The sequence below is a fragment of the Plodia interpunctella genome, chromosome 2, assembly GCF_027563975.2.
Source record: "Plodia interpunctella isolate USDA-ARS_2022_Savannah chromosome 2, ilPloInte3.2, whole genome shotgun sequence".
Classification (NCBI taxonomy): Eukaryota; Metazoa; Arthropoda; class Insecta; order Lepidoptera; family Pyralidae; genus Plodia; species Plodia interpunctella.
The window spans coordinates 10,621,816-10,910,173 of NC_071295.1; the positions used below are offsets into that span (position 1 = coordinate 10,621,816).

At 35.4% G+C, this 288,358-nt stretch overlaps 11 protein-coding genes, 2 long non-coding RNA genes and 6 other non-coding genes across 42 annotated transcripts in view; 8 read left to right on the top strand and 11 right to left on the bottom strand.

The window, feature by feature from the left end:
• The window catches only part of LOC128679866 (keratin, type I cytoskeletal 9-like), a 1,789-nt gene extending 1,417 nt beyond the window's left edge, over positions 1–372 (bottom strand). Inside the window, exon 1 of the mRNA XM_053762349.1 lies at positions 238–372. Coding sequence (XP_053618324.1) covers positions 238–310 — 73 coding nt within the window. The 5' untranslated portion in view covers positions 311–372. The remainder of the gene's footprint in view (positions 1–237) is intronic.
• Positions 373–4,884: 4,512 nt separating this feature from the next.
• LOC128678977 (ATP-binding cassette sub-family A member 17-like) lies at positions 4,885–28,475 on the top strand. Its single transcript, XM_053760902.1, has 32 exons — positions 4,885–5,157; positions 5,479–5,708; positions 6,170–6,276; positions 6,855–7,019; positions 8,376–8,531; positions 8,933–9,149; positions 10,004–10,192; positions 10,709–10,863; positions 11,932–12,042; positions 12,914–13,037; positions 13,653–13,813; positions 14,223–14,396; positions 14,785–14,850; positions 15,336–15,471; positions 16,047–16,305; positions 16,630–16,700; positions 17,113–17,228; positions 18,258–18,368; positions 19,112–19,197; positions 19,907–19,982; positions 20,608–20,712; positions 20,822–20,974; positions 21,468–21,581; positions 21,976–22,132; positions 22,537–22,659; positions 23,010–23,201; positions 23,479–23,751; positions 24,053–24,294; positions 24,649–24,796; positions 25,000–25,210; positions 25,881–26,082; positions 27,148–28,475. The coding sequence occupies exons 1-32, from the start codon at positions 5,000–5,002 to the stop codon at positions 27,481–27,483; spliced, it is 5,124 nt and encodes a 1,707-aa protein (XP_053616877.1). The 5' UTR covers positions 4,885–4,999; the 3' UTR covers positions 27,484–28,475.
• Positions 7,568–7,640, bottom strand: TRNAF-GAA (transfer RNA phenylalanine (anticodon GAA)). The gene has a single exon. It is a non-coding gene; the product is annotated as a tRNA-Phe (tRNA).
• LOC128678984 (uncharacterized protein) lies at positions 28,465–30,112 on the bottom strand. The gene is made up of 3 exons (XM_053760914.2): positions 29,932–30,112; positions 29,644–29,821; positions 28,465–29,391 (listed from the first exon to the last, which is right to left on the bottom strand). The coding sequence occupies exons 1-3, from the start codon at positions 29,981–29,983 to the stop codon at positions 29,106–29,108; spliced, it is 516 nt and encodes a 171-aa protein (XP_053616889.1). The 5' UTR covers positions 29,984–30,112; the 3' UTR covers positions 28,465–29,105.
• Positions 30,113–30,645: 533 nt separating this feature from the next.
• LOC128678908 (epidermal retinol dehydrogenase 2-like) lies at positions 30,646–35,078 on the top strand. Of its 6 annotated transcripts, none has more exons than XM_053760833.2 (6): positions 30,646–30,795; positions 31,272–31,313; positions 32,009–32,212; positions 32,642–32,971; positions 33,247–33,491; positions 33,946–35,078. In XM_053760833.2, exons 2-6 carry the CDS (start codon positions 31,311–31,313, stop codon positions 34,136–34,138), a joined length of 975 nt encoding a protein of 324 aa, XP_053616808.1. In that variant the 5' UTR covers positions 30,646–30,795; positions 31,272–31,310; the 3' UTR covers positions 34,139–35,078. The 6 variants fall into 6 exon arrangements, with proteins under 6 accessions (XP_053616808.1, XP_053616795.1, XP_053616802.1 ...); XM_053760820.2 differs by having other exon boundaries at positions 30,649–30,895; XM_053760827.2 differs by having other exon boundaries at positions 30,649–30,850.
• Positions 35,079–35,336: 258 nt separating this feature from the next.
• On the top strand, positions 35,337–184,152 carry LOC128681970 (uncharacterized). 13 transcript variants are annotated; one of them, XM_053766401.1, is made up of 29 exons: positions 35,337–35,524; positions 39,244–39,340; positions 56,444–56,504; positions 128,091–128,198; positions 150,765–150,793; positions 158,261–158,407; positions 159,509–159,631; positions 160,133–160,289; positions 160,544–160,781; positions 161,381–161,724; positions 162,073–162,240; positions 162,870–163,019; positions 163,844–164,027; positions 164,414–164,560; positions 164,956–165,050; positions 165,979–166,084; positions 166,656–166,824; positions 167,360–167,424; positions 168,265–168,344; positions 171,708–171,836; positions 173,036–173,072; positions 173,689–173,825; positions 176,512–176,667; positions 177,273–177,527; positions 178,912–179,079; positions 179,359–179,512; positions 179,909–180,102; positions 180,398–180,538; positions 180,997–184,152. In XM_053766401.1, exons 6-29 carry the CDS (start codon positions 158,289–158,291, stop codon positions 181,066–181,068), a joined length of 3,588 nt encoding a protein of 1,195 aa, XP_053622376.1. In that variant the 5' UTR covers positions 35,337–35,524; positions 39,244–39,340; positions 56,444–56,504; positions 128,091–128,198; positions 150,765–150,793; positions 158,261–158,288; the 3' UTR covers positions 181,069–184,152. The 13 variants fall into 13 exon arrangements, with proteins under 13 accessions (XP_053622376.1, XP_053622353.1, XP_053622370.1 ...); XM_053766378.1 differs by lacking the exon at positions 128,091–128,198; XM_053766395.1 differs by lacking the exon at positions 39,244–39,340 and having other exon boundaries at positions 158,259–158,407.
• LOC128682026 (uncharacterized) lies at positions 120,056–122,381 on the top strand. Its single transcript, XM_053766486.1, has 2 exons — positions 120,056–120,616; positions 120,939–122,381. The coding sequence occupies exons 1-2, from the start codon at positions 120,287–120,289 to the stop codon at positions 121,539–121,541; spliced, it is 933 nt and encodes a 310-aa protein (XP_053622461.1). The 5' UTR covers positions 120,056–120,286; the 3' UTR covers positions 121,542–122,381.
• Positions 172,796–172,911, top strand: LOC128682194 (U5 spliceosomal RNA). Its single transcript, XR_008406089.1, has one exon. It is a non-coding gene; the product is annotated as a U5 spliceosomal RNA (small nuclear RNA).
• A 3,562-nt stretch (positions 184,153–187,714) lies between the features above and the next one.
• Positions 187,715–189,118, bottom strand: LOC128679515 (ubiquitin-conjugating enzyme E2 N). The gene has a single exon (XM_053761814.2). The coding sequence runs from the start codon at positions 188,889–188,891 to the stop codon at positions 188,436–188,438; it is 456 nt and encodes a 151-aa protein (XP_053617789.1). The 5' UTR covers positions 188,892–189,118; the 3' UTR covers positions 187,715–188,435.
• Positions 189,119–191,916: 2,798 nt separating this feature from the next.
• On the bottom strand, positions 191,917–214,124 carry Cib2 (Calcium and integrin binding family member 2). 6 transcript variants are annotated; one of them, XM_064436563.1, is made up of 6 exons: positions 213,987–214,124; positions 201,545–201,632; positions 197,453–197,487; positions 195,440–195,557; positions 194,834–194,961; positions 191,917–192,294 (listed from the first exon to the last, which is right to left on the bottom strand). In XM_064436563.1, exons 2-6 carry the CDS (start codon positions 201,578–201,580, stop codon positions 192,057–192,059), a joined length of 555 nt encoding a protein of 184 aa, XP_064292633.1. In that variant the 5' UTR covers positions 201,581–201,632; positions 213,987–214,124; the 3' UTR covers positions 191,917–192,056. The 6 variants fall into 6 exon arrangements, with proteins under 6 accessions (XP_064292633.1, XP_064292634.1, XP_064292635.1 ...); XM_064436564.1 differs by lacking the exon at positions 213,987–214,124 and adding an exon at positions 203,231–205,108; XM_064436565.1 differs by lacking the exon at positions 213,987–214,124 and adding an exon at positions 202,133–202,861.
• LOC135309691 (uncharacterized) lies at positions 192,993–194,827 on the bottom strand. The gene is made up of 2 exons (XR_010370163.1): positions 194,468–194,827; positions 192,993–194,030 (listed from the first exon to the last, which is right to left on the bottom strand). It is a non-coding gene; the product is annotated as an uncharacterized LOC135309691 (long non-coding RNA).
• On the bottom strand, positions 205,103–205,174 carry TRNAH-GUG (transfer RNA histidin (anticodon GUG)). Its single transcript has one exon. It is a non-coding gene; the product is annotated as a tRNA-His (tRNA).
• Positions 208,269–208,340, bottom strand: TRNAH-GUG (transfer RNA histidin (anticodon GUG)). The gene has a single exon. It is a non-coding gene; the product is annotated as a tRNA-His (tRNA).
• A 107-nt stretch (positions 214,125–214,231) lies between the features above and the next one.
• On the bottom strand, positions 214,232–218,244 carry LOC128675971 (uncharacterized protein). Its single transcript, XM_053755837.2, has 4 exons — positions 218,130–218,244; positions 217,095–217,270; positions 216,312–216,450; positions 214,232–214,911 (listed from the first exon to the last, which is right to left on the bottom strand). The coding sequence occupies exons 1-4, from the start codon at positions 218,230–218,232 to the stop codon at positions 214,232–214,234; spliced, it is 1,098 nt and encodes a 365-aa protein (XP_053611812.1). The 5' UTR covers positions 218,233–218,244.
• LOC128676003 (uncharacterized) lies at positions 214,906–218,134 on the top strand. Of its 2 annotated transcripts, none has more exons than XR_008405356.1 (5): positions 214,906–215,539; positions 215,651–215,807; positions 216,007–216,295; positions 217,125–217,272; positions 217,924–218,134. It is a non-coding gene; the product is annotated as an uncharacterized LOC128676003 (long non-coding RNA). The 2 variants fall into 2 exon arrangements; XR_008405358.1 differs by lacking the exon at positions 216,007–216,295 and adding an exon at positions 216,335–216,452.
• A 13,647-nt stretch (positions 218,245–231,891) lies between the features above and the next one.
• TRNAH-GUG (transfer RNA histidin (anticodon GUG)) lies at positions 231,892–231,963 on the top strand. The gene has a single exon. It is a non-coding gene; the product is annotated as a tRNA-His (tRNA).
• A 6,001-nt stretch (positions 231,964–237,964) lies between these two features.
• On the bottom strand, positions 237,965–238,036 carry TRNAH-GUG (transfer RNA histidin (anticodon GUG)). Its single transcript has one exon. It is a non-coding gene; the product is annotated as a tRNA-His (tRNA).
• A 24,139-nt stretch (positions 238,037–262,175) lies between these two features.
• On the top strand, positions 262,176–263,111 carry LOC128677873 (uncharacterized). The gene has a single exon (XM_053759039.1). The coding sequence runs from the start codon at positions 262,176–262,178 to the stop codon at positions 263,109–263,111; it is 936 nt and encodes a 311-aa protein (XP_053615014.1).
• Positions 263,112–279,128: 16,017 nt separating this feature from the next.
• LOC128679005 (transferrin-like) overlaps positions 279,129–288,358 on the bottom strand; it is an 11,577-nt gene continuing 2,347 nt past the window's right edge. The window contains exons 2-11 of the mRNA XM_053760937.2: positions 285,301–285,409; positions 284,688–284,815; positions 283,990–284,141; positions 283,140–283,284; positions 282,861–283,009; positions 282,073–282,206; positions 281,143–281,355; positions 280,554–280,751; positions 279,951–280,357; positions 279,129–279,648 (exon numbers count right to left, since the gene is read on the bottom strand). Coding sequence (XP_053616912.1) covers positions 279,218–279,648; positions 279,951–280,357; positions 280,554–280,751; positions 281,143–281,355; positions 282,073–282,206; positions 282,861–283,009; positions 283,140–283,284; positions 283,990–284,141; positions 284,688–284,815; positions 285,301–285,409 — 2,066 coding nt within the window. The 3' untranslated portion in view covers positions 279,129–279,217. The remainder of the gene's footprint in view (positions 279,649–279,950; positions 280,358–280,553; positions 280,752–281,142; positions 281,356–282,072; positions 282,207–282,860; positions 283,010–283,139; positions 283,285–283,989; positions 284,142–284,687; positions 284,816–285,300; positions 285,410–288,358) is intronic.

Here is a 288,358-nt window from a genome sequence, read left to right on the forward strand (position 1 = left end):
TATAATAATTCTCAAAAGTATCAACAACTCACATCGGAACAAGCACTTATAATAACTCAATATTCCGTAAGGAATTCAATGAATTGTACTACATACAAGAGCGATATGACGCTATGAATATACTGATATATTTGAATAAATTGGCCATAAAGTACATAGGATACAATAGGATGCAACAAATTGCTCTTAAAATATTTTATTCAATTGCTCTAGGGCAATGAAGTTAATGATGTTTACCTTCCGACTTAATAACCGCGCCTTGCACCGCCATCGCAGTAAGACCTAATAAAACTATAGTTAATTTCGCCATCTTGGTGGGAGCCTAGACCAATTCTGAGGGAACCCGACTTCTGTAGCAACATTTATACTTCAAATCAGCTGAAAACACATTTTCCAAGAACTTCATCCTTGTCTAGCATAGCTATCTGAATTGATTTTGTACACAGCAAATATTACACTTAAGGATATTCACACGATCGCGTTGATTCGATATTTTGACGACGAATGTATGTATTCTGTAAATTACCTCCAGAAAGACCAGAGAGATCACTTCATTGTAATAATAGCTTACGTAATAGAATTGTTGACTTTTGTTTTCAGTTTCCGTATTTTCCATATTATCAACGATCGATGACCTTTTTTTAAAGCCGGGCAGTACTTAGATAATTGTTGGATAAACGATACTGATTTAAGATAGACGTCATATATCTTCTAAATTAATAGTGATGAAATTTCCATTTGAAGTTATATATAACTAGTTTTATATAAAAATAGATATTGCATCCTACATTGATAGTTCGTCCTAACTTTTGTTTAAAATAAAATATGAATTTTCCTAGAATGTCTGTGAAGATTTCTTGAAAATACAAGAAATGCAAACTTGGTGTAGTCAAGGATGATTTGCAGGCCAATGACAACTATGGATGCGGAAGACCGTGTGAAATGTACGACAAAAAGTAAAAAAGCGGACCCTGTGATGAATGAGCGGACGGATCAATGTCGACGGAAACAACCGAGAAAACTCTGAGAGAGAGACATACTATCTAGTCTGACTGGCCGAACACGGACAACCATGGAATTAGTAGGTACTCCGCACAACTTACTAAATCCATGCGGACAACATACAATCTCCCTCTGTCTCATTATCGCGTATTTCCGTTATCGGATTTAAGGCTACGACACCCGATGCGTCCAATTAAAAAAATAACCCTGATTTTACTAGCTGTCTACCTGACGTCAAATCTCTTTGGGAATCAGGCTGTTGTTTCTTACCTGATCGGGTTCTGCCACAGAGCATCACATCCTTATCTACTATCAAGGCTTTATATCCCTTAGTATAGTGCAACATGCACGAGAGGTTATTTAGTGTTCCTATTCAAGGGATTTAATTCTTAGGATAAACCCCTCGCATTTGATCACGGTTGTATAGCTCAAACTCAAATCATTTATTGCATATCATGTGTTAACATAGGTTGTTAAATGTACATTAAGTTTAAACATGAATCCCCTAAAACCCCTCATTCAAAGTGATTTTTTTATGGTTAGAATATGTATTATTTTTATATCTATAATATTACAAAATGAACTAAAAACTAAAACAATGTGTAAATATTTACAAAAATATGATATGTTCTAAGTTAAGGGTATGTTCTGATATAAGGGTTTCTTCAGTATTGTAAGCATTAAAATAGACAATGAAAAGTCTAAATGCATGTGCGCAGATTTTCTTTCTCACGATTTCCTATTCATGTAACAAATGATGCTCGACGAAACGGTACGTGGGCGAAATCAGATTGTTATTTTATATTTTTTATTGACCTACAAACTCAGGGTTGGTATTTGAATCAATTTCAGACTGAACTTGAGGGCTTAGCCGGTTTCAGTTGTAAGCGGTGTTGTTTTATTTTTCAAAAATAATTCTAACTTAAAATACTTAATTCACTATTCTTATGCGGCGCTCACCAGTTTCTGATAATTACATGTATACACTCTAGGAATTTATTGATAAAGTTACCTACACCATATAGTTACGTCTATATGAAGTTTGAACTATTTTCCGTGTAGCCATAAGTAAATGGGTCAACGGTTAAATGATTTTCCATCGTACTATCAATGGGACATCCAATGGAACTATGGAAAAGTAGGTATTTTCTTAAGAATATCCTTTCTAAGAGCCGTGTCCCATTGCTCCGTTGCGCTCCATCACCTTGATGTCCGTCTTCGGATCAACACAGAACAAATGAACGGAGCAACAACGTTTTTTGTGGTCGCAAACGTCCGTTGGAACACGACTGAACAATGAATGGCATGGTTCTAACAACGATCAAAGTAAAGACGCGGCAATAAATAAAACAAAATATTTAAACAAAAATTGTGTTTTGCTTTTTTATTATTATCATAAAAATATTAGGAGGGACATAATTATAACTGGCACAGTTATACAAAAACATTTATACAATTCAGCTATTGTAATCTTCAAATTTTGAAGGTATATTTTTTAGGTTATCCCCGGGTTTCACGGCGTCTCAACGCCGCGGGAATACGCGAAAATGATAGAGAGACTATTAGCTATTATATTGTGATAAATAATAAAATGTCACGATCACTTTCCACGGGATGCCGCATTAGCACTCGATTGTGATGCACCGCCTCCCCCCCTGCTTATTGAGATGCTCTTGGAAATGCTCAATGAACCGCCTTGTCCAAATCCTCTTTGACCATATCCACCCTGGCCATATCCTCCTTGACCATATCCTCCTTGACCATATCCTCCCTGACCAAAACCGCCTCCCGGACCGAATCTCCGGGCACCAAACCCGGGTTGGTAGTATTGCCCCGGGCCGTATCCGCCGCCAAATCTACCGGCATTGGCCTGAGCGTTCGCGTTGGCGAAACCGCCGAACTGGGGCGCTGAAATATAACATTATAAACTTAAAAGTTTTTTTTTTCTTCTTAGACTGATCGAAATTTAAATTTTCTAATTAAGAGGAATATTGAACAGAACAGATTTCAGTGATCATTAAATACATAGTATAATAGTAATGTAGTGAAATATTGTTATTTAAAATATGTAACTTTAAATAAAAAATATTAAACAAATATAATTAGAGAGAAAAACTTGGTAATTAGAGAGAAAAACTATTTATGAATTACAACTGACGGTATCCAAAAACTATGTTATAGAGAAAATAAATTATAAATTTAAATTAGGTAGGTACATACCTGCGTCAATTCCAGAAATATGAGACACCATGAAAAATATCGCTACAGATGCGAAAATCACCTGCAAATGTGACATCTTGGCTGTACTTAGTTCAAACTGAGTCTTCAGCTTGATCATGCCAATATATTACTGATCTTTTATATATTGATTCCTACTTAGAGCATATGTGAGAATTTTCACAACCACGACACGGAATAACTCCGTTTAGTACAATCAAGTCTGAGCTGAAATTACAGGTACATTAAGGTCATTTTTGCTTGAGTAAAAATTATCATGTTATAAAGTTGACAGAAAAATGGTACAGGGATTTTTCAATGGATTTTACCCATATGTACACGGAATTTTGAGTGAGCATAATTAAATAGTAATTAAGAGCACTGACCTTCTCTAGTTGTTAATGTTGTCCTCACAAAGACCAAGCATTTTTTCAGAAATCCATACTAATATCCGTACCTAATCCATCTTCCATACTTAATATTATAAAGAGAAAAGATTTGTATTTTTGTATGCAATTAATAAACTCAAAAACTACAGGACCGATTTTGATGAAATTTAGCACAAATATAGACGAGACGTTCGGGAGTAATATATGCTACCTTTTTTATCATGGATATACCTGAGCGAAGCGGCGACGGGCTAAAATGAAAAAACAAACTTTATAATATTTGAATCAAAAAGCTGCAAACAACCAGATATTCGGAACGACCAATATGCTGAGAAATGCCGAAAGAAACGCACGTTGATCTTGCTTTGATCAGTTCTATACAGTATTTGATTTCAAAATCAAATATTAAAAATCTTAAAAAATGTAAATTAAAAATGTATGAATAATGTCTAGTGAAAAAAAAAGAGGGCGCTGTCTCCAATTGGCTGGCAACACGGGGGTATTATCTACCAATCTTGAACATTCTAAGTATTTAATATTGCAATGAAAAAAAAAATTAGTGCGTTAAAAATCCGTTTTTTTCACTTTCTTGACAGACTGTATTTTTAATGTTATGCAAATAAAAAAAAGTAATACGCCACACTGGCCGGATAGAACATTAAAAAATATTTAAAAAATAAAATCAAATATTAAACTAAGTGGAAAATTTATGGAAATAACCTAAAAAGAGGATGTGATCATTATAATTACAGTTTATAATATTTTTGTTTAGTTGTAGTACATCAGTGCAAATTAGTTCGTAGTAAATTATACACCTACAAGTATATAAGTTGACTATTAGATAATCCGCATATCGTAATTACTTTCATACTATATACATCCAAATTTATCATCTATAATTCAAACCTTCAGTAGGAGTGACATAGGTTACTTTTTTATTGTTTTACCCGAGCGAAGCTGGGGAGGACCGCTATATTATGTTTTGCGCGCAATAAAGTTTAAATACATATCTAATGTTCCAATTAGAAGATCGATGCCAAGTCATCCATAGGCAATATTCACAGATATATGAACACTTCAATGTTCATATATCAGTGGTAATATTATAGTCAAAGATCTTTTTATTTCAGTTGTTTGCATGGATTTGGTTATTAGACTAAGGAACTCTTGGGAACTATAAACTACTAGTCTATGGGTAATAATTTTATAAAATTAATTTCGGCTATGAAATGTGTCATTATTCATTCAATAATTAAAACATAGTCAGTGCCAAACACGGAACCGGCGTCGTACGTCGCAGCAAAATGAACAAAATTCTTTAATAGAAAATATAAAGAGCAATGTTCCCTTTGTTTTCCAGTTCTCTTGTATAATTTTCTTTGTTCAATCATATGATAAACAACACTATGATTGAACGAGGAATGCTGGGCGAACAGCCTATTAGTGATTGGAATTTCTTCTCGTTCTTACAATCAGAAGAGGCGCAAGTCAAGAGCCGCTTCCAGAGCCATACGAAGACTCTTATTTGGAAATGTTATTTGCAGAGGCAGTAAGTTTAAACACTGATATTGATGTTGACTGATATTCATGACTCTAGTCTGTCGTTCGCGCGTTCTTCCGGATACATTCTCGGCTGTGACGCCCCGAAACCTGAGATACCTATTAGAAGACTGTTGTGATTTTACGTTTGCCTGACGTTAACGTACTGCTCCTCTTTGGGAATGCTATTGTTATCGTTTAACTGTCAAGGCTATGTGTGTGTTTCGCCTCATACGACATCCACGGCAGGATATGTAGTACGTTTCCAGGTTGTCTATGGTATGAATCACTAGTTTCCTTTTCTCATAAATTTTGATAATCATAATTTCAGGCGGAGATGGCGAGTATTGCTATTGCAATGTTTCTTTGGGCTGTCCCTGTTTGTGATATCAGTGCTTGTGGCGAAGCCTGTGTTCCTGACGCCCATCCAGGCGACTCCTCAGGACCCCATCACATCCACGCAGCTCTTAAGCTCCGTGAAAAACACGATCTTGGGCTATGCCCCGAATGACAACCCGTATAACATAATAATAGCTACAGCATCTACGAAACTTAACACACGTAAGTATCTTTTTTACACAACAGCAATGTACTTAAATCCAATTCATCATCGACTACAAGAGAAGTAGCGAGAAGTAGAATAAGAGAAGTAGCATCAATTCTCCCGCAGATGATTTGATATGAATAATAACTTGAAGTAGGTCTCGAGGAAAGACTATTTTTACTCGAGTCGACCATTTTAACAACAAAATAATCGTATATTTACACCGAGAAAAGTAACCGATTGTAACGTAATTTTAGAATATTTTTGAGCGAGTCGAGAGCCGCGAAGACCCGAGCGGTGGATCTTGCTCTCTTTCGAGCGATACATAACGTACTTTCACATCTTAGTTTAAACATGAAATATATTTTTTTCAGACCAGGTGTCGTATAAAATTATTTTGGTATAAAAAAATTGTCACGGCCGGCGCTCTGCGTCAGATCATTAGATTTATCAAAATATGGTGTATATATAATTTCAGAATTTCTTGAAGGCACATCTGAAGACGACCTCAATAACCAATTGTACATTAATGCGCAAGGCAAGACGGTGGATAAGACTATCATATGGATTATATTTAAACCAGAAGTAATTTCTTTTTTACTTAATTTTTGTGGTACGTTTCGTAGCTTAAGGTATGTTTCGCCAACAATATAGGTGCCGACGATGCCGCGAATTCTACATATAATTTTCATGAGATTTTTGATATTTATTTGCTGTTTGTTGAATCATTTATTAAAAAGATAATCTGTCTACAAAGTGAAGAAAATAAACGCTTTATCATCCAATCTTGATCATACTATTTGGAAATGAAATTTCAAAAAAAATCAGTTCATCAAAAACCGTATTTTTCACTACAAAGACTGTAAAAACATTTTCTTTGCCGTAGTACTCGAAATCGCGACAATTTCAGCTGTTTGCAGATTTTGCGGGTTTGGTGTTTATTCTATTAAAGAAACTAATTTTTACGATAACGAAATGGTAAAAAAAAGTTGCGAAACGAATGAGGTTCAACTGCAATCCAGCTGAAGGTATCAGCGCGATTGGTGGCCAATTATATTCTTATCGATAAGTTTGCTTGTTGTATTACTTGTGGTTTACTTCGATTTCCAATCCTTTTATTTCTTCTACATCTATTTTACCAAAGCGAACGTGTTTTGGAACAGCAAAACAACTTCTGGCGCTTCAGCATCAAGTCGACGGACCGGTTGATATCCGCCGCGGAGGACTGCGAGCAGAGTTTCCATTCCAAAGTGTTCCTGGGAGTCCAGATGGCGGTCAGCCAAGCGATCCTGGAGTACGCGGCGCCGCAAGCGATATTTAACTATGAGGTTTTTAACGTCTATACATTATCTAGTAATACTGTCTTTATATATACTATCTTGGTTTCATTTTCAGCTGTGACGCCTCGAAGCTGAGGCCAACCACAAGGTCTGCGTAATAAATAAATATTGATTTTACAATCGGCCACTTGCCTGACATAGACTTGGGATATTTCTTGGGAATGCTATTGTTTTCTATCAGTCCCTTAATTGCCTCGTACAACATCCACGGAAGGATATGGTTCTATTCTAGAGCGAAACAGCACGTTAGATATAGGTTAGTATTTGTATATATAGGCGCATAAAGCTTTGTAGCTGTGGTGATCCTGATACCAGGTTCGAATCCTTCTTGTGCCACATGAGTTTGTATACCAATCTGACTCATGTATTGAAGTTTTCATAGAGCATCACTTGCTTTTGAAGAATATGCATTAATTTAAAAGATTGAAACATTAATTTATGAGTGTGGATTATCAAAACGCAGCATTTCTATCAGGTAAATGTTATTTGTACTATTACGTAATAGGGTAAAAGTGAATATAACAAATAAAAAGATTTGCCGAAACCCGGGATCGAACCAGGGACCTTTAGATCTTCAGTCTAACGCTCTCCCAACTGAGCTATTTCGGCTGTGTGCACAATTATGAAATCCATGCAATATATTCCAAAGCTTGCTTCTTTGATAAGCTATCAGGTAAATACCTATTATCATAAAACCGAAAAGATAACAATTATGTATTATGCAAACTTGGCCGCTGTGATTTTTTTGTATTATTACCGGCCTGACCCGAGTTCGCTCGGGTAAAACCATAGGTAATAAATTTCACACCTAAAGCCTCCTCAGGAGTCACACTATCTTTTTAAAAATCCGGATCAAAATCCGTTGCGTAGTTTTAAAGATCTAAGCATACATAGGGATAGACACACAGCGAGAAGCAACTTTGTTTTATACTATGTACCTATAGTGAAGACGCCTGCGAAGCGTGGCCAGAAAATTGACTTCCCATACAAACGTAATACCAAAATAATATTCAGGCGTAAATTACGTTTTGTTGAGTAAATAAAACGTGAAGAGATAACAAACTTACTTTCGCATTTATTTAAATTAAAATTGGGTGTGAATTGTAAGGAATATCTGGGCTCCGCAGGTAGGTGTAGGTAAAATTCAATTCCTGTCCGCTTCTATGACTGATGATGGGCAGCAATAGTACTAACAAAATTTGTTGACGTGAAACCCTTTTTGTGAATGCTAGTTTTAGATACTCATAATCTGTCATGGAAGCAATTTTTTACTGTCATGGAAGATATAGCCGCATACCGCAGATAAAGAACAATTTTAGTTTATTTTTTCTTCATCCGTTTCAGATCACACTCACAGCAATGCCCGTGTCGCCTCTGATGCAGAACTCTGCAGTCAGGATCGCTATATCTGGCATCCTGATGTGCTACACCCTGGCCCTCCTCCCGCCAGTCATTGAAGCCCAAGCTTTGGTTGTGCACGAGACCCAGTCGAAATTTAAGGTTTTATACCTCGTTTACTACAATTTGAAAATGAGAACTTCCAAAAAAATTATATTGAGGTTCAAAGCAAACACCGTCAGCTCTACGGTCATTATCTCAACTACCTACCAACGAATGGCCTACCTAGACGAATAAGATCCATGCCTTTCCAACCCTGTTTCCATATGAGCAGTATCTGCATAAAAAAATATCAATTTTGAAACAAATGATGATCAATTTTAAATTTTAAAGATTCTGCGGTAATTTCCGACCCGCCGCCTCTCTGAGGTCAATTTTCTTTGGGGTGATGTTTGTTGCCTATTAGTTGTCAATCTACAGGAGGATATCGGGTGCTCCAATTCTAAGGCGGTAATCATACGCCACAACACAATTCATGCGTATCAATATTTGTTTTATTACAGCAAGCTCTGCTCATGCGCAAAGTGAGTTACTCCTCAGTGTACATCGCATGGCTTGTGTACGCGTACCTCACTGTTTTTCCCATCTGCGTGATGGGAGCCATAGTCCTGATCCTCATCTTCAGATGGATCCACCTTCTCTACGCTTTGATGACGCTGATGTCCTACGTGTCTGTGATGATCATGTTCGCTTTTATCATGGCCATGTTCCATAATACAGGTCAGTATGTGCATAATGAAGACCTGGTGCGGATATTCTATTCGCTTTAATAGAAGCTTTCCGCAGTAAGACGTAGTCAACCAATCATAGTTTGGCATTGGGATGTAACGACAGCGATACCGCCAAAGTGATTGGTTGGCTTCGTATTCCTGAAGGTTTAGTGAAAAGTGAATAGAAACCACATACTTTTGAATAATAAAGTCTCGGTGCTTATGCGTGATGGTGTGACCTTACTTTTTTTATTTGTTGGGGATACTATATTTCTCTATTTTTATAGAGATTTATACCTTCTATTTTTAATCTAATTTTTAAACAGTTTCTGTATCTGGGTGAATTTCACGAGCGTTTTTAACGCCGCCGTGGGCTATCATTAGTGTTTATTAAATTGTCCCATACACAGTAATCAATGCAATTATCACTCATCTACGGAAAATGCCAATAAAAATGGAACTTTTGTGATGAGACAAATTTATTTCATGCTATTCAAAACGTATACAGAAAAGTATCCGCCACAAGCTTCGTCAAAATATACAACAGTAAAATCAGCAAGAAGCTTCGTCAAAATGTTTACATGAAGAAATCTGCAACATGCTTCGTCAAAAAGTTAATTACTCTATGAGACCACTCCGTGCCGAACCCGGCCCGAAGGTCCCCATAATGCTAGCTGCATTACCGCTGCTAAGGAGAGCCTTTGAGCCAGGAACAACATACAGCGTCTATCATTGGATCGCTCGGAAATCCGACGGCCCAATTCTTCCAAAAAAGTCTTTGCTTCAGATCCCCAAATGCTGGTAGTCTCAAAACTTCGATTGTTAGAAAGTCAGTTTATTACATACTTTTAATAACGTTTCCAGCTCTAATCTCCTGCTTGTGGAGCACTCTTTTCACGATGCTGCAAACCTTCCTAGCGGAGCTGCTGGTTCACCACGGCTTCGACAAATGGAACGAGACTGTCTCCTTCCTGCTACACATCTTCATACCGCCACTGGGTCTGATACATGCGTTCAATCAGTTTGCATTATTGCAAACGGGGAATAAATTGGGTGAATATTTTGAATACTTTTATTTTTAACTAGCTATCCGTCGCGGCTTCGCTCATGTAAAAACATAATAAATTATACACCTAAACCTTCCCCCAGGATTACCACATTATCTATTGGTGAAAACCGTATGAAAATCCGTGCAGTAGTTTATGAGTTTATCGTGAACAGAGACAGACAAACTCCGCATAGAGTTTCGTTTTATAATATTTAAGGATGAAAACTGTAACATGGAATTCTTTATATGACGCAAAAAGAGGGGTGTTATAAGTTTAACGTGTAGATTCACACGTTAAACTTATAACTTCTAACGTATATCTGTCTGTGGCATCGCAGCTCCCAAACGGATGAACCGGTTTTCGTTTAGTTTTTTTGTGTCATAAATAATTTTATCCTTAGTGTTCATAGCCATTTTTTATGAAAATCGGTACAGCCGTTCAAAAGTTGTAGCGAAATGTATATTGTGATTATGAATTTAATCCTTTCCATAATTTTCCTTTATCCAATCACATGTTTCAGATGATAGATGGTCGATAGTATATACGGTGCTCATCTGGACTGTGATGAATATGCTCTACTTTGCTCTCCTCATGCTGCTTCAGAGGACCATAGGCCAGGAGCGCGCCATAGGCGGCCAGGTCTCGTGGAAGTCAATCATCTTCAAGAAAATTGAGGTTCGAGTTGAATAGAATAATTTTTAACAGTTTGTCTAGCTTATTAGAGTTTACTAGCTGTGCCCCGGTGCTTCGCTCTCGTTGGAATGATAAAAAGTAACCTGTGTGATTCAGGTTATATTCTACCCGGGTACCAAATTTCATAACAATCGGTCCTGTTGCGTTAAAGAGTAACAAATATACAAACACACATATATCCTGACGAACTTTCGCATACATAATATTACCTAGTGGGAAGTGGCATGTGAGTTTATATACACTACACATATAATACATAAACGAAACAAACTATACATAAAAATAGCAAACCTCATGACAGACATTATGTGTAGGTGGTTTTTATTTTTTATTTTTGACGACCTCGGTGGCGCGGTGGTAAAGTGCTTGCCTCTGAACCGAGAGGTCCCGGGTTCGATCTTCTGTCGGATCATGATGGAAAATGATATTTTTCTGATTTGCCCAGGTCTTGGATTTTTATCCATATATGTATTTGTTATAAAATATAGTATCGTTGAGTTATCCATAACACAGGTCTCGAACTTGCTTTGGGGCTAACTCAATCTGTATGATCTGTCCTAATAAATTTATATTTATTTAATATATTTAATTTATATATTTTGTCATAATTTTTTCATGTAATTTCTATGAAACATGTATTTTTGATCTAGATTTTTGAACAATTATAATGTAGAACGTACAGAAGGTGTGGACGCTGCGATTCAAGAAAGATGGAGCAGAGTCCATCAGCCAAAATTAACATTGTAAATTCTACCTAAATGTATTTCGAAAACTATTGTTCTGATGGTAAATAGAGTGTTATTATTATTATCTATATATATAAAACTCTTGCGTTACTGAGTGACTGACTGACTGACAGACAACGCACAGCCGAAACTACTGGGCGTAGAAAGCTGAAATTTGGTTTGTAGATTCCTAGGACAATGTAGGGAGAGCACTAAGAAGGGATTTCCTGAAATTCCCACGGGATATGGATTTTTACTCAAATACGAAGTTGTGGGTAAAAGCTAGTAGTTTATAATAATAATTGATGTGAACATATTGTTATAGGATAAAAACGTAATACAACCAGTCCCAAGGCCCACGGGGAAGGAGCGGCAAAATTTGCAAGAAGTGGATCAGTTGATGGCGAAGGCGATAAGCTTTAGAAATGTTTCTAAGGTAAGCGTAGCATATTTTTGTCATATATGTATTTTACAAGTACCTAAATTAAGTTTATTAATGACTATTGGGCTCTAAATAGTCCTGTGCTATTTTTTCAGTTACAGTTTTATTATAAGTATAGATGATCTGTGTGATCTAATGCCCAGCGACTGATCAAGTGTTTGATCGCCTTAAGTTAATTATCATCATAATTTAAGATAATCTTAAATCCATCCTAAACCATTTTACTTGTCAGCGTATTTATTTATGTCGTAGCTTAATGCCCGTTTTCACCAGCAATCCCTAAAAATTAAGTCACTTAATTCAATTTACGGGTCACCTAACCCATACTAACTACTTAAGCATAGTAATACGTAGCCTAAGTAGAAATACGGGTATGAATAGTACATACAATGATGCTAGATCAAAATTGCTTGCGAAGTTAAGGCTTAAATGAATATATACGGACAAAATAAATAAATATGTACGGACGTATCACACAGATTGGGCTAGCCCCAAAGTAAGATCGAAACTTGTGTTATGGGATACTAACTCAACGATATTATATTCTATAACATATACATAAATGGATAAACATCCAAGACCAAAGTCAGTCTGAAAAAGATCATATTCCATCTTGATCTGACCGGGGATCGAACCCGGGACCTTCAGTGTAGTAGTCCGGCATGATGACCATTAGGCCACGGAGGTCGTCAAAACTTCACTGGTTCTCAAAGCTTCACTGGCCATCTGACGCTCGCATCCTACGCTGCAGGTTGTTTATCAGGTCCAGATCACGTCGGACTGTTACACTGGTGGTCCTAAGTACAGGTCATGTAACCGATAAATATTTATAGCATCGGTGGTCGATCCATATTTTTATTTGCAGAGTATTATGAACGTGAAAGTTTTAGATAATGTGACTTTAGACATTTATCGCGGTGAATACACCATGCTGTTTGCCGAACGGATACAAGCTAGAATGGTCAACACTTGCGAAGATTTAGTCACAGGTTAGTTGTTGCTGCAAGTATCATACTCGTTTTCAAAGTTTAATAATAATAAGAAATCTTTATTGCAGACACATTGATCCATAGGTACAATAAGTGCATCATAAAAGATAAAAACAAAAATTAATAAAAATAGTTAATATTACAATAAAAATATTGTAAAAAGGTATATTTAAGTGGCGGCTACAGCCAACCAATGTCTACAAGTGTCAGAGAACACCAGTCTTTCAGCCAGACCTTTTACTATACTGTGTTTAAATGAGATACGTTTATTATTTTTTTACTCGATACACACCGAGTTTCATTGAAATTCGTAATCGTATCGATAACGTCAAATAATATAATTACATAGAAAATGAACAGCGTTTCTTTCACACATAAAAGGAACTACCTACCTATTAATTTTCCATACTAATTTTGTTTCGGTCACGCTAAATCTCATGTTGATCCGGTAGAGTACTGGCCGAATTTCCACGAAACTTTATAAAAAGCAGAATATGACCTAGATATATTTTAGTATCGTAATGAAAATTAGGCTAAAAATATATTTTTAGTGTTATTAATTAAGATGGTCGACTAGACGAAGAAGAAGTAATAGTGGATATTATACTTTTGCAGGTCTAGCTATTGCTGATGAAGGCACTATAAACATTTTAGGCAAAGATGTCACGGAGGAGAGCAATCTGATGTCTGCACAAAACATGATGGGTTACTGCCATCGGTCCATGTTCCTGGTTGACGACCTGACTGTTGAGGAACATCTTGAGTTCTTTATCAAGGTAAACGTGCTCCCAACACAGCATGTAAAAAAATGTTTGGATAATATTTCTTGTCTCTTTTCTCTATCACATTATTGCTCAAATATGATTGAGAGTAAGTTGCACCAGTCAACTTTCCCATTAACTTTAACTTGCGCAGAAAAACTAAAGGTAAAATAATATAAAACTTAACTGATGCAAACCACTCAAAGACAACTCATCTTAAAATTTTAATGAAATATGTAGAAGGACATAGGGTGCCTTTCATCTCGGTACAATACATGACTGTTCCCGTGGGCAATTTACGCGGGCGAAGCCGCGGGCAAAAGCTAGTCTAGTTAAGATCACAAGGCCGTTACCCGGCTATAAGCCTGTAGTAAGCTAATATCCTCAACTAGCATGATACGCAATTATTTCATCCCTTTTCCAGATATGTCTGTGGAACGAGACAAAACATTTCATAACCGAGTACAGCCATCTCCGCTTCAAGCGCCTAATGGCGGAGTGTTACCTGGAGAATGTCAAACACGTGCACATTGAGAATTTGAATATGTTTTTCCGTGCTCAACTCTGTTGGGCGATCGCTGTACTGTTAGAACCTAGGGTATGTCTAGCTACATATTCGCTGTAGTCCTACCAACCGAATCTTTTTCTTAGCGTGTCGACTCGGCGAATCATATTAGTATTCAATGAGACTCCTACTGACCAATGAGATGAACTAAGTAAACAGTAAATTTATGACATTCCATAATACGTTCCTAATGGTTTATTCTTATCGATTATCGCCGTCTAGTTTTTTTTTCTATTTCATAAATAGTGGTGTGCAATAATGAGTAATATTTTATTAATACAGGGGAAAAGATTTTAAACTTACCGAGAATGTATTTCTTGCATTACCTAAAACACTATTGTATTGTGACTCGCAATTATTAGATACTGTGTTATTATATTACTAATCTAACATTTTATTACCTCGTGTTTATTTATTTTAGATAGTAATTATACCAGATTATGGTGACCCTCACAGTTATATATCAGTCATCAGAGACAAAATTATGGTATGTTTAATCTTGGTAAACTATTGCGCGCGGCTTCGCTCGCGTGTGTTTCCTACAGACATAGTTATTTTTCCGGGATGACAGGTACCCTATGTCCTTCTCAAAACAACAACCTACCTACAGGTGCCCTATGTCCTTCTCCGTACAACAAACTAGGTACATGTTTGCAAAATTTCAAGAAGACTGAGTAGATAAAGCGTGAGATCTTAATGTAATAGAATTGATGATTGCTAAACTAACTATACGCTATTTTTAGTCAGCAGTGGTCGTACTAAACCGAAATGCGAGTAGTGAAATGCTTTTTGAAAAATACTTAAATAATTTAAAATTTAACGTGAACAAGTTCCTGTGCCGATCTAATTTCTGAATAAATGCTTTGACTTTTACTTTAATATGTCTTCCTCTTTGGATCATGGAATCTAATGTACGGTCAACATAATTTGGTGGATGTGCGGTTGGCTGTACCTATAATTCACTGTTTTCAGCAATTCAAAAAATATATGACTATAGTAAAAATAAGTTACGCGACGGTTCACATGGTGACTGCGGACAGGATTTTCGTTTTCGACAATAAAATTCTGGTGTTTGGCGGAACACCGGCTTATATGTTCTTCAAATATGGTTAGTACTGACACGCTTATACGAGTTACGCATGGAATTGTAACACGCGTGTATACATTCGACCGCATGTCAAGTTCTTGTCAAAAACAAGATACAAAACACAAAAACAATAAGGCTACTAGAATAATATACAATAGGCAATACATCAACCTTATGTACAATAGCATAATATTATAATAGCATAATCTGTTTAACCAGACATATAGTATAGGTATAAATGATTATAATTATGATTACTATATAGTATTATAGGCGGTCTTATAGCTAGTGCAGTCTCTAGAAGCTTGAACAGTACGCGAAAGAAGTGACAATGAATATAATTAAATGGATTTATTATACATGTCACACATGCTTTTTAACTTATTTTTGAAAATAATAATGTGATGAAAAAATTCTGGAATCGAGTACATCGTACCGATGAACGTCGGCGTATGGCGAAAGAGATGAATTAATTCAGCCAAACTGACATGGTCTCGATAGCTCAAGTGGTCAAAAGCACTGTCCCGTATAGACAGGGGCGCGGTTTCAATTCCCGCTCGATTTCAAAATTTTTTCAAAAATCAATATAACTTTAGGTCGCGAGTATCGCGTCCGTTTGACTTTCCGTGGAGGAGGGTCATTCGACAACGAACGAGTACACGAGCTGGTAGCAAACGCCACAAGACACGGCGCCACTGTGCGGGCCAACCTGGGCTCCCTCATAATATTGCGAATGCCTACTAACCCTACCGCCAATGTGGCGGCTTTAGTTCAGGAAATACAGGACAGATCTGTTTATTACGGCGTCTCATCATTCTCCATCTCGCTGCCGGATTCGGAGGAAATCTGTAGAAGGTATTTCAGAGTTTTAATGCCGGCTACACACTTAACGCTGAACTCTGACAGATACGACGCGAATCCATGTACATTGAGTAGTATTTATGAGTGTTTTTATATACCGCAATGAAAAACCGATAATGTACAGAGAAATAGTCCGGCATAGTGTGGACAATTGTAGTGTAATAAGTAGCGTATGTTAGAATATGATATTACGTAGGATATTATATGAGAATGTTATGTTATGAATGAAAAGGCCTTACAAACTTATCGTTAATTTAATTATTATTAAGTATATTTTACTTTTAATAATCAAGTTTAAAATAAATGTTAATGTTTCAGGGCCATAAATGTGATCCGGGGCTCGCAAAAACAACACACGAGTAGTAGCGAAGCTTTAAAGCAATTTGTTGGTAAAATCAAGTTTTTTGATAGAGAGCACATCACTATTGACACACGGCAATGTTATTATAACCTTAATAATTAATGAGCTATCGTTACAATTGATACATCGTCATTACTATTGCTGCTGACTATTACAAGAACAATTTTATTATTTCCTAACCTCTCCAAAGTGACTATAAAATATATCGATACTACCGGTCGTATCGATTGTTATTCTAGTAACCATAGATATCGTATCGAGGTTCGATTTTTGATCACTATAGGTATTTATTCGTATTCTAGATTCTGATTTTCAAATATCGATTTTTCGACAACTGTCGACTGCCACTCAATGACTTATCTTGTATTTAAGTTTTTTTTTCTAACTATAGTTTATAATTTATACATTACTCTGTCAAAATGTTTTTTATTCCAAATCAGGCCGAAGTCCTTGGAAAAAACGTCGAAACTTCTTCCTCACATTTGACGACATGAGGTCCATCGGATGGAAATATTTCTCTTTTTGCGTCTACTACAGATTGTACTTTATATTTACGGTAATTACTCTTACGTTTATTATTAATGTGGATTTAAAGTTTACAGCACAACTTTAAAAGTTAACGATAGGCATTCTCTGTCAGTCAAACATTTTTTTTGTTTGGTCCCACCAACCAGTACTGTATTTAGATGAGATATAATCTTTCTTCAGTTACCTTTGTCTATGGATAACGGTAAAATCTTGGTGCTACGAAATACCGACTCTGTAGCATCATGGATTAGACATCAACGTACTGACCTCTACACGTGCTACGAGACGATGCTACAAATAGAAAAGGGAAAGTTCAGAGGGCGAATTGTGCAGCATTTCAATTCTTACTATCGAGTTGATTCGCAGTAAAATGCAGCTAACCCTTGGCTAAACAAATTAAGTGCGCCATTGTTGTTGCGTCACACACAATGGCGCACTTAATTTGTTTCCTTTTGAGATATATATAGAATTCTAAACGTATGAAATCTGTTAAATATTCATGAATCTATTTAAGTATCATTATTGTAAAGATTAATAAAAGTTAATTTATTTATTTACGAAAAACTTTAATGAAATGAAATGATTTTATTTATTTCAGACTGTGCACATATACAAGTCCATATTATGCTACTCGTATGTTAGTAAAATTTAAAATACGGGTTATTGTTTGCCGGACATGCAAGGATGCCCAGCACTTAAGTATTGGGCTAGCCACTCTTTCAGACACCACCCTAAATTAATTGGTCGACGTTATTAATTTTACGTTTTTCGACTTTCTATTCGTTAGATACATACGTTTACGTTAGATATATACGTTTACGTTGTACATACGTTTTACATTCTGTAAAAGTTACTTCAAACAAACATACCTAAACATACATAAACGATGTATTTAATGCCTACAAAGACCAGAAATTACTTCAAAATCGTAAAATTAATTACGATGACGAATTTGTTAATTAATTGAAAAATAAAATAAAATTAATATCTGTTTAAAGTGCTTCAAGAATCAATGGATCCACACATGTAAATGTATATTTTTGCCGTAATGTTACAGGTGATGCTGGCGATCACAGCCGGCATACTGATCGGCATGTCTTTGTCCACCATGTTGACGGACATGCAAAAAGACCACGCTAGTATATCGAGCAAGTTGCTGCATGGAGACGTATGTTGTCATTGTCACCATATATACAATATCTAGTTTTTAAACAACAGAAAGTTCGCAGTGCGAGTGTACCTCATCATCATCAGCGACCCGAGATTTGAACGAGAGCTTTTCAGTGGTTTTTTTTTCACCCAAGTGGAGCGCTTAGCTTACTGAAGCTATAGCTTATTGAGGCGGTATATTCCCTCTTGCTACTATCAATTTTCTACCAATATTATAAATGCGAAACGCAAATTCTATTATACGGTATTCGATGTAATGTTTAATATGTAAAATATAAACTAGAATAGCAAACAAGTGTAGCGGGAACAAAGTGATGGCTCGACAGCCACAAAAGGAAGATTTTCCCGCGATCCAGTCTTGTCAATATAACCATTGGCGCCATCTATCCGTAGTATTGCGGCGTCTAATCAGCGTTACGTTTTCGCTATTGTGTTTATTTTTGCTTTTTGGAGAAACTTTCGGGCGCAATAATAAATAAATAGTAAATATATCCGTTGCGTAGTTTTAAATATCTAACCATACATAGGGACAGACAGACGGGAAGCCACTACGTAATATATAAACATCCAAGATCCAGATCAATCTTAAAAGATCATTTTCCATCTTATCCAGACTGGAGATCAAACCCGGGACCTCCAGTGTAGCAATCCGGTGTAATGTGCATTCTCCATCCTTACACAGGCATAATGAACAGATGTCGAAACTAGTGGACTGATCTTCTCTCTTCTGTTTCTTTATAGATTCTGACAGTGGAGAGTTTGCAACAGACAACTACATTGATCTTACGCGTCGACACAGCCGTAGCATCGAGGTCTATAGCTGCATCGTGAGTGTGTATTTGGAACTCATAAAGGTCTTATACGAGCAGGAGGAGGAACAATTGGGGCAAGACAACAGACGAGCCATTAATTGAACTGTTCCACACAAAGCATTAGTCAATAACACCCACTTAACAATGGTTTCTCGACATCGTCCAACCTTAGAAATTAGATCTTTGTAAAGTCATTACGATGTAAGTTCTGCCACACAAGGTAATTGCTGTGACTATTTACTGGCCTTAATTAATATACGTAATATGTTTGCTATTTCAAGTCGAAAATAAGAAGAATTAGATAATCTTGCACTCGCCTGTTCTTCGCTTGAGTTTTCTTTAGGAAACCACTCTCTCTCACTCGTCCTATCGAGTCCCTATTTGCTTTATTGGCTGTGATACGACTCTGAGCAATAATCCCGAAATTCTTGGAACGAAGTTTTGAGGTGCAACTAGCAAAATATAACACACATGCTTATACTGAAGTATGTGTATAATAAAAAGGAAATAAACTCTGTTTTGTCTATTTCTTTTTTCGCTTACCTGTTGACTGGAGACTTTATGGGATAAGTTAGCATTTACTCTTTAATTTCTGTACTTTTTTGTGTATTTTATTTTGTTCTGTAAACATGAATTAAGTGTGATAACGTTTACTGATTTTAAAAATATCATCATGTTTGTAAACTATCCGATTATAGTTTCTCAATGTTTTCATCTGTTTCAGCTATGTTATATCAGAAACTAATGCCACAGTTAGTCAAACAAAAGAAATCACTTATACTGCTCTGATGAGCAATGAGGTTAGTATATTCAGCTAAAAATGCTTAAAGTAGACATTATCTGATCGCTATATTTCGTATAGGGTAAAGACCCATTCTCCTTATCCATCCATAAGACCAATGTCCCAGCAGTAGGAATGACTGCTGATAATGATATAGTTGTTCAATATCCACAAAATATTTGTGAATATTTCAATGTGGAATATTTTTGTTCTTCGTCGACTTCGAAGTCGAAAACAAGAATTGTACATAAAATAGTTAAATTGGAATTTCTCGTCTTTTTGAAATTCTATGCTGGCGGATTTCAAATTTGTCATCATAATACCGAAAAAAATCATTGAACAATTTTTAACTTTATATGAACATCTCCATACTAAGCTAAAATTCTAAAGAAGTGGTAACATCTGCCGCTCACGCCAAGAAGTGCTGTCCTGATGACAAGAATTATATGCTAGACGATGTTCTGACAACTAAATATGCCGCATACTGTGCGAAGTGGATGAGAAAAAGTTGGAAGCCGAACCCTGTACTCCAGCACTCTACGGCGACGGAGGTAACCAGGATGGCGCTTAGTTGAGAGAGAGATTTGTAAAATATTTTAAACATGAAGTTGACGTGACCATATAAAGACATTTATCTTTTGCAGAACCTCGTAGAGTACCTGATTACAAGAGCCATAGATTCGCCGCAACAATACGTTTATATGTACGTTTACGGATTAAACGTGACTGAAGAAAATAATAATCTTTCGGTTAGTCTGGAATTGTAATAGTAGAACCCACAGACCTATCTAGTCTGTGGGTTCTTTTGAGTTTGTGTCAGAAAAATATTGGGTCTGGTTATGTATTTTCAAATTTTAGCTCCATGTATTGTTCAGTCCGATGCACAAAGACAAAGGCGCGGCGGCGCGGTCGCTCGCTCGGCTGTACATGGCACTCATACGGCACTACACCAATAAGCCTGACGCCACCATACAAGTCACCGACGACCCCCTATCTTTGGACTTCACACCGGTTTGTATTCAAGTTTGTGAATCAACAAACCTATAACTCCGTATGCTTTAAGTAGGGTTGCCATTGACATAATTTGTAGTAACGGGACATTTGGGTTTAACTGAAAATGTCTCGTAGACATTTTCGGAATGACTTTTTAAGTGACACCCTATAAAACACATTGACAAGACCACTGAAGCCAAGTTTTTAGACTTATTTAGTTTTTAATTTTAAAATGTATCAAAACTGTTAAAATATGGGACGAGATAGTAAGTATACCTAATACGACGGTAGACCCGTGTGCACAGGAAGTATGGCAAATTAACAACTCTAGCTATGACAAACTTGGACTAATTTCTATGCATTTTTCGTAGCGAGCGAAAGACATAGCTATTAGTATTGAGTATGACTTTACTTTGAGCTATGCACGAAGACTTCATACGAACCTTTGCGCGATAGTGCCATCGCATGAGGCGAATTTGTATATTTCTTGAAATATATATATTTATTCCAGTTTTTGAAGTACGCCGGGAGCCCACCTTTGGTCATCATGTTTCTGCTGATCGTAACGATGTCGCATGTAACGTTAATCCCTTCCAAAGAACATGGTTTGATAAAACACTTACAGGTCGGTATAAGATCTCATTAGTTTGTAAGCAAAAGCAAAAATAAAACGGTATATTTTTCCCTGATAAAATATTGAGCGCCCAGGAGTTTTGTTCCCGTGGGAATTCTGGGATAAATAATGCCATATGTCCTATTTTGCGGTTTGATTCGACCCGTGTAATCCCGTCAATCCTCCAAATGGTCATCAGGACCGTAGATTCGTGGCTGATACTGATAGTTATAATAATTTTAGGTGCGAGTGTAAGGACTTGTAAGCACTTAAAAAAGACTTGGATGGGCAAGTCCCTCCCGGCAAAACTCTAATATGACAAAGATAGAGAAAAAAAATGTAATTCACATATTTACCTGCATCACCATTTTGTCTACTATTCTACTAAAGATAAATTAATCTGCAGAGCCACGCGTACAACTTTTCCCCGCTCCAGTATTGGACGTCTCTGTACTTCTGCGACCTGATCCTGTACTGGCTGCTGGTCAGTTTCATTGCCCTGGCCGTCGTCTGCGTCATGTATATCTCTGTACCTGCCGATCATTTCCGATACAGTGACCTTTGTGAGTACTTTCTTACTTTTATCTTATCTTCACGTGTTCTCTTTTGCATTTGGGTCTTGATCTGATTCTCTACTGGCAGCTTCATTGCCCGTAGTCTGCTTCATGTACTGTACTTGCCGAACATTTCCTATACTGTTACCTTTGTAAGTATCCTTCTTTCTTCTAAGTCTGTCATCTTTACGCATTCTCGTTTACTTCTTAGATGTTTATGTCATATATGTATAATTTGTTATAAAATTGAGTATCATGGAGTACCTATCCCATAATACATTCAACTTTTGCATTAAGTCAGTATGTGTGATTTTACTAACTTCAATAATATCGAATGAATCTAGCTTTTTCGAACGATTACATATACAGCTTATATTTTTGTTCACTTCAGTTAGGTTTATCGAATTTTTCAGTGGTGGTCCCGTTCATCTTAATAATCTACGGTATGGCATGTGTCCCGCAGTCGTACCTTTTCTGCAGAGGTCCCAGAGCTGCGCTCAATGCTATGAGCTTCGTAATCATCAATCTCATTTTTGGTATGTCCATCAAAGTCAAATCCAAAATCAAAGTCCAAACGTAGTTTTAAAAAATAACCTCTATTCTAAATTGCGTTCTCTTGGATAGGCCCATTTATTATTCATTATTTAATAATTCCTGTCATAAAAATCGTCATAGTTACTTCAAAGTTCGAGTTCCTTTATTATTGGCTCTTCACTGCTAAAATTGTAATAGATAATAATGTTTATTACACACACAGTTTTGTTAACTATTGAGCAGATTTTGATGAATATCTTTACAATTGACGTCAATCATTATTTATTATCTCACAAGTCAACTTGGTTACATTAAACATGGGTCAGTTAATGAATAAATATATTTTTTGCAGGGGAAGCCACAGTAGTAGCAAAAATGTTTTTCGACTTGGAAAATGTTTTGTTATACTTCATGAGAATGTGGCCACAATTCAACACAGGATTCGCAATTGTAAAAATTAAGCAGATATTTTTGTATAACAGTGAATGCATTATATTTGAAACTGAAAACTTGTGCTCCTCTAAGACGTTGCATAAATGTTGCAGTAAGTTTTTAATTATATTCAATGTTGTAAAATCTACATCTATAGGTATGACTAGTCCTTACGAGGCCAAGAGTCAAGAAACTCAAAATCCACCTTTAATTGGATGGATAGCGGGCTTGTTGATGGATGGGATTCGTAATTAGTTATAGACTGCTAGACCATTGCCTATGAGAAGAATATTTAATTTCTGGTAAACTACTTACTTTTCCTTTATACTGATTTTCACAATCCACGTGGGATGTCAAACATCAGACATATTCCATTTATTCGTTCACAGAAAAATGTGGACTGCTCGAACAATGCTACACCCAAAGGAGGTACCTCACAACGGACGGTATTCTCGGAGAAGTGCATTCGATGCTGATCATGACTGCTGTATTCTTGGTGTTTCTTCTTTTATGGGAATACAAGATCATGCAGTTGAGTTGGTCGTACGTCCAGACCCTGATCAAAGGCGTCGAGATGGACCAGGATGACCGACTGTCCCCGGGATCTATGAGGGAAAAAGGCGAAGTTCTGGATAAACTAAGAGAGATACAGCATGGTCGATGTAAGTTTTATTTATTTTTATTGCACAATATAAAAGTTAACAATAAGCCATAAGGCATTCTTTTCCAGTCAAACCTTAGGACCAAACAGAAAAAGGGGTAAGTTATCGTTTGTATTTACTTATTCTGTATGCTAGCTCTTCATATCGTATGGCGTACCTTGGATGCAGACAAATATCTAATGCGCGCAGCCTATATATGCGTCATAGGTCATTTGGTGGGTACAATGCACCTGTGAGATAGTCCCTTTCATCACCTATAATATCAATTTAAACTATGGCTATAGCTAAATTAATTTTTCAGCTGAAAAAATAAATACCTTTGGCGAAAGTCTTCTATGTGCTAACTTGACAGAGAAACGACTGGGAGAATACGTGTTACGGAACGTTTACTTGGGTCTAGGGAGGGGAGAAGCTCTCGCTATATCAGGGTTGAAGAAACATGGACGAGTGGCCCTGATAGAGACGCTGGCAGGACTAAACATTCCAAGCTGTGGACAATTGTGGGCAAAATCTAAGTATAAACTAAATTCAACCCCTCATCAGGTGTGTTTTAGTTTTCATTGAATACTGCTATAGGTAGTAATTATAGGTAGATGTAAAACATAAAGTGAAAATTTGGCTGGAGTGCCAAAATTCACGAGTTGGAGTGGAGATTAAAGCTTAATTGGGCTGGACAAATGTCATCTATGAGTAAAGTAATTGGTGTAAAATATTGACTGAATAGTGGCCTGGGACAGGTAAAAGAAGTGCGAGACGATCTGCAATAACTCGGACATGGAACAGAAAGGCACAGAACCGAGATGGGTGTCGTACGTGCAGAGGCCTATGCTCAGTGCACAAAAAGGGGTCGAAATGATAATGAATGATTCACAACTCACCCACAAATCTTTTTCTCAGTACTGTCGTCAGGTGTCAATTGGATGTGAACGGGACCCCCTGCCGCTGTGGATGACAGTGTACGACGCTCTTGAAATGATCGCTATCTTACGGGGAATCCCCGCGAGATATGTCTCCCATGAAATTTGGAAGTTCATTCATGCACTTGGTAAGAATCGATGAATATCGTTGTTTGTTTCCCAAATAAAAATAAAATAAAGCAGCAGTGGGCGGAAAAGGGCTGGGCTGATGACGATGATATGCTTGTTCTGTGTTTGTGCCCACCAGATACACAATGCAAGCATGGTACTTAGTGAGGGCCTTTAAGATGACTTTAATAATATACTGCTTTCCTTTCACATTTGTACACAGAATTGTACCCCGTGGCAGACACGTTAATCTGTCATATCCCAGGCACGGAACGCACTAGAATCAACTTCGCAGCGGCCGTGATCGGTTCTCCGCCGGTCATCATCATCGATGAGTGTACCAACTTCCAGGAGTACTCCATTTGTAGGGCCATGTACTTCATATTGTACCAGATGAAGAGGAAAGGGCACGCTATTTTCATCAGCTCTCATAGGTAGGTACCTGCTTATTTTTCGTTGGTGAATATCTTTCAATCTGATGTAGAAGTAAGTAATTGGGAGGAAAATACGTGTAGTGGAACGTTTAATTAGATTTAGTGAGGAGGGAAGCCTCCTCTATATCATGGTGCTGCAAAGTATTATATGTATAATCTGTGTCACTAGGGAAAACTATGACTCAAATAGCTTATATGGGCTCTAACGGCCTATCACGACTTCGCTCGGGTAGAAACATAATAAGTTATACACCTAAACCTTCCTCAGGAATTACACTATCTATTGGTGAAAACCGCACGAAAATCCGTGCAGTAGTTATTGAGTATATCGCGAACGGACAGACAGACGCGGCAGAGGACTTTGTTTTATAATATGTAAGGATTTATAAATACCTATACAGGTATTTATAAATGAAAGTGGATTTGTTTGTTCTTCTTTTACGTCAAAACGGGGCATTAGATTGTGGTGATTTTTGATGTGGAGAGGAGATACCTAGTTGGGGAGTTATGAGTGACTAAATTGACATAACTTAGGTACATAAATTTTTGGGTAACAGCTAGTAGACCAAAGGTTTGTAATTTGTTCAGTTTTTCAATTGGAGACTATAATTTGAAAGCAGCTTAAAATACATCTGAGTACCTAAAAACTTACGTTAGGTATACATTTCAGCATTGAAAGCCACATGCCGATGACGAACCGACTCGGCATTTTATTGGACGGTAGGATTGTAGACGTGGACCTCGTGGACAACCTCATAGCTCGGTACACCCTCAAGGGCTACACTGTGGTGGTCCACCTCAAGGATGAGGTCGACGTGGAAAAGATGTTCGGAGCGCATTTCAAGGAATTCGTCGTTAATGATACCACTGACGTTCGTATTTTTATACTAAGTATATGTAGAAGCGGTGGTGGTGTAATGAACGCGGTGGTGGTGTAATAGTTAAGACGCCCGCCTGTGGATCAAAAGGTCCTAGGTTCGAATCCTACTTGTGCCACATGAGTTTGTGTGCCAATCTGACTCATGTATTGTAGTTTTCATTGACCACCACTTGCTTCCGGTGAAGGAAAACATCGTGAGGAAACCTGCACACTGGTTGATTATTAACTTGTGTGTGAAATGGAGAAGGCAATGGCAAACCTCTCAATGGAGTGGATAACAAAACATTTTAGTAATGACTAATGCCAAGAAAATTGTTATGTGTGTTTAATTCCACGTAAAACCACGACCCTCAGCCATGAGGAATACGACTATGAAGAAGATATGTACTTACAATTCCTGACCTGACGACCTCGGTGGCGCAGTGGTAAAGTTCTTGCCACTGAACCGAGAGGTCCCGGGTTCGATACCCGGTCGGGTCATGATGGAAAACGATCTTTTTCTGATTGGCCCGGGTCTTGGATGTTTATCTATATAGGTATTCGTTATAAAATATAGTACCGTTGAGTTAGCATCCCATAACACAAGTTTCGAACTTACTATGGGGCTAGCTCAATCTGTGTGGTTTGTCCTATTATATTTATTTATTTAATTAGGTCGATGGTTTTTACTGCAGCCTATAACGCTTGCTAGTAAGAGTTGGTTGTCATGCGCGCAACGCTGACCCTAAATCCGGGCGTAATATTCTGATTCTCTATTTGAAACGTCAGTGACTGGCAACTAATATTTTTGAGAAACCCCATGTCGTAATTCTACTTAGTTTCTTATTTAGCTCTCTTGTCTCTAAGGCTTGAATCTTTCGCATTTTCATAACTACATAAGAGTTTGTTATTAATAACAAATTGCAAAATTGCTTCAGAAATATCGATTTCTTCATATAATTTTCGAGAAATTTCCTATTCCTATATTCTGTAAATCTCCTGATTATCAATGATTAAAAAAAAAAAACGGACAAATTCTCGGCGGTACTAGTTAATAATATAACATTTTCCTTACCAGGTGTTGGTTAACGTCCAAGTACTTGATAGCGATCTGAATTGGAAGACAGTATTCGAGAAAATGGAAGAACTGCAGGCGAGCAATTCTCAAGTTTACTCCTACATAGTGACGAGTATTCCTATAGATTATATCTACAACTCTATTATAGTCAACGAAATAGGTCTCAAACAAACGTCTGGAGACCTGTTCACTTGCCCATGGCTCTCAAAATTATGTGGACCAGAACCCAAAATTCATCCCACACAAGCAATGCTTGACAGCCTTATACCCTTCCCGATAAAATATGAAATTACTAAGCTGCAAGAATTGCCGTGGTCTGTCATATTTCACAGATAGGTAAGACAGATTTTTTGTAATTTTATTTCAAACGCCCTAATAAGGAGCGCTTTATTTATCTGTTCAAAGCATTTATTCCAGTGGCCACTTCCACTTTATTTTCAACAGCAAACAAGTATTTACCTATTTTATTTATTTGACTTATGCACATGTATGTTTAACGGAGTCTATAGGGGTTTACTACCAGTTGAGCGCGGCCTCACTGCTTTGTTAAGGTGCATTTGTACCAAAAGAGTAAATGCTCATTCTATTTTTGTTCTCCCCATTCTGATTATCTTTCGTGTTCTTGTCGTATCGGAATGGTATTTTAAAAGGTAACTTTTCATCCACTGTATGTCCAACCAATCACTGACATGAGGCTATGGCATAAATGTACCTTAACGGTGCGTTGCGTCGACGCAGCGGTGCCGCTCTGTCACTTAAACTTTTTAATGTTATAGTTCCATGTTTTATATATATATTTGAGATTTATTTACGTAACATAAGTCCATGCAGTTGTGGTGGCCACGCTCTTCACCATCCTATAGAGTGACGGAATAAATTTTTAAATAACTTTATGTGAACAATAATAGGGTAAAGCCCAGCCTGTGCCCCGGCATAGAGCATTGACTTCCTGAGACATATTATAAGTTTTGATGTCAGAAAATAAGTGCTAAATAGCATATCCAAAAATTAAGATTCTGCTGTTAGGATTAGGAGATATTTAAAGTGAAATGATATAAGCGTAACCACTAGCCCTTTATCTCACACATACCTCCTCATTCACATTGATATTCATATAAAATCTATATCAAAATGAATGTTCAGTTCTTGAATCACACAATGAGATAGTTTTTCTGGTATATTATAATTATATTTTATTGGTTTTAGCTTTTGTACTTTGAGGTATGTTTGAGAAGCACTTGAGAAATGATAGTTGAAATAATATTAAGCTTGTGTTAAGTTGCAGAATTGTTAGTTTGGTTGTTAGTTGGATGCAATAAAAGTTATAAGTATTAGTAAATGTTTAATTTTTTGTGACTATACAAGAAGCAGGTTATTATTATGCAGACATTTCACATAAAAAGCCAATTGAGCAATGTTATATAGACATTGTTATAATTTGATGCCGGCTCTATACTATCCACGAACAGTTCGCCAAACTTTGGCAGATTGGGTATATATTGCTGATTTTTAATTGCTGTAAATAAAAGCACTCTTACCAAATATTGCAATGATCATGCATTCGCTTCGGCATCTGTCTTGAGTTCGGCAATAGTGTGGAGCCTACATGACATATATAAGAGGAATAAATGCAGGTTTAACAGACAATAGCATACTTATCAGTCATAGACTAGAGACAATTATTATTAAATTATTATCTTTCATAATCCTTATCTGTAAATTATCAAAATGCTGTTGGCTCAGAGGATTCTGGTCTCATGCTTTACCAATAGAAAAGGCAAGGTGTTAATTGTTTTGTACACAAAATGGCTATATTATAAATACTTAATAGTAATTATCATATACATTCCTAAAACCTGTCATCAGCTCTAGAAACTGTTAGTTGTAATATAATGGCTATGCTTAAAATTAATGACTAGATGTGCAAGATACTTGGAGTTCTTTGGCTACTTATTCTATCAATGTAATGTAGTGTGTGATCTATGCAACTCTGCAGTTGATCCCCTGGCATGAGCCATCATATTCTCTATCCGGTTAGTAGTCTCCCGGACCATTGAAAACTCAGACAAATCCGGTAGGTCAAGAACAATATGAGCAGAGAGACGTTTGTACACAGAATTTGTATCTTTTTTATTTCTTCTGGTTTCCTCATATTTAAGCTGTTGTTTTAAAAATATAGACTGCTTCAACATTTCCTGGATGTTCTTGAAGCTGTTTGCTGCACCATCCATTGATTTTACAGCACTGAAAAAAAAATCTATTTAAGTTCATGGAGGGAAAAAATACAGTTTATAAAGCTATGATGATGTGAAAATTTGTATCATGCCCATGTCAACTTGTAAATAATCAAATAAGAATCACCCCTGTTACCTATGGAGGTAGGCGAAGGCAGAGACCAGGGCTGCCACCTGTTCTGACATGACATCTTTCCAGGACAGTCCATCCATATTTTTAATTACCAAAAGGAGACAACTCTCTACTCAGTATTTCACATACCTCAAAGCATATTCCACATCGTAACACCTGCCTTGGAGCTCATGCTGAAGTTTGGTGACCTCCACTCTCCGCTCAACCATAGGTGGCAGCGCTTTACGAACATGTTCTTGTAGCCTAAAAAGTGCCAGCGATGGCTCATTCGCCACTATGTGCATGTTTTCGGATATTCTTTCAGCAGCTTTAACAAAACAAAAACAGATTATTAATTTAGATAACAAAAGTATGTAAAGTATGAGACATCGAATTGGCATAAGATAGGAAGATATTGGTTTGATCGAAATTACTCACTTTTTTTAGCTTTCGCGTCTAAATCTTGGTCAACTTGATACACAAATGCCATTTTGAATGAATTGAATATTTTAAAGGTAGCTTTCAATACATTTCAAATAAGTCTACCTAGTTTAAATTAAGTTGTAATATTTATTTTTCATTTTGCTGTCACCTGTCTATGTCAATTTAGGCCTTTTTTTATCTAACTTATATGTAATGTTTATGGCCGGCTTGGCTGTATGGGCTAGTACCCTTTGCCTCCTCAATAAAACGAGGGAATAAACAAAAAAAAATGTTTATGGCCGGCCGCACATTTCGGTTCCGAGTTCGGAACCGACTCAAAAATTCGATTTCAGAAACCAGAACGCTGTACTTCCTTACAATATTTCAATCTTACTTCTGGATTGGAACTTTCCCTTTTCCTATTTTAGAAAAAACAAATGACGTCATCCAAGACGCAGTGCTGACGCTCGCTTACGTATCTCGTGAATTTTTAATCAAATTTAAATCAGAACTTGTAGTCAGCAATGCTAACTCATTGCCAGCAATAAATAGGTAAACTGGAGCCAGTACCTATGTACTCGAAAGAAAATTTTGAGTATTGCTATTTGTCATAAAACCTTACGTGTACGGTACTATCAACAGGGAACCTGATTTGAAAGCAAAGTGTGCGGCCATTGATTATTTATGTTCTGAAAAGACATGTTATGTCAATGTCATTTCAACCCGACATTTGTTAATTTGTTAACTGTTAACCAACATTTTGCAACAAAGTGAGCAGCAAGATCAAAAATAGGTCGGCAAAAAAGTTCGCACGCACTCTAAAAAAATATTTTTTAAACACTTGATATTCTATTTCATTAAAAGCTTCTGGCGTATCAAGTAGGTAACTGAAACAATGCTAAGTTAGGGCTTCACATAAATAATATTTTACAAGGTAAACATGTGTACTTATCAAAAGACACTTGTTATCGTATAATAGGTAGGTACCTACCGTTTATCGGCTATAATCGATGTAATCACCTCTAGTTTCCGGTCAAGCAATATACCAGAGTGGACCTTTGTAACATTGGCTAAAGTGACGAAATAAATAAAATAAAAATTCGTTTATTTCATTAACTGAAAGTGTACAAAGATACATATTGTAAGGACGAAATTTTAATAAAATCCTAACAAATTAAGGTACTTAGCAAAAAATATTGTTCACATATTTGTCACGTAGTATTTTTAGTAGGTCTCTCTCATCTGCGTGTTCCCGTTCTTCCTTAACCGTTGCGCGTCGGAGTCCTAGATATTTTTAGTAGTGTAGTATTTTTAGAAATCTTATTGTTAAACTAATGCACTTTTTAATTTTACAGAAACAAAATTTTTTGAGGATAAGAACTTAAGTCAATTCCATGGTGAGTTATTTATTCTTATTTTTATGCAGTCTTCATAAAGTTCATAATGTGTTCAATTATTGTAACATTTATTCTAAACTGGTAAGGAAAGGATAACAAAAATGACTTCATTACAAAAATCACAGACTTTAATTTTAGAAAATGTAATTAAAAGGAAATAGAAGAATACCATTAAATAGGCCCGTAACAAAAAATTAACACATCCCAATTGATAAAAAGGTCTTTAAACAAACACACCACTTCCTTTAATCCTCCAAATTATTGCATGCTATTAATTAGCTACACACTATTTAAAATAAAGGGATGATTACAGATCTATCTTAATAGATAAATAGGTGATTAAAATTTATTTTAATCTTTAGACATTAGAATATAATCAACCAATATTTCAGTTTGACATACAAGACCATGACAAGACATTGTCAAGAACAAAATAATAGACAAACAGAATGAAAGAGATCTGAAATGTAAATAAAAAAATAAAATGTTAAAACATAAAAGTGTTACATTATTTGTAAATTGCTGTTCATTGAAAAATCTTTCATGTAAAATTTTATTTTTTTATTAGTGTCTACTAATGCATGTCATCTAAATGCTGTTTAAATATAATGAGATCAAACATGTACTGAATATTTTTCATCTCATTATTAGAATTACTTTTAAAAGTTGTTAACTTTCTATTTCATTGATTTCAGGAATCAACACTAGTAGATAATATCCTGGGAGCATTAATGCACTTTATGTTCCCCATCAAGATGTTACTCCGGCTTTATTCCTTATGTATCTTGATGGTGGACATGATGTGGGTGGTGGTGAATGCTATATATGCAGTACTGCAAGCAGTTTATGAGTGCTTCAAGCCACCACCCTTGAAATCTGTCAGATTGGAGACTGCTCTGGTAAGGCCAAGTTGGGAACCATCAATATAAATAGATATTTATGAATATTTTCTAGAAAATATAAAGGCAATATTTTCTTTAAAACACTTTATAAATAACTGTTTACAGAATCATTTATTTATAATATTCTAATCATCAAATTTAACTATTGTATGATAAATAATCAAGTGCAGTGAATACAATGACATTTAAATTAAACAGACAGTTATATAGATAATGATTGATAATAACTTGAAATATCTTTAGTTTATGTTCTTATCATATCCAGTGCAGCTGTTAATCCCATTATCTTAATACTTCGAGATATTAATTAAAAGGGTATTTTTGAAAATAAAAAAAATAGCATTGCAGCTCACATATTTGCATCGCACATGCAGCTCTATATATATAAGAAATACTAATTTATATAGTAAAAATTGTCATTTTCAGGTTATCGGCTCCGGAAGAGGGGTAGGTCGAGAAATAGCGATACAGTTGTCTGAACTTGGAGCAATAGTGCTTTGTGTTGACAAAAACAAAGCAAACAATGATAACACCGTTGAGATCATCAAGCGTAAAGGAGGTTCTGCAGCCGGCTTCGTTTGTGATATCACTAAGCAGGAGAATGTGAAGAGATTGGCTCTAGAGGTCAAGAAAGACCTTGGTTTTGCAACTATGATTTTCTACTGTTGTGGAATACCAAGCCCAAGGTCCCTATTGACACAGCCCCCACAAGATATTCATGATACTCTGAATCTAACTCTGACTGCTTACTTTTGGGTAAGTTTTATTCTTTAGAGTTAAATATTGTGGCATGCAGTTCCACCATATCCTCCTGTGGATGTCCAAACAAGGGATATATTGCCTTTGCAACTGATAGCCAACCTTAGGCATGACTTAAGGCAGGCAGCCGTTGGTATAAAGTAAAAATTTTTACTACGCTAACGTCGTTCTTCGCGGCGTCACAGCCCCCAATGCACCCGGAAAATCCTATTTATAAATAAATAAATAATAATTGGAATATCAATCAATGAAATTTGGCTATATGTTTCCAGCTACTTGATTACTTCATGCCGGACATGAAAGCCAAGAATCACGGGCATATAGTGGCATTGACCTCCGTGGCTGGCATTAGCTATATCAAGAACCAAATGCCGCTGAGTGTTGCCCAGTTTGCAGTCCAGGGGTTTGCAGAATCTCTTATGGAAGATCTCAGGATAAATAAAGTTGACGGAGTCCACGTCACACTGACACATATTTATCCATTCATTGTTGAAGAAAGTTCAGATTTGAAGCCGAAGTAAGTGGTTAAATTCTTCATGAAATAATTTGTTCAACACACAAACTTCACAAGTATTTGTTATAACAGTTCTCTGTACATAGATCCAAGAGCACTTAAGTGCTCAAGTGAACATGCATGTATGCCGACAAAATTTAATTACTATCTACTAGCAGCTGCCCACAGAAAAAAGTAATCTTTGTCATTCTTCAGATCTCCAAATGTGGCTTTGACATGTAAGAAATACCAAAGAACAAAGAAGCACACAACATTCTGATTGATGACAATTTAAAGTTTTAAAATTATAAATATTTGATAAATAAATTATCTAAGTTAAAACTTATAATTATATTTCAACATAGAAGTAATATCGATCATAAAAAATAAATAATCAACTTCTGGTGTTGACATGTGCAGTGCAAGACACAACACTCTTATCATGCTATAAACTAATTTTGCTTTATAATATTTCTAGAATACCTTCATACTTCGGCACAATAACTCCCGCGCTGGCGGCGTCGTCAATATTGGACAGCGTCCGCCGCAACTACCCCGAAGCTTCAGTACCCAAGCACCTGCTGTACCTCGGCCACCTGCTGCGAGTGCTGCCGCGGAAGGCGACCGTCCTCATCAGGGACCTCCTCGATACTGGAGTGGACTTCGCTTGAACTGTGCATTTTTGTAAATGTAACCTTAAGTGTCAAATAGTGCCATTTCAGCCAGGTTAGGCACATAGTTGTAGTGAATTCCCAGTGTGTGAAGTTGTGATGTTAGCTCACAGGGCTTTTCTGTACTGATGTAATGATGATTGAAGTTTTTATCATACATTTTTGTATATTAAGTAAGTACTTGTTGGTACAGGGAGATTCTATCGACCGCCGCCAACTAGGAGTTATCCAGATTGAAATGCTCGGGGTGAAATGGTCCCAGAGTGGGAGGACCAATCACCATCCATCGGGTGGTTACTTCGGCGTTCCTAACCAGATGTAATAATATTATATAATAAAAGAAAAAATATTTATAATAATTGTTACTAAGTACTAATGGGACCAATGTTTTTATACTCAAGTCATGTCAGTCAATATGAGAAATTAAGTATTGTTACAAGACTAACTCATCTGAAATTAAGAATGGTGGTCTATGGCATCATGAAGAATGATGCGATTTCATTGCAGAAAATCATCAATCACTATAAACCCAGTACTTTTATTTGTGTAGTGGCAATCATGAACTACGAAGAAAATATGTTTGATCTTGTGATGAAATCTCATTATTTACTCCTAGAAGTTCCTTTTATTTAGACTGATTAAGTATAAGCAAATAAATAGAATGTCCTCTTGCTCCCAAAAATTATTTACATGTTCAAATTTAACATTGAATTCTAAGTCCTATTTTTGATAATTAAACAAAATATGTATTAGGTATCTTTATAATGTGTTGTATCCATTTCAATTTTAAATGTATGTTTTTTTTAAATAAAATAATATTTTTGTACCTTGTGTATTATGTAATCTGTGACCTTGTATATATAATTACTAATAATACCTATAAAATATGTAGTGCATATTTGCAGTGAGTTAGTTTTGATATCCTAAGCAGAAAATAATTAAAATCATGATGAATAATAACATTTTTGTTATTATTTTGTAAATGTCATCACGACTCACCCACCTAAAATGCACATAAACTACAAAAGTATATACATAGGTAGCGCAATAGAATCAGTACGTACCTACACTAAATATAAATAATATAATATAAAAATAATAAACAGTCCTCCTCATCCTCCCTCTACATCTACATAAGTCAGTATTTTTTTAAATGGCAACTCTGAATGTAATGTCATTATTTTACACAGCAGCGCCATCTAATGTCACATTGTTTTCTTTCGTGTTTGGGATTTGTTTCCGTGATTTTATTAGAATAAAAATTGAACGATATATAATTTCGCTTTGCTCTGTATGTATATTGTTGTTGAGTGCTTTCTGCAATAATATCAGACTGTTATAATCGTGCCAGAAATCAGACAAGGAATCGTGAGCTGTCTACATCAGGTCAGTATATAAAAGGGCTTTTTCTTTCGCATGCACAGAAACACAGCCGATCGATATTAGAAAAGTAATGTTTTATTGTTTAATTAACATTGTTCTTGCACATGAATTAAATTATATGTTGATCGGCTTTAAAATGGATGTGACAGAAGGCAGTGACCCATTTATAAAATGATCTTGCAGGACAACTTTCTATATGTAGGTGTTAGGTACGAAGTTTATGAAATAACTGTAATGCTTACGTTTTTGTGTGTTTGAAAAAATAATTTGCATTTATTTACATGCGTACGTAATCTGTAACATCAGATTTCACATTACTTTGGTGGAGATATCTGATGTAATTATAATATTTTTTTAAATACTAAGGTCAAACAGGTTATTTCTTGCATTTTGTAACTAGATTAAAATATTTTCGTTATTGGAGCTTTTAACACTCTCATATTGGGGTGTTTTTCCAGTTACCTCTGCTGCTGTAGAGCATGTGAACCCAGGGTCCGCTTCCCAAATTTAATGCAAAATTTTCTTACTATATTCAGTTTCTCAATCTTGTTTAAATCATCTGTTGTGAACTTAAATAAGTAAGGAATAATTTACCCCATGATATAGTATATTAATAGGATATTTCCCATGTACTATTACATTTAATTTTAAAATTTAACCTAATAGGAGTCATACAGTTCTTTTTAATTATAATACATTAATGACAAGTGGAAAAATGTCATAAAAGAACAAATTTGGGTGTGACACGAAGTGGAGTGCTATAATAATGTCCAATGATTATAACTAAACTTTATTCCACCTCATATGTGTAACATCCAACATTTGCATACTTATAATTCTGAAAATAATGTGACAGATTACTGTAAGTGAATTTACCTAATAATTTTTCTCCAGGCCAGTCATCCATCCTGCATCCTGCAAACCTGCCTTCATCCTCCAGCGACCATAACCAATCTTTCACTTGCATACATTTATTTGTTACATGTATCAGATATCAAAGGAAAAACATAAATAGATTAATTACACATTTTAAAACTCAAACCACACCACAACAATGTTCTTTTTCCCAGTTAGTTATGTACAGTCAACAGCACATCAACCTATCCACAATCATTGCAAATTCGCTCATATTACAGCCGCATAGAGGTCTATGCAGGATAACTTGACTGTATGAGATTGCTTCTGCCTTTAGTATTTTTTTTTTATGATAACCTGAGAATTATTCATTAATTTATCATAGTAATTAAGAACATAGTTCTAGTTGGTTGTTGTCTTCCATCCCTCCTATTTATATGATCATTTTTAAATTTGAAAAATATTATTGTTGCATATTTAATTTTATGTTTGATATGCATTTTTAAAATATGCATTTTAGGTAAAATAATACCCATTTTTTTTCTTACTGGTATTTTTTTTTGTAATGATAATTTTTAATTACTAAATTATTCCTGTTTTTGTTTTGTTTTCATTCATAATTTATTAAAAAAAGTGTATTTTTATTGATTTTGGTACCTATCTAAAGCTGAAACATGTTAACACATTTGCATAGATGGACACTTGATAAAACACAAGAGAAGTTTAATTGTTGTTACAGCAGCATTGCCTCTGGCAAGGTAATAGGTATTTTTAAAAAACATTAGATACACAATCAATTGACACAGCTAAGGTTTTTGTATAATTGATTTTCGGCAATTTTTGAGCAATTTTTTTTTTTACAACCATGAATGATTATTTTGTAATATATATTTTTTAAAGATTTATAACATTACTCGCATCCTAAACAAAATCATTATTCTTATTAAAAATGAGTATTTTAATTTAGATGCATGTTCTTTTTTTCTAAGTTAAAATACTCAAAATTCTCTTAATTGTTTTGTTTAAAAAAATCTAATTTATTGACAAATCATCATTTCAGCCTCTTTGTGCCCACTGCTGAGCATAGTCCTCTCTTCGCGTACAAATACCACCGTTTAATAAATACATCGATCAAATGATCAAAAGTAATTACTTTGTAAGTTGATGAGTATAAAATGTCTGAAGTGTAAACTCTAAGCTCTATTTGTACATTTTTATAGTGATTTTAACGACATTATCATTGAATCGTATTTTTGAGGGTTTCATTCCTCACTTTTTGATTAATTACTCCTTAATGACACAACGCATTAGCTGTGCTAATTCATTGTTAAGCAGAGGTACTTTCTACCCCAAAGCGGAGTCAATGGAATATTTGATATTTCAAGCGAATGTAATTATAAATTCAGCTCGTTTTCGCATGGTCACTGGCCAATGCTGGAGTGTGAAGGATACCTGAACGCACTTACTTTTATTATAGTTGCACATTGCCCGCGGCTTCGCCCGCGTGAATTTCTCTGCGAAAGCGGAACTTTATATAGTCAGAGAGATTCTTTATATAGTCAGTAGATTTTTGAAAAACAAACCTATATTTGAACCGGGGTGTTTAATTCCATCCTCCAAATTTCAAAATCGGTCCAACGGTCCTTAATGGCACGAGCCTCTGCTTCCCAACAGGCACGCGCGCAAAACACACTCAAATTTATAATAAAAATGCCACCGATAAGACCGCCAACAGCTAAACTTGGCTATCGAGTTTCGTAGCTATTGGCTCTGTATACCCCGTAAGGGATGAAGATATGCTACACTAAATTACGTATCTAATATCAGGCAGGCGCAGCCTTCAATCCTTACTCGGTTGGAAAGAAAAAAGAAACAGTTTTACTTCTATCCTGTTTGTTGGCGAGCGATAGTTACGCTCCATTACAGGCCGAATCGGTTCGTAATCGCTCAATCACGCGCAACTTAAATCCTTTAATTGTTTTGATGAGCCTTTTGATTACAGAGTCGTGAGGTCAATCTGCGGGATTTCTTTGGAAATTAGAGCATTTTCAACGCTGATGTTGCTTTGAACAATCGGAATATTTTTTTCATAGAAAATGTAATTTATTGTGTTTGTTGTCAGTTATATACTGTTTTAGTAATTACATGTTTGGCTAGTTATGGCCCTCTGTTGCTTTTCCAACACCAGTTTCAAATTGTAGTTGTGTATTATTCGCCTTTGTATGCATTTTAAGTTGGTACTATTAGAAGGATGTTTAGCTACATATTTAGAATAAATTTAAGATATATTTTATTGAGTAAACATTTTATGAACTAAATAAAAAAAACCAATAAACTTCTTGAAAGCTAACATAAAATGGATATAGGTACATAAAATTCGTTCATGTGGGAAAATTCTGGAAATATATTTACGGCGAAGCGACGGTTGAAGAGACCTACCTGCGGGAACGCCTTCAAACTGCGATACATTGTAACGATGTTTAGTCACTATCATCGTTTTCAATTTCCCGGCAAATGAAGTCGGCTAGGGTAACCATTTCCTCGGAAGAGTCCCGAAAAGCCGGACAGTTAACCACAAAATAAATTAGTGAATCCCACACACAACGTACACTTTTCAAGGTCCATAGAAAACGACCGCGCACGATAAATCGTGCTAGCAGAAATAGTGAGGAGAAATCAAAGTATATTGGAATACGAGTGTTCGAATTTAGGTTTAAATAATAGTCATAATAAAATAAATATTCTTCTAGTGTTTTTTTTTGTGCCATAAAGAGTTTACAAACAAATATTCATATAGTAAGTATATTATCACAGACCTGATAGTTTTGTCAGATCCACATTATACTGTAATTAAAATTCTGTTTCAGATATCCTGTTGCAAATACAATTTATTTTGCCGTTCAAGAGAAACACTAGGATAAAGACCTGCCGCGTCCGGCTGTACGGGACAAATCCTAATAAATGGTAACCCTAGTGGGCGCAGGCACCATAACTTGTTTACATATTTTCTCAAAGCCATCTCAGGTAAATAATCTCGGGCGAATCGAAAGAGGGATTGAGATGTTTTATTAGTTATATCCTCGGGTAGTAAGTACAAACGTAAAACTTTTACTGCAGTCATTCTGATTAGTATTCCGTTGACTGACCCCACTAACAAGACACGCGGGACCTGTTAACGAATCGCGATATTTAAAAAGAAATATCTTCATTGAACTCTCTCATCTGCGTGTTTCCGGTTGCGTTCGGGGCTGTAAAGCCGTGAAGCTCGGGTTCAGTGTTTTTTTACCTTAAACTTTGAAGATTCTGCTGTGATTTTACAACCGACGTCAACCCTCTTTGGGAATGCTACTGTTGCCTTTCAGCTGCCTAGGCTGTAGGCCCTTAGTCGCCTCTTACGACATCAACGGGAGGATATGGGTTTCTAGGACGGAACCAAACGCCAGCCGTGCAATTTCTTACTGTACTTATGAAATTCAAATGTCGAACAATGAAATGATGAAATTTTTATTGACAGCGCCGTTGTCAATGATTAAAGAAAATTAAAAAAAATATCTTGAGCTACGATGCTTCAGTGGGTCCAGATTTAGCAGGACTGATTAAAATTATTCCCTCGTCCCGCTTGTATTTCGTATGTGGTTCGCGAAAACCATTCCCGTTTATATCACTGGGTACCTGATTGCCCTAATTGTATAATTTATTTCGTCTTTGTTCTATTATAGTATTAAAATTGTTTGCGAAGTTACATAGAGAGAGGTAATCCATGCCTATCTTATATAGGTTTTAATTTATATAAATTCCTCACTCATGTCATTACAACCCGCAACATGCACAACCGCTCTTCGCTTCAATGATAGAAATAATTATCTGTATCTTAGCTCCTCAAAATGTATTTATCCATTGAAATATGAATTAATGATATGCTCATATTGGGAATTGTGAATTATATCCTAAACCATTCATAGATTTAGGCCAATTGAAGAAAGTCTTACGTGTCAAGGGACTTCGTAATATGCAAGGATAAATATATTGGATTGAAACGAACGAAACCCTTAAAAAGGTTATAGCAGCAGGTGTGCGCCACAAGTCGATTACCGAAATGCGGTTATTCCCCGTTTAATTTAACAGTTCCCATTCCCAGGCGGTTTTCTTATAATGCCTTAGAGTTTTGCAGCAAACTTTACTTGTTTTATAAAACTATAATTGTAAGTTTCAATTGAGTGAATGATTATGAAGTGATTTCCTAGAATAGGACCACTCCATAACCTCACATGGAAATCGAACGAGGCTTGAACTTACAGGCTACGACAGCATTCCTAGGATTGACATCAGACAGGCGGCCGGTCGTAAAATCGAAACCGAAACTTGTAAGTGCAAAAATTTGAATTACTTAGGTACCTATATATAAGAAAGTAAAGCACTCCGTTATAAACTGCCAAAAGTAAGTCCCATGTGTTCAATTTATATATTGATGAGAACATAAATATAAAGATGAGCAAGAAAAAAAGAACGGATCCCATTGTAAATAAACGTTGTTTACAATATAAAATACGCAATCAATAATGAAACGTCTATCTTACGGTGCAAAAGCGCCGGTCGAACAATTGTTTATCTATTATGTCTCGATTCCGCGATCGACGGGTTAAAACAGATTTTCCTATAGTTACTGTGGCCATGATAAACAAAGTATATGTTCCAGCGTTGGTAATACCGGCTCCAGACTGTCGGTGAACAGTTCGCCAAATATGTACATTGCTGGTTTTCCTTTCCGATAAGAAAAAACTTACATATAAACTACGCATTGTATGTTCCTTCGCGTCGGCATCCGTCTGTTTTCGTCATTGTGGAGCCAGCGTAAGGGTAGTGGAAACGACCCAAATGTTTCCCGTGATAAATGATAGGGCCGCGTCGGTATGACGCGTTTATGGCTTTTTTAACAGTCATGCAATTTTTCAACATCTTCTGTAACTAAGTCGTAAGAGAATATTGGAAATATGGTTGTTTTCTTAGGATTTTATTTATTTGGGAAAAAAAATACATGGTTGAATGATACGTACGGAAAGGAGTGCTCGATGCCTATGTTAACATTATTCGTGGCAAAAAAACTTTAACCCGTCACCGCTCCAAGGCTCGGTTCGGCTCCTTAGTCCTTGCCTGTACATATTAGGCGAAGTGTCAAAGAGCTTCAGGCGTCAGGGATAGTAGGAAAGCCGGTCAGGCTTCGATACTCTATGCCTGAGGAAATCCCGGAAATCTGATGAGAGAGAGACACCTAGACGGAAAGCAAATATTTCTTATGACTTTGATAGTGGCTCTTTCGTTGGGCCGTGTTTCCGCTTACATTCTCAGGGGAAAAACTTTTAATTTACGACTGTCTGCTTGACGTCAATAATTACATTTCTTAATAAGTAATATTACAAGTGTTTATTACAAATTAACATTGAATTTCCCATTAATTCAGTTTTGTTGCGGCTAAATCAATATAAAAGTAAAAAGAAACATAGATTGAGGGGTATTAAACCTCGTTTTAATTACAAGGGGATGCCGAGATAAAACAATGACGTAATCTAGGTCAGCCACTACAGCGGATGAGTGGCCTTATATACAGCCTACAATACAACTAGAGCTAACATAGCCACATTATACGGTTTTCAATTTGCTGTGTTGCTAACTTTGCTGTAATTGTGGTTGAATTTTAAAACAAATTCAGATCATTTTTAACATTGGTATTTAATGAGGTTAAGTACCTGTCACGTTGTATCTTCTGAAATAAATCCCCGAGTCAGTACGATGTAAAGATATTCAGTATTTTCTTACTACTATACAGAATTCTCGCACCTATGCATTTTTAAACATCATCTATCTGTTGAGTTCCTTCCTTTGTTCTCTCTCCACACTGAAGATCCAAAATTTTCCATGTGATAATTGATAGGGCCGCGTATTGCATTGAATTGTAACGCACGTGTGCATGCTTTGCAGTTTCGTACTATCGTGCCGCATACATATTCCGTGTGCACCAGCTCATAACAATCGTTCAATTCTTTAACATCTTCGGTAAGTAAGTCGTAACAGAATAAATCTCTATATTGCTAATATAATTGATAATGAATTTCTCTGCCTATGTGGCTATTGCAGGAAATTGGGGTTGCAGGTGCAAGATCACAAGAGACCAATTAACAGCTTAAATTGCTACAACCCTTTTGTAATTTATTTTAATTGAAACAAAAAAGTAGACGCCATAGATTTGGTACAATTGCTATTGCATTTTAGTCTCGCTTTTATCTTAGGATTTTCCCGGTCTTTTCTTGAGCCGTTAAGCGTCAGAGCGCTAGATTAGGGTTCGATTTCCTAGGTACTTTTTTTCTGCATTTCGCACAGTCGTCTGTGTGCTTAGTTATTAGACCTTTGGCACGCATATCCACTTTAACAATAATTACATAATAATTTAGTGTATTTTCTTAATGTTTTTGTTGGCAACTCTCGGACCAATTTGTATCAGCTTAGTTCATAATCTAACTTGTGTTATGCACAAACTTTATACGTTGTTAGCTACTCAACAGCTTATATTGATTAGTTTGAGCGCACCGAGGTTACGTAGCTTAACCTGCTAACGAAATATATTTAATACATTCACTTGTTCATTCATTCATTCATACAAAAAATTGAAACTTCAGCCACGACATCACGAAGTAACAAAATCATTTGGTATCTTTATTGTAAAATGCCTGCTGGAATTTGCAGTTCGCGCGTGGTCGGCGCAGTGTAAACTTTTTCCCTTTGTTCAAATTTAATACTCATTCATCTGGTTAGTATTATTCATGTAAATACCTAAGTATTTATATAACTTTATACTTATCTAATTTTTAACCCGTCGATCGCGCAAGATCGAGACACAATAGATTTAACTGGCGCAGATGCTTCCTACTCAAGAGATGTATAATGCATATGACAGTTTGTAATCGCTAAATAGCTCTTTTTCTGGCGAGCTATTATACTTGTAAGCATGTATTGTCCATCGACACATCGCTGTCTACCCTCTTCCAATTGATTGAAGGAGGCTTTATCCTCGTTAAACTGTACCTTGTCTATACTTTATCCCATGACTATTTATCTATAGAATTGTGATGTCAGTAAAACCAGAAAACTCGCGTAAGCTCGTTTTCCCGGTTTCTTGGTCAGCGGTAAAGCGCTTTTATTTAACTTGCAAAGTATAATATATGTAAGTTTTTACGAGTATGTTCGGGTGGAATCTTCTAACTCAATTTTGAAGCAGCATACTTTCAACCGATTGATCTGAAATTCCGTACACACGTTTAGTGTGTATAACAATGTAATATTATATAATAAGCATGACTTCATGGTGCCCCTAGGAACAGCTCGCGATGAGGGAACTCAACTGTTTACTGCACGGACATTATTTTTTTGTCACCTGTTGAATGCAATAAATAGAGAGATCTCTGGCAACAATAAAAGCTTGTGTTAAAAATGAAATTTTTGTAAAAAAAATATTCTTTTACACTTCGCACGCATTGGCCCGCATACCCTCCTTGACAACAGCAGCCAAGCCAGCACTTTTTTGATTTGCCCCTTCTACCAGGAAGCTATGGTATCTAATATTTATATATGTATACTTTGAAGCAAGAATGCGATGTTGAGCCCGAAAGCGATTGTTCCAGAAATCATCGAAGTAGAAAATATACATATCGCCCTTTGTCAATGCTGAATTTCTGCTCAAGAGGGTAGCTGATACTAGCATTGTTGTGCAAAGTACATAACCAGCTCTTTTGTTGCGATAGCCTTAAATGTTTGTAGCTGTAGCTATTTCGTGATTGGGGTCACCAGATTCTTAACATTGATATCTGCTGGATTGTTTCTTAGCATCGCGAAGGTTTCTAATTTGATGTTTGAAATGATCTGATATGATTTTGGTACATTTTCTACGTAATCCTAAACTGTGGTAAGTTATTAGTTCTCCAGTATGATCATTGTATGTATACTTATTGAATTTGTCCGATACCTTTGTTTTGCCAGTCATTATCTCGGACCATTCGTGTCTGTAAAAACTTTTCGACTGAAACGCTGAATATTTCAGAGGCGTTAATTCAATTATTTATTCATAAAGGTACCGGCCGCCGAGGTAAAAACTTTGGTTCACAAACTAATTATAACTAACGAGGCGAGCTTTAAAGTCATTTACTGGGTGATGAACAGAGCGCCCATAAACTATTATCCCGATCCTCGAGCGAGTAAACTTATACCAACTTTAATTACGCACACATGACTGGCGAAAAACCGCGATGGGTACGAACCTTCGATGGGCTGGATAGGTGCGGTCTGTGGTATCGTGTAGATGCAAACAGAAATAGATTCGAAACAGAGATGCGAAAAGATATATGGTGAATAGTTATGTTATGAATTCCTGTGCAGCATTTTTGCTGCACAGTTGTATGGAATTGTAATCTCTGCGTGTATACTTGAGTTAAAATTCCATATTATTTTGCTGTGTACGTACTGAATACGAATTCGGTGGGCACGGGCCTTTATGCCTGTGCCTAAGGGTTTGATGTCGTCGACTCCACCTTTGCCTATGCATGAGACCAGACCAAATGAATTTTTCTTTTTTAGCATTGACTCTGTAATGTAGTCTTTCTTAGCTTGTTGATTCTTCTGTTATGTTATTGTCTCGTAATTTCATATTATATAACAATCTTTACTATGACATTATCCATTGTGTTATCAAAGAGCGCCATTACAGGAACAAGTTTACAATGGACTGTGAAACAACTTCACTATTATTTTATATTGCTTTTCCGTGAACCAAAACACATTTCACCGACCGGACCTGGTAATTGACATTATACCACCACTGTCATATTTCTGATCTGTTTTCACCTTGGTCTTTGTCGCCATGAGTCGCCTAACCTGTCCGCCCGCTTCAAAAACTATTGTTACCGCACAATACTAAACGTTGAGTTTAATCATTTGTTACTGCAGTGCTACATGGACCGTCTAATCTCCTCGTCCTAATTTCCAGGCCTTTGTTATAAATGGTTGGACATCAAGATTAATAGTTAAATACTCGACACGTGCTAAGTGATGTTCTTAAGTTCTCCAGTAAATTAACGCAGTTTGGCTGGTCATTCTTACAGTATCTTTTAGCTTTATCACCTACCATTTGTTATTTGGGGCGTTTGTAGTCACACTGACTTGTAGAACACCTGATGCTAGAATTGCAGAATTTGGACTAGTTTTCTAGTTTTTTTTTTATTGTATCGAATTAAGATGAGGTTCTTTTGGTGGGGTATTGTTAATAGAGAAAAATATTTAACTACATTATCTTTCAGTACATTTTGAACAAATTTTATGATCATCATAAAAAAGGTATAGTGCCCGATCGTTTTCATGATGGCATCATATTCCATTCAGTCGTTTGAAATGAAAGAGAAATTACTTGGACGATGGGATGCTGTTAAAAGCTTTTATGTTTCCCGGGCTAAATGAAGTTCCACCATAAATTGCTGTCTACCAATATATACTATATATCTTCTCTCTATACTTAGTTATAAATGCAAAATTTTTGTGATTTTATACAATTACTTTATAATGCAAAATCAATTTTCTAAATCCGTCTTCTAATTCTAAATTACTGAGATTCAATAACTTATTCCATTCCATGCATACTAACTGAACAGATAGAGTTAATTATTTCAGTACTTAAAAGTATGTCGAGAACCTAATTTGTGAAGTAGGGTGCCCAAATTTTCGAATATCCAGAATCACAAATGTTTATATGTTTTATTCAAGTATGGGTGAAATATTTCTGAAAACACATTTAATTACTGTATTTGTTTTTTGCTAAATGAACGAATGGATTGTATGCACCCAAGTTAAGATGAGGCTGTAATCAAAGTTGGTAAAGTCTTTTAGATTTTTTTTTATCATCGTCTACGCGTCATTATTATGTATAGAAAGAATATGCCTGGAATTGAGACAAATCAAGAAATTCCTATAGGACGGATGCCCTAGCCGTAACTTTATAACCAGATTGTCTATACATCTGGCAACACTGTAACCCTACATCGACATGCAATTTTGCGGAAATATCGACCTTCCAACTCTGAACTCATGCTCGCATCGTTACCGGCTTTAAACTTTTGATAGGTAACTGATAGGCTATGTTTTGGAGGTTTAACTAAAATTCAACAGTATGTTGTATTAACCCACGTTCTAATAAGACCTATGTAGCAATAGATCTTCTGATTTTCATTAGGAAATCGTTTAGTGAGGTGGTCAAATATGATTAACTCATCTGTGAGTTATTCAACGGTCTTTTAGTTGTCTTGGTTGGGTTGGTGTTCACTTGATCGTACTCCAATGATAATAGTTTTGTTCAGCCCAAAGATCCTCCTCCTCGTTGTATCGTATCCTCATTGATGAGGGTCGTGATCCTTATGTGACACCTTCCTATGCAATGTGTTCCGCCATTCGGATCCGTGCTCTGTCGCTCGAATGGCGTCGCTGACTTTGATCTTCAGTGTCGAGCTAATCTGGTCGGACCGAACACATGGGGCACCGTCTTCTGGATCTCATTTATTTTCCCCATTAACAGGAGCTTTTCTAGTCTGCCTCCATTTTTCCTTGTCGGTCCTTGTTTATTCAAAAACTCCCAAACATCTCTTAAATTGTACTCTGCAGAATTATCACTAATGCCGCGAGAGTAACTACAATTTTGACTATTGTCCTATTCGTATTTTGTATTCTACATGGACATTTTCCTTCACGTACGCATTTTTATTGTATTGTTTATGTATATCATGTCAAAATCCCACAAACCTAATAAAGGGCTGTAAATTCATGTAAACGTTTATTTCTCAATTCTCGTCTCCAAAACGACGAGAGAATACTTAAGCTCGTACTAATTGAGAAGAAATACGAGGACTAAGGGAGCAGGTGACGCCCACGGCGGCAATAAATATTAAGGAATAAACTCGTCGTACGAGTTACAAATTATGCCCTTCGCGATTTGTATTGCGATATGCAAGTTGGGTGTTTATGAATAAACTTTGTTTTTACTTTATGGTTAAAAAAAATCATCTTATTTTACATACATGTCGAACTTTATTACCTAGTTATATAAATTGGCCTGAATTTCTCTGAACTTAAAAACTAATCAAATAAGGCGTATTAGCTTTGGTGAATAACAAAAGCAGTATTTCAAGCCAAAAAATAAATTTTTGATGTCACCTGAAATAACATCAACGGAAGCCTATAAAAGAATCGTTCCAAAGGGACGTGACCTTTGACCTATCCCATTATAAAAAACGTATAACTTCCCAGACACGTTTCTCAAAACGAATCTATTAAATGAAAACTCCACAGCACTTAGTCCCTTGTTCCGCTCCAAACCAATCTACAGGCTTAAACAATATCACGTCAGAGTTCGTTAGCCTATGACTAATAGGGGGATGGGGATAAAAAATCAGCCTAATCGGATCCCTTTTGTAACGTTTCCACTTCGTTAATCTGCAGAGCGAACTTCGCAGTTAAAACAAATGAACTCGCAAACAAAAACAAGTTAAACTTAGAGATTATATTAACAATAGCTTTTGGGCATAATAACAACCTTTGGCTGGAGAGAGGAAACGCTTTTACCAATTTCCGGAAAAATGGATGCAGTTAAGGAAATAAATTATGATAAAAAAGGTCTAAATGATCTGAATATTCGCCAATCCCTTTAGCACTTCTACATTCTACATATACACACATGCATGCGGATAAACGCGGTTCAACTGAAATCTAAGGCGATATTTCAGTTTTTCAATTTACAGACATTTTTTCTTCACATGAAGAAAACCAATATTATCTAAATACTTCTAGATTTCAGCGAAAAATGTGACACTTAAATAAAAATAAAGAATCATATCGTTTTTGTGTATTTTATTCCATGTAATACGCATTATATATCGTATTTCTAGGAAGCCCACTTTTGTGTATATGAATTTCTCGAAGCTTCCTTCGTGTTTTCCACGATCCTTTTTTACGTCCAAGGTCAATGTTTCTTCCAAGAAATATCGTTGTCTTCTTACTCGAGCTCATTTTCAAAGGTTTCCAACTCAAGGTTATCATCGCATTCGATTCTTTGGGATCGATATCGTTGTCATAATATTATATCATTTCAAAATTAAAACGGCTTAACCATTGAACTATATTATACTAGCATAATACAAACATAGATCATCATAGATCTCGATGTTCCCAACTTTTTTCCTATGTATCTCCTTACTTCTTATCCTTACATATTATAAAAAAAAGTGATCTGCTGCGTCTGTCTGTCTGTATGTTCGCGATAAACTAAAAAACGATTGAATGGATTTTCATGCGGTTTTTACCAATAGATAGTGAGATTCTTGAGGAATGTTAGGTGTGTAATTTATTATGTTTTACCCGAGCGAAGCCGGGACGGGCCGCTAGTGCAACTATAAATTTGAAGCATTCTTTTCAAAGATTGAGTTATAATGTACTTTTTATAGTTGAATAATATAAATTTAAATATTGGGATTCACATCGCTGGTAAAGTCTAATGACTGATATATCAGACGTATAATATTACGTAATACCCCACAGTAAGATTTCGATCACGTATCATTTAAATGGGACATCACGCGAAGGATATGAAGTACCATCTGCTTCATTAGTGACTGAACGCTCGTGTGCCATTTTCGAACAACAGCATATAATCTAAACAAACTTATGACAAATTCGCCTGTACTACTTTATCATAGAGGTCTTAAGAGGTTTCTTGGCATGCTGTTTTGTATACTTTATACCTGTGACGAGAGATACCTCGCGAACAAATATCTTGTTGAACAATTAACTCTTCGAGGATATAGTTGGTTCCGTGAATATGGTTATATTGTGTTATATATATTTTTACACGATATGAAATGAGAATTATATTATTATACTGACGTCTTCTGTGAATTTAGGAACAATAAATTATGCTGTTGGCCCATTTGAGTATAATAACTTGGTGCGCTTTAGGGATTCGCTTCCAGAATTTCTATAAAAGTATTTTTTCACTTTAGTAGTGTTCTAGTTCTTAATATTACTAAATATCACCACAATTCTTCAATATGTTTTTTTTTCACGAATTTAATCGATTCATTCTTATAAACTAACACGTAATATTCATTGGTTTGTCAGCATCAGCTCTTAAGTTTTTCCTACGGTTGAGTTCCACTCCACCCTTTACGATCGTTCACGACAACATGTGGTTAACTCCCACCGTCTGCTCAATCAAGCCTGAAATCTATTGGAGCCCTCTCCTTCATGTCATCCCGTCATCGACACTGACAAGAGGACAAATCCCTCAATTTACCCTGTCGAATAAAATCTTATATGTTACAATAATATCGTACTGCCCGAATATCTAGTTCATCGTGACCTTTATGCTTCAGTAATAGTGGCGAATTTGGGAGATATTGGGGTAGGTCCGTGTGTTGTTGGCTCTACTGCGGATTGTTTGCCTATCACTTGTTGCGTAGGAAATTCTAGAAGTTTATTATTTGCACATTTGCTCGTGTTACGGTCGGGACAATATTCGGAAGGAATAAATCACATTTCCACGCTATCGCACGCTTTCTTTATATTATTGGTTATATTATTTAGGTTGATCTTATTTTATCAATGAATTTCGGACTCTAAACCTGACTAAATAATATTGAGGTAAATCAATATCTTGGTATCATATCAGTGACTTGGAGTCTAGCTACATTTTTGTACCCTTTGCTGTTGATACGATGGGCCCATGGGGTCCTGAGGCAAAATCCTTTTTGTCTGAGATTTCAGCGCGTCTCCGTGAGGTAACGGGCGATCCAAGGGCGGGCAGTTACTTTGCACACAGGATTGCCATAGCGGTGCAGTGGGGTAATGCTGCCAGGCTTCTTGGAACCCTTCCAAGCGACGACGAGCTGGAATTTCTTTATTATTTATAAATATAAATTTTGTAAAAAAATATGTAATTTTTTAATGTTTTATAAAAATAAATTTGATAATATTATACATTTTAACAAAAATAATAATAAATATCTATAATATAAGTGTGTGCCTAGAGATTTATAAAAAGGCTCTTCAACAGGTTTACATGATATTCCGGCGAGATAATTATACAGATGACCAAACATGTGAAAGAAAACAATTTCCCAAACAAATGCACATCAGTGACGTCAAAAGAGTTAGGCCCATATTAATCACTCCCGGTTGAGTGCGAAACGCTGTCGTGGCGCAAGCCTAGTGAGTGCCACGTTCGCACAATCCGAGTACATATTTACTACGGAGTCTGAAAATATCCAATTGAGGGGAAGTTGTGTGTAGCAATGCGTATTTCCAGTTGCAATGATGATGGCATTTAAGTAAAAGAAATAGTGCTTCCTCTGTGACTGACTCATCTCCTGGTTTTATTCGGGGTTGTGACGCCGTGAAGTCCGTGTTTAATTTTGTACATCCGGCTGTGATTTTACAACCGGCCGCCTACCTAACGTTAACCCACCTTGGGAATACTCTTGTTGCCTATGAACTGCCTAGGCTATGTGTCCCTCATTCGCCTCGTACGACATCTACGAGATTAGTCTAGGGCGAAACCATAATGTCAAAAAACTTTGAGACTATCTTGACTTATGTGATTTTTGAAATTTGAGAATTTTAAAATTGAGAATCTTCAAAATATACAGAAAATGCCTATAATATTTTGATGTGATTCTTTCTTCCAATTATAAATGAAAAGAGGACTTGTAAATAAATATTATACAGTCATCGACGTAATTTGCGAGGTTCATGACAATCATAAATCTGTGACGACAATAGTCTGGATTTAAAGCGTGTTGGGTTTCAAAGCGAACTTCTACAAAGGCTTGCAATTGATTGACACAAGAAGATTTACGGAATAAGATGTAATCGGAATCGCATTTAGATTTGTTTTTGTTTATAAATATGTATAGATTGTGAATAAGCGCTTTAAGTATCTCAAAATGCAATGGCTATATTTTCCTACTATTGGGCAAAGACCTCCCTTTATTTGCAAAGGATAAAATACAATATAAAATTTGGATAGGGGAAAACGCAGGGGATATTTCTTTCAATTTACACTAGCAGCGAGAGTATATAATAAATGGACGTGGTACAAGTATATTAAGGCTCGAATCTGCGAAGGGCGATGGACATCATGAATGAATCACCATGAATGATGGGCATAGCATACACAATTCACCCAGGCCAGCACCGCTCAAACTTTATGTGAATAATTACTAGTTTGTCAGAGAAGCTGATACACGCGTTTATTACGCTGGCGATTTTAATCATTCAGTAGCTGATTCTAAAAAAGGAAATGATGTAGGTAAATATTGCTATTAATATGATTTTAAGGGTGATACTACATTAATTAATACTAAAACATTCAAATCATATGCATGTCCTAAATACCTCTGCACCATATGGTAGCCATTCTGAGTCGACAAGAATAAAAATTGCATGTTAATCTTTTTTCAATCCCAATTCTATGGCAAATTAAATAAAACGAAAATGAAAAATTTGTTATTTGAAACTAATCCACCGGAATCATTGCAATTTTGTAGACCCTTATTGCAAGCCATAACAGTAAATATAAATTAATCTGTATGAATTATGTGTCCATTAAAAAGAACTTGCTTCGTTTCGTTTTCAGCAAAAAGGTAGCCGAGATAAATGGTGTCTTTAATTTCTTAAGCTTAATTATTTTTCTGAACGGTGTTATCATAAATATTGTTTAGGAGCAAGAAAAATATAAACCACTGTAAGTTAGTAAATTATTTAGATACTTCGCCCGAAGACTAAATCTCACTGGATCTCGCTCCCGCTATAAATGTAGCTATTCTTCAATCTAGAATAATAAAGAAATATCCAAAAGTCCACAATAAAAATACATTATATGCTTCCAGGATATAATTTACATGTTTACCAAACTTTAATGAATGAGATCCATCCAGTAGATTTAGCGTAATAAACACCCTCTTTCAAACAAACACTTTTCATAATATTAATGCATTGATAATATTGGTGGGAATATTGAGAATTAGTCGGATTAATATAATTTATGAACTTATTTGAATGAAATAATTTATGCAGTAAGAATTTATTCATATTTTAAAAGGTAATTTTGTTGATATTCTTATCGAAGCGTGGTGGTTATCCTAATAGCTTTGAAGGCTTTAGCGTATTCTGTTCTCATTTAGGGATATGTTAGTGGAATATTAGTATGAGTTTAAAAAACTTGAATTCACAATTTCTTCTGAGCGCCTTTTTCTGCTTTTGTTATATCTCATTGTTATATAGCAGTGGTTACCTGTTTTGACAGTTCGCATTATTCATGCGAACTGTCATTAATGAAATTTGCGACGTATAATATTATTTTCACAGAAAACGTAGAACCTAGGCAGCTAAGATAAATAGAATAATTTTAAATTCCACTCGGCGCGGCCATGCACTTAAATATCTGAATGTTAAATTAAAGTGCTTGTTGTTTACAGACTAGCTGAAGCTAGCAGTTAGCGAGGCAAAACAAGATATATGAAGTTAACTGCAACACTCCACGAAACTTTAGAGTTAACTATCGCTATTAAAATTCTGTTTCGTAAGTTTAGCTTCTAAACTAGTTACTTGCTATGGAAACAAAATAATAGCAAAAAGCTAACACTTATTTTACTTTACAAGACATTATAGATGCTATTCTTTGGGATGAAGTATCTCTATCCATCCGACCTATCAGACTATCATTCATATCAGCAACTGGTCTTCTTTTTGTCACATTCCCTTGTCATATTACCGAACATTTGACAAAGGACAACTGTTTAACACCGGTGAGAGAACCGCATTGGGCCATGAACCATTAATGGGTTATGAACCAATCTACTTTTCCGTCCTTATGGAAGGCCACTGTCCGTTAAAATTTATAATGATGACATCTGTAGCGAATTTTATTAAACTAAATATTTCGCCAAATTAACTTAGAACTAGAGACATGGTTCTTAATATGCACCCGGGTGCACCGGAATTAAGTTTGTTAACCGGGTTATTGCGTTCGTTACCAGCCACCGGATTATCGCAGCCATCGAGCCGGGTTCTACATAGTTATAACCGGTTTTATAACCGGCTGAGCTGTGTTCGCCCGGTTGGAATCATCTCTTATGGTTTTTACAAGTTTCGTAAATTAATTATACACGAGATGATCTTTTTCGGTATTTTAAAATAGATCTCTTGAACTAAGCACTTCTGCTTAGACATATCAAGCTCTTGCCTCTTCACTGGATTCACGGGAATATTACACATTCAACAGTGTGTTTCCTGGCTTAGAACTTCACAAGATGACATTACAGCGTCATATGTATCACGTTTATTACTTTTATAATTAAGTAGTTTGTGTGTAGGTGCGCATATTTATTATATCTCGCTGCATTGCAAATATTGCAAATTCCGACTTAAAATGTTGTTTATGGATGACATGATTTCATTTTGTAGTGTTGTTACTTTTCATTTTATCCTAGGCATTTACGCTCATTTATTCAAAGATCAATTACCAGATCATGTACACGCAAATGTTCAAATTGCAAAAAAAATATTTTGTTGTCTTCCGCGAAACAATTCGAGACCTTAACGTGCCGGGTATTTCCTTTCACATAATGCGATATCGGCTTTCACGCCATTCCGGTAAGTAGAATTGGCAATTTTGACCATCGTAGTCCACTTTCTGCCAGATAAGTGGATAGCAAATATACTTTTAGCTGGAAGAGGTTCGAGATGAGATAGTGGTGTTATTATCTCGAAAATGAATTCCTCTTAAATTCTTTCACGCGTTTTTTCAAAGGGAAAATTTTCTGTAAACCTTTCGGTGTAAGCTTCGTTTACCTGACCTTCATGATTTATTCAAGAAGCCATCATCGCTAACGTAAGCAGTTATTTCTGGACACAAAAACGCCATACTAATTAGTTTGGACTAGGTTACCGTGCGCCTATCAAAATCGTCTACTTTTGTTCAAATTATTGATAATTCCGTCAACATAGGTTACTATGTTGACTTTGTCATTGATTTCATAAAACTAAATACGAAGTATAAAACGCTTCGTTAGTATCTACTGTCTAATTATATGCATATTTTCATACAAATATAATAAACTATCTATTGCCCTCGTCTCCGCCCGCGTGTATTTCTTTGTGAAAGCGGTACAGACATGATTTTCATACAAACTTTCACCCCCCATTATAGTCAATTATGGGATTTTTGAAAAATAAACTAGCCTATTGTTGGACACTAAACCTTTTCCACAATTATGATAAGACAGTTTCGTAGTCAAACCAATCGGACCACTAGACAGTCGATTGGGAATGTAAACCATTTGGACAACAAAACTGATGAGAAAATAAGTTTACAGATTAAGAATTTAGACCTATTGGAAATGGAGACCATTTGGTAAGACAGATTGCTTGTGAAAGTTGACCGATCAGGATAGTAGGCCGATTGTACCGGAGGGATGTGGACGAAGGTCTTAAACTATATAATATAGATACCAAATTTTATCAAAATTTGTTCGGTGGATTAGCCATGAAAGCGAAACAGACAACACGCTTGTAAACTCATAGGTTCCAGGTTCGAATCCTACTCATACCACATGAGTTTATATACCAATTTGACTCATGTATAGTCGTTTTCATCGACCACCACTTGTGTCCGATGATGGAAAATATAGTGACGAAAACTGCACTCCAGTTGATTATCAACCTGTGTATGCAATGGAGAAGGCAATGGCAAACCACTCCATTAATAGTACCAAGAAAGTTGTGTGTTTCATTACACGTAATGACCACGACCCTCAGCCATGAGGAATACGACTATGAAGGAGATTGTGAATTGCCATAAAGAAGCTCTTTGGAAGGTTTCGTAGGTTTGAATGTGATTCTTGTAGTTAATTGGCCATCTAAATGCTTTTAAGGTCTTAGTTTTTAAAAATTTGTCACACTGTTCAGTTATCTTTATCAATATCTCGATTATTTGGATTAACGTCCACTCGATTCTAAGCTTATACTGATAAGATTGGTGATTGTATCAGATGTATCACCCTGAAACGCTTTTATGCTTGTTAATTAAATTAAACTTATTATTAGATTAATTTTATATAGAATTTATGATTTTTTATTTAGAATTAATTTTTTTAAAACTTAAATATGTGTTAAAATCTGTTTACTTCCAGAGGAACTATAAATGTACCATTTATTATGTAAAGTTTTGTGAAATTGGGTTGAATCATAGTTAAGTTGTACCGTAATTTACTTATCACAAAGCGTTGTGGATTTAGATATTTTATTGGCATATCGTTCATGTGCAAAACAGCTTTTAGTGTTATCTCGGGTATAGGTCCCATCCGGTCCTTTTTACGGTATTGGCGCGGGCCTGTGGAAGAATTTGATCGCAGAATTTCTGAATTCCTTTCAAAATTAACTTTGGTTGATTTGGACGAACTTAGCGAACCCCGGGCTCCGACGCTCAACGGCTAAGCAGATGAGAGTGAGGTTTGGACGGACTTGTAAAATGATTTTATAAAGAAATGTCCTCATGAACGTTCCCTCTACACTATTTTAATATAATCCTACGTTAAACTTTAGAAATTCGTTCGTCGAAAGTTTAGTTCTTGTAAATTAAAACAAAGTATATGGTATGTATCAACTGTGTGAAGTATTTCACACAGTTGATTAATTAATAAAGGAACCGTGCTTTCTTTTCTGAAATTCGAAATAAAACTCTAAACACGCTAACAAATATTCACCTATCACTATTTAAAAAATTACTATAGGTCCTAAAAACTTATAAGTAGCATGACAAATTATGGGCCATTATTTGTCATCTGAATGCTAGAAGTCATAAAATTTATGGCTTCGTACGATCTTCCTTCTTGACCTAATAAATCTTTGATTGCAGCTAAAAAAGTAAAAGTATGTACAAATATATTCTTATTACCAGTAAATAATTTTATGATATTTTTGTTGCAGACGACGGGTGCCGTGTTCGTGTTTAGGAGACCTACATCCATTCACATTTTATGAGATTCATGTAAGTATTTGCATGTTTCAAAGCTGTAAGCATGATTTGTAATGGTATGAATAGTGTTTAGTATACGAATGAACACGAATTTGAAGTCATTGATTCAACTGTTGTAGAAATACGTTTTTTAGTCTGAGCTCTCCCATGAATTATATTTATTTGATACTTTTGTAAGTCTATCATTAAATTGTTTCTGGGAAAGCATAATCTCTTTGAAAGTTCCAGTAATTAGTTAAGATTAATAAAATTATGTAAATAAGTTTACTTAACCTTGTCTCAGTAATTTTTCTGGTCAGGCGAATTGACGATTAGTCTTTAGTGAACGGTGTTTCTCAAAATCCTACAATTTATGGATCTTCAAGGCTATAGGGAATAGGCATTATCTAAGTTGGCATGCAAAGAATCTTTGCTTTCCATCAGGTTAGATTGACGTCAAACGCACCCATTAATAAATAAAAATATTATATCTACTAATAATCAAAGTCTGTGATCTATTCTTCTTTTTATTAATATGACAAAAAATCGGGGGGAGGTAACGTTGTGCCGTTGAGCAGTGTACACGTCTGAAGCCGTGCCTGGATCAAGTTTATCATACGTCAAGTTTATCATAAAGACGCATTTTCGTCCAAACTAAACGTGTGTACAAAATTTCAACTCAATCGGTTAATCGTTAAAGTTGACTGGTGCAACTAACCAACAAAGGTGGCGCGGTTAATGTTAACGTCAAGGTTGACTGGTGCCATGATGCTAAAACACGTAGATTTCGTGAAGTTTTCCTCCGATGATTAAGCGCCTACATGAGCTTTGAGATTTATCTTCAAGACTAATGATATTAGATGTAGCGGTATAAGTCTTGAGATTCCACTGGCTTTAGATAGTACTGTTATTATGGATATTAGATGTGAAGCGTAGGGTGTAAATGACGATTTTCGTAAAAGATACAGACTGACTTTTAATGTGCCATTTACCGCTTCTTTATCATCCCAATAGTTTAAACATTTTGTTAAATAACTTTCGCCTTTTTTTTAGTTTGGTTCCAAGGTTGACTGGCAGAGATTACCTTATGGCATTGAGTCTATCCATTGTTTGTTTTTTAAGTTGTGCATAAAGTTTTAAGTCAATAAATAAAAACGTTGCAAATATAAAATTTAGAAAGCTTCTGTAGAGAAAATTGCGCATCAGTTACTGCATTATTTTCGCCGTATTGTTAACAAACTTTATACTCGAGTCCGGACCAAACAAAACGTATATCACACTACTACGTTATTTTGCGAAAATTTCCACTTATCGTTACTATTAAATGTTGAATTTATTTGTAGAGATTTTATGATTAAGTTTGTTTGTTTGCTTTGTCAATAAATTATGTTTCTTCGTTAACCTATATTTTTGTCATCATATCGGAGTACAGTGATAGTCTTATTTGAAAATGCAAAAAATGCATTAATTATTTAGCTATATTCTAAACAGCACTCGCAGGTAGACTTTGATTTCCATTATACGTGATATAGTGATTTACCTGTAACATTGTTGAATGACAACACTCAAGTCTAATGTGACGTGACGGAGATGAGAAATGCGGGCGCCTCCACTCCCACAGGAAATCAAATGCTTATCTTTTGAATATAGTTCTCAACATTCAAGTTGCGATGTTGTATTCTTCGTCCTTGGTCCTCATGGCCACGTCACATATGTGGAATGATTTAAAGATTGCAGCATTTTAAGCTCCGAATTTCGGTTTCACACTTATGAAACAGGGATGCCTGTTTCTCTTGATCATTCCACTAGGACTGATCATTCATTCGTTCAACATTCCTCTAGGAATGATCATTCATCATTCCACTGGGAATGATCATTCATTCGTTCATCATTCCTCTAGGAATCCAGAGATACGTTCTAGCGTTTCCACCGCTCTGACCGCGCTGTCATTACATTTTTTAAAATTAAATCATCATTTTCAATATCCGACCTTAAAATAATTAATCTATACTGGTGTACCAACATTTGTATGAATGATATATGTTGGAAACGATTCCTTTGTCAAGAAAACTAGCAAACAGATTGTAACGACACCGCAGTAGTCGAAACGTTCTAGAAACGACCCATATACGTAACTGTGAAATGTTAGTTGTTATCTGTCACCGGTCCCAAGTAAGCATAAACCTTGGGTGGATCTTACGGACATATAAGCTCATTCTTATGTATAACATCTGCTATTTAACTGTGTTCACAAAACAAATGATTAGATTTGAATGATAATATTCAAACACGGGCACAAACACAGAAGACACTTGGCAAGCAGAAAATTATCTTCGATTGGAACCGAACTGGAAATAGAAAACTGTTAATGATTTCTGTCTATTACAGTTTGTCAAGAAAGAGAAGATAATAAATAAGAAAGCTGTGTCCTTTTGGCAATACGAGTGTTTATCAACCAATCTTGACCATTGTTATTTATAGGTATTGCAATGTTCCATAAGAACAATTTTTTCCTGACTGTAACTTGATAAGCATTTTATCTTCATAGGTTGGTGCTAACATACATGACGTCAAATTATGTTATTCCACATGGATGGGCGCATCATGGCATTGTACGTGTACTGTACATGGCCTCAGGCTGGTCGCTCTGAGTGCAATTACCAGTGTCCTGCTTGCAAATTTGTGAACCTCCGTGAGAATTTGCCGAGTGCATACGTATGTATGTAGTTTGAAACATAAGTCCGGGCTTCAAGATGAATAATGTCGCAAACCATGATAAAAATTAATGATTTCACTAGTTCCACTATTAGTGTTAAGGACAAGTCCTTTGCATTTAATTCATTATCATCGTTTTAGTGTTTTATTAGCTACTGATAATCTTTCTTGTTAAGCGTTTCCTATGATATCCATGATATGGCCAGCTCATATCGCTGCTGGTCATTCGAGACTTCTATCTACGATCCTAAGTCACCATTCGGTTAATGCTATGCTTCGTTTGTAACAACTTAGTAAATTTATTAGGATTTTGATCTAAGCAAACCAGGTCTGATTGTATTATAATGAAACTGTTCGACACATCTTAATTCTATAAAAGCTTTTCCCTTGGCGTTTATAATATCGATATATTAATGAATATTTTAATTTATTTGTAATTTATTGGTCAGACAGCCAAAACAACACTGTCAACACAACACAACACGCCAAGACTGTCATCGACATAGTGATTTAATGAATTTTTTAATTCTGTTTATGACAATTTTCAGGGGTCGTTCTAAGTTCCATAGCTTTTGACTTAAAATTTTGCTCAAGAATAGTAATGACACTATAAGAGTACTTCAGAGCATCTGAAGACAAGGTAAATGACATCATTTGATCAAAATTCCAGTTGTTAAATTAAAGTTTGTCTTTGGGGAGGTACAAAGTTAAATAGCTGGGGTTTCCAAGTCTCTGTTATTAGAATAATAAACTCAAGGGAACAACTTAGCTATTTGTTGAATCTTTCTAAAACTTGAAACCATAAGACCAACATAAAAATTTATTAAATATTTATCTGTGCTTGTATTGCTTTGAGCTGAGTTGGATACTTAAATGTTATTTAGATTAATTGCAATGGAATTTGAGTTTAGAATATTATACTAGCCAATGCTCCTAGAATAAAATAGGTGCTTTTTCAACACGATAAATAAACTCACTCTCAAAATTGTGGTATTTTTGCTATTTTTGATTGACAGTATTAAAAATAGATAATGATTCATTTTTGCTTTTTGACATCGATATAAGAGAGCCCCGGGCTGAGATAGGATTTCTTATTACAAGAGAATTTACGAAATAGTCCCAAATTCGGAATGAAGCCTCAAGGGCAAACAGCATTCGATTCGGTTTTTTCACATTTTGTCGGCCAATTTGTTGATCGATTGAATGTGAATTGTATTGAAAATCGGCAAATTTCGTCAGCCTATCTCACAATCACTCGCTAACATTCAATGTTTTTCATGTAAAGTTACGAGTTGTATCCATAAAAATATTCTTTTCAGTAAAGGTTGTCTGCCTTTCCCCTGAGAAAGGCAGACAGCAAAGTATTTGTAATAACATTACGATTCACATCGGCATTATCAATTATAACACAAAGAAACCTGTGAACTGTGATAGAATTTTATCAATGGACAATCATCGTTTTTGTATCGGGAAAAGGTGGAATGTCGTAGCAATTACGTCGCCTGCCGAATGATCTCTCAGAATTTGGAAATTATACGAACATATTTCTGCTGTTTCATAGATATTTTGTAATTCCGATATATTTTTTAAGAGTATTTTATTAATAATATTAATATATATGGTTTTCAAATACCGAATAAATATATATTTAAATATATTGGGACAAATCACACAGATTGAGATTGCCCCAAAGTAAGTTCGAGACTTATGTTATGGGATACTAACTCAACGATACTATATTTTATAACAAATACATATATAGATAAACATCCAAGACCCGGGCCAATCAGAAAAAGATCATTTTCCGTCATGACCCGACCGGGGATCGAACCCGGGACCTCTCGGTTCAGTGGCAAGAACTTTACCACTGGGCCACCGAGGTCGTGAAGTGAAATTAGAGAATGGTAGGTAAGGTTACGAATTTATAATAACGTGTACTTATAAGACCTACATTTGTTAATTGACGTCTTTGAAGAAAATGCTCCGGTGAAGTTGTTCCACCGTTTCTCCTTCACCTGCGTTTTGGAAGTCAGCAGTAGACTTAGTTTTAAATTAATTTCAGATTACTTCAGACAAAATTCAGAGTATTTGCGAAACAATGCAGGCTGTCCTATTTCAGTTATAATATTTGATCACTTGGATGGACATGGCATTAATGGCCCCGATAGAATGAACAACGATTTTCCGAACAATTTTACGGCCACAAAAATCGCTTAATATAACCACTTGCGTCATAAAAGAGTTTCCTGCTGCCTCGTCTCACGAAGGGGACGCGATTCCCTTCATTATGACCGCGATGTCTTAGCAATTTTAAAGACACCTTTTAAGGGCACTTGGTGTTGCTATTTTCGGTAACGTAAAGATCGAGAAGATTTTGTCACGTAATAATTATGTAATAGTATTCTTTGATCCATTTATTTACAGTGCTATATTTTTCCAAAAAAGAAATATTGATTACTTTAGTTACTTACTTTCTATTTAATATTTCATCTCGGTAATTCAGAATAACTAAAGTTTTTCCAGGAGAGAAGCATTTTAATTGTGAGTTTTATCTGGCCCTCAGTCACTCTTCTCTATGTTCTTGTCTCTTATGTTAATTTCATGTGTTTTCGGGTGTAGGATTTATCGTTTTTGTGTTCACTTTTTGGGCCCCAGGGTTATTTATTATTGGATGTTCCAAAGCAGCAGATGTTTTTTGTTTTATCTACTCGATGGGCCGAATCGTAAATAATCATCGCAATCGTCTGTGTTCCATATTTTATTCATGTGATATCGTCTAGGGTACCCTGACGTATTTTATTGGGAAAATATTCTATGATATGATTTAGATAAAGTCAAATGGAGGGATATACTGGAAATGGCAATAGTTTGAATTTTATGATGGCGAGTTAGCGTTTGTTTCAGTTTGTTTAACCGATGATGTTTGCGTTGTATTTGAAACATAAAATCACTTAATATCCAACCTAAAATTTGTCTTTTTTCCAAGTTTTATCCAACCACTCTTACTATAGTAGACCATATAACTAGTTGTTAAGTTTATGAAGGGTTTCTACTAAGAAACATGAACAAAAGATTTATTGACTTAGTAACATTGTGGATAGATACATCGGCGCCATAAAATTCCAAGTAGCCGCGAGAAGTGGCCATTCTTGTTTTACTTTTGCGGGAAAATAAAAGCGAACCCCTCAACAAAGCACATGGGGGGGTGAACCGGGTGACAGCTGACTAATACGCCCCCGGCGTAAATACAATTCACCCCAATTTTCGTGTGCTTACAACTGGCGAGGACTTTTATCATGGTCAGATAAGTTTTCCTATGCCTTTTATATAGGTGTTTATCGGATATCAAGAGGATAAGCAATATCGGTGATGTAGGTTTTATGGGAAGGCATTTATCTTGTGTTTTGTATATGTGGTTTTATTTCATTCTTGTAAGTCTGAACCCAACCTTTGCAACGTTTCTTTTGTCCTGTACTCTATAATGTTGGCGTTTTCGCATCATCGCAAAATTGGCAATTTTTTCAGGTTTCAATATTTATCATGCACCCTAAAGCTGCTTTGGAAGTAATGCTTATGAGTCAGTAGGATTTAAAATGCTTTATTTTATTGTCGTTATTTGGAATCAAAAGCTTCCAGAAAATAATGAAATGTAACAAGAGCAAAAGCAAGTGCCGAAAACCGGGCGTAAACAAAGGAGTTCGCAAGTGACCCCTCGCTTAGTTCGAGTGGGGAAATTTTAAGTTTATGAAGTGTCGGTTGACTCACTCTAATTCGCAAGTTTCTTTAAACGATGTTAATTTGCTGTTCTATACAGCGACGATTATATTTTACATCAATGAATATCTAAAAAATATTAGTTAAGGTTATTTTATTTGTTCATCGGATTGTGATCCTATTGTTTTTATTATCACCAGGATAGAAGGGTTAAATCATATACAATTATTACTAATGTAATAATTGTAAACATAATTGGTAGCTAATGGTAAAAAATAATACTTTTTTTCTCCTACCAAATCTTGTAGAATGAAAAATGTTATGTTTATTCATCCTATCAAGAAGTTCGGTTTCTAAATGTTGGTAAAATATACTAGTTCTAATTTTTCACTCTCATTTTGCTTCCCATTTTCTTAAAGGACACTATCGATAGAAGTCTCCATAAATTCTCCTTGAAGTTGAAATAGAGTTAACTGAGCCTAGAGCGGTGACACCTCGGGCTCTGCCTTCTGGTAAATGAATTTTATAGTGCTCCGGTTTCTTCGGAAATTGCAGCTGCGCTGAATTTAATTTCTCCAATACAAATTGCATTGGCGGCATTTCCGTGGCTGTGTATAGATTTCAAGTTGTAACGTTTTGTAGATTTTGTTATCCTACTAAGCAGGCAAACAGGCATTCGGCCCACCTAAGTGGCCCCCACTCGTCTGTCCCCATGTGTGTTGTGTCACACGTGCGTTGTCGACCCTAAATGAATCTTTTCACGCCCTTGTTGAAAAGCTCTAAAAAAAAATTATTTCCAGAGTTCTATAAATAATAATGTTGTAGTTTCTAGGAATAATGCCAGGGATATATTTAGGATAGGAAATTATTGGGAGATCATTCCACAAGCTCAGAGTACGTGGGGGGACGTTACTTATGAAGCGTACTGCAAATAACTTGAGTGTGAGTATATGCGTTAGTAAATAAGAATATCTAGCAAATGGACAGTCTACGCGACAAAGTATCGTAAGTATGTCGATGTAGTTACAATATAGCTATTTGGAACAACATAAACATTTAACTATCCTGCACATTACTGTGGTACGTTTTCGCATTGCTCGTCTCATTGCTCGTCCTAATGGACCATCTGACCACCCAAAGCCAAAATAGCCCCGTATCATTTTAATAAAATAGAAGTGACGATAGAAATTTGCTATTTTCTTCAAAATTAAACATCTAATATTGTGTTACATCGCGTACTTGTTCCTGGTGCCCATTCAATTTTCCGCTCTTACTCGGCATCTGAGATATTTTGAAATTTACCACATATTTTTCGCCTTCGTCTCGTCAAAGGCAAAAAATGTTGATGCCACCATGTCTTCATTTTAGGAAACCCGTCGACTTTAATTTCACCCTTTACAATGAACACAGGTATAAATTTGTGACATTTTAATTTAATATTTTTTCCCTCATATTCTATCGATAGAAATAATTTTAAATTAAAAAATTAATCTATTTGATTAGAATTTTGGTAACTGATAGTTAACTTGAGGGCTTTACAAGAAAATGAAAAAAAAAACTTTTTAAAATCAACCTTAGGGTTGAATTAGACGAAAGAAAAAATCACTTTAAAACTTATATAATTTAAATAAATTGCTACCGACTGATTAAGTAGGTACCATTTCAATATCCTTCTCAACTGGTAAAAATGATATTGGTATTGAAAAATATTTTTCTCAGGCAAATTACGATTCAGCGAAACTTATCTGTTTTTATTACCCCGGATTGGGGGAAACTGAGAAACAGTTCCAAAGCAATTGTGCACAGTAATCTGGTTACACAGAGCTGTGTCCGGCGTCATTTATATCTGGACCCATTGACTTATACGTACGAGACGAGACCTGGACTCGTGTCTGGTTTATCAAGAGAAATTTTTGTAACCCGCTACGGGTGTGAAATTGCAGTTGCCAAGGCCCTATAGGGATTGTTCAGCAAAAAATTAAATTGTTTTTATATAGGTCTTATAAGAGTGTGAGTATTTTATTCCTCAAGTTTTTTTAATATTAGACGCTTGTCAGTCCACCCGGAAAAAAAATTGTACGCTTTTTTCTTAGTGCTTTTTTACAAAAGAGATTACAATTATTTTGTTAAGGCATTTTTCCACATTACTTGATTTAAATTGAAAAGTAAAAATTTAAAATGAATTCAGTAGTACAAGTCATACGTGTTACATTCCTTCAACTATTTAAATAGACGATAACAAATGTGACTACAAAATATTTATCATATCCAGCAAAGATACTATATATAAGTCAGCGAATAGGACCCTTCCAATTCCACCCTTCCTTATGAAATTGGTGGGTTTAATTGCGATTCTAGGCATATTTCTACGCAATCAAAGTCCAATTTGCATTGGCAGCGTCTCCCACCAAATTATTATTGCCTTATTCTTGTATTTAAAATTTTTCTCAGCCGCTTTTCATTCTGACAAGTTTTCATTTGATTGCCTTTATAATTTTATTCCTTGTTTTGGGATTGGAAACTCAGTTAATTTGTCAAGAGGTAATCATATTTTTTTGTTATCAATCACGTCGACAGTTGTTACCTCAATAGCGCTTTTTTAAGCTAAAATAAATAAACGGATTGAAACAATAAGTATGAATGGGAAAACTAGATGAGAAAAACGAAACGTAGTCACTTTATTGTAGGTATTGTAGGTAGGACTTTATGCACTGAACTGGTAAATATAATTCAATAGATTACATAAATCAGCATGAATTTCAATTTGAACTTGTTACTTAAAAAATGAATGAACTTCATATTGACTTACGAGAATTTGAAAGAAATTTGGCGCTCTTTTGTTTTTTAAATACTTTTCTTTTTACATTTCTTTTTTTTTTTTCGGCCAAGCTTAGATTCTGAACATCGATTTATTCGAAAACCCAGCAGTGTATTTATTCATTTTTAGGTGGTATCTTGTACTGCAACAGCTCATCATCCATCCTAATAATGTCCATCACCCCATTTTTGTAGTGCCCTTTTGGTCTTATACCTTTCGGTCCTTTCTATTCCATTGATTGTAAAGCCGTACCGTCTTTCTATGAATCTTGAGATGTGGCCTACTCTGTGTGATTTAAGACATCTGTAATTTTGGTTCTTCAATTGGGTTATGCCACTCAAGCCATTGTTCTTCAAAATTGTTTCGGTCCATACATTGTCTCCACTTAGACTCCAAACGTGAAAAAAATAAACGTTTAGAATTATTTGCCTACATTAATTCGTTTTTCATTTATTGTTGTATTTTTTTTAAATTCAAGATACATCTTTCCAATAGCACAACAAGCTGTCATTCCGAATTCACCGCTATTACAATTGCATAGAGTTTAAACAGTTTCTTGTTATATGTCACACTTTTAACAAAAAAATCCCTTTTATTTGCCATAAATCTCAGCTTGTAGCTTTGCAAAACTTTTCAAAGTTGTTAAGAACAAAAATTGGATCTTCGATAAAAAATATAATACTTACAATTTGTATGTTACCTTAAACATAATTAATATGCATGTCATATGTCGTTATGATCTAAATTATTTTATTAGTATGCTGACAATGCTAGACAATGTTTATATGTAACAAGCATATCCAATCAAAACGTTTGTTTTCAACCTTCCTGTTAACATTGTACAAATCTTTGTTCCGTCAGTATTTCTAGCTTTATTTGCACTGTCGCTGATACCGTCTCGGCTGCATTAGTAAAGCAGACTTGCACTCTAATTGCATATTCAAACGCAATGATCAGTTGCTGCTTGTTTGTGTGTGCGTCTGTAAAGTGAGTTTATACGACAAACAGTTTTCCTTAAAGTGCTATTTCCTATTTATTTATTTCTTTTTCTCTATTTTATACTAATTATGTTGGTTTTTCCGGGGATTCACTTTTGTGCTAATTGTGAGACAGCAAAATAACGTCTATGCTTTGGTCTGAATTTTGATTATGTTGTAAAAAAGTATAATTATCAAGCGTTCTCTGGGGGTTGTATGTGCTGAAGAACAAGACAATTAAACAATTAAATCATTACGTAGTGCATTACCGAGAATAAATAATAAATTAACATTTAAATAATTATGCAGGAAAAATATTATTGTAAATATTTAATGTAAATCAATTAATGCAGAAACAAAATTTTGCAATGCAAAATCATTAATTGTATTGATATTTTATTTAATACTCCGTTTTTGATGTTATTTCTGAAACAAAAATAATCTGCTTCGTATTGTGTTATTCCAGATTCCACGTTACCCGTACGTAGAACTTCATCAAAATATATTCGACCAATTTTGCAACAATGATCCATTCAAACATTCTCACAAAGTTTTATATTTAGATTATTAGTAGGATTAATTAATTCGACCTCCGTGCCGTGGTTTCATAACGCAATTCAGGCGATCGTCATTCCATGTTATTTATTGCTAATTAACATTTGATTGTGATCAGAATGTTATTGAATTTATCAAATGTTTGCAGCGAATAACAATTAAATTTGGCTTCCATAGATATGTCATACTTGTGCACATTTTAATCAAATCAGTCGACTTGACTGACTGGCATATGGTGTTACATGTGTTCTCAGGAAACAGTGAAAGTTAACAATTTCCGCCTATGCTTTCTTTATCTCAGTTTCTTTATCCATAACTGAAACTTACAGGTAGGTGTCTTTTCTATAATAGTCATGAAAATTGCAACTTTAATAGTTTTTTTTTGTACAAATCATTTTTGACAGACGCTGTTATTTCGCCATTTTTTGTTTTTAAACTAAGCGTAACTTCAAAATTGAGTTACAAAATGTCATCCGAACATAGTTGTTAGGCCACTTATCGTGGAGTCTAGAAAGCATTGGTTGTCTTATTAGTCAAATGACAATGAGGTAAAATATCAAAAATTCTAATGCAACTACAATCGGGATTACAACAACTGACACATGACACCTCCCAACAGAATTTTTTTTTCAACACTATATGTTGCCCGGGTCTTCGCTCCCGTGGGAGTTTTGAGATAAAATATAACCTATAGCAATCTTGGATAATGTTCCTTTCTAATGATGAAATAATTTTTGAAATCAGTTCGGTAGTTTCGGAGATTACCCGTCTCAAACATACAAACTCACAACTTCACAAACGCTAACCTCTTTATAATAAAAGTTTAAATAGAATCTGTTAGATGGAAGAATTTATGAGCTTGGCTATTCAAGTGGAGCGCTGAACAATTAAGTTTTTTATTGTTTAATCGGTTGATTGGCTAGACCAATCCATCTTCAAAATTGGCCAGAATATGCACACGCATGCAACAATGCATTTTGTTTGCCGACTTTGATAAACTCGCTCGTTCATTTACTTCGGTTAATTTGTCTAATGAACTGCGGCCCGTGCTACAAACGATATCAACCTTTGTGACACTGAAAATTGAAGTGTTTATCGTATGCAGTTGATGGAGTGGATAAGCACACTGTGTGCGATATTAATTTATTATTAGCATCAGGTCATCGGTTACGTCTATAGTTCCATGAAAACTCTGTAAAATTTTCCGAAAACATGGTTATACTAGACGTACGCTTTGTATGACTCTTTACACAAGAAGGACATTTTTAAGACGATTTTGTAAGAGTAAAATTAGATGTAACCTAACCGCTTATATTGTCGATTGTGCTCAATATCCTTTTAAATTTAGCAAAATAATACTTTAACAAAACCAACCTATAAAAGAATCTGGTTTAATAACGCACCAATCAATAAGAAGAACAGATAAATGGACTAAATAGTACATGATTTGATGAGTCTTTGCTCGTACGATAACAGTTGGATAAATCTCAATTTTCATTCTGAAACGCGCGTATGAAATATTGTTTACTATGTATATATTGTTTATTGCGTTGTGCCGATTCCGCCATGATTCTTAATACCTTTTACATCTGTCCGAGCGAGATACAGCTGGATCTCTATTTGTTTTATAGCCATTGTATTTCTGAATTATTATTTGCCGTATTGATGTATGCATGGCTGGTTTAGCATCCAAATAGAACAATAATACAATAAACAAGTTTATTTGTTAGACAAATTAAAAAAAAAACCCGACTTTCAATATTCATTTCGCTACAACTTTTGAACGGTTGAACCGATGTTCATGAAACATGGCTATTGAAACTAGCGATCCACACCGGCTTCGCATGGATGACGCAATATTATGCATGTTATATACATTAAAACCTCTTAGAGCACTATATCTATAAAAACCAGCATCAAAATTCGTTACGTAGTTTTAAATATTTAAGCTTCTCTCTGTCTGTCCCTATGTATGGACAGACAGTCAGCCAGAAGCGACTTTGTTTTATACTATGTAATGATAACAACACTTACATACTGTGCCGACCCCACATGAGTGGGATAAGGTCAAGAAGAAGAAGAAGAATGATACTTCATGGCGTATGATAAGGCTTACATCATGAACTCAGTGGGTGAAGTGCGGGTTTGCATTTCACTTTATACCATCGAATCGATTCGCAGTGAGACGCAGCGAACCAATCACATCGTGCCATTGTGACCCAACGACAACCACATTTCAATGTGATTGGTTCGCTGCGTCTCACTTGAATCGATTCGATCGTAAAAAGTGAAATGCAAACCCGCACTAACCCCTCTGTAACCTACATTAAAGCATATCTGAAAATTTACACGAGAACTTCGGTTATAAATTTAAATACTCAGCCCCAAGTTCCAAAACTCAACAGTGAAACGCAGTCAGTCAACTATGCTCGTTCACTATCACTGCTTAAAAGTGCAGCGCTCCAAAAGTAGACTTTTTCAAAAGGTCTCCTTTATTATATACTATTCAAACTTTTCGGCATTGATTGTGGCACCTTTCCCCAGAATTTGTCTGTCATCCTGACACGTTTACAGGCTTATTCTTATTTTAGTCAACAAAAAAAAAGCAAACTAAAAAATTAAAAAAAAGAAAACTAAAAAGAGAACGTAGGAACCCAGGGATCGGTGGTCTGCAGGGCAAGGCCACTTCAATAAGATTACTATGACAGAACTTAAATGTGTTGCATCTACGTTAATCATGTTATACTTATGAATATACCTCGCTGTACATAAGAAAAAGATCAGGCTAGCGATGAGAGAGATAGCAATATATGTACATTGCATCAAAAAATATTAACCAGCTCCAGTGTTATCTATAACTTTTATGTGAATGTCAAAAAAGGACGATTTGAAAAAGTCCTAATTTGATCTACCTCTGCCGTGAAGTGAGTTTGTTAATCGGAATTAAGGAGCTCCGCACACGTTGACATACTTATCAAACTTTCTCACGGGGCTGATGTCGGCTCGTATTCGTTGTAATTTGTTCCCGGGACTTATTAAATTCATGAGGTATGCGTCGCCAGACGTGACGTGGCACGAGGAAGAGTAAGTAATAAGCGGATTTATGTACGAGTAGGTTATATTGGAATTAAAACAGTGTCACTTGTACTTTTAGCTTCCACTTATATAATACTAGCTAAATTAAACTTCCTCATCATCCTTGCAAAAAAGTTGTAATGGTAGAAGCTCATTTTAAAGACTCAAGAATATTCAAAGTGATTCAGAATCAGCCTTAGATTATTTGTCAGCCGATTTTTAAAGAAAATAAAATTCTAACACTTCCATCACTTTACATACTGGAGGTTGCAATATTTGTTAAATGTAATGCTCATTTATTCCCACGCCTTTGTGATGTTTTGTTAAGAAATCATCGGCATAATTATAGACTATGTTTACACCCTTCTAAAACGGCATTACTCAGTAAAAGTATTGTATGTATGGCACCTAAAATTTATAACAAAATTCCACAAGAAATTAAACATCAGAATTTAAATGTATTTAAATAGTACCTCAGGTCCTTGCTGATTGATAAATGTTATTAATTTGAACGATTTTTTTAATGATAGATTTAGATAAAAATTTAGTTAATTTAGTTACTTTTATTTATTCGATTTTGTTTTGTGTGATAATAGCATGCTCTCCATTTAAATTTGCATACCCGTGGACGGTGAAACATGTAGGATTAAGCTTTTCTTTTAGCACCACATTGTAAAAAAATGTAAACTCATGTTCTTAAATAATCTTTGTCTTTGTGTACATAACTGGGTAACTGGGTACATAAATATTCAAAGTGATTACAAATATGTAATCACTGAATATTTATGTACCCAGTACTTTTATCTTCCACTTATACTAGCTAAATTAACTCCCTTATAATCTTTGCAAAAAGATGAAGCACATTTTTAAGACTTGACGAAAAATCAATTTTTTTAATACCCTGTTTATTATCCCACTGCTGGGAAAAGGCCTCTCCTTCTCTTCTCCACAGATTTTATATCTATAGTTGACAAAAATAAATCACTTGTCCAACATAGCTGTACTGAATAAAAAACGCTTGATGTACGAATACGATATTATTTTCTTTGTGTCTGTGTGAAATGGAAATTGTTCACACATTGTCGTCGCTCCTCGCCTGTGCCTTAGTCTACAAGGCAATAAATCAGCCAAGACTCCACACGGCAGATAGACTTGTGGCGTCGCGTTGCCAAGTTGCCAACTCTTCGTCGCTCATGCAAATTCATGTTTGCCGCCAGCCTTTTTAATGACTCCAAACTTTGGACGGATTTGGGAGACGTGACGTGCATTCGCAAGTTGTTAGCGGATGTTATTTGTAGTTTGATTTGATTTAATTTTTTTTTTCATTAATTTTTGTAATCAATTAGATGAATTATGATTATGGATGTTTGGCTTGGTTTGCTTTTGTTTATTGTTTATTTTTTAAACAATATTTTTTATTTTTGTCAATCTCCCTTGATGATGATAAATCATACGAATCATACATTGATTTTCGTAAAACAGATATCACTAATCCGCCGGCCAATTTAAGAATATCTATAATATTCCACGAGGGCTAACTCACGAGTTAGCCCTCGTGGAATAGGAAGGCTTAGGAAACTTTCCGAACGACTTGATATTCCGAATCATATATCACGAAAGTTGAAAAAGTTACCAGAAATTAAACACAATTCCGACCTGTCCACAAGACGACAAATAATAACTTTATTAACACTAGTCCACCTAAATCCCATAAGGGATGGAGATACAGGACCGTATGAAACAAAATCCTGTAAAGCCTCTAAGATCCAGTATCTACAATGTGGTAGTCGGGGCTCGTCAAGTATTGCTGCAAAGGTCATTTACATTTACGGTCGAGGGTTTGCAGACGCCGCATCCCTCCGATCACCCTCTGGAGGGCACTTGCAAGGTATATTTGCAATGTGTCAAGATTACTTTGTAAAAATTGCACGTTCCCGCAATGGTGTTATCTGTTACAGTAAAAAGTGTCAGAGAGAGAAAAAAATCTAATTTTTTTTAATTCATGGATGTTTTTGTTGCATGTTTACAGCGGTTGCGGTTATTTTGTAATATATATCTATATTGTCCAATTTAATATTGTCATTGTATATGACATCACTAGAAGCTGGAGAATACTGGGTAAGGACAGAGACCAAGCCTTATTTGATGGTAACTCAGAATACAAGGAGATCAATAGGGTAATTGACTACAATGAAAATATCGATTAGTTTATAAGAAACTAGTTTTTAAGCCAATTGAGCCAACTGTTTCTTTAAAAATCTATATTCCAAACTCAATTCCAACTCAAATTGGGATCACAAACGTGTCACGGTTTTTCAGTCGATAATAGCGGTTTAGTAGTAGTGGTTCCATCGTTTTAGCTTTATAAAGATGTGACGTCATAACGTGGCGTCTTAGCGTTTTGGGGGCTTTTTATTAATGTAAATTTTGAATAATATGTTTTCCACGAAATAGATAAATCCACAAAGATTTGAGTAAATCCCATGTGTATCCTTTCATGGGTCTACTGGAAGAGATTTCATTTGAAATAAATAGCCCCCTTATGTACTCATTTTTATAATGTAGTCTATATTTTAAGTTTCTTGTGAACATAAATTGATAAATAAATAAATAAACAAATTTGAGGGTATTTTCCGAAAACCAGTGCAAGAATTTTTTGACGATTAACAAAATCTTAAACGATTATTTATAACCTTAACGATAATCTTAACGATATTACGACGATTAGCAAAAATTAACTTCTCTAGCATAAATTGAGTTTTCCAAACTCATTACCGCAATTAGGAAAGCAGCATTCCACAGAATCGATGTCTCACACTAGAGCCCGTTCATTTTCAATCTAACATTTCCCGCCATCCACGTTTATAGGGCTCCGGCAAATAAAGCCGATGCAGTACATCCATCTTCCGAGGCCTTCGGACGCGGAAAATAAAATCTATGGCCGGTATAAAACGTGGCGATTGATTTTGTTGTTTTACATCGACCTTTATTTAGGAAAGCGGTACAATTGGATGTCCTATATCACATAAGACCTAATATAAATGGATCGGTACATCAATTGAATGATTTATCTGACTGTTGTGGGTCTATAGAGTTCTGATTGGTCGTCGCATCATTCCATCACTCACTATTTAAATTTATGGACGATCATTTTTCTCCCTCCTTTCGCTCCCGTTGGAATTTGGGGATAAAATAGCCTAGCCTATAGTTATCTTGGATAATGTACCTTGGATAATGTAATTTTGAAATCGGTTCGGTAGTTTCGGAGATTACCCGCTTCAAACATACAAAATCACAAACGCTTACCTTTTTATAATAAAAGTATAGGCATTTCATCTAATATTTTCCATTTTGCACGATCCATATAAACTTTAAATACCTCTAAATCCACCGCGGTACAGAATTCATCTTGCGCATTCCTCCGATGTGAAAGGAATGCACGAGGCAAACGATCCAAGTGCATTTTGAAACGAACCTAGTAATATATAGAGCTGCTGTTTGTGTTTGATATTTAATAGCACTATATCACTGTAGTCTGTTACGTGTTATATATTTTAATAATCATTCATAGTGGTCCCGACCTAAACAGATATTGTGGGCTTGTTGTATTAAAACAATAAGCTATGCATTCATGTGTGAAATGTGACCTAATCTCATCATATTTACCATTCTTTTATACGGGATCAGCACAGTGTGTTAGTTATAAGAATACAGCTAGATTTAGCAGAATAATAATCTGTAATTGGCAGTATGAGGATAAGATTAGCGATAGTTTTAAAAGCTGTTATTAGCTGCTGTTATATTATTTGCGAATAGCTTTTTTTCCATACAACACAAACTTCATTCTTTGTCCATTTTTGGACAAAATGCAGTTGAAATAAATACAAAAATAAAGTTATTTTAGTGTCAATCAACTATTCCTTACTATTCATTTTCTATTTTATATGTTTCTACATAGATTTTATTCTATTTATCGCATTTTCTGAGGTATTCCATAAAGCGCACCTAATATTTACTTGCTCGAAGCGCACCTTTTTAATCTTGCGCTCCGTGGAATAACATCGTTTTCTCATCACATTTCTTTATTTGCTCATCCGACAGGGTCAAATTACACAAGCAATAAAGTTGTTCGGCACGGCACTAATTGCAGGTGGGACCTGTGTAATCAATTAACGAGCGAATGCATGGAAAGGAACGCAATTAGACCAACCGTGAAAGCCATTTGCTAAAACTTTCGATGTAACAGACACGTCTGATAGTATGGGTTTTATGACCCTTAATACTATTGCAATAAGACTCGAGCACGTCGTAAAAGATGGAGGTAAATATTAGACTAGACATGTTTTTTTTAGACTAGACATGATAAGTGGTTTTGGAAGGTTTCATTTCGTTTGCCCGAGAACTCTTTATTTTTAAAGCAAAAAATATTAGAAATATATATATAGAAATATAAGAATTATTTTAATTCGACATCATTTGAATTTGTGTATTTAAAACAAAACTCCAATACTTCATGTTTCTGTTGTCTGCTATTTTGATGTTTAAAATTCTTACTGGGTATCAATAAATTCAGAATCAGAATTTGCATACACATGTTCAAATATTAGTCGAGGGCCGCCCGGACGAAACCACAAAGCGTAATGTCAGTATGCAAGAAAGGAAAGATGTATCACTCAAAACTGGTTTACTATATGTCGCTCAAAATTTTGTATACTTGTTTGAATATTTGGCATTCTTTGATATTAAAGTTTTCTTTGTTGCTTTCCGCTGGCTTTATAATAAAATGACTTGGCTTGGATGTTACATTGTTGCTCCTACAAACGTGAGTTTCTCAGATTATTGGGATGTCTTTTACTCTTATCAAAGAAAGGAACTGATTTTATGAAGTTGTTGAGGTTATATATATGTATACTTTCTTTGATAATACTTACTTTTCTACCGAAATAATATCAGGCGCGGAACGCAGACATATTACCCCAATAAGGGACGATGATGATGTTGCCACAAAGGTGCTACAAGGTGAGAATTCTGTAATAACCTTGTTTTCGGCTAGTAATCCGGTTAACCGGGTTGGCGCGTTGCCGGCGTCGAGCGATGCCTGCTGGTGACAGTGCGGTGAAAAAGGATTGCATAAAGCTTCTATGTGAAATATCAAAAATATTCAAATGATGACACGAGACGAATATTAATCTCGCACGTTTGATTTTATGGTTTAAGTTACTGTGTTATTTATATAATTCAGCTTTAGAATGGACATACGGTAACTTATGGCTCAAATGTGTACATAAAAGGAACAATTCTATTAAGTTGTCTCGTAGTTTGTGACAAAATTTCTTATAAGTGTCTAAAATGAACCGAAGAAGTGTATAATAGGTTGAATAAAGATTAAATTGTTATGATAATATCAAAATTCTTTTCACTAGCTCTAACAGAAAACATTTCTATAACGTCTCTAAAAATAACTAATTGTTCAATCGTCTTTGATTTCAATTGGATCCAGAATGGTGTAATGTTTTCCAAAGAATACATCATTTTAAATTGCTTTGTATTTGTCCTCTTTAATTTTAACTCCAATTGTTATGTGCAGCTAAAGGTAATTGAATATATTTCAGCTTTCATAAAATAAATTCTTATTGAAAATTGTGGATACATTTCTGTAAACAACTGGATTTAAGGACGGTTGGGTAAAACCGCAATCGTAATCCATTTTGAATGTCCGTCTGACCGGATATGACAGCCGGGTCATTTCACTCCTGCAGACTCCTGCTACCAAATATCATGTGCTGGTATTTCTCTTTTGATACCAAAAATGCAAACGTATATGACCGGGTTTTGTTGGACTTAGCGCTTTCCGTGAACCATCTAATTGATAATACGAGTACGTACCATCACATCAAGCTATCCTATCTAAAATCATTGTATATACACCGCCATTGCTGCTGTATATAGTTCCATGCTGTACCAATTTATATTTATTTGCCAGTCATAGTTAAACAAACTCAATTTTTTGTTTATCTCGAAGAACATTTTCAGGAAGAACATTTGTAACGAAGTACAACGCAAGTGTATTAGTAATATCTTATAAAAAAAAACCTGTGGTAGAACGTGGTGGAAAAAATTTAAATGTCCACTTCCATCATTACAAGCACTGCAAAAAGAAGTAGTAACAAGTCCGGACATAAAAGTCGTGTTAGACGTTTTAAACTGAATTGTGAAGATAATTTCCGAGATTGGTTGCATTGAGGCGACGGCCGCAGGCGTTAGATGTCTATGCAGGCTGGCTAGTAACCGAGCGACCGCTTGAATATTAAAAATTGAATTAGAAAATTCCGTTTTTGTAATCCATTCCATTCCGCTCTCTGGAATCCACAGTTGATATCCACATTTGACAAGAATGGTTATTCTTCTCTTAGATCCACGTGTGATCTAGAGAAATCCTCACGTTCTCATCTTTACGTCATTCTTAAATTACTTTTTATTTTCTTTGAATACAAATGCTACCTCCCAAAATATTGTGATAGATCGGACAGAGATCAAATATATAATGCGGGCAACAGCTAATTAGATTATAAACACAACAAGCTTACTCACACGCTTTCCTTCACAATTCGTAAAACTTTGCCTTAGCACACATAAAACAGGACATAATCAGTAAACACAAGGTGCGCTCCTACAAAAGCTCTAGCTACAGATAGTGCACTATTATCAACCGAATGCCGGCTTATAATTTCCGAGATTATTTCTCCTCCACAATATGACGGGCGAGCGCTAACGTGATTTACATTTGATTCTGCAATGATCATCCAGTAACTAACATAATAAAAAAATATTATTGGCTAAGAGTTGAGTTTTTAGCAGTGTACTCACAACAATCAGTTTATTAATCGAGGAATCAGGACGACAAACTTCCAGCAAAATATTAAAGTAATTAGAATTGTGAGAGCATTATGATGTCCATCATATCGTCATGGATTGGATGGTACAATAAAGCTGAACTATAGACCGGTATGCATTTATACGAAACAACATAACATAAAATTCGCTCAATATGGACGATTAGCTAGTGTATACAATTCATTTTGATGTTCCTTAATTCTAAATTGACAATAAACACCAATAATGTCATTATCACATTAGCAAAGCTCCTATGACATGTCTTCGCGATCAGAGCTACAATATCGATATCAGCTTATACTTGAGATTACGGGCTTTAATCTGCTGCAGTCTACAACATAGCGGCAGACTTTGATTCTCCGTTGATTTTTCCGTAATACGTACCCCGATAATTTCTCGGTTGGAAATTATCGGAGATAATAATTTATCTGTCTGACGTTGAGATTTATCAGGATCTACTTGAGAATTATGGCTACATTCTTTAATGAAGACCTTTATATATAAAATACCAAATACCTTTTATATATAAAAAAGTTATGATTTGCTTTTTCGCGAATAAATAAGTTTATATAAATTTTGAGCGCTTATTATCTAAATTATATTAGTAGTATTGTGAGCAAAAAAAATCCTATTGGTACCAGTAGCACCACCGGCAAGAACAACGTTTTAAAAGATAAATTAGGCAATACACAAAACAATTGAAAACAAAAAATTGTTTATATTAGTTTGAGGAACCAAACTGTTAATAAAATAATGGTTTTATCTCTAAAGCAAACTTAACTGCTACATTAGCCATCGAATATTTAAAAGTTTATGTCCTTATTTTTATCCTGTCTGGAGAGAATTAGATCATCAACAGTACTTTATCTTTTACGTAATGCAAAACTTTTGCGAGTTTCTTTGCATTTATTCCGTTTTGTTTTTTAATTTAGGTGTTCCCGAGGGTCAGCGGTCGTCGTCTGTTGAATATTTATAATACAATTTCCCTGACTTTTCTTTGGGTGACACAACAGGCCCTTCTTTCATTTACAGAGACAGCCCATGTTGGAGTGCGCCTAAAGGGGAAACAATTCTTAATATTATGAAGACACATTTCTGAGGATTTCCCTATTTATAATTGTAAAATATCTGTCCAAAGCAATTATAATATCCAATTTAGTTAATTAGAATGTAATTGCATAAAATTTCAAACATTTTGCCGAGACAGTTGAGAAGCTAAAAATCAAAGGCTGGCTTGTTTCGGTAACAATACAACATTGAAACAGGAAGAGAATATGATCGAGTATATAAATCGAAAAGAAGATTAATAATGTAATTAAACACGACAACAAACAAAAACATATTTATGTAAAATAATAATAACGAAGGATGAAGAAATTAAGAGAGGTCTAAGCTTTGCTAAATAAGCCATCACATAGGCTATATCATCATATATAAACATTGGTACGTGTTTACGTACCCCCAGACAGTTTTATGTGGACAATGACCATAAAGACGTGACATTACGCCCTGAAAGCTTAGGGTGCGGGAGATGCACTTTCAGTTTATTTATCTTCTAATTCGTTATTTGATAAAAGAAAAGTAATTTGTTCTTATTCTCATGAGATCGATTCTATGACAATGACAATTAAAAATTATTATACACAAATTAAGCCATTACATTTGAAAGTAAAGCCATGTGACTTTTAATAATCAATATAGAGAGCAAAAGGCAACACTCAATTCTTTAAATGAAATGTCACAAATCATACATTTAGAACGCATTCTTAAACGCGTCAACTTGCTTATTGAACAAAATAATAATTTATCTAGTTGAACTGACATAACCATTAGCATTGTTTAGAACTACCAGCCTCGAATGTACAACTAGAAAATGTGCACGAAAAAACAAACATCCCACATTTAACATCCAAAAGCGAATAGAGTTTGGCTCGTGCCTTGCCCGATAAATTGTATCGGCCATAAATCGGAGAACCAATACCAGCGACCTGTAAAACTGCGGTCCCTAATGAAACTTTCTCATGAACTCCTTACTGTTTCTCTGGGGGTTTTAGCCACAAATTTATTTTGACTATTCCATAGAACATCTTTAATTGTCAGACCATTGTCAGCAGGCATATCCTTCTTGACATTAACCTGGCACTTTCTAGGCTTACATCTAGAACCTTTTGACTACGCTCTTCGCTTCGCTAGCTGGCGTTGGAAGTGATCAATTCCTATCATTAGAAGATCTAATATTAGAACTCGATTGACTACGCACTTTAGGCTGGCTGACAATGTGATGCCAATATTTTCAGATGCATGTACACAAATAAACGCAATCATACTTGCTGTATTTGTGCGAAGAGTAATGTAGTCTACTTCTGATATAGTTTCACTCAAGCAAATAACTCCTAGCTCGTATAACCAGTGGCTACGCAAGTGGCGTTAACGTTTATGTAGTCATATGATCCATAAACTGTAGTAAGCACTCCGTAGGCTTTGTCAGATCCAGAGAGCCAGTGTGCTTGTAAAAGCAGGGTTGTAGCTGTGAGCTAGCAATTTTCAGTAACATTAAATCGTTCAAATCTCTTTTGTAATTGTGTTTAATGTTGATTTTACTGTTGACTTTGTAGCGTGTTAGAATAAGACCTAGAATATGATCTCCGTGGATTTCGCACGAGGCGACTGAGGGACATATGGGACCGGCTCCGATAGCAACAATCATTTCCAAAGCAAGGAAGGTTTATGACAGACAGCAGGCGACCGGTTATAAAATCTTAATCGAATCTCCGAAATTTTAAGGTTTATTTTTTACACTGACAGGCTTGAATGCCACCGGATTAAGCGAGAACGTGAGAGTGTTAGAATTTATAGTTTTTTTTTGAGTTATGTCGATGTTTTGTACATTGAAAATCTCATGTATCCTTTTTTTTTCAGGTAAGTCGTCTCATTTAGCATCGGTCTAAAATGGCACGTAAGTTTAGTTTCATATAAGTTTTAATTGCTTGCTTCTGGATAATTCAACAACATTGTGATTTCTGTCGTCAAATTTTGAATTGTCTACGACGTGCACTGTAAATGCAAAGCCTTCACTTTGTGGATAGTGCCAAATGGGGCGGAACGCACAAATCTATTAGCAGCACAGCCACGAGTTGCCAGCAGATGCGTGCCGGTGACAGGAGGAATAGACTGGATTTAGGTCGCACGCGGCGATAGATGGGCCAATTAGATAATCTGATGACGTCATTTAAAATGTGCAAATAATCATGATTGTTAGATAGATATTTTTTCTTGTTAAGTGATCGGCTTAGATATGGTAATCTATGCCAACTGCGAAATTACTGAAAAAAATGAAAGAGCTTTGAAATCAATAAAAAAAGATGAGGTTCGGAGAAAGGAATACCTAAATGAAATAAAGAAAAAATAAAGTTTATGATAATTTTCACCCGAAAAGTGCAACGGGAACGCAACCTCCAACAATTGTACCTAATTAATTCTTAGATAATAATACGGAACGGACGAAATATATGTATATGCAAAATAATTTAGCTTTACTAACCACAATGCATCTACTGACTGACGTTTTCCTCTACGTAAATAATTTTCCCGGTGAGTTTACCGGAAATTTCTGGGTGGTAGGCGTCCATTGCAGCTCTGACGTTCTGACGTGAGCAAGGTGGTAATGCTCAGTCGCAAAGAGAAGCCTGCTATTCCCACCAGGCTAGGGTGGTGGAAACATCTTCCCTTTGTGGCGGTCGAGCATTACCACCTCACTCCCGCCACAGTGGCCACATATTTGAAAAATTAAATCATCTTTTCCATATCCTTTTTTGGATTTCTTTCGTCCATCGATTTTTTGTGTTTGGAAGTTTGATTTGTTTTTGGAAGCGGTGGTGGCCTAGAGGTCCGTCTGTGATCGAAGGGTCCCAGGTTCGAATCCTCTTGCCAAATGAGTTTGTGTTGTTTGTTGAATCTGACTCATGCTTCCGAAGGAAAACATCGTAAGGAAACCTTCACATTGGTAGACAGTTCAGTGTGTATCTAAGTACCTGCCACTCGATGGCAGGGTAGGTAGTTGTAAAACTCAAGTCAGATGCCTTTAGGCGACTTGAATACAATCGGGCACCAGGGTTAGCAGTAACACACGCGATATGATATGATGATGATTTGTTTTGTTCTTAATACTCTACAATCCTATCATGTCATGTTGCATAACCTTGCACTGAACTGGTTTGAACGGGTATATTGCATGATGGTTGCCGTTGCAATCCCAATCGACGTGCACCCGGCCCACGAAACATTATTCGTACTTTGAACTTTTGTAATCAAGTGAATAATGTATTTTCATGTTTACTTGCCCGGAAGTTTGGATGATATCCCTGATAACGATGATGTGGAACTATCAGTGTGTAGAAAATAATTTGTTTTAGGACATGTCTCTAGTAGTAATAGTAGTTAGGCAATATTTTTCCACGGTTTTTTCTTTGTTATTTGTTTGTTATAATGTTTTAGTGCATGCTATATAAGAATTATAAATTCAAATTCAAATCATTTATTCAGAAATTAGACCTTCACAGGCACTTTTTCTCGTCAATCTTTATTATTATAGTTATTTCTCACAAGCTACAAACTACTGGCATTTCGGAACGACCACAGCTGAGAAGAAATGCCGAAAGAAACTCATTTGAACAGTGTTGGTCCCTATCATGCCAGATATATAAACTTAACCCAATGTTATTGCATATATCCGAGTGTTACCTTAAATTCAATGTCCTTCACTTGCAGCCACTTCACTTCCAAGACTAGCTGCGCCCCGCGGCTTCGCTTCCGTGTGAACGTCGGGATAAAAAGTATATATTCCGTGTACTAAATTTTATTTTATAATGTTAGTAGGATATTTGTGTGAAATCATTGCTGAAGTTAACATAATGTATTGTCTGTCTGCTTTCTTATGCCGTTTCCAGACCAGAGCTTAGCTTAATGCAATGCTAAACCAGTCTGATGCATCCACACATTAATCATCTGAAACTGTACAAAGAAGTCTCCACATTACTTCGCTCCTGAAGTTTCTTTGCTGTCAAACGCAATGCTACGAGAACCGTGTACTATAATGCGATAAATTATGTCTGTATCGATCTGGTATAAACCGCTTTACAAATAGCAACTAACTTTAGCAATGCTGGGAAATTTATTTTTAAATTGCCCGGGACTTAGTCCTAGTATATTTTCTTTCTAAACAAAGAATCTAATTAACATTCAGTAGTTTCGTTGCATATATCAAATTTTAAGTTAGACCATCCGCGGATTGACGCGGATATTTTCGATATATAATGTAATTCCTGAGGCAGGTTTAGGTGTATCATTTATTATCGACGACCTCGGTGGCGCAGTGGTAAAGTTCTTGCCACCGAACCGAGAGGTCCCGGGTTCGATCCCCGGTCGGGTCATGATGGAAAATGATTTTTTTCTGATTGGCCCGGGTCTCGAATGTTATCTATATATGTATTTGTTATAAAATATAGTATCGTTGAGTTAGTATCCCATAATACAAGTCTCGAACTTACTTTGGGGCTAGCTTAATCTGTATGATTCGTCCTAATATATATTTTATTTTTATGGTTTTACCCGCAGCGAAGCTGAAACGATCCGCTAGTGTTTTGTAAATATAAATTCCTTTAAGAAAACAACGAATACCCGATTTATTCTTATAAAATTCGCATTTATAACATTAGTAGGACAAGGTACAACTAATTCCATGATGAATCATGATCACGACACCGAAGGTCGTCAAAAAGACATGATTGAGTACCGGCATTTGTATTCAGGCCGTAACTTCATTACTGAATGCCGATCAAACCGCGCATACATAGTGCTGCTTCCCGTTTATCTGTTATAGCAAGACGACTTGTGAACTTATCATCCTTAATGGTCATTCAGATTATGGCTTTAAATATACAAAACTTTCCGGAAATGGTGACACATGTTTTAAAAAAGACACTCAACAGAAAACATGTATTAAATCTATGCAAGTTACTTAACACCGTCAAAATAAAATTCAAATACTGATTTCGAGAAACCTTTTCTAATGATGGCTCAGAATCATAAGCAAAATTATGCCAATTCATATGGAAAAGTGGAAAGCTAATCCCGGATTTCAAGAGGAAAGTTATTAGACAATAATAAAAAAATTATACGATGAAAATAAACCCAACGAAGACAATACGTATTATTATACGTTTTGTTATTTTAAACAAAATTCTTATAATTTTGTGCTAATGAAACTCGGTTTAAAATTAACCAGAAAACAAATTAATGTGGCGATATCATCGAAAAGCAAGACTTGCAGCAGGAACTCGGTAATTCCGTAAGTCAAATCGTACAGCAGGGGTGATTACATTGGAGCGAACGCGTTACACCGAGCCACGCGCAGCTTGCTTGTGTATAATTAAAGGACGAATTTGCATATTATCACACGCGAAATTAAACTAATATTCGATTCTGATGTAGAATGCAGTGAGTAAAGCGTGTAAATGGGATTTCTAAGAGATATTATTAGCGGACATAATAAACTATAACCTTAACCTTCCTCATCACACTATCTATTGGTGAAAACCGCATGAAACTCCCTACAATAATTTTTGAGTTTATCGCGAACAGACAGACGCTGTAGAAGACTTTGTTTTATAATTATGTTAGGAAAGAAATTGTCGGGAACAAAACCCCAGAATGTCAATGAAATTGCAATTGAAATAAGAACCCTTTTTAAATTGGCTTGGTTGAATTTAGTTTAGATTCAAAAATAGAATAGCAAAATTCCTTTCTTCAAATTATTCTATTTTTTTTTTCATAATACAAACTCACATACGGCGCTGGCTAGACGGGTGTTCTGAACAAACACACGGATCGTTAAAAACAAATAACAGACTCAAAGAAAATCAATTAATCTTTGTCCACCGCTCTTAGAATTGCTCGTATACTGCCGAATTCGGGCTTTTGTATCTGGCAATAATCTAGAAAATGTACTTGCTGAATTGGATTCATTCAGATTAATCTTTTGCTTGACCAAAAATGTGTGTAATGTTTTTTGGGTTTATGTATGTGAGTCTCTCTTTATAAATAATTTTTATATATATTTACTAGTGACCCAAGCCGGCTTCGCTCGGGTAAAAACATAATAAATTGTACACCTTAAACCTTCATCAGGGATCACGTTATCTATTGATGAAATCTGCATGACAATCCGTGCAGTCGTTTTTGAGTTTATTGCGACCAAACAGACGCGTCAGAGGAACTTGTTTTATAATATGGAAATATTACGCTTACTGTAATTACGTCCTAATTTAATTCAACCTTTTCTCTATGACGACCTTCTCTTTGAGCTAAAGCGGATGGATGATCCATCCGATCATAAATTAATTGCATAATCCGGATTAATCGATTCATCGTTTGGACATACATACAGCTCTACCTACTGAGATTGTCCGCACGGTGTAAGAATTCAAATATAGATGGAAAATCAGATTTATTTTATTTTTTTAAAACTAGCTATTACCCGTAGGTCCGCCGGCTCCAATCATTTCCACACAAAAATCACATTAATTCATTGTTCCGTTTTGACGTGAGAAAAAGTCTGTCACTTTTATGATTATGGAACGCGCTGGTCGACTTTCAAATTCGGCCAATGACAGAGAAATCCAAATTAAATTTTATTTAAAAGTATACAGTGTAACATAAAATCTACTTCATAATACTGATGGTATTAGTAGTTGGTATTAGAATCGACTTCATCCTTTGGAGTCTGATATAAAATACAAGCCACGACATATTTATCTATCTATTCCCTATTTAAAAAAACAGAAAACAGGAATAGTCCTGCAAAATTCCAAAACACCATCGAACTTTTTCCAATAACCTTTCGCCTGCCGCCACTGGGTCCATTCGGACCCGTTCAGAATGAACGAGCGTCGGCTTTTGAGCGACAATGGCATTATTTTAATCGAATATCAATCGCGAGCCATCCGACTCTGCCATTCGCAAACGAAGCCAATCAGAGGAATACATACGAGAAGGCTTTCTGTCAGCTACGCGATCGTGTCAATTTTTACCAACTAAAATCCCAACTCACATACTACGAAATGTTCCATTATGGTGACAGATCGTAGTAAAAAAAATTGGCAAACGAATCCTTTTCCTCGTTGTTATTGACAAGTAGGGACGATGCGATCTTCGTTAGGGACGACCTCGGTGGCGCAGTGGCAAAGTTCTTGCCACTGAACCGAGAGGTCCCCGGTTCGATCCCCGGTCGGGTCATGATGCAAAATGATCTTTTTCTGATTGGCCCGGGTCTTGGATGTTTATCTATATATATATATTTGTTATAAAGTATAGTATCGTTGAGTTAGTATCCCATAACACAAGTCTCGAACTTACTTTGGGGCTAACTCAATCTGTGTGATTCGTCCTAATATATTTATTTATGTTAACTGTTTTAACAATTGGCGAAACAAGAACAAGGGGCTTACCATCATCATCTCTTAACGCGATCCACTTTACGACCTAAACTGAACTGCATCGCAAATTCGTACAATCGCCTTAAATTTTTTGTATGAATGCAATTCATTTTAGGTTCCTAAATTGAACTGAGTTGGATCGTTCTGTAAAAGTTGTCAGGCCGGAGATATGATGTATTTTGGAAGACTGTATTGAATTGGAACTGGGCTCGAATCGAATGTCAATCAACTTCTGTGCAAAGATAACCGTCCCAAGAATCTGGCGGAGACGGAAGAATCATATGAACTGGTGATTTGGATAGTTTCAACACAGGTCCGGACAGAATGGGAAGTATGGAGTTGGCCTTTGACCAGAAGCGGGATACTTGATGGCTCTAATTAAATGATAATGAGTTAAATTCATTCATATTGAATGAATGAATTAACTCTTATGTATGAGCAAATGAACGTTTAATAATCTTTCTTTCTTCTTTCTTTCTCTTTATTGTACAGTACACGAGGAGTGTATAAGAAAAATAACACAAAAAATAAAAAATAAATATGTTATCTATTAAAATTAATGCAATGTTTGAAACACCCGTGTTTTTCTTATGTCGTCGCGACACGCCTCTTGATATTTCGGATTCCCATTTGATTGTGAGTTTATTCCACAAAAAGTGTCAGCGAACAAACGTCGTTTTGCACAATTGATTTTTAACCTTTGTTACTGGCTTCAATAGCTATTATTTTTATTTATTCCAATTCGAAATTCAAAATTCAAAATTCAAAATTCATTTATTCCTTAAAAATATGCGTACATAGAGGTGGTCAATGAAATTTAGTGTCAAACATACTTTGCCATCTGAGGCGTAGGAAATAGCATTACACAAAGTCAAACATAAATTAATAGATTAAGATTATACATTGTCACAATTAGATAATAATATTTTGTACAGTTGTCCTATAGGAACTCCTTAACACTATAATAACATTCCTTCAGTAAAAGTTCGTGAACTGCTTTTTTGAACCTTCGGAATGGCAAACATTTTATTGCTTCAGGTAACTTATTATAAATCTTTATACACATTCCGTAACAATTATTAAAATACATTTTTGTCCGCGGTACGTGACCGTGTACTAATCTATCTCCACGTCTTGTGTTACGGGGATATATGTCAGATGCCTTCTGAAAAAGTGACAAATTCAGTTTAACAAATTTCACTATCTCTAAAATATATATGCATGGCAGTGGAAGTATTTTAAATTTTTGAAAAAGAAGTTTACAAGATATATATGGAGCCACTCCTGCAATGGCTCTAATACATTTTTTTTGTGCAAGAAAGGCTTTATTGATGTCAGCACTGTTTCCCCAAACAATAACACCGTATCTAAGCACCGATTCAACATAACCATAGTATGCAAAAAGAGTAGATTCCAGAGAAGTTATTTTTCGCAATCTGAATAAAACATATACATACTTATTTAGTTTGCAGCAGATGTTGTTAATATGTGTTTTCCAATTAAAATTTTCGTCAATAGTTATACCTAAAAATGTCACTATATTAGCCTGATTCAAAAGTTGTCCGTCATACTCTATATTTATTTCTTTATTTCTATTCAAACCTTTATTGAAATGCATATAGTTTGTTTTATTTAAATTAACAGAAAGATTATTTTTACTCAGCCATTTTATAACCTCTTTTACGGCCATGTTTACTTCATATTCATGTTCTGCCGATGTCTTTTCATTACCTTTAATTATCAATGAAATGTCATCAGCAAAGAGAATAATTTTATGTTTTATTATACCTGGAAGGTCATTAATAAAAATGATAAAAAGAAGTGGACCTAAGACACTTCCTTGAGGTACCCCAAATGTATTCGTTCGATAATATGATCTACATTGCTGCTTTACTTTTTCATCATTTGTGTATTCTATTTCAACACATTGTTGTCTATTGGTCAAATACGATTGTAACCAATTTAAAGTGTTTCCCCTAATACCATATTTTTCTAATTTGTAAAGTAATAAATCATGTGGGACCATGTCAAAAGCCTTTGACATATCAAAAAAGAATACAGTCGTTTTCATTTGTATGTCAATATTATAAATGGCATCACTTACTAATTCAAAAACAGCTCCTATAGTCGACTTGTTTTTTTGAAAACCATGCTGTTCAGATTTAATTATTTTATACTTTTCAAAGAAATTAATAAGACGCAGGTGCATACATTTTTCAAAAATCTTAGAAAAAATAGATGGCAGAACTATTGGACGATAATTATTTAAAATATTCTTGTCACCTTTTTTAAACAATGGCTTTACTAGAGAAGTCTTAAGTGATTCAGGAAAACAACCCTGCTCAAATGACATGCCTACTAGATAAGTCAAAATAGAACCTATTTCCTCACAACAGCATTTAAGAACTAGTGTTGATATGCCGTCATAGCCCACTGCTTTGGTGTTATTTAGTGAGAGAATTATAGATTTTATTTCATCCACTTCAAAAGATTTTAAATAAATCGAATTTTGGAGTCCTATCATGTCTTTTGGTTTTTTTAGGTCAATATTTGATTTATCTGCAATGTCAATAAAATGGTTATTAAAAATATTTGCAATGTCAGTAGGATCACTATAAGTTTTGTTTAAGTGGGATATCATTTTAATGTTTTGCTGTTTAGTAGGCTGCGACGTTTCGTTTTTTATAATATTCCAGGACGTTTTACATACATTGTTACTCCTAGACAAAATTTTATTATTTGTATTTTTTCTAGCAAATACGAGACATTTTTTTAACAATTTGGAGTATTTATTATATTTAATTTTATTATGGTCAGACTTATTCTTATAGTAATTATATCTTAATTTTCTATTTGTCTTACAACTTTGACGTAAACCCTTTGATATCCAATTTATGCCTGTGTTTTTATTTATTTTAATTTTAATTTCAGGAAAGCATAACTTATATAATAGACAAAATAGATCATGGAACTCACTGAATGCCCTATTAAAATCATCTTCATCAAAAACGTTATTCCAGGAAATGCTTTTAAGGTAGCCTCGAAATTTAATTATGTTTTCTAGACTATAATCTCTTTTTATTAAGAAATTACATTTATCCTCAATGTTTTTGTTTTTTAGTGGTATAGTTAACATTTGAGCTGTATTATGATCTGATAAACATAAAGGGATAGTACTACCCTTCGCTTTTTTTATATTGCTTATAATATGATCAATACATGATGTCTGCCGCGTGGGTTGGTCAATATGTAAAATTAAATTATTATTTTTCACAACATCTTTTAGACGTTGTGAGTAAATTGTGTCCTTTAAAGTATTAATATTTATGTCACCTAATATAATAATTTTTTTTTTACTAAACTTTTTTGTTATTGTGAATAGCATTAATTCAAGTTTATCAAAAAAGGTACTTAGGTTTTTTGTGACTGGTATACGATACAAACCAATAATAATAATATTAAAATTCAAAACTTCAATGGCACAACATTCAAATGTGTTTTTTTGAGCTAATTTATCAAATTCTCTAACTTTTCTGAAATCTAGATCATTTGAAATTAGTAAGCAAACCCCCCCCCTTTCCTTTTCTATCCTGGAGAAGGATGCTCCAAGTGTATAGCCATTTATAATGACGTTATCTTCACATCCTGACTTCACAAAAGACTCAGTAAGACAAATTATGTCTGGCAATTTATCTGATTTACCAAGTTCATAAAGTGCCAACGTAAATATATCTTTTTTTGATATTATTCCCGCAATATTTTGGTGCAAAAGTCTAAAGAAAAAACTGCTTGGATGCTGTGTCATTGTCAGAATTTTTTGAATCTATGGATTGTGATCTATTTTTTTCCTTAAAAGTTTTTGCAAAATAAAACGGTATAGTGCCTTTTTTGTATATCATGTCTGGTTTATTTGCTGAGGTATCTAAGCACTGATTACTAAAACATTTTTTTTTATCTACACGTTTAAAATAATATGGTATGGTTCCTTTTCGGCATTTAGAAGAATTGTCAATACAAGTAGAATTTTCACTAGCACTAAACATATTAGATTTTGTCTTTTTTTTATTAAAGTTTAGAAATTTATAATCATAATCCATACAATCTATCATAAAATTAATCCTTTGACATATCATACTTTGAAAAGCAGGCTGTGTATAAAAAACTTTTTTATTTCTTAAATCTAAAAACTTACAGTTAGAAAATTGTTCACATACCAGTTTGATTTCGTTGTTTATCAAATTAACATTCAAAAATCTATTTTCAATTATGCTTAAAATTAATACATCATAATCAGTTATTAATTTAAGTGTGTTATACAATTCACAAACTGTTTGTAAAGGATTCGTGTCATTTTCTCCTATTGAAATTACTATTTTGTCCCCTTTCTTCATTTGCATAATGTTGGTGCATCCTTTCAATATTTCTGAAGAAGCAGCATATGGTTTCGAAAGACAGGAAACAGTGTACTGTTCATATTTTGTAAGTTCTCGCATATCAGACAGTAAGACTCCTATTCCAGACACTTGTTGGCCTCCAAATATCCAAATTCTATTTTTTTGATGTATATCATGATTTTTGACTGGAGAAGAAGAAGAATTTGTCAATTTTGGTACTTCTATTACACTGTGGTTTGTTTGTGTTTCTTGATTTAATGTATTTTGGGTCCCCGTCTGTAAGAATGGTGTGCTGGTTACATTTAGGCTTCTTCCTTTATTAACTGGTGTTTCGTGATTGCTACAGAAATTCAATTTCTTTTTTATAGAACTAAGCGCTTTCTTTCTTAATGATAAGCTCTCTTTGTAGGCGCTGGACGAGCAAATATGCGTAAGTTCTTTAATTTTTAAGTCACGTTCGGATAGTTTTTTTTTTAATTCCAAATTTTCCAAATTAAGTTTTTCTATTTCATTGTGCGCGCATTCAAGTTCAGATTCTAGTGATTTTATCGTGTTTTTATGCTCATTTAATTCACTTGAGTTCAGCGTTGATAAGTCTGGTAAACTCCTTGCTAATTCTGTATGTGTTGAAGATAAACTGCGGTTTTGAAAACTTTCTGTACAATCAAAGGAATTCGTCGGAATAGCAGTTTTTTTCTAATTGTTATATTTTCACTCATATTGATTAGGAAAAAAAAAATAAACAAAAAATGTGTAAGATGAGTGAGAAGAAAATATTTGTTTCCCCTGCTGTGAGACGCGAACCAGAGTCCCTCGAGTGCCGGGCGCGCTGTGCACGGCTTAGCCAAAGCGTATATGACGTAGGCGGGCGAATGCTGCCTTCAATTCGACCTTGATGGTCTGGATGTACAGGTTAGTTTTCTTATGTAATAATCACTTGTGACTTGTTTTATTGTAATTTAAAGTATAAAAAACTTGAGAGCGATTGATTATGCGTGTTTACTTAATGACTCCTCCCACCATCGCCGTAGAACATGTTTGATTACTGTTGATTAAACAGAATCTACGCTTGGAATAGAACTTAATTTAGTTTTTTTGTTCATTTATCGTTGGTATTCATTCCTTTTATAATTTCAATTTTACAATTTTTTAAAATAGTTTTTATTGTTTCGATGTAAGATTACTTATAAAAATTCGTAAAATTGTTGTCCTAATAATAATCACCACAGTAATAAATAGTAATAAAACCCTGTACCTATATGGTAATCCTCGGTCTCGTCCACTGAAACGAATACAAACACCTATTTACTACCACATTTTTAGAAGCGTAATAACGAAGAACGGTTTAACAATGTAACTGGCTGACAATAACAGATATTTAACGTTATTTATATCGTTATAATTACAGGGTTATCACATCGTCACGTTTGCCGGTTATCTTTATCCTCCCAATATATTTTCATTACAAGTGGAGTCGGGGCGTTCGTTAATTTATGACAATGCTCAAATGCGGAATTTAATAAGATTAAGGGAGTTACGAGGAGGCACGCAAGCAATTTTGTATGTTATTACAATGCCGGTAAGATATACAATGCATTGAATTGACTATTTGTATCTGCTGGGTTGTGTCTTTGAATTAATTTAAATTATATATTTTTTTTAGTTCTCTAGCGAGCTTAATGTTTAAACAAACTAGCAATATTAACTGGCATAAATAATATCATTTTTGATTGCTAATTCTCTTTTTTTTAATTAACCATTGCAGTGTCCTACTGTTGGGTAAACAACTACCCTTATTTTTTCCACAAATTTCTGTCGAGGGCAGCTTTTCTTGATCTTCCTCTGCGCCTAGACCTTTCTGGTACCCATTGAGTAGTCAGACCCATCTGTCTGGCGGCATGAGGCCAGACATGACATTACCAAACCACATTAGCTTGGCTGATCGAAAAATAGAACAAGAATTTTGAAGCGCAGTTCGCATTTTCTGTGCCTGTGAGTGAAGGTCTAATTTCCGTATAAATGTTCCGACTTTGACATGATTTTTTCTGGCCGAAGTATTAGATTTATAGATTATCTTTGAGAAGCCTTCGTCTTATATACAGAGTGATTTCTTATACATTGGCATTATTTTATCTACATGCTCAGTCTATGGTATTGAACAACTTTTCGTATGGAACATTTAAATCGCGAAAAAAAAATCAGCTGATTCATACATTTTCCACAAGTTAGGTATTTTATTTTGTATAAAACAGTTGATTTTTTTTTCGCGATTTTGAAGTTACCTCCATACTAAAGGTTGTTTAGAATCATGTTATGAACAAGTTGGACTATATGGTCGCAATCAAAAATAAAAATAAAAAATGTCATCTTGACTTGCTCGCTCTTCCGTCTAGGCTGAATACGAAATACGATTTTCACTCTCAACAAAATATAATAATCTTGTGCAATCTCGGCTGATGTTTTATTTCATCGATTACTTTTGTAACAGAACATGTAGATAAAATATTGACAATGTATTAATCGCCATTTTGTGAATAACGCTGTGGACTACACTACCGAATTTAAATTTTTTATTTATATGTTTTATTTATTGTTTGTAGTGCGTTTTTGTTTGTTATTACTAATAAATATAATAAAATATTGTATATATAATATTTAATTGGACACTCTTGTCTGTTCTTTTACACATTTGTACTGTCTTTGATCTCGCACTGGCAGATATCTTTGTATTCAGAGAAAAATGGCTGATATAAAACACGCGTCACGTTTTTAATATATCAAAATACGAAACAAAGAAATGCATGCAATATTGAGTTTGGAGTGTAGCATACATGATCTGAAACATTATCAAGATTTAGCTATTTCTCTTGAGGTTTTTCCACATCTTCTTGGATGTAAATTAATAAATATATAGGGACAAGTCACTCAGATTGAGTTAGCCCCAAAGTAAGTTCGAGACTTGTGTTATGAGATATTGACTCAACGACGCTATATTCTATAACATAATACATATATAGATAAACATCCAAAACCCAAGTCAATCTGAAAAAGTACATTCCATGTTGACCTGACCGGGGATCGAACCCGGGACATCTAGTGTAGCAGTCCGGCATGATGACTCGAATATTGATGGCGGCCTTCATTAAGAGACTGGGGCTGGGACATAATTCTTCTCCCACACTGGAGGTCCCAAGTTCGATCCTCGTTCAGATGGAAAACAATATTAGTAGTAATAGGTCTTGGATGTATCTATATATACAGGGTTACTAGTATCAAACGCAAAACCTCCTAAAGACTACTTGGGTACATCTAAACAAGCAACTTTTATTCTACGACTTCGGAATTCGTAGTTTTTTTTTTCATATAAAGAAAAATACATTTAATTTGCGATTCTACACATCTTAACTCTATTTAATAGTCAGTACTAGTAGTACAGTTATGTAGCGCAATCGAACATAGAGTTAAAAAAGGAATTTTATGTATTTATGACGTTTAGACAAAAGTCGTAGAACAAAAGATGTTAGTCTCTATGTACCCTATGCGCCTTTGGAAGGTTATGCGTTAGATACTAGTAACCCTGTATATTTAAGTTATGTTATAAAATTAGTACGTTAATATCCCATAATAGAAGTCTCGAAGTGTAATTCTCAATCTGTGTAATTTGTCCATACATATCCACTCCAGTTACATCTTATTATAATGTATGTATTAGTCTAGTTATTAAGAGAAGAGTTGTTAAATCTTTTCTACTTATATGTTGTGATGTTGTTTGGGTTAGGGAACTTGGAACTTGATAAGCTCATAATCCTGCAATCTAACTAGGTACATCCCACGCTCGGTTGCCTGTCGTGGGGTCTGCTAAGCTGTGTGTCCGTCCGTCAATACCAAACTAATTTATTTTAGGGTTCCGACTTAAATCGTCACTCATTGTTTCGACACATTTGTTCGTTCCGAAATGCCAGTAGTTTGTAGCTTGTGAGAAATAACTATTTAATATAAAAATTGACGTGAAAAAGTGCCTTTGAAGGTCTAATTTCTAAATAAATGATTTGAATTTGTAAATGTTACGCCTATTATACAATAGGCGGGACCTAATTCTAAAAACATTATCTGACAGTCAACCTTTTTATTTTATTATTATTCTATCTTATTCTGTTGGTTGTTGCTAAGTTACTTGTTTACGATACGATACAATCAACCATTCCAGAATCTTGTTTTTATATTTTACAATATAATTACTCATCACTTCTGACCGCCACTGCGATACATTATTCCAATAGGTCATGTCCCAGAACACGATATTTTCTGTTACCAAATTGATTGGACATGATGACTACTCATCTTGGAAATTCGCAATGAAATTGTTACTGACTCGTGAAAAATGTCTGAAATACACGCAAACACTTCCAGAGAAGGACAATACAGAAGAAATTGAAAAGGATCAAGAGGCTTTTGCCTTGATTTGTCTTCATTTGGAACCACAACTCTATCCGTATGTGCAAAATCTTTCGTATACTAAAGAAGTGTGGGATGCGTTGGCAGCCATTTTTGAGGATAAAGGAATTAATAGACGAATAAATTTAATGAATTCTCTCTTGGATGAAAAGCTGGAAAATCATAAATCGATGCATGATTACGTTCAAGCGGTCATGAGTCACGCTCAAAAGCTGAAGGAGATAAATCAAAGTTTCGATGATGATTTAGTTGCTGTGGTACTTTTAAGAGGTTTGCCTGATGTTTATCGCCCATTGCGGATGGCTTTAGAGCACTCAGGGATGAAACTTACCTCAGAAAATGTTCGGCAAAAGCTTTTACAAGAAGATTCGGTTCAGAGCTCTTCTAAGGATTCTTCGCCTATAAATTCAGCTTTAGTAACAAGGAAACAACATAAAAATTCAGTAAAGTGTTTTAAATGTGGGAAGCAAGGTCACAGAAAAATAAACTGTCCAGAAATGAAAAAGGATGCAAAAAGAGAAAATGTATCAACGGTTTCTCCGAGCTCGAAGAAAGTTGGATTATATTGTTCGCTGTCAGTCCATAATTCATTTAATCCCTCGTTGTGGTATTTGGATAGTGGAGCTTCAAATCACATGAGTTTTCAAAAGCACTGGTTTAGAGACTTTAAGGTTACTGATAACAATGTTGTGACATGTGCGAATGATGAGAAAATGTCAAGTACAGGTATGGGTGACATTTTGGTAAGTTTAAAAGGAGTTTTGTTACCTATAAGAGATTGCTCATATGTACCTGATTTGCGAGTTAATCTGTTGTCTATTAGTAAGTTGGTACAGAAGGGTTGGAAAGTGGTTTTTGATTCTGATGGTTGTAAGTTGATTCACTCATCGATGGGCCAAATTACGAGTAAACTTGTGGTTACTGCTAGTGAAGTCTCGGGTATCTATATGTTGGATGACTGTTTTCCTGTTGTAGATGGGGCTTTGGCTACGGTTCAAGTTGAGGACTCGTTGGCGCTTTGGCATCGGCGGCTTGGGCATGTAAATTTAGGTGATTTACGCAAGCTTCCAAGTATCGAAGTTGGAGGAAAGAGTGTAATGGAACCGTGTGTCGCTTGCATTAGAGGTAAGGCGCACAGATTACCTTTTCCAAGGAGTGAGGCAGAGCGAGCTAGTGACAAACTTGGTTTGTTACACGCGGATTTATGCGGTCCAATGTCTGAACATTCGTATGGAGGTGCTCATTACATGTTTATCGTTGTTGACGATTTTACGAGAAAAATGTTCGTTTATTTTCTCAAAGAAAAATCTCAAACTTTGAAAACTTTCAAAGATTTTGTGGTACATGTGGAAAATGAGACAGGTTTACAAGTCAAGAGTATACGGACGGACAATGGTACGGAGTTTGTAAATAAGAATTTTAAATTATTTCTTTCTAGCAAGGGTATAAGGCATCAGTTGACGGTTCCCTACACACCGGAACAAAATGGTGTTGCGGAGAGGTCGCTTAGATCCATAACGGAGATGGCGCGAACCATGTTATTGGATAAAGCATTAAATAAGAAATTTTGGGCAGAAGCTTGTAATGCAGCGGCTTATGTCAAAAATAGATTACCTCACAGTGCAAACAATGGGAAAATTCCGGAAGAAATGTGGACGGGAAAACAACAGAACTTGGATCATTTAAGGGTATTTGGTTCTTTTGCCTATTTACATATTCCTAAAGAGAAAAGAAAGAAATGGGACGCTAAGGTAAATAAATATATTTTTGTAGGGTACTGTGAAGATACCAAAGGCTATCGATTAGCAGATCCTAGCGATCCAAGAAAGATAATAACAGGAAGAGATGTTATTTTTATCGAAGGTTCAGATTTACAGTTAAAATCTGGTGAACTGGAATCTGAATTAAGTTCAAAGGTTGATTCTCCTCTAGAGACTGATGATAATGATAATGTTGTTCTATGGGAAATAGATCACTCTTCAAAGGTAGAGCCATCTACATCAACACCGGTAGTTCCTAATGATGTATCGAATGACTTATCTATTAACGATGAAATCAGTACATCAAATGAAAATGATGTTGATAATTTTGAAGATTGCCATGAAGAGGAACCGAGATATCCTTTAAGGAATAGGATTTTACGCAGTACTCAAAGTGGATTATATTGTTATCATAGTTTAAATGATAAAGAGGAAGAACCGCGGACTTACAGAGAAGCATTAAGAAGGCCAGATAGTCATGAGTGGCAAGCAGCAATGGAACGTGAATTAGAGTCTATGAAAGAGCACGACGTTTGGAAGGTAGTTGAGAAACCGCCTGAAGCCAAAGTAGTTGGAAATAAATGGGTCTATAAATACAAATATGATGCTGACGGTAAAATGACATACAAGGCTCGTCTTGTCGCAAAAGGGTTTACACAGTCATATGGCGTAGATTATTTTGAGACATTTTCACCGGTCGTGAGAAGATCAACTCTAAGGTTGTTGCTGGCTTTGGCTGCGGAAAATGATTTACAGGTGCATCATTTCGATGTAAATACAGCATTTTTGAACGGGGATTTGCATGAGAAAGTTTATATGCTATTACCGGAAGGTTATGTTCAAAAAGATTCGAATAAAAAGGTTTGTTTATTGCAGAAGGCAATATATGGCCTTAAACAAGCCAGTCGTTCATGGAATGAAAAAGTAAATAGTGTCTTACTATCAATGTCATTTAAACGTTCTGACATTGATCACTGTTTATATTATAAAGATGATATTTTTATATGTCTTTATGTGGATGATTTTATTATATTTTTTAGAAATATAAACAGTAAATTAAGTTTACTGATGGGTTTACAAATGGTGTTTAAAGTTAAAGATTTGAAGGAAGCCCGGCAAGTCTTAGGGATGGGCTTGGAGAGAAGAAATAATGATGGGTTCTTTCTACACCAGAGAAAGTTTATAGAAACTTTACTGAAAGACTTTAATATGGATAATTGCAAGCCGATTAAAGTCCCACTTGAGCTTAATCTACATAAAGTTTTGGCAGATGGGGGTGATGATGGTAAGGACTACCATAGTGATGACAAGAACTGCCAAGAAACTTTAAGATTTAGATACCAGTCTTTGGTAGGCGCTTTAAATTATTTAGCTTGTAATACTAGACCTGACATATCAGCCGCCGTGAGCTTCTTGGCTCAGTATAATTCATGTTGTCAGTCTGTACACATGAAGGCAGCTAAGCGTGTATTGCGTTACCTGAAGGGAACGTATAACTTAGGCCTCATATTCCAGAAGTCTAATGAACTGTTTAATTATGGAATTACAGGGTATGTCGACGCTGACTGGGGAGGACAGATCAAGGATAGGAAGTCATATTCAGGATATATCTTCAAATTAGGATTGAATACCATTTCCTGGGAGTGCTGTAAACAAAACTGCGTTTCACTCTCGTCGACAGAAGCGGAATATGTTGCACTATCGGAGGCTTCTAAAGAAGCGACATATCTTTTACGGTTAGTGGAAGATATTGCAAACATCACTGATACTGTGGTTGTCAAAGTTAGAATTGATAACCAAAGTGCAATCGCTTTAGCTAAAAACGCGATTGCTCACCGTCGCACTAAGCATATAGATATACGGTATCATTATGTTCGTCATTGCATCAATGAAAAGTTAATCGAGTTGGAGTACATACCTACTGAAGATAACATTGCAGATGTACTGACGAAACCTTTGCCTCGTGTAAAGTATGAAAAGTGTGTGTCTGGTTTGGGTTTATGTTTGGCTGTGTAATAGGGAATAAGAGTGACGAATGGTTACTTGAGAGGAAGTGTTGGTTGTTGCTAAGTTACTTGTTTACGATACGATACAATCAACCATTCCAGAATCTTGTTTTTATATTTTACAATATAATTACTCATCACTTCTGACCGCCACTGCGATACATTATTCCAATATATTCACCTTGCTTTCTCAGCTTGGTCTAATGGTTGACTGATATAAAATGCCATATGGCGTTAAATCCACCTTTTTGTAGAAATTTTGTAGAAAAAAGTTCTTAAAAAAATACCTTGGGTCTTACAGATAATGTTCTGGGTGCAAAATACTTCATAATTATTTAAATACAAATAATACGGTAATTTTATTAATAACACAAATCAATAGGAAATAAATAAAAAAACGATCGTACCCTAATCATCGGATTTGATCACCAGCGTTGCTTCTTAACAAATGGCTCGATCGAACAGAATGAGAATCATATAGATTTCCCACGGGCAAACGTTTGTGATATGATGCCGTGAGAAGGGGCCCGTATAACAAACAATTGACTGCCCATAAAACAATGGAAGGTTATGGGGTTTTAGTCATTTCCAATCGTTATTCGAAAAATAATTTTGTGCTTGCCCTTACACCTGTTTAGTTCAACCGTTTGAACTTCAGATCAAGTCACAACGAGCAATCTAATAAAACAAATACTTGAAAAAGAAATATAATATTGCATTTTCTTGACAAGTCCTATAATAACAATTTACTTTGAAGTGCTTAAAGAGCTCTTGTAAAGAAAAATGTAAAGGCTTTCAAGAATTATTTTCAATTGTAATGTAAGAAGAAAATTGGCTGTGTGAATGTAGTTCTATCAACTATTGACGTAATTTGTTTTTATTCTAAAAGAGAAAAAGCGAAACGTACACTTTACCATTTCGATAAATATTTTTTTATTGTTAAGCTCAAAAGCAGCTAAGTATGCGTAAAGTTTTTGCATGACTGTGTGACGCGTATGCATACCACGTGTTTTGTATGGAATCCATACAAAAAACGCGCACGCGTACGCTTTACGATGCGGTTGGTGTAGTGTGCATCTACCCTTATTATATTACTAGAATTCCTCAATTTTCTGCTTCGCTGAAATATCATTTCATTAAACTAGAGAATAGTTTATCAAAAGTTTAACCTAGCAAGGCTGTGGCACCTTTGACACAGAAACAATTTTCTTTGCTACAAAGCAAGAGTAAAATGCATTTATAAAAGGTATTATTTAAAAGGAATTTTCTTTGGAACGGACTCCAGAAAATGCGATTCAAATCTAATACAGTGGGGCAGCAGACAGCTTTGAGTGTCTCTTGGTATTTTGCATTCCGGGGGCATGCAATGCGGAGTATTCCGTGCACTGACCCCGCGACAACTAGCTAGACTCGCGGGTCCAGTTTACGAGTAATATTTTTTTAATTTTCTTCGTCGTTGTAAAAATAGCATATTGTCATGTATTATTGTCGCACAGCGGGATCTGTGTGCGTAGTGCGATTGTGCAGCGCAGCGAACCAATCACATTGCGCCATTGTGACGCAACAGCGACCACAACGAATTCGCGAAACGCTTCGAATCGACTCGATTGTGACAAGTGAAATGCAAGCCCGCACCCGAAACTTTCGCTTTTTTGTATTCACCTCGAGGGACTTCTCGAGGACTGCATAAGCTTCAGAATCTTATATACAACATCCTGAAAACATTTTTCATTTTGGTTTTGCGTTTTCAACTGCCAAAATATACTATTTGAAAGAATAATAATAAAATATTCTTCCGTCAACTGGTCCTGCGGGTCCAACGAGGTCAGTCGATGGAACACTCCAATGTGGTGCTGCTCTGTATGTTAGTCTATTTCGAATTTGTATTTAAACAGACAGTAGATGTTCTTTTGGTGATCGAGGCCGTGTCGACAACTATCGCCCAATCTCTATACTTACAGCCCTTTCTAAAATTCTGGAACGCTTAATCAACTTGCGTCTAGTGAAGTATCTTGAAGACAAACATTTATTATCTCCCAATCAATTCGGCTTCAGACGTAACAGATCCGCGACAGATGCTGTTCATGATCTTACTACGCACATAGCTCGAAACCTAGATAGTGGTAATAAGTGTGTAGGAGTTTTCCTAGACTTTAAAAAGGCCTTCGACACGGTATCGATCCCAATTCTTCTTCAAAGGCTGGAGTCTTTGGGCATTCGTGGTACCCAGCTAGAATTGTTTACAAGCTACCTTAGCGAGCGAAAGCAGTGCGTAGTTATCGATGGACATCCCAGCTCTTACCTTCCTATTGAATATGGAGTTCCACAGGGAAGCATTCTTGGACCTACCTTGTTTCTTGTGTATATTAATGGGCTATGCTCTCTTAATCTTCCAGAATGTAAAATTATATCATACGCGGACGACACAGCCCTTCTGTTCACTGCTGACAATTGGAAACTTGCCTTCGATCATGCACAGGCCGGGCTTAACTGTGTTACAGAATGGTTGCGTCTCAATCTACTCACGCTTAATATCCAAAAAACTTGTTTCCTCACTTTTTCGATATACACTCCACCTAAAAATTCAACTTCGTACACGCTCACTGCACATTCGCACCCAACAGTCTCTCCCTCTTCTTGCTCTTGTCCTCCCTTAATCTGTTCTAAAAATATTAAATACTTAGGAATTCACTTAGATGATAGACTAAGCTTCGAGAAACACCTAAAAATAACAGCCGGAAGAGTTCGTAAACTAATTTATGTTTTTAAAAAATTGCGTCATGTTGCTGATACTTCTGTTCTCAAAATGGTCTACACTTCACTATGTGAATCCATACTTACCTATGGTATTACATCCTGGGGCGGTGCAGCAAAATCTCATCTTCTCTGTCTAGAACGTGCTCAGAGAGCATTGTTAAAAGTCTGCAAATTCAAACCTATCCTATTTCCGACCACCGATCTTTACCGGCTGTGCCAGGTGCTTACAGTCCGACAACTTTATATATTAAATACTATCCTAAAACAGCACCAGGATAAAAAACCATTCCCTTTCTCGTCCCGCTCTGCTCGTAATCCTCCGTCCCTTGTATTGGAATGTTTTAATACTTCCTTCTCCCACCGTTTCCACTGTTTCATGGGTCCATTCTTATATAATAAATTAAATCGAACGCTTCTATTACATAAGTTACTAAAATATAGTTGTAAAAGGGAAGTTACAAACTTTTTAATCGGGTTAGACTATAATGAAACCGAAAATCTAATTCAACCTCTAAAATAATTATTTACCTGTATAGTGCTTTTTTCTGATTACATATGCTCCTATATTGTTTTTCAAAAAAATTATAAATATATATCATCATATTCCTATTAGATTTGTATTCTATGCATTTATATGTACTTTAATATCTAATATATATATATTATTATTTATCATTATTATACATATACATATTATATTAGTATCTATGATAAATATGACGATATACAATACACATATATTTTAACTTTGTATAATATAAAAATATTATAAACTTTATTGTGTTTGCTCAATTAGACAAGTGTTAACTGTCCTACTCCTTGTGGGGAGAGGCTGGTGATCTGAGATACAGGCTCTGCTTAGTTCAGACACCAGTCTCTCGCAGTCTTTATATGTAAAACAATTACTTGTACTAAATTTAAGAACACAGAAAGATTGTGGAGAATAATAAACATTTTTTGAATTTTTTGAATTTTTTTGTTTCCTGGTACTCTAATGCTGTATAACGGATCCGATTTAAAATGCGTTCTCCGCGATCTCGCTACCTTTATTTTACAATATACCCCTTTCATTTTACATGGCAATTACAATATTTTTATGAATTTAAAGTATTACATTTACATCATGGCTCAATTTCCCGGCACATAAGGTGAACCGAAATCAGCGCAGATTTCATTGGAGATGAAAGTATTAGAAAGGATTTATAGTGGTTATTATTTGTGAAAAAATAAACGAGTATTTTCAATTTCGCGGTTAACCACAAAAATCCCGTAAATAACACTTCCATGTCTAATTAAACTTGCGCTGACGGTCGCCATTTTGGTTCAACTTCAACTTATGCGCTGAGGATTGTATTTATTTCGTATCAAGGCGATTACTCCTACTACTAGCGCCACCTCCCATTTTTATTTATTTCTTTTATTTCTTAGCGAAAATTAGAAAATATTCTATTTTTTGTAAATATTTTATATAATTATGATTTAATAATACAAAGAATTTTAGTACAAAGTATTATATAGTTTTCAATAATACAATAAATAAATAAATATTAGGACAAATCACACAGATTGAGCTAGCCCCATAGCAACAATACTATATTTTATAACAAATACATATATAGATAAACATCCAAGACCCGGGCCAACCAGAAAAAGATCATTTTCCATCATGACGCGACCGGGGATCGAACGGGTTCGATCCTCTCGGTTCAGGAGCACTCACTTTGCCACTGCCCCACCGAGGTCGTCTAATGTGGTCACAGTAGACCAAACGGAATTTAGTCGCCACCGTTTTCGATTTAGTCAACTGTGACTACATTATGCAATGGAAACCTTTGTCGTTGCAAAATAAATATATAACGCACGACGTATAATTAATTAAAACGTTTAATGAATTGAAACGAAATGAAGCGCCAACGTTAAGAAATTGGTATCAGTTAAATGCCCATAAACAAGACAGCGAAGTCGCGTTTAGAATCCAATTAAAACTGAACAATATTACCGGCTCCATAACGTTTCACACGTCGCGGTCGCCTATAAAAGTAAATCTTGCAAGTTAAATGTTCGTCGAACAGGTAATGAAAGGGGAGGGGTGCCTTGAAAGGGGTACCTTGTGATATACTTGTGTATTGTGGTGTCGCCGACTGATTTAAACACATTTTGCCTTGACGATTTTCTTACATTTAGATTTTTTTCTTCCACATTCAAAGCTAATATTTTATATACGAAAATCTATCTATCTCTGTTTCACGCTTTCACGATTAAATAGCTGGTATGATTTTGACGAAATTTAAAGTATAATATGTTTTTCATACAAGCCTTCAACAGCGCTATTATACATAGTCGTATTGATTGCACTGAGTTGCAACGTCAAATTTGACGTTGATTTTAACCGGCGCGCCGCTGACGTTCAGTCACAACTTTGCGTTTTTCTGCACATATTAAAGTTAGCTTCAAAGTTGACGGTGCAACCCAGGGTGGGTTACTGTATACTTTTTAACGAAGCGACGGTTAAGATGTGAACTGTCTTTTAATCGATGAAATCTTCGCGTTGCGATGTTATTAACATACTAGCATGTCCATAATTGCTTTTCACTACTCGTACTGGAAACAGTTAACACAAAAGGGTGTATAGGGTGTCCATATTTAGCAGGTTAATTTGTATAATTCGGCAAAGGTTCGAAGTTAGTCAAACAGGGCCGCTCTGTATTACAAAGTTTAGTCGTTGCTTATATTATAAGCTATATATGCTTATATAGTAAACATTAGTCTCCTAGGTATGCAGAGATGACGACTTCGGTGGCGCAGTGGTAAAGTTCTTGCCACTGAACCGAGAGGTCCCGGGTTCGAACCCCGGTCCGGGTCATGATGGAAAATTGTCTTTTTCTGATTGGCCCGGGTCTTGGATGTTTATCTATATATGTATTTGTTATAAAATATAGTATCGTTGAGTTAGTATCCAATAACACAAGTCTCGAACTTACTTTTGGGCTAGCTCAATCTGTGTGATTTGTCCTAATATATTTAATTTTATATTTATTTATAGATAGGACCAACACTGAACAAAACTTGTATTTTCACACCATTAGTTTGGTCTATCTATAATAATACTAGCTGCCCCAATTCTCTAGCTCTCCAAATATCTGGGTTATTCTTCGTGTCCCCCACGTCTTGGCCCCGTGGGGGCCAACAAGGAAAATTTTCTTGTTGTCCCCCATGAAGGACAACGGGAATATTTTGTACATGATTGTTTTCGTTTGCCCAAATCAATACATATAATAAAATTGAAGAAAGGCCAAATTTGTACATAATAGTAAATAATAGTAATAGTAAATATAAAAAACTGTTTAATTTACGTTTGTGATTAATAAAAAACCGGGACGGAAAACGTCATGGAAAATGGGACGGCATGCGTTGCAGAAAGCGGGAGTGTGAGTAGGAGCGGGAAATGGGAAGGAGACACGTAGTGGGAAACAGGACGGGACACATTGCAAAAACATGATGAAACAATATGTAGGAAACGGTACGGGATATCTACATTACATAGCAGGAAGCGGGATTGGACAAGTTTGTGCGACGAGACACGCAGCGGGAAACAGAAAATTGAACTAAAGAAGAGAAAAAATGCGAATTTGAATCATATATGTTTACCAGTCTGCAGAGTACGCGATAAAAAAGTTACAGAGATTTTGCTATGAAATACACGCGGGCGAAGCCGCGGGCAGAAGCTAGTGTATAATAAAATTACATTTTTTTAAATTTCATATAAATTAATGATTAAAAGATGATTACTTTAATAAATGTTGATTACTTTAGAAAACACTTATTAGCGTTTACTAAACAGTAACAGTCTGAACCTACCAAAACAAATTTAAAAACTATTTTTTATTATTACATTGAAAAATTTCCGAAATTTACAAAAATTCCAACGTCTTCGACAATTAGGTATATTTCACTCGCTTTTGTAATCCTCATTCATGTTGTTGTAATGTAAACAAAATAAACGAAAACTTCAAAAATTACCGTATCTTTAGAAGTTTTCGCGAATATTTCTTGAAACGTTTCTGGAAAATTTTCGGTAAATTTTACCTCTTTTACGTGGATCCTTCAGCGTGTAGATGGTAAGACACGCAGGGCAAGACAGTATGTGTGTGTATGTGTATGGGGGAGCTTGATGTGCTGTTGACTGTACTATGAAAGTGGATGCTGTAATTTCCATACGTAACATCTCCACGAGGTTTAATTAAATCAATACTGTTGTACATAGTCGTGTCGACGAAATAATTACGTGTGTTTGTAATGTAAACATTAAACGTGAGAGTTAAAACGACGGCTTCAATGAATACAGTAATTAAAATTTTAAACAAACTCCATTGATTAATTAAAGTTTATATTGAGACAATAATTACGCAATAATATAGCTATTCAAATTGGGAATCCAACATTTTAAGGTTTTTCAGTTTTACACTGACCCAGATCACTCAGGGCGTCGCGGCTTCACAACTCTGTATTCAAACCGGAACACGCTAAGGTGAGAGATAGAAACAGTGAGAAAATCATCGTATCGAAATGAAAATACAGTTATGTATATTAATTAAGCAATAAACTGAGCTAAAGTAGGCAATGTGATATATTCAGTGAAGCCACAATGAGATGTTAGCCTCATTTTTCACAGAGTCACTCGGCAGGAGGCCGGCGCCTCTTAGATGTTATCACTTGTCACTACTGTTCTACTAGTTGCGCTTAGTATATTTTAGATAAAATATCTTGTCAGCTATACTTATGTTAGTGATAATTCTGGTCTTAGGAAAGTTTGTTATAAAAGTGCATAAAAAAAACCCAGGACCTGAAAAGAAAGAAATTAGTATTTTTTACAAAAATGTAATTTTTGACACAAGCTTTTATTGTTGTCAGAGAGTTCTTTGTGCAGTAAACCGTTGAGGAGTTCCCACGCCTGTTGCCGTTCCCGGGTGCACCATATGGTCATCCTTATAAATAATGCATTGTCATCCAAACTAAACTTCTGTAAAAACAAAAATGTGTGCTATTCTTCACTTGCAGGTTAAAAAACGAATTTTGGTACAGGGCTTTAAAGGATAATTCTTTCTAATAGACAAATTGCAGTCAATCTCATGTCTGAAGCTTTATTCTATCTATTTACGAGTATTAACCATATATCTAGCTTAAATTTATACATACGATTGTGCTCATTGTGCTCCCTTACAAATGTTTGTAAAGTATGATGGTAGTTAAACTGAGCATAGTTTTGTTAGCCTTTTTCCAACGAGTTTATGTATTCGTCAACAGTTCCCAACTTGTGGCTATGTTGCGTCGCCACAAAACTTTTGCTTGTCTAGGACCGCGAACTAAGGTATCTATTTGTGTTAAATGGCATATTTAAATTACATAACATTACTGTGTTGTTTATAAATTACTAACACACTCGAACCTATTGAGCTTAGGTCCCTTTTGGGGATTAGCTCGGTACTCGCAGATAATCCTAATGAATCCGGAAAATTCCAGCGGGCTTTATATCTTTACATCTTTATTCGCATATAAAACAAGAAAAGGTTTTTAGTCCTTTCTTTATTTATACTCGTAGGTTAAGGCTAACTTTATTACAAAAGAATTGTGGAATAGCGTCAGTTACTGTACTTTATACCATGTAAGACCAAGAACATGCATGTCCGGTTGTCCAATATTACACGCTTGACGAATAAGCAAATAATGAGCGATTAATAAACGCTTGACACATTGAATGAGTGAATGAATCAATTTCACGCATTTTTAGACAATCTACAGTCCATGTTTGTATTACAACTGGTACCTTCATTCGTTTAAAATAACATTTTTCATAATTTAATAATCGAATATTATTATTGATAAGTTCAATTGCTTCGATAAATTTGAGATTTTCGACTTTCGTGAATAGAGCGATGTTATGAAAAGACACAGTCATGTTTACGATTTTATTTTTGTTATTTGCTGTCCTTTATCCAGACACAAACAGTCGTTTTTATTATTTTTCCGAAATGAAACGTAAGCAAGCAATTATTTGAGTAGACGTGTAATGGCTAACACACCTGGGACGAGATTCAACACAAATAAATCCTCCGTGCGCAAAAAATATAATGGGATACACACAAAAAAGCTTAAGGCCGAATTTTGATATTTATATGTTATTGCTTACATGATACATTTAATAAGAATGCAAAAATAAAATTAAAAAATATGCTTTCTTTTCCAGATGTTCTCTGAAAGATTCTTCGTTGAAGTTATTAGGTTTATCCTACTAATGTTATGATGCGAAAGTTTGCGAGGATATATGTGTATATGTTTGTTTCTCTTTCAAGCAAAATTTACTGGACGGATTGTTATGTTTGGTACACGGGTAGAATATAACTTGGAATAACAGTTAGGGTACTTTTTGACCCCAGGGGAGAAATTCCTAAGGGGGCGAAGTCCCGGTACGGAGCTAGTTCAGAAATAAATTAACGGCAGTTTGTTACACCGGTTCTTGTCCATAGCTACCAGTTGATGGTAGCCATAGCTACCGCCACTGCATTTGAAAAATACAATATTTCTACCTTTCACAAAAATTTTGTATTTTTTTAATAACTGTCAATAATAAATCATAGAAAATTTATACACTTATTATTTATTAAAACTTTATAACATCATAACAGTAAATATCAAAGGGAGTGTAATTTTTGGCAAAACTGAATTAAGCCGCGTCACGAAAGTAGTCTCACGGTGTTATATGGTAACTATCAATAATAGATCGGCCACATTGTTGTTTTCAGTGACTGTAGCGCCGCATCCAGGATCTTCTATCTTGGACCGGCTATCTCGAGCTCAAAATATAGATTAATTTTTGTTAAGAATCGCATTTACTGGTAACGGCAAATGACAACGATGTGAGTTTCAAAACATATTTCATCGCAAAATACCAACATGTGCGGCTAAGACAGGCTATTCCTATTTTTCTTTTGCATCCGATGGGAAAAATCAATTACCATTTACTTATCCAAAATCCTGATTCATACTTATACATAAAATATTATGCATCATGAACATTCTCACTTTAAATTCAATCAGAAGGTTATTTCCAAAACCTTTCCATTGTCAATCCATCAAATATATAACTAAATATAAATATATTAAGACAAATCACATAGATTGAGCTAGCCCCAAGATAAGTTCGTGACTAAAACATATCTAACTAATACATATCTTTTTTTGATTGGCCTGGGTCTTGGGTTTATCTTCACCCAAGACCCAGGCCAATCAAAAAAATATCATTTTCCATCATGACCCGACCGGGGATCGAACCCGGGACCTCTCGGTTCGGAGGCAAACACTTTACCACTGCGCCATTCGAGGTCGTCAAAAAAAGTGAAAACCGAGCGGCAATTGCGCCCCAGACTGCCCAGGCCCAGTAATGGGATACATCACGCTCGTAAATAGGCTGTTACAGCACTTTTACAAATTACCGTGTTTTGTTCTATGATAGTAATTGTAATTGCGATTACAGTGGCCAGTACAAAATGCGATGGTCATACGGTAATCACGGATAGTGGTTCGCGTTTATTAGCTCATTTTGTTTGTCTGTGGGTAAGTTTCTTATTTACTTAAGTGATGCATCCCTTAGTATTCACTAAGGGATGCATCACGCCCTTTTCAGGGATTTATATAAATAAATAGGGACGAATCAAACAAATTGAGTTAGCCCCAAACTACGTTCGAAACTTGCGTTATGGGATACTAACTTAACGACACTATAAGTATTATATAACTTATACTTATATAACGTATCCAGCCGATGACCGGGGATCGAACCACGAAGGTCGACCATACCTTAGGAGGTAGAAACACAAACACAAATCACTTTGTTGTGTGTCGTGATCTGTTTTTTAAGGATCGTCGTATCAAATCGAAAATAAGAAATATTTGAGTCTACATTTCTTTTAGTTGAGTTGAGACATTTGGCCGATTGGTTTTATTTTGGTAACCCCACTCGCAGTCGTCTGTAGGGGAAACGCCGACGTTCATTAGGGGACAAATAAAGTGGGGCTAATTTTCGTATAGCGATCTCTTTGATCCATGATTTTTAGGCTGTTTAAAACATTGAAATCTTTGCAGAGAGTGATAAACTTGCTAATCCTTATCCTCACATATTATAAAACAAAGTGTTCTACCGCGTCTGTCGTCTGTATGTTCGCGATAAACTCAAAAATTACTGCACGGATTTTCATGCGGTTTTCACCAATACATAGTGTGATTACTGAGGAACGTTTAGGGGTATAATTTTTACGTTTTTACCCGAGCGAAGCCGGGCAGGCCGCTAGTATAACAATATTTGCAAGTTTATCGCTCTCGATTTAGATCAAAACAAGCTTGATATGGTACTTTTACTTACCAAGTAAATTAGTTTGATTGAGTTATAACTTGAGTGAGCAACAAATTAACATTGTGAATGTGATTCTATGTGATGTGATGATGTGTGTCTGTACATAAACCATTGAAAGGTAATAGATACATTTAGTGTACGGATAAAGTGAGTAACTAAAAATGCATATCCTTTTCTATTTACCTCCCACAGTAGTCCCACGGGAGCCGAACAAGTGATTAAAATCTTAATGCAGTGTTGTAAAAAAAAACTAGTAAATTTAGCCCCTGTTACAGAGTGAACATAGCACCTAAATTTGTCGAATATGAGATTAGAGTATTTTACGCCGCTTTCGAAATGCGCTGTTACTTTTTATGAGCGAGATACCAAGCGTCCCATGGTGTAATAATGGGATTTTATTGAATTCGCCTTAGATATCGGTAATAGATTAAATAGGCTTAATAATTGTCAATTTTGGCCCTGTTTTCCCATTATCTTATATAATATACTACAAGAAACACAATATTGGAATTGTACAATAGTTGGAAACAACTGGCCTGCAACTATAACTTTTAAGATATCAGGATAACGTCCAAGGTAAAGTCTAAGCCGATTCTCACGAAATCGAAGTTCACTACATCAATTGTCTCCTAATTATTTTTGAAAAAGATCAGCGAATACATCAATCGAAATTGAACGACAGACAATTGATGGAATGAAGTTTAATTACGTGGGAATCGAGCCACTATATTCTTTCCTACCTTTGTATCTTTTTATAATTTAGTGCTCCCATAGAAAGTATCATATATATATACTATATAATATTTCCCCGGTCATGTCTATCCTACATATCTATTATAAATGCGAAAGTTTGTAAGAATGTGTGTGTGTACGGATTGTTATGAAATTTGATACACGGGTAGAATATAACCTGGAAAACACATAGGTTACTTTTATCACGAAATTCCCTCGGGAGCGAAGCCCCGTTCGCAGCTTGTAATACTATGGAGTTCTAGAAATAAATATCGAATCTTGTTAAGCTGGTATATTAACAGAGCCGTATGTTTTTAGGCATCACTAGCGTGAGATTAGAGCTAATAAATCAGTCGGTTTACACTGCCAATTTTACCGGCATTCAACCTGAAGTCGACCTTATAACTAACAGTTTAAACACTTATTTCGACAGCCGCAAGTAATTTGGTACGGATAATTACGGCACTATGAAAACGTTGCGCGAAATACGTTTCATTTCCTTAGGGAACCAGACAACCACACCTCGAAAACAATTCGGAAGTACCATTATGTGCTATGAAGACTTCATTCCATGGATTTTGGCGAATAAAACCAGACTTTAGCAAAGTTCAAACGCGTTGCAAACTTCACATTTTTATACTCTATTCTCACGTATTCTTGGTTGCCATCAACCATCTTTGATACTGCTGTGATTGTCTCTTATGCTATAAAGGCTCGTCTTATCCCTTAGACACCTCTTACGAGGATATAGAGTGATCTTTTTAATCGCATTCCTCACTGAAGTTTATGGGTATTATGGGTGATATGTGCACTGAGATGGGCCTTCTTGTATTGCTGCAACACAGTACACTTGGCTTTTCAATTGTGCTTTGTGAATACTGTGTTTTATTTTGTGTTTTTATTCTGGTTGTGTATTGTGTTGTTGTTTTACAAATAAATGTTTTATCTATCTATCTATTAGAGAACTGAAACAACTTTGATAAAAGGTCGATGAAGGAAGTTTATGAAGACAAATGTTTATAGTGGCTGAATAGGATGTTGATGATTTTGCTCAGTTCATATGATTCTGTGTCTTCACTTTTTTTCATCAAATTACCATCGGACAGGATTATCATCAAAAGTATGCATGTCTTAATTAATATGTTCTTCTGTTAAAATATTATCAATTTAACATCATTAATCAAAAATATTTTCAATGTTTTGCTAATTGTGTACTGTATAATTTATAACTGTATAACTGTATAATTTATAAAACACACAAATAATAGCGAACCCTTCTATAAATTTACTTGGCATGAACAAAAGACGCCATGGCATGGCGTGTATGGAAGTAGGCCAGGCATCGTCTGTCATAGACGTTATTGGTTCTTTAGAAAGAAAAATTAAATCGGTGAGTCAGTCAGTTGTCGATTGTAATACTAATAAAAATAATATTATGTCTCAATAAATAAATCTTATTAAATCAAGTTTAAAGTATGAATGTAATGCCATTTTTTGGAATACAATCTTCTAATTTAACTGAAATTACAAATTCTATCACTTGAATGATTAAGTATATTTAAGGCATGAAAGAGATAAGAACAAACTCACGTCACGCACATCATAATAAAGTTTATGTTTTATTGTAAAAACACAAGGTATCGATCTATTTTCTCTTTAATCTCCACTCGTTGAAATGCTGACACAAACCTAAAAAAATCCTTGCAAGACAATTCTCATTGACACTGCCAGCTGTATTCTCCCCTCGATAATATAACCTATTGGAAACCCGAAAGGTTTGACACAACCACTGCGAATCCATCCCTTACGCAGTTCTACAACGCATGCGCAAACCGACGCGCCCCCCGCCTCCGCCGCAGTCTGCGTTCAAAACTCGACGCGGTCGTAGCGCCTACGAGCTACGAGTCGTAGCCGATAGCTTGTAGCACCGTAGCGCGTAGCATAACCCCTGCAGTGACGTTGTAACTATTTTTAACATAACATTTTATTATTATAACGTAGACTTAATGAGATTTTAACAATCTAGTGAAGTGAAAGTGCTGCTTTTTACGAATGGATTGCGTGTGAATTTTATAAGTTCTACTCATTTGTGATGTAAGTTGACATCGAGGTTTCTTGGTTCTACGAGTTTACTGTGGCTACGAAGATTTTTTTTTCACACACGCAATATTGTGTAGGTTATTTGAATCGATCTTTTTTTGCTTATTCTTCAGCTTGCGTATTTAGGTATTAAATGATATTAGAATATTCATTTTTAGAATAAGAATTTAGAATATTCATATTTAGGGAATATCTTTGTATTCCCGCCACGCCGAAGTCTAAAAGAGACTCTGAAAATGTCTTATGTAAGATAATATTCTTGGAAGGTTTGCGAGTTACGGTTCCTGAGACATGCGTATGGATTAAAAATAACGAAAAAGTAGACTGATAGTTCCGAAGGAATATTTTGAAGTTTTTAGCGTCACAGTTGTATAACAATCATGTTGTTTATGGGATTGGATTGGTGGGTTTCAACTACTGAAATTACAGCCGCGACCAACAGCTTAATGTGTTTTCCGAAGTACGGCGAAGTTGGCTATAATTATTTTTGGTCACCCATCCATACCAACCATAACGAAAGTGACTTCACCGCCACTATCGCAGGCCGAGCGTGCTACCACTGCGACATCGAGCTCCTCATATCGAAAGATTATTCTCCTTAATTTCTTAGGCTCCGAAAATAACTACGCACGTCATGTCAGGAAAGTTTGGTTCGAACAGAGGATTTCTGTAAATAGAATCAGTAATGATAGGAGATTGTATGAAATTATATACATCATCAATTATATACATATTTGTAACAAGTTTTGTAACGACGCTCTGAGGTCGAAATAGCTTTAATATTAGAAGCGAAATAGCTAGTTTATACATACATAGCTGATTCGTTTCGTAGCGTATAAGATATATAGCTACTAGAAACCCTGCTTCGCTCGGGTAAACCCATCTATACTATTATTACAAAGAGGCAAGCGTTTGTGAGTTTGTATGTTTAAGGCGGGTAATATCCGAAACTACCGAACCGATTTCAAAAATTCTTTCACCATTAGAAAGGTACATTATCCAAGATTGCTATAGGCTATATTTTATCTCAAAATTCCCACGGGAGCGAAGCTCCGGGCAACACTTAGTTATAGATAAAATAAATAATACACCTAAATCCTGAGGATTCACACTATCTGTTAAAAAATCCTCATCAAAATCCGTAAATCCGCTACGATGTTTTAAAGATCTGAGCATACTTAGATACAGATAGAAAGAAGCGACTTTATTCTATGTTATGTTTATTAGTCGGGTTTGTATGCTCTCAAGGTCGATCACTATATCTACATGTATTTAATATTTGTCTGCCTAATAATTATCTTGTATAATGAGTTTTAAACGTATGTTGAGTTGACAAACTATTTATATAATAGTCCAGGCTGTCGCGTAAACATAACCTGTATTATTTTTCGATTTTAATCTTAATTTTGAAATGTAATATTATTTGGTCTATATTTACATGCATACAGTAGGTATAGTATCACGTCTGTCTTGTTTATAAATTGTAGTATCTACATTTTACCCTTCTATTAATAAATGTGCTATAAAATAAATAAAAATAAAATTTTAAATTTATAAAAAAAATAAATATATTAGGACAAATCACACAGATTGAGCTAGCCCCAAAGTAAGTTCGAGACTTGTGTTATGGGATACTAACTCAACGATACTATATTTTATACAAATAAATATATAGATAAACACCCAAGACCCGGGCCAATCAGAAAAAGATCATTTTCAATCATTACCCGACCGGGGATCGAACCCGGGACCTCTCGGTTCAGTGGCAAGAACCTTACCACTGCGCCACCGAGGTCGTCAAAATATATTATAAATAACATATACAGTTTTGTTCGTAGATTTTTGTAATATGCTATAACACTTTGTAGGACAATATTTTTAGGTTCTATCCCCGGGTTAATTAATATGTCTCCCGCGTATAGCACCTAAATCTAAGAAGTCACTAGTCTGTTTACCTGTTCTGTCTGTTTCTTTTGTGGAATTTCAATCATTAATAATATCTTTTGAGAGATTAGTAACTACTTTGCTAGCTCGAGGTGAGCAAACAGAAAAATGGAAAAGGATTTTTCTACTACGTAACGACCGCGCCGGGAAGCGAACCCGATAAGAATAGTCTAGACGTTCCGCCACTACGCCACCAGAATTCTTATTTGCCGGTTCACGCGTCAGTATTGATTTTTCTATAACTTTTGCGTTTGTTAGTTCATTGTTCTTTTATACTGTCTAGAGAAATTCAGTTTTTTAATGTAATTTTGTACACTTAAGAAAGAGATAAATTATTTGTTTTGTTAATAAAGATTTATTAGCAAAACAGATTTTAAAAAATTACATTAACATTACATCAGAAAAAGATAATTTTTCATCACGACCCAACCGGGGATCAAACCCGGGACCTCTCGGTTCAGAGGCAAGCACTTTACCACTGCGCCACAGAGGTCGTTCTAAAACCGTAAATTAACTTGTTGTTGTTGTTGAAATGTGTAAGAACACATTTCATTTTCTGAAAGACGGGGTCAATGTGTTTTACAATACTTTATTAAGAGCTAGATTGCTTGCTATTCTTTATTTAAAAAAATAATAAAACAGTTTTAATCGCACGAATATTAACTGCATGTATCAAAGCATTATAGTGTAGGTTTTCACCGTCTACGTTTCATTTTATTCCTTCAAAAAACGTTCCATTTTACTTAATGGACTGTAGTTATTCATTTCCACGTATTTTCTCTCGCATTACGCCTCGTGGAAAACTTTTAGTGCAGTTTTTAATTAATCAACAGCCCGAGGCTTAGTCTGCGAAGATTAAATACAAGAACACACCGCACATGAAGTAAAACTGTGACGGGTACAGTCGGCTGCAAAAACTGCTGTTTATTTCATATACTGCCACTTGAGACTTGGCCAACCGGCACACTAGCGCCAACATCACATTTTTGTCACTTCAAAACCTCCTCGCCAACTTTATATTCTTTATTTAATTTATTTATATCATTGCATTACGAATATATGGGGCCGTCCATTAATGATATTTTACCTTTATTTCGTGATTTTTGCTGAAAATTTCAAGCCTCACGTGATTAATTGACGACCCCTATGTGAGTTAATTCTACACAGACATACATACAGTCATATCCACTTTATCAGGTTTTGTAATGGGCGAGATGAGATACATAAATATTTATGGGAGGTATTCTGCGACCGAGTAGTGTGGATGAATCGTTACATGCTCTTTTAATGCGAAAGTCTGTCTGTCTGTTCCGCTTTCACGACTAAATCGCTGGACCAATTTTGATGAAATTTGGTATGCATGTTGTTAAAGACCCCCGTTCAAATATAGGCAATATTTTTTTAAATCAACCTCAAAATTACTATAATAGGGGATGAAAGTTCGTAAAAAAATCTGTTCCGCTTTCGCAGATAAATTCACGCGGGCGAAGCCACTGGCAAGAGCTAGTAACCTAAATGCTAACCTTTTGCTGTTGACTGTACATGGCTCTGTTGGCTTTGGAAGGAAAAATAATAACTTAGGTGGGGTGTGGATTGTAATCGCGAGTCGTGACAGCCGGGTTATTTTTAGCCAGTCATCGCTTCGGTCGCTTTTGGAATGGGCATCTGTACTAATGTAATAAATCTGTATATCTGTAATAGATGTTTGTTATTTCTTTGGATTTAAATAATTATTGTGTTAAGTCGGGTTGTATAATTTTCCGATTGAGTAGGAAAATTAAGTTAGTCAAAATATTTTCCAAAAGTTTTAACTTATAATTTTATTTATTTTATAAATACCAATGTGAAAGTTTTATTCTATTTAGAACCATTAGCTGGGCCTTCCTTCATTATTTCCATTTGGTCCGGTTTTGTGTTAAAGTTTTCCAGTTTAATAATTAATTTTCTCATTAAAATTAATTATTATTAGAACATAGGGTATTTTTTATCCCAAAACTCCTAAACGAATTTCAATGTTCGAGCGAAGCCCTGAGTCGCATCTACGCATATTTTTAGAAGGGCTCAAACGTACACTATCCTATGTTTCATGTCCTGCGCACCCCACGCAAAGAGCTATCATAAAGCAATAGCGTTCATATTATAATAAATAGTACTAGAGCGCTCAGATGAATTATGACGTGGCATATCCCGTCCAAATGCCGTCCATATTCAGTAATCACTTGGACCGATCCTTGTAACGAATGCTTGATCAGTCGGATATGTTGGGGGAAGCTTGTGTTGGGTTGAAGGGACTGTTGATTCTATTGCGACAGGGCAAGACACTTGATCTAATTTAATGACATTTTTTCTATTGCCTATATAATTTAAGAATAAAATTTGTAGAAATTTTGCCTTTAGGCGCGATTGGTCCAATTCGCGGTTGGTCCAATTCGCGATTGATCCAAAATAAACTATTTTCAAATATAAATAAATAATTGTCAATCATTGCATAGTAAAAAAACAATCGCTATCCCTCTGTCTTTCCCTAGGTATGTGTGTTTAGACCTTAAAACTACGGAATGCAGGTTTTTATATAGAGTTATCAAGAGGTTTAAGTATATGATTTATTGTGGTTTTTCCCGAGCGAAGCTTGGATGGGCCGTTAGTAAGTACTGCTTCAGTTACAAAGTATTTGTTCAGTAACTATAACTTTCTGTTAATATCATAACTATGAATACAAGGAACATGTTAAGTATGTCTTTAAAAAAATAAATTTACACCGTTCTATGGGTGTTTCACCCCTCTGCTCTACCCCCATTCTAACCCCCCAATTATTTGCAAACACGTGGGGAACACAAAATATCCAACACTCATAAAACACCGCAATCCAGTTATGTATAACAAAACAACCTTTAATAAACGTTACACGGCGATTTTCTAAAAACCTCAGGTAACTCTGTGTCCTATGTTAGCGACAAACGCTGCAACGACACCTTACGCCAATATAAATAGGATGTATTTAATTTTGGCATATGTTGTCGACATAATCACATAAGCACGCACAGCCTCGTATTACGTCGTGCAGCATACATTCGCTCACCTGGAAAGTCGGGTTACATCCAATATTTTAGCTCCAGTATAAAATAAACAAATAAGCTAACGGTTTTGTGAACGCAATATGAACACGTGCCATAAATAATCCGTATATTGATTTCGCAAATCGCCTTACTTTGTCCTAGAACAGTCAAACGTATTCATGTATAAATTAATCATCACATTTTTAACCCCTTTTGACAGAAGGACATTGATGTCTGTGCTGGCATCGTAGCAGCTAAGCGGCTGAACCGATTATGATATTTTTTTTATATTTGAAAGCGAATTTAATCGATAGTGTTTAGCCGTTTGGCAGTCCAATTATCGGCTTTTTTTAGTAGATGAAAGGAAGCGAGCAACTTCTTCTTCTTCGACGACGACCTCGGTGGCGGTAGTGGTAAAGTGCTTGCCTCTGAACCGAGAGGTCCAGGGTTCGATCCCCGGTCGGGTCATGATGGAAAATGATCTTTTTCTGATTGGCCCGGGTCTTGGATGTTTATCTATATGTGTATTTGTTATAAAATATAGTATCATTGAGTAGACTATTGTAGTATCGGGACTAGCTCAATCTGTGTGATTTGTCCTAATATATTTATTTATTTATTTTAAAATTTTTATAATGAACTAGATGGATAAGGAGGATGGGCCATAGCAAATGTAGATTGGTGAGTATTAACGACTATAAATACGATCGCACCAACAGCTTATACCTTCCGAAGCACGCATGCGAGTTTACAAATGTCGCAGGTCGAGCGCGCGATCCAGATTTTACTAATGGTAAACTATGATTATAATGATGATTATTAGATATGTTATATAGACTATCAGATAACTTTATCAGCAAACGCTGAAACATGCCCTAAAACAAAAACTCGTGACATACAACATATGAATTAGGTTCAGTTACAGAAACTGAGTTAAGAACAAGTTCCACGAAAATATGTGGAGAGTCAGTGGACGTTATTTATGTGAAGTCGACCCTCTCGCAATTCATTTATACAGTAATTGGTGCTCTGAACAGTCAGCTTGTTTTTATTTGAACTATTTGTGCAAGCTGTTTTCATAAACTTGACTTAATTGGTATTAAGTTTTATGCAAGTAACAGCTTGAATTAACCTATTATTCGAAAAGGTTTCAAATGGCGTGTCTAAAAGCACGTGTGTTTCCTAGTGTCCAGTTGAAACTCAGTCCTTTTGGACTTATTATTGGCTGGGAATATTTTAATATTGTCAGCATACGGAAAAAGGCGCAACCAACAAGTTTTTGAAGTTCATTAATATATAAGTACTATTTCTAAAGTAGATTTTTGATAAATAAAACTGGAGTATAGGAGTTAGTATCTCACGACCTTTTCTCTTAGGGGGAGACAGGTTTTGTTTATCAAAATTGTGTAGCACTAGCCTTTGCCCGCAGCTTCGCCCGCGTAATTTCCCCATGGGAACAGTTATTTTTCCGTGATAGTTTGAAGTATGGAAATGTCCTTCTCCATACTTCAAACTATATGTATGCAAAATTTTAAGAAAATTGGTTGACTTATATAGAGTCTAAAGAGGTAACAAACAAACTTACTTTCGCATTTATAATATTAGTTAAGGATTAATTGGATTAGCTTTTAGAGGTAATACAATATTAGGTATTACCACGATTAAGATTCGTAATTAGAACTTGCGACCAACCATACTTAACTACTACACCGCAGCGTGAGTAATTACGATTTTTTTTAAATAAATTCATTCATCGAACCTCTCCAGGCTTTTTTCTCTGACATCCTTTGTTCTCTAAATGGAAACTTTATTCCGACACGTCTTTCACATTTCACGTCAGTTGCTAAATAAAATTAATAATTTTCAATCTTTGTAGGCTGTGTTTCTTTAACAATTGCTGTTGGCGGCAGCTCTGACCGGGGGCAAAATGTATCGGGTGCGAATGTCATACAAACTTTCACTCCCTTTTCTGGTATTTAGGAGGGAAAACCGATGTTTGAATTCGCGTCTTTACCTATATACAATATGGATGTATACCTAATTTTATATAAATCAATTTGACTGTGAAAGAGTCTCGATATCTTTGAATATCATTTATAAATAATGCTCAAAAATTTCTCTAGTCGTGGTGTCATGGCATAACAATTGTTTAATTGCAGATTTTCTTTCCGCTTTCAGTACTGAACTAATTTCATTTCACGGCTATAATTGTCTCGATTTTGTTGTGTGATGATGACAGGTAATTCCATCGTAGCATCTGAAACCTGGAAAGCTTGATTAACGCCGTCTGTATTATAATTATATTTCTCCAAAGCGCTACTTGTTAAAGTAAAATTAGTTTTAAAACAAGTGACCACTCCAACCTCGGATTTATGCCTCGGCACGTCGTTCTGAGGAGTCTCAGCTTTGCATAATTGGCCGGCGCACGCTAAACAGTGCATCAACCCTTGTTCCACTGCCCTATTTCAATGCCATTAGTGCATAGCTTTTCTGCATCATTCTTCAAAATAAATTGATATATATTTTTTGAATTTACCTAATATTACTACAGCTGCTTTAGCTGCTTCCGTTTGTTCCAGCTGTTTTTCTCATATGTACATGTGAACATGTTGAATTGTTAAAATAATGACGGCTTCATTCGAACCAACTTTTTGGTGTACAGTGATCACTATGTCCGTCCGGATATATGTATCTGGAGGTACTGAGTTCAGCGGTCTACACACCAAAGCCGCTGACCCGGCGGCACGGATCGCCGGCCCAACCCGCCGGCCTTATTTTGTACAATCATGCCGCCGGCTTGCGCCCGCGCGGGCAAGCCGGCGGGGCAGCATGCCGATGCCGACGGCATCCCTCTCCACTCACTCAGTCAGTTGCCCGCCGGCTTTCATAGAGTAGTGACGTATCACTTATTCATTCTCTGTTGTTGTGAAGTGTCGGCACTTTTATTTTTATCAACTAACCAATATGGAGTGGGACGATGCAACAGTTATAAAACTAATAGACCTCTATCATTTAAAAGAAATATTATGGAACCCAAAAAACCGTGACTACAAAAGCCGGCCAAAGCGTTACGACGCATTTAATGAAATTGCCAGTGAATTTGCTACTGATGTTCCGGAAATCGAGAGAAAGATAAAAAATTTAACTAGTCATTATTACCGAGAGAAAAAAAAAGAAGATAATTCAAATAAGTCTGGTGCGGGTACTGATGGTATTTATCATAGTAAATGGTTTGCCTACAAATCACTAAATTTTCTGCGGAACAAAAATGTGCCTACTGGAACCACCGATACTGTAAGTAAAGATATATTTTTTTTTTATTTATAATCAGGCAACTAGGGCCCCATAGACATATAATTATAATATTAGTTTATTTATTAGTGTATCTTGGTATTTACATTTTAACCCTTTCCCGGGCATTGGCAAAATAGTTGCCACTCAGGTAAAAAAAATGTGTTTGAAAAAAAAGTAATTGAAATGTTGAAGACTTATTCAGTGCCTTTAATAAAATCCATAATAAAAAAATACACAATAAATGTTGATTTTGACTAGAGATACTTATTTATTTTTTATTAAATTAAAGTAAAACGTCAGTCTTTTTCGTCTTTTTTCGCAGGACACACCGTCGACGAGCCACGATTCACAATCGAGACGAGAATCACAATCAAATCAAAATGATTTACCACAGATGTCACCAGGAGATTCACAATCAAATCATAATGATTTACCACAGATGTCGCCAGAAAATACAACTTGGCAACGAAATAAACGTCCTAAAATCAACCCTAATAAAGAGTTGATATCCGAAGCATTGAATATTATGAAGAATGTCTCCCAACGACCAAATGTGACAAAAGATGAGGATGGTTTATTTGGAGATTATATTGCGGGTCAGTTAAGACAAATGGATCGACAAATGAAAGCTATTGTGAGACATCGGATCAACAATATAATATTTGAAGCCGAAACTGGATATAGATCCGATACATTTACGGATTTTGCAAGACCAAGTAGTGTTTCTAGTTCACACAGTCATCCAGGATACTATACAGCATCTTCACTACAACAGGCGGTTGTAAGCCCTTCTACAAATAACTTAACTTCTTCTGAATACTCTGCCCAAACAAACTCAGATCCACAAACAATTCAACCTTCGTCACTAGAAACATTTGCTGAAGAATACCTAGCTCTAAATCCTTCTGATAGTGTTATAAAGTAATCTTCAAAATATGTTATAAATATTTAATTTTCTTTTTGGTATAATAAAGGTAGCTATAGGTAGCCCCATTAAAGTTAAATTTAAAATTAGTGTTGACTATTCCCTTCACACGAGTAGAGCTTGACATATGTGCGTAAGGAATAGCAAGGTTTTAATTTTAGTTTAGTGACACTTCTACCAATAGTTAATATCATGTTATTGGTTTACAAAAACACATTTCTTATTTTGTTTAAAATTTTATTATACGAATCACAATAAAAGTGTATCTCACTGTGTAATTTACGATTTTAGATTTAATGGATAATACATGGAACTACTTTAATGATTAAAAATAATATTGATTATATGAGTTGAGTTATTGGTTATATTGCCATTCTAATCCTCCGACACTAGAAAGAAAATAATGAGTCAACTCCACTCTTGTATCCTCAGCGGTCACTGTAGTATCCGAGGTTTGATTGTCTTCTCCTGACATATTATCTAAGCAACTGTCGTTTTCAAGATGTCTACGCCATTCACCGGGAAAGATTTCTCCTTGATTATTTTCAGTATCGTATTCATTTTGCTGAGTTGCAGCGGTTCGTTTGATATAATTAAATAAATGTATACACGCCAAAGTTACAGTAGTAGCTTTTTCTGGGATTAGCTGAATAGGTCTATGAAAAATCTTAAATTTGTGTGTTAACTGCCCAAACACGTTTTCAACTACTCTTCGCCCTCGACATACGCGATAGTTAAAAACCCTCTTAGATGATCCCATTGTGTGATTACCATCATAAGCCTTTATAATATGGGGTTGCAGAGGAAACGCGTCATCACCCAAAAAAAAATACGGTACTGGTAGATTCCTTCCGGGTAAAGGGGTTTTATGTGGTATATTCAATTAATTATCATTTAACAATCGACATAATGCTGAATTATTAAAAACCCCACCATCTGAAATCCGACCCTGACATCCCACATTAGCGTACAAAAAGTTGTAATCAGCATCTACCAAAGCAAAGAGCACAATACTGAAATATTTTTTATAGTTTATATAATCACTTCCACTTTTTGGGGGACATTGAAGTTTTATGTGTTTCCCATCCATTGACCCAAGACAATTGGGTATTTGCCATCTTTTTAAATATTCATCTGCAATTTCTCTCCATCCTTCCTGACTCCTTGGAATTTTCACATAATCTGAAAGTCCTTCAACTAAAGCATCACATACTTCAGGAATAATGCTTGAAATTAGTTGAGGAGATACTTTAAAGACGTCGCACAGGCTACTAAAAGAATTTCCTGAGCTTAGGTATTTTAACGTTATTGACAATCTTTCTACTGGTGAAACTGCTTTTCTGTAATTTGTGTCTTGTTTAGCTATTTTGTGTCCAACAATATTCAGTAAATATTCAAAGTCGGTACTGGTTAATGACAGGAAAGTCTTAAAAGAAATGGGTTTGTATAGAACCAAGTCGTCTTCCCTTAAATCACTTAATCTTTGACAAGTACTGTATTTATTGCGACTCATTAAACTTGGCCTAACCCAACACTTTCGTGTGTTGAGGGATCCACCGATAATAACTCCACAAACTGCTATTATTAAATCACTGTTATCGTCCTCCTCCATGTCAATCTGAAAATACTACTTCTGAATTATTCGCAACACACACGTCCAATCTCTACGACTATTTGGCAATTACTAGAACACCACATGCCGCGGCTGTCGTGCCGCCGGTATTGCCGCCGGCAAAGTCGTTCGGCTTGGACATTCTGAAGCCGCCGGGTTAACCCGCCGGCACTAAGCCGCCGGGCTGTGCCGCCGGGTCAGCGGCTTTGGTGTGTAGACCGCTTTCGATACCCAGCGCGATAATTTGTTGTGAACTTGTGATCACGGATTTTCTGCATTTCTGAGTATGTTGTGCTTGTGCCGTTTCTGTGTTTATATCAGACTCAACATATAAGTTTAATGCGGCCGTTGTTGTTTTCTTGTTCTTTTATTTATTCAGCCATATATAATCTAATAAATCTGATAAATCCTTCTCCGTTGTCCTTCCTCCATTTAACAATAGGTTCTCGAAACTTTAGCTACTTCGGTTTATATCCTTCCTGCCAATAAGGTACTCAGTCAAAACTGTATATTTGTGAGTGTGTATGCGTATAAAATGAATTAGTAATTTGACAATATGACAAAGTTTAACAAGAACAAATACTCAGCAAATCAATAGAAATCGTTTTGGTAAATGTCACCAGCCCACAGGTAACTTTCTACAGCATTCGTATACACAATCGTATCTATCAGTCGACGGTTTCGGAAGGCTCTCGGTTTCCTCTCTTGTCTATTTGGTTACGTAATCACTTTCCGTTACAGTCGTATGAATGATAACTTTGTTATTCGGTTTAGCTGATTTGGCACCCGTTTTCATTGTGTTTGCAATTTCTTTTGATATCGATAGATCTTGGGTGACTCTGATTAGAAGTCATTTTCCGTTACTATAGAAACTCAGTTAAGACTTAAAATGATATATTAATTATTATTTTTTATCTATGCGTGGCTATGGGATGAAATATTGAGGATTGTTTGAAGAGCAAGTAAGCACAAGCATTTAATCAGAAGTCATTATGATGTATGAAGCCCATAGCAGTTTGTGTCAGAATTCGTCACACACAGGCTAAATATAAATTAAAGTGTGCCATCAGACAAATACCTGGTTTCATATTCAACTAACGCTTACTGGTGGGTATTATAAAAACATCTGCGACCTAAAGAAGAGAGAAAAGAGCCGACACCATGTAATAAGAAAAAGGCTATTTAAAAAGAGATTATTAAAGAACTCTTAACGATGTCGATGTCGAAGAAAATAGATCTACATTGCATACGTGTAAACTTCAGATAACTTTTACACTACTAGTTAACAAGTCAAACAAGTGTAAAGTTTACTCAGCGCTGAACAAAGCCCTGTTTAACTGGCAGTTAAATTCGAATTGGCGCAGAATAATGCACATGCCCGGGGTACGTTCCAGAATGAAATAGGCTTAAATGATAGCATTGCTATTGTGAGCCTGAATGTGTAGTTGGCTAACATTTGGCTGTGTTTGGTGCTACATGGCTGGCGTGACATTGGGGCTCAGCGAATTGGTGAACTGGCAAAATAATATGATAACCAAGGTTTCCAAATGGATCTACAGATAATATCGTCGAAATAATTTAACACAAATAATTTCATGGAACGAAACAAACAAAAGCTGACGTGTTTAAGTTATAAATGGCATATTGTTTCGAACACGGATGGCAACGACTGGCGAGAGATGTGGTTGGGTTTAGAAAGGGAGACTTTTGTCCAGCATTGGAGCCTGCCTCATATTTTTCGCCTAAAGTAATCCTATCTAATATAACACTCTTAGACTAGTTGTGCGCCGCGAACTTAGACCTCGTAAACACAATGCATTTTTTTTCAAAATTGTGAATATTTCAAAAACGACTGAACCGATTTTGTTGCACACGTACTTAAAAATTCAGTTCATAAAATAAATAAATAAAAATCAGACCAACGTTTCAAAAGTTATCGCGTTACAAACATTCATACAAAAAAGTATTTTAGTCCCAAGTAACACAAAACGTTTTCTAATTTTATGTTTCTATGTCTATCAAGTAGAGCAAAGTTTCGAGTAGCTAGCTAATCCTAGACTGTTCAACTACTACCAATGTTTTAGATCGATAGAAAACAATCAAGTACCCTTAACATACGTACGTGTAATGAATATTATAGCAGACGAAGCAATCGCCGTTAATGTAATAATGTTTGCAATGACCTTCACTTATGTTTGTACTATTTATGTATGTTGTGTTGTGTGGGGCCTTAAATAGAAAAGTGAATTGCGGGTTAATACTATCGGCGTCTACATTTTGACGTTGTCGACAGTATTAATTTATTCATTTTGGGAAATATATGTAAATGAAACATATTCCCTAGGTTTTATTTAATTTAAACATTGTGTTGACACTGTCAGATTATAAAGGAGAATCTGAATGTATTTTTGTTAGATTGTGATAAGTTATAGATTATTGTTACGAATTAGCTAAAGGAACTCTGGAATAGGATCATTTAACGTTGTATCTTGATTTTTAACAGAAACACGCGTTTAAATTTCAGAAGAAAAGTACTTATACATATTATTAGCAAAAATAATTTAGCAGCAGAAAGTTATTTCTGATAATAACCGAACGCTCGATTTTAAAAAGTGTTTTCTCCGTAATTGAAACGACGTAAGAAATAAAATTATTTCAACTTGAAAAACAAATAGATTTCCATATGAACTCAAATGAGTCTGATTGCATTCCGAGAGCTTTTGTTGTCGGAGTTTTAACTAGTTAATCTTCTCGATTAATACAAATGGCTCGACCTGAATCTATGGATTATAATATTGAGAGCGCCCTGCTCGAAGTAAATCTGTGTACGATTTGCCATTAACCAGAGACCATAGAGCTTTAAAGCTGCAATAATTGTATGATACAGTAATTTTACTCTACTTTAGAACCGCGTTTCGAAAAGTATACAGGAGAAGTTTATTCAATTTCAATTCTTATTGCAAATTTTCTTAAATTAAATAAGGTAAATAAGTTGCATATGTCGAGGCAAGACAACATTTTAAAAATATCGGGTCTGGATTTACCGTCATACTTAAAATTCTTTTGAATAGATTCTGATGAAATTCAGGATTATTTTAATATCTAATACTACAAGGAATTTTTTTAATCATTGCACAAGATTTTACAATATATGTACCATCAACTATTACATCATTGAATGCCAATAATAATACACTTTACTAAACGTTTCTTTTCATACTAAGTCTACCATTTTCTTTTGATTCTCCATAAGGCTGCCTAGAAGAAATTACTCACAGCGATGTGGCCACCTTTTGCGCATACAATTTAAGTTTCAAGATTGTAATTGTACCTTTATTTTTATTATGTGTAATAAAGGGGGAATAATTGTAAGTCCGAATCAGCAAATTTGTATGTAACATTGTCATTTTAGACAGGTTTCTTGGAAACCAACTCACTTTCATCACCCAAATCTTGTCATAAAGTGCATTGAATAAAAATTACAACAAGGTTAAGCTGTAGACACTTTCATAGCAATTATCTCGGAAGCCGATTCTCGGAAATGATCAGAAATAAATTTGCTTATACCTATACCTCATTCTTCAGTGATAAAGCGGTGTTACAACACGTCAAGCCGTGTGCATTATTTATTCCCATCGATTTGCCTCCCTCTGCTTGGCGAACTGGCCACCCTCGCGCGACGAACTGCCTGCCCGTGAGTCATGTGCGATCGTTACCGCGGTCATTGACTCCATGGAGACCATGCTTATTGTTCCTTGTGGACTGGTGACGTCATCATCGCGATTTCATTTCGCAGAGATATCTACAGATGGATGAACTAGAACAATGTTGGAATTATGCTTTCGTCCCCACTAGTAGATCTTATTTATGATGATCAACTAGTGAGAGTTGACAGAACATGTAGGATTAAGTTTTCTTTTTAACACCACATTTGCAAATAAATTATCAGAGTATGTCTGTGATGTCTAATTCGACTATGTGAAGATTTTCATTGATTTAATGAAGACCTAAAATAAGATTCTAATCGATCCTGGCCGTAGCATCGCATCATTTCAATAACTTGAGATAAAAGAATGCAAATAAAAATAGTCTAGATTGAGGATCAGGTTGAGGCAAACGTATTCATAAATTCAATAAAAATTAAATCGATGTAATGCTAATAGCTTGAACTAGCTATATTAAATTATTTCTTCAATGTACTTCATGATTATATCGAGAGGCAGACGATAATCACAGCGGTATTACGTAGATAACAGAAATAATTCTGAAAACATTGAAAGACCTCCAGTTTAACTAGAAGAAGCGATTTAGAATTCAGAGGTCATTCCTGAGTTTCATAATGTGGGGGTTGACTCAGTCGATAGAGCTATAACAGTAGCTTGTGGGTAGTCCAAGCTTATTATTCACAATGACTCGTATAATCCACAATGAAGTAGTTTCGGAGGTATGTGACTTGCCTGGATGGAAATATTACTGTAATAAGACCCAAAAAAATGTAGGGTGTTATTAAATGTTGCTTTGTAAGTGACAGGTTTATTCGTGGTAATTTGTCAACGTTTCCCTTTATTTAAATCGCAATAGAAAATGTAACGTTTACGTCTCTTTCGGTCTTACCTGACCCTGAGGCAGAAACCTACACTTTCTGATTCTCCTAATAACTGCAAATGCCGCAGAACTAAGCTTTTTGGATAGGTCATTAATATGAGCATCCATTGTAATTTGGAATCAAGAATAATTCCTAAGAAATTACGATATTATAAACAAAACTTAATACTCCCTCGTCGAAGTTGTTTGTTTTGATTAAATGTCGATATCAGAACATTTTCCGTTATCCTTTTGAGTACTGCCCTCTGACGTCGTCGGTAAAGCTAGAACTCTTCACTCCACGTGCACGTAGTACAAATGTCTGGCCTGTTAATAATCTCCCTTTGTTTCAGGTAAGTTGGCTCGTACGGCGCCCGATCCTCCGAGTTTGTAATATCTGCCCGGCTATATGTCATGAAATACACCTACGCCTTTATGATTTAAATTTTATTGTCTGCACGGTAAGTTGGGAAGCTTGCAGATCTCCTTTATGCGGCGGCATAGCGGCGATTTTGATAAAGATAAAAGATATTTTATTTGCTAAATACGTGGAAATTGATAAATCAAAAAAATGCTTAATCGCTCAGTTGGTTTGTTAAGAACTGAATATAGCTGAGCTAATATTTTGTATATACTAAATAGATAGAAATTATATTATTTTACAGAAATGTATATTTTTTGTAATATGTCTAGATTTATTTTGCACTTTTATTGCGTACATCGGCTAGTATAATATTAAACCCAACATAACAGAACTCTACGTTATACTGATTAATGGGACAATACCGGATGTAAATACCAAGAAACTCCTATAACAATACAATACTTATATCTGTATTTTATTCTTCTCAGAATAGTCATAATCTTGATCACAACACTCAAATAAGATCTTTCGTATTATGAGAAGTAACCATTCTAGCAAATATCCACTTAAAAGCCTTTTTCCACCGATGACAACATTCCTAAAGCCCCCTTGAGACCAGATCGTCCAATAAACAGAGTCCTGTCCCATAAAATATTTGGCCAATCATTACCTTGCTGTAATTATTCTGATGAAACGACATGACATTGAATCTGTACTTTCGAATAGGTCTTTAAAGGCAGATCAATTAAATAAATGCGATGTTTTTACTTTAGAACGAAGTGTACTTTGTAAAACTAAAGAAATTTTCGTTATAAAGTGAAAAACATTAATGAATAGTATATATAGACTTAGTTTTTTATATTTTAATTAGCCAAACAGACAGTGGCAACCTCGGTACCTATATATCCTATAACACAAATAGTTCATACGTTTGGTATTGCAGACGTCACCAACGTTAAGTCTTTTGCCACAGCAATCCGAAATGATACGTCTCCGTCGTATTACAAACCGAAACACAACAATGCAAGCACTACATATTCAATCTCACACGATTCAAATGCATCATTGTCTTTTATGCTTGTCGATAGTCCTTCCAAAGTTTTATTATCTTTTATATCTTTATTTATTACAGGCAAATTTATAAATTGACAATTCTGTTTGAATCTGCTTCAAAATTGTTAAACTTGAAATTATTTGACACTGTGGCGAACCAAAAATTGTCAGACGAATCAAATAACAAAGGGGAGGAAAGAGTAACCCTTTTGTAATTAAAATAAATCGACTGTCGCGGACAAAGGACACTAAACAAAGACGATCAAAATTTGATTCCCTCTTCAAAATATTTATCGCAGGAGTTTCCATCCACCCTGTTCCGCCCTTAAAGGACTTTAGATTTAAAAAAATTTGCACCATAAAACGTGGAGATTCATCTACAAATATAGCCGCTGGGAATATTCGTGATAATAATGTTGTATTTTTAAAAGTTAACTGTTTTTTGGTACGATTTGGTAGTTTTGATACATGGACACAACTATCTAATAATAAAATAATTGTTATTCTGTGAATCCGCTTGCAAGTATAAATACACTACTCCTTGTTTTGTTCAATCAATGGCTTTTCCTTTTCCTCAATAATTAACTTTGCTAGTCGATCATTTGTCATATACCTGTCTTATCGATTCCAGTAATAAATTAACACCTTTCTAAACGAGTACTTAATCTTCTACAGTTAATACAAGCTTACTAGATGTTTGATAAAAACTTTGTTCTTCTACAAATTGATTGTCAAATTTGGTTAACACAATTCCTCTGCTTATTCAACTTATTTCCCGAATCAATACTACATTTTCTCGTTACGCTCACATCGACTCCAATATCAAAGGATTGCGAGTATCGAACTATTTATTAGAATCAGAACATTGCAAACACACTCGAGAGTTGCTTCGTAAATTGAATCAGCACTTGTAAACAACATTGAGCAAGCAAACTGTATGCGACGCGTTCGCAGGAGTCGAGGTGTACCTACCGGTGACCTGGAAATCTGACTCGATGCTCGCGAGGCAAAGGCTAATTGCAAGGCAAGGGAATTCCTGCTATCGGAGGTTTTCATATGTACTTGATATTTAGTTAAGTTGTTAAATTTTAAGAAGATGTAATTTTAAAGTTGCGTAGATCAACAACAAACATAGATCTGATTTTTTATGAATGTTTTGATGATCTTCAACCCTATGTTTTAGAATCGATCGGATTGGAAGACTTAATAATGATCGCAAGATTCATGAGTATACTACTGTACTCATCGGGGTAAGAGGAAATCTATTGGGCTGATCTGAAGCTAAAATTTCCATAGAGTACGGAGCGCGGTTATAACTTTAATAAGTTCAAGAAAAGCGATCTTTAAACTTGCCGGTAAACAGGAAGCAGGCAGTATCAGCCTTTATTTTCTCGGGTAAAACTTAAAGAATATTTCGTTAATGACGACGAACTTTATTATTCTCAAGTTCATTAGTAAAGTTGCCAATTTCCTTTGAATTTCCTTTCGATAATTTCGCAAACAATTATGCATTATTAACTGAAACACTGAAGCTTTTGACGAAGCAATTTTTCGCTCGAAATAGTAACAAAAATCCGAAGGGCACTAATAATGCTATGGCCTTTGCAACTTTTATTCTAAAATAATTTAATTTACCCTATTTTGCAATTAGACATCGACGTGACGAAGTAGAAGAATAGCAAAAGATTCGTTTGATGTAACTTCGACCGCGCGCAACTGTAACTATTGGGTCGGTAATATACATTTTGGAGGATAAGTTGCAAAAATCAGGACCAACTTTTGTGGGTAATGTGGCATTTTCATGAGGAGTCTTCCTCAGTAGTATCTCTAGTAACCCGAAATTGTTACGATAGCGAAGCCACCAGACATTATAGATGCTCTCAAATTAATTAGACGTCCGTGTGATATTTTTCTTTTATTTTTTATCTCTTTTTAATAATCTTGTCCATTACAAAACATATTAAACCTCAAACAAGAATTTCTCTGCGGCCAAAATCCTCTTTAAAAACTCGAGCAAACTTTTTTACGGCCTGGTCGCATTAACATTGTAAATTTACATTTTAATGCAGAGTAATGGGGCTATTATGGATCACCTAACATTGGATCAGAGCAAATATTATTCTTTAATCATTACAATATGGAAAATTTTCTCGAACCCAATTGTTTGTGTAGGAAGCAAGATGACAAGGCCGCCTCCATTTATACAACAAATAAATTGTCGTTAATATTATTGTTTTGTTACTCTGTAAGTTTGGTCTGGTGCAATAATCAATATAGTATATTACATTATATTGAGTTAAACAGTTGAGTGAATTTGTGTGAAAAGGCTCAATAGGGTTGTCTCTTTCATTAATATGTTATCTTTAGAGGCTTTAGCGACCTCACATAATAGTTTTTTGGTCGACTTGCGTCGGGTTTTAGTTGTCCCTTGTGTATTCGCGTGGACATTTTCTCACTATTACAAATTCAATTTCAGAAATCATTATTCACGTTTGTGTTCTCAATTTTCAATGCTATCTATTACGGTAGTATAACATTGCGACTTCAGTTTTTTAGACATTCAGGCAATCTATAAATATGTAGTATCATTAGTGGCATCATAAAAAAATCCGGTATCCCCAGAGGTACTTATTACCTCCCAAAATAAAAGTTTTAATAGAATCCCATATATTCTTATGAAAAGAACAACTTTTATGTCGTAGGTCCCTTGGCCATAATAACAAGTCTGCTTGCCATCTTATTGTCTCATTTCTTTACGAAAGGAGTGAGCGAGAGAAATGATTTACGATCGAAGTTGAGCACTTCTTGAATAAGCCTTGGTTTTCTCTAGAGACAAAAACATGTTCAAATCGGCTTGAAAAAGGAGCCTTCTACTAAATTGCAGTCGCTATCGTCTGTACATACATGCCAGCCATAGAAATATAAGTGTTTGTGTGTTTCTGTGAAGCCATTTACGACTTTGATATGAAATATTGCTGTATTGGGTTTTCAATCACGTGGAAATTTATTGGAAGACATTTGAAGAAACTTTTATGCTCCTCAGTAGTATTTTCTATTGAGGTTGGAAGGCCTGACTCTTGATCCGAACAGCGACTGATGTTATATACAAAAATAGCATCCTTATGCCGTGTTGGAGCGGACTTCTCCACAGCACGGGTCTTCAAAACGGGGCCTGACGGACGTGACATGATAAGGTTTTAACTTCCGACTCATGGAATCCTAAGAAAAACGGAACTGCCACGTTCCGTTGCTTTCGTTTGCGGAATATTTATTTGAGTTTTTACGAGTGTTCGGAATAAGGCCCTGCCTTATCTGCATTCATTGGGTTTCATTGATAGCCAGTGTTATGTCGGTGGATTTATTGTGAGAGGTGATATAGAGCGGCCTTAATGCCCTGGGTTAATGTTAGATATTTGTTTTTATTTGTTGCTTTTCGTTTAGATAATACAATATCACAAACACAGCCTTATATTTTGATATAAATCAAAACAATGCAAAACTCTGGTGTTGGATTAATGCGTGCGCATATCTTTGTCGTATATCATAAATACATTACATAATGGAGTTTATTCGTTTTGAAGGAGACACAGAAATATTAAGTTGTGTAAAACGTAAGAGCACTCTCCTGTTACGGAGGTTCCTGGGTTCGATCCCCGCTCGGGCCCTGAATGTTTTTCATTTTATTATTATTATTTCATTGTATACTATTTTGACGACCTCGGTGGCGCAGTGGTAAAGTTCTTGCCACTGAACTGCCTTCTTTTTCTGATTGACCCGGGTCTGGATGTTTATCTATATATGTATTTGTTATAAAATATAGTATCGTTGACTTAGTATCTCATAACACAAGTCTCGAACTTACTTTATCTGAATCTGTGTGATTCGTCCTAATATATTTATTATTTATTTATTTATTTATTGAGCTAGGCATGCGGTCACCTCAGCTTATGGACGTCTGCAACACCAGGTTTGTCACACAGGTGTTTTAGCTCGGAATGAATCTTATCAATGTCACTATACTCCTTCCAGCCATACACATCTTCACACGCATTACCAAGCTACACAATTACCATACCTCACAAGTTAGCAGCATATCAGTAAGTTACCGAGACAATTCACACATCATTGATCATAACTATATAGAGCCACTTCAATGTGTGGCAACCACAGATGTCCCGACAATTAATACGGCTTCGTAATGAGCAATACATATCATCCAGTCTGGCCATTAGTATTGTTATACGACAACTACTAGTGCTCATATTATACATATGTAATTTACAGCATTGCATGCTATATTTCTTATTATTTTGTAGTTTTTTTGAGTCCTTACATGTAATGAATATTCGCCTTACTTATTTTAAAAGTTGTCTTGTACACAGCGAAAACGTAGCGACGTTGCATACAAGCGTTAGTTTATTTTTCTTCGCTATCAATTACGATTGTACTTTAGATATATACATACATATAAGTAATAATATAATAATAAATATATTAGGACAAATCACACAGATACAATAAATATATTGTCGTTAAAAATGACAAAAAATTCTCGGCAAGACAATAAAACAAATCTCATTAATAAAGTTCAAAATCAATAAGGACAGCAAACATTTAACACTACGAAATATGATCATTTATCAAATTATTCCATTGCGAAATGGCCTTAATTAACATTGAATAAGGTCTGGAATAAATCGCATTTGGCATAGACTGCGAGGGACCGAGGCGCCTCGAGGTCCTTGACTAGAGAGGCCCTTGACCCGGTGCATGCACGAGATATATTAATCTGCAGTCTTTATTGAATGCCTTTAGAGTAAACGCTTTTGAATAGATTCCATTCTATATTCAAAGGGATATTGGTGCTGCTGTATAGATTAATAATTGGAACTTAAAGGAAGCGATGTATACGATACTAGCCACATACAGGAACAGATGAAAAACTTTCAAACGTCAAGAAAGTCTTAAAATAAGAAGTGGTAGCGGTCGAATTTCGATGGTTAAAAAATCTTACTGGCCACTAACAAAAAAATATTTTAAGCAGAAGAAAATGGAGCAAACTGCAATTATCCATTTAATCACAACCCTAAAATTGGGAAACGCAGACTAACTTCAGATACTTGATAAAAATGAATGAATTATAAGGTGAAGTTGCTTTAGAAAATCGACTACCTTCTAAAGCAACTTCGCCTTAATTTATCTAGTATTTTATTATTGTAAGGGTTAGAATAAAAAAAACTGTACAGCTGAAATTTACTAATTATTTTAAAGTACAAATCCACATCATAATAATATATTTTGTTCAAAAGCAACGATACATGAAGATTCTACAACATCTACCAGGAACTTTCTAGGCCGAAGCAAATAAAAAGGAGCCACAAGTTAACTGTTTACTCCGCAGCGATTACAGCTCCAAGTGCCTTAATAAAAAGGTATTATTTCTCTCAATGTCGCTTAATTATTAGGGTGACTTTACGTACACTTAATTCGTATTAACGGCTTTAATGTTGGTTAAACGACTGTTTGGGCAACGCGTAATGGCGCTGGTCTGGCGACTTGGACTCTGAAAAATATTGTCTAATAGCTGAGATCACAACGGACCTTTTAGATATATCCTTTGGCACTACTATCATAATCACCCAGTGGTTATACGTCTACTGGGTATACGTCTCCTTCTGTCTACGCTAACCTTCTCTATCCTGAGCCATCTTTATGAAGTTGCTTCTGCACATTATATCTAAATCCTATTGAGCAGCTGTTAAGACCTTCCCTAGTGCTTTCCAAGTCAAATAGTATATAAGTTCGAATATAAGTCCAAAAATTGTCCAAAAACAACAAGTTTTTTTAGCCGGATATAGCGGTAAAAGTGGCTAATTTACCAGTTTCCATTCCGATCTTTCGTATCAATCTATTGGTCAAATATTTTTCAGCTAAACTTAAACTGAGTTACTTCACGTTGATGTACTCTGGCATTATTCTTTTTTTATCATGTGACTCGTCTTTATTTTATCCAATGGATTACCTATTTTTTGTTCCACATAGAAAGTTTTCCAAGATACTGGTATCTGTTTCAACTCTTCTAACACATACTACAAAACGAACCAACAAAAGTTTCTTCATGTGTACTTCCCGGTAGAGGGTTACTTGAAACATTACCAAGTCGTTACTTATTTAGACCTTATTCTTAGACCTGGTTAAAATATTTCACATAAAATTGCGTTTTTATATAAATACATTTTCCTAGTACTTTTGCCACTCTTAATGTACCGTCTAGTCGTTCGTTCGTTCGTTACGTTTGCCAGCTTTGTGTACCTAATTTATTTGTAAAGTAATTTAAATTTTCCATTATGATCAAAGTGAAACAAACTCGTAAATTGCTCTTTCAGCTTAACAAGCAAAATTCAAAATCTGGCTTTCGATTATTTTATTGACCTTGATCAAAAAGTTATTAGCAAACCGAATTGATGACGCACGCGTTATAATTTTCATTAAGTTTATCTCTACCCCAGATAATGTAATGACTGTCATTAATCATAGTCATTTTATGTCATTTTACGAGGCCATTAAAAACCGTTCCGTTTTGTCGATGACAATAATGAGTGGGCAGTGCAACGAGTGCTTAAAATATGGCCGCGGTACGGAAACATCGACCACTCTATGAAATTTAATTTTTCGTCCTATTTTTTACGGTTTTCGGCATTTTTTTATATTTTCGTTAGATTGAGATAGTTCTCTTTTTCATTCTTTAAATTGGTAGCGAAAAATAAAAGTTTTTTATTCTATCTCATCAATTAATCATGAGACCTCTCTGAGAATACTGGAGATTGTTGCACGATATTCAAATTATCTAACAATTTTGCGCATTATAATGTATGCTGAAATTCCTAAACGTGGCACATGTGAAGTTAGGTGCATAACTTTTGGGTAGGTAACTTTGAAAATCTGTTAAAAGTGTTATGCTAATTGCGAAAATACTTGCACTCATAAATCAGAAGCTAACAGTATGTGACGTACAACATTTTCTGTTTTCAGCTGTGTTCAGTATTTTCCACACACTTGCACCGCACTGCAGTTCCCCCTATCTGTTCTACCACAGGGGTCCCCCGGGACGCCGTCTTGTGGCCAGCGACAATTTCTAATCAGCTTCTTGGAGGTCTTGCAACTTTCCCCTGGTCTTTGGGGAACCATTCTTTCGTCAGACTAATGTATTTGCGTCTGTTTCCAAATGATTTTTTTCTTTCTCGATTTACAAAAAAATATGTGAGAGGTTTTTGTGTCAGAGGTGAGAATGTAATAACACTTGTGATATCAGGTTTACGAATATGGAGATCCTGACTGAATACTTTAATTAATTTTATTAATTATTTACTGAATTTAAGGTCCTGGTTCCTTCCTTCTTCAGAATTCCCGGTGTGAGTGTAAAAAATAATTCAAGGGTTGATGGCATCACAAATCCCTTGCGAAATGCTAAAATCACCGTTTCCCGATATAGACTGTGATTCAGCATAGCACGTCTCACAAAGTCATCAATATAAAAAAGTGAAAATTACATTGAATTTCTTGTTTTCTCTAAATATAATATAGCTGTGGGTGTCAAAGATATAATTGTCGAAAGAATGAAAGTTCAAAACATTTGTTTTCCATAAAGGCTATCACGCCCGCAGCTCGAACTCGATCGATAGTCAAATTTGTTATTACTTGTAACGTCGCTGGAAGTTATGGAATTGCATTAATTAGTCACTGATATATAAGGCTGGTATCCACCGGATCTGTGGAGGAAGGAGGTTTGTTTAAAAGAAACAGTATCACTTCGTTAGTAGAAGAGATGAGAACAAAGAAATGTCTTAAATTATTTTAACTCATAGATTTTAAGCTAACTCTTCTTACTTCTTTGGTATTAAATAGTATCTTCCTTATTTACTTGACATAAATTACTATTGAAAAAGAACTACTATTGAATAATCATCGAGATACGGTTGACTACATGAACAGAATTCTATTAACTGAATTGATACCCTGAAGTCATGTCCGCACAACTTCATTAGAACGTCCTCGCTTATACCATGTGCCTCTGGTGGATACTAACTAACCCTTAGAATGTAGAATTATTGACAAAGGACAATTGTATAACCTCAGAATAGTCGATAACGTATACCCTACCAAGCATTTCAATATTAATTACGCAGTGACATAGATTTGTGAAGCAACTTAAAATTATGTTGGTTTATAGAAGGCTTAACTAGGACTGCTATATGCATAGAACATAAATAATAAAATGTTACTTAAATTCCTTATCCTATACATACGGTCCGAATAATAATCAAAATAGTAATGCATTAAGTTTGCGCTTTGTAATATTATCATACTACGAGGGGTCTATGTCTGTTTTACATAATATATCATCATTGTCTTTAGCAAAATATATGAAAATATTACTTTCTCTTGATGGAATCTAGAAAGGAAAGAACCATTTTCTAGTTCGTGTATTAAAGTTCGTGCAGTGGTTACATTACACGCTCCACAGACTTTTCCGCAAAGCGAGTTAAAAACTCCACTGCGGGCTAAGTACGAAGTTGGCTAAACTAGAAATGATCTCGCTTTTCACGTTCGGATGTCTACTCCGGTCTAAACGACGGTGAAATTCGTTTGCTTAGGTTTACTGCCACTTCTCGTCTGTGGAATGTGCAATGAAACATTACCTCTTTACTGGACACTTCTCGTTAAACGTCTCTCTATTATCTGTGCGTTTTCTCGGTTCCTTCATCAGCCATTAAACGGAGCCGGGCCCGCTTTCCTACTTTTTCGTCTCCACTTCACACGGTCATCGGCATCCCTATTGTCTGACCATTGTCACGCATAATTGTCATCCTGACAACATTAAGCCAGCACTTCTTGGCTTCGCCCCTTCGAGGGCCTGGCGGGAACGGTATAGTCAAACATTTGTTTCGTAGGTATTTTGCCGGTCTAAGTAAGACGTGGCTATAATAACTTCTTTTGTGTGATTTGTGTCTCGTTTAGAATCCGCCAAGGGTTGTTGACCGCTTGTTATTATTGTAATTAAAGTGTAAATCAGTAGTTTTATCAATGTTAAATGCTTTCTCTTAACGGCTTTCTTTACCGGTTGTGGAATGGCAAATTTCATTAATAAATAAGTACAAAACTGGACAAGATTTTCGTATAAAAATGAACCTAAATATTTGTTGCATTACCTAAAAATCCTCCTTTTAGCTGAATGTCGCAGATCATTGAAAACGAAATCCCAAAATGATGTCTACAATTCTCTCATCATATACATGCGTAAAATATACTCGCCTATAGGATGATTTTCGTCTGAAACCTAATAGCCTTTTTAATTATTTACGCAAGCCCCGAGGGAGCGTGTTTACTCCTCATATTTTTAATGAAAAATCGTAGCTAATAACGCTTGTAATGGATATTACGTTGGATAATCTTCATAATATTCCGACATTCCCTACTGTATTGATTCGGGTTCAGGAATGAAGTCAAATACGTCGCATGATAATCCTTATACTATTTAAATCGAATTCAATTAATTAAATGGAATACAATTGAAAAATTTACTTTTATAAATGAAATATTAATGTGGAGTTGATTTATTTTGAAATATATTATCCTATCATGCTAATACTATAAACGTCAATTTTGATGTAAGGCAGGCGGCCGGTCGTAAAATCACAGCCGATCTTCGAAATTTAAAGGTTTGTTTTTATATGGTAGCCGAGAATGAGCAGAACAGAGAGAGAAGATAACGAGGAACAGGAATACGCGAGTATAAGAGAGAGAGAATACAGAGTAATAATCAAAATGTTGATGCTTCTATAAATTTTGCATAGTTTTATTTTTGAAATATCGGCCCTCCTAAAATAACGATCGATTATGCAAACTCATCGATATACGATCAGCATAAGAATTTTTCAGGTATATTCAATCAAATATTCGATCACACCAGACCCAATCAAACGTTAAGCGGTTCCGGCCGTGCTCGAAAATAGAGATGGTGAGTGACAAGTTTACGCAATAATTGGTATTGTTATCAATAACATAATAACATAAAATTGTTAGCAATGGAAATTATATATTTTAATAATTAATTTATGTACTTATTGGTGATGCTAAACTTCGCGAAAGATAAACAATGCTTCTGTCGAACGGGTGTTTTGAGCAATATTTAGTTTTCGAATTTCACCTTATCGTGTTGCACATTACGTTCTTCTATCTTATATTAAAGTCTCTTTCTCTTTCTCTCATCCTTTCATCTCGGTTGCATTCATGGCTGTGCCTTAATTATTTAGTGGTCCATTTGAAAATTAATCCTTAAAATGTGGAAAATTCCGACCTTTCCTCTTTGACAATGCTATTATTGCTATCAAAGTCTTCTTTTTAAGTCCCATGCCGATAGTATTGAAAACGTTGGTTTAGAACGCCCACCTCTACCCGGAACGTCTCATGTGTCTGTTACTATATAAAGGTACCTTTCAATGAAGTAAAGGTGTTTCCAAGAAAATCATATACGCGTATCAAAGCCTATTTAGATCAAAGGGCAGGAGGCTCGCAACATATTCCCTTATCAAAGGGAGTACGACTTTATAAATGTCTCTAGACGAATACCGGTACTTTTAGAAATGTGTTATTTTTAAGATTATTTCATGGAAAACTGATTCTGTTAACATTTGTCAATTGATGTTTTTTTTTTTAATTCCCTCCTACGCTACGAAGACAGATTTCTGTATAATTTAAATTGTGTATTTTTTTTTATTAATTTAAATTGTGTATCACATTATTTGGGCGCCTTGGTTTCGTTCTAGTATAATTGTTATGACAAAAATTACACTTAATAGATGTTATCCAGGTTTTACCTATATAACCAAACCATCAAACTTTTACATCAAGTTAAAATGTATATTTTGTAACTGTAGCGTTAATTCATAATAGTGTATCATTAGTATTTTGTATCGTTAATATCTAAAAGCTACTATTGAAACACGATTGTCACTTATAAATTGTGACTTGTAGTAAACAGAATTGACACCAAGAATGTATTGTATGTATTATGTGTTCATAAACCCATTTCTGCGCATAGCTTTATGTCCGTTGTGGGATACTCTTATCCCGATATTGTCACGAAATCGTTCCACATTTCAATAATCATTATGGCCAGATGGCCATTACTGAAACGAGCTCGCGGTCCTTGCCCAGTGTGATTGAAAGACAGCACATTTTATATTCAACGACTTCCATAAACATAATACAGATTGATCGGGAATCTATGAGATTTACGAATAAACGACGGATTTATTCATAAGATTATGTATAAAATTGATCCATGAAGGACTTTCTGCAGAGGATGAAATTTTTATTTTTAAAGTCGCCGTACCTGAAATGGTAAAAATGGAACGCTTATAGGTCTGTCTGTCAAACCCACCATTTCCTGGGAACACTTCGAGGTATCAAGTTAAAATTTATTCCAAACTAGCGACCCGTCGCGGCTTGACACAGATAAAACCATAATACATCTACAGTTTTCTCAGAATTCACACTATCTATTAGTGAACATAAAACATTGAACATAAATCCATCCTGTAGTTTTGGAGTTTATCACTTCTTCTTTTACAATAATGTATCAAGTTTGATGTTACACACGCGGACTTCCGATAACTCCGAATAACTTCCGTTACGTTACTGGATACTACTCCTAAAGCAGTATTCTACAGGATGTGTTAATCAACTAAGCTTGCAGCGTTGTTTGAGCACAAACATTTTAAACACTACGGCTCTCGGTGTGAACACATAATTGACTCCCGGGATTTGTTTGGTCATTATAGAGGTGGTTATCATCTGCATACTTTTTAGGTAAAGTACTACAAAATAGCCATTTTATAGTTTCGCCGTGTCTGTGTGGTTTATTTCAGAGACGAGGACAAGAAAATTGCTTTGGGATATACTGTTAGGTACATACTTTATATTAGTCTCTTTCGGCAATGGAAGTTTCGAAATTATATAAGTTTGGAGTTTTAATAAATAATCATGTAACTTAAAATTTTATATGATTATCATTTTCAGAATGTATGCAATATAAATGCTTCCAATAGAAAGTTTATTTGCCTTCCACTTCAATTAAATAGTATTAAACGAATTTAGTTTGAAATCACAGCTTGATTATATACGATAGGATAGCTCACATTTTTGAACTTATGTTCAAGCATATTCTGTTTTAGCTTATAACACGTTCACATATATCTTAGCATATTATTGTACAAGAATTCCCTTTTAACAAGACTTGTATTTCGAGGATATTAAGTCTTATGTTAATAACGATTAGGACAAATGAAATACGTGAGTGAGGCTGACGACACATCTCCTTAATTAACTGAAGATTGAAAAGGGTAACCCTAGACTTTGGAGATTTATTTCTGGTATTTAAAATTTTTAATTACACAATTCTATAAAGATGTATTTTCTAAAGGCTTTTGTTTAGGTTATAATCAAATCTTGGATGTTAAATTTCACCTACTTCCGTTTATTTTACAGAGTTGAAATTTTCCACGTCGCTCCAGTTTCCTTGACAACGCATTATTATGATAAGTATGACCTGATGCATAAATAAGAGACTCATTGCAGCCATCGATTTCCATTAGTACATATAGTCATGTGCATTTCACATCACACATGGATCTACATATATGTATTAGCGGCCATTTGTAATAAATTTAGACAGGTAGATGTCCTGTTGAATCTCTCTTAGCGTTTTCTCGGTTTCTTCCCCCGCTATTGAGCGTCGGAGCCCAGTGTCAGCTTTCTAACATTTTTCCCTCCATTCGCACGGTCTTTGGCATCCTGAGCTGTCAGAACATTGGCACTTGATAGATGTGCTGTTGAATATATAGACAGAAATGAAATTTGGTCTTCCATTAGTGAAAATTGCCAAGATAAAATATTTTACAAGTATTAACACCACGGTTCCTCCGGGGTATACATATTTGTTTTAATACCTCTCTGGTTATCATTTGAAGAGTTAATTGCCCGCGATACCTGCCTGTAAAATTGCTAAATCCCCGCCACAATTAAGGCACCTCAGTGCACTCACACATTAACTTGTACGGTCAACAAGAAAAATTGTAATAAATAAACACCACTCAACGGCGGCTGCCCACACTAAGCACTAAGTTTGCATCTTATTGACATAAAGGCAGTAACTGACGCAACATATCCGGATGGAGATGTCGATATCCATAAAAGTCATGTCAGATGCCTTAATGTTTAAAATTCCTGAGGAAGGTTTATAATGTATATATTATGGTTTTTCTAGTGAAGCCGGAAAAGCACCACTAGTGATGATATAAATAATATTATATACATAAAATAAGTGTGAGGGGATGGATCACTCGGTCGAAACAAAGTTCCTTTCGCTTTTTAGTGAACGTTTTCTGCACAGACAGTCATACTTTTTATAACAAAAATACTTGAAGTCTACACACTACTTTTGCTGACGGTACTTCTGTGCCCGTACAACGTACGAACGACATTGTTTCGCGTGTGTACCGAATGTATCCCGGGCGTTCATTGCTTCATTTGAAGGGTTTAAAGCAGATAAGTGCTTTTAGCCCTTATTAGTACAGGGGGAGCTCTAGTGTGTTTACGTTTGACCTCTTTTTGTGGGCTAACGGACCTGCTCTCTGATTTTTAACCAAAACGTTTTAGTTTTTCTCCGCGAGGAATTTTAATTTTCAGAATTATTTAAATTCTTGTCGGTCGCTGATTAAGTTATCATGCAAATGTGCTTGCGGATTCTCATTTAGTTTTTTGTTACTAACGATCGATCGCAAAAAATTATACCTAATTTTAATTTGTTGGCGCGCGGTTACAGGGTATTATAAATTGTGGTATTATACAAACAGGATATTATAAAATTAAAATCGATAATAAAATGATCTTAAAAATAAAATGTTCATCATAGTGGAAAAATACAATGAGTATAATTTTTTTGCGAAATCGAATGGGCGTTTCTATTTTTGGGTCGAATATTGAAGGGTCCTAGAAAAGGCTACGCCTAATTTCAATTAGATGCTTTGCACAATTTTGCTCTGGTGGAGAGTTCGTGACGATAAATAATATTTTAAACCAAATTTCATCAATAATCTAGGAGTTTATGGGTTAAGGTTTACTAAATTATGTTTTGTCAGTCTTGCCGTCCGTCATTAACGTCATTAGATCGATATAAACGAGGTGAATTGTAAACAAAATAATAAATGCGTGTCTACTGTGACTTAGGAACAGATTAAAAATCAGTGTCACGTTATTACCGCCCCAACCTAAAGACATGTTTGCGTGCCACGCTTATTTTGTGACCTTGGCTACCTCTTTCTCATTATATTATAGTTCATTGTATATTATGTAATACATAAATTATGCGCCACATAATTTTGGACTATTATTTATTTACATTCAAAATAAGTTATGATTATATTCAAAATTGAAAATATTTAAAATGAATATTTGAAAATAAAATACCTGAATTATTGAAAATTATCTTATTTAAATAAATCTGTTTAAGGTCATGAAAACAATTAATATGTGAGAATAACATACACAAATAAATGCAAAATTTGGATTTTAATGGCGGTGGTGGTCCAATGTTTAAGCCCGCCTGGAAATCAAGATTTCATAAATTAGGTTCGGATCCTACTCATGCCACATGAGCCTTTATACCAATCTGACTCATGTAATAGTAGTTTTCATCGACCACCACTTGCTTCCGGTGAAGGAAAACATCGTGAGGAAACCTGAACACCGGTTGATTATTAACTTGTGTGGAAATGGAGAGAGCAATGGAAAACCACTCCATTACTAATGCCAATGAAGTTATGAGCATTTCATTCACGACCACCAGCCATAAGGAATACGACTATGAAGAATAAAATGTCATGCTCACTCAAATGGTCAATCTGGTAGTGGCGTCGTGGGCCGGGTCGTGAGGTTCCCTCTATTATGGTTGAGCTACGCGATGGCTGTCCCATGCGTCAACTCGTGAACGGGTGCTGCCAGAGGGAACTGGTCATCTCGTTTCTCATATATTTAAGTAAAGATGTAAATTAATTGTGTTTCACATTATATTCAGCACTCGGATCACAATCATAACCTGTTTTGATATACCTTTTGACTATGTACATTATGTACTTTTATATATTATTAGAAAAAAAAAAACATTGTAAGAAACAATAATGGTAAGCCGATCTGGCATGATAGGGACCAACACTGTTCAAATGAGTTTCTTTCGGCATTTCTTCTCAGCAGTGGTCGTTCCGAAATGCCAGTAGTTTGTAGCTGGTGAGAAATAACTATAAATATAAAAATTGACGATAAAAAGTGCCTGTGAAGGTCTAATTTCTGAATAAATGATTTGAATTTGAAAAAAATCTCGCATCGGTATTGGCTACATGAAAAGAACAAAATAATTTCCACAAATACGAACAGACTGATACTTAGAGAAAATAAAAAGTAGAAACAAAGAAAATGAAGCAGCTTATTACTAAAATTCTCATAAAGAACTTGCTTTATAAGCACATGCCTTTTTCCAACTGGTTGGTGCGAAAGTGCAAGAAATATGGCCGCTAACAAAACTTGATCCTGGAATGCAAGGGTTTCCTTTTTTGCTCTTGTTTTCAGAGTTAAAGTTAAGAAAAACTTATAACAAAAATTTATAACAAAATTCCACAACACGTTAAAGATCAGAATTTAAATTTATTTGAAAAGCACCTCAGGTTCTTGCTGATTGATAAATATTATTATAATTTAAACGATTTAGTTACTTTTTTATTAGATTTTGTTTTGTGGGATGATGGCATGCTTTCCATTTAAATTTGCATACTCGTGGACGGTGAAACATGTAGGATTAAGATTTTCTTTTAACACCACATTGTAAAAAATGTAAAATCATGTTTTTGCAAATAAATAATCTTTGTCTTTGAGAAAAATCTAGAAATTTCAAGTAAGCTAACCTGTATTTTGTGTTTCCGTAGATTCAAAAACGTAAGTGCATTTCACGTTTGTGTTTTTGTTGATTAAATTCCGTTTCCTCACATTTAAGCTAGCTAAAGAGATAAAAAGCAAATTTTAAACGTATCCATGTATGTTATCTCGTAATTACAAACAACTTTATAAATGTTTTCAGCTATGTTTTAGAGGTTTTCTTAAACTTCTGATTCGAATTGTATTCTCCCGGTTGAAATATTCACATATACAAACCTATCTTATAATTATTTTCACATAAACGCCTTTTCCAAACATGATTCACCTTGCTACGTATTTTGTAATTTTATATAATTTCGGTGCTATGGACCCCTGTACCATATGCGCGTTGCCGATGTCCCAGAATGTTGCGGCAAAAAAACGTTACTGAAAATTCCGAATGTGTTGTGTTGATTTCAGCGAATAAAAATGATCTGCAATTTTTTTACGATAATTTGTGTATTTTGTTTTCACGTTTGCCTTATAATAATTGATGTATTATGTACATTTTTAGGGATCATATTCATAGTTTAGCTATTTGTCAAAACCGTATAAAAACGGTACTTTCAAGTTTATCATGTTCATACAGACAGACGTGACAGCGGGACTTCTTTTTTATAATATGTTAGGATACCCACAGGACTGTAGCCTCAAAACACACATAATATATTATATGTACGATATAATGTTTTATATATATTTACATAAGTACGTATCGGTATATACATACCTTATCATATTGCTATGGGATTACACAAAAATCCAGTGAAATTAAATTCATTAAGACGCGTCCTATACCGGGATTATTTTTCCTCTTTCCTCGTTATAAAAGCCTCGATCGTTCGGGAACTCTTTTGATCACATGTTAATATTACCATTATAATATGAAAACCGTTTGCAAAGTCTTCGCAAATTCAGAGAAATTGAATGACGTAATGTTACGTTTCACGCCAAATTCTATTGATGGAGTTGTGTAAAATTTTTGAGTCGTTTATACATTTTATTTCATCGATCGATGTATTATGTTATGATAAGAGAACTAACTTGGAAAAGACTTGCAGACAGCCGGTTGTGAAAGCATAGTCAAAATTTAATGCTTCATATTTTACGCGAGCCCTGGGCTTTGGGGCGAGCACACGGGAAAGACCAATGTATACCTACTGCCACTTATTGTCCTAGCTTTTCCAGTTGCTGAATGTATCGGATGCGTTTGCCATACAAACTTTCATATAAAAATGAAAATCAATATATTTTTAGAAAGTTTGTATGGCAAACGTATCCGATATATTCAGCAACTTATAATGGTTTGGACCGGCTGTCGTCATGAGATTTGTCACGGAAACTTTCTCTATTCTTCTCCGTACTATACATATAAAATATTCAATACTGCTCCGTAATGTATGTATATACAAACAAACATAATTACTTTAAACAAAACAAATGTATGTATTTACAAACATAATAAAATTATAATATTAAAACAAGGATTTTTATTTACCTTTATTCAGTTGTAAATACTTGATTTGTTGTGTGCATTACAGATTAAAAATATGCTTTTTATGTTTCAGTAAAAATCCACGTGATCCGTGAGGTTTAAGTGTAATAAATGTTTATGATGAAAGGTAGTGTGTACGAACAAACATTCATGTGTTTTAGTGTTATACTGAAATTTACATGCAAATACGTGTTGATACTAGTTTTTGTACTCAGCTTCGCCCGCCACAAGCGCTACCAGGTTAACTATAATTATTGGCAGCATTCTTTTCCCCGGTGGAAATAGCCATTTCTTAATGATGGTGTTCGTGTCCTTCTCGCTCTTGTGCCTTACGAACCATTTTCGACCCGTAACATTTCTTATGACGTCGACCCATCTTTCTTTGATGATCAACTTTTCGCTTACCATTTCTAGGCCACCACTCTGTCAATACCCTACTCCATGATGGTTGACATTAATTATGATTTCCATGATGATTATTTTGATGATTTTTATAATATATTTACTACAGTGGTCTTTACCTTACTCTAAGCGTCTTTGAAATACTCCGATTAATTTAACAAAAGTCGAGGATAATTTTTGCCGTTGGAATTTTTTATCAGTCGCCAAGAACTGTCAAGGATATTTAATGTTCCGATACTTGGAAGGTTACGGCTAAACTCTGAAATGCGGCTGTACCTAGGTGTGGCACCTGCGGGGACTTCTTATATCGAAATTTATTTTCAAGTAACTACACAATTCTTACGGTAGCAAAGCTCCAGTATATAGTCACTACCAAACCAATCTATCCGAAGCCAGACAGAATTACAAGCAACTTTATGAATATTATGAATAGTGAACTGCAAAGCCATAGTCACGCAGCTCTCATAAAACAAAATCACCTCGTTCAACCTGCATTTTGCATGTAACATGTGTTACATTTTACTATTATTGCGAGTCGAACTGGCGGCTATCGGATCCGACTATTTCTCCTTGCACTTCACTCTTCCCTCATTGCGAAATATCTGGAATACTATCGTGTACACAAAAATAAATATTATTCACATTTTATATCCATAATATACAAAAACAAAAAAAAAAAAAACAAGTGTCTACCTATCTACCGGGTACAGGTTCATTCGAACATTTTTCAGGAACTAGGATCCCCACAAATATGATTAGTAAATTTAAGACATTGCATATTTTTAAGCACTAGTTATCTATGTAAAGAGGAAAATATACTTCTTTTTATTATTATTATTAAGGGTCCAAAGACCATTTTTAAAAAAAGGGGTCCAAAGATAGAGCTGTCTAAAAGACTGACGGACAGCGGAGGCATACCTGTTCCTGTGAGTCCTGTCCTTTTCGCGCTGCGACAAATTTCTAGGTAAAATACCGGAAAATCTCCTTGTCCACCAGTGACGGCCACCATTAGATATTAAATAATTTAATTAGGGTAAAGGCTGGGTGCTATTGGGAACGGAGCATCGGATCTCATCGGACCAAATAGTTTCCGACCGGTTCTGTCCCGAAACGACCATTGATTTTATTCTATCCATTAGTTTTGACGCCCCCTTTTTCCTTTTGGGAAATCTCGAAGAAAAGGCGAATCATTGTATATTATGATTCCGTTTTGTTCTTAGGGCTACCTTAAACTGTGACAGAACGAAATGAAGACTTATTTTACGTTATATTATATACTCTTAATGTTTGTTGGAGTTTACTATTTCGATGCTAATTTTATACTGCAATCTAAAAGTAAGGTTTTTTATTCCGACTTTTAGTATCTCGTTGTTTCAGATGTCAATTTTATATAGCTTAAAAACTTGATATACTCAAAAAACATCGAAAATAATTTGAGAAGATTTTGTAAAGACGGGATCAAATTAGTCTTATAATACAGAGTTATTACTAAACAGGGATGTCGTCCTGAAAAATATGAAATTCGCGGCAAATCTCGTTAAACCTTGTTCAGTCTATGAGATGGTTTGCAGGGGGCTCTGGGGGAATTACGAGTACCGCGTTATTTTCGTAGCACAAGATATGAGAAAATGACTATTGTGGAAAAAACCTGTTTCGGGCTTTGCTGCAGTTGTGTGGAAAACTTCTTGTCGGTTGTATTCTCTTTATACTTACTACCGGCCCGTCCTGGCTTCGATCGGATAAAACCATAATATATTATAGAACTAAACCCTCCTCAGTAATAACACAATTTATTAATAAAATCAGCATCAAAATCCGTTGTATACGTTGTATAGTTAGAAAGCATACATTGGGGTAGACAGCGGGAAGCCACTTAGTTTTATACCTTTCGGACCCTTGGTTCATCTAGGTGTTTCACAGTTAACTTTTAGTATCCGTGGTTCATCTAAGTGTTCCGCTATTCATAATAATGTTTACTATGTGATTATAGTGAAATCCATGGTTCCATTTGACACTAGAGTTCTAGTGTCAAATGTTTTTAACTCACCTAAGGGTAACTTTTTAAAATTAGTACTTTGAGTGCGTTTGACCTCAATCTAGAAGCAAAGATTTACACGCAAGCTATAAAAATGCTTATTCACTTTTGCCTTGATTCAAAAAATATACTAAAAACACATCAGTACTAATAAATAAATAAATAAATAAATATATTAGGACAAATCACACAGATTGAGCTAGCCCCAAAGTAAGTTCGAGACTTGTGTTACGGGATACTAACTCAACGATACTATATTTTATAACAAATACATATATAGATAAACATCCAAGACCCGGGCCTATCAGAAAAAGATCATTTTCCATCATGACCCGACCGGGGATCGAACCTGGGACCTCTCGGTTCAGTGGCAAGAACTTTACCACTGCGCCACCGAGGTCGTCAACTACTAATCACTATAGTTACACAGTGCTCTTACAGTTAGGGAGTGCTAATACGATTTTAAGCCTCACAGTACTTCTCGTGTAGTCCTCGTGGAATGTTCTGGAATTTATTTTCCAAATGCCGTTGTCTGTTACACTTGTTAGCTCTGCATTTTATGTTGGTAGTTGTTTCTAGTATTCTAAATGCCATGTCTGTTAAACTGGTTGGTGTCTATTTTATGTACTTACTTGTCGATTTGTGTATTTATAGGTAAACTTAAATAAATTGGCCGATGGTCATACATATTTAAAACCTATTTCTGTAAAAATATTTTTTGCGTGTATCTCATTTTACATTATTTGATATGGACAGAACGAAACAACGAATTTTTTTATGATTAACTTAATATGACATAGAAAGAACCAATAACAGTTGATCAAATTTCTATGATCTGACACGAAACCCTTTCAAACTATGTTAATATATTATTTTGCGAAGCTTTATTCTCTCTTTATTTCGATAACGCTGCATTGGTGAAACTTGAGGGGGGGATATAAAACTTGCTTCGAGAGACAACGGACCCCGATGTGTGTCATAAATTATTAATATTATTTTATTTATTCCGCCATCTTGACGCACACTTCTTTGCCACGGAGATCTCATACATGTGAAATAGTTTTCTGAATATTACATAGTTAAATGTATTTACATAATATTTTTTGAAGTGTCTTATGTATCCTCGCGTATTCGAGGTTACATTTGCGGCTGTGTTGTTATGAAGCCCAGGATTCGAAAATTGAATATAATAATATTATTCAATTTAGAATATGACCTGAAAAAATACCTGTTTAGATCTGATTTTTGAATAAATTATGTGATTTGAAAATAAACTTGAATGAATTTTTAAGATTCGGTTATAATTTTAAGACATGTTTGTTTGACGTGAACCCTCATTGGGAATGCTGTTGCTGCTTATCAACTGAACTATTCGGGTGATGGCGACTAAGGGATAAGAAACCTTGAGTTGTAGTTGGTAACGGGAGGATTTAGGAGGTCCTATACTAGGGCGGAAACCACACGCCATAAATTGTATGAATAACTCACATTTAATATGACAATGACATATTCATATCGTATTTTGGTGACAAGTTTATTGTGTTCTCTCTCGGCAGGATTTCGGTACTGGAGAGGAGATATACCAAAATGGCTGCCAATTTGTCGCATTATTCCAAATTTGAAATTTAACGAATGCCTTTTTGTTGTTGCAGGTCTAAGGCAGAAGCAATGTTAGCAAAAGGTGAGCATATTTTTGGTACTCAAGTTTTATGTCAAAAATATCAAAATTGAATTCTACATCTGTGGGAATAGATATCATTTTATGTTTATACCTAACATTGAAACAGTTCATAAAAAGTTAACGTATGTTATAGTGAAAATATGTTTTATCTCTTTCTTTCAAAATCAATAAGTCTGTTGATAGAGGGATAAGTTAGGTAGGGACAAAACATAGATTTAACTACAATAGGTTAATTTTATGAATAGTCAGTTAGACATAATTTATTCATCAAAAGTAAAAGTTAGGTGGTTAGGTAGGTAATTAAATTAAATAAATATAATAAATATGAATATATATATTTGGACAAATCACACAGATTGAGCTAACCCCAAAGTAAGTTCGAGACTTGTGTTATGGGATACTAACTCAATGATACTATATTTTATAACAAATACATATATAGATAAACATCCTAGACCCGGGTCAATCAGAAAAAGATCATTTTCCATCATGACCCGACCGGGGATTGAACCCGGGACCTCTCGGTTCAGTGGCAAGAACTTTACCACTGCGCCACCGAGGTCGTCAATATATAATATTGACAATTAATTTGCATCACAGTTGTAGTAATTTTCTTAAACCTTACTGGCACTGCGTTATTGATTTAATTGTCTTGCTTCCCAACATGGAGTGGCCAGAGATATGCAAGGAAGCAGTAGGTAGTTAACTGAAAGAAAGTGTATTAAGCTGTTTGAATTTTCACCAAAAAAAAATAGATTGAGACAAAGCTGTCTCAAAAAGAAAACAATTTGAGGAAAAATCCCGGCGTACAACAAACGTTGTACAACAAACTTTTCGTTTCGAACATTATACCGCTTCGTATACCTTTCAAGTGCCAGTGTTTTACTTTGAGTTACCATCGAAACGAGCCAATGTTAAACGAGTTTGCACGAGGAAACCCTTCTGAAGAAATTACTCGTATAACTACTTTCCAGACATGAAAGAGTGAAAAACAATTTGTTGAATTCCTCGAAATCAGTCAAGTTTATTTTCATTTTAATTTGGTAAAAATAGTATTGCCGTGAGCGGTACTCTGGTTCGGGACAATCCAGCTGATTAGGATCCTCATATATTTATTATTATTATTATATATTTATTATTATTTTAGGATTTTATTATGAAAATTTAATGTAAGTTGGACTCGCTTTTGCAATTCTTCCGTTTTTAATTTATATCTTATTATTTTCAATTATATTTTGAGTTTGTATAGCAAAATCATATACCCTAGTTACCATTACGTTTAAGTTTTCAAATATTACTTTATTGATGACGGTGACATAATAATTTTAGGAAATGTCGTGTTCCGATTCCTAAACATCACCTTAATTAACATCAAGACAACAAACAAGAAGCCAAAAGCTATTCATAATTTCTCATTTGAAGTCCAAGTCATTATGTAAATGAATATTTATGTTTGTAGCGAATTCATGATAAGGTGATACTTAGCAGTTGAGGAATTCCTGTGAAGCCTTTGAGGATGCCGAAGTTTTGATAACTTGGGTAAGATATTGACGTGAGAAAAATCAATGCTACACGACTAGGTTGCCAACGAGCGTTTGATATCGAAAGTATACCTAATCTAGTTATTTTGAGAAAATATTGGGAAAATATTGGGCGAAAGTTTTTAGACAAAAAAAACTTTAATTTTATTGAATAGGTGCTATGGTCATTCTGATAATTTAACATTTAAAAGTGGCCATTCTGATTCTGTGGTCATTTTGATACAGGGGACATTTTGATAAATGGACTAAATATCTGCGATCAAAGACTACGTCTTCATTATATACGAACGAACGACTAATTTATGTTTACGAAAGTAAAATGCCAAGATATTTCTATGAAAAAGGAACCATACATAAAAATAAAGTCAGAACACGCTCATAAAATCTTGTATTCATGGAATTTTCACGGCAGCGTTTATTTAGCGACATTTTAGTGTTGCAGAAAATATGTAGAAGAAAAATTAGGTCACAAGAAAATGGAGCGTCTACGTGGTACGTCGACTTCTTTCGATCTTGGTGATATTTGTCCACAAAATATTTTTGTTTGCAGTAAAAACAAGTAGGTATATTTAATTGAAATGTTACTTTTGAAATTTTAATGTTATTCTTTTAAGTTTTCGTCTACCTACTTTATATACTTAAATAAATAAATATGTTACGACGAACACACAGATTGAGTTAGCCCCGAAGTAAGTTCGAGACTTGTGTTATGGGATACTAACTCAACGATACTATATTTTATGGGGCTAACATGGGGCTAACTCAATCTGTGTGATTTGTCCTAATATATTAAAAATTTTAATTTAAATTTTAAAGAAAAGAAACATTAATATTCTTTATCACACTTTTTTCCATTTTCAACCTATATGTGACTTGATATGACATCATGACAAATTTGTCATGATGTCATTTTGCGAAATATTGGTTAAGACATATAAGCTAAAGTTAAATTAAATTAAGATAATAGGTATTGAGTTAAATTACTTATTGTAACGTTGTGTAAAAATTACATAACTGAGAAAACATGCCTAGCTTGAATGACAGTGAAAATAATATTTTGACAAATTTTGCAAGCCATTTTGTGTCATTTTCGCCATATCCGCCCGTGGGTGTCGTAAGAAGCGACCAAGGGACACTTAGCCTAGGCAGCTGGTAGGTAACAATAGCAATCCCAAGGAGGGTTGACGTAAGGCAGTTGGCCGGTCGTAATATAACAGCCTTCAAAATTTTAAAGTTACGCTGACCCCGGGCTTTGCGCCATCACAACCCCGAACGCAACCGGGAACATGCGGAAATAATAAAAATTATAAGTCATTTTCGCACTTTGATTCATTTCGCGAAAAGTCAATATGCGAACGACATGTTGACTGTACATTTTCCGCGCACGTTCACGTTTCCACCATCGAACCATTGACCTTTCTTTTATGGATTTCAAGGCTTTCAAATGTCGCCAGTCTCGATACTATGACCATAAATTTAGTAATAACACTGTGACATTTGTGAATTTTCTATCAGGGGTAAGTAAGTAAACATTTATGAGTGTGGACGTAATAATGATAGTAAATGAGTAATTAAATTTAAAAAAAAACACGGTCAAGTGCGAGTAGGAGACCTGAAACATTAAAGTGCTGTAAAGACATTGCTTCTTGAGTCTTCTCTAGTACTTTGATCCTTCATTTCTATAGCTACGGCTCGGGGTTTCGCTCCCGTAAGAATTTCGGGATAAAATGTGTTATTCCAGTTTATATTCTACCCGTGCACCTAATTTTAAAACAATCCGTCCAGTAGATTTTGCGTGAAAGAGTAATCAACACACATACTTTCGCATTTATAATACTAGTAGGAATTAGTGGGATATTTTGAAAAGATGCTGCACTTTGAAATTTCCACCCCTGGTGTTTCACCAAAATGAGTGAGCCAACTTTATAAACAGCAAAATAAAAGTCGTTGTTGCTAAACTGGGTTAAATTAATAATTATGAACATCCTTTATGAGCTCCAAAGGTCATCCCCTGACGCAATATTGCTACGCCTAAAACGGTTTCTTTTCCCCGGTCCATTTATTTAATGCTTAATTACTAAAGAAGAGAGATCGTTTGTCTTCCTTGGTTTTTGCAGGGTTGTTAGATAAAATTGACTGTAACCAAGCAATGTAGCCGCGTACCACGTCTTTTTATAATTAGTTTAAACTTTTTTTTCCACGAACATAGAAATATAAATGGATGCTTTCTTATTCTTGTTTTGCTGATTCGCCGGTTTCTGATAGTAATTTGACAGACAAAGTATCTGAGTTGAACGTGCCACGCATTTATATTTCGAAGAACGAGAATTGGCTTTCTTATTGACATTGTATATCTATTTAAACCTGCTATATCCTAACCAAGCAGAAACAATATATTGTTTTCAATGAAATCGATCCTGAAAATATTCTTTATATGTGAGTTAAGTAGGTACAGTACAATGGTAAATTAAAAGTAAAAGGTAGTAGTACAATGGATTTGTTCATTTGCGAATGGTTTCAAACGTAGTAAAAAAACTAATAATTGGCTATCCAACTAGTCAGATCAGTTACTTTGATCTAAACTCAAAAACAAAATATATAGTGATGTGATATGACGTCATGAGTTTTTGTCAAAATGCTAATATACTGTAATGAGAACAAAATAAAAATAGTAAATTACGTAATTAATAAATCTGTGTTTGGTTATTTAAATACCTTTACCTTTAGTTATTTTTTACCCAGTTAGTCCAATTGAGAGGTAGTCGACTCAAATCAATCCATTTTATTCTCACTGACTGACTCAAATCAATCAATCCATTTTATTAAGTCACTGTCATATTTTCATTTTACGATGTCGTCTTTATTGGAGAATGGGCGATCGAAGAAGGTCAAAAGAGTTGCAGTATAACTTAACCCTGCAGGAATACAGAGGACTGTCTGAAAAATTCGACCTGTATAGCCACACAGCGCATCTTCCTTACTATAGAAGGCGTCTATTTGTTTGCGTTCAGTATTTTCGCGAAGCCAAATATTGGTAGATTAGGGTCGATATTTACTGCATGCCTGGAACAAAGAAGTTTTAATTCTTGTCAGATTTCCAAAATCAATTTTGGAATCAGCGGGTGGAAACATAATCCACGTAATTGCTTCCAATTCCGCCGAAGATGATTTAACATCGTGAAACTCCACCGTTGTAAATGGAAAATTTGCGTTAAAAGGTACCCTCCGCTGATGAATCGCCGAGGACACTTTCCTTTATGTATTTAAATAATATATTAATTCTCGGTGCTGGATGGCGCGGCCTTTGGAGGCCTATTCTGGAAATGGGGGTTTAATTACAGCAGGGCACTGGCGCCCATTCTTTCACGAAATTCATTAAATATCTAAAGTCGAGTACCGTAGCGCTAATTGGCGAACTGTAGTGGTGAAACGTCTGGCATAAAGGCTGTCATCCCGGCCACTCTCCTCAATTAACGCATATTAAGCGAAATTATATCCTGTCGGTGACAATTTAAGTCACCATTTCGATTGCTCTGAAACGTCTTGAAAGGGGTCAAATTTTGTAAACGCGAGGCGGTAATACGGTTCAATTTACATCAAAGTAAGTGAATTCGCGTCTGTGAATAAGAATTTTATTGAGGATAATTTTGTTATGGCAATGGAATTACTATGATACGAGTATGTGCAGGCGCGAGATGATTTCACGCTCTGTAATCATGAAAATAACGACTTGGTTCAAGCTCTGAGAAAGATAGGACAGACGATAGAATTCTTTAATTGCATTCACTTGAAGTGGCAACAGAACCATCATTTCTGTTTACCACTGAGTTGTATATTCTACTGTTATAATCATACCATTCATCATACCATCATGTATCGATTTATAGGTATGTCACATTAGCAATACATCGGGGCTTCGTTCGTGAGGAAATTTCGACATAAAAATAGGTTACTTTATATAGGTACTTATAGGTACTAGTTCCTGGTTATATCATTCCAGTATTGATACCGATTTCATCTAAATTTGTTTAGTAAAAGCCAGTAACAAACATCCCTACACACTCACATCAAAACATTCGCCTTATTATAGTGATAGGATGTGTCTCAGAATTAATTTTATCCGGAAAAATTTTGCCGATAGATTCCCAATGTAAATAAAAATCGGTTGAAATGGTAAAGTTGGAAAAACTACCGTTCTTTCAGATAAGAGGCCGAAGCAATAAAACTATACATTTTGAAATGCCGGGTCGTCTGCGAGCGCGACCCAACTCCGAATGCCAAAGCACCCACGTCGGGCCATAAAATTCACTTTTTATACTTCAAAAAGATTATAAAACTCTGCAGAAGAGGTTCGAGAAACTCAATTTATTTTGTACATGTAAATAAATTAATTTTGGTCAATGCTTACTACTCTTTAGTACGCAATTTGGTGGTACCTAATAATCAATTTTAATCTCTTGTTGTGAAAACGCAAGATTAACGCGGTCTCTATTATAAGAACGGAAGAGTTATATTTTTCTGAATAATTTGAGATTCGTCATCACGAGAAGCTATTTTAGTCGACTCATTGTGGCAAAATTTATTTGGAGCTTACATTAATACTCTTGAACATTCTACGATCTCTTTTCTTTCGTAATTTAAGAGCACAAACGTACACGTCCTAGAATTGTATATATAGATTCACAAGTACATGTTACTATACACTTATATGACTCCAATAAAGCTGCTGCGCCTTGGCCACAGTATAATAAAGAGTACGAACGACCTCATGAAGCGCAATTGTGGAGGTTTGTAAAGTGCGTGCAGGGAAAGTTGCTCCCAACGCGTCATCATAAGGATCTGAGCTGTAACTTTTGGAAAAATTAATTCAGACAGATAATGTTCATATTTTGTGACCACACATTTTTTATACAATAGTAACTGCATTGTCAACGCTGGCGGCTGATTTCATTCTATCCGTTGATTTCTATCGTTCAATTCTATTAGTAGAACTAAACGGAGAAAAATATCCATTCGCCTGTAGCAAAGTCGTTGAAGAAGCGTGTGAATCTCATCAAACTGTGGTACTAGCGTCTGCCGCCATACGCTCCGCTGGTTTTACGGCCGATCGCTAATGCCGCATCGATCGCGTATTTTGGCAGCGGTGCCATGCGGGACACGTCATCTCACCCTTGCACTACTTCGAGTTCATACGACTGTACGGAGCTCATAAAATATAAGAGATTCCAGAAGAATCTACGGCAACTTATTTAATTTCTATAAAAAAACCCGCATCAAAGATGACGTGATCATCATTAAAGATGACGAAGATGTTCTGAAGACAGACAGCGGGAAGCGACTTTATTTTATATTAACATTTGTTTATCTATTGTTATTTTAAGAGGTGTTTCCCTATGAAATAAAATATACTCTGAAATAGTTTTAGATTTAGAAAAGTCAGGAAAGAATGTTATTTCGGCCTTTAACACATACATATTATTATTTTTTATCTTTCATAAAAATTATTCAACTTATCTGCGAGTTATTGCCCCGACCTATATCACGCCCACATCCCGCACGCTTTCGATAAAGTATAGTGCAAATACACGTCTCCTAAGCCTACGCTGTAATTTATCATACCTTAGTTCTTAATGTAGCAGGATATAAACTCTATCACATGTTGTGAGATGAAGGGTGTACAGATAAACACAACACTTTGGTTCAAATAATAAATGGCCTTAGTGACCATACGATTTGACTCATTTAACAATATTGCCATAGTCTATTCCACAGATATCGGAAATATTTTTTTTGTGTTGTATCCCTTTTAGAATAGGTATTCAGCTCGTAGTGGGCTTAATGGGTATTGATTAATTTGGTATATATATTTATTGTTTCTTTTTCATCGAACAATGTATCTAATTTAGTGGCGTTATTGCCGGTAGAGGCGGTGGGCGCGTGAGGGTGGCGGCGCGATGAGCGCGGCGGCGCTGCGGGCGGACGGTGCGGGCGACTCCACGCCCGGCTCCGACGCCGGCGCGCGCATCACCAGGCTGTTCCCCAAGTGCCGGCCCAAGAACATGCAGCACGACAGGTGAGGTGTAGAGGCTGGCTGGAGAGGACGGTGCGGGCGACTCCACGCCCGGCTCCGACGCCGGCGCGCTCATCACCAGGCTGTTCCCCTAGTGCCGGCTCAAGCACATGAAGCACACAACGTGAGGATGAATTTAGAAGATGATGGATGCGGGCGACGCCACTAAACTTAGAGAACCGACCTGTTTTGCATTACCTATTCAAATCGGACTCCTACGGCGATGATCAAGCACGTAGTCTGATATCTAGTAAAATAATCAATAACAATTTATTATTAGCGTTATTTTGCAAAAAGCCTAAGTTGTAAATGGCGATACTCGCACAAACGTGACGTCCATACGAGCGATAGAATCGTCCGTCAAATTAAGTTTGCCCGAAGCTGAAGGCAGCTTCACAGCCGGGTGGATAGACATAAATCTGTCACACGCCAGGACACCCAGGAGCCCATGTATTGTGTCCTGACCTTACACAGTAAATCCTTCGCTCGATTTATTGGCTTCACTCGCACACTATTAACTCTTTATTCAAATATCTGTTTTGTTTACTTAAAACAAATATTCAATGTAGTCACAAGATGATAGGATCAGTAAATAAAAATATTATGCTTGAACATTAAATGGCTACAATATGCAATCATAGTTTCTTAGCGTTTCGATTTGGGGTGATCATTTTTGTGAGGCCTATAACAAGCATCACTTAGGATGCCATATAGGTCTTTAACGTGAGTGTTAATAACTTTATTACCGACATTAAATCTTTGCTTCGGCATATTTTGATATGTTTAGGCGCAAATGCCAAATTCGTAGAAGGTCCAACTCTTAAAATGTCTATTGAACATATTTTGCGAACGCTGGACATTTTGCGACTAGGTCTGTTGGTATGGGCTGGCCACCTCTGAACTGTAATGTATCCGACTGTCCATTTGAAAGTTCCATATCTTTTGTTTTTTATATTGCTATCAGGTCTACTGGGCAAAATGCTTCCCTTTTCCATTTCCTACCACTTCTATGTAACCCTAGCAAATTGTTACCATCTATTATCGAAGATCGAATAGTTTTACAGACCTTATTTTTTTAACTTACTTATTATTCAAAATTTTCAGACTGAACTCGGGCCTGGAGGGGCGCGAGAATAATGTCAACAACATCTCCTCCGACGAGGAGAGGGAGAGTCAGCTGGTCATACTCAACTCGAAGGGCGGGACCTACAAGCTTAGGGACTCCAGGTAAAGCAACTCAGCTCCTTATCATTAAGAGTGCAAAAATAGTTTCAGCTAAAATAACAAGATCCTGCGAGCTATACACGTATATATTGTAGAAAAATTAAACACTAACTAAACTATCCGTATTATATACTAGGATAATAGAAATAGCGAGAGGTTGTGAAATGGCTCGCAGAACAGGACAAAAGCTAATTTGGAATTTCCTAGTACCCATTACTTTCAAGACTTTTTCATATTATATGCTGAACTTTTGTGTATACCAGTATAATATAATAACGGGAGGTCGAGAGCTGTACTTACAGTCTCGGACGAAGGCGGTGCCACAGGAGTAGGGAAATGAAACAGAGGCAAAGTTTCTAAGGAGCGTGCTTCGAAAACCTAGTTGCATTAAAGCTTATAGGTAGCCTATGTTCCGATTCCCTACTCCTGTGGCGAAACAAGTTACGTCACAACTAGTATGTCGATGAAGTAAATTTTCACAATACTTTCTGTATTGTCTACCAGGATAATAGAAATAGCGGGAGGTCGCGAGCTGTACTCGCAGTCTCGGACGAAGGCAGTTCGCAAGCTGCGACACAACAGCGCGCACAAACATAACATTAGGAACAAGGTGCGGCTGCTCAATAAGGACCCCGTGGACTATGACCAAATTAACCATGAAGTGAGTGCTTTTTATATTTAACTGAACCTCTTCTCCACGGATGAAAAATACCAAATTTAATCAAAATTCTTTCCCATGATATTGCATAGATAGACACGTCACAATTTTTCCAATTAGGACCAGTAGTTTCAGAAATTAGCAAGTTCAACACACAGCTCACTGTAACAGAAGTGACAGGAATCTGAGAGTCTATTGTTAAAATTAAGAAAAGATCAGTTATGGTGTCTATATAAAATGTTGTTTTTTTTTTTCAGATATCACTCCATAGAATAAACAGTGAGCCTAAAAAGATGATATCAAGGCACACATCGCCGACTTACACGAACGGTGACAAAGACGGTTTAGAATCGAGGGACAGTATGGGGATACCCAGGAACAGTTCTCCAATACTAGATCCCCATAAGACCACGGATGTCAGTACCAAAAGTAGTCCTATAGCGGTTGTGGCTGATGGTGAAGTAGTGGTTTTTGATGACAATGACGATTGGAAAGGTAAGCCTATATTTGTAACACAATTTGAGCAATAATTAATATATTCAAATAAACTAAGTAAATATATAGTACATTCAGAGCTTGACTGAGCACACTTAATTACATAGCAGTTTCTGAAAATACCTATAAAATATATTTCAGATATTGAATCTTCTTATTTAAAAGTCTCTGTCTCTCTCTTTAAGTTTAGTGGAGACGTTTTCTTTCACTGTCCTTTATGCTAAATCTAATGTAACGTAACCAAATATCCATAATAATCAACGTGTCATGTTTATGTTTTTTTGTTATTTGGAATTCTTTGCTTTTCTTTTACATCCACGCCATTTTCTTGTGTATTATTCTTGCTTTTATCAAGCGTGTGTCAAATATTATTAATTTATACCAATTCTACGCTTGTAAAAATAACCCAGATTACGCAGCCGATAGTTATGAAACGATCTTCACGAGATAATAATGTCCTTATCTTAAAGATGAATTTGGGACATCTTGATTCGCGCGTATTACACGAAATATTTGACCGCCGTTTGCCGTCTAACCTCTCCTGTTCCCAATTAACCATCGTTATTCACATTTCTTTTTTCTCTTTCTTTTATTTTCAGTGATATTGAATTCTGTGTCTCTAGGTTTGAGGACTGAGCCGGACGCTAGTGACAATGAGATTGATATAAGTGTAAAGAGGACTATAGACACGATTAAGAATGGTGATAGTGATGTGAACAATAAGAGTGAAGTGAGTGAAGGAAGTGGGTCGTGTTCTCGGGAGGACGTGAGGCTGAGTGACGCGAGTCCCTCTGGGGCGTGGTTATCAGGGGATGAGGATAAAAGCAGGGTTACTAGAGTGATAGGAGAGCTGCCTATAGCAGAGTATGAGGGTTCGCCAAGAAGATATGGAGTTGGCTCGCAGAAGGCTACTAATAGATCGCCGAGGCCTGGATTTCCACAGGTCAGTATGGAACAGTAGAGGGCGGATAAACCTGACCCCACTGTGTTAGTAAGTTAGTTAAAGGTTACGTTTATCTATCCTTGATTATTATTACATATTTCATCATGTTTCTGAACTAAAAAATTGGCTAAAAATTCATAGTGAATTATTTCATTACTCTTAGCGAATTTAAGATATTTTAGAGATCCGTACCTCGTTCACAGCTAGTTGCAACATCTACTTTATAAATCAACTTTATTAGGTTGAAAATATATAAATATTCTCCTGCTTAGTCTATCTATGAAATTCAATGTTATAAAGAACGGTACTAACTTCATCTAATTTTATTATTCGTCTCTTTTCTTCCAGAGGGTAGTGACAGAGAGCAGAGATATAACACCGCCGACCGGGTCGGCGACATTCGATTATTTGTACGAATTCTCGGAAACGAGGAAGGTATTAGAGGAGTTCTTCAAATGTCCATCAATGATGGGACAGATGGCGCTAAACGGCAACAATGAGATTGTTAATTTTCAGGTTAGTTTTTTTTACTACATCGGTCTAGAGAACTACAAATGTCAGATTGGTATACAAATTCATATGGCACGAGTAGGATTCCAACCGGGGCTCTTTCGATCTCATGGCGTCAAGACTAAACCATCACCGCTTCAATGATTCCATTTTTCGATGCCAAGTCCGAAATTCTTGCACTTCATTATAATATTGTTAATTTGTTTAACAACATACTCGAGGTTGTTTGTTGCTAACAACGCATCTTTATTTGACTGTAATATAGTAGTACATACATGATCTATTAGTAACGCAGTCTATAATACAGACAGTTTTACTATTAGATTAATTGACGTCCTTGGAGAAAAGGCTGCGGTGAAGTTTGTTGCGCCGCTTCTTCTTCACCTGCGCTTTGGAAGTCGGCGGTAGACTTAGTTTAAGTAATGTTTTGACGTCAATAAGTGATGTATATCATCCTAAATTGAATAAAGAGTTTTGAATTTGAATTAGATCAAGTAGTTGGTTTCAAGAGTAAATAACGTGGTATAACTTTAGTTGTACTCATTACTTCCAAGTGTGACACTAATCATAATAAATAAATGAAACATTAATCTGTTTGCTAATTTATTATTAATAAATAAATAAAAAATTGCCAGGACCTAGACTACGAACTGCGGCGGCAAGCACAAGAGTGCCCATCTGAGAATGGGTTGGAAGGTGGCAGCGAGTCGGAGTGGCCGCAAGCGACGGAGACCGTGCATTCTCCGCATGCAACTCATAATCACACCAACTTCTTAGGACTGCAGGTATATTTTCTTAATATGCTGTTGTAATAATGAAATTTAAAAAAAAAAAACATTTTTTTATTGCAATTTTTAATTTTTGTACTTTTGCCCAGCTGGGGACTTAAATAGCTAGAAAAAAAATAAAACTTCTATTCCACCAGTAAACCCGCTATCTAGCTAAACTTTTCTCTGAGTTTCGCGACTCTTAAGCTCTGTCTGCCCAGTAAGGGATAAAAATGTGATACTATGTATATCTGTAAAGACTTGATACTCGGCATAAATGTATCGATTGTATGTATGTGTATATTCGCTATTTTAGTCAATATATTTTTGTTGAAAGTCACGTTTACATTTTGACACAGTGTAATAAACATAAAAAAGAATATCCAGTCATGTGACAAAAGATTTTTGTCAATGTGGTTTTATTTTTATGTAAGGGTGATATACTTTCGCGTCAGAAATATACTATGATCTCAACCAATGTTAGCATTACAATTTATGTTTTTATTTGCTGCCTATTTGAAAAATGAAATAAGTATTTTTTACTTATAATTCCTTCGTAATTAAATTTATGGATGACTAGATATTGCCGTAAGCTTCGCTCCCATAGGAATTGGGAGTATTGATAAGATAAAATATTGCCTATAGCAATCTTGGATAACGCAACTTTCTAATGGTGAAAGAATTTTTGAAATCGGTTTGGTAGTTTCGTTGATTATCCGTTTCAAACATACAAACTCACAATAGCTTACCTCTTTATAATAATAGTATAGATATACATAACTTAATGATGGTCACTGAGGATGGTCATTAAAAAACCTAAACAACTTCTCCATTGTTCCCAGCAACACAAATCCCGGTACCCCGAACCGAACGTGTCAGAGTTGAGCGTGGGCGGGGCGTGGAGCGGGTCCCCGTCGCCGCCCGCGCCCCGCGACCGCGTGCCCTTCGCGCTCTCCACCGACACCAGCGACTCGGGGAGCGACCTCTCTCTGATGATCATGGAGAACGAGCTGTCCGAGCTGAAAGGTGAGATGTCTTTCCTCTCGAGAGAGAGATACTAAGACAGGGAATCTTCTGGAAATGATCTGTCGTTGATGATCATGGAAGATGAACTGTCTGAGCTGAAAGGTTAGACATTTTCTTTCTCACTCTTGCGACACAGAGGATGATCTGTCGCTGACGATCATGGGGAACGAATTATCTGATCTGAAAGGTGAGATATCTTCCTTCCCGCTTCTGCGGCACGAGGTTTCTCTGGGCGTAATTTGCCGTGGATAATGATCGACTTGAAAGGTATGTCTTCTTTTCAGTGAATACTATCTTCTCTATATATCTTTCTCTATCTGAAAGATACGTCTCTCTGTCTGTCTCTCTCTGTGAAAGGTATGACATCTTCATTCTCTTTCTTATAGTGGATCGTGGCACAAATTCGCGTCCCGGCGCTTTGGGACACAAAGAAACACCACGTGACAGGAACCCGTTCGTTATCCCCCCAAACAATGACGAATCGGGGAGTGATTCGTCGATTACCAAGGACAATCTGCGACCAGGGTTGAAAGGTTAGATATTTTCCTTCCCTTTCTTACTGCGGTTCGTGTATTTAAAATATACCACGGGATCGAGAGTAATTTACTTTTAAAATGCTAATACCGCAACGCTTAACTACACGTTGTTATCCATCTGCAAGGATCTTTTTCTAAGAAACCCATAAAGGTTGTCCCGTCAAATTTACATGAAATACTAAGATCTACGGTCTATTTCATCTGTTGAAAAATCGACAATATTTATGTCACATATTTTAATATTTCACAATATACCTACGTAATTAATCAAACCTTAAAGCAAAAATAATTTTACTGAACCTTATATGCACGAGTTCAACTCTCACATGACCGGACCATGATCTTTGATTCTGATTTTTTTAATCACTTCTCAGTTAAGCCTAATTTTGCAGTTCAAATGGACCCGAGAGCCGTTGTGACGCTGCCGATCGTGGAGGATGGGCTGTCTTCTTCGGGGAACGGTTCCGACAATGATAACAATAATCAGGTATGTGTTAGTTGCTTTTAAAATGTGTATACACTTGACAATATTGACGTGCAATTGCGATTGATATGCTGTGTCATCTGTCTATTTAATCGACAGAATGAGATCATGAATTAATTTGTCTAAGGGTGAATAGCGCCGACAAATTTGACGTTGACTTTGACAGGCGCTCCGCTGACGTTTAGACAAAATTGCATACTTTGCGTCTTTCTGCGCACGTTAAAGTTGACGTTCACTTTAACCTAAAGCGTAACTATTAAGCAAACTAATGTATTGTGGCGCGCGGTTCCGCCCTGGAATAGGACCAGTATATAGCCTCCCGTGGATATCGTACGAGGAGTAGGCTAAGGGATACACGGTCTTGGTAGCTGATAGGCAGTGGCATTCCTAAAGAGGGCTGACGTCAGTTAGACGGCCGGTTGTAAAATAATGTTGAAAGCTAAGCAGCGTAAGCCGATCCAGTGCTAAAAGCTTGGTTTTGAAAACCAAGACAAGAAAAACCAACCAACCGTAGAAAAAGCAACAAACACAGAACCGAATGCAGCAACCAGTTGACGACCTCCGTGGCACAGTGGTAAAGTGCTTGCCTCTGAATCGAGAGGTCCCTGGTTCGATCCCCGGTCGGGTCACGATGGAAAATGATATTTTTCTGATTCGCCCTTGATTGGGTCTTGGATGTTTATCTATATATGTATTTATTATAAAATATAGTATCGTCGAGTTAGTATCCTATAACTCAAGTCTCGAACATACTTTGGGCCTAGCTCAATCTGTGTAATTTGATGTAATATATCTATTATTATTTAATGATGCAACCAGGCGCATGCTAGGATGAAAGTGAGTCAGCTGAATTCATTCAAGTGAAATAGCACATCGTATTTTACAAACGCAAAACGTTACAATTGTTATTTAATGTAAAATTTTGTTTCAGAACCACTCGTCGGTGGTAATACAAGAAATAGTGGAAATAATGGAACACGGTACGAATACTGACCCTCACATCTTGGACGCTGACTTACACTCTTTGGATCCATTAGGTAAATGAGTCGTAATTACATTTACTTTTTTAACTTTTTTCCCTTGATTGACTTTGACAACTTTTATATTTTGAGAAGAAGCCACATAGGCACATGCTGTTTTGTCTTTTGCTACCAAATTATCATGGACGGGTCACTATGATGAGTTTATGAATGGAGAAGAAATGAAATGTTAATATGTTGCTTTTAATGCTTAATAACTTACTAGCTGCGCCTCAGGGCTTGTACCTCGTGGGAATTTCGGGATAAAATGTATCCTATGTATTATTCTAGGTTATATTTTACCCGTGTACCAAATTTCATAACAATCTGTCCAGTAGATTATGCGTGAAAGAGTAACAAACATCATACACAAATACATCCTCACAAACTTTCGCATTTATAATATTTGCAGAACTTAACTTGACTAGACGAAAAACGCGCCATAATTTGCAGATTTATTTATAATTCAAAGTTTACACGTGAATTTTTTGACGACCCAAACTATTTTGCTTTGACTGGTATAGTAAAGAACATTAGGCTTCACAGTAATTTTCTCATTAAATGTGTATTAACATTACCACGCCCCTAGCGCGCGGGTCGCCGCCTCCACCCGCGCCGCAGCGCGCGCCGTCCCCCGCGCCGCCCGCATCCCCCTCTCCCTCACCCTCCCCCTGCCCCTCCCCCTCACCCGCGCACGCGCACGCGCACGACACGCAGGCGCCGCATCACCATCATCACGACGATGTTTACCCGCCGAGGTAAGTATAAATGTAGCTGATAATTCGGTGTAAAAATACGAATTTAGATGTACACTGTTGATTGAAACCATTGAAGGACTGAAGCTTTTAAAATAATTTTAAATATATATGATGGCCCACGGATAAAGATAGCTTTGATGATTTTTTTGCTAAAAATTTTGAGTGGCAGAGTATAGAAATATGCGTAATTAAAAGTCGACCACGTTACCTTTATCCGTGGAACGTCACTTTGTACTTACTTTTAACTAATTTCAAAAATATATATACATTTTTGCACTTCGCAATTTTGTTGGTCGAATAAGTTTACATTCATAGGGATGATACCACCAATGGTGGACAATCAATTTTACATACTTTGGAAAACTGACATTAATAATATCAACATATGCTGTTTACATCTTTTTTAGTATAACATTACGATAATATTCCCTATATACTTGAAGAAATCCGATTACTTTATTAATAAAGCTTCGATCAAAATTTAAATCTATATGTACCTTTAATTTTGTATTTAAAATGTATGATTTTTAATCAGAAAAAGGCCCTCGTCAGCGCAAAGTCAAGATTCGGTAGACATCAAACCAGCTAGTGGAGACGAAGGTAACTAGTTTTTTCAAACATTCACACAAAAATACTGTTCGTTACGGAATTAATAGGTAGATAAAATTAAATACTTTGAGCTAACAATTGGATAATTATATTTTTCCTTGTTCATACAAATTGGTAGTCTAAAATCGAATGACAGGAGAAAAACAATACAAAAAACCAGATTTGTAGTGCGCGCGCGCAGGAATCAAATTTAAATTATCGTGTTCGATAGCCATTGGCTGCTGCGCGAGGGGTCGCGGGCGGGACGTGCTCAGTGTTCTAGTGTACTGGCGTAGACATCTACTATTAAGCTTTTGCCCGCTACTTCGCTCGCGTTATTTACCCTCCGCTCATAACTTATTTTTATCAATATCTCGGGTTCAATGCAACGTATCACGGTGAAATCTATACCAGATTTTAAGTTAGACCATCCGCTATAACGCAATCGATTGAGCAGACGAACAAGCATTTATTCCGAACTGGCTATATAATGACATCTCACAACCAAGATATTTAGACTACCCACCACCATTTATAATATACTTACTTACATACATCACAGAAACCAGATCAAATTCCATTAATAGTATAAACAAGTTTATTTGTTAGACAAATTAAAAAAAAACCCCGACTTTCAATATTAATTTCGCTACAACTTTTGAATGGCTGAACCGATTTTCATGAAACATGGCTAATAACACTGGGGATAAAATTATCTATGACACAAAAAAAACTAAACGAAAATCGGTACATCCGTTTGGGAGCTACGATGCCACAGACACGTTAAACTCATAACACCCCTCTTTTTGATTCTCTTTCTGAATTCAAAAATGATTGTTTTATATATTCTAGATGAAGCGGATACTGATTTAGAAACTGACAGGCTGCTGGGACAGCAACGGACGGATGACCAGGGATTCTTCGATGAAAAAGTGAGTTTTATTTACAGTTTTTTAATACGAGTATGAATATGAGGACAATTTACTAGTTAACGATTGATACTTAACATCACGTGACAGGCCACGTCTTGTGTAAGCCAGCAGTAGGTAAGGAACAAATGTTTGGGTATCTGGCACAAGGGACAAATCCAAGAAGTACTGGCTTAATATCAAAGATGATATGCGTGCCAATGGTCTGAGAACTAAAAATGCTGAATACCATGCAAAGTGAGGGAGAAGAAGAAAAGAAAGTTCTAGTTCTAAGAAAGAAGGCTCCAAAGCTCAATGGCGCCCGAAAATACGGGAAAAAACTAGAATGAAAGAGAGAGATGTATATATGGCGACGGAGGGTAGGCCGGCTAGGGTGAGAGAGAGAGAGAGATGTAATACCTATATAAGACATATTTATTTGCTGGTTATGCGCCCGAGTACAAACATATACAATTTTAACTGTAAGCATGGTACCTAAATATCATAACTAACGGTCTTTCCCTTATGGGTGAATTTCATAAACATAAGAAAGCGGCGTGTAGCGTTTCATTAGTTTTCGACATTTTTTTTTTTAAATAAAGAATCATTCATTCAATCATTTTTCTTTAAATTAACATTGTACCAGCACTTATTTATAAAATAGGATAATCAAATTGATTACTGTGTATGGTACAATTTAATAAACACTAATGATAGCCCACGGCGGTGTTCAAAACTCTCGTGAAATTCACCCTTATAATGGCTATTCATAGGCTATTAATAAAAGTAATGTAAACTTTATTATTGTGTAAGTACCTTTATTGTGTTCTACGTTCAATTCAATAAGTAAACAAGTGCACATAAACAGCAGAAACATTCGCGTAATATTGAAGATGATAATTGAATTTCGCGCCAATACTTTTTTTTTTCTAATTTAAATGTCGGTACAAGCAGTACATTCGATTTCAATGTATTCCTACATTAAAAAACAAAAGAATGTGTTCAATGCCTTTTCAAACAGTAAAAATGTCATCATCATAATTACCCGTAATTGACATCATAACCCAAACGTACACCTCACAGCAACAATGAAACGTTTAGAATCGTCTGCGCAGCGATGACGCAACCCGCAGCTGCTGCGCGCGCAGTAAACATTACCGTCGAGACGCGTGTAACCGACCTTGCTCTCTTATTGTACTGTCTTATCATAGAATATGAATAGTTGTTTTTTTAGTTCAATGCCTATTCATTGCCGTTCTCTATGAGGCTATACCGCATAATAAAATGATTACTCGTTGGCTTGTGGTCTTCTCGGAGGCTTGAAGATTTTGTTTTATGTATAATTTATATTTTATTGATAAAAATTAGCTATGTATTTTAGACGATTTTTAAGAACATACAATAAAATTAACGTTTCAATATTTTTACGATAGTTTTTATTTTATTAAATATGTATATTTAAATTCCAATATCCAGTTAAAAAAACACCTACTTGACTATGCCTAGGTTCATTAACGAATTAATACTATATAAACCCCAATTCGTCTAATTAAAACTATAACATGTGTTCGACAAGAGATATTCATGCAATTAGTTAAAAACTTTCACCACATCTACATGTTTAATCTATGAGAGGTGTGTTTACACGCGGTAACGCAACTGGCCAGCTAAGCCAGTATTTCTACAACACTGCAGACATTTACATGTGTGCATATAGTTGTTTACTAACTTTATCAGTAGCGTATGGGAAATGACCAAATGTTCTGATAACGCGTTTATTGAACGTCCGTGCGTTATTGCAACAAAATCGACTTGATTCTCAAATCATGAGTGAAGAGGAAAGAAAACCGTGTTTATATGAGAAAGGTGAAATAGAAAATGTAGTTTCGGAAAGTTTTGATGAAAAAATGCCGTGTATAGACGAAAGGACAGTTTTGCCTGACGAAAACGTGGAAAATCACATATGTGTTGATGAAAATGGAATAGACAATGTTGTAGCGGAAAATGTGCTTGCTAAAGAGGAAGTGACTCAGTGTACGGATGAGTTGAGTGAGCCAATTGATACTAGTGTAAATAATATAGATAGTGTAAAATCGGATGAAGTAATCGAAATTGGCGAGGAATATAATGGAGATAATAATAATGAAAAGGTTAGTTTCAAAACTGATTTTAAACTTTCAACTTTACATAATTATTTGAGTGTTCTGGTCTGAATGCCCTGTATACGATTCTCAGCGCTGGCATATATTTATTTGTAAGCACAGATATTTGTCTGCGGTTCTGGGTATGTCGTGCCCGTTTCTGAGTTTGCCTCCATCTGTCCCTCGATACAAGCTTAGTCAGTTCAGTGTTGTAAAATTTTGGCTCAGTTTTAAAAGTATTTTATAAGTATGTAGGTAGGTATCTTTATATGACTATTAGCATTAACATGTTAATTATAGACAGGTGTATTAATTCTCGCTTTTTTCCTTATTCATTCGAGAATCACAACTTCATACATTATTAAGTCATCAGTTGCATTGTTATAAGCTATTTCCAATATTTTTAAAATTGAAGCATTTTAATCACTGTCGCCACACAATTGATATCACAGCGACCGTTAAGAAATACGACCTTACCTTGACAAAATTCCTTATTAACAAAGTTGTACTATGTCATGCTTATCATTTACTTACGCCTACACACATATTTTGTGTTGAACTTGTTCAGCCCTACCCTACAGGCACTGATAAATGCGAAAATTTGTTTGTTACGTCTTGAAGCTTTATCTACTCAAACAATCTTGAAATTTAGCGACACGTTCCAGTTAAGAGTATGAACTAGCCTTAGGTTTTCTTTCGTACCGGAAACTATGTTATTAAAAAAATAATTTTATAAAATATTAAGTAATTTATTAAAGCCAACGGAAGCCGCTGACAGAAGCTATTATAAGTCTATAATTGCGCAAACTTTTCTATTTTGAAATTTAATGACAATAGTCTATTAATTTTCTATCAGTTGTTAAAACACCTCTTTAGTTTGGTAGTGCATGTGTCGCGAAAATCTTATGTTTACTCGTGGACATGACGCTTATAAGTGCGCAAATTCGCACACGAGCATTTTTTTTTTAAATCTCTTTTATTTATTACGGAAAAGTGGCGCCACTTTCGAAATGTCCACTACAATGTTTGAATGAATAGATATTACAAAACAAACGCGCTATATATCTTATCTCTAATGCCGGCTCCACGCTATCCGCGAGCAGTGCGCCGGACTTTGGCTTAAAATAAAAAAAATCTTACAAACAGCGAAATGTTCTATTGTATTATTTTATTCACGTCGGCATCTGTCTTGAGTTCGGTGAAAATTTGTAGCCGCTGTTGAAGACATTAGTTTTATCGTTTGCAGGGTTGGCGCAAACCAAAGTCACGCACAGTGATGCCAGCGATGCCCGCGGGGAGCGTGACGAGCGCGGCGCGGTCGCCGCACGCGCACGAACCCGACAACCGGGACGAGGAGGCGCTACACAACGGAAAGGTTCGCTGTTGTTCTTAATCTGGTGTCAGCGTAAAATAAACGTTGAAATTTTAGAGTTTAGAGTTAAGATTTGACTGTGATTTTACAGTCGACGCCACGCCTGACAACAATCCTCCTTGGCAATGCTATTGTCACTTCTTAGCTACTAAGGCCATTCGTCCTTAAGTCGCCTCGTAAGACACTCACGGGAGTACGACGAATATAGAGTGGTCCTATACTAGGATGAAACACAAGTCACAAAGTGTGTTACCTCTCAAGTTAACAGACACACTTTGGCCTTAAGTTTCAAGATTCCACCCAAGACCTATGTCTCGGGTGGAATCTTTCAACTCAAGTGACAAGGATATGGGATATACATACATAGTTACTTTGCAAGTTAAATAAAAGCTTGTAAAAAGACGTGACGTTAAAAAACGTTGGAAATTCGGAATTCTACGCGTGTACCAAATTTCATAACAATCCGTCTAGTAGATTTAGCGTGAAAGAGTAACAAACATACCCACAAACTTTCGCTTTATAATATTAGTAAGAACCTATTTTGAAAACAATTTTCTGAGGCTAATTAGTAATTAATTCTTAATGATAATATATTATTTCAATTTCTTTCTAATATTCTTTCACTATATAACTGTACTGTCCAAAAGTAGGTAAGTAATACAGTAGTTTCAAAGATTTTAAATAACTCGCGATACCACTCAGATTAACCGCCGTTGCTTATACGGTAAATATTTTTTTAGTGCATGCAGTGCAACTGATATCGAGTGTGAAAGCGAATCTAATCTCTTTAAACATTGATTTACGTCTTTATGTGCCATTTCCTATGTGCGCTTTGTTAATAGTAACTAACGTAAGTGACGAAGCGTTGTCACTAGATGGCGCTGTCTCAAATCGAGTATTGTGAATCGCGCTATAGAGATTTTTTCGCGTTTGATAGGGTCTGCTCGAGAACGCATTGTTGTTATCTCTGGTTTCCCTTCAACACGCATAAATCTTTCGCCTTTTACTAAAGATTTCCGTGGAGGGGAACACTCAAATGAGTCTTTAATATTTTTGATGGCTTCACTTCGGTGAAGCTTTATTAACCTCAAAATCGCGTATTGTATTGGAATAGTGGAATTTCCTTTGCCTTGGCCTTTTCTATGATAATTTATTTTAAATAATGCATTTATCTAATGTCAAAATTTTTTTCTTATTTTCAGGACAAGGATGTGAAAAAGAAAAGTAAAAACAAAGAAGGTTAGTACCAGCATTTAAAAAATTATACTTATAGATAAAATTTTGGAAAGTTTTTTTTTTTCACTAACATTACAATTTTCCTTTGTCCGTATGCTGCCCTTGGATATATTTTTTATTTTGGTAAGTGTTACTTGCCATATTTCTTTTTCGCATTTTACCTCTTCACTTATCTATCCGTTCAAAAAATGCACGTGGTTTTGTTACGCTCTTATACATTTTTTATTGTTTCACCCTCTCTTTGTTATGAATATTATCAGTCATAGTAATAAAATAACTACATCTGTTCCCAAACAATGGGCTTAACTGTGTAGTGTACATTATAAGGGATTAGCGACGCTCTCTCTCACTTGAAATTGATTTCTTCAAGATAAACTAAAGCCTAAAAAAGCTGCACGAAAAATCCAAAATGTCACGAGTAAAAACGTCAAATTTCGTCGTGTAGTATTTTTTTTTTTCTAAAACTTGATTTCACATGATTTTTTTTTATTAAGTAAACACTGAGATGGTTATGTTGAGATTTATAATCTATTTTAATCATTTTACATTCTTTTCAATTTTGTCCACGTTAGAAATGTCGAACCAAATTTTAGTTGTATGTTTTTTTCTTTGCCCAAAGATGCGGCGCGTAAAGTACTCATTGAAGGAGTGTTGTTCCGAGCGCGGTATCTCGGCTCCACGCAGCTGGCGTGCGAAGGTCAACCGACCAAAGCGACCAGGATGCTCCAAGCTGAAGAGGCAGTATCCAGGATTAAGGTACGATAGCACATAGTTTGCTTAGACACGGCTTGGATTATGGTATATTTTTTTTTACTATAAATTCCGTTTTTTGTTCAAGTCTTATTATGTAACCAATCTGTCTTTATAATTTTATAGCAAAATTAAAGTAGACTTTTTAGGATTAGGTACGATCGTTGTGAATGTTTTTATGTTTGGACTAGTTAGTGTTTGATTTATTTTCAACAAAATACAACAATATAAGTGTGAAGATTGTTTACATTTTAGGACTCGTATGAAAAAATTGAGTGTAGATTTAATGCCATTAATCATCGTGTACTATAGAAATTTAGACATCTACAATTTTTAAGGTGCGTGGGGATTTTTGAGCGTTTATTGAATCTGTATTACAAATATTGGTATTATAAAACCAATTCGTTATTTAAGTAAAAATGAAATGCATCTTAAATATTATTATTATTAGCTATTTAGGGTCTGAATAATAAATTTACATTGATCTTTAATTGTATATGTAAATAAATACACGCATTCTCATATTGTTATTATTATGATAATGATACACAAGGCAATCCAAATTGCCCGTGTGAATCGGTGATGTTGTCTTTTTGTAGATGTTTTACAGAGCATGAAATTACTGTACCTATCTAACTATTGCCTATTTTACATATGCGTTCCACTAAAAGTGCACGCTGAATCACTTGAAATTTCCTGTTTTGCCCATCTTTACAAGTCAATCACAAATAAATATCTATTTTTGTCTGTTTTATTATCAATAATAACTTATAGAAGAATTGCACGTACCTATTTGTAATTTTCTGAAAGTCAATAATTTTTATGTCAAGTAAATTCTTCTTTTCTATACGCACATCTTTCTTCACACGTTAAACTTATACATAGTGTAATTTCATGCTCATTAGGATTAGTATTGTGAGAATGCTAGTGGGATATCCTCTTTATCCTTAACCTCCTTACATCAATATTTACCATAGACTAGTGTCGTGAAATATGCCCTGTGAATGTTTTTGAAATTGGAATAACCTACGTTGTGGCCAGTCCACCTGTCCGCCAAACCGTTTTTGCTCTTATTGACTTGGCACTAGAGTATTTTTTTCAGTGTGCTCCTCACCCCGACCAAACCCAGGAAGATTGGTCCCGTACTGGCCGGCTAGCCTCCTCTGGATATGTTTTTCTATGCTTACTCTTCCGCTTTGTGCTATGCTTTTTACTCTTTTTTTACGGTTTTGAAGGTAAGGTTATCTTAGATCGCGTTTAAGTACTTGCTTAAACTGGCGCTCGTGCTATGTACTTATGGAAAACTTAAATGAGATTTTATTTTTCATTTAAGTTTCTCACGATAAGTACTGATATGTAGGCAATATCAGCAAATGCTATGGCCAGCATGATCATCATTCAAAATTTAAAATATAGTGGGTAACTTTCGTTCGTTTGTCCTGTGTTTGCTAGATTACTAACTTGTGTTTTGAATTTAAGAGAAAATGTAACATAATTTAAAAAAAAAAGTTACTTGTCTTAAATCAAAACAAAAAAGTAAAAGAAATCATTCTGTAAAATAAAATACACAAGACGACGCAAATCATTCACTTAAATGTTGAACGTTAGGTACTGAAATAAGAATATAGGTTGTTTTTATCGCACTTTCCCATTTTGGCACGTTTGGCATGAAACATAACCCGATTCACACCGGCTGGGGCCTACCGCGCCACGACAATCGCACATGCGCTTACGCAGCGTTGATAGGACCTAAAATCAGCTTAGATTCATAATGTCCAATCATCAAAATGTCAAACTGTTTCAAAATGTCCAAATGTCAACATCCCAACATGGTTGTATTATACTGCACACGAGATCAATGGAACGTTTTCAGATTTTGAAAATTGATTATTTTGATAATTAGACATTTTGGACTTAGTGCACAAGTCTACTATTTCCATTGCAAAATCGACTCTTTATGATGTAAAGTGACTTTACAACATCACTGTCGATTTTTATTCGATAAGATTCTAGACGCGTTGGGACTTTTAAGTGTAAGGTTCTAAATCTTCAGTTAGGTCTGCTTTCATACTAACAACGACGGGTGCTCGCTCGCTTCTCACATCATTGAACTGTGTGTTGTACTCGACTTGTTTTGCTTGCTTCTGCGCTGATCTCAGGATCAGAGATGGGTTAACGCCCGGACATAAACTGGACGTTTTTGCCCGGGCAAAAACCATCTCTGCTTACGATGCTTCTTGGGTTTTTTAAGTGTGATATAGGTTGATTATCTTAAATGGTTTAAGGCAAGCATTCGTCATCAGAAATTGGTGAAGGAAGCATTAAGTCAAGAAGTAAAAAAAATCTAGTTTGTCATTGAGTTTAATTATTTTAAAACATAAGCTTTTATAATTGAAGTACGATCATCACAATTAATTTCAATTTTTCGAAAATAAAATTAGTGCATCAAAAATTATTTTATTGTAATAAAAACAAGATGTTCACATTCCTACAATAATGAAAATTTGTATAAGTAGTTCAGTAAAGTTTTTATACAGCATCAATTCGATTATCTAGAACCATTATTGCCTCAATGAAATAGGTATATGTTTGCAAAATTTCCCTTCTTTCTGGCAAAATGATAAAAGCGAAACAAATCGAAGCATGTGAGAGCGAGTGGGTATTCGAGGAGGTTAGCCGGTGTCTCCCACAGTGGGGGTGTGATGGCCCGTACTCCGGTGTGTACGCCGCCCCGGCCGCGGTGTTCCGCCTCTCCTTCCTGGGCTCGGTCGAGGTCGAAGAGGACTCGAGGAGGCGAAAGAAGAGGCCCAAAAAGAACATGGTGGAGGAAGCCGTCACTAAGATAAAGGTGGTTTGGCGGTGTTTGTTTGGTTGGATGTTATTGTGCTAGTTTTTCGGGAATTGATAAAATATTTCCAGGCATCGATTGGGCACGTTCAATGATTTTCGACGGAACCACAGGCAATTTGTTGTACTCTTAACGATGATATATTTCATTCAATGATTTATCGCAATTAAATGTATTCTTGGTATCCATAGGGTAATTATTGAATTGCCAAATATAAATCTAAGAAATCAATTTGACATGCGTTTTGTTATAGATTTTTTTTTTACGCGATAACTTATCTGAGTTGAGATCACTTGATTATGTCAAATATTTCAGAACTAATTGTAATTGTATTTCCATTTTGCTACCTCGGGCTATGATCAGGCTTTGGTAAGTTCTAAATTTTATGTAGGAATTCCGCATGCCCGAAAAGAGTCTTTGTTTCTTATTTCGCCATTTTTTTATTCTGTTGCCATTGTGTTTATTTGAACATATATTTGAATATAGGAATCCGCGTATCGTAGACTTTTAATCTGATTTATTTTTGCAGTATTTTATAATATTGCATTGTAGTCTTAAAACACAACTATTTCTGATTTCACTAATACATGTAACATTGCCCACAGGCACCCGAAGGTGAAAACCAACCTAGCACAGAAGTGGACCTCTTCATATCGACTGAGAAAATAATGGTTTTAAACACGGAACTGAAAGAGATCATGATGGATCACGCGTTAAGGACCATATCCTATATCGCTGATATTGGAGACTTGGTTGTATTGATGGCTAGGAGAAGGTTCGTGCCGCACGAGAGTGACTCCGACCAACCAAAATTGAACCGTACGCCGAAGATGATATGTCATGTTTTTGAGAGTGAGGAGGTGAGTTTAGCCCGTCTATGTATGCTTACAGGTTTGTCTAAATGTAGTGAACGGAGGAGAAACAACCAATTTGTTTCATTGTCGGAAAAATTTTGAAAATCATAATAACTAAAATCTCTCCAATCTTTCTCCCAAACGTAATAATTTCACTTCATTTTAAGTGTTTGTTATTATGGTATTCTTAAAATATGCAAATAATTGTAATATTTCATTTGTATCTTTCGGGTTATTTAGAAATATAAAATATTAAAAAAAACTCCAATAATTCATCGGAAATGCAACTTGACACTTGACACCAGATTAAAGTATAACTAAAATAATTAAAGTGCTTATAATTAAAGTATATATACTGTAACTAGGTCACAGTCGTCGCAGACGCCCGTTGTGGCTTAATATTTATCATAGCTTCTTAGGTCCCAGGTTCTTTTGCTTAAGCGTTTAAATATTTGTTCTATTTTTAAAAAAGATAAATGTATGTAATGAAATGAGCCCCTTACAAATCTTAATAAGTTACTGGTACCATATTCTTAAGACACGAAAACATAAAGAAGGTATAAACCATTAAAATTGATTACATTAATCTAAAATGAAAATAATGAAAGACATAAGAATAAAATTATATACATAATCAATCTTGCATGAAACATGTTTACTAAATGTTAGTTTGAATGTTGCGATTTTTTAATGAACGGGACGGGATATTATTAGTAATACGTTCAAATTATTTATTCACAAATTAAACATACACAGGCACATTTTCTCGTCAATTTTTATGTTTATAGTTATTTCTCACAAGCTACAAACGACTGGCATTTCGGAACGACCACTGCTGAAAAGAAATGCCGAAAGAAACTTATTTGAACAGTGCTCAATCCAGAAGGGCTTACCATTATTGTTTCTTACAATGTTTTTCTTATAATATATAACAGTATATAATGTACATAATCAATAGGTATATCAAAACAGGTTATGATTGTAATCCGAGTGCTGATTAAATATATATATATATATATATATATAAATATATATATATATATATATATATATATATATATATATATATATATATATATATATATATATATATATATATATACCGATATATATGGTGTTTACCAAAATTTATCGACAATATTAAATTGACGACCTCGGTGGCGCAGTGGTAAAGTTGCCTCAAAACCGACAGGTCCCGGGTTCGATCCCCAGTCGGGTCATGATGGAAAATGATCTTTTTCTGATTGGCCCCGGGCCATCTTGGATGTTTATCTATTTATGTATTTGTTATAAAATATAGTATCGTTGAGTTAGTATCCCATAACACAAGTCTCGAACTTACTTACATGCTAGCTAGCTTATTATATATTTATTTATTTGTCTTTTTTAGGCTCAATTCATCGCACAATCAATAGGACAGGCATTCCAAGTAGCATACATGGAATTCCTAAAAGCAAATGGTATAGAAGATCATAGTTTTGTCAAAGAAATGGACTATCAAGAGGTTTTGAACAGCCAAGAGATATTCGGAGATGAGCTACAGATGTTTGCTAAGAAGGTGAATATAAAGTTACATCTCTGGTGCAGTGTATGTTAGAATCCTTGTTTCTGAAATTCGTCGACCGTGCTGCGCCACAGTACGCCAGGAGTAATTTTAATGAATGCTTGGTTTGGACGTTAGGATATGTATTCGTAATGTCGCCATATTTTAAGCATCGACATGTATATTTTAAAATAATATATAATAATAATAATTGCATAAATCTGCACTTGTTTTGTAATATCGTAAATTAATATAAAACCCCCTAAATCCCCATATTTCTTTTTAATGTTGAAGGAGTTGCAGAAAGAAGTGGTCGTGCCGAAGACCAAAGGGGAGATCCTGGGAGTAGTGGTGGTGGAGTCGGGGTGGGGGTCAATGTTGCCGACCGTGGTGATTGCAAATCTAGCGCCGGCGGGCGCGGCTGCGAGGTGTGGTCAACTCAATATAGGTTAGTATAATCCAATCATGGTAAAAATAAAACTTGATTAAAAATGTCGAGAGTCTTGGTTAGGCAATCCTTTTATTTGTTATTATTTTAAGTTATTATCTTTGAAAATAATATGAATACGTTTTTTTACCAACTTACTATTAGCAAAAATAAAAAAAAAATGTACTGTTGTAAAATATATTACTCAATTAACGGTAATACACCAAGAGGTGTTACACGCGACGGTGGTCGGATGACGACTGAGGTCCATTTCATTGTCCATGGCAAGGGACGCATACACACAAGCTAACATTACCTACCTATTTAGCGCCGAACTATCCATTCTAGAAAATTTACAAAAAATATTTATTAATACGATGCATTCGAATATTACTTAAAATATGCATTTGTTTGCAGGAGATCAAATAATCGCAATAAACGGCGTCAGCCTGGTCGGGCTACCGCTCTCAACGTGTCAGACGTACATCAAGAACTCTAAGAATCAAACCGTAGTGAAACTGACTGTAGTTCCGTGCGCTCCCGTCGTTGAAGTGAAAATCAAGAGGCCAGATACGAAGTACCAACTTGGATTTAGTGTGCAAAATGGCGTGGTAAGTTCTTTATTCATATGATTGTAATGAAAAAATGTATCAAAATCCCTTAGAAATAATCTGTCATCAAGAGCTTATCGATATAAGATTATCATCGCAGGAAAATATGCCTAACGTGTTGTACGATTTGAGCCCAAATTACAATGGCATGGCGTGTCCTGTTCTTAATCACACTCAAGGATACTAAAATGGTTTTGTATTTTTCAGTTAGTATTTTTCTTGGCACTTAATTGAGAGCATTTTTTTTAATAAACAGGTTTATATTTAAAATAATTATTAACTAACTTGCCAACAGATATGCAGCCTTTTGCGGGGAGGTATAGCGGAGCGGGGTGGGGTCCGCGTGGGTCACAGGATCATTGAGATCAACTCGCAGAGTGTGGTCGCTGTGCCGCATGAACGCATAGTCAACTTGCTAGCCACATCTGTTGGAGAGGTAAATTATTGAAAAATTTAATTACACGAGACTTTATATGCTACTATTCTTGATATTGCCCGGTTGAATTTCCCATTCTATGTATGACTTTTTTCATACTTCTAATGTATGCGAAATTGTATTATCATTGGTTGTGTAAATAAAGCGTGAATAGATATAATAAAAGACGAAAAAAAATGCTTTCATATAGTTAGGATTGAGGAACAAGTTAGTTCCTTTGCCACTTGATATTTAAACTGAATACTTGGAGGTTCTGGCATTCGAAAAGAATTATTTTTATACTTTAAATTAAACATTGATGGTACTTTTAATAATGTTTTGCTAAAGAATTTCAAGCTTGTCTAGATATAATGCACGTCTATGTGACTGGCTTATAAAAACCCGATGAGGCCAGGTACACGAAAACGCCTCATTGATTTTCTTCTCTTTTGTACCACACTATATAATTGATATTCCAGATCCTAATGAAAACGATGCCGACCTCCATGTTCCGGCTGCTGACGGGACAGGAGAACCCGGTGTTCATCTGAGCGCGGTCCGCGCGTACCAAGTGCCTGCTTACCATAGACGCTGCCCCCACACGCCCGCAGGCTGATCATCTTCGCTTTAAAACAATATTATTTTGATTTATGCTAACAATAAAGCTATAGTAAATTTAATAGACATGTCTGGCAAACTTATCTGGCCTGCTGCGTCGCTACTGTTGAATAAATTTGACAAGGAAACAAAGTTTTAGGCACTGTGTCAAATACAATTGTCATTATTGTATCCTTTGGAGGGTTTATTAAAATTTTACGTACGTCGTTTGTAAAAAAGTAACATCGTTATGAGCGGAGTAGGGCAAAATGTACACAAATATAAGTACACAGAAAGACTCGGGCGCGAGTCGTCGAATGAAGAATATATTTTTGCAGTTTTCAAAGTCAACATTTTCGTTTTTTTTTGACCAATTACTCATGATTTCACAATCTAGATTTAATAAATATTGTCAGTAAATATAATATTTACAAATACTATTCTTTGAAGACGCATAGAATGTGTTTAATTTTATTAATTTGCCATTTCAAAGGCGAGGATGAAGCCCGTAGCTTAGCTGACAAAAAATACTCAAAGACATTGCGATATCAAGTCTCCAGAATGCTTACAATGCTTACGTGGCTGAATAAGATAGGCATAAGTTGTATTATCTCTCTATATATCCGTGCTGATTGTGTATTTGCTAATTCGGTGTCTGTGGTAGTTTTGTGGTTCAATTTCTAACCTCAATTTTAATATCTTAGCAAATACAGAATCAACATTTCGTCATGACAACAACATGTATACATACTCCATTTATTCATATGTTGTATCTATTAAATTTAATATCAAAATACCACTCATATCTGCTTAGATAGTGTCGTATTATTATCAAAATTTTTAGTTTTGAGCTTGATGTCATTATTGCTATATCAAGTTTCCCATTTGGACAAATCCATTGTGTCGACTTGTTACAAGCTAGTAAGATTTATTCCTTGTTCCAATTTTGAAATAGATTCATTTTTCTTTTAAATACTTATTTACAATTGGCCGTACATATTAACATTAGTTATAGTTATTATTAAAGACAATACGTAAAATATTTATTTGGTGTGTATCTCGATTTAATATGTGAAGTTATAATAGTCACATTTGCCATCTATTTAAGCAACAAGGTTTTTTTACAGATCTGCCATTTTTAGTTAATTTTTTTATTGATTTTGCTTAGAAATAAAGTATCATTAGTACATTTTTTCAAATCATTCCATTGTTATTTTCCACGATATTTTATTATTTGTTTGTGTATGTTGCAAAGACGCTTTATAATTAGTGGGTTAAAATCCGGGATATTAGGATTTTGGAAAATCTCGTGATCGTTATTGGGGCGTCTACACTGAAAATGATATTGTAACTGAAATTAATGTTAGTTATTTGACATGATTTTGGAAATGAATACCTACTCATATATACACATTGAAACATCTAGGTATATTCAAAAGAACTGAAACAGTCCCCATTGAATTGTATTGCGCCTTTGCTACAGTCTTGAGTTTATTATCTGTTTCTGTAATACTTATTAGCGAAACGATGTTATTTTACATACATAAAGTAAGTACATATTTACAGACCATGCACCATAGTTCAAACCGATTCATACGATCAAGAATATGTTCACGAAGAATATCTTCAGTTTAAGTTCTTTAGCGTAAATTAATAAATGTAGTTGTTCGATAGTACCTACCGTGGTGGAATGGTACTTCGTGAAAATACTTCTTAATATTTATAGCTTAGATAGAACCAGTGGGTCTTGAAAAGGGTTGTAGGCCACATAGCTTGATTTTCAAGTGAAACTGTGGTAAGTTAGTGGGCAAGAAAAAAAAATCTTTTGGATGCATGAAGGGATGCAGGTAATGGCGAAATTAACTGGCCGCTGGTCCATTGATGTTCATTCCGTTCTACTACTACAAAAATGTTCTATGGATGATTCATTTAATCCATTTGATTCTGCAAGTAACTTTGGATTTTTTAATGAATTAAATATTTTTCTGTATTAACCTATCTTTGAAGGTCGGATTTTATTTTGAGATCATATGTGTATAATGCTTACAATGCTAGATAAGGTTGTACTTTCTAGGGACTGGCTGTATTCTTTAGGATGTTTTACCAACTTTAGTACTTAATGCCATAAAAAAAATTGATCTTGCCACCCACAGTTTTAGTTTACAATCAGCTGTGTATTTACATATTTTCAACCCGAAATAAAAGATCAACAGTGATCAAATTAAAAAGAATTGATTAGTGGAACATAGTACATTAAAAAAAAAACATTATTTCGTGTAGTATTCCGAAAGATATATCATATTTTGTAAATTTTATAGTGTCGCTATAGCATTCCTATATGTAATCTATAACTATATGTATGTCCTGTGTTCTTGGCTAGGCTTAGCGCTCTGAGGACGAGTTCTTAATTTTATTTATGTATAATATTATATGAGAATTTGTAACACTTAGATAACCCTCTCGAAATATTCCGCTTTTCCTTATAAATATTATCCAAAAACGCTTTTGGTATATTAGCAGTTTAATTCCATTTTATGGACCGGTGTCTACATTATTTTTCATTGCTTTATGTAACCGTTCAATTCACCTCATTCCTATTTTATAATATTATTTACATATAAAGACAGTAACTTTAAAAATTTTGATGTTTGCGCCAAACTCTTGTTACATCTTTAAAACTCTCCAAGCGTGTGGGTTCAATTCGTACAACACGCTAGGCGTATATTAATGCAGTGAGAGTGTTGAGTAAATGTTGTCATCTAGCTGACAGTTTAGTAACGGTATTTTAGACACCGGTTCACCCCCTTCGATCTTTTCAATAAATATAGGTACACAGTCTGATATGTAATTTTTGTATTGCTAGCTGTTGTGAATAAGATTTATTTACATTGAGAAACACAGATAATAAATAGCCTTTTATTGTGAAAGCTGGTATATGGTAGGTACACTGTAACATTCGAAATAACTATTGTTGTTCTCATTTCTAAGAGTATTATTCTAGTCTGCATTAAAGTTAAGAATAAACTGAACAAACTGAGCGTTCTTTGTTTTATTTTAATTACATCATGATGACTGCCTTGACCATCAGTTTTCAGTTAAGGGGGTAATTTTTGCCTTAACCTACTACAGTAGTAAAAAGTGTAACAATAAAATTAATTAATACCTAATAGCCAGAATCCCTTATTCGAATGATTGGTAGTAACAACGGGGGCTAGCATAAAACATGAAACACGTAGCGCGTCATTCCACGTGTGCTCTCTTTTTTACAAGATGCGTTTTCGATACGGGAAAAAGAAACTGCATGTTGATGTTAGAAGTAGGCTTTAAGGACAACAAAGCACTTGCGCGAACGTTAGTTAGCATTAGCAGTCGTAGGTCCACAATATCATTAAGAACAATGTTCCATTACGCTGCGCTCTGTCACGTTGACGTCCGCGTCGACGGAAGTATACGTCAGTATTCAAATCAGCAATACGGAATATCCACTTCGGTGGAAACTCATCGTGGCCAGACAAACGGTGGTAGGTACATAAGTACTCATAATAAATGAAACTGTAGTGAAGCTTAATTTATATAGTTACGGCTGTTTCTATGCCGGGAGTTTAGTTTTGCGATGAATGAAAATAAATTATGTGTCTTTATCATAATGCTCGTACAAACAATAGAGACACAAATAACGTTTCAGACGTCAAATTTAGTTTCCATTGTCCATCTTTGTTCAATATATGCAACGCCTCGTTTGGGGCAACGACTTACAACAAAGAAGTCAGTCGAATAATCTGACTGATAAAAATGTGATTGATATAAAGTCATTATCCATGGTACCTAGTTAATGAAAATCAAAAGTTCATTTTTGTTACAAATCTCCTTACCTCCCGTCAATATGGGCGTAGGTATCTAGAGATATTTTCTTGCCTGCATTAAGCTTATTAGACTGTTTTACTTGGATATTACCTACAGCACACCCATGACCGTAACAGTATGCAGTGCAGAGCAAGGGGCCTACTATCAACTATTAAAAACGATTCCAATGCAACTCAGTTCAATTTAGGAACCTAAAATGAATCGCATTCATACTAAAAAATTAAGTCGATGGTACGAATTTGCGATGCAGTTCAGTTTAGATCGTTAATAGATGATGGTAAGCCCCCAGATAAGTTTTTTTAAATGTGCTTTTTTAGGATTTGGGTGATATGAGGCTGAGTGAATCGCTTTTGTTCGGATAAGACTGGCTTTAATGAATATCGATTTTATTTTATACTAGCGGCCCATCCCGGCTTCGCTCGGGTGAAAACATAATAAATACACCTAAACCTTTCTCAGGAATAGTTTGAGTTTATTAAAGACACGGAAGGGGACTTAGTTTTATAATACTATGTACCTAACGATAGAAATGAAATGTGGAATGGGTTTTCCAGATTTCATTTATATCCTTACGTAGGACGACGATGTTAATACTCTCATGACTTTATTATAGGAACATTGATAAGTTAGATAGGTACCATTGTAATTTCAAATAGGCTAGTTAACAATTTTTAATCCCCGACGCAAAAAGAGGGGTGTTTTTCGGTAAGTGTGTCTAGACCATGGAATTAGTAAGTACTACGTAAGTACAACAAGTATTTACTAAATCCACGGTCTAGACAGACACACTTAGGTACCGGAACCGGTTTGTTTAAAGGTTCCACGTACACAGATGTTTGTGTAGGAGGAACCTCATCGACGGGTGAACCGATTCGGATTAGGTTTTTTTTTAATTGATAGCTAATTTTTATGCGGTGGTTCTTAGATATGTTTGATCAAAATCGGTTCAGCCGTTCAAAAGTTGTAACGAAATATTGAAAGTCAGGGTTTTTTTTTAAATTTGTTTACCAAATAAACTTGTTTGTTTTGATGACTATTCGAAGGACTTATATTAATAGAAACACCAGTGAAAAAAATTACTGTGATAACGATAATGCTTTCGAAGATATGACAAAAATAAAATCACACATTTTTGACTCGTTCAAATGCTCTATTAGTAAATGACACGATTATTGTGACGTAACAACTTGCTAAATAAATGTAACTCGCAAAGAAAGGTAGGTATGTTTGGTCGGCTGCTACCTAAAAATTTTGTGTAGGTATCTCTTTTTAATAAAATTTGTTACATTTTAGTTTTCTTTTTTTTGATGGATGAGTTTTGTTTTTATAATTTCATACTTTTTAGAAATGAACTTTCTAACCAACATAGGTAGGCATCTAATAATAATCAATAATAATAAATATTTTACCTAGATTATAGGTAAGTACTTACGTACATATTTTTTACATTTTTCTGATCTCACCTTGTCAACTACCCTATTCTATGGACACACCAGATATTACAACTTATTTCAGAATAGGTACTTAATTGTAAGAACTCCAATAAAATGCATACGGAAAATGGGGATAGCTTTAACAGCCATGAGCAAAGTGGTAATATCCAGGTCACACAATTAATAACATGACCATATTATTTTTAATGGGCAAGTACTTAAGTGTATCAGATAAGTTGCCAAGGAACCCTTGGCGGATTCTTGATGGTTGTCAGGCAGGTGCTAGGCGGCCGGTTATGAAATCTCAGTAGAATCTTCAAGTTTATTTGTTGTGCATGAAACTCGCGTCAGGACACGTGAACCTGATCGAAAATTCGTAAGATGTCAAAAACGCACAACGTTAATAGATTCAAGTTTTCACTTCTGCTGGCACTCCCGGAGTGCAACCCAGTTTTTTTTATTCCATATTTATATAATTCTCCTGATGCTAATTTGATAGATATTGGTATACAACCAATATCTATAAAATTAGCACACTCAACTGGACGATTAGTGTCCTCCGCAATCTTCTTCCAAAGAATCTCATATTGGACCAGGTCAAATGCTTTTGACAGGTCCAAAAACACGGCAAATACTGGAGTATCCCGATCAGTATAATACTGGATAGTCTGCTTCAGGCATAGCACAGCAACTTCAGTGGAGAGACCCGGTCTGAACCCAAACTGGGCATCATGCAATTTGACATGCCTTCTCATTTCTTGGTCGAGCAGACCAACCATAATATTAACAGACCAGACCATCCATATAATATATATAACAGAGCAGACCATCCATAATATAAGCACACCAGCGGACAAAATTGTTTTAGTTGACACCAAGACCCGCATTGATTGAATATTTTACACTTTGATCAGAAACATTTATGGGAAACCAATACAGGCAATATGTTACATTGCCTAATCAAAAAGGTTGCAAGGTCAACCAAATTAGGTGTGCAAGCCATAGTAACTGGAGACTAAATTCTGATACTGGCATTCAACATTACATGGTTATACTTGAGTAATTTTACTTTCTATTTTGGGAGTCAATGATAATAAAAACTATAAACACAGGTGATTTTTGGCTATGTTTAGCTTAATAAATATAAAAGGTTTAGTTCTAAATATATTTTTCTTTCTATTGATCAAGGTTGGAATTCAATCAATTGAATATATTTCAAACCAATGGGGCTGACTTGTGACTCAATTTTGTTAGTACCTAAACAAATTGTTCACAGACTACAGATAAAGAAATAAAATATTGATTGGTTTTTAATATTATTATGTATTTTCATTTCTGCACAAAGCCAAATTAAATTTACATAAATACATTTTAATGATAACTTTTATACAAGACGTAAATACACAAAAGATCCATAGACAAATTATATTGGTGTTGCTTAAAACTGTGAAAACAATATACCTAAATCTTCACATTCTAATAAAAACAATTATTCAGTATCTCTAGAGATCAGCAAACTGATATATTTAAGCTTATTTTGCATTTCAGGGTGTTGCTCAATAAGACATACAAATGACATTGAACTTTGTGACAATACACATTATCCTTTGTATAAAATTAACCAAATCTGTAACCATGAATATATATACATTTGTCTTCAGATATTTATTATATTCACTATTTTAATGATAGTAAAAAAATATGCATACCTAATATTGTAAAGAAGCTAGATGTGAATGTAAACAACTATCAGTGGGGAAGTGGAACTGTTTGTTCCACAGGCAAGGCTACAACAGAGAAATGCAAGGGTTAACCTGAGGCGGGCAGCTGACAGCTGGCCGGCATGCTGCAATACCCACCGTTCATAAAAATTTATTTGTAATTGTCTCTTCACAAGTTACTGTGTTTAAGGTGTGTAACATAACTTGCACTCTTTAATCCATGATAATTCTGTTAGTTTCATGTCGCACCTCGGTTCGCGCGCTTAGGAGAGGCACTGATGTGTGTGCGTGCGGCACGGGCGCTCAGTTGTCCATAGCATATCTCCGCGTCCATTCCTTCGCGTTTCGGATAGCTTCACTCTCGTTTACCTTCCAGAGTTCGGCCACGTCGTTGGCCAGGGGATCGTCAGGGTTCGGCGCCGATAGTAACGCCTGAATCGACAGCAACACTGTGCGGATCTGCAAGGCTGGGCTCCATTTGTCTTTCAGGATATCCAAACAAATTCTGCCGAGCCGATCTATATTCGGATGGTATATTTTCGTTATAAACCTAACCTTAGGCGCTGACATAGGATAGTCTTCTGGTAGAAATAATTCTAATTTAAATAGTCCTCCTTCGAAGGGCGAATCCTCTGGGCCGGTGACGATTACGTGGAAATAGCGTGCATTAGTTTCGCTGGGCACCGCACTTATTCCTGGCACTGGTTCCTGCATCAGTCGCTGTGTCTCTTTGATTATTCTACGTGGTAGGGCTGCCATTTTAAATATGCGGTCTAGCGCAATTTGTCAAACAGGAGCAAGTAACCATAAAATTGTATAAAATATCTAATTGTGTTTTCACTGCACGTGTTTTCGATAAATATTGAAGCACGTCTTGCAGATTAAAACAGTATTTTAGCCATGATATAGCTAAAAACGCGAACTACAAAAGCGACGATAGGTAGGTACCACTTCAATTTTATTTTATTCATAGACAAAGTAGATTTTTTTCTGTCATAGAGAACACGTGCAGTGTAGAATAAGTACGTTCTCGTTTACAAATCGATGACAGCGTATGATCTCAGATCTTGATAAATGGAATACATACATAAACTAAATACTATAAAAATAAACCAAAATCAATAAAAAATAGAATAGGTATGATATGCGAATATAATGTTTATTTTAATATAATTTTCAAAATTTTTGCAAATTAAAATAGCTTTTTGTTGGTTAGAATTTATCTAAATGGCAACCTTATTGTTTATTTATTCTATTACTCACTAGGTGGCGCTACAGTAATATATTTTAATTTTGCTATTTCCCACTAGATGGCTCTGACTTCATATTATGCTGTACGCAATGCGCAAACAGTTCGTCTTATTTTGAGGAGCCGGTATATTTTGTATTTTTCATTGCGGTAAAAAAGCAGTCATACAAACTACGCAATGTTCATGCTTTCGCGTCCAAGAACTGCAGAATCTATCCAAGTTCGGCAATAGTTTGAAGCCTACATTAAATTTCAGCAAGTTTTTCTGTATTATGATTATCGAAATAGTAATAACAATGACTGTTGACAGTGACTTTACTGTAATATATACGAAACTGTAATATATACAATTAATTGCGCTACAAAAAAGTTAACCTTCAGCTAGCCAAGATTCAGTTTACCCATGCACCATTTCCATTGGTACCTAGGGTTAGCTTAAAATAATTTCCATTTAAATCGATGATCGCAGAGATTCGAGACACAATAGATGAACAATTTTTCGACCGGCCCATTTGCACCGGTTCGTAAGATAGACGTTAATTTTGAATATTTGGCTATGATTTGTGTACGTGTACCTTAGTCGCCTCGTACGACGTCCACGGGAGAATATGAAGTGGTTCTATTCCATGCGTTTCCTCGCCGCATTTTCATCAAATTTCATTGAAATCTGTCCATTCGATTTTGTGTGGCTGATGAACAAACATCCGGACAAATCCAAACTTTCGCATTTATAAAATTATTGGTATAGATAACCTTAACTCCGGCTTTACCTATTTATACTTATAATATCCTGAAGGTGATACCAATACTGGGTAATTGTCAATACGATTTCTCATCTTCGAGCGGATAATAGGCTATTGCGGCATTGTCACGACACGAGATTGACGTAGCTTGATGGAGTTTACGGTAAGCGATTACCGTCACAGAAGCCCGTTAATTAAGAACCGGAGCCAATATGTGATTGCTATTTTGTTCATTAGTAGCTCCCTGGGGTTACTCCTCCAATAAAAATTACTTTTTTACATTTAGGTATAGTCATTTAGGCACATCAACCTACCCAAATTTATTGTATTTATTGTAAACTTGCCGCTATTACCGCTCCATGGGTTTATGGAGGGTAACTTGATGTGCTGTTGACTGTACCCACTGTTCATGTAGGATATCTAATAACAACGTTAATTACATAGTATGTTTTATTACGTTTTGTGGCGTGTGGATCCGCCCTAGAATAGGACCACTCCACATACTCCCGTGTATGTCGTACGAGGCGACTCAGAGACACACAGTCTAGGCAGCTGATAGGCAATAATAGCATTCCCAAGGAGGGTTGACTTCAGATAGACAGCCGGTTCTAAATCACAGCCGAATCGACTTACATTTTAAGGTTATCAATCAATATATATACTTATAACTCTTCCGTTACTGAGTGATTGACTGACTGACAGACAACGTACAGCCGAAACTACTGGGCGTAGGAGGCTGAAATTTGGCATATAGGTTCCCTGGGGAGTGTAGGGGAACACCAAGAAGGGATTTCCTGAAATTCCCACGGGATACGGATTTTTACTCACATACGAAATTGTGGCCAAAAGCTACATTTTTGTAGGAGATAAGAGAAATACTTTTTATCACGTTTTATATTAAAGTATGAAAAGGTCGAGCTTTCCAATTCGGTATGAATGTAAAATTTGATTAATTTTTAATGTTTCCGTTACAGTTTCTAGCTCGGTAGCCCGAGGTATTTCAATAATCAAACACGATAACTGATATCACTTTAATTTGATAAATTTATTATGACGATATATTTCTTTTGTTTTTATTAAAGTATTTATGAATGCTTTTGACTATTAGGCACACTGCCATACAAGTTCCATTTAAGTAAGTAAATTCAAATAGGTACAATATCTCTAGTAGGTAGCAGGTAGGTAGCAGCCTCTAAATTCGGCCGGGTCAATATAATAAGTGCCATCTATTTATAACATTAAAATACCTATTACATTACATGTAATTCATGTTCAATTCGGTAACTTTAATAATTTGGTATTTTAAAGTATTTTTTATAATATCAGCCAAATTACTAATCTCAACAAAAAAAAATCAAATATTTAAAATTCTTCGTTCCACTTAATAAATAATATATAAGGACAAATCACACAGATTAAGTTAGCCCCAAAGTAAGTACGAGACTTGTGTTATGGTATACTAACTCAACGATACTATATTTTATAACAAATACATATATAGATAAACATCCAAGACCCGGGCCAATCAGAAAAAGATCATTTATCATCATGACCCGACCGAATCGAACCTGGGACCTCACGGTTTAGAGGCAAGCACTTTACCACTGCGTCACCGAGGTCGTCAACTTAGGATGATATACGTCACTTATTGACTTCAACAATTTACTTAAACCTACACACGTCCACTGTAACACAAGTACAAGTGTGATTCGAATTCAAACCTATCAGATCACAGGCGGCCTGTGATCTGATTTTTAATAATTACAAAACCACCGCCTCAACTTCTTTTACAGTACAGAGATTTCTTTCATTTGTTTGATTTTCTTTACTGGTGTCGCAAAAAACACTTTAATATAAAGTATCTATATGAGTCTAATATAAAAAACACAAAAATTAAAAAGTAACAAGATCAACAAAACCTAAAAAATAAAATTATACTCTAATATGGAAGGTGGACAGAAAATCAGGTGCGCGCACCACAACATGCTCAAAGTCCACAAACGACAATTTTCCGTCTCCGTCAACATCTGCTTCGTCCAACACACTGGCGACAATCTCTTCTCGCTCTTGAGGGTGTAGCTCATCTTTTGTGAGCAGTCGTGTTGCTTCTAGTAGATCCTCTCTTCCTATATACATGTCATTGTCGAGGTCGTAGATGCGAAAGGCGTACCTAGAAGGTAAAGTGTATAAGCAAATTCAAAATATAAAGATCTAAAACCATCATAAGACGTTGCATACACTTGTTTCGAAGCCAAGATCCACTTTGGGGTCGCTGAGCCAGAGGAATCTCTCTCTCATCTGAATGAGGAGCAACCTAACGACTGGGAAGCAACCGGGAAACACTCAGGTGTTTCCCGGTTCCTTCCCAGTCGTTTAGCATCGGAGCCCAGGGTCCTTTTCCTACATTTGCGTCTTCACTTGGCACGGTCGTCGGTATCCCTTGTTGTCAGACCATTGACACGCATATCAGCCGTGACGACATGACTTATCCCTGGCTGAGCCAGAGGAGTAAGTAATTATAATTCATTATTATATTTATTTATTATGTGACATGCATGCATGTTCCGCATGTTGGTAATTAGGGCTTCCATGATAGTCTGTTATTGATAAAACAATAAATATGCCGCTTCTGCCTACTCTTTTCTCATATGGCTCAAGTTCTGCGATGGCAGTTTGTTTAGAATAGTTATTATCTTTATTCAACAGCAACGATGTCCTCATCAGGGCATTTTGTGTTTGTGACTTGTACGTACCTAAGTATATCAAATTATTGTGGCTTTGTACTTTGATATTAAGAATTGCAAGTTTATCTCACACTGTAAGAAAGAGAAGGTGTACTCCAATATCGAGAAAATCAACGTCAAAAAAGAAATTAAAACAAATTTATTTTTTCGTAAATTAATTAATATATTAAAGTAGAAGTATTCGCTTTTCATTAATTAAATCAGAGAAACACTTAAACATCAATCGTAATCATCAACAGGGACGCAGCCAGACCAAACTCGCTTGTAGTATTTCGGACACCCGAGAGATCTACACAGAAAACAGCTTTCTAGTATTATAGTTGTAGTTTCCACTTCATTTCCTATACCAGAAGGCGTGTTTTGATTATAATTATTATAATTTACATTATTTTCTTGTCCAAAATCATTATTATATGGACTAAAATTATTATTTTTATATGGTTGAGAATTATCATAGTATTTATTACTGTCAGTGTTGTAATCTTTACTGGTTCTATAATCATTTTTGTTTGTTGTTTGTTCACCTCCATAAATGTCATCTGATTTATAATATTTAAATGTTGTCATATAGCCTGGATTATGTTTGTATGGGCTATATGTCACGCTTTGTCCATTATAGTAATTATCAAACCTATAAATATTATCATAATAAGATTTAGAAAATTGTCTTTTCGCTCTTGTCTGTTTACTTATTCCATTCAGTTGGTGAACAATGTTTGTATCTCTAGTTTTGTCTTTTTTGTTCTTGATCCGTCTGTTTTCAAAATCTATATTAGCATGTTTCACATGTGCAGTTTTACTAAGTTCTACATTATAGATTTCATTAAACTTTTTCCCATTGACAACATTCCCACTATTCAAAATGTTTTTGGATATATCTTTGTCTTTGTATTCATTTTCATGTCTTGAAGTAGATACAGTTTTCATATCTACATCACCTTCACCTAATTCATTATTCAACAAAATATAAGTGTAGTCATATAAATTCTTTGCATAAACTGTATTATCATCCAGATCATCTAATTTTAATTTTAAATCACCAATGTCCCTTCGTACTCGTATGTCCATATGTCTTTCCTCCGGGATGTTAATATTGTAGTTATTGTATTGCGCCATTACATTTATCACCACCACTATTACGGTAAGAACTATCATGTTGAATCTGAAAATGAGAAAAGTATTTTTAAAGTATTAAACACATTAGATTTGTATTATCAGACATACATTATGACATACAAATGTTTTTTTATTAATCGAACATGAATTATCTTCTGCATAAATGATTTGACTTTGACGCTGGGGTTCAATATTTGGGAATTTCGAGATAAAAAGCATCTCATATACCTACTTTTCATTGAATAGTTGGATAGAATATTAGTTATGACAAATAGGTAAAACGCAGAAGCTGATTTATATTTGCGTATTTATTAGAAAACTAGTGTTATTATTAGTATTAGTACTATCTGTGTCTTTATTAGAAATTAGTTAAATAGTTATGGTTTGGACTTTTTTTTACGTTGACCCCGAGCTGTCGTGTTGTCGTGGCGTCGCAGCTCCGCATGTAACTGGCAATATAAGAGCTATTTTATAGTTACTTACCCTTATACTTTCACGAATATTTGTATCACTTCAGAACGGTTTTTCATATTTTCCAAATTCCTCTTTTATTCTACGTCCGTCGACCGTAACTATGATTTTAAAAGGTACTTATATTCACTAACATTTACTTAATTATTGCTTATTAACTTAAATAATGACACACTCCACAAATAATTAATCACGAATGAACAATTTTTACGATAAAAATGACCTCGGCAGTGATAAACTTTTGTTTGTTATTAACCGATTTTAGAAAAGAAAAGGTTTTAGTTTCAGTTAAGAACAATTACTTTATTGCTTGTGATTGTTGTAGTTTCTAGTATTAAATAATCTTGTATTTTGCAAGCGAGGGTGGGTGGGAATTACCAAGCTTTGATGTCCCTGGGTGCCGCCTCGCTGAAGACTGACATCATGTCCAGAAAGTCCTCGAATGTAAGATTGCCCTGACCGTCGTGGGAGAAAACTTGGCAGATACGACGTTTGAACGGGTTTTCCTGGAAGATGCAGCAATAATATGGATAAATTATTTCAGTGGCGTGTGTGTTCGCCCCAGTAGGATCGCTAACTAATTAATCGCTGTTAAGGCTAAGATCCCTTAGCAATCTTATTATTCCTATTATTAGACAACCTTCTTTGAGAATGCTATGTTTGCCTTCAAAGAAGGTTGACATCAGGCATGTGGCCGGTGGTAACATTACAGCCAAATCTTCAAAATTTAATGAGAATACGCTCTGATGAAAGAGAAGCTTGGTCCCCGGGCTTTATCTTCCCCAATCATAAGAAAGAAAGGTCAGGGCCAGCAACATTAAAACGCTTAACCATTCTTCTTCGTCCACCCTTCTCCCACTTTATTTGGAATCGAGTCTCGCACATTTGTGCCAGAGTTGTCTACTCGTGGTTGTCTTGGCATTGGGCCTGTATTTGTGGTATGGCTTAAATGTTTTAAATCGGTTAATGATTATGCCAATTTACCTTCAGTTCAGGTAGCTGTTCTATCTGGTCTACAGGCACGGCTATGGTGTGGGCTTGGTCCCCGGTCATTCGCTTCGGAATCAGTTCAGGATTCACTTCTCTGAAGCGCTTGAATACTCTGCACATATATTCAGTATTAGCTGTTGCCTGCAGCTCCTCTCGTGGACCTCGTGTCAGTAACTTTAAGTTTATTAAAGATCGACCCAGCAGTTTAGCCGTTAAAGCATAACAGATAAATTTTCCCATCTATGATTTTAGTAGGTATGTAGATATGGATTTTGTATCTCACAATCCCTGATCGAAGCCGTGCTGGTTTAGTTGTTTAAATTCCCGCTTTCAGGTTCATGATTCGAATACTACTCGTGCCACATGTTGGTTTGTATACAATCTGACTCGTTTCAATAGACCATTTTTTGCTTCCGGTGACGGTAAACATCATGAGGGAACCTACACTTTTATTGATGATTTATCAGCCAATGTGTAAAATACAGAACCACTGATTTAATATTGCCCAGGAAGTCGTTGTGTGTGTTACATTCCAAATAACACACAGACAAATCATTTTTCCATGTAACGATCAAGTAATACGTAGATTTCAAGGACCCGGCAACCACAATTTATTAGAAACTTTTGAAATATATTTTTTTTGTTAGAACAAAAAATTATGATCTAATTTATTCAACAGCAGCGACGCCCTCGCGCCATTTGTTTGTCACCTACTACGTTTAAATGATAAATATTTTGATGCGCCATCAAATAGTACTTAATAGACAGTTTACAAACAAATCGATACATAATATAAATAATTATATCCGAAGCCTTGGCCGTCACGAATCTGTCCATGAGTGCGTCATTACTAAATCCATTTATATTCCGCGCCTGGGGTGGTTTACTTTTAATGATCATTAGGTGTAGAAACAAAACGTACTTTTTCGCTTATTTATCTTGTAAATCAAATATTTCAAATATAAGTAGCTATTTTGATTAATATATCTAGGTACTAATGTTTCTCATGTTCGATGTAGATGTAGTTTAACTAAGAAATAAAAGGGAAAATTCGAACGGAGTTGTTACTTTAACGAAATTAGTTACTTTCTCGAAGTTTACCTAATTCACCAAATAATTTAGTTGGTAATGATAGTTTTTGTGTCCAATTATGTCTGAAAGTTTGTGTATTTCGCATCATTATTTACCAGGTATTTCATGTTGAATTAGCGAACGTGCGCGACCTGTACAGCTGTACAACTCAATATATACCACCATTTATTTTAGTTTCGTTTTATTATATATTATATATAGAGAAAAGTATTTTTAAAGTATTAAACACATTAGATTTGTATTATCAGACATACATTATGACATACAAATGTTTTTTATTAATCGAATATGAATTATCTTCTGCATAAATGATTTGACTTTGACGCTGGGGTTCAATATTTGGGAATTTCGAGATAAAAAGCATCTCATATACTTACTTTTCATGGAATAGTTGGACAGAATATTAGTTATGACAAATAGGTAAAACGCAGAAGCTGATTTATATTTGCGTATTTATTAGAAAATTAGTGTTATTATTGGTATTAGTACTATCTGTGTCTTTATTAAAAATTGTTTAATTATTATATAACCCATTTATTTTAGTTTTGTTTTATTATATCAATTACTTGTGGTTGTATGATAGATAACATAACATGACTGATTTTTTTATATGTACTAAATAACCAAAAGTAATTTAATTTGACAATAGTTATGAATTTTAGTTTAATAAAATGAGTGATTTGGTTACATTGATAAATTTCAGTGAATGAACCAAATAATATAGATTGATGTGTATGCAAAAAAATAGCGATACCTATTGCTAACATTAGATCTAGATTTTATTCACCTAAATGCCTTTTTATACTACCAAGCAGAAGCAGCCGGGCTTCATGTCGCCACAGCCAGGAAGCAACCGAGAACACGCACTCATACGATAGAGATATATTGATATAAAACGCACACACACATCTTTACCTTAGTATTTCCTTCCTCGTGAAAAATGTACAGTCCTATATTAAACAAAAGTATTAATTCTGAAGTCATTGTATAAAAAGTTATCATAATTATATAATACGCCACTGATATCTTCAAATTCTACTGTGGAGTGTTTTAATCATTTTATGTGAGTGTGCCTTTGTGATCTTACTGTATTTGTCGGTCATGAACTTACTAGCTTTTGCCAGCGGCTTCGCCCGCGTTTGTTACGTGTATCCATTCATAAATTATTTTTGTTATTATCTTAAAGTTCTGAAAAATAAGAAACGTGTTTAGGTTAAGTCTGATTCTACAGTCCATAAGAAAAAAACACGTTTTGTAAGGCACAGAGAACCAATATCTGTCCATGTTTTTAAAGGTGTTACAATAAGTGCCAAAGTAAAACAAAAGAGTCGCTACTATAAGGCACTAAAGATTTCAATTGTAGATTTCAATAAAGAAGCCGCAAATAAAAATATCACCTGATAATCTTCCAGTTGCTGTTCCGTGAATGTCACAACTTTATTCCCCATCCCTGAAGGAAACTGAACGGAAGGAACACAGGAAAAATCGGTATAAAGCAGCCTGTTGACTCGCCAGCCACTAAACACTGTCTGTCGCTTCGGATTACCGTTTTGGCCACGAAAAACCACATTTGGAGCAACATCACGACAATTGACGTACATTGCGTGTATTTGAATAATGTCAAACATAGCTTAGATTAAAACTGAGCAATGTACATCGCCAATGGTGGCCAAGGTTGTACAGGCTGCGCGATTTTCATCAAAAGATAGAAAGAGATAGAAGGAAAACAGTAACGGTAACCGCTCGGATAGTTTTCGTGGCCAACCGTTGGGTGCGGCGCGACAGAGTAATGAAGCGACAGAGCCAAGGGCAGTCTTTATTACACGAATATGTATGAATGGAGTAGGGATGTTATGGATATGAAATTCGTATCTGGATATGGTACGATTTAAGAAATTAAATTATATAAGTACCGGTTTCAGAAATGGATTTAATTTGAATTTTTGGCTTAGATAAATTTCGGTTCGGGATGTGGTTTCCAATTACTAAGCAACAGAGCAACATTTGTGTTTACTTTGTGACGACATAAATAATAACCAAACCAAACCAAAATAAAATTAATAATTACTTTAACGAATATCCCATAGTAAAAGTTGTTAATTACTTGCTTAGCATTTCTAATATACACAAACATTGCGATATCAATAAACTCTAGTTTGGAAGTAATGTTTGTAAGACACTTTGTTTTGTACGTGTCGTGTAATTGAATTGGCATACAGCCACTTGCTTAGCTATTTTTATGAGCGACAAATAAAAGATTTTACGAAAGATAACACAGAAATTGTCACAGGCTTAGAAGCGAAACGGCCCCCTATATTGCCTGTTCTAATATTTTTTTTTTTTTTTACTCGTAAATCTGCCTAACCCGTAAGGAAGGGAGGGAGTTAGAATGGGCGTACGATCTCGGAGGGTACCCCGACTAGAAATAGTATACGTATAGTTACAAAATTAGAAACAACGAATAACGCTAATTTTTAGAAACAATTCTCCCTGAGATTTTATGCATGAGTTCCACGATTTATTCGATACATTGTGTGTGACGTGAAATAAGGGCTGAAAACATATTAAGTAATTAAGGTAAGTTTGATTTCTTTAACATTGAAAGTCGGAATTCAGTAATTTATTGGAAGAAATTTAATACTACTGGTAACTTGTACTATAATAAATAATTTCAACTAGTACTTATTCTAGTTTTTGAAGGAGGTAATTACTTACAAGAATATAAATAAAACTTCTATATCTTTAGACAGGCGTTTAAACAAACGGTTTTACTTCATCAAGTATCCAGCACATTAAATACAATTAAAACTATTTCCATCCAATTAGCTGATCGAAGAGCTCGTAACCTCCACGACGGCTGCTCTGCACTCAGTCTAATAGTAGCGCCGCGCCCTTGTGTCGTCGCTTAGTTTATTGCTCTCTAATTAGATTTATTCTTGAAAACTGAGCGTTTTATTAAACTAGTTCAATACTCGTGGCCTTGCCCGAAACTTTCCTTTTACTTGGTATCCATATATACATAGTTATTTTAAACTATATTCAAGGTATTCAGAAAATTAATAACAAATTTAATCGAAACAATACTACACGCATAATGTTTTGAATAATTTTATTGACATAAATGAAAAAAATACCACGCATATCTCCCATGGTAAGTGGGGATGAGGAGATATATGTAAAATGGTAGTACAATCAGCTTTTTTGTTAATTATATAACTTGAAAGGGTAAAAAATATATACTCACGTATATTTACAAAAATGCCAGTCCCTGTAGTTCGTTGCCTTGAGGTAGCGTGCCCAGAAGGCCCCCACACTCCCAATCTCTCAACCCCGCAAACATATATAAATTTTGGCATATTTTATACCGTTTGAGGCTTTTGGCAGTAGCTACGGCTGCATCGGCCTTAGATTAAGTGACCGCATTGTAATTATAAGTATTTTGTTGTGTCTTTATTCTCTAGTCCCTAATTACGAAAGATATTTACTAAGAAGATCTCAAATGCCTTAAGATCTTTCCTATACTCTTAAAAATTATTATTCTGTAAAGACATGTAACCATGACCTTAATGACATGTAATTAAATTGAAAATATCTATAAAATAATTGAAATTGTTTAATATATAATGATAATAATATTAATAAATTAAATAGAAATTGTTTTATATAAAATTCCATGTATGTAAATTGTATCAACTTTTATATATAGTATAATGTTAATAAAAATTGCAATACTCGCTGAGTGGCTATGATAAGAACAAAAATTGTACATAACACCTGTATTGTATTTATGACTCATAGTTGGCAAATAAATGTTTGTTTGTTTGTTTTTTTTTGTTTTGTTTTGTTTTCGTTACGGGAGCTAAATGGCCAGGCACAATCCTAAAAAACTTAACACAAAAAGAAAACTTCGCCAAAGTAAGTATAAGTCAATTCCACCCCGAACATTCGTGTACACATTCCTTCTCATCGGGAAAGTTGTTAGCAATGGCCGGCGCGGGAGGGTCGGCGCAGTGTTTGGACCATCTGATCTGAAAACACGACCTTGTAGCCCAGTCGTACACATACCTGAAAATTATTATTCTATCTTCAAATGAATATATCGACTTATAAATAGTTTACGTATCTGGAATGTATAATATGTACCTATATATTTGAATATACGTAGAATTCAAATTCAAATCATTTATTCAGAAATTAGACCTTCATAGGCACATTATCACGTCAATTTTTATATTAAATAGTTATTTGTCACAAGCTACAAACTACTGGCATTTCGGAACGACCACTGCTGAGAAGAAATGCCGAAAGAAACTCACGGTATGTATGCTATGAATGGTACGTATGTAATTTTAAATTTTGGGTTTATTTTGTTTTGTGTAGTACACGCACTTTACCTTTTCTTCCACTTTCCTGTCTCGGATCTGCTGGAAGAGTTTTCTTTAGAAATAATAAGCCTTACCTATGTACTTATATACCACTTTTTATCTTATATATTCAATGTATGTATGTATTTCGTGTAGGTACCAAATTGGTAAATAAATAAAATAAATATTTATGATGTTGATGTGGTTCTCAATAACATTATGACCGTTTCTTGATGAACGTGATTATCACTAACAAAGTCTCTCGCTGTCTGTCCCAATGTAAGTATGTTTAGATCTTTAAAGCAACGCAACGGATTTTGATGCGAGTTTTTTTAAAGAGATAGTGTGATTCCTGAGGAAGGTTGATGTGTATAATATATAATGGTTTCACTCGGGCGAAGCCGCTAGAAGTGATTAGACGTTTGGTCTCACGAAGTTTCCATTTATTTCGGTCTTAATTTCAAAATTATAATTTTCATCGTTTTATTCCCCTTTTGTCGAATTTTTAAATTCTTGATTGTTGGTAAAATAGTCTGCTAAATTAATTGTCGATATTGTAAATTGTTGATAAAACAAATGATTGGTTTGAAGATCTAGTTGATGTCGATATAATGTTTGTTGATCTCACAGACACGTGTCTTACCTTACTGTATGCGGCCACCGATCTCGAGCCATCCATTCTATAAGACAGTGCTTTTCTTTAGGCTTTTCTTGACATTTCATAGGATTCACTGCAAGGAAGCAATAATAGAACTTAATTAAACAATAATAATTGAAAATTTGGGCGAAAGAGTTGAACAGTAAAAAATACATGCTAGCAAAGACGCTCGCTAAAGCTATGTACAGTCGGGGGCAAATAAACTTGACCCTCCTGTTGTAGTAATTTACTTATGGCGGTTAGGTTTATCTGACGGCGACTGTACTTGACCTCGAAATTAAAAATTGTAACAAATCTAACAAAAAATGCATAATATTTAATATATATTTTATAAATAGATTATGTACATACACAAATGCTTTTTAACTTTATTTTTGAAGATGAGATGAATGAGATGAAAAAATTCTGGAATCGAACGGGAATTGAACCCGCGCCCCTGTCTATCCGGCACGTTACTGTGAGTTATGTGAGTTGTGTGAGAGTGTTACTGTGAGTTACTGTACGTCGGTGTAAGACGAAAGAGACAAATATATTTTGTTATTAGTATTATAATAATTTTGTGACTTTACTTACATGCATTGGAACAACACAGAAAACCGATAATATAGAAAACCTTGTCCATGTTGCAGATAAAGGGTTATCTCTGTATACCTATTTATTTACTAAGATTAAAACAATACGAGTACACAAAGTTGGTTTTGTGTGAGAATGAAATTTATATAACTTATATTTAATGTTTTATATATAGCGATTGATCAACATTTCTGACCGCTCAAACCAATCATTTTTAGTTTGCAGTGCATCATCAAAATATATAAGTAGTATAAAACAAAGTAGTTTCCCGCTGTCTGTCTGTCCCTATGTATGCTTAGATCTTTAAAACTATACACCGGATTTTGATAACAGTTTTTTAATACACAGAGTTATTCCAGAGGAAGGTTCATATGTATGTGCTATGCATAATATTGAAACCAGGGCGGATCACTAGTTCGTTTATATAGTTGCACCAGTCGCCGCAGGTTTAGATTTATAATTACTTGCGTTATTCTGCGTAGATTTTGTTAGATTAGAGCAGTTAGAGTTAACGTCAAACATGACTTGTGCAACCCACGTGTTTTGTCTCTGTCTAATTGAAAGATGTAGGATCTATACAATGATGTTAAATCAATAGATACTGCTTGTGATAGTACGATTTCAGTGCGCTTCGAGTTTTAGATGCAGCCAAATTAGCCTTTCGATTGTTCGATTGTTCCATACGGTTGTATAGTAATTGTACCACATTTTATTATATTGAAATATAACGTACATGGTACATGTGTATCCTATTACAGTGTTAAAGTAAAGTACATTAAGACATTTAAATATAAAAAAAAAACATTATTGTATTTTTAATACGCGACGACCTTGGTGGCGCAGTGGTAAAGTCCTTGCCACTGAACCGAGACTGGTCCCGGGTTCGATCCCCGGTCGGGTCATGATGGAAAATGATCTTTTTCTGATTGGCCCGGGTCTTGGATGTTTATCTATATATGTATTTGTTATAAAATATAGTATCGTTGAGTTAGTATCCCATAACACAAGTCTCGAGCTTACTTTGGGGCTAGCTCAATCTGTGTGATTTGTCCTAATATATTTATTTATTTATATATTTATACAAGCAAGTCGACTCACATTTGTTATTCACGCAAAACCGCAAACAACCAACACGTACGTTTACATTACATACAATTTCGTTATGCGTATGCTAGATACGTGTTTGTTTGATGTTCACGGACCTTAAAGGTTAATCAGGCCCTGTGACCGCCGAACAGTGATTTCTATGTATACAATTTAGTTATTTATTTCAATTAAATAAATACAATTTTCGTTTGAGGCACTCGTATGCTGCTTGGAGCTTGAAACATGAGTAAGAAGTTATTTAAGTAATTAGCTTTTGATATACAAGTGACTATTGAAATTAAAAATGGCTCTTAGTCCAAAGGTAATTAGGTATGAAATTAAAATCGCTGATGCGGATTTAAATCTAATTTAGGACTGAAGTTACTCCACACACACTATATTACCTAGATTAACTAAATTATTCATGTGGAAATCACGATTAGTTTTAACTTCGAATGAAAATTACGGAGATTTTTAGACAAACATAAATGCAAAAATCTGTTATTAATCCTAATTTCTAAATTCTATTACAAATGCGAAAGTCTGTTAGTCTGTCTGTTCCGCTTTCACGACTAAAACGCTGGACCAATTTTAATGAAATTTGGTACGTATGCGTATACGTAGTTAAAGACTTCAAATAGTTATAGGCTAAAAAATTATAAAGTGGCCTATGAGCTATTTAAACTTTTTCCTTCACCGCTTTCTACGATATATACTGATATAATATACTAATTAGCCATTAAAACAAAAATCTGGTCACATATCGGTCTCAATTTAGAATTAATAGAAAAGTATATTAGACGAAATGACATGTTTGTTTATCACTAAAAGCTCCGGCGTGCAGTTGAGCTTAATAGATAAGCTCAAATGCACATTGCATTTCCCGATTGAAAACGTGATGCGACATCAACTATTCTGTCATTTGCCTAATTAGACCACTAATTACTGTTTGGTCCCTGAATTTGTGTGCCATTTTGTATAAAGTGTTACTTTTGATGTGTACAGTCAACAGCACATCAACCCACCCAAATTAATTGCAAAGTCGCCGCTATTACCACGCCATAAAGGTGTTGACTGTACCATATTATTTTGTATACATGCTGTCCATGTTACTGGACACAAGTTTTCGTATGAGAGCAAGCCAGAAATCACGAAAAACATCAACTGCTCCATACATTTTCATACGAAAAGTTGTTCAGTATCATGGATTGAGTGCGTAGATAAAAGAATACCAATGGAAGTAGGTATATCAAGTATTTTTACAAAAAAAATCTATTATTATCGTCAGAGATATCTTGTGGCTTTTAACGCCTGACAAAAAAACCGTGTCCAAGCTGAAAAACCGTTAAGGAGTTCCCTCGTCATTGTCATGAAAACTGGAGCGACATGAGAAATTTCATCTCTATTAGACAACTAGAAGTAGAAGAAATCTAACATACAAAATTTGATTACAGACAGACAAGCAAACATCGGGACATGTGTAACTATATAAAAGTTTGTAAATAGCGTTTTTTGTAAATGTTATATAAGTGTATAAAGTAAAGAAAATTTACATCGAAGAAGAAAATACTTAGTCAAAGGTATTATATGCGATTTTGAATAGTACCTACTTTCTCCTGTTGTACGTGGAACTTTAACCACTCTATGAAGTAAACTATGTACGAGGATTTAAAACATCGAGTTTAAATACAATCCCTATAAGTTATTAAGTATGAATACTTCCATTAAACATTCACAAACTTAAAAAGAGTATGGAACGGAGGATTGTCCATTATCCTGCAAATAACCATAGAGTAAAAATTGATCCTTAATATTATTCGCATTTCGTTATGTACAAAATTTAGAAACCAAACAAAATTAAGACTCCACCGTGACAGTTTTCACTGCCGTGACCAGGATTCGAACCTGGGTTACTACGGCCACAACGTAGGGTCCTAACCACTAGACGATCACGGCTGTCGGAGCTGGTGTCAGAGTCCTCTAAAAATACGACCATAATCAGTTTGAAGGAGATGATATTAAATTGAAAAGCCTTTTGTGTAGAAGAAATTGCTTTTAACGGATTGTCTTTTCAATTTAACAGTGTTGTAGGAGACTGGAGCACTTTTTGTTGCCCGCGTGGTGTAACGCGCCATGTAATCGAAATTATAATTGTCGTTTCGAAAGGTAAGGCTTACTTCGTTTTTGAAGCGGCGGTGGTCCAGTGGTAAGACAAGACGCTCGTGTCACCATTTTTTTAAATACTACATCATTGTCATACAAGGTCAAGCTTTCAAATTTTATTTTTGTTAATTAAGGGTGGTTCAAACCACCCTTAATTAAAAGTTAAATCAGTTTTTTTTTAACGTCACGACGTTAATTGTAATGTGCGCAGAAAAACACAAAGTACCTATGCCATTTTGTCTAAACGTTAGCGGCACGGTTAAAATCAACTTCAAATTTGACGGTGCAACTCACTCTGTACTCACCGGTGAGCAGTGATTAATCCAATTTAGATTCCGAATTTTAGAGCCGATGCTACGATAATCACGTTATAATTAAATTACTATTGTTTTCAGCATTTTGATGTAGGGAAGAAAATGATAGTTGCCTGTGTGTAAAATAAAACGCAACACGACGATAATCAAACGTCAATCTAATTGATCAATTTTATTTCTAGTAATATTTTGTATTTTTTTGTTCTCATTAAAGTATAATTAAAACGCTTTTTGACTCCAATATTTGTGACGTCACTTGTGCCCGCTGTCATACAAGCCCCTTATATTTTTTGTGGAAAAAAGTGTGTCATTTGGTTTGATCACAACTACTCTGTTGCCGAAAAATATTGCGTACTTGATCTAGTGTGGTTGTTAGTCGATTTTTTTAATAAAATTTTCGACTAGTGTATAAAAATTGGATGTTTTTCAAAATCGTAAACTATCTTAAACCCGAGTGACTGATCGATGAATTAGATAATGCTGATAACCTGACTTAACAGCATTGTCGGCTAACTAATCATTTGGTTATATAATGCTAGTAATTATCCTGTAGTCCCATTTCCTGCTAATAAAAAGGAGAAAGATTGTGAGTATGTTTGCTACTTGGGCCAATTTAAGCCATGATTGGCGGGATTGTTTGCCTAAATGTTATTAAAACGAGATATCGGACATAATCAGATGCAAACGAAGGAATTGAACCATCAATTCTAATGGACACAAGATAGGAACGAGATAATGAACTCCATTTGCTGGTAATGGTGTAGCACTTCGATATAATTTCTGTGAAAGCCTTGTGATAATGGTAATTTAAATAAAACAAACTATATGCATTTCAATAAAGGTTTGAATAGAAATAAAGAAATAAATATAGAGTATGACGGACAACTTTTGAATCAGGCTAATATAGTGACATTCTTAGGTATAACTATTGACGAAAATTTTAATTGGAAAACACATATTAACAACATCTGCTGCAAACTAAATAAGTATGTATATGTTTTATTCAGATTGCGAAAAATAGCTTCTCTGGAATCTACTCTTTTTGCATACTATGGTTATGTTGAATCGGTGCTTAGATACGGTGTTATTGTTTGGGGAAACAGTGCTGACATCAATAAAGCCTTTCTTGCACAAAAAAAATGTATTAGAGCCATTGCAGGAGTGGCTCCATATATATCTTGTAAACTTCTTTTTCAAAAATTTAAAATACTTCCACTGCCATGCATATATATTTTAGAGATAGTGAAATTTGTTAAACTGAATTTGTCACTTTTTCAGAAGGCATCTGACATATATCCCCGTAACACAAGACGTGGAGATAGATTAGTACACGGTCACGTACCGCGGACAAAAATGTATTTTAATAATTGTTACGGAATGTGTATAAAGATTTATAATAAGTTACCTGAAGCAATAAAATGTTTGCCATTCCGAAGGTTCAAAAAAGCAGTTCACGAACTTTTACTGAAGGAATGTTATTATAGTGTTAAGGAGTTCCTATAGGACAACTGTACAAAATATTATTATCTAATTGTGACAATGTATAATCTTAATCTATTAATTTATGTTTGACTTTGTGTAATGCTATTTCCTACGCCTCAGATGGCAAAGTATGTTTGACACTAAATTTCATTGACCACCTCTATGTACGCATATTTTTAAGGAATAAATGAATTTTGAATTTTGAATTTGAATTTTTTGAATTTGATATTGAGCTAAAAACAAGATTTTGATTTCCGCGACATAAGTATTTAAAATTAAATGAAAAGTTTCAGTTTACATATAATAATTATTTTTACTATTTATAGAAAAAATAACATTATCAACACGATTTTTATTGTTGTCTTGCAAGATCTGGGGACACGGAAGTGCCCCGCCAAGTCGAGCGCGAATCAAACAGTACTGTATCATTATTTTCTGGAACTATTTGAGTTCCGCTTGCATGGTAACAAACTGGAAATATATAAACTCGAAATAAATGTACTAGTATTGATACGTTTATTAATGTGAAACAGTATGAATGTTGTGTGGCACATGCGTGATTGGATTACATGGTGATTAAAATTGGATACTTTCAGAAATCAATCAGAAAATAAATATAAATAGGTAAATATATTAGGACAAATCACACAGATTGAACTAGCCCCAAAGTAATGTTGAGACTTTTGTTATGGGATACTAAATCAACGATACTATATTTTATAACAAATACAACATCCAAGACCCGGGCCAATCAGAAAAAGATCATTTTCCATCATGACCCGACCGGGGTTCGAACCAGGGACCTCTCGGTTCAGAGGCAAGCACACTGCGCCATCGAGGTAGTCAAAGCTATTAAGCAAGCAAGAAAAGCTATTTTAGAAAACAGCAGCGACGCCTATGATTATTCATCCCGATCACACATGCAAATAGAGCAAGTAAAGGCTTGTATTAAATATTGTAACATACATAAAGATGTTATAATTTACCTCATATGAAACACACAACTTGGTCAGACTAATAAAATTGTGTGTTTTGCAATCTACCGTTTAATGCCTTTAAAAAAAATTCTGCTCCACCGTGACAGTTTTCACTGCCGTGACCAGGATTCGAACCTGGGTTACTACGGCCACAACGTAGGGTCCTAACCACTAGACGATCACGGCTGCTGGAGCTGGTGACGATGTTGACGAAAATACTAATAGCTATCGATAAAATGGACGCGAATAATAAACTTTCACAATTTTATATTGAAACTGTTACGGATGATTTCACTTAACAAACTGATACTCAAATAAGAGTTTATTTGGACACAGTTCGATTTTTTTGTGTGTAGGTTGTATTTTTCAGAATGTATTTCAATTAACGTGATAAAATTGGTGCGACAATTTTAATTCCTTTCAAATTCCAAGTAATATAAATTGTTATGAGTAAAAATAATTTTCTTCTAAATAGCACAAAGAATACGTCATTTCATCGATCGATTTATTATGTTAATTACCTGAACAGAGTTCCATGACTTTCGAGGGAACAACTTGGCTCATACAAAATTTATTCCAATACATAATTAACGGGAAGTATTTTGAATCATCCATCTCAAACACATCCAGAACTTTATAATGTTAATGATTTATCGTCAAGTGCAGTCACCACATAAATTTGCAAAATGGCAACCGCTACATAAAGATCTACCTAAGCAAATTAACTTGATATTAATTAGACTGTACATGAGAAGAATATCTGACGTTGTAAGTCCATATAATGGCATTCTTTAAAACCTGTCGCATCTCATAATGATTTCAATTTTTCCAAGGATTTCCATACGAAACTCCGCGAAATTTTGTGCTGCTTGTAAATAATAGAGAACATATATAACACAGAACGAATAATTCAAATAAACTATTGTAATCAATTGTAATCAATGGAATCAATTAAAAATATAGTCGACTAACTTTCGCTCGCTCTGCTCGCGTGAATTTATCACGGGGGTATTTCTCTTTTCGGGATGAATGAGAGGTACCCTGTGTCCTTATCTATACTTCAAACTACATATATGCCAATTTTCAAAAAGATTTGTAGAGTATTCTTCATAGTCGTATTCCTCATGGCTGAGAGTCGTGGTCATTACGCGGAATGATACAAACACAACAACTTTCTTGGCATTATTAATGGAGTGGTTTGCCATTGCCTTCTCCATTTCATACACAGGTTAATGAGAATCAACCAGTGTGCAGATTTCCTCAAGATGTTTTCCTTCACCGGAAGCAAGTGGTGATCGATGAAAACTACTATAAATGAGTCAGATTGGTATACAAACTCATGTGGCACGGAGTAGGATTTGAAGAACCTGGGACCTTTCGATCCACAGGCGAGCGTCTTAATCATTAGACCACCATCGCTTCAAATTTATAGAGTAGACAAAGCTTAAAGAGCTAAACAAACCTTTCACATTTATAATACCAGCTGTTTACCCACGGCTTCGCCCGGGCATGTGGGCGAAGCAGTTTCTTCTTCGTATTAAAACAGAATATAGATGGCGCTTGAATAATAGTGGCCACTATTATTAAAGCGCCATCTATGGTTTTTATTGCAAAGTTTATTACCATTTAGAGATGTTTTTAAGAGATTTATATTAGATACAAAAAGGACAAATTGGTGTTATTCTTATACATTCTCCATATTTTAAGACAAATGTAAGAAGGTTTTTGAAAAGACATTCCGGGTATCCATTAGCCTACGTAATACCTTCACAAGTAAATTTACATGCCGGTGATGAAAAGGCTTTCGGATCCCGTGTCGAGGGCTATCGATGTTGGTAGGATATCCGATGTTGTATTATGCCTAAGAAGAAAAATATGGATTTATGCTCCGGAAAATATTCATAATATTTCTTTCGTATGTACGTTTGTAGTTATCCTGAAGAAAGTCAGTTAATTATATTAAAACAGGTCATGGAATCATCAGGTTCTTTTGCTTTTTTAATTATTCATATACGTTTGTAGTTATCCTGAAGAAAGTCAGTTAATTATATTAAAACAGGTCAAGGAATCATCAGGTTCTTTTCGCTTTTTTAATTATTCATATTATAGAAACATGTGTCTTTAAATCTGAGTTCTCTATGTAGGTATTCAAGTATTTGATTGATAATAATAATAATCTAAATTTGAATAAACTAAGCACATAAACAAGTTATGTAGCCTACTTGTAAGTTATATTACAAAATCGAAATATGAAGCCTATATATCATACTAGCGGCCCGACCCGGCTTCGCTCGGGTAAAACAATAATAAATTATACACCTAAACCTTCCCCAGGAATCACACTATCTATTTAAAAAACCCGCATCAAAATCCATGAGATCTAAGCATACAGACATACAGAAAGAGGTGAGCGTTTATAGTTATCATTAAACTACGTACAGTACAACGTAAGTAGAGTAAAACAAAGTTTTACACTATGTAGTGACATTTATAGTGATTGTGCTCGTCACTATACTCCACCTCACTAATCAAATTTATCAATTTGTTTCAACTAGTTTAAAGGTATTTGACATAACTCCAACGCCTAAATTGTCAACTAGTAAAGCAGACCTCAATACAACATACTTCATTATTATATAGTTAGGGAATGTTTCGTTCAATTTTATGTATAAAATAATCTCATGTACTTCGTTACCCTATTAAATCATGACATTCTTCATTTTGCCGTGTTTCCAGTAAACGGAGCTTCTAATTAATTAATAACATTGCTTCAAGTAAAACGAATTATCGTCCTAGAATGGCAAAATATACAATTTTTCTTATATAATTAATCTAAACTGTAAATGTAGCGAATTTTTGTATCATTTTGCGATTTCAAAACGAATACAAATCCTATGGGGTAGTACTTTCCCATTCACTTTGGATCATTGAGAAATACCCTAGATTATTGGCGACAAGCAATGTCTCATATACCATGTAAATTAGATAATTTGGAAGTACATATCCGAAGGGTCTTCCATTCCTATAATTTACATAGATATTCAAAATTATTTATTTAATTTAGGACGATATACATCACTTATTGACGTCAAAACATTACTTAAACTAAGTCTACCGCCGACTTCCAAAGCGCAGGTGAAGAAGAATTACTGTAACTATTATGCCAATATTATTGTACGTCGAATCGTAGGCTTTTGGACTCAATCTCATATCTTTTTCACCCGCAGCGATATTTGTGAAGAAGGATTGCATAAACTTCAGAATGTCACTTGGTGCGAAGTGCCTTTAGACGGTCTGTACACGTAGTTCCAGTGAGGTAAGTGCGGTCCAGTCACCTACTCGTACTAGCCAAAGAGATGCTGGTAGGTGATTATCTTCTCTGTCTCATTGCGCTGACGTGTATTTTTTTTATAGCAGCTGACTAGAGCCCGGGGCTTCGCTCCCTTGGAAATTTGAGATAAAATGTAGCCTATAGCAATCTTGGATATTGTACTTTTCTAATGGGGAAATATTTTTAAAATCGGTTCGGCAGTTTCTGACTCACAAACGCTCTAATCTCATTTTCAACTCTATCAACATTTATGCAATTTTAAAAGTTTACCAAGCAAATAAGATGTATTATTATTTAGTCTCTTTGCATTTACGTGACAGATAGAAGCACAGAGCACAGGTTTCGAATTTTAACTTTTTATGTACGGATAGGTACTGAGACTACATATATAAAATTTCCTTTAATAGGATAAAAAAAAACTAAAAATATAAAAGTATTGTTAGGTTATGATCCACCACACCAAGCTCAGCTTTATGCCCGCAAAATCCAGCTTTTTCTGGATAAATTCAAATATAGTTAGAACCACTTCTATCGAGAAAGCATTTGGAAAATGTTGGGGACATTTGAAAAATGTAGTTTTCATCGTGACTCGCACGGTTCGAAATTTTTTCAGCTGATTTTTTTTTGGAAAAAATAAGAGTATGTATTTTTTAGCCCCAGTTTTTTTATCCTTATTGTTTTACTAGCTGTGCCCAAGCTCCAGGGCACTGGTGGACAATTTATATGTTCACTAGTGTGTATGATGCCATCAAATGTCTGTAGATAGTCGTAAACATCATGTCAGATACCTTTGGGCGGCAAATAAAATCTGACAACAGTGTTAGCAACAACAGAGAAGAATATTGTTAATTAAGAATGGACTGCTAAAAGTCTAAAATTAAATTGTATTTTAATTACGGTATAGGCTGAACTTTATTTGGTTTCATTGTTATTTAGTACTTACCTTATTTACTGGATTCAACATTTTCACTCCAACGCCACAACGCCATTGATAATTAAAAGATGAAACTCGAATAAACGTGAAAATTAATGTTTTCCTGTACCACCACCGTTAAATTTAATAATCTCAGCGTACACATGCGTATAATTATGTCATAAAACCTGATACGATTTACAATGTTAATATTACCGCAGAATGAAAGTGTTTTAACAATACTAGCTGAGTTCTGTTGGTCTTCCACCCGTGTTCCTAAACTTCGTCAATATTTATCCTATAAGTAGATTTTTCTCCAAAATTCAATTCAAGCCTATAATGAATTGTTAGTCATTTATTTGATTATAGCCAAGTAATTTTTTCTTATAAACGAAAAAGAAGGCCTTCTTTTTCGTCAATCAATTCTAAAATCCATTGATTCCAAGTCAATTCGAGAATTGGTTCACTATAAACGACCTTGCAATATGCATTGCATTAAATTATCCATTGATAATCAAAATCAAAATCAATCAAAATCAAATCATTTATTCAGAAATTAGGCCTTCACAGGCACTTTTTCACGTCATAATCTAAATTAAATGATGTTTACCAAAGCTACAAACTACTAGCATTTCGGAACGACCACTGCTGAGAAGAAATGCCGAAAGAAACTCATTCAAACAGTGTTGGTCCCTATTATGCCAGAAGGGCTTACCATTTTTTAAATATAAATTTATGTATAATTTTTTATCAGTAATATAACATGTAAGTACATAATAAAGTACATGGTCAAAAGGTATACTGAAACATATTATGATTGTGATCAAGTGCTGATGAAAGGAAAATATATATACTTATATATATATGTGTATAATTAACCAAACAAAAAAAAAACTTTTAATACAATTTGATACAATTATACATTTCAGCTGAGTTTGAAAACTCACATAAACTATCCGGAGGTTACATATCCTCTGTTGGACCTCAGCACATTAAATCCTATACAATATCTACTTATTCCAAATTTTAAAACCGGCGGCCCAGCCATAGATAAAAGAAATATTTTATTAATTTTATCTATGGGCCCAGCGCTACTGCCATACTAATACATACCTAGAGAAAGACGCGCCATTAATTTCCATTAACTAAAACTTGATAATGTATTTCTGTTTGGCTTTGTTTTGTGTTCGTTATAAATTTTACCTGGAATAAGTTTTAGTTGACCCACTAATGGGGCCGGGGGGACAATTCTCCACGTTTAATACATAATCCGACCCCTAACTTTACCCCGCAATATTTTAATGGGCTAAATATTTAAAGCCATATTTAACACTTCTTTATTCATACATTAGTGTGTGTTAAACTTCCTGTACCAGTAACCCAGTAGCTTTCGATAAAATTTGAAGATAAAAATTCACTATTTTCTATTAAATTTTATTTTCTTTTAAGTACCAAATTTTATCGAAATCCATCACCTATTTTTTATTGCGTAATATACTTACTTGCTTTAGATTACTACTAGTGACATTAAATATAACACACTATTTGGAAGGATCATATTTGAATAATAAATTTAAGGAGAACTCACCACCGACTTCGCTCAAGATTATGACACATGATTCGCTTACGGCGACATTCACGACAACAATAAAACGACTTTAAGTGTTTCATACACTTTATTGCTTCACGGATATTATTTTCCATAAAATCTCAAACAACCACGTTTATAACGACGAAACGAGCGACACGCCCTGAAACCGGGCGGCCGTGGACAACACGAGGCACTGAGAGACAGGAATCACAGATCGACAGAGCTTAGAAGATACACGAACATCAATAGAGGAAGCTGGAGGGGGGCGGCCGCGGAGACGGCGCGGGGCGGGCGAGGCGGGGGTGGAATGCTCCAAGCGCTGCCTCGTTCGTTGAAGAAGGTCTTTCCTCTCGGACCCTCAGTTGTGGTAGGCGCCACGCGGCACAGGCTGACGTCAGAGCGTGTCTGTTTAGAACCCAGTACGCGACTGCATTCAAAGCAGAATGGGCATAGCCCAACAGCAGCGCATATTGTCTTAACACTAACGGTGCGTGTAGGCCAAATGCGCTGCATATGACTATTGTAGCGTGAGGGCACCAGCAGACGGCGAATATGGCAGCGATGCCCAGTAACACGTTGCCGAGTCGACGCCGCGAGTGAAGAGTTGACGTCTGTGGTTGGGGGCCGAGGAGGCTGGGCTGTAGTTTCTTTTTTCTGACGTCGCCGACGTCTACAGCGTCACGTCTTTCTCTGGGCCCGACGCCGGCGACGATGATCACATGTGTAGGTCGTCGCATCAGCGGCACTGGGAGAGGCAGCTCCCCGTGGGCTGCCCTCGCGGTCAATGAGAGGGCAGTCAGTTTGACCCTGACTGCCCAGTGACTCCGGGCTACTACGGCGACTGGGAAGCAGTATGTGACCAACGCGTGCGCAGCAGCAAGCGGTGGACACGACACGCATGTAGTCGTCACGGCCGTCGCACCTGATGATAAATGTTTAGAATTTAATTGGTTATTCTTGATTCTTTACGACGTTTATCTAACGGTAATTATCAGATTTATTTCAGTATCTGACATCTCCATTTTATTAAGGTCGAGATGTGAAGTTTGATAAATCGCAATATCTATTGGTCGTGATATTTTTAAAATTTCTTATGGGCATCAAATATTTCTTATATTCGTATTCCAACACTCAAACTCTTTATAATTCTCTGAAAATATGTAAAAAAATTATTCAGACATTCGAACTTTACCTAAATTGTTTGTTTCAATTTCAAACTGACATTTAGGAAACATGATGGGATTATAACTTTATTTTGTCGAGATAACTTGTGAAAACGTGAAACTAATAGACATTTGAAATTATAATGTTTTGATCCCAACTCAAAGTTTGAACAAACTATGACCTGTTCGCTGTAATCTCAATTGGCTTCGTATTTGAAGGGTGAAGTTTATTTAACTTATGAAAAGGATTACATTACAAAATTTCCTGTGGAACAAAAGTTATTTGTGTTACACGGAAATAACAAGGGCTTCAATCGATGAATACAATATGTCCGGAAATATGGTTAGGTAGAACTAGCAGTCGAAAAAGGGTTAGGTATTAATAAAGTAAGTAAGGATATTTTAGATTTGCTTATTTAGTACTTCTAGTACTTATACTTTAAGAAATGAATTTGTAATATCGTGTAAACTTTATATATCTCCTTCTCGTCTTTTCAGCCTTGATCAACCAAATATTTCGCATTTCAAGGGGGTAAATAAATACAAGAAGTGCAGACTTGATCTTGACCTTGCGAACTAGAGGAGAAAAAAGTATGAACATTGACGACAGGCTTGGGTGGTCTATGGTGGCGGAAGCAATTGGGAAGACGCTCAGGTGAGAGAGAACTTCTTCTTCTTCTTGCAGTGTCTCTGGAGGTTGGCTGGTAGTTCCGCAAACTTCTCTCTGTCCATCACCAGGCGAAACAGTTCCACTCTGTTGATTCCAGTCCACTCCCTTATGTTTCTCAGACATGATTTTTTACGTTTTCCAGCCCGTCTTTTGCCCATCTTAGAGAGAGAACTTAATGTCGCAGAAGGAGGCCGCCGAAAGGGAGTGCGAGGCACGAGCGAAAGCCTCTCCCCATCGGCGGGAACGAGGAGACAGGCGATGGGCACAATACGCCCATCGTCTGCCAGGATAGTGCCGTAAGACTACGCCGGGGGTCGTCGTGGTAGAATGCTTGCGATCCCATGGCGTCTCCAATAACGGCATGTGCGGAAACGCCGCAGGGGGTTTAGTGGGTAGTCCGGGCTAGGCCCGGGAATCCCCCACACTGGCCTGGTGCCTAAACGCATTCGCTCCCTGCGAAAACAAAAAAAAAGGTGAGTGAGAACTAACCCAAAACAAATGCGCTGATCCAGACGACCACGACGACTAAAGAGGGCTTTGCACAACAGCCCTGACCGCGTCGCATCGCACCGCACCGGTCCGCCGCGATCGCTACCAGCGACAACGTGCTGGCTGCCACTGGGAATGACTGTAAACAAATAATAATGTTCCATACATATTTATGAATCGAAGTCCTCTACTGCGTCTGTCTGTCTGTACCCGAAAACCTCAAAAACTACTAAATGGATTTTCATGCGGTTTTCGCCAATTGATAGTGTTGTTCCTGAGGAAGGTTTAGGTTTATAATTTATTATGTTTTTACCCGAGCGAAGCCGGGTCGGGCCGCTAGTAATTAAATAAAAAAGCCTCCATTTATCCTTAATAAGGAATAATAATTATATTATGATTAAAGAAGTTAAAAAAAAATGAATAAATTACTTTGAAAATAATTATTTAATGGTTAAAATTAGAATTATTAACTAAAATTTCAAGACTGTAAAAAAATACAGTGTTGGAAAAGGTGACGAAAATGAAAAATTTTTAATTTTCTGAACTTCAAGAAGAAAAAACGGAACCCCTATCAATTCGTTGTCCGTCTGTCTATTTCTCTATGTGTCACTAAGAGCGCGGCCCCTTTGCTCAGTCGGGCTCTATTATTTTGACGTCCGTCGACGGACAATGCAAAAAATTGTATCGACGTATGCCAATGTCAAAACCTATGGAAAACAACAGAGCGGCACGACGCAATATAGCAAAGAGACCTGGCTCTTACAAGAGTATTATTCAGCTCACTTCTATATAGAATGTGACATGGCACGGCAGGTGGTGTATCCTGGCGACGCGCGTGGCGGCAATCGGGGCGCTGGCAGCGCAGACCAAAAAGTCGGCTGCGCACGCGCTGAGCAGCTGCGGCGTCCGTAGTCTAGCAGCTCCCCCTGATGCCAGTGCCGCCATCAGACTTACATTACCTGTTAGAAGAGAAACAAAATTGCTATTCCTAAAATCAGACAATGATTTAGTATTTTGTGACCAACACTGTTTGAATGAGTTTCTTTCGGCATTTCTTCTCAGCAGTGGTCGTTCCGAAATGCTAGTAGTTTGTAGCTTTGGTAAACATCATTTAATTTAGAATATGACGTGAAAATGTGCCTGTGAAGGCCTAATTTCTGAATAAATGATTTGATTTTGATTTTTGATTTTGAAGTATTTGTTCAGTTTTTCTATTGAAACAATTATTTTACAAAAATGTAATTTTTGCTACAAACTTTTATTGTCGACATAGTGATTATGGCGTTTAACGCCTGATAAAAAACCTACGTCCACTACGGCTGTAATCAGTTGAGGAGTTCCCTCGATGGGAACCGATCCTGGGTGCATCTCAGGTCATCGCTTATCATTATAATGCATTGTCATAGAAACTGAAGCGACGTGGGAAATTTCAACTCTGTACGACAAATGGAAGTAGGAGAAATCTAACTTGCAAGATTTGATTACAAACAACGGGACAGGTGAAACTAAATTAATAAAAGCTTGTAAAATATGGATGCTGGATTGAAAATAATATTTGCCTTATAGTGATACTAGAAAATAGGCTTTCAAAAGCCACATCTATTTATTACAGAATACACGTGTCTTTTTCGCTATGGATTCCGAAAGTACTTTATTTGCGCTTCTGCGGCAGTTGATTGTGTTAAACGATCACGAAAAATATCTGAATTACAATAACAATTTTCTAAAACATACTGGCCGAAAAGAAAACTGAGGAAAATGAAGAAACCATGGAAGAAACAGAACGGATCAGAAAGTTTTATTTCAGAAGTAACTCACCGATAATACCTATAGCAGACACCAAAACATATAAAGCCACCAATGCAGCCACGGCATGGACGCGAGCCTCGTCCCCCACCTCGTCGCTACTGTTGGTAAACATCACGCCGCATCTTCAGATGCTGGAACAAAAATAAAATAGGCATTATGTTTTTTATAACTATTCTATCACATTTTGGTTTCTCATATCTTAATCGTTTTAATTGACCACTAAAATCTCCCAAAATCTTTCTCTGTCGCAGTTTATGATTAAATTCCCGGTCATGACGCCAAATACCGAAAACAAAATTATGAACCTTTGGTAGTTAATTACCACTCTTCACCGTTCGTCTGTCTGACGTCAACATTTTTTAGGAATGCTGTTTTTCCTGTTAGCTGTGAAGGCTTTTTATTTCTTAGTCTATCTTATATTATAGAACTTAGTATACTTTATATTAAACTAGCGGCCAGTCTCGGCTTTGCTTAGGTTAAAACCATAATAAATTGTACGCCTGTGCCTTCCTCAAGAATCACCTATCTATTGTTGTAAATCATACTTTTATACAGTGGTTTTTGAGTTTATCGTGTTCATACATACAGACAGACGCGACAGGGAGGCGACAGGTCGCAACTTTTTATATTATGCAAACATTATTTAGGTGGCAGTACATATTCGAAATAAGAACCTTTTAATTTATTAGAAGGAAAATGTGGGAACAAGAAAATTCACTGGCCGCTTTAGAATTTCCGAGCTCTCATATAATATTAAAGATTTCTTACGAATTCCTTTTCATTTTCGTAACAGCTGTCTCTCCATATTTTAAAGTACATTTAGGATTGGCCGTTCTAATCTTGGGGTTCAGCAAAAGAAAAAAAGAATTTTAATTTTTTCAACCTAAATATAACAAACACTGTTTGGAAATTGAAGCAGTTTAACTTCGATGAAATTTAAATTCTAATTTAAACCGGCCACAATGATATGGCGGCATGATTTTTTTTTTGTTAAAATTATCATAATAATGAAAAATATGAAAAAATATTTCACAAAGGTAAAAATATTTTATGACAAAATCGATATAAAATAACATAAAATAATTCGTCTGCCAGACAACTTCTTGGCGTCTTTGGACCTTGGTCAAGCGTCTCGTTGTTTATAGCTTTTAACCGTTAACCGTTTACGACGAAACGCGTTAAAAACGGTTTACTTTCGGTTATAAACGTCGGGACAATTACATTGTGATAAAGGAGACACGCAGTAAAACTGCGTATTTATAGTGTTGACAAAATAATCCCATTCAAAGATATGTTGTTACATTTCCGATGAAATTGAATGTTAAGTTATATACTAACGAAGATATTTTTTATTTATTATAACTCAGTCGCAATCGACGGAGATAAATCGCGTTAATAATTAGACAATAACTTTCGTTCTATAGATTTCGTTAAGATACTTTGGAATCTATATGTTGTACCTTGGATAAATAAATATATTTACGTATTCAAAGCGCGAAAGTTTTATCTGGGCGCACACTAGCGCCTACATCATATACTTATCAATTTATTTTATTTCTTAGCGATAAATCAAAAATTATCTTTAAACACTATGCCACTTTAGATAAAAGATTTTATTACAAAGTAATATAGTTTTCTTATACACAAGGATATTTTGGTCACAATTTAACTACATAGATTTTGATGGTCAAAGTTTTCAGTTTTTCGATTAGTGTGCCCGTCTTTCCTCTGATTGAAAAGAATAATATATACGTCTATAATAGCTATAGAAAATTTAACTTAAAGAAATACATTACAAAGATATCTAGAACTAATTTGTAAATTATTAAAAAATAATATAAATTTCACATTCATTTTATTTATTTTATAGGACCATCAATCAGAATCCGCAAAAAGTCGATTATAATGTACCTAACAATAAAAAAAAAAGTTACATGCGATCATCTATCGGGGGCAGAATCGACGTTCTGATACCAAACACCATTGCTCTTTTCCAGTTTCAACACATTTCAAATCTCAATGGGGTGGTTTGCAGAGCGTTTCAAACGCTGCGGTCGCGCTGTCATTGTAATTTTTCAAATTTTAACAAAGACAAGAATGAGTTTTACTATATGATTTTACATTAATTACTCTGTACTGTAGTAATTGTAGTAATGTCAATAAGACAGAAGGTCCCTTAAGTAGGGACGAAATAGATTAATCGACTTGGTAACATGGATCTCACAACTTTTTACGGTAGAAAATCTGAGCTGCGAGACTTGGGTTTTTACAGCATATTTTTGATTGCATATGACTTTACATTAATTACTCTGTACTGTATTAATGTATATCTAATTTTATGAATATGATTTTGGAAATGATTCCTTCCTCAAGAAAACTGACGGATTGTAATGACCGCGCAGCCGCAGCGGTCGAAACACTCTGCGAACCACCCAGTGACGGTACGCGTTATCGGTTAACTAGATTCGCGTTTAATCAACGTGTGGGCAGATAATCTCTCTCGATTGCTTCACCAATTGCTGTTTTAATTAAATACCTTGACGGCTGCACGCCACGCGAAACTGAACCCAATTATAAGGGAATAGTGTCCGGTTTCAAACGTGTCATAGAAAAATTAAATACAAGTAACAAATTACGAATATACGAGTAGTTAATAAAAAATGTTTATTTTATAGGAGAGAAGAATTTTTAAAGTATTTTCAAAGACTCATTAAATAAATACTATAGCGGGGCGAAGTGTGAGATTCAAGTAAATGCCGAGCACGGGAACACAAACTTTAAATCGGTAGCCACACATTCAGGCAAAGACACCTCGCTCGCTAATAGAGCGTGCGTCGGCGATAGGTACAGCGAACACGCCCGCGCCGGTTCGCGTTCCATTTACTAGTTTTCCTCCATGAGCCGCGGGCGTGCGACGCGGCGCGAGCGCTCTGAGCGTCGTCGAGGAGAAGAAGCGGAGGGCAGAGGGTAGCACGGCATCTCACCGGAAGAGCCTATAATGTTGCCCGCTATACTACATGATATTTTACAGTAATGGAATATATAGAAGAGCACTTCTATATTTGTTTTTAGGTTAGCCTGTATTTTGCACTGTTGGGCAAAGGCATTTTGTGTCTATTTTGCCATTTATCTATTTAACCTTTGCCCAGCAGTGGAACACAAAATACAGACTATAAAAATAAAAAAACTATGTGAGCGGCGAAATCAAAAATCAAAATCAAATCATTTATTCAGAAATTAGGCTTCACAGGCACTTTTTGACGTCATATTCTAAATTAAATGATGTTTACCAAAGCTACAAACTACTAGCATTTCGGAACGACCACTGCTGAGAAGAAATGCCGAAAGAAACTCATTCAAACAGTGTTGGTCCCTATTATGCCAGAAGGGCTTACAATTTTTTAAATATAAATTTATGTATATTTTTTTTTACTACCAATATAATGGCGCGTAATACTACCAATTTTAAAAACTACAAAACTTAAAATTACAAAAAGAACTTACAAAGAATATCTTTTGATATAAAAAATAAGTTAAAATTTAGTATCCGTTTGGATTTACGATACAGACAGATACAAAGGCACGACAAACTTGTAACACTTTATAGAAGACCATTGATAAGCTGAAGAGGGTCAAGAGCGAGTTGAGTGCTATAGACGGCACGGCACAGATAATATATTCTAATCAACTTTGTAAACTCGGTTATTTGTTAAAAGTTGCAATTTTATAAAAAAATGCGAGTAAAACTTTGACTGTTTTGCTAAATAGATTTTTCTATGAAAATATCAGTAATGAAGAATTTTTTTTCAATGTAGCTCTCGGTCCCACTGCTGGGCAAAAGCCTTCTTTGTTTCCAACCACTTCTATTCCTCGCCAGTTGATGCCAATCCCACTTCAGCTTTGCAGACTTTCTACCGACGTCAATTATTTGCGTGATGGAACGTAAGGTAATACGGTAAGAGTAATAAAAAATGCAAAACGTAAATATTTAAGTTAATTTTTTAGATTTTCGTAAGTAGATTTTTCGCTTTTCACTGTTTACACCAAAACGCTGAAAACACTTAATCGGTTACTTAGTCTCGAAGTAACGTATTGAGAAAAATATAAAAGTTAAAACGCTTTTCACTGTACCGGTAATGGAAAACGGAGGGCAAGTCAATTTGTCAAAGTTTCTGAATATAACTACTTACTATTTATGTTCGGGTGAACTGTGGGCGATAAAAATCAAAGAAACCGAGGGGTTTTTTGTTGGCTTGAACGTGCTTACCTCCGGAACTAAGTCTTATTGGAGAAAAAATATTTTTCTCGAATCGTACTGGTATTTAACTGAAATGCGTAATAAATACATTGTTCTTTACAAATAAAATTTTATTTTTTCAATATGCCTGGTGGATGATGGCTTAAATTTCATTTAGGCTTAAATTGGCTAAAATTCTCAGAATATTAGTTAGATTTTAGCATTCCAGTTCCCATAACAACTAAGAATGGGAGGAAATAAAATCTTATGAATGACAGCAGTATGTGTGAGTAGTATGTTATATTCCACGAGGTTCACTGTACTACTTGCCCCTTATGAGATTATGAGGCTTTAGGGAGAGAATGAGGCTTTATAATGTAAGTACTAGATATTTTGAAATAAATTCAATCAATTAGTTCAAAATTTTTTTTCGAATTTTACATAAAATTATTTTTCGCAAAAAGACAAAGTTATATTTTTTCGCTTTAAATATTTTTAAAAATACGTAACAGACTGCATAGTATGGTCTGAAATAAATGATTTTTATCGTATTTTAAGTCTGTTCCCTCTATTTCTCTCTATTGTGGTTGAGCTTCGAGATGGCTGATTCACGTGTCAACTCGTGAACGGGTGCTGCCGGAGGGAATGGTCAGCTCGATTTTTTATTAAAAGTTTTCTTTTTGTTTGGTTAATGTCAGTATACCTTTTGACAATGTACTTTATTGTGTACTTACATTGTAATATTACTGATAGATAAATTATACATATATTTATATTTAAAAAATGGTAAGCCCTTCTGGCATAATAGGGACCAACACTGTTTGAATGAGTTTCTTTTAGCATTTCTTCTCAGCAGTGGTCGTTCCGAAATGCTAGTAGTTTGTAGCTTTGGTAAACATCATCTAATTTAGAATATGACGTGAAAAAGTGCCTGTGAAGGCCTAATTTCTGAATAAATGATTTGATTTTGATTTGGTGCAACATTATTCAGATAATAAAGGATTTAGAGTAATTCTAATGCTTCGCTCCATTTTATGCCCGCGGATTATGAAGTTGCCATGTACTAATCGACTCCTGATGTGGAGCTCACAACGCCAATAAAATCTCAGTTTGACCCAGTTCTTGAATAATAAAAGGAAAAATTGAAAAACATTTTTCTGCATTTTGTTTTTATCTTAGCGTCCGTTACTACTCATTCTGCTTATTAGTTGCAGTAATTCGGTTAACCGAATTTTCAACTTGCGAGAGTACAAAAATAATAAAAATTTTGGTGATTTTTTACAAATCGCTGCTCATATATGCGGATGCGACACAATAAAATCCTCGTTTAAACTCAATAGGGAAATCTTTTCGTATGTGAATCGGTCTAGTTTTTTTTTATGTGACTCTCAGGTCCCACTGCTGGGCAAAAGCCTCCCCTCTTTGTTTCCAACCACTTCTATTCCTCGCCAGTTGTTGCCAATCCTTATCGAAGGCCGACAGCCCGTCAGACCATCGCACCTTCGGCTTGCCTTGCGATCTTTTCCCACCAGTCGGGACCCAGTTGTCTGGCCTTTCCGGCGCCATGCGGCTTACATGACCCGCCCAATCCCACATCAGTAGTAAAGTAAATTATTGTTTAAATTTGTAATTTACTAGTATTCACTAGTAAATTACAAATTCAAATATTCGGAATTGGAAGCGAACTAATGTAATCAGTGGAGTTGTCTAACTCAGAACTGTTGGATCTGATTAGAAGACGGGCGACGACATTATAGCTGCTGAGATAATTAAACAATCAGACTTTTGTTAATGTGTTTGCGTAGGTAGTGTACAGTGAGAAGTAAAACGGATAAACAATCCAAGTTTCATAATAGTATTCAAATTGACAATTTTTTTTTCACACTAGTGTGTAAATGACGGTTAATATCTCTCTGTTATCTTCACTTTCATTCGGAGCTGTGACGCCCCAAAGCCCAGGGTTAGCGCAAAAAAATTGCCATTAAATTTGGCAGATTTGGCTATGATTTTATAACCGGCCGCCCGCCTGTCGTCAACACTATTTGAGATTGCTCTCGTTGCCTATCAGCTGTTAAGGCTTTGTGTACTTTAGCCGCCTAATCCACGGTAGGAGTGGTATTCTAAGGCGGAACCACACGCTGAATGTTGATAATTGACGGCAAATGTGAAGGCTCAGGCTGGTGATACGTATGTCGTGAATGTGAAAGCATTTACTTCAGTTGATGATTTTGTTTGATGATAAATACCTAATATAATATGAAATTACATTATGATGTATTCTGTTGTATGCACTATCCGTGATTGAATTCTATTTCTCCAAATATTTGTAGTATAAGTGGTTACCTTTCCACATAAATTAGTTTTCTGCAAACCAAGCTGCAGCGAAGCGCAAGGACACTTCACAACTTAATTTCCTTCAAGTGTTTCTCCATTTTATTGAGTGCTCGATCATAACTTGTGTTTGGTTAACCAGCCAAAATTATCCAAAATGCCAGTACGGTTTTAGGGCCAGTAAGTTTTAATTACATAGATTTTATTTCTATCTAAAACACCTTTTTTATGTTTAGTCTCTTATAGGTGAATTACTTACTAAATCCCCCATGGATTAATAAACCATAATAAACTAGTTACGCCCCGGGGCTTCGCTCCCGTGGGAATTTGTGGATAAAAAGTACCCTATGTGTTATTCCAGGTTATTTTATACCCGTGTGCGAAATTTCGTAACAATCGGTCCAGTGCGTGAAGAGGTAACAAACAAACAAAGTTACTTTCGCATTTGTAAATATTAGTTTGGATTGGGATTACACACATAAAATCGTCCTCATGAATCACACTATATATTGCTAAAAACCGTACAAAAATCGACTAATTTAAGGCGTTCATACACAGACGCGATAGGGGTATTTTTTATAATATCAAGGATGTAAGGTTTTTTATTAACATTACCAAGAAAGTTGTAGCGAGTGTTTCATTTCACATGACAATAAAATGACGGCAAATTAAACAGAGCGGTTGTTGTTACAGACAGACGTTTGACACACGGTTCTATCCCCGGTCGGGTCATGATGGAAAATGATCTTTTTCTGATTGGCCCGGGTCTTGGATGTTTATTTATATATGTAGGTATTTGTTATAAAATATAGTATCGTTGAGTTAATATCCTATAACACAAGTTTCGAACTTACTTTGGGGCTAGCTCAATCTGTGTGATTTGTCCTAATATATTTATATATTATTTATACACGTGGCGTTTATTTCTAATCAAACATCAAGTTGAGCGTCATTTCATTCGCGGTTATGTAATTCTAGTCTTCATCGTCGTATTCCTCACGGCTGAGGGTCATTACGTGGAATTATACACACACACACACACAACAACTTTCTTGACATTAGTAATGGAGTGGTTTGCCATGCCTTCTCCATTTCACACACAAATTAATAATGAACCAGTGTGCAGGTTTGCTCACGATGTTTTCCTTCACCGGAAGCACGTGGTGGTCGATGAAAACAACTATACATGAGTAAGATTGGTATACAAACTCATGTGGCACGAGTAGCATTCGAACCTGGGACCTTTCGATCCATATGTGGGCGTCTAAACAACAGACGGCCTTAAGAGCTGTTAGGCAATAATAACATTCCAAAAGAGGATTCAGGTCAGGCAGGCGGCCGGTCTTCAAAATTTTGTAACCGGGAACACGCAAAGATGTGAGAGAGAAAGAGAGTGATCTTACATGTGAGCTTTAATGATATTTATTTCTGAGTAGTTTCTCATATTCTTTAATCTTTAGTCTGATTAAAGTCATAGCACTGTTACTTTACCACTTCCATCCGGAAATTTGACGTTCATTAAAAGCATTAACAAGCCACTTTGAATATTACCTTTTATATAGTATATCTAGTAAACATAATCGAGAAAAGGAAGGTACGGATATGCCTTTTTTTTGCTCGACTTGTGGGGGCACTGCCGTGCCACCAGTTCAGGCCTAATGGCGGAAGATATTTCATACATAATTTAATAAGGTAAATACACTTTTAAAATAGCAATCGTATATGTGTCAGATAAGAAGATGAAACAAAGAGTTTTCTGTTGAAGATAAACCCCGTATTTGCGTGAAACGAAACGTAAATGGGGGTAGGGATAAAGAATCAAGGTTTACCTGTACCCAGCGGCTATATGAATGAGTAGGCTGGTATTTGATGAATAAATGATACTGGCCCTTTGTAATACCTTATCTTCGCTTTTTCGCTGTTCGTAATTTAAATTTTATATTTTATATTCCCGATCTTTTTAGATTTTATATTCTTTAATTCTATTACTGCAGATTTATCCCACCAGAGTATGTTGCAGCACTGTATGTTAGGTACACAGAAGCTTTGCCCCCTTTTGCTATGTCAATTAAAACGTTTATTTTACAGTACTTTATGAATCATTATTTAAGCATTCGTTTGTGAAAATATACAACAATGTAGCATATTCGGGTGCTGAAATATTGGGAAAAATCGTTTTTCATAAGATAAAAAACATCGAAAACTATGGGATCCGCCTCACGCTGTAAAATTTTCGAGCCAGTTAACGGTTGAAAAGAACCTCGGAACACTTCACACAAAATATGGACTTCATACAGGTAAGATCTTCAGTCAAAATCAAGTTTATATCAGTTTATTACCACAGTTGACCAAATAATGCAGAACATAACCTAAAATAGTGTTATTATTTTCAGGATAATCCACTAAATCCTTCCTTATTTCTTTAAACTCTCACCACGATTGCGTAGAAGGTATTTTTGGTCGTAAATCTGCAACAATATTGAAAATTGGCGCTTTTTGCTTCCATTGGCAATGTTTGTGTACCTTAGTTACACCAGTAGCACCATCTGCGCTGAGCTTTGCGTAATATGCCCTATTGGATGAAAATAATATGGGTAGTATCGATAGTAGTGGTATAGCGATTGTCATGGCGTAATACATAAATGCCGGTTATCAAGTGTTCCCTATTCTATGTTATCGATATGCTATAGCTGAGTTTCGAGGTCTACTATCGATAGGGGAACTATCGGTAGTTTGGTCGATTCGTGTTTATCTACATCGACATTACCGGGTTTAATTAACCACAGAATTTTGAATGTAGAAATGTCAAACGCCATATTCTGTTGGTATCCTGGCAAAAAAATTAAATAGCCTAATCAGATATAACCTTATTCTAATTAATTCTTAAATAATATCCTGGTAATACATCAATGTTGATAGTAGAAGCTCGTTAACACATATTTTTTCATGTCTTTAAAATGCTAATGACGTGGATTTAAATTTCTTATTTTTAAAATTTTGAATTAAAAAAATAGTAAAAAGTAAAAAAAAATATTTTCTCCAAAATTCTTGACAAGTAATACTTAAAAATAGTACAGTCAATGATTGATAAAAATTAAAAAATATACCTAATTATAATTAAAATTATATTTTTTGGTGTGTTTTAGTATGTCAGGAAAGGCAAACGTTCCTATACTAAAAAAGAGCGTTTATTTCTATATTCTATACATTTCTATATTCATCATCATTTGAAAATCTGTGTTCGCAACCCTACGACTCCACGTATCACTTCGACGGGGAAACAGGTTTACCGCCAACCATCCGACAAAGCAATTTGACAAATTTAGGGTTGCCTCAAGCTGATGAATTTCAACCAAAGCCACATTTATGGCGGGGATCTCTCGATTCGCATTTAGGTTAGATTTTCTCTTTGGCTTGGATAATATAAAAGACATTGATTACTAAATCTGTGGATAATATACGTGCGATGGTTGTTCGGCTTGAGTTTTTAACCTGTTGTAGTACATTTGGAAATTGCTATGAGAATATTGTCTCAAATACTATTAAACTAGGTTACTGACGACCTCGGTGGCGCAGTGGTAAGGTTCTTGCCACTGAACCGAGAGGTCCCGGTTTCGATCCCCGGTCGGGTCATGATGGAAAATGATCTTTTCGTGATTGGCCCGGGTCTTGGATGTTTATCTATATATGTATTTGTAATAAAATATAGTATCGTTGAGTTAGTATCCCATAACACAAGTCTCGAACTTGCTTTGGGACTAGCTCAATCTGTGTGATTTGTCCCAATATATTTATTTTATTTATTTATACTGTTAAGACTAAAGAAATAAATTCCAAACGATTTTAGGATGTCTTAAAATAAAGATTCTAAAATTGTAGCTAACAATTATAAGGCAAAATTATAAAAGTGCAAAAAATCTATTAGATTAGATAATAATTGTGGGTTGTAAGTTTAGGCCAATAAGGTTTGACGAAGTGAAATTAGAAACAATAATTTTAAACGAATAAAAGGGCACCCGTTAGAACAGGCAAAATTTCCCTAGAGAATATAAGTAGATTTATACATGAAAAGCAATTTAACGGCACCAACCAATAATCAAATAGACCACAAACCTATTTCTCCTGGTATCAAATAGACTTTGATATCAAATAATGTCTGATCTAACATAAGGTATCAAATATATCACGTTTATTGAATCAAGGTAGCCCCTATGATCCCCGGCCGGACCGAAATAAATGAACCGAATAATTCCATCGGAAGATATGCCGGGAATCGAGAGAATTTCGGCATCGAAAAATCGACAATTGATTGGTTTTACAGACCATCAGCGAATTAAGTTTTCGACAACCCTCAAATTGTTTTGATTGATTAAAAAGTGAAACATTCTCGTTCTGATTTCGAAATGTAAATTAAATTAGTAAAATACTGACTGAATTTAACACTGGCTGAAAATACTTTTTTATTTAAAATTCCCGTTCGATTCTAGATTTCTTTCATCTCACTATTATTTCCGAAATAGTTAAAAAGCACGTGTGACATGTACAACAAATCCCAAAAAAAATAATAAAATTATGAACTTCATGTTCATAAAATAGTACACTTAAAACTTTCACAATACAAGAGAAGTCCAGAAACCATTAACTCTCATTTCAGTGAAGTTTGAATCTTTTCCTGCCCGTTCGAGCCTCACGGCGGTGGGTCATTTAGACTCTTCAAAGCGAATTAAAGTTTAATCCGATGATCATTTGTCCCACGGCGAACACTCCAAGTTTAGTGGTGCGACAAGTTTGTCGGACGAGAGGGACCACGAAGTAAAGAATTCATTTTCCCAAATACTTATCATTTTGCATAAAATTTTAAAACATAATAATATATACATGGCATGCTTTTGTTTATATAACGCATAACTATATTTTCGCGTAACAATTCACACATATTTTTTAAGCATAATATTGAAACAACTATCAAATTATTATCTTATTTGCTGTGTCATATTTGGAACACTTGTTCGCTTTTTTGTACACACAGAAGTAAATTAACAACCCTAACCTACAAGTTCTGTAAAAAAGTTATGTAATATGTTTATAAAAAAAACATGCCTAAACTGAATATGCAAAAAGTACACTACGCTAATATAATGTTATGCGAATGTATTGGAAGTGGAGTTCTTTCCATCCGTCTCTCTCTTCAGCTGTACGACACCACCCTATGTAAAGTACCTACACATGCGTGAGTTGTTTTAAAGTGTTAGCTAAGTTTGCTCCCTACAGTTATCGGTAAAACTTTAAAGGTTAATTAAGGATACTATTTTATTATTAAACCCTGTGATTAAAGCGCTATTAGGAGACTTAAGTATTTGTTTTGTATTTTTGACGATAAAACCGAAAAACTTTTGAAATATCAATTCAATAAGAAAAAGAATTGGTTTATGCTAATGCCAGTAAAAAAAATCAGATTGCAGTGTTTCTATAAAAACATAGAAGGTCAATAACCTACTACTTTCTTTACGAGTATACATGAAATACGAAATAGCTTACTGCTAGTTGACTCTGCGGCTGAGGAAGAAACCAGAAAATGGTTAATAGAGATGAGAATACGACAAAATAATAAAGAACATAAATTTTAAAATAGCCTGTTTAGCATAGATAAGGCAAGTTCAAATTGTATTCTTGTACCTATCTTATTTTTGGTGCTATATATTTTTTTATACTTTTTATTTTGGTATTTAACACGTGCATCGATATTTTTAATTATTTTGACAGTAATTTAATTAAGTTATCCGAGCATAAAATCATTTAATTAAAACCAAAATTTCCGAATCGAGTGAAGCGTTAAAGCTTAATTTATTAATTCAGTTCTGTCGAGATGAGATTCGTTAAAAGATTCCATTTTGTCCCAATAATTTTAATGGTTTCTGTTTTCTTTTGCGATTTCCTCCTTCATTGGTTTTACTTTTTTGGACAACTCTGTAGATATTATTTATTTTAAGATATACAAATACATATTCGAGGTCCACACTACATTTTCAGTCGTGAGTGTGCCGCCATTGTTTAGAATGAACGGCGTACATAATTAATAGTTTTTAACGTCAATGTTGACTTATGCAACTCGCCCAAAGTATTATTATTTTATCATTAGGTTTAACATTACTCAATGCAGTTGTTTACATAATTTCCTTTGTTAATATTTCTGTTATTTAATTTTTAATATATTGCATACGTAGGTACGTAGTGCACTTTCAATATATAAAAAAATCTTTAAAAATCTGTATACTAGAGTTTTACATCAAATTCTGAATAAGGAAATGTGATAAAAACGAGCAACTCGGAAGGCAAGCATTATTTATGAATATTCGCCGTGAATTTGATATTTCGACGCTTATTCACGAGCATTAGGTACATACACGAACATTGCATGTTTGTTTCCGCTTCATAAATTCTTCTTTTTGGGGATTTCATGATATTGCATGGTTTTTACTATTCGTTTTTTACGCACTCTTGAATAAAAAGATAGGTATTGCGACCACACATCAATCTTTTCCGTTAGATATTTCGTAAATTGACATAGGGGTGATTTTCGATGGCCATTTTTCATGGCAAAGCAAAGCAAAGGATGTGAAGAAAAAATTAAAAAAAGGAGAAACTTTCAAGTATGTCTTTTGGTTGGGAATTTAATTCGACTTTCACTTACTACTAACGTAGTGTGAATGGCCTATTTGGATAAACTTTTGGAATACACTCTGTTAATGACCCGAAGTCAAATATAGGTTACTATCGAGCTATGGGCAACAAATAGCTAGCTAATATTATAATAAAAATCTAGGTCTGTTGTGTCTCCTAGCTGAGTGAGACGGGAATATCCTGTTGGCTCCTCTAAGGAACAATGAGGACAAAAGGACAATCTGGTAATCTTAGAAACCAACGCAATTGGCTTATAATAAAATCTCCCTTTGTCCAAAGACTCACTGTATTGTAGCTATGAACTGCCAAGTAATCGACAATTAAGCCCCGGGTATTATAATAACGCAATCCACTTGTTCAACTGCGGCGAAAGTTGCTCCAGATTGCGGGCTACCCGACCAAATGCAAATGCACTTTTATCAGAATCTAACGGTGTAAATGTAAACCTTTTTAAATCACCAAGATATATTCCAACTGAGATATAGTCAGTGGTTTTTGGAGTTTAACACACCAGCTCCAACAGCCGTGATCGTCTAGTGGTTAGGACCCTACGTTGTGGCCGTAGTAACCCAGGTTCGAATCCTGGTCACGGCAGTGAAAACTATCACGGTGGAGCGTATTTTTTTTTCCAGTGTATATAAAATGGTTCGGTAGTTGTTCACGACGGTACTGAGGTACTTATTTAATATAGTGTAAATAAATTAAACTGAGCTATTTACCTTTTAATAAAATAAATATTTCTTTACCGATTTCAGCAACTTTCACATAAGCGTTTATGAGCTTATATTGCTATTTAATAACACCCTTTTTTCATGTTGTTTCCTTTTTATGAATGAACCAACACCTATTCGTACCTACATATGAAACTCAAAGTGTAAGCTTGTCGTAATGTCGCATGTGGATAAAAAAAACCCTCGACAGCTTAAAAACAACAAAACATTCCCAAAAGCTAATCAAAATTTTAAGGTTTATTTTTTCACGCAGACCCCGGGCTTTGACGCGTCGCAGCCGCGAATGAAACCGGGATAATGCACGAATGAGAAAGAGATATGGAGCAAGATCGACGCGAGTGAGTTAGACGATAATACCTGAATCTGTACTTAGATCAGATCATATGCCTTAGAGAACGATTCTACAGTCGTAAAAAGCACAAATTATAATAAGAAAGAATATACCTCTAGTTTAAATTCAAAAGCCGTATCACGGCACCTTTAATAAACGAAACTACCCGAGTGTACAATTACGTAGTGTCCCTTAGGGTACGTTCACACATCTGGAGCCTAAGGATACGTTCACATAATGTGATCGGAAGGAAATCCGTGGAACATGAAACGTATTCACATCCTAGCGAATTGAGAGGTCCGTCACGTCCCGAATCCCGAATACTTGTCGGGATTTGGACACCCTTCCGGGCCTTTTTAGACGATGTGTTACAATCCACTTCCTAACAGTCGACACTGTATGAATCTGAATGAACCCCCATATCTGTTATGTTTTCAAACGTGTAAATAACATATACTTGTATTTCTACAGTCTCTTTAGATCAGATAAGGATGACAACTAAAGGTGACGTGTAGTTCCCGCCACAAAATAGTACCACTCTATATCCTCTCGTGGGAGTAGTACAAAGCGACTAAGTGATACAAAGCCCTGACAACTGTGAGGCATTAATATCTTTCCCAAAGAGGGTTGCTAACGTAAATTCACAGACGATCACGATTTTAAAAATTGATTTTTTGATCTCATTTGATGGTGCAAGATTTTAAATTGTACAAAACATCGAATGGAAAATTTATTCGCAGCGTAAAAGCGATGATTATCTAAATTACGCCCGTACATCTTATCTTAGTATATATCTTCGTAATTTTGTAGGTATAATTATATTAATTATATAAATCAGAAAAAGTTAAAAGTAAACAAACATATTAAACTAATTTTGCTTTCGAATCGAATGAAAAGTTTGTAACAAAAGGTTTATTGCCCCAATGGAGACACGAGGCACAACCAATACGACTTAATTGTTTCTTTGAGTCCCATTCGTTTGGAAGTTTTAATAAGTCTTGTCAGCTTTGGCTATAAATAACAAGTATTTAACAACTCGGAACAAATTTTGTAAATACCTACCGAATTTATTCGTTTCTCCATAAATTTTAGTTGATATTTTTTCTGAAGTCAATAAATGTTTTTACAAACTGCTGTCCGAAATAAATTTTGTTGTTGACTTCATTTAAATCTTTTCCATTTACCAATATTACTGGAGACATTATATAATTTGTGCCAATATTTATAAAAGAGATTTCTTTAATAATTACATAGGATATTTTCCTACCTAAAAATATTAAATATTAGCTCGTCGCAAAGCTTTAGCTACTTTTTTTGTTAGCGTATAGATGTGTCCCACTGTTGGGTAAGCAGGTGCTTGCCCAACAAGTTAATGGAAGGAGAGGTCTCCTTCCATTAACTTTATGAAATGTATAAATAAACTGAAAATCATGAGAAAAGTAATTAAATTAGTAAATTTCAAACTCTTAGTTTAACAACTCCTTACATAGATTTAAGCAAAATGTTGAGCACGTCTGCCCCGCTGAATCAACCTGCTGATTGCACCCTCTCTTAGTTAAGTCGGTTATTTGCTTGCAGTTCATTTAACTCGGTACTAACTCAGTGAAGAAGTGCAGTTTTATTTCTCAACTAATCCAGATTCTGGGCCAATTCGTTTTGAAATGAACATTCGCATCGTAACACTGGCCGTTGACAATAGTGGAGCATTTGTTTTATATTTAATTTTTTAGTAAAAGAATCTTTAATTTAGTCATAAAATTCTCCTTCTCTAATGTCTAAATTTAAATACAATTACTAAACAGGTTACCCGCCCAGAATTACTAGATGCTGTGTAGACAATTGGATTGTGTAATTTAAGCTGACGACAAGGGTTTAACTTTTAGACGGCTTTTATAGTAAGACGAATTGTTTTGAAAATAAAGTCCGTGAAACTTTGTAGGTCATTCAAAATTTTGGAATCTAGATACTCGTGTAATCCATACTAACATTCAAATCATTTATTCAGAAATTAGACCTTCACAGGAACTTTTTCTCGTCAATCTTTATATTTATAGTTATTTCTCACAAGCTACAAACTACTGGCATTTCGGAACGACCACTGCTGAGAAGAAATGCCGAAAGAAACGCTATATATATATATATATATATATCGATGTGAAACACAATTAACTTACATGAAAATATATAAGAAACGAGATGACCAGTTCCCTCTGGCTGCACCCGTTCACGAGTTGACGCATGGGACAGCCATCGCGTAGCTCAACCATAATAGAGGGAACCTCACGACCCGGCCCACGACGCCACCTCCAGATTGACCATTTGAGTGAGCATGACACACTCGATTCCCATGACTTCATAATTACAATTCTTATTCGTCGAAATAGAAGTATAATTCAGACACTTGAAGATCACAAATCACGTACATGTTTTACAAATAAAATTTAAATGTCACAATATATGAATTATTATAACAAAATTAAAAATTATGAATAAAATAATAAAAAACAGTAAAGTAAAAATTAGGAGATCATGTGTGGAGTGGCAAAGTTGTCGGGAGGATCCATGCTTTTTTATCAGTCAAATAGTCTATTAGAATTTCAAGGGTTATAATTACAATAACTGGATCGATTTTTATGAAATTTGAAACAGATCCTATCCTATCCTGCGAATGTTACAAATATGCGAAAGTTTGCGAGGATGTGTTTATGTATGTTTGTTTTACTCTTTCACGCAAAATCTACTGGAGCGATTGTTATGAATTTTGGTACACGGGTAGAATATAATCTGGAATAACAAATAAGGCACTTTTTATCCCGAAATTTCCACGGGAGCGAAGCCCCGGAGCGCAGCTAGTAGTTATATAAATATTTGACTGTCATCGTTATCTACTATAGTGAATCTTGGATCCCCCTAACCATATAATATGATGAAGATTCTATAGCACGAAACCCAAGATGAACAAAACAAAGATCACACAACAATACAAAGTTTCGTCTGTCTGTACTCACGTCACGTTACGAATCAACTGTAATCACTCTGTTGAACACGCCAATTTGACTCGGGCTAATTATAGGGTCGCCATGCATCCCAAATATTTGGGATTGTCACATTTTGTCACCGTATTTGATTAACTCGTCCGGTATTACGACATGTCCCGTATTTTGACAAAAGTTGGACCCTTCTTGAGACCCTGGTTCCTGGTTCTATGGTCTTGTGTATGTTATGCGACGACGTGAGAAAATGGTGCCAAAAAAATATCCCACGTCACTCGAAGTTATGGTAACCTTAGCTAATCAGACCAAGATCTAAGCAACTTTGGCAACTATTTGGTATGTTTACATGATAAACTCGCCAGACAAGCGCTGAAATAGAGTCTTATCTGTGTTGTCGTAACATTTGTTTAATTTAAATGTATGAACGTGTTTTAAGCCATTTTTTTAATAGGATCATAACGGCTTTTATATACACTGATCTAATTTAAGTTTTATCTCTGTTCTTATGTCGTCTTAAATTGTTAGGAATAAAACAATCGTGAATCTAAAAAACTATTCCGTAGCTGACCGACGTGACAATCCGAAAGCATTGGTGGGCCAGAAGGGCCGAAAGGGTGAACTTTGGTATTTATATGGTATAGATATTAAGAGAGGATTTATCAAAATTTTCACGTATTTGGGAAAAGTCGAAGCTGCGCGCAAAATTAAAGTTACTTCAATTTCGTTATAGTTTACACGTACCATCGATTTATATGAAAATGGTACCATCCCTCAGACGTGTGTTATCAGGGTTACAGGTATCAAACGCAAAACCTCCTAAAGACTACTTGGGTACATCAAAACAAGCGACTTTTATTCTACGACTTCGTAATTCGTAGTTTTTTTTTTAATATAAAAAATACAATCTAATATGCGATTCTACATATCTTAACTCTATGTAATAACCAAGCAACACGAGCCAGTACAGTAGCGCTTTATGTAGCGTAAATAGAGGTAACGTTTCATGGAAACGACATTAAAACTAGAAAAAATATTTTTTTGTATTTATTACGTTTAGACAAAAGTCGTAGAACAACAAATGTTAGACTCTATGTACCTTATGCGCTTTTGAAAGGTTATGCGTTATATACCAGTAACCCTGTATAGATACTAGGTAGACGTGAGGTTAAATATTGTTGCGCCCCATCTCGTGTGGCAGATCTACAAAATGAAGTAATTTACTTCGCGAATAGGGTTGTCCCTTATCCGAAACCGCTCTTAAACCTATTCCACTCCATGATTTCCCGTGGAAGTTGTACGAGGTAACTAAAGGATATTAACAGCTAGCAGGTATCGATGACATTCCCAAAGGGAGTTGAAGTCAGGCAGGCGGCCAGTTGTAATCTTAATTTTTTTACGCGAACACTGGGCTGTGAGGCGTTTTAGTTCTGGATGTAGCCGGAAATATCGAAAATGAGAAAGATTGACACGAAGATAACCCTACATGTCTAGATAATGCTGGCAGCTGCGGTCGCGTGTCGCTCCGCTGCGCCGCATTGCGGGCTGGCTACAGGATTATTACAGTTTCATTTCAGCTCAGCACTCTCAGTTAATCCCTTGTTCACTCACTATAGCTTTGTAAAACTAGCTTGAACTGAAAAAATCTACTACAGTCCGGGATAGTGTGCTAAATAGCTCGATACCTTTGATATTGATTAACGAAAAAAGTTTTTGTATAACAATTTTTAACTAAACAATCTTAAAGACGCATATAACAAACACACATTGAAGTTTGTCATCTATTTAATAAAATATCACATATTATTAACGGCCCGAATGCTGTTTAATTCTATCGAGATTTTACATTAGTTAAATCTCTCCAATTATTACCTTGACAGGACTTAAAACCTATTGAAGAAAACAACCGAATTCCTGATTTAGGAATGAAGGAAAATATAGGTATTTTCCTTCATTCCTAAATCAGGAAAGGCCACGACGGTATAAATAAATGGTAGTATTTATATTATACGAATACGACGCCAAACCGATCCTTCGTCGAAATGGATTGCCACTTAGAGCGTGTGTACACTCGCGCCGCAAACAGGCCAGTAAGGGTGCGGCCTAAATAAACAAATCCATCCACAATCATACTTTATGCTCATTAATAAGGGTTTCCCCTTCCATTAAGGTTTGAAACTAGCGAGAGCACCTTGCATTTTTAAATAGGAAAATCCAACTTAGTTAAGTTTTGTTAGTTAGAATAGCTTAGCTCCTATTATCAGGTTTGTGTTTAGATTTTAATATGAACCGGATTCTTGGTTAATATTACTTTAGCATAAAGCTGTAGAAACTCTTTACCTTTATATTTCACGCATTAAATAAAGGTATCCTAACTAATATTATAAATGCGAAAGTAAGTTTGTTCTCTATTATCTCTTCACGCTCTATCTACTCAACCAATCTTCTTGAAATTATCCACTGTTTTTAAGGAAAGTAGCGGGAAACTGAGACAATCATGAATACGTCACAAAAAATTATCGCTCCACCGTGACAGTTTTCACTGCCGTGACCAGGATTCGAACCTGGGTTACTACGGCCACAACGTAGGGTCCTAACCACTAGACGATCACGGCTGCTGGAGCTGGTGGTTCACTCGACGAAAGTAAGTTACTAATTTGCTGGGTTACGTAAAAACTGCATTCTAATTGGCATTGCTTCACGGTTGAGTGATTGTATTCAGCAATACATCCAATCAATGTTATTGGTTCCGTTGGCGGGGGCAATTGAGTATTGAACAGATCAATTTAAATTTGTATGTGTATCTTTTTTGAGTAAGCTTATTATTTTGCAATTTGCTCTATTAAAGCTCAAACTGTCATCAAGTATTAGGATTATATTTATATGTTAGATATATGAAAAAAAGTTTGTTTCGTTAAGTTTGTTAGATATACCTATTTCTTTACAAACGAAGAACTATTTGGAAAACACATTAATAGGTATTAAAAATAGAATACTGAGGAAGATTTATAGGTATTGATCGTTGGATCTATAAACTAGATTAATTTAAATTAAAAATTCATCTCATTGACGTTCAGAGACTGTCAGGTCAGCCCTTCCACCAGTTCTAAAACTAAGGCAGATCTAAAACTACTTTTTTTACCCTCGATTTAGAACACAACTGTGCGCGTTGCCTATATCTATAATTTAGTCTATGGAAATACCATTTCAAAATGGCATTCTATTTGGAATATCGAATATTCTAGTTTGCCTGTGCATTTATTAGTGAAAAAATGCGTGGAACATTCATCTGGCATTATGTAATAGAGAACATGTTTCAACAAACAAATGCTATGTGTTTTGATAACGTATTTTATGGGTGCATCCCTGAAAGCTTTTTTATGAGCAGTTAATTGGACTAATGGATATACAATGCGTTAGTTTTATTTATCTTCTAATGAAATATATAATAAAATAGAGACGTTACTTAAACAGGGAATGAGTAAGTAGATTTTTTATATTATTCCCAGTTTCAATCTACCTATGTATTGAAACGTCTCATGGTTTTTGCTTGTAATATCCGAACTTCGACGTTCAAGTAAAATAAATACAAAATAATAAAATACTGACAAATCACACAGATTGCGTTAGCCCCAAAGTAAGTTCGAGACTTGTGTTATGGGATACTAACTCAACGATACTATATTTTTTAATAAATACATATATAGATTAACATCCAAGACGAACGAACCAATCAGAAAAAGATCATTTTCCATTATGACCCAACCGGGGATCGAACCCGGGACCTCTCGGTTCAGAGGCAAGCACTTTACGTCGTCATAGTCGTCAATAAGTATAACATCAATTACTCAATTTCTTCAAAAATAAGAGACTAAAAGTGGCTTGCACTAGTTAATTTTGACGTTAACATTAACCTGGGCGCCTGTCGTTTAGATAAAATGTCGCAGTTTGGTTTTTTCTGCGCACTGGTGCAACGCACGCACCCTAAACTACTATCCTAAATCCTAAACCACTGTCCTAAAATTATCGCGTCTCTCTGTCTGTCTGTATGAACGCGATAAACTAAAAACTACCGGACGCATTTTTGTACGGTTTTCACAAATAGATAGTGTGATTCCTCAAGCAGTTTTAGGTTTATACTTTGTTATAGATTTATCCGAGCGAAGCCGGGACGGATTGTGTTTATTATGTCACATCTAGGCTAGTTACCAAATTTTGTTTTGATGAGTATTCGAAGACTCTTATATCGTTAGAAACACCAGTGAAAAAAATACTGTGATAATGACAATACTTTCAAAGATACGATAAAAATAAAATCACACATTTTTGGACTCGTCCAAACGCTCCATACTAAATGACACGAACAAGTGACGTCACAACGTGTTATAATGTTCGCGAAGAAAGATGTGTTTGTTCGACAGCTACATTATATATTACGTTTATGGTGATGATTTCTAAATAAAAGTTGTTACATTTTTTTTTGTTTTTTGTGATGGTTAAATTAATTTTTGTAATTTCATATTATTTCATTCGTATTTAGTTGCAGCTGCATTATTACAGTCTATGAATTATTATAATGATCCTAAATATATCTATTTTATCTAGATTATACATATTTTTTACAATTCTCTGACCTTGGCAACTACCCTATTGGCTTAAATAGTGTTAATTGTTAAAAGACATAAGCTACACTTCATCTCGGAAAAAATGCTGTTCCCATCCAAAAGCTAGTAATTTATAGGTGGGTCGTTAATGGTTTTCGAGTAAGGGTCCCTAATATTATATTTAGGTAAGAACTTGATTAATCTACGTAGTCTGATGAAGATAGCGAGCGTGCCTGAAAGGACCCAAGGCGAGATGGCATGATATCAAATGACCTCTAGACTTGAATTTTATGATAATAATAGTAAAATGAAATCAATACGATTTCATTCTACTATTATTATCATAAAATTAATTAATCTTATTTACACTCATGTATTAAATAACAACTCAGTATTAAATATACTTATACCTATATGTTATTTATCAAAATATTGTTTCTTTGAATTATATTTTAGAAACACAATGTTATGTAATATATTTACTGGCTAATTCGTAGTATTCGTGTAATTATTTTTTTTTTGTATTTGTGAAAGTAAGTTTGTATGTTACCTCTTTACGCTCTATGTATACACATATACATTGGTTGAGTATACACTCAACCAATCTTCTTGAAATTTTGCATACACATAATTTGAAGTGTGGAGAAGGACATAGGGACCTTTCGTACCCATTCCGGAATAATAACTGTTCGCGTGGCAAATTTACGCAAGCGAAGCACCGGGTAAAAAACTAGTAATATTTATCTGTAATATTATGGAATGCAATAAAATGTTTGAATTTAAATGAGTTTCATTCGGCATTTCTTCACAGCATTAGCCTAATAGGTAGTTTCAAAATGCCAATATATATATATATATCTCTTTGAGAATTGTTAGTTAAAAAAAATCCGTAAATCCGTGTAAAATCGTCTGTGAAAGTCAAATTTCAATACGAAATCTAATTCAATCACTATTGCTAAAGCGTTATCCCAAGCTTCATCGCACTAAACCCAGTTACAACATATAACACCTACTTTTGGCAGTTATTTATGTACATCTCAATTCGTAAATTTTTTGCAACGTAATTCCTTTGTAACATTCCACCCATATTCACCTACACGCTGTAGATTTTCTTTTTTGTTATAAGATAAGAAAATATCCAATAAATTTCGCATTATTCAGAAAAATGTATAGACTTACGTATTTGTTTTGATTTATTTGCCTTTGTATAATCTTGTTTCAACATTTTTTTTTTATATTGTGCATTTTATTTGGTTCTACCTGTAGCTATAACAGGCTTTGTCTAATATTGTTTTTTAATATAAATTGGATTTATTTCGAATTCAATAAAAATCTTGTTATCACAATTTAAAGAAAAAACTTTAGTTTGACACATATCCGAGAAAAAAGAACACACCCTGTAACTTATGGCGCCATTGTAGCTAGAAGATTCCCGTATCTAAGAAAAGAAATAGCTTACTAAACAGCAATGCTGCTAGCCATCCGGGCACGTTGCCAAACAACGGACTACCGGGCCTTTCCTATCTGGAATTATTTTCATGTTTTTCTGTACTGTGGTTTTTAATTGAAAATGAAATAAAGAGAATACAAAAAATACAGCAATATATTATCTAAACACGTAGGGCTGTAACCTCCTAATTAAAATGTTGCGGGATTGTCAGTGCTGTTAATTACACAAGAGAATAGGGGGGACTCACACACTTCAAAATCCGGGATTTAATATTTTGCATGGGAGCTTATTGTTTTATTTGACCTTGATTTTTTTTAACAATTTTTGGAGCCTTGTTTCTATATCTAGCTTTTACCCGCAGCTTGAATTTTCTGCGAGAACATTTTTTTTTCCGGGATAAAAAGTATCCTATGTCCTTCTCTGTACTTCAAACTACATGTATGATTAATTTCAAGAGTAAAGCGTGAAGAGGTAACAAACAATCTTACTTTCTGATCCTTACATATTATAAAACATAGTCCTCTACCGCGTCTGTCTGTCTGTCATACGTTTTTCACCAATAGATATAGTAAATCCTTAGGAAGGTATAATTTATTACGTTTTTACTCGAGCAAAGCCGGGACGGGCCGCTAGTTAATACTACTACTATAGTATTAATTAAGATTAGGATATATATTTTTAGTCATTTCACACATTTCGATTTGAATATTAATATTGAGATTTCAGTACGCCTTCGCGACGTATATGGCGATCTAAGGGTGGGCAGTTATTTTGCGCAGAGATTTGCCGTAACAGGTTAATATATATGTTACTGTAAAATCACGAACTACCGTAAATTCTAAGATATTCCAGTATAACCTAAGATTTACCAACTCTTAATGGTAAAAGTCCGAACAACTTTGCGATTCGAACTTTTACCACCATTCACTTGGTAAATCTTAAGATTTACATCAAAGCCGCGGTAAATGTTGAGAAAATAATTTTACTTTTGTTATTTTTTACTATTTAAGAAGCATTTTAAAGGTTATACCTTACCTTTAAAATATATTACCTTTAAAAGTAAAAACATTTATGAATAAAAATACTTACCAAATGAAAATAATTTAAAATAGGTAAGGATTTGACTAATTACTACTTAGTTAATTAATTACCCTCATAATTATGATACCTACATAAAAATATGTAAGGTTTTGACTGAAAAATTAATGATTAATAATAATTAATCATTGTTTTATTCCCAAAACCAACATTTACCAGCGATCAGTAGCAAAACCTAGCATATACTAAATTCCAATGGCAAAAGCCCGAAAAAAAAACGACAATTATTTAAAAATACTTACATTTATACCGGTAAATCCTAAGATTTTCCTGTATGCGGACTTTTACAGTATCATATATAAGTCTGTTGCCGTTATAGTTCAAAGGTGTAATGCTGACAGCAATCTCGAAACTCATCCTCGTGGCGACGTGCTGGAATTACTTTTTATTAATATAAATAAAATAAATATATTAGGACAATCACACAGATTGAGCTAGCCCCAAAGTAAGTTCGAGACTTGTGTTATGGGATACTAACTCAACGATACTATATTTTATAATAAATACATATATAGATAAACATCCAAGACCCAGGCCAATCAGAAAAAGATCGTTTTACATCATGACCCGACCGGGGATCGAACCCGGGACCTCTCGGTTCAGTGGCAAGAATCTTACCACTGCGCCACCGAGGTCGTCAAATTTTATTTACAATGTTCAACTAGGATTTAGTTTAATAAATAATTAGTCCAACTGAATAAAAATGAAACACATCTATATAAAAAATATATTAAAAATGGCCAGTTTTCCTATGTATATATATCATCCTATTTATATTTAAACAATGGTAAGCCCTTTTGGCATAATAGTAACCAACACTATTTGAATGAGTTTCTTTCGGCATTTCTTCTCAGCAGTGGTCATTCGAAATGCTAGTAGTTTTTGGCTTCAGCAAATATTATGCTTAATTTAGATTATGGCGTGAAAAAGTCCCTGTGGGCATTCACAGGAATCTCTAAATAAATTATTTGATTTTGATTCCTATGTTACATTATGTTACAGTATGTTACATTTAACCCAATTACAGTATAGATTTTGTCATTCCGAATTCTAGGACTGGTTATTTTTAATGGTAATTAAACTAATGTAGCATTTCGAGATGGAAGTTGTTGTGTGTGTTTCATTCCACGTAATAACCTCGACCCTCTGCTCTCTTCATAGGAAGAGAGCATTTTGAGATGTGGAATCTGGACTGATTCCAACATTACTGCCCTGTGACACTACAGCTATTTTGCAACAAATATAAATCAGGTAGAAGGGTGAGTTGCACAAGTGAACTTTGACGTTGACTTTGACGTTTAGAACGTTTGGACGCAATGGCGTACTTTGCATTTTCTGCTCAGGTTAATGTTAACGTTAAAGTCGACTGGCGCAACCAGCTCTAAGTCTCACAAAAAGGCTATATTTCAACCGAAATGAGTTTTCACCGTGACAGGATTTCTTTTTAATTTAGAAGGAATGATTTTCAAATTTTTGCTTTTCGCAATAAAGAAATATGATGAGCGTAATATTATCACATTTTTCTTGTTCGTAATAAAATAAAATTCGTAATAAAATAAAATGACGGATTGGTCCCGTGGGATAACATTGTTTTATTGATTTAGATAATTTGGGGTCTATTGTAACTGAAATGGATGGATGGAGAGATTCATACCCTATTAAGAAAATAGTATTTTATATTATCAAAACATTGAACACATGCAAACAAAAGATATATATATTTATGATTGTACGTACATAGTATTTTCACTAACAAAAAATATTCTTTTGTTTGCATGTGTAAAGTGTTTTGATAATAGATGTGCGTGTGGTCTGAGGGCCCACTTCTTGAAATTCTATAAATAAATAAATATATTAGGACAAATCACACAGATTGAGGCTAGCCCCAAAGTAAGTTCGAGACTTGTGTTATGGGATACTAACTCAACAATACTATATTTTTATAACAAATACATATATAGATAAACATCCAAGACCCGGGTCAATCAGAAAAAGATCATTTTCCATCGTGACCCGACCGGGGATCGAACCCGGGGCCTCTCGGTTCAGAGGCAAGCACTTTACCACTGCGCCACCGAGGTCGTCTATGAAATTATGCTTGGGATTTAGTGAACATTCCAGAAGAATTGTGAAAGTTGGAATTAGATTTTGTGAAAGCCGAATAAGCGAGTTACGATGTTTTACGAAAGGCCCTCAGTCCTCATAGTGTGGTCTGAGGGCTCACCTGTATCTCAAAAACTATACATGCTACACATAAAGTTTTTACACCAAAATTTTTGTATTTACTATTAGCAGCTTTTTATCTTGAAACTTGTATTAAGTCCCATACATTCTTTCACCCCCTTATAAAAGGGTTGAGGGTTAATTTTCAGAAAAATCTGAAACACGTATTCATTACTTTGTTGTAAACAACCAAAATCCAAATTTTCAAGTCACTAACTTCAACGGTGTAGAACTTTCATATTTACAGTTTTTCACCCTTTTCACGCCCTTTGGAGTAGAATTTCCAAAAATCCTCTCTTAGTGCTCACCTACACTCACCTACATGCCAAATTTCACCTTCCCGACCAGTAGTTTCGGGTGTACGTTGTCTGTCAGTCAGTCAGTCAAGAGTTTTATACTGATATATTGATACATACTGCACCCATTATATCTATATCAGACTTTAATCGATAAAAATAATTTGTTTATATTCTGTTTACACCTTTCTACAAAAATTTAAAGTAAATCGGCTCCATGGATTGTTATTTTAATTTTCCTACAGGACCCCCCTCATTTTCCGGGATGAAATGTCTATAAGATATTAACCCGGGATTCCGAGGAATTTTTGATTCATAATTAGTTTTTCAATTATCCTACAGGAACCTGACTATTTACCGGGATGAAATGTATCTAATTTTCCTACAGGACCCTCCTCATTTTCCGGGATGAAATGTCTAAAAGGTGTTTACCCGGGATTCTGAGGCATTTTTTATTCATAATTAGTTTTTCAATTATCCTACGGGAACCTGACCATACCAAATTTCAAGCAAACAGGTCCAGACAAAAATTTCCAAAACTATATTTTCGTCATCTATATCGGGTAACTAAGTATATTAGATGAAGAATTTAAAAAAAATATCCAATGTACAAATTTGGCCTTTCCTCAATTTTATTATATGTATTGATATAATAATTTCATCAAAGATGATTTTTTCAAATACCTCAATATGATTATTATATAATTTTCAATAAATTTAAGTTGTATGGTTTAATGAAAAATCTTTTTTTAAGATTAATCGCCTAAAGGCATCTGACATGACTTTGATGACAACCGAATTCGGAAGAACCTGACATCAGTGTATCTTGTAATACAAAAAAAAAATTGATTATTTGTATCAGCTTAATACAATAACGTATTATGTCGACAGCACATTAAGCTATGATAAATTAATCAAAATATCGCCCCTAATACCACAGCATAAAGATATATTCAAAGTAACGTGACATGCGATATACTGTACATGAAACTTTACGTTTACATATAGAGTCAACCATATATTGTGCCGAGGGCTCGAGACTACAAAGCACATAGACTTTGAGATCTAAAGACATCATTTATCTAAATCTTATTATCGTTTATCCTCCAAGGGCTGTCTAGGGCTCTCCCCAGCGACCTTCGCTAAGGGCTGACACAACAATTACCCACTCAATGTTTTTTGAAGATCCAAGTTTTAAATTGATAGCATTCTGAAATTGGAACTCGCAAAATTCAATCAATTATTAAACATGTCACACACGCTTTTAAATTAACCACTGAGCTATAAGAACACTGTCCCGAATAGGACAGGGACGGGGGTTCAATTCCCGCTCGAGTCCCTCGAATTTTTTCATCTCATTATTTTATTTTCAAATTAAATCATGATGTATGCAGGGTTCATCTGGTGTCTGAGTTTCCACCACCCATTGTGTCTCTCAGCTTGTCAATAGTCAACGAATATCTGAGAGGAAATAAAAGAACAGAATTTTGCAATTACAATTACTTGTTTACACAAAAGACGTTTAAAAGTTTAGATTATGTTTTAATGAGACGAAAATATATCACCTAATTTTTTTTTCCCAAAATTCCACAGAAATTACTGTCGCCGATGATTACTAGGGCAAGACGGATGGGCACCCATCACCCTTTATTGGTTACCCCGTCTTCAGACAGTGACTGATAAGATCTTAGGCTCTGTTCACATGCACCACGATCACACCACGGACGAAGTATGTATGGAAGGAAATAAGGATGGTTGTGTAAAATCTGACACCAAACTCGAAAAAAAGCACGAAGCTACATTATTCCTGCGTGACGTAGATGTGGGGAGGGTTTAAATAAAATATTAGTTTTAACTTTGGACACAGTCTTTTAATTTTTCCCCTTCCCTCTTGGACTCTGATGAGATCAGACGTGTGCGTTGTTAGGTCCGCGCAAATTGTTTTATTTTAAATACAAAAATTGCAAGTTTAAATAGCCAATTATACGGCCTATTACCAGGAACGCAGAAGTACGGATGTGTCACTGCAAGTGAGTCGCCATACATAATTTTATCTACCTATTAATCGACAACTACAATAGCTGTAGTATACCCAGCACACACACAACGACCACTGCATGTCAGGTGTCAACTAACACTGGACGGAATCGTTTTTTGTACCGAGACGTCGATCGTCACCAGATAAGCTTGACCTGCGAGGTGTCTTCTAACACTGGACGGAACGACCTTTTGTATGCAAGCGCCGATCGCCACCAGATAAGCTTGACCTCACAACCACTCGGAATTTGACTAACAAAATATTATTATATTGGATTTGATTATTTTATATTGTCCTGGTACATTACTACGCTACGATGCCTTTGAAACGCACCCCCCCGCATACTCCGACTAATACTGTCTCGCTTCCACTACTCGAGACGACGACGGCTGGGACTTCGCATAGCGATCATTGCGATAACATTGAACTGCGTTCAAATACTATTTTTTGTGATGCAGCATCTAAAAATGTAGCTGTAACGTATCTCGCACCTAGACTGCCCCAGCACATTTCGGGGTCGGACTCAGCTTTAAATAAACTCGAAAACATCACTGTTAGACCGAAACGCAAGTTTGTCAGCGAGGAGGAAAGCGGCATGAGAGACTTCATGCATGAAATGAAAAACATGTTTGCTGCATTCACGTAGTCACAAAATCAAAAATACGCTCATCTTCAATGTACTATGAATGAGATTAAAGAAAAAAACTCAGAGATTGCGAAATCACTCGACTTCTTAAGCCAAAAATATGACGAGGCGATTAATAAAATTTCTGAGCTAGAAGCGAACTCAAAGAGTACACAGAGCCACATACAGAGCCTCGAAACAAAAATTGAGCAACTTGAAAGAAAAGCACGCCTTTGCGCTGTAGAGATTCGCAACGTTCCCAAAACAAATCCTAACGAAACAAAAGAAGATTTATGTAAAACCGTCCAAATAATTGGAGACACGGTGGACATTAAAATAGAATCCGAAGACATCAAGGATATCTATCGCTTTAGCTCTAAACAAGAGTCTGTTAAGCCCATCGTGGTTGAATTTACAACCCTACTAAAAAAAGACAAATTACTAAGTGCCATCAAGAGGTATAACAGGCAGAAAGGTAACAACAAGCTGAACACGAGCCATTTAAAAGTGTCTTGTCCTACTAAGCCTATCTATGTGAGTGAATCTTTAACTTACAAGGCCAAGAGATTGTATTATCTGGCCAGGGAGTTTGCTAAAACAAATGATTATCACTTTTGTTGGACTTCAAATGGAGTCGTCCACCTCCGGAAAAGAGAAAATGGTCCGGTAATAAGGATCAATTCAGAGGAGGATTTTTCGAAAATGGAAAAATGTGAAAAATGGAAAAAACCATACTTAGATAGAATTACTGCACAAACTTCACTCAGAGAATTTCCTTCGATTGCTTGCCCTCCTACATATTTCTTCTGCACACAATATATCTCCCTGCCAGAGTCCCAGGTTCATAAGGCTTTACATTTGCTGCCATAAATGATCTTTTAAATGATATCGACAGTGTCTCCTTATACGAGTCACTCATGTGCAGACCTGAAGACTGTTCGACACATATTCAAATTTCTGATAATAAAATTAACGTTATAGCCCAAAATATACGAAGCATGAATGCTAATATGCCAGGTCTCCAGGTCTTATTGAACAGATTGGAGATACACTGTGATATCATTATTCTTTCAGAATGCTGGCTATCTTGCAACCCAAATCTACCGTCTCTGTGTGGATATAATCATTTTGCCTCATCACATACTTACAACCAAAATGATGGGGTCGTAGTGTATGTTAATAGCTCTTTTACTAATATCTCTGTATTTGAGCCTAAAGTTTCAGAATTTAACTGTTTAGTAATTAAAATTGGAACCGAAATAGCTATTTTAGCAATATATAGGCCTTTTGCTTTCTCAAATATAACAAACTTCCTTAATTCCCTAGATCAAGTACTATCCGGACTCGCAGGCTTCAAAAATATTTACATCATGGGTGATATCAATATCGATATAACTCAGGGGCGGGAAAACTCACAGGCATTAGATTACCTTGACCTTATAGCTCATCATGGACTCCTTTCAGGCCATTTTTTTCCGACGCATGGCGCCACTTGTTATGACCAACTACGCCATCGAACACACTAACTGTATAAAATATCTCGGCATTATGATAGATAAAAATTTAAATTTTAAAACACATATAAATATTTTATCATCTCGCGTTCGTAAACTCATTTATGTTTTTAAACAGGTAAGGCACGTTGCAGACGTTGACACTATTAAAATGGTATATTTCGCGCTATGTCAATCTATATTAACGTACTGCATCACCTCATGGGGCGGAGCTGCAAAAACGCACTTCTTGCAAATTGAAAGAGCCCAAAGATCCTTACTTAAGGTATCATTGTTTAAGCCTTTTAGATTTCCAACTCAAGAACTTTATAAAGTTGCTAATTTATTGACCGTGCGGCAACTTTTTATACTTCAAACCGTAATGAAACAACATAGATTGACCCCCTATATTGCCGAAAATCGAAGACGCAATCATCTAGCAGCAAAAACAAACCAATATAAAACAAAATTTAGTCACAGATTTCTTGGTTTTCAAGGTCCTTATCTTTACAACAAGCTTCACAAAGCGCTATCCATTCATCACCTAAACACATTTAAAGTTAAAAAAATTCTCACGGAATGGTTGCTTAAACAAAATTACGAAGAAACAGAAAATTTACTACAAGTTTTACAATAAATAAGTCGCAATTATACACCCACTTTCTTTTGCACAGGAACCAAACTTGACATCTCACACACACACCACGCTTATGAAGATATATATTTGTTTAAAATACTTTTTATTTTTCTTATACATAACTTTAGTTTATAAGATATGTTTTTTCTCGTACTACCTATGTACTATTATTACGTTTAGATAATATAATCAAGAGGCGGGGCCTGATGACTTGTAATACAGGTGTATTCCTAGTACAGGCGTCAGCTCCCACAAATTCAAGTTGTTAATTTTGGTACTTTAATTTAATGTAATTAATATTAAGATTTCTTGTTTTGTGGAGAGAAATAAACACTTATTATTATTATTATTATTATTTGTATCTCTCAAAAGTTTCACGGGCCGTAGCCCGGTCCTTTGAGGCTTGCATGGGGACATGGGTCCAACATGTAGAGGCCTTGTGAGATGTTTGATCTAAAATGGTGTGGGGCACAATCCAAAGCATGCTCGCCAAGCACACCACGGAGATGTACTTGCGAACAATTATTATTATTATTATTAATTTTAAATCTCAAGAATTGAACACAGTACAGTCAACACATTAAGTTACCATATTGTATCTAATCTAATCAACACAGCACATTAAGTTACCATATATGTATCTCTATAACGTGATAATAGCGGCGAGTTTGCAATGAATTTGGATAGGTCGATGTGCTGTTGACTGTACCCAACAATGTTTCATCTTCTCTTAATGGCTATCATTGAATGGCGTCCAGCACGAGCGCCTATAGCCAGTAAGAGCGAGACAGCTACTCATTCTCCCATTCAGAAACTACGAACTACATTCTTAATTGATAGATCAAAAAATAATTGAACCAAAGATTGTAAAAACCTTACATAGTTTACCTTTATATCGATATTCTTAGGGGTGAAAAGTCCTACTTTCAAAATACCATAGATATATAATTTGCTATCTGTTTCTGTAGCTACCCACCCCTGCCTCATCTAGTGGGGGGGGGGGGGGGGGGGAATTAGAAATTTAAAAAAAGGAGGCTACGTTTGAACTCAAACTTTCATTTCATGCATAAGAAATTTGATCAGAATGGTTTCGCGGTTTTACTGCGAAAACGTGACAGACATTCACATTTATAATATTAGTAACTAGTATGGTGCATCAAGAATTAGTTTGAAGGGTACACTATCTCACTATCTATATATAGTTAGTTATATTCTCTATGCCAATATAACTATTATATAACTCTATGCTAATTAGTCCATCCCCTTTGCCCTTCAAGAAATTGTATATACAAAGCTTATACGCGCCATTTACATATGCAAATATAAGATACCTATAAAAGTAGATTAAGATTTTATCTAAAGTTATTCAGATAATAAATAATGGACGATTATTTATTTCAAAGACAAAGATCATTTATTTGCAAAAATATGAGTTTAAATTATTCACAATGTGGTGTCAAAAGAAAACTTAATCCTACATGTTTCACCGTCCACGGGTATGCAAATTTAAATAAAGAAATTTAAGAAAGAAATAAAATTTAAGAAAAATTAAAGAAAGAAAAAAAATAAAGAAATTTTGTTTTTTTTTTAAATGGAAAGAACGTTTTCAATAAAACAAAAACAATCTATTATATAAAAGTAACACTAATAATATTTATCGATCAGTAACAAATCTGAGGCGTTTTTAACCCCCGATACAAAATGAGGGGTGTTATAAGTTTTACGTGTCTGTCTGTGCCATCGTAGCTCCCAACGGATGAACCGATTTTCGTTTAGATTTTTTTTTGTTTCATAGATAATTTTACCTCGAGTGTTCTTAGCCATGTTTCATGAAAATCGGTTCAGCCGTTCAAATGTTGTAGCGAAATGAATATTGAAAGTAGGGGGTTTTTCAATTTATCTAACAAATAAACTTGTCATCTTTACTGTATGTATCTGTTACGGCTAAGTCTCGAAGTATGGCAAAATTTATGTTTAGCCGTTATTATTCCGGATTCAAATAAATATAAATATATTAGGACAAATCACATAGATTGAGCTAGCCCCAAAGTAAGTTCGAGACTTGTGTTATGGGATACTAACTCAACGATACTATATTTTATAACATATACATATATAGATAAACATCCAACCCCGGGTGTTGGATCAATCAGAAAAAGATCATTTTCCTTCATGACCCGACCGGGGATCGAACCCGGAACCTCTCGGTTCAAAGGCAAGCACTTTACCACTGCGCCACCGAGGTCCTCAATAGTGATAGATTACTAGCTTATCGCCTATGAGAAAAATATCCAGTTTATACTGTTTTCCCTTGATTGACTTTTACAATCTAGCAAGGGTACGGGTACGTTCCGATTTTCCTTCGCTCCAAAACTAGTATGGAAGACACATAAGAAACTAGATAAATTATTACTCATATTTGACGACCTCGGTGGCGCATTGTAATTATTTATTTATTTACGCATACTGTGTAAGACGTATTTTTCTTTTTATTACATACTATCATCTCGAACCAACACATAATATGTATGTATTCGCCCGAAGACATTTGCAGTAATTCTTTGTATAAGTCTAATAAAAAGGAATATTGTTATGGGGTAATGCAGCTGACATAGGAATAATTTTTGATTTACAGAAACGAGCAATTCGTTTTATTTATGGGCTTAAGCCACGGGATTCCTTGCGAGAATTATTCAAATCGATAAATATTATGACTGCAACAGTCATAAATATTATGACTGTTGCATCTCAGTACATCTTCGACGTACTTATTTTTGTTAAATCTAACTTACACCTGTATAAAACATTGAGCGATGTTAACAGTGTAATCACTCGTAATAGGCATAAACTTTGTATGAACAGATTCCGACTTAAAAAGGTTAGGCGGTCTTTCGTGGGTCAAAGTGTAAAATTGTTCAATAAACTCCCTGTAGAGGCTATTAACTTGTCAATGCTAAAATTTAAATCATATATTAAAAATGCTTTAATGGCTAATGCTTATTACACGATTAGCGACTATTTAAATGATAAAAAACCTTGGACCCTTCGTAAAACTTCCACCTCTCACACTTGATCTTACTTTTTTATTATTATTTATATATTTTCTTGACATGTTTATTACATATATTTTGACATTTACTTGTAAAACATATACATGATTTGTGATCTTCAAGTGTCTGAAAGTAACATAGGTATCTATTATGTTAGATTATGTCATGCAGATCGAGTATGTCATGCACACTCAAATGGTCAAACCGGTAGCGGCGTCGTGGATCGGGTCGGGAGGTTCCCTCTATTGTGGTTGAGCTTCGCGATGGCTGACTCACGCGTCAACTCGTGAACGGGTGCTGCCGGGGGAACTGGTCAGCTCGATCTTTTATTAAAAGTTTTTTTTTTGTTTGGTTAATTATATATATATATATATATATATATATATATATATATATATATATATATATATATATATATATATATATATATATATATATAAGTATATATATTTTCCTTTCATCAGCACTTGATCACAATCATAATATGTTTCAGTATACCTTTTGACCATGTACTTTATTGTGTACTTACATGTTATATTACTGATAAAAAATTATACATAAATTTATATTTAAAAAATGGTAAGCCCTTCTGGCATAATAGGGACCAACACTGTTTGAATGCGTTTCTTTCGGCATTTCTTCTCAGCAGTGGTCGTTCCGAAATGCTAGTAGTTTGTAGCTTTGGTAAACATCATTTAATTTAGAATATGACGTGAAAAAGTGCCTGTGAAGGCCTAATTTCTGAATAAATGATTTGATTTTGATTTTGGGAAAATGGTGGCCTAAATGTTATTTTCTAACATATTTGGTGATTTATTTCAGAATAAAAATGTATGTATTTGAATTATTGAAAAAAATAATCAAACGTCAACATGACAATACCTCATCCCTTTCCTTGAGATTAATATATAAGTCTGTGTTCCGTCGGATTTTCTTTAATATTCCAAAAACACAAATCCTGTGGTTTTAAATAAAGTTAGAAAAAAACATTTAAAAAGAACGGTGTTAATACTCAACTGTATTGCTGATTTATAACAGGGTTTTAATAATACATCGGTAATACAATACGAAATATATACAATACAAGAAAGTGAATGTTTTAAGGAAAACTTTTCTAGAACGTTCGGTTGTATAGAACCATTGTTCTAGCTTGTTTCCAGCCAGCCACAATAGCACAAGTGCTATAGGCCAGCCAGTGCTAAGGTTGCCACTAGCTGGCTCTTTTGTCATATTTTATAAAAGTTAAATTTAAAATTATATATGGAATTGAATACTTCTTTAAAAAATTACAAGTATCTACTACAATATGTTTCATCCATATTAATTTGGTAATTTAAGATGTTAAAAATGTTAACCGTAAATTCTTAGTTTAATAACCATATATAGCTGTATGTAGTCAAATGGTGAAACTAATACACTTCATCTTTTCATTTCCATCCTCGCCATTTTTCTTGTAAAACTTGAAAATCGATACTTTTCCATTTCAGTTTTAAACGTTTACGTCCGCTTATAATTTAGCTTAGGTACCTACATAACATTGTAGCCAAACTATAATAAAACATTTAACTTTTAATTACCATCCTTACCTATTTTCTTAAATAGCTAAAAAATCGATAAATTTCCATTTCAGTTTTTCATGTCTATCATCGGCCTATATTTTATCCTAAGTACATAACATTCTAACCACATACGTACTTCTTCTTCTTCTATGGGTGCCTCTCCAAGTAGTGAAGGTCAGCGATTAGCGTGGTTAAGTCCTTCTTGTCCTTAGCTCGGCGGAACAGCTCAGCTGCGCTCGCTATCCCGGTCCATTCTCGGATGTTCCGCAGCCAAGATTACAGTGACATACGTACTCGCTTTTCTTAATATAAGAGGTCTGGCACGGGTTGAAACATTCAGCAAATTTCAAAGGTGAAAGCCAACGACATGGAAACAACAAGATATTTCCAGATGATTCGAAACGCAAAGATAATATCTTCAGAAAATTACGTGTTTATCCCTGAAGTAGAATTTATCTGATCCTAATAACAGCTTGTGGTATTCTGTAGGTATATAAAACTTGTACTTACTTAGTACCGACTTTGATACTTGCACAAAATTTAACCCGTCCTCAAAAACGGTCAGAATATGTAAATGCGAAAATGGATTAAAATGAGTTAAATCTACTGAAAACGCTTGCTGAATCACAACTTTGAATTCTTTTGTCAAATTAATTCACGTTTAGAAATTCCCGCATTTTTCTCATTTACATATTTTTCACAATATTCGTTTTGTGTGTTTTTGTCAGCATTTATCACAACCGTGCACTGCCCGGCAATCAAAACGTTTTCGAAACTCAAACGATTGCTTGATTTTGGTATTTTTGGTATACAAATAACAAATATTTCGGTCATTGCCATGTAAAAAAAAATTATAGTTGCAAATCCACAAATAAAATGCACAATAGGAATAGAATTCTTTACGATCCGTAAGGAAGGTAGATAAAATTATTAACATTATTTTTCGGCAAATTAAAAAAATAACATTTTTTTTTTCACATAATGATTTTATGTGGCCAGTGCAATTGAAACTAAGAATTCTTTTGAAAGAAACGATATTACCTACCTACAATGATCCTCCTCCGTGTTCAGAAATCAATTGCAGACCACACATTTCCTAAATAATGCTCAACTGTTTTATTTAACGCAAGGACCAACTTCTGTCAACAGCATGACTGTTGGTGTCGCAGCTGACAAATGGATGCCGGAATCCCGGAGACGATGCAGGGTAATCTTACCACCTTTAGACTTGGGCTCCATTAAATTCAAGACGAAAGGAGGGAAACGTTATTATGTTGTTTGTTGCTATGATTTCAAAATACGTGTAATATGGATCTAGTCTACATAAATATTCTGTGGATTACGTACGAGACGAAAGGATAAGAACTATTGACAGTTGATAGGCAAGACAACAGAATTTCCAATTAGGGTTAGCATACGTTAGGTAGGAGGCAGGAGCCGGCCTTCAAGTCTCACGGGCCAAGACAATATCTTGGCTCCGTCTACGGGCGGGTTCTCCTCATTGAAACATGTCAAACGGATTTGGAGATGTGCAAAGATATGGACTAATAATGTCGGCACATATTCGCCCATATCTATAATTATTTATACACATTTAAATAATCTAGACTATGAATCTACTGAAGAGCTGCTATTCAATTTACAATGATAAAACCACCCACGTACAAGTTGTTGAATTTGCTTAAATATTCATTTATACAATAAATAAATTATATTATCTTTGCAAATCTTCTTACATCTCCCATACGGTGGATACAGTGCTTTAATCTTATGTCACTCTAATGTAATGCCCCCGACTGATCCAGAATGACTAATGGTCCAACTGACGGGACTGTACCAAGTTTATGTACCGAATACGGGAAACCTTTGGATTGCCATGTCATCGTGGTAATTTCCAACCTCGTGTACGTAAAGCCTCGACCGTATGTTAAAAATTTTAAGATTTTACGTGGGCCCTGGGCTTTGAGACAACACGGCTAGGAATATAACTGGTTATATTGTAACCGTGACGTCCCGGGAATACGCGAAGATAAGAGAGATTTAGAGTGAATCGCACTAGTCACCTTTGACGTTAAAATTAACCTGCCCAGACACGACATATACGCCATTTTGTCTAAGCACGAAACGTAATTTTGCTCGTAGGGGCGAGCAAAATGACGTTCCGAGTTCCGTATATCTAAACGTCGTCGGCGGGGTGCAGGTTAAAGTCAACGTAAAAGTTGACTGGTGCAACTGGTGGGTTGTTCTTAATGTGATATTATCGAATATATGTACATTTCTATAAGTTAATAGTGAAATAGCCAAGTTTACGCGATCCGAAAGTTAGCCTGTTCAAATAGTTTATAACTTGTGAGTAAAATAGTTCGCCAAGTTCAATCAACTCATATTACAGTAATGGCTTTAATAAATTTATCCCGAAACTTCAATAGAGTTTATTCACTTCTCTGAATTTGTAGACTCAATATTATTGTTATTTGTTATAAATAAGTCAATAATATATTTTTTGTTATAATTCATTATAAGAATTTTTTAATTTTTCTAAGTTATTAGTTTTTTATATTACAAACGGCAAAAAATTTCTTCAGTGATGTTCATACGAGTGTATATTTGTCTGTTTCGTCTAAACGGATGCGGCTATATGTTAACAATATATTAACATCGTTTTTCAATATTGAAGAAAAAATTTGATCGCAATCTTCGATCGTGTTTTATTTAATCTTTTTAAATCTAATTTATTTTAATCGATCATATTTATGTACTTAACCTAAATCTATAAAAATACTGCATTAATGCGAATGCATTTTATTTCACCTCATTATATTAATACATGTGCATTCCTTTCATAATTAAAGAACCAATAGCTTTGGTATGCGGCCATCTGACCACATCGTTAGCATAACAAGCCGACACTGACAGGGACAGACTCTTTCAAAAGGACCAATTGTAGTCCTGTTCAATCCCTCGATCGCATACAATCGAGACAATGCTGTGTCGTATATTGTTCAAAATAGTGACTAGCGCCACCTACAATAACTAAAGGTGTAGATAGAAAGGTGTACCGTGATTTTGCTTTATCTATGTCTATGTGCCGAATGTTAAAATACTGAATAATTTGTTCTCTTCCGTTCCGCAGTTAAATCGTGCACGTCGTTTTATTTCAATAAACCTTTTTTATTCGAATTATCACAAATGCATAAAAAATTTGTTATCCGGTATCCTGTAGAATAAATATTTTGATTTCAATTTGAACTTTCAGGTTATAGACTGTTGAATACCAATTAGCTCCTAACTTTACCCCTTCACGATCTCACTTTACTTGTGGCGAACAAGGCGACAGGATTAGGCTAAAACTATCGTTGACGTTATCCTGTAGCTAAAAAGCGATATGAGAATATTCTGCTGTGGAGTCGTCGGCGCAGTAGCCCGCTGAGTCAGCCGCTCGATGACCAGGTGCTGTTGTAACACATCTCGCAACGACCGAGGTATAAAAGGTACGTCCGCGTTTAATACTTGTTTTAAGTAATTCATTTAAATGCTCTTTCTCTTTCTCGCCTGTTTCCAATTACATGAGCTGCGACACTCCAAAGCCTAGCCCAAAAACCAACCATAAAAATTTTAAGCGTTTGGCTATGCTTTTACAACCGGCCGCCTGTCTGACGTCAATCCAATTTGGGAATGCTATTTGTCTTTAAGCATGTGTATGTGTCCAAGGGAGAATATGGAGTGGTCTAATTCATAATTAAACGCGAAAGTCTAAAATTAGAAGGGAAAAGAAATGCAAAATGTCCAGACTACCGCCCGTTCCTGGTTACCGCTTAACCGCATTCATTCAAGGCTCAGTCCGTGAATGAATATTACTTTTGCATAGTAATGGAGTTCTACAGTTAATATGACGCACAATATCCACATATTATGCTTGTATTTGTACTGTTAAAACTTAAACTAGAATTAAGTATGCAAAGATATTTTTTTACATTGTCATATCTATTCCCTTTTATCTAGTCTATTATATCGTCTTGGCATTTCTTTCCTTCTTCTAGCATCAATTGGTAACAGGTGACCAAAAGGCCGGCATATATCTAGGCCAGAGATTAAGCATTGCCATTCAACGTGGCAATGCTGTCAGCCTTTTGGGCACGTTACCTCAAGGTAACGTGCCCAAATTGCAGGGACTAGCATTTTTGTAAATATATAATATAAATAATTCTTATTTTTTTATAATTTGTTTTTATTAGTTTTTTGTTTGACGACCTCGGTGGCGCAGTGGTAAGGTTCTTGCCACTGAACCGAGAGGTCCCGGGTTCGATCCCCGGTCAGGTCATAATGAAAAATGATCTTTTTCTGATTGGCCCGGGTCTTGGATGTTTATCTATATATGTATTTGTTATAAAATATAGTATCGTTGAGTTAGTATCCCATAACACAAGTCTCGAACTTACTTTGGGGCTAGCTCAATCTGTGTGATTTGTCCTAATATATTTATTTATTTTAGCTGTATGTATATAGTAGTTTAGGTTAAATGGATTGATTGATTATCTCTTTCCATCCAAAGGCTGACTGGGAGAAATTGTATTAGCGATAAGTCCGCCTTTGCGATCATTTATGTTTGAATACCTAGTTATAACTTATGACTCCTTTTTAGGGTTCCGTAGCCAAATGGCAAAAACGGAACCCTTATAGATTCGTCGTCTGTCTGTCTGTCCGTCCGTATGTCACAGCCACTTTTTTAAATGGTGCAATAATGAGTTCATCTATCTATCTATACAAATTAGCAATTCTTCCAAGTGTTCCTTCAATTCATAAAGAGTAGCAAATGTATATTTGAGCACTTTGCCGCTTTTGATGAGCAACCTAACCTGTATTGTGTCTGTAAAAGAAAAATGTACAATAAATAAATATATTAGGACAAATCACACAGATTGAGCTAGCCCCAAAGTAGGTTCGAGACTTGTGTTATGGGATACTAACTCAACGATACTATATATTATAATAAATACATATACTTATATACATAAACATCCAAGACCCGGGCCAATCAGAAAAAGATCATTTTCCATCATAACCCGACCGGGGATCGAACCCGGGACCTCTCGGTTCTGAGGTAAGCACTTTACCACTGCGCCACCTAGGTCGTCAAATAGATCCCTAATAGTTTGGGTTTTGGGGATTCGGAGCTTTCGAGAAAAGAGTCTATCGCTTTCTCAAAAAGACGGCAACGCACCAATGACACGTATGGGGCTGCCCGTGTCCTTGCGCGTTTTTGCTTGCCATCAGGCAACCTGCATGCTCGTTTACCTACAATGCTATAAAAAACAATGCTAAGCGAATTTGAAATACGTTGGCTCAAAATCTCTATACGTTTATTAAAATTGAATTTTTTTTTTAATGTTTCGTACATTATTATAAAAATACGTTTTTCTTTCTTTAAATAGATCTTGACTTTTCCACACGAGGATATCGTCGCCGTAGGGAACATTATAAACTTGATTGACGGCGATGATGGATGACTAAAGTTCCCGGATTTTGGGGTGTGCCACCAATATGGGTAATTTCTTTTCGTACAGTTTAAAATTTTGCATGTTACCGATTATGTGAGAAGCGGATAAAATAAAAACGTGTATTTTTTCATTTACCACTAAAGGCCAGTCCCGGCTTCGCTCGGGTGAAAAAATAATAAATTATACACCTAAACCTTCCTTCGGAATCATAGTATTGGTGAATCGCACCAAAATCCGCGCAGTAGTTTTTGAATTTAACGCGAATAGACAGACAGACGCGGTAGAGAGACTGTGTTTTAATGAGGAAATCTTCTACAATTCAAATATTTCTACTCAATTTTGGCCGAAACGTTTTCCTCTCGCTTGAGGCGAAAAATTATTTTTATTTAGTAACCAGTTATAAACCAAAAAAAATCCGTATCCGTTACGAAAACAAGGGTCTAAGGATGGGTTGCAACAGTCACTTTGACGTCAACTTTAATCTGCGCATTTCCACCGAATAGACAAAATGGCGTACATTGCGTTGTTGTGCGCAGATTAAAGTCAACATTGAATGGATTGGATTGCAACTAACTAACAAATTCATAAACAACGATTACGATACTAGTTTCAATGGAACAACTGTTCGACTAGAGCCCGCCAACTTTGTTTAGAGCGAACACGAACCCAGAGATGAAATTATTTACATAACGGAAGCCACGTGCCTTTCATCCTTTGATAGTCGCAAACACAAAGTTCCGAAAAGCGAACGCTAAGAGAATTATGTATTTGGAATGTGGTTGAAGTGTAATTATATGACTAAATGCTTCCACTTGATGTATTACATTGTTCCACATGTGGATCAAGGTGGATCAAAGTGTAAAGATGGCTTTAATGTATATCCAAATATTTATAATACCTACGTAACGGTAAGTATTAAATAAACTCACATTCACAATTCGTTATTCAACTATGATATACATCACATATTGACGTCAGTCTACTGTGTAAAAATACAGCAGTTCCTTAAAATAAAACATAATATAATATATTCATGTGTTCAGTGACATTTTTGCCTTTGTTCCCATCTATTCTGATTACAACTCATATTTTGACAACCTCGGTGGCGCAGTGGTAAGGTTCTTGCCACTGAACCGAGAGGTCCCGGGTTCGATCCCCGGTCGGGTCATGATGGAAAACGATCTTTTTCTTATTGGCCCGGGTCTTGGATGTTTATTTATTATAAAATATAGTATCGTTGAGTTAGTATCCCATAACACAAGTCTCGAACTTACTTTGGGGCTAGCTCAATCTGTGTGATTTGTCCCAATATATTTATTTATTTATTTATATTTATTTTATTTATTCTATTGAATAGTCCTACTACCGTAGGAACTAGTGGAACTCTTTAGTCTCACCTGTTCTACTGAACAATGCACGAGTGTTGAATGTTGACGATGGGATGGGATCCCATCGTCAACATTTTTTGCTTCTGTTTGGCTAACTAGTAATAGGCTAGGTCCAGTGTGGTAGTATAATAACTGGGACACAGCTATAACCCGGCTGCCATTAGGTGGGTCGTAAAACAGCGCAGCGTTGTCCTTGAAACGTAAGGCTGTTTTTTCACAATATAACTATATGTATGAATATGTGGGAAAATGATTTGTTGTTTTAGGCCGTGAGTTTTCGTAGAATATATTCGATTGATTCTATCAAAAGTACAATATTTGATTCCATACAATTATGAAAGAAAAAAATAGGTACTGAGCTTTCAAAAACAACTTTGGGTGTTTTTCTATCATCTATTCGTGCTTCCAGTTTCATTCCAGCTGTGACGCTCCGACGCCCGGATTAAAGATGTAAATCTTCAAATTTTGAAGATTCAATTGTGACTTTACGGCCGGCCACATATTAACTACTAATAGTTTTGATGACGATGTGAGAGGATACGAGGTAAGGGAAGAAAATCAATGTAAAGTAATCGAGTAGCGCGTAGCGCTCGTTGCGTACGGACGTGTCGCGATATAACAAGAGTCGACTATTGGTTAAAAATTCATAATTTAATAATACGTTATTTCAATTTTCTATTTTTATACTTTATGCTAAAGTCTAAAGTGCATTGACAAGTTTTTAATTCTCCGGGCAAATTATTATATACTACTGCGTCAAAGACTATCACATAAAACAGAAGTGTCATGGCAAGAATGTTACGCTCGCCTTCCAAGCAATACTGTTCAGACCCCGATCTATCCGACCAAGGAACGGTGACACATCGCAAGCGCAGACATGGAGACGACTTTTATGAAATGTTTACTAGTTTCACGACAGAAATGAGGAGTTGGAAGACAGAAATTCAACAGGATATTTCTCACATAAAAACAAACTTGGACTCAGGGCTCCAGGAACTTAGATCAGAAATCAGCAGCATTCGACAGGAGCATACCGAATTTAGAAAAACCGTCCATGAGTTAAGCGTTACGAATGGCGAAACTAGAAAATTAGTTACTTCCCTGGAAACTTCTGTTCAATTCAACACCGACCAGTGCGAAGAGCTGAAAGAAAAAGTAGACTCATTGGTCGAGAAGAATAAGTCTTTGTCAAGTCTCGAGGAAAAATTGGAGGTGATGACTCGTAACTATAATCAGTTGCTTACTGAGCTTAATGCTAACAACCAAAGAGATCGTCTTATGAATCTAGAAATAGTCGGTGTACCTGAGAATAAGGAAGAGAACATCATAGAATTGGTTTTGGCTGTAGCCGCACATGCGGATGTTGATATATCACCAAATGACATTCTGGAGGCACACCGGGTAACACCTAGGGTCCGTCTGCAGGGACGTCCTAGGAATATAGTTGTAAGGATGAAGTCACGTGTCATAAAAGATAACATCTTATCCGGTGTTCGGAGAAATCGCCTCACCACTAAGAACTTGAACATGTCTGGGAGTGCCAAACCAGTTTTCGTCAATGAACACCTCACATACTACAATAAACAGCTATTAAAAAAATGCAGGGAAGTTGCAAAACTCAAGAATTTTCAGTATGTGTGGATCAAACACGGAAGAATATACGTAAGGAAAGCAGATGGTTCTCCCCCAATACAAATACGAACGGAAAAGGATGTCTCCAAAATTTCCTGAATTTAGTATGTTTTTTCATTGTATTAATTTGTAAACTCGTGTATCAAAATTATACAAAATTCATATTCAATAATAATTTTGAAAGAGTAAAGGTAATCGCTGATGGTAATAATATGAGAAGTGTAATGTCTATACTTGTTTTTGCAAGTTACTCTTTGACTAATCTCAGCTTTGTGTGGCTCGCTGGCATACCTAAGCATATCATACGCGGAACAAGGGTGCGACTCTCAACGCATGAACTTAGTTTTCATATCTTTATAAAATTATACATTAAGTATATGTTTAAAATATTAATATTTTTTCTTCGGGTCACTGAAATAATATACGTTTATTTTGCATTGATAAAAAATGGAACTATTTTTATGATTATAAGGGATATTTTATTTTTCGGCAATAGATGTTTTTATGTCATGAAAATTATGTATAGCATTTATATTCATATAACGGATCTAAGATTATATTTTGTTGCTATTTACGTCTCTAACGTCGGTTATTCAGAAATGGATGCACTCAATTATAGTGTATCTGCTGTATCATTCGTGCGTTTTAACTCACCGTTTGCCTATACACGCTGTGTACTGATGATTGCATTTTTGTTAGAATACCCCATATTTTACAACAAACTTTTTTGTTATGGTGTTGTGGCATTGCGACTTTTAAAGTTTTGTTATTTTGTTTCGCATTATTCATTAATATCAGATAACGTCAACTTAAAAATTATATCATTATATAGCACTCACGGACGCTATAGTATATTAATTGGTGTAAGCATATGTAATTATTTTCAGGTAAATATTATAATCATTGATAATACATTACGTAGATTATTAATTCACAATGTCTAGTAAGTCAGTAAATATTTTTTATCAAAACGTCCGTGGGTTACGTACTAAAACGGTAGAATTTAGAAATAATATTCTCTGCAATAACTACGATATAATAATAGTAACAGAGTCTTGGTTACACGACGGGATTTTCGATGGCGAATTTTGCGATGATAGGTACGATGTGTTCCGTTTTGATCGTGACTTAGCTATTACTAAAAAGGAAACAGGCGGCGGAGTATTTATTTTAACACGGCGGTCACTGGGAGCTACGCGCAAAGCGTTTTCGTCCGCCACAGCCACGGAGCTCCTGTGGGTGACGGTGCCGGCCCGTGCGTGTTCCGCACCAGTGGACCTACATATATGTGCTGTATATATGCCTCCCGAATCACATCGATTACCGTTTGACATAGAAGTATTTTCTCAAAGTGCTAGAAATAAAATTGAAACTTATCCCAACGATAATTTTCTTCTGATAGGCGATTTTAACCTACCTTTTATTATATGGGACGACAGTAAACCGACGTATCTGCGAAAGGGACCTGTCGAGGTACAAAATGCTGGTGTTGAGCTTATTGAAACACTTCAATTCTTAGGCCTCACACAGTACAATTGTTTAAAAAATGTCGCTGGTAATACGCTTGATCTCGCTTTTTCTAATCTTCCATTATTAATTGCACGTAGTTCTGACCCACTAGTAAGAGAGGATTCGGCACATCCTTCGTACACCATGGATATTTTGGACCTTAAGTTGCGCCCCTTGAAGGAAGCTTCAGTGCCACGTCGTAATTTTAGGAAAGCCGACTACGAATCAATAAATAAATTCCTGCTTGAAAAAGATTGGAGTTCCGTTTTGCACGATAAACCTCTAGATGAAGCTGTTGACGAATTTTACAGTGTTTTAAATAATTGTATTATAAACTTTGTACCCTTAATAAAACGATCTAAACGATCATATCCTATTTGGTATTCATCAGCGTTGATTAAAATCATTAAAGAAAAAACTAGAGCTCATTCTAGATGGAAAAAGTATGGAAACAGGTTAGATTACGACGAATTTTCTTTATTGCGTGATCGTGAGCGCAAGGTACAGAAGCAGTGTTTTGAGATATACACGTCTAGATGTGAAAATAATATTAAAACCAATCCTAAATTATTTTGGTCTTATACCAAGGCAATTCGCGGCTGTTCTGCATATCCAAAAACCCTTAGCTTGAGAGGTACTGAATATTCGGTGGGTAAAGATATTTGTAACGCTTTTAATGACTTCTTTAAAAGTGTTTTTGGTGTGCCATCTACCAGTGCTAGTCCAGTTGCGGAGAACCATGACTGTAATGGTGTAATATCCAAAGTATATGTGACAACTGATACCGTCAGAGAACTTTTACAACAGCTAGACATAAATAAAGGATCTGGAAGCGACGGAATACCTCCTTTTTTCTGGCGCCACTGCGTTGAATCACTTGCTTTTCCAATCTCTATTATTTTTAACCGTTCACTAAGCGAGGGAATTTTTCCCGCCATGTGGAAGTCGGCACACATCGTACCTATTCACAAGAAGGGCTCTAGATCCGATATCGAAAACTACAGGGCTGTATCTATTCTCAACCCGTTGGCTAAAATGCTTGAGAAGATCGTATACAATGCCATATACCAATTAATATCACAGGCATTACCTAATGCACAACACGGATTTGTGAAAAGAAGATCGACAACTACGAACCTAGGGTGCTTTACAAATTTTGTTCTTAAAAATATGGATGGCGGAGGTCAGGTTGACGTGATTTATACTGACATGGAGAAGGCTTTCGATCGCGTAGATCACTCCATCTTGTTGGATAAATTAAATAGGTTGGGAATTCATGGTAGCTTACTTCGGTGGGTGAAATCATATCTGGAAAATCGTTCGCAGGCTGTCGTCCTCGGTGGTTATCGATCGGATTTCGTTTCTGTTCCTACAGGAGTTCCTCAGGGATCACATTTGGGCCCGCTTTTTTACAACGCGTACTTGTACGATATAGGCAGTTGTTTTAAATATTCAAACTATCTCATGTACGCTGATGACAAAAAAATTTTTTGCAAAGTTTCCTCGGAATCCAATTGTCAACAAATGCAAAGGGATCTGGACTGTCTTCTTACATATTACACTAATAACAAATTAACCATTAATGTAAAAAAATGCCAATGTATTACTTTTTCTCGAAAACCACATCCAATAATTTATAATTATACTTTTGACGGTACCGCTATAGAGAGGACTAAGCTTGTGCGGGACTTGGGAGTACATTTTGATGATAAGATGCTATTAACAGAACACATACAGTATTGCAAGAATAAAGCTTATAAGAATCTTGGCTTTATACTGCGGATATGCAAGTCCTTCTCTAATTTAACATCTATTAAAATAATTTATTACGCGTACGTGAGAAGTACATTGGAATATGCTAGCCCTATATGGTCACCAAATTACATCACTCACATTTATAATTTAGAACGTATCCAAAAAATATTCATTAAATTTCTTAACTATCGGGCCCGCAGACCATCAGAATCGTATGAGGACAGCTGCCTCGCTCATGACCTGCTAACCTTGGCACAACGTCGTACAGTTGCAGATATGTGTCTTTTGTATGACATAGTAAATGGCGGGCTCGACTGTCCCGACTTAGTCTCCGAAATTCGCTATCGAACCCCGACGACCCGCACGCGTCATACAGCTTTATTCCACGTTCCATTTTGTCGCACTAAATATGCTAAAAATATGATTACAGCACGTTTATCTCATACATTTAACTCGAAATTTGATGATGTAGACCCTTTTGCTAATTCCAAAGTTTCTTTTAAACGTAAAATAATAGATTCTCTTAAATTGTAAGTTATAACATAATAATGAATTCAATGCATATAAGTTTTCGCATATACTTCAAAAATATATGTTAGTGCCCAGGTATGCTATGCAGCAACTTTAATTTGTACCAACTTAGTAAAGATTTTATTTGATATTGATTGCATGACGACGTTTTGAACCATACAATTTTAAAACTCGGTGATTGCTTACCTTGCTCTGATTTTTCTGTAATTTATTTAACTGTTTTTATTTTGATTTCACCAATGTCGACTTTTTTATAAAATTATTGTCATAGAAAGGGAAACCTGTTATTGGCTTTATATATTGTTAAGATCATTGTAAAATTAATCTGTAACGCTGTTGGTTTTCTTAATAAAATAAAATAAAATAAAATAAAAAAAAATTGTTCTAAATAAATAAATTTATTAACAACATAATTGTACATATCCATATTCGTAACAAACTTTTATATATACATTCGCATTTATAATATTAAGTGTGACAGGATTACTTACAAATTACTGAGATCTTTTAAGAAATCTTAAGTTCCTTGAACAATATAAAATATATTTTTTTAATCGGGCATTAGTAAAATTAGCGCATTTAAAAAAATAAAAATATATCATACCATATTTGTATAGCTTACAGTCGTCAACGGCGTCCGTTGGTGCATAATAAACTTGGACAATCACTATTATTACAGCCATCGAATAGTCTCATAAAACATCAAATCAACATTAATATATACCTAGAAAAGCTGATGCGGGAATCGCTCCATATATCAATACTAGAATAGCCTTGGATAAAAAGGTGTTATGTCAATAAAAACACCTTTTGTTGAACAAAATCGCTGAGTCTCCCATATGTCAGGTTCCACGGGAAAATGTACCTTATGGGGGGTAAGTAGCTTAGGACGTTTTATGCGCATTTAGAATAAAAATTTGCAAGTGAAACGTCTTAAGCGACTTCTCTCTATAAGGTAACTTTTCTCGTGAATCGTCATATACATGGAGCATAGCTCAACACTGGGAATCTTGAAGAATGTCGAAGTTTATTTCGATTAACAACTGAAATCGGTCGCTATCTCGTGTGAATGTGAGAAATACATGATATGGACCCACGAAAAAGGTAGGATGAAGTAGGAACCACTTGAGTGCTTGAGTAAAGGATTAGCTGGACGGAATGAATAAGGAATGAGGAGGACCTAAAAGGATACGATAAAGTCTCACGTCTCTATCCCTTACGGGCTAGACAGAGCCAAGAGATTAAATGTATTTAAGATATATATATAAATATATAAATGTAATTATAATAATCATTAAGGTTGAAGTATACGAGCAAAACATACATTTTTGAGACAGTCGAGAAATAAATTAAATGGCAACAGAAAGAGAATGGAGAAACTCCACCTGTATGAATAATTATAAATTCGCTTTTCACGTCAGATATATATGTATGTAGGTACAAATTTAGATTATTTCACATAAGCATTATTATTTCTTCGAGTTTGTTTATAAGTTCAATACTCGCCAACCGGGTGTATGTATTTATAAAAATAAACTTTACTAATTCTGAAACTTACCCTTCATTATATCCAAATACAGCTGGCATTCCAAACTGTCCAAAAATCTTACTGTCCAAAAGAAATATCCCATTTTACAATACTAATAATATGTTTACACACATCCAATTTAAAGAACATTTAACAAGAAAAGTTTTTATATACAATTTCGTTGAGATTTTTTTTGTTGAAGAATTTTTTACACGTCACATATTTAAAGCGAAAAGATTTTTATGAATATTAAAAAATTGAATGATGAAAATATCGAATCTTTTTTTTTTTCACGACACGAAAATGGCTTTTAGCCGGCAGCGTGCATGCTCCATGGACGTCAGAGATTCACTGAAATGAGGATGGTATCTCCCGTTGGAACTTTCAGCGTCCTACGAGACTCTTGTACCTTATCCCAGAGTAATACGTTTGAAATTGCAACGATACAATTAGCTGTATTGTTGTTCCTATAATGTAAACAAACCCGACGGAAATTCAGTACTCGTTTTTCATCATACGTTGTGCTTTATTGTGTGTTTTGTATCATTGAAATCTCATTGTGAATAATATAGTTCGCAATACAGGTAGAAAATATGGATATTATTTAGATTTTATATTACAATATTTATAAGACCTTGGATGGTGACCTGTTTTCTGTATCTAACTTTAAGATATTTGTCAAACTCGGTGTGAATGTTGCCAAAATGTTATATTCAGATACTTTTTTGTACAAGTTGGGCAGAAATGTTCAAAACAACATATTGTGAGGCATCGAAATATGCGGAAAACAAATTAGATATCTAAGTATATAATATGAAAATGTCAATAATCAAAACACCTGACACTTACCTGTATCTAAAGTATAGATGTCCATATCTAAAACAGATCAACAAAGGGCCCAAAATATTAAAATCATGTTTGAAAGTCTGAGAGCAAATAAAAGTAATAAAGTATCTAATAAATAAATAAATAAACGAGCGAACGAACGAACGAACGAACGAACGAACGAACGAACGAACGAACGAGCGAGCGAGCGAGCAAGCAAGCAAGCAAGCAAGCAAGCAAGCAAGCAAGCAAGCAAGCAAGCAAGCAAGCAAGCAAGCAAGCAACAAATAAACAAAAAAACAAATAAATAAATAATCGTTTTCACTTAGCTCTAACTCTATCACTCTTGCGGGTTAGTGCTCACTTTATGCAATTTCCGAAACATAATATTCTGAAATTTCCACCAAAATGTAATAATTAGCAATAACAAGCGTGCTGATGAATTAATATCAAAATTTGGGCTCCGATATTGAATTTCAATTACGTTTAAGGCCGACGTACAGCCACTATCTCATCGCCCTTATCACCGTGACATAGAGAGCCATCTGTGTTTGTGTTCATGCAGTGAACTGTACATAATTGTATAAACATGTCTTCACAAGTCTCCTAGACACGGGGCGTGTTCGGACGTCGTGTGGCTGGATTTGGGCCAGGGTTGCTATTTTCAAAACGCATAATTCACATCAGACCAAAAAGGTTAAAATCCGAGGTAACTTGACAAACAAGTCACAATTTGTATTTCAATTGAGATTTTTTCACAAATATAGTTTTCTTTCATCTGAACCCAATTTACTACCTTTTCTCCTGCACTATCTTATATTATACTACTCGTACAATCCTTAGTTGTCAGACAATTGGCACGCATATCATCTTTTATGACATCAAGCCAGCACTTCTTGGGTCTGATCTTTTTGTCAGGGTCAGACGGAAACAGCATAATACTTTACATTTAACATTCTACTTAGGGCAAAAATACATTTTTGTATGTATGTTTGTTTGTTTGTAACGCGATAACTTTCGAACCGTTGGTCCGATTTTGATGAAATTTTAAAGGTATGTAGGATATGTCAATAGAATTTATAAGTTCGTGGGGCATCAAAATCGATTAAGTCATTTTTGAAATATTCACGTTTTTTGTAAAAAATCACTATAATTTATTGTGTTCGCGAGGTCATAATGAGTTTAAGAATACTTAAATTTACTTCGTGATATGGTAGTTTACGTGAAACATGATGGAAACAGAGAAGGCGGCTCTCCTGGAGTTTATCAGCTATGTCACGGACGTAAATGCTGCCGAATGCGCGAGTGTATTCTTACATATACATATACTTATAGCACTGGATATATTAAAAAAGCAGACCTTATCTTGACCTTACCTTTCGATGAGTAAACAGGTAGTGTAAGTAGCTATTTCAAAAATAACACCCCAAAACGGGAAAATCTATAATTCCACGTCACACCGAGAGACGGTATTAAGTTGGCTGGCGTTTTGTAACTGCTGTTATTGAGACTGTTGTTACCAAAGTATTGAACTAATACCAACTAAATTCATAGAATCGTGAGCTTTAAAATCCAGGTGGAATTTTAAAGCTGCCTGCCTTTAACTATTTTTTATGATAAATCTTTCCCTCTTTCAAACTTTTACTGTCTATATTCCGTACGTGGTAGAGCCAAATGTGATCGTATTGTTGGTAGGAATTGAAATTATTTTGATTGAATCCTATGGGATTTATCACGATCCATAATTTTTTCATCACATTATTATTTTCAAAAACATATAACAAAATTTTGAGATACTGTAAATATTGTAATTCGAGAATGTCCCTACGCGAAGGGTTTTCACTCTCTCTCTCTCTCTATCTGTCCGTGTTCCCGGCTTCTTCTTCAGCCATTGAACATCGATGGTCATGCGTCAGGTCACGTCCGGATCGCCTAAGGTCTGTTAATGCGTAGTATTTTTGAATGTTTAACACTTTTTCAAGGATTTCAAATTAGTTGTTAAGTAATTATCATTACTGAATAATAAATGACATTTTTGTACGTTTTAGTAAAGAAAAACCGTCGGAAAATCTCTATAATATTCTCTCGTAAGTTCAACTCTTGTCTAAGTATTTTTAGAATAATGAATTCCTCTATGCGTAATTCTTGCCTATTTTTAGAATCTCCATGTTGTTAGATAGTCGTATATAAGTTTTCATTGCAGGTGGTGGAAGTGCGTCATGATGGCGTCATGAAGACGTATAACGATTGTGGTGACGTGAGCGTTGTCAAGGAGAAGACCGAGATTTGTAGGTAAAGAAAATCTTAAATTCAATGGTTTTGAACTTCTCCCTCGGAAAAATCCACGTCAATGTCACATCGATACTTTCCGAAAATTGTAAAGTATAGATTTATACTTTTGACAATTTATTTATGAAAAAGCATAAAATATGTTTTTGTTTTTATAATAAAAGTATTGCAATTACCTTCGCTGAGACGGCGCGTCGAATAAATATTTTTCTCAAATACCTAGGATAAATAACACCAATTAGAATGGTACATTTTATTCATATACGCTTTAGAATTCCAGACATTTATTACACCATCGTGCCGCGGGTTTTTTTTATTCGATATATGACATCGATATATCATGTTATTGGTTTGTTAAGTTGATAAGCGAAGATCGCTTCCTTTTGACAAAAGAAAATTGGTATTCTACTATATCGGGACAAATGGCATTAGGAAAACGAGCTAGCCGCGGCCGCAGCGGCAAATGAAATTTCCTTTTTCTTATTTCGTTTGGGGAAATACCATTGTAGGCACAATTTATACGATGTAGACAACTTCAAGTAAACTTTATCCAATTTATTTCAAACAAACTGTTCCTCGCGACATATTTTATCGTTACTCCCTATTTTATAATAATAAAAAAAGTAACAAATTACATAAAATGTATCTTTTAAGATACTCAAAATTAATTTGTTACCTAATCTATACTATTATTATAAAGAGGTTAGCGTTTGTGAGTTTGTATGTTTGTATGTTTAAGAAACTACCGAACCGACTTAAAAACTCTTTCCCCATTAGAGAGGTACATTATCAAAGATTGCTATAGGCATATATTTTATCTTACAATTCCCACGGGAGCGAAGTCCAGGGCAACATCTAGTAAACAATAAATAAATAATTGGACAGACTGGTACCTAGGCTAGGCTAAGCTAGGCACAGCCTGTGTTTCAGGTAACCAGGTCTCCACACCAAGGAAAGTTTACAATCTTAACAATCCATGATACAAAATGTCAAATGGAAATGAATAATTACTTTTTTAAACTATCTATTTTATAATATTTAAAAGAATTTCAGTGCCCTCATAACTTAAACTCGGAGCTCTTTACAAAGTTATTAAAAGTAATATTATATTGCTGTGGGTACAATAGATTTGAAATTTGCTAATCTTGTTATACTTACGCCCTAATTGAGCGACGTAACGTCTCATGATCTCGACTGGAATCAATGAGCGATTACAGTAATAACATATCCCACGTACAATCCCAAGTACTCGTACATACTTGCGTTGTTTGTGATTGTACTACATGTTGACGCTTCGCGCTGCACTATCTGGGGTATCTTGCCGCTTTTGTCGTTAATCCAGGACGCCTTCTACATAATATTGCCAAAGAGTTGATGCGTGAAATATAAGTATCTACGTGTCACCCCCTGTCATATCATAAAGCAATGTGCGCAATATTACGCATCCTGATTTCTCTCCCATAGTTTCCTGTTTCGATTTCGTGAAGTCGAAATGGATATATCTGTGAATGAAATTATTAAATTGTTATATTGTCTGGGACAAATCACACAGATTGAGCTAGCCCCAAAGTAAGTTCGAGACTTGTGTTATGGGATACTATCTCAACGATACTATATTTTATAACAAATACATATATAGATAAACATCCAAGACCCGGGCCAATCAGAAAAACATCATTTTCCATCATGACCCGACCGGGGATCGAACCCGGGACCTCTCGGTTCAGTGGCAAGAACTGTACCACTGCGCCACCGAGGTCGTCTTATATTCGAATGTTACATAATTTTGCAATAATTCGAATGTTACATAAGTTTCCGTTTATCCTACTACAATAAAGGTGGTAAATAAAAACACTTGATTGCATCAAAAACAAAGAAGAAAGACATTTGGAAACATTTACAATAGGCGGCCTTATCGCTAGCGCTATCTCTTTCTACCTCGAGGAAACGGATATCAATTAAATGATAAGAAATCCTTTTCTCCGGTTCTCAACCTATTCTTAACACTTACTTACCTTTCTAAATCTTAATACTTTTCATCCCTTAGTCGCATCGTACGACGTCTGCTGGAGGGTATGAAGTTGCACTAATAGGGCAGTAACCACACGCCGCGTGAGTTTCTATTCCATGCAAACTGTTAGAATAATGTATCAAAATAAATAGGAACCATTTGTAATATTATCGATTTGTATGTACTACTTACTAATTGAAACGACTTAGTACCTATCATGAGATAAAAAAGGAAGAGAATTAAATATATATAAATATAAATTAAATATATATACGGGACAAATCACACAGATTGAAATTGTTCATTCGCAACCGTGTTTTTATCATAACCATATACAGTTATAGAAACATGCATCATTTGTAGTATAAAGAAAACCCTCCACTGAATCCAATATTAAATACAAATTTTCTCGTCTTGTTTTAAACTCGATAAAATTTCAGAAGTTGAGCGCGTGATAAAAATTACCAATACGAGTATATAAACACACGCTAGTGGTTACGATGTCTCGCTTTTAGAGTTATAAACTACATGTACAGAGCAATATGACTCTTGACTTCGGATTAAAGCGGTGATGGTCCAGTTGATGGGACGCCTGTGACCGAAGTCCCAGGTTCGATTCCTACCACATAAGTTTGTATACCAACCTGACTTATGTCTTGTAGATTTCCTAGACCAAGTTCTTCCGTTGATGGGAAATATCTTGATAAAACCTGCACACTGGTAGACTGATAAATACACTGGTTATTTTGCACACATTACGGACGTACTTTATAAGATTTGCAATATTTTTCTTCTTATTGCACGAAATAATACATTAATTAAAATAAATACAGATATAAATGCGGATTTATTACTAAAGCGACTATCTATCAGTCAATAACTGTTAGATAATGCTTTTAGCAGTTCACTAATTGTGCGTTATGTTTATGTTATGCAATTTCCACATAAAAAGGTTAAATAAATGAAATTTTCAACAGGAGACCGTAATAGCAGGAAGCGCGATTGGACAAGTTGCGGGACGAGACGCGTAGCGGGAAACGGAAAATTGAACTAAAGGTGAGAAAAATACGAATTTTTATCATAATATGATTCACGACTTTTCCTGTGAAACTGGTAAAAATATATTATATGTTTACCAGTCTCACAGAATACGCGATATAAAAATGACAGATTTTACTATGAAATTCACGCGGGAGAAGCCACGGGCAAAATATAGTACTCAATATTTGTCGATGTGGGTTAATAATCTCAATCCGAAAATGCCTACGGCGTCTCCGGCACGTATTCAATATTATTTTTGCAGAAGTCCGCTCGTAACGAGTCAATATTATTTTATTTGTAAACAGCTGGTTGGAATCACCATGTTATTCTTAGTACACTAGTGGTATACTGTTTATTTTTTTGTCCAATATACTACTATTTCTCCTATATGAAAATATAACATTTCAATCATAAATTTACCTTCGTCGTCTCTCTCTCCTTTAAAAGCGTTTTCCCTGTTATTTCCGCAGCCATAAACCCGCGTAAAAAATAAACTCTAATTTACAATTGGCCACCTGCTTGACATCACCCATTCTTGGGAATGATGTCAAGCAGGTGGATTGTGTCCCTTAGTCGCCTTGTACGACATACAGAGGGCGGCAGCATACGCCACATCGAGCCTCAAAATTTGTACTGACAAAACTTCTTCATTGTAACTCACTCGACTCCGCTTGATACTTGGGAATTTCCATCACGTTCAACTTCACAAATTATATCAAGTTTCAATGTAACTCGAGCACAAAAGTTACAAGGAAAATGTTATATTGACTTCAGTCAGAATTGGGATGCTACCTAGGTTAAAACTTTAATTGTTTTGAATCATGTTTGTTTATCAGTTTTGATCTTAAGCTCTATTCCTTCAGAAACATTTTCAGAAAAGTACTGCAAACCGTACACATTACCAAGTAACAAATGTTATCAAAATATATGGACGTGAAAAAGTGCCCGTGAAGGTGTCATTAAATTCTTTGGTGAAAATTATTTTTTTCTTTCGAACAAGTCGCTATAACTTTTTATACGAAGTGAGACGCAGCTGACCAATCACATTGCGGTGTGGTTGTTGTTGCGTCACAATAGCCCACTGTGATTGGTTAGCTGTATCTCACTGTACATCGACTCGATGTTGAGATGTAAACAGCAAAGTCGCACTGAGCACACTGAACTGGAACATATTATAAAACTAACTGCTACCCGGGGCTTCGCTCCCTATAAAAAGATTATATTCTACCCGTGTACCAAATTTCATAACAATCCGTCCAGTAGATTTTACGTATATGTCACAAACATTCACATTTTTAATTTATTTATTTATGCACACAACATAACAATACATATAAATTGTAAATTTATTTTAATCACTTACCCTGCGGCAAAACTTGTGTTAATTTTTATAGAATTTGTGAAATCATCTGATCGCATACCATTATCAATATAATGGGAATATCTGTAACACAATCTTAAATTTAAGAAGGTAATTAATTGGAAAGGTCACAGGGCGAGAATTTATTACTGACTGCACGGTCTTTATTACCGGAATATAACTGCTACAAATTAAATTTCTACTTAAAAATGACTTTTCGAAATGTTTACACTCATTTTTAGTGAGTGCGAGAGCCATTCAGGCTAAATATAGAAAAGGACCCGATGTATCAACTTGTGTGACAGTTACAATGAAAGGCGCACAGACCTTCCGTAAAAGAGCAGGGCTTAGTTCGTTCTTCTTTCGACAAAGGCCTTTGCCAGCCATTGTGGACCCACTACCCCATTCCTCTGCATCAGCCCCGCGTATCGTCACACAACAGTAATTTGTTAGAGAAATAGCAATAAAGCGTCTCTTCGTTTTTGCTTCGTAGAGCGATAGATATTATGTCAGATATAGATATTTTCATGTATAAAATACTAGCTGCGCCCCGGGGCTTCGCACCCGTGGTAATTCTGGGATAAAAAGTACTCTATGTGTTATTTGAGCTTATATTCTATCCGTATACCAAATTTCAAAATAATCCATCCAGTAGATCTTTTGGGAAAGAGTAACGAAACAGATATACATATACTACATCCACAAAAACTTTTGCATTTACGAGTATAATATTAGTAGGATAGGATTTGTGCCACTAGACTTGCCATTGCGCATCACATCGTAGCAATAACGTAGAATCGTCGTAACGTACGTTACGTTCGTGTCGTAACGTCGTAGGAGACCGCAGCAATAGTCTTTTGAAATGATGTAATAATATTGTCAGGGTTTATATAACTATACTATACACCACTATTCGGAAGAGGAAAGTTGGTTTCTTTGGCCATATAAAAAGGGGACCCTAGTTTGAATTTCTAAGACTGATTCTTGAAGGCAATATCCCTGGCAAAAGACCTCCTGGCCGCCCTCGACGAAAGTGGTTTGATGACACAAAGGATTGGACCGGACTTAGATACAACCAACTGAAAATAGCGGCCCAAAGCCGCGAGGGTTTCCGTATGCTGACCTCCAAACTTCAATTCGAAGATGCCCTATGTGTCTTTGTATGTATGAATACGTCTAAGCTCAGTTAGTTCAGTCTTTCAACTTGAAACTAAACAATTGAAGGAGTTCCAGGAGAATGAGGAGTTGGGAGCCGTCCCAACGAGGGAACACAGGATCAGCATTCTGGGTATACCATCAAGTCATGCTTATCATAATAATGCATTGTTATGGAAACCGTAGCGACGTGGGAAATTTCAACTCTGTAGGACAAGTGAAAGTAGGCGAAATTTAATTTGATTACAAGATTTTATTACAGACAGACAAACATCGGTACAGGTGATACTAAATACAGGCTTGTAAAATGTAGTGATTTATTTAAATAAAAAAAAAGAGATTTAATCGAAATTATATTGATAACTAGCTGTTGCCCGTGACTTTGCCCGCGAATGTTTAGTTCGTCCATAACTTTGAATATCTCGACTTCTAAGCAACATAACGCGATGAAACCAATTACTACCAGATTTTAAGTTACACCATTCGCTATACAAATGTGTAAACCGCATCCGATTCCATCAGGTAGTTTTGGCGTGATTCGCAAACAAACATAGACAGACAGACAAAAATAATAAAAAAATGTGTTGGCTTCTATTACACCCATAAAGACCCCCATAATTATTCTTCTTTAATATCTCCTATATACAGACATAAGCCATTAACAGTTTTCTTTTATCTATAGATGATGATCAATACAAACTATATGCGAATATTGAGTCAATATTCGTAAGAAATTGAATTGCAAAATTCGCATTGTAGTTCGTTGGCACTCACGAAGCTCGGGTCAATCAATCAATAGCTTTATTGCGAGCTTTCTCAAAGAGAATGCAAATACCGCAAAGTGGCATGAGCTTTCAAAGCTTCGACATCTACATAGATTTGCCAAAGTAATATATATATATTTTTTAATAAAAGGTCGCATCTAAAATGTCTGTCGGTCGGATAGGAACTGGAAGAGTTACGCAACGGACAGGGATGCCCAGCAGTGGGACACCACTGGCTAATTAACAAATAAATAAAAGGTACTTCAAAAATAAAGCTTCAATAATCCAAGTGACTTGTATTATTATTCGTTTCATGAAGTAAATCATACTACAACTACAATATTTTGATGATAATTCACGGATTAAAAACGACGTCTTTTTTCCTCTTATTAAAATTCCACTAGAGTTTCGGTTAGACAAACTTTATCCCCATAAAACAAAATAATTTGATCGTTAACGTCCCAGCAGAATGAACTTTGCTAACTTAAATCGCTGGAGACACACCGTCAACTTAGAGCGACCCATAAAATATTTGGCAAAAAGTTGATAAAATGTTGTTACCCTTCATAAAATATAGACTGTTTTGTCTGAACAAATGAATTTTCGCAATGCGCAATGGACGGACACTGAATAGATATATATCATAAGAAATATCTATGTGAAATTAAAAATAAAGTGTTATAAAAAGCAAAGTAACTGTACAAAATTATTATCACTTCTCGTGCTCTTAATGGTTGAAATTATGATTGGATATAAGCCACCAGAAATTCAATTTTAAACTAGTACAGTCAACAGCACATCAGCTAGCTACTACCTTCATGTATAAAGCACGCTAATTGATTTGTAATTTTAACCTATCGCCAACTGACCTGTTACCAGTTACAACCACAATTGAATATTGTAGAAATTTGGCTTATATCCAAAGATCACCATTTAAGTATGTACCGCTCTTCGACGTTTATCGTAATTTAACTACAAACTTAATTTTCGACGAACGAACGATAAAAACAGAGGCTTAAAACTTAATTTCAACATTGTTTTAATATATTGGGTTGTGTACTCTGTAAATGAGACATCGTAACGTTTAAGTAAAATGTTCTTAGGGCAGTTGTGTTTAGGTTCAATTTCATAAATCATTTCTATTAGATTTAAATTGGATTATTTTTGGGATAAATTTGGTTATTTTTTGCGCTGATCTCGCTTGTAGTATTCATAATTTAAATATTGAAAAAATACACGGTACATTGTTGGATAAACTTTAAAAAATGAACTGCTTTTTAAAAAAAAATGTATTTTATAGGTTAGACCTTTCTGGTGTTGAGTTTCCAAAAACGAAGATTTAAACAAATTTTAATTGCTCATAATTTTACTGTTAATTATATATATATTAACATTACAATATTTATGGTACATTTTTACAGTTTAAACTACTTTATTTTACAAAATAAATGCGACTAGAGAAAGGCTAATCAAAGTGATAGTAGGCACTATTAATTTAGGGCTAAAATTTAAATCGTAACATAAACTGTCATTTGATAACTGTCTTTCGAAATTTAAAGGAATTTTATCATAAGGATGGTTATTTAACATATTGTCTGTGGCTAGAATCTTAGTATTATTGTGGAATAATACATCCAATTGATGGTTGAAAGGTCCATACATGGAGAACATTGCGTTGTGGAATGGGTAATGTTTGCCAAACAGTTGGTCAAGTTTTGTAAAGACGTTGATTATTTCTTGTTTTCTCATGGCTGTGGTAGTGTTGGCTGCCAGCACGTGTCCAATGTTGGCCCAACTTAAGAAACAGTATTTTGGGTTTTCTTTAGGGCATACTGGAACTAATTGATTGTAGACTTGTGGTTCTTGAGCTGAAATGTATAAAACAAATGAAGAAACTGGTCGACTTTGCGATACGAAAGAAGTTCAGCTGCTATCAGTAACAGGTTAGTCTCGTTATTGTAGTATGTAACTTTGATGCCACCATGCACTCTAAAAATGATGAGGTTACTTTATATTTGTAATTTTTTTTTTTTGTTACCGATAATATTAGATCGAGATCGTTAAGCTACTATTGTTTAAGATTGTATATCAGGAACAGTTGTATCACAAAAAACTTTCCCAGTTACTTTGTTTATACTATATAACGCAAAAAGTATAGAGTTAAATTTACCTTTATACAAATTAAATGTCGCCAAACTAACAAATGCCACATCAGCTTTTCCTGCAACGACAGCCTTCAATGCTTGTTCTTCACCACCCACAATATTATCACCTTCTTTGTAACAGATCTTCGTAAATGCAGTCTTAACGTCTTCAGTGAGATTTCGTTTTTCGATACCAGGGGCGCACACATCGCTAAAGTATTTTTTTAGCTGGCAGCTAAGTTTTTCTTTTTCATTGATGTATTTGAAAACAGAATGCCAGGCTAAGCCGTCGTAGCTAGGAAAAGAGGCACGTTTGCCTTTCAAATATGAGGTGTCTGTAATTGCTGACGATTTTAGGACAATGGCCGCCACTGTGCTAGTTTGGTCTACTATTGGGGTGGCTTCATGGAGGACTGGATCGACAGAGTAGTCTCTGTAATAATATAAATATTGCTATAGCTATCTATTTAAGTGTAACTATTCTAGAAGAAGCAGCAACTAGCCAACTACTGCGATATGTATTACACAACATTAATTTCCAAATATCTAATTGCTCTTTATACAGTTGCCATCCTTTTGTATGCCAATGATTTCTATCTTAAGTGTTTTAGTAAAAAAAATTGTGTCACCTCCTAGCTCTAACCAGCCAGTCACTGCCAGCGAGCACCACATCATCAGTCCCAGTCTTCACAGCCTTCAGACAATCCTCCACGTCACTCCTCTGCGTGCACTGCAACGGCGGCACGATGCCGTATACTGCGCCAGCTTCAGCTAACCAGTTGCATTTGTTCGATTCTATGACGCTTTTAGTGCAAAGAGTAATGTGTCTGAAAGAAGAAAACAAAATGTCTCGTCATCATCTCAGCGAGTCACAGTAGGTTTTAGCGAGGACTAATACCTCGCCACTGCCAAATTATTATCCGTGGCGTTGTACAGGTCCAAGCTTGAGATGGTGAAGAGACACGCCGTGCAGCATATTAGATGGGACATAATCTGGGGAGCATTTGTCTCATGACGAGAGGCATACGTCAAAAGAGTCATAATAAAAATATCCTAAGTACCTATATAACTCGGCATTGTCTCAATCACACGTAATGTAGACGACTGCCAGACGTAAAGTGTTTTCCTACAGCTTTGACACAGGCATACGAGTAGTTGGTGCACAGTTGGTTAGAAGTTGTAGTAGTAAGTCTATAATACAATTGAGATTGCTCCTACCTTGATGGTTGACATCCCGTCTGGCTGTAGGCCTCTCGAAGGCCCTGAGCGCGAGCCAAGTAATCAAGAGGCACTACAGCTGGTGCTAACGGCTGCGGTAGACCGAGATGAAGCTCCAGCAAGGCGGCCAGGGCTCCGCGCCAATGCTGGTCTACGAGGACGCCCCCATCTGTCAAGTTTGATGCAAGGGCCGCTACTGCTTCTGCTGCTTTTCTGAAATATGGGCAATATCTTTTAGCATAAAGATACCACAGCAGACTACAGTCCACGCGGCGATAACCGAATTGGTATCAAACATACTGGTTTATAATATCGCTGCTGTGTTGCTGTCAACAAAACTGAACACCGTAGCTGTTGCAGTAGGTACTTTTATTACTGTTAGCAGATGTAACATAGGTACATATTATAATGCTATTAATGTATATATGATCTACATATGTATACAAAAATTAAACTTTTCTTGGAATCATTGAATGATCATAAGATAATGGACTTTTACGTCAATGACTAAGGTTTAAATCCGTACAAACGAAATATCTTCTTCTTCTTCTTCATAGTCGCATTCCTCATTGGTGAAGGTCGTGGTCATTACGTAAACACACACAACTTTCTTGGCATTATTAATGGAGTGGTTTGCCATTGCCTTCTCCATTTCACACACAAGTTAACAATAATCAACCAGTGTACAGGTTTCCTCACGATGTTTTCCTTCACCGGAAGCAAGTGGTGGTCGATGAAAACTACTATATATGAGTCAGATTTGTATACAAACTCATGTGGCACGAGTAGGATTCGAACCTGGAACCTTTTCGATCACAGGCTAACCTAATGGTTAGGTTAGGTAGTGGTGTAATCACCACTACCGCTACAAACAAAATATACGCAATCTATATACTTTTAAAAGTTTATATATATTCACTTGACTGCTACCTCTTTGAAACAATAACAGGCCATGGCCTGGACAGCCAGACGCAAGGCTCTGGATCGTCCAGGTCCTTGTAGCTCCCGTCCAGGCAGAGGTATGCGATGCGGTCGGCTGAGGCGTGCCCTTCTCTTGATGTTAGCTGTGTTTGAATAAAAACATGTAAAAATGGTTCGATATCCAACTAGGCAATAGTTTACGTTGCAGAGAACGGATTATGGCAAGACAATCTCCAAGGAGATTGGTCGAGCATTGATTTGAACAGAACGAAGTTAGAACTTTTACCTAACAGTGAGATGACATAAACTTTATTTACACAATATAAAAAAATAATATAATATAAAAAACTAACAGATTAACGGTTGCTCCTGCTGTACTGATTGTTCAAACTTAGGCATTTAATAAACACAAGCTTTTATTGTTATGTGAGAGATCTTTGTACTAAAAGCGAGACGGAACGTACCTATTAATGAGAACTCGGATCATTGGATTCTGGACTTGGATATATCGTCATTGTCACATCTCTGTGGCCTAATGGTTATCATGCCAGACGATCCGTCCGTAGTCATGAAAAGTCAACATCAGAAACAGCATTAAATCGGACTGTCTGTCACACTTAAATTCAAATTCAAAATGTAGAGTGATTTAGATCACTGAAAATAAGTCTTCTGCCGACTTCCAAAGCGCGCACAAAAAAGAAGCGGCGCAACAAACTTCACCGCAGCCTTTTCTCCAAAGACGTCAATTAATAAAGTAGGTCTTATTTAGACACTAGTTTTTCATACTCTTAACTCACCCCGAAGTAGGCCCTGACGTCATCCAGCTCGCCCCACGTGACATCACCGCGGGAAACTAAGCAAGCTAACGCACCAGAGTCGCCCCAGTACGGGTCGTTGACGTCACAGCGCCCACTGCAACCCGCGCAGAGAGATGGGTAGAGGCGTTCTGAAATATATTACTTTTAATCACGTGTTGTGTGATTGAAGTATAATTATTATTTTCATATTCCAGTTGCATATTCCAGAAACATGCGGAGATGAGAGAGAGATCTGTATTTTTAATTACGATAACTCACTTAGTTCCGCGTCCCTGGCTTTGTCTGGCACCCAAGGTCCAGCCTTGCAGGTTTTGCCAAAGAACTGAGACATAGCCCTGATCCTGTTCTCAGTGAGGGACAGGGCGGGGTCGCAGGAGCGCGCCAGTACTAAGGATTCGAGATACTGTTGAGACAAAAATACAATTTAAAGATAAATTTATAGTTTAAAAGGAATATGAGCACCAAAAGTACATTTTAAATATCAAATCTAAATATTTTAAACCTATTATTTTGTATTTTAATTACATTTTTGAGGTATACTTAATAGAGCACGTAAATTTGAATTAACACATAACGGACTATTTTCGTCTAAAGTGACAAATGCAGTCTGATATATATATATTTTTTTAAATATATATATATATATATATATTTTATTATATATATATTTTAGGACAAATCACACAGATTGACCTAGCCCCAAAGTAAGTTCGAGACTTGTGTTATGGGATACTAACTCAACGATACTATATTTTATAACATATATAGATAAACATCCAAGACCCGGGCCAATCAGAAAAAGATCATTTTCCATCATGACCCGACCGGGGATCGAACCCGGGACCTCTCGGTTCATAGGCAAGAACCTTAACACTGCGCCACCGAGGTCGTCATCTAATAAATCATCGTCGTCTAATTAATTTAAGTCTACAATTTAATTAATTTCAAGCATCATTCCTAATTCATCATTGAAATTCATCGCAGAAGCTAGGAAGAGTTTTAAAACCATTTATCTTACCACAAATATAAATAGACATCAAGAAAAAGAAAATATTGTTTCATGAAAAATTAGTTTCAATCGTGTATTTTTAGAATACATAACACATACGCCTGATAAAGTATCGCTTAATGGGCGAATGTCGTCGATACCGACTCCCGGGTGGCAGAGGGAAGAGTTCCTCAGCACTGAGGACAGTGATGTCGGCCCATCCTCCAAGATACGACGATTGGCGACCGCCACTATTGTGCGGGCGTATGGTCCTGAGTGGAGAAATCAGTAATTAAAACTTATTTTTAAGAAGCGTTGCACCAGTCTACTTTAACGTTTATTCAAACTGTGCACACCGACGCAATGTTCTTTTTCATCTAATTATAGACGGCGGTAGCTGGTTAACTTTAACGTCAAAGCTAACTGGTGTAACTGACCTTATTTAAGTATATGCCTTACATTACATAAACTTATTATTTATGTAATGTAAGACAGTTTGTTTTGGCAGCTCTATTGGCACACAATTTTTTCTCCTAGCTTGAAGAAAATTCTTTTAGCAATAAGTTCGCCATCCATATTAAAAAGCGAAAGTCTGTCTTTTGCTTTCACGGCTAAATTACTAGACCGACTTTGATGAAATTTAGTATGCATATAGATAAAGACCCCCGTTCAAACATAAGCTACTTTTATTTCAAAAATCAACTCCCAAATGACTAGAAAGGGGGGTGAAAGTTTGTATGAAAAGCAGTTGAGCTGCGTTAATATTAGTTAACGCAATTATCTATTAGTTAACCTAGTTAAGAAGTTAGGATACTCACTGGTTTTACTTCTAATTTCGTTTGTGACCAACACGTCGACCTGCGCCCACTGAGCGGCGATCAAGTCCTCTGGACTGAACACGCCGAAATCCACTGAACCTTTGGAGATTCTTCGGAGGCAGTCCAACCTGCCAATGAAAGAATATTCTAGAGGTGAAAAAGTGACCAATCACAGAAATGTTGCCGTCTGAAAGTTTTTTTTTATTGGTCATTGGATATTATTTGTTTTTCGAATTGATATGGGTGAGTAATGGGCCATATCATAAAAACGACTTTATCTTCAGTTAAATATTAGCGGCACGATGATACATGCATAATTATTTTTTTACTTTTTAAAAAACGAACGTTTTTATGCACAGTATCGCCATCTACTTTATATTTTTTGACCTAATCCTACGGGAATCGCGTACTTTCGGGATGAAAATGTGTTAAAAATTTCATAGAAGTTGACCCAGCCGGTTGAGCGTGAATAAATAAACAACTCGCAAGCTTTCGCCTTTATAACATGAGTGGGATTTACACTAACATAGAATAATGTATATTAACATAATAGATATTGGTTGTCTAATTAATGAATATTGAATCGAATTGATTATTTTTATATGACACAGACCTATCGGTGCCAAGTACACACTCGATGCCCGACTTCTCCCGGTCCAGTATGGGGCAGTACCGCGTCGCTCGCTTGTATGTCCCCCGCCCCTCGACGACGCATAGTCGCACTGGAAAACAAAACGGTATATTTACTTTATTAACGGTGGGTTAAACCGTCTTGACTTTGACTTTGACGTGCGCAGGAACGCGCAAAGTACGCCATTTTGTCTAAACGTCAGCAGCACGCCGATTAAAGGCGACGTCAAATTTGACGGTGCAACTCACCCTAACACTTCATTATTCACAATACGCCTACACACTCGTACTAAATTCACACAAGTAAACACACATGATATGTGCTTCCTATCATAATTTTATTTATATATATTTATTCATGGGTTGTAGCCTTTTAAGGCTGGGGACACAGGTCTATAGTATTACACATGTCAAAGTGTGTTTGTTGTACCATGTAATTACACTCTCATACCCTTCAAACAATACAAGCACTGTTTGGCAGAAATAAATGGAAGTGAAGTACCCACGCAGGTAACCATTGTATTAAGGTCAACCTCTGGTAAACATAGCGGATAAATTCCAAGATTCCCGTCCTTACTAGGCCACGTTTTGCGCAAACTAGCAAATAATTAATTAGGTGACAGTCTGGCTATTCCGCTTCCGCCTGGTCTTGGTAGAAGGGACAAGAATTGCTGGTTTTATGACGACAAGATTGAACCAATGGTCTGACAATTAAGGATGCCGATGACCATTCGAACACATTCGAAGTTGTGGAGAAAAACTATGAATGGCGGACCCTGGGTTTAGGCGTTCTACGGCAGAGGAAACAACTGGGATAATGCTCAGATGAGCGTAATAATTCCGTATGAGTGATTGATTGATTGATTGATTGATTGAATGAAACGTTTGTGACAAAAGAGTAATTGCTACCTGCTACCTTTTGGCCTTGAAAATTAAGTTAGGTTTTAGATGAGGACCTACTCACCTTGAGGTACCTACGTTTTCCATTTATTCATATTGCACTATTGTTTTACTTGACAAGTAAATAATAGACTCCAAACATGCGCCTACGTTTGATAACCCTAATCGCTTACTCGCCTCGCCTTACAAATTACAAAAGGTACAGTCGATAGCACTTCAAGTTACCTAAATTTATCGCAAGATCGCCGCTATCACCGCGGTATAAAGATACACGCTAGGTAACTTGATATGCGAATGACTGTAATCAAGACAGTCAGATGTATGTAAAGTTCTTTTTGGATTTTTATGCGCCGGTGTTAGAGGCGAATTTGTTGTGAATTTATCTTAGGTTAGTAGGTGTTGAATGTACCTTTTAATCGACTGCATTAATTATCACGGTTGTTATTTATTTTGTAAAATAATTTTAAATAAATTTTCTTTATTTAAAAAAAGAATAATACGTAATAAAACGAAAAATACTATATAAATATTTCTATAATTCAACGACCTTGTAAAGTTACCCATACTATGTAGGTATGTAATCGAAATACATATGGCTATTGAAGATACAAGGAAAACCTTTATATTCAATCGTTACCTATACTTAAGTGAATCACGGCTACGATTCCGTACATACACTGACAATGGTTGAACAGCTGATTGACTTTTCATTCATTTTTATTTATTTATGCGTAATTGTGAAAACCGCATCAAATTCAATGATTTTTGTGTGGTGCGCGAACAAACATACATAAACAGACAAAAAATTAAAAAAAAAATGTTCTGGCTTCTATTAGTCTACTACTATTAAAATTGCCAAATTATATGTATTTGTATGTTGAAAGGTTGAATCTACATATTTTTAATAGGGTGTACCTACCTCAATAGAAAACTATATATTAAAAACACGCACTTAAAAAGTGCTTAAAAAGTTTAGTCATGGGCTATTCCCGCGACCAAGCTTGGTGCCTGCAATTACGATGTTGCATGAGGAAACAAGGAAAATTGTTTGTTTTTTTGAAGTATTACTTAAACCTGTTGGTTTACTTTGAGGAATTCCACGATTATCGCGGTAAAAGCCCGCGGGAAAATATAACTCATTTTAAGGCTGGCATTACAGTATTTAAATTTGTTCTACTAATATTTTGGTTTTTTCTTTCTTCTATGCCAGTATCTTCATATATGTTTGTTAAAACTATAATTGATTTTAGCACCGAGATTAATTAATATTCTGTGGTTTTGTTTTTTTTTTTTCATTGCCAGTATTCTCATGAAATAATCGTCTCAGTATAACACTATAATTAATTTTCGTGTTCATATTGGTCACGTTATTTGAAGAAGAGGTGGCTAAAAAGGAAGTAACAGATCGGTTAACATCAGACAGGGAGCAGTGGAGCAGTCTGACCCACATAAAGTGGGATAAGGGTAGGCTGATGATACTGGTCATATACTAGACCCAGCGCCAGTAAAATAAATAATCCACTTCATGGCTCTGATAATAGGAGTATCATCCGTTTAATTACTATCTCTCTTTGAAGTTCTCCTGAAATATTTTTGTTAAGGGATTCCCCATAATCAAGTAAACCAACCATCTCCGATTCAAGAAAAACGAGTTTTGCTGCGGTTTTTGGTATTCCCCTGTCCTGACTAGTGATACATCCCTATCCTACCTTCAGTTAAGAATGTCCACGGTAAAAGAATGTGGGAGTATGAAGAATATACCCTAACAATATTTGTGAGAAAATAATTATTTTAGAAACCAGTACAACCAAATGTAAATTAATGCTTAAGAACTATATATTATCTAAGTATATTTGTAATGAGTAGTGACTCGCCTTACCACTTATAAACCTATATAGGTTTTTGTTGGTAGAGCTTGTAATTTTCATATAAAAATATTGTAACATAAATATCACGCTCGCGGCCACCCGACTGCTATAGCGGTTTCCACAGTCATCTTTTGAAAGAAAAGAACAATTAAGAAAGAAATAAACTATTCCCAAACATACGAGTACAGTCGATCGCATTTCAGCTTATATTATCTTACCGTGTTATCTTTAAGCCGTGGCAATAGGGGCGAATGTGCAATGAATTTGAGTAGA

What these genes read in the sequence shown, in the direction of transcription:
- LOC128678977 (XM_053760902.1), top strand. Translation starts at nt 5,000, where the DNA reads ATGATAAACAACACTATGATTGAACGAGGAATGCTGGGCGAACAGCCT. An exon ending in GACGTTGCATAAATGTTGCA is followed by an intron (nt 23,202 to 23,478) that starts GTAAGTTTTTAA and finishes ATTCGTTCACAG; the next exon opens with AAAAATGTGGACTGCTCGAA. An exon ending in AGAGATACAGCATGGTCGAT is followed by an intron (nt 23,752 to 24,052) that starts GTAAGTTTTATT and finishes TTAATTTTTCAG; the next exon opens with CTGAAAAAATAAATACCTTT.
- LOC128678984 (XM_053760914.2), bottom strand. Translation starts at nt 29,983, where the DNA reads ATGGCATTTGTGTATCAAGTTGACCAAGATTTAGACGCGAAAGCTAAA. An exon ending in AGACGCGAAAGCTAAAAAAA is followed by an intron (nt 29,822 to 29,931) that starts GTGAGTAATTTC and finishes GTTTTGTTAAAG; the next exon opens with CTGCTGAAAGAATATCCGAA. An exon ending in GATGTGGAATATGCTTTGAG is followed by an intron (nt 29,392 to 29,643) that starts GTATGTGAAATA and finishes TTTTTTTTTCAG; the next exon opens with TGCTGTAAAATCAATGGATG.
- LOC128678908 (XM_053760833.2), top strand. An exon ending in TCAGATTGGAGACTGCTCTG is followed by an intron (nt 32,213 to 32,641) that starts GTAAGGCCAAGT and finishes TGTCATTTTCAG; the next exon opens with GTTATCGGCTCCGGAAGAGG. An exon ending in CTCTGACTGCTTACTTTTGG is followed by an intron (nt 32,972 to 33,246) that starts GTAAGTTTTATT and finishes ATATGTTTCCAG; the next exon opens with CTACTTGATTACTTCATGCC.
- LOC128682026 (XM_053766486.1), top strand. Translation starts at nt 120,287, where the DNA reads ATGGAGTGGGACGATGCAACAGTTATAAAACTAATAGACCTCTATCAT. An exon ending in CTACTGGAACCACCGATACT is followed by an intron (nt 120,617 to 120,938) that starts GTAAGTAAAGAT and finishes CTTTTTTCGCAG; the next exon opens with GACACACCGTCGACGAGCCA.
- LOC128681970 (XM_053766401.1), top strand. Translation starts at nt 158,289, where the DNA reads ATGAGCGCGGCGGCGCTGCGGGCGGACGGTGCGGGCGACTCCACGCCC. An exon ending in TGACAATGACGATTGGAAAG is followed by an intron (nt 160,782 to 161,380) that starts GTAAGCCTATAT and finishes TTTTATTTTCAG; the next exon opens with TGATATTGAATTCTGTGTCT. An exon ending in ACAATGATAACAATAATCAG is followed by an intron (nt 165,051 to 165,978) that starts GTATGTGTTAGT and finishes ATTTTGTTTCAG; the next exon opens with AACCACTCGTCGGTGGTAAT.
- LOC128679515 (XM_053761814.2), bottom strand. Translation starts at nt 188,891, where the DNA reads ATGGCAGCCCTACCACGTAGAATAATCAAAGAGACACAGCGACTGATG.
- Cib2 (XM_053755868.2), bottom strand. Translation starts at nt 198,165, where the DNA reads ATGTTTGACATTATTCAAATACACGCAATGTACGTCAATTGTCGTGAT. An exon ending in AGCAACTGGAAGATTATCAG is followed by an intron (nt 197,488 to 197,934) that starts GTGATATTTTTA and finishes TGTTTAATATAG; the next exon opens with GACTGTACATTTTTCACGAG. An exon ending in AACAGCTACCTGAACTGAAG is followed by an intron (nt 194,962 to 195,439) that starts GTAAATTGGCAT and finishes TGCATCTTCCAG; the next exon opens with GAAAACCCGTTCAAACGTCG.
- LOC128675971 (XM_053755837.2), bottom strand. Translation starts at nt 218,232, where the DNA reads ATGTTTACCAACAGTAGCGACGAGGTGGGGGACGAGGCTCGCGTCCAT. An exon ending in GTCTGCTATAGGTATTATCG is followed by an intron (nt 217,271 to 218,129) that starts GTGAGTTACTTC and finishes CTCTTCTAACAG; the next exon opens with GTAATGTAAGTCTGATGGCG. An exon ending in GATCAGCGCATTTGTTTTGG is followed by an intron (nt 214,912 to 216,311) that starts GTTAGTTCTCAC and finishes ATTTATCATCAG; the next exon opens with GTGCGACGGCCGTGACGACT.
- LOC128677873 (XM_053759039.1), top strand. Translation starts at nt 262,176, where the DNA reads ATGTTACGCTCGCCTTCCAAGCAATACTGTTCAGACCCCGATCTATCC.